Source organism: Caloenas nicobarica, chromosome 8 (genome assembly GCF_036013445.1).
Source record: "Caloenas nicobarica isolate bCalNic1 chromosome 8, bCalNic1.hap1, whole genome shotgun sequence".
NCBI classification, from domain to species: Eukaryota; Metazoa; Chordata; class Aves; order Columbiformes; family Columbidae; genus Caloenas; species Caloenas nicobarica.
The window spans coordinates 22,537,256-22,824,440 of record NC_088252.1 but is presented as its reverse complement, the minus strand read 5'-3'; the positions used below and the strand labels follow the sequence as shown (position 1 = coordinate 22,824,440).

Here is a 287,185-nt window from a genome sequence, read left to right as displayed (position 1 = left end):
GTGTGACAGTACCTGCTGGAGTGTGCTGGGTATGCAAGGTCTGAAGTAACAAGCAAGTACCTGAGCTCATTTGTCTGCTGTGGCAAGTGATGGAGCTGAAGACAGCAGAGCCCAGACCCACCTGAACCACCAGGGCCTGCTGCTCTTGAAGATGACCAGAGTGACTGTTTCTTGGCTTGGGGTGTTGTTTTATTTTTTTGTTTGGGTGTTTGTGGTGTGGTTTTTTTGTTTGGTTGGTTTTTATCCCCACCTCTGCTTTAGTTGTTTTAGAGTTTTGGTCTGGGCTTGCCCAGAAGCTTGGCCACAGGTTTGGGTCCCTGATGCTCCACCATAGCTCGGTGAGCAAAGTTCAGCTGTTACCACACTGGGGTTGAGCATAGTTCAGCTCCTCATGCGCACCCCAGAGAAGGAGCTCACGATGGGGCAAAACGTGCTTCCTCACACAATTTCAGAGAGAGGAGTGGCTGCACCATGCGCAGGGTGCAGCCCACATGAGCAATGCATGGGAAAAACTGGCATATCTCAGGGCCTGGTGCTCTGTCCTCCCCAGCACCTGGTGCTGCAGAGCTGCACAGATACAGGCAGCAGCTGCCAGCCCCTGAGAGTGCCCAGCTCCATAATTAACCTGGTCCCCAGCCTACACTCATTGGGATATCACAGCCATCAGCAGCCCCAGCACCTGGCAGCAGCATCATGGTGACCCGCCTGGCCCTCCCTGCACTAAATCCTGCTATCGAGCTGATGATCTGCTGGTGATTTTGCTCCAGCTGAGTGCTGCAGACTTGCTATCGTGCATTCTGCTCTCCCTATAGGCAGAAAGCTTCTCTCCAAATTATCTGCCCTTGCTTGGTATATGCACAGCTTCTGGCCACTCTCCAGCTCATTGTCTGTTTTGGAAACCAAAAGATTCTGCCCTAGTACCTAATTTCAGGAATAAGGCTCTGGAGGCCAGTGAGGTGCCATGGACAGATGCGGGCAAGTGCATTTTTGTGGCGGTTGCAACACTGAGGCCGTTCCTCATTAAGACGGGGAGGTGATGCCCACACTGCCTTGCTGAGCATGGGCACGATAGTTAATGCTGAGCAGCTTTTCTCTAAAAGCTCCCTCCTGGCCCCATTGTGCACAGGGAAGGACATGGCACAGCAGTGGATAAGGGTCTTCAGAGCAGCTCCAGGGCACAGGCTACAAGCTGTGAAATGCAGATGTTTATTGCTTCACCAGTACAAGCACCGGTCATTAACTTTCTTTGCTATGCTGTCTTCTCTATTCCTCCTGTCACCCACTTACCTCCATTTTTTGCCACCTCTGTCTCTCCTTTGTGACCTTACGTGTGTTACAGGGGCTTTGTTCAAAGAGGCTGCTATACTTTAGGGCTGAGCTGAGAGCTCACCAGCTCATTTCATGCCAGACACTGAACAACTGTCAGTCTAGTCTGCTTGAGTGCAGCAGATGTGCAGAGAGAGACTTTAATAACTGGTTCTCTGGTCTAACTTTGGGGTTTGGGCATTCATGTATAGCTCCTACTGCACAATCAGTAGCATCTAATTTAAAAGAAAAAAAAAAAAGGCAAGAAATGAAACAGCTCTGTTGCTTCTCCTGATTCCTGGGAGGTGGTCCATGTTGAGCACCTGAGTTTGGAGGGGGAACCCTTCAAGGAAAAAGAGTCTGAGTCATTTCCTGTGCTGGCATGGAGTGAAAAGGGAAGTGAATGATGCTGAAAGTAGAAATCTGTGCCACCAGCCCTGAGCCCTGCAGTGCCACTTCCAGCAGGACAGCAGGAGGCTCATGAGAAGGCTTTCTGCAGGAGGCATGCAGAGACTTCTCTGTGCCCAGAAGAGAGGCATCCCTTTTCCAGAGTGATAACAAAGCTATTAGCTAAGCTGAAAGATCTCATTGATGTTATAAGAGCATCTTGGGGCTTGTTTAGAATCTTTTGGGATTTATCTTAGCTGTGATTGTGAGACTTCTTAATGATGTGTTTCTGCTTCACAGCTGCTAGTAACAGAGGAAAGCAAATATCCCTTTCATATTTGAATCCACAGACCAGGACTAAAGTTAAGGATGATATGAACAATGTGTTCTTGCATATCCCCTTCCTGTGGAGCCCTTTGATTTAATTTAGATTATTATTTATTTCAGGGTGACCTGTGCCCACCTTGCCAGGGAGGTCAATGGAAGTTTAACTGCCGACTTCATGAACAGGATTTCAACCCATGTCTGTGATTAGCGATGAAATGAAATCCACGGCTTGAAATCATTCAGCCAGCATATCCGACCAAACGCAAACATCCTCTGTGCTTGCAAATAAATGATTTGAGCCAGCTCGCTCGCTGCAGAGATTTGCAATACGTGTGATAGATTGATGAGCTGAGAACAAGCTGCCACCCTCCACCCCCATCATCGGTGACTTCCCAGCCTGGGGAAGGGGACGCTGAGGCCAGAGGTGAAGGATATACTTTCCAATAAGTGTTCAGTGGGAGGTGAGAAATATGAGCTCCCAGAGGAGGAGAAGAAAAAAAGGCAGGCACTGTGCTCTGTTAAGCAGGGTACAGTTTAGACAGAGCAGCTGCTTGGCAGGCTTCTGGCACGAGGGTCAGAGCAGCAACAACCCTGTGCTTGCAGCACCTGTTATTGAATGCTACCCGCAGGTACCAGGGCAGCACAGACCATGCTTTCTGGCTGATATGTTTTTTTTCCTAGTCACATGTGAAGGTAAGCGGCTTGAGAGATGAGAGAGCCGATCAAACAGCTGACGTGTCTGTCCTCCGTGAGATGCAGCAACACCAGCAACAACACAGAAGGGCTGGCATCCAAGTGACATTTTGGGGTTAAAGCTGAAAATAAAGTCTGACTGTGAGTTCCAGTGTCACCTTTCAGTGGTTTTTAATTGGGAAATTCATTTTACTTGCCCTTTCCTTTTTTTGCCCCCATAGCATTCCAGCTCCAGCACAGCAGAGGGTCCAGGCTCTCAGGATAACTTGCTTTCCCCGGTGCAGAGTAGCTGCACCAACAGCTGAATTGAGCTGTTGTGGCCAGGCTGGGAGAGTGGTGAGCCTGTGGTTCAGCTGGGAAACAGTTATGCATTAAACTGGGACCAGACAATCACTTGCACTTCTCTGCCCCCATCTTAGTGTTCATTAAGATCAAAGTGAATTTCTGGTTCCCAGATTAGCAAAGGAAAGTTTGAAAGGGTGAAGTATGTGTTGCCTGAAGGTGCAAAAAACAGAAAGCAAATGAAACGTTTAACTGATGATTTTGAGTACACGGTATTTGAGATTATTTGATTTATTTTTTTATCACTGGGGCAAACCATACTTCAAAAAGCCTTCGTGATGTAAGGATTTTTATCAATAATGACCTAATGCTGTAGATTTTACAACCAAAGAAGATGAGACACCTCAGGGCTGAGACCCTGCGTTGAGCTGGGCGCATAGTGGGTGAGAGATTTTTAATTTGTTGACATTCACATGTCATGTGCTTGAACACAAGAATGCTGTGTTGGGAACAGCTGAGAGGAGATGCTGCTACCAAATGCAGAGCCGGGGAGCCCGCTAGGCCTGCACCCCGACAACACTGCATTTCAGGCTGTCTTCTGGAACATCCTCTGTCAGCGTGTGCTGGAGATACACAACTGCAAATGGCAGGGGAATACACTGTGCTAATTCTACTGAAAGGCACGGGTCAGTATGTCCTGCCTGTAGACTCTGAGAAACATGGCATGAAGTTTTCCTTCTAAAGGCAGCACTAAAATTAAGCTGATTTCATACTTTAAATCAGCTTCTGGAGTACTCTAATTATGCATCTTCACTAGCACTACCTCTGAAACCCCAAACCCATAGAGTTTGAGCAATGAGTAGCTAGCACCTCTTAGGGCCTGCCAGATGTGTCCTTTTGCATCAGCCCTGGAGTGCTCCTCATGAGAAGTAGCTTCACCCTGGCTGCTGTCAGATATCTCCACATCCAGAGAGTGAGAAAGAGGCACCCAAGGGACAGAAGTGCATCCTATAGCAGGAGGTCTTATTAGACCCAAGGGACGTGGATATGCAGAACCATGTTTATTCCATTATATACAGAACCCTCTGCTTATTCCTTCAGCGGGAAGCAGTGTAGGACAGCATGGCTTTATTTCCCCAGTTCCAAATCACCTCCACTGCCTGGCTGGGAATTTTCTGGAAGGTGTTTGAAGCCTCTGTGCCAGTGACCGGCTGGACTCTGATGGCTGTGGGAACCAGGTGCTTCTCCTGCGCTCTCAGGTCTCAGACCAGTGTCTGGAAGCACATTCCCGCAACATGAACAGAGCCTCATTGCTGGAGTCCAGCTCTTGCATAGAGGCATGGAAGCAATGCTGGCTCTCCTAAAGCACTATCCTATCAGCTCCTTTGTAAGGAAATGCAGAAGAGATTTATTTTTAAGCCCAATCTAATTAAAAAAAAAAAGGACAAAAAGGATGTGGTTAAGGGCATGTTTTACTGTGCATTAATGAACTGTAAAGGATATAGAGTCTAAATTTTTCAGATGTTTTGAAAGCAGTCCTGTGAAAAGCAAAAGCACTTCACAGAAATCTCTTTGATTTCTAGGTTACTTCCTACGCGTTGGTGCTAAACCAGAGGTCGTGGAGCTGAGGATCTTTCTTCTCCCTCTTCCCCCATCCTACACTTCCTTCTAACCACTGACAGTGGGGAAAAATAGTCATATTTCAGCCAAGTACCTTTATGCTCATTTTGCACTGGAGGGTTTTTTTCCATTCCCCTGGGGTTGGGCAGGCCATGATTATCACTCTAATAGAGTTAATTAAGAGCCTCAAGGCCCTGATGTTTTGTTTTCTTTGGGACCAGACTGATTGCTTGGGCCTCTGAGCTACCTGCTCTGCCCCAACCCTTTCCTTAAAAAACCAGCCAGGTAAGATCCAACAAGCAGCTCTTCAGGAGCCATGTGCACCCTCTTGCCTCAGCGTGTGCTAGGGGAGCAGATGTAGATGTCTTCTCCACCACAGTGCATAGCCAAGCTCCATTGGCTGCAGTAACCTCTCTGGAAAGGGAAAATGTGTGCTGGTCTTTAACTGAGAATTGGACTATAGCTCAAAATAATAATAATAATAATAATAATAATAATAATAATAATAATAATAATAATAATAATAATACAACTAGGAAATTAATCAGTAAGGCACATCCCCAAAAAGTCCATCTCCAGGATGGGCTTGATGTTCAGGATGCTGGCAGAGCAGCAGCCCCCCAGGGAGCAGGTGAAGGCCATCAGGCTGGGGCTATAATCACTTATCATTAGCACCTGGGAGAGCCATCCCCCAAAGTGGGATTTCTCCCTTGCTACAGCCTCACTCAACAACATGAGAATCTCTGAGATCAGGTAAGGACTTTTCTTTTTAATAAATACAGGAGCATAGGGTCACTCCCACATGTGGAATAAAATAATAAAAGGCTTTTATGTGGGAATCTTGCTGTCCTCTGGAGAGTTATAAAGATCAAAGACTTAAAACAGTGGCTAATTGCAGGTGAGGTTACTACTGTGAAACAATTAGCCCATGTACATGCCTGTGAAAAGAGAAGGGTGCATTGCTAGCAAACTGAAGTGTCTGCTATAAAACTGCCCTCAACTTTAGGGAATGTTAACTGTTTCTTTGCTGAGTTATGATTTTTCTAAGTGACCAGTCTGAGTCCACAAAACCTAGTACTCCACTGGATCCTGTCCCCTTCCTAGGCTTGTAACTGGAATATAAGTCCAAAAAGCAAGCATGGGACTTTATTGATGGGGAGAAAATCCAGAGGACAAACTATCATGGCATTCTGGAGAGGAAAATACGTTCTTTAGTCTATAAGAACTGTTAATGTAGTAAAGAGGAAAAAGGATATTTGAAGAGTATTAACTGCAGAATCTTGAAGCCTTTGTCTCAAATCTTTACAGTGCCATTCAGTAACTTGAAGGACAAGAGTAAACTATCGCTATGATTTGAAACTGTCAAACCTACAAAACATTATGAGAACACAGAGTTTTCCATAAAGCTGAAGGCCCCCAAGGAGGTCTCTGAGCTAGGCTGTCAGCCCTAGTTTGCTTACTAGTGCTGCGGGAACTATGATCAGCTGTAGGAAAAAATGGCATTAAGTGTATCAGAGGGGTTTCAATGGGAGAGGCTTGAGCTGGTGATTGCACAACAAAGCGGCCTTGGGAACTCCTGCCTGAAAAACGTGACTCTGGAAAGGATGAGCAGAGCTGAAGAGGCACAGCCTTTGTATCCAGGGTACCCAGTGTTCAGGAGACAGGGTCCGGGGCTGGCTCTGTGGTGAGCTCTGTCTGGTCAGAGGAACAAACATGAGCAGTGAGGGGTAGAAACCAAGACCTGATGTTTTCACAAGGGTAATGGCTAGTATCCATGAACTCTCCAGACTGACAGACTATGAAAGGGCTACTGGCTTGCAGCTGAGCCTGGGGGGTGTATAGACTTGCAAGAGTGGCACTAGTCACACTATGTAGTCATTTGAGCTCCCTGTTCAGACACAGGAAGCAAACCCCTTCGTCCTTCTTCCTTTCTGGGCTTTTCCATTTCTGCTTCGCATCTTTATAATGTCTGAGGTAAGACACACCTGTCCTGTGAGCTTTGAGACATGGCTGTGGCTGCTACTTGACCCCTCTTTTCACGAAAGGTATCTACTCCCTGCACCAATGGCCTAATTGCATGTGTGCATGTTGACACAGGGTGGCAAGAAGAAAGTCTTTAGTTAAGCAATTAGTCACTGCCATTGCAGGCGCTGCCACAAGATAATTGAGTGCCATTAAGTAATGTTTGGTTCTGAAATGTAGCAATTACCTTGGTAATTGCAAGGATGTTCCTTGAATTCTAACCCATTTTTATTGACTTGTTGAGTGGTTCTGCTCTGCATCTAAGCTGCCGAAGTGCCTGGTGTGAGACAGTGAGGGAAGCAAGCAGGGAGGAGGAAGGAAGCATGTTCTTTTGGAGCGCCCACCAAAAGCCCAAATTTGGTGGTGTTTTCTGTGTCACAAGCACCTGCTACTGAGCTGGCTTCACCCTGCTCTTGCCAAGACTTCTCAGCCTGAGCAGGGCGATCTTCCCCTTCCTAAGGTCAAAGCAGAGCCGGAGTGGTGGAGTGCACTCTGCCTGAGCTAGCACTTGACCTTGCCAGGTCTCTGCCTCCTTTCAAATGTGCAAGTCATTCTTGCACAGCACCAAGCTGATTTCTGGGCTTGAAGGTTTGCAGCCCAATGCCTCTCCTCTGCCAGGAGCTTCAAGGGGATGGGATTGACCACTAGAGGGTAGCACAATTAAAAGCATAAGGAAGTCTCATTTCTTGAAGTCAGACTGGCTGTGCTGGGGGATGCACAGAAGGCAGGTCAGATCTCTGTGGACCCCATGGACACACAGTGCCTCCAGGCTGCCTGCTGCCCGATGGATGGGGCAGAGCAGGATCAGAAGCTCATGGCAAGGAGAGGACTTGCCATGGTGAAGCAGGAGCATGTGGCAGCAGCAGAGCAAGGTTCCCAGTGCTGCTCCTGCTCTTCCAGGCCACCATCCTCCCTCCTCCAAAGGAGCCTTTTGGCTTGGCTCTGCTGTTGGCTTAACGTAGTTTCTTGAGCTGTGGCTCTGGACCCAAGCTCAGAGCTGGGATACCACCAGTCCATATGGACAACACTAAGGTCTTTCTGCATTTTCCGAGTTAACACATCTATAAAAGACTTCTTTAGCTAAAAATACTAGAGTACACACTGCTCTTCTCTTGGCCTCTGCTGGCACATATAGAGTGTCATGCACACTAGCAGACAAGAATGTGACCTATTCTTAAAATCACACTATTGTATGAATGGAGAGAAATGAGTGCTGGGTCACACAAGAAGCAAGGTTTTAATTTTAAAACGTGCCTCTGGAGCCAAAGGTCAGAGTAGAGCCATCCTCCCTTGAAGAAAATCCCCACCACAACACTGTATTAACATGATACTTAAAAATGCAGCTGCGCTCTCGGGTTAAAGTCCTGGCTCTGCAGAGAGCACACTCCGGCAGGATCAGTTTCAAGGATGGAGAAATGTGGTGTCTGACGCATATAAGAATGTCTGCCTCCTGATCCACTGTGCAGTAATGCATCAAGCATGTCTTGAAATGTGGGCTCTGCCAGTTGCCAACACGCACCAGGGACAGGGGGTTAGTTATGCTGTTAATGTAGTTAATTGGGGATACGGAGAAGCTTGTGAAGGAGAAGGTAAATGCTTTTCTTATAGTCGTGTGGCTCATTAGAGTAATTGCATAGCACTGGCAGGGTGAAAGAGCTTTTTCTTTTCAAAGGTATTTGTAGCATGCTAAGAAGCCTCATTGCTTCATGGGAGTCATGATGATGTTTCCTCACCATGTTTTGGGGAGCATCGGGACACGAGCAGGTGCTGTGCAGTAGCCAGTGCAGTGTTATGACACTGTTGTGAAAGAATCCGAGTGACTCAAGGTAGAAATTTCTCATTGCGTAGAAAAGGACCAACTTGAAACTGATCCTCACTAGTTGCAGGGCATCACCACTGTGGCAGCAAGACACAACAGCACAGAGCACTTGTTTAACCATGAATATGCCTTCGTAACTCATGAGACAAACTGTTGCCTTTGTGCTGCGTCTGCCCATTTTAAACCAAAAAGTCTGTTTACCAGATCGCAACCCATCAGGTTAACGCATCTTCAGAGGTTGTTGCTGGTCAGCTGACATCGAGGACAGCTTAATCTTATTTTCCTAGATTACCCTAATTGTGAGGTGACTCCCTGCACACTAGTTGGACTCCAGGAATCCTTGCAATTTTTCAACTCTTGGATGGGTTTATACCATTCGCCCCTTTAGATACACCATGTCCCAGGAGCAGCGGGGGAAGCCATGTACATTTCCCACCTGGTTGCTTTCACAAGCTGCCAGGTGATCTGAGGCTCTTGAGCTTGTGCTTTGGAGTGGAGTACGTGTGTGCCTGTGCGGGGTTATAGTCATGTCTGCAGTGAGGCTCATTGCTTTCTGGAAGAAAGGTGTCCTTCCTAGAAACATGGGCAAGGAGGCAATGGTCCTCAAAGGTACAAACTCCTCGGGAAGTGAGAAGCACGTTTGTCTTGTGCCTTCCATGGTAGCTTCCAGGTCCCCTTTACCTCCTGCTGCATTGCTCTGGGCTGGTGCTAAGTGAGCAGGACTGCCCAGGGGTTGCAAGCAAAGACCAGGAGGCTCTGGAGTGACTTGCTGAAAGAAATGACCGTTCACCAGCTGGTAGCGTGGGTGTGAACTGCTCCCCTGGGGCATCTGAAACATGAGCAAGTACAGTAGTATGTTGGGTTGTGCGTGGTGGCCTTTTCTTCGTTGCCTTAGGGAACAAACAAGACTCTCATTATCTGTCCGGTGGCCTGGTCTGGGCTCTGTATTCAGGGTGGCACACCACTTCCCTGGCCTGACCCTGACCCTGGAGCACAGCGGGAGGAAGATGACTGGGAGGGAGAGAGCATGGCGGCTATTTTTGCTCCCATATCACTATCTAGTTAGACTCCAAGATGCTGTCCTTCACCGCTGTCTGCTGCCTCGCTTGCTCTGTGGCTCTCAAGTGTTTACCATTGACAGGCTGCGAGCAGATGGACTGGCAAGAAGAGATAAATTTGACCCAAGAAGATGTCATTTGAGGAACAGCTGAGGCTAGTGTTTCAGCAGATGTCCCAGCTTTAACCCATTAGCAACTTCAAGGAACTCAGTATTGTCAATGCCTTAAACACTCCGTTACCACATAGTCAGGGCACAAAGGCTATTGTTAATATTTGCCCAATAAGCAGATATTCCAGGGTTTTCCGAGGGTCTTGCCATGAGCTGAAGCCAAATAAGGCAGTGGGTAGTGATATATATGTAGGTTTCCTCTGCAAGGTTGGCTCAAACAACTGGAGTTAGTAAAAATGTTAAACATTTAGTGCTAAATGAATCTGCTGGTACATGAACCAGCAGATACTGTCTTATGACAATACTGACAAATGCTCTCAAAGGCATCCGTGTGATTGGGATAGCTGGTTCTCCCCTTAGTGACTCTGGCTGTATTGAGTGTCGCAAGAGTCATCGCTGCTTCTGCTGCCAAATTAAATGGATATGCATGTATTTGGTGGCCATGTACCTCAGGCCGTGACAATGTGGGCTGCTCATCATCAGACTCTTCCTAGAAAATACTGCAGAGCAGTGAATGTGCCCAGATGTGTGGGTGGATATGCGTGCAGTCACTGAGAACGTTTATGCACAGAGCACTTTCCAGCATCCTAGACTGAGTACAAACATAGCACCAGAGCAGCGATGGCTCTGTATCCGCACTGAGTCTTTCCATAACTGCCTGTGTGGTCCTCCAGGAAGGGTTGTCATCTGGTGTTTAAATAGGTTTAACAAACCACATTCAAACTGGTAAAATGAAGTTGTGGCTGTAAGGTCATCGCTTAGTGTAGGGATGTGGGATTTATGGGTGTCTGAGCCAGTGAGACAAGCTAGCTATGGCCTCATCATGGGAGCATTTCCCACCATAGTAGTATCTCCCACCTTCTACTGATGGCTTTATGCTGCTGCATGTTGGAGGCAAATTTACCACTGTTTGTTTTTTTGCTGTTGCAGCTCCTGCCCTGGGGCAGTGTCAGAGCTGGGGGGTACACAGGCAGATATCTATGTGTTATTTGCCCTCCCACCCCTTCTTGCTGTCAGTGTTGTGAAGAGCCGAGCATCTTGGATTGTTTCCTATGTGAAGTCTGAAAAAGAGCAAGTTTGCAGTGTCTCATGGTGAACCCCAACTTGTCACCTTTAGCTCTGAAGAATCCACCCAATTACATGCTCCCAACTGTTGTAGCCAGAAAGACCAGGGGAAACTGAGCACCTTCCCACTAGGTGACGTTTGTTAATGGATGTTTTTTTACCTCAGGCAAATTTGAGTCTAATCAAATTGCCTTCTTTAAATTAATTGCCTTATTCAAGTCTTGATCTGGGAGGTGGAGGAACAACTCCTTTCCCTTTATCTGGGAGAGCATGAGAGTGTTTGGCACAGTATGAGCTGTTTCAAAGGCAGCACTTCTCTTGCTGGGTACCTACTGAGTGATTTTGGAGAAGTCACAGGTTCGAGTTTGCCTCTGTCTTCCCTAAAACTCTAGGATGAAGCATCCCTCTTGGCAGTGATCTGCACAGCTTTCTACCAAATTTTGTAAGATATTTAGGGCTAGATTTTCAGCCAGTATAAACCAATGTCCCCAGATCCCCATAAATCTGTTGTCTTTTCCCACTGAGGGGCTGCTATATATTTCTTGATTGATTCCTGTTTGGTTAGGAGGATGTTAACACTGAAGTCAAGGGCCAAATTGTACCAGCAAAGCCTTTTCCCATGCAGCCACTTTATTCTGTGCTGGTCCCTGGATTTTCAGGGAAACCGCTCTTGCACTTGATTATAAAGCTGAGACCTCTCTGCTGCAAGGACTGCACCACAGACATTTTTTTCCAGGAGCAGGGCTCCGAGTGCTTGACTGTGAATGCCAACGTTTACAGAAGACGCCCAGCTGCTTTCGGATGTGTGTGCTGTTTACGTGCAGACTCCAGCTGGTTCCTACAGTGGGATTTAGCCAGGCAGTCTGTCGGGGCAAAGCTTCCCTCTGCTATAGAGATGAGGCAGCCTCTGTGTTGCTGGCAGGGACAAGCTGGCTGGTTTTATTACCCTGAGACTTGCCTTCTGGACAAGAAAAGCCACAAAAGCTGTCCCAGAAAGGAGAAGGAGTTAGTGGTGTTGATCTACATGAAAGATGCTGGCACTCTCAGTGCTGGGGTATTCAGTGTCTCTGCCCTCCTTGAAGTGGCACCTCTGATGGGACTGAGGAGGGCAAGTAAACACTGAAGTACAGAAGGCAAGAAATCCCTCTTTCTGCCCTAGTAATTATTATCTGGGCCACAAAATGGCCTCTTTTCCTGTGAGATCACCTCTCCCAGTCCCTTTGTGTGGCAGGATGGGAAGATACAATAATGCGAATTGACTTTATTGAAAATCGTGCTCGGCCGGGCAAAACCAGAAGCTGTTCTATGCACTGGGCTGGGGAATCCAGCACCACTGTGGGCTGACCTTCCCAGGCTGTCCAAATGTGAGTAGGTGTTTTAAATATCAACATTTTAATGGCATTTATATGACTGCTTTTTTCAAGAAGGATTTTTGTATTCCTTCTGCTCCTCTCCCTCCTCCCCAGGGTGCTGGGAAGTTCATCCCAGAAAAAAAGCAAGAATGGAGAATGTGTGTCTCTTGGGGGGTTTTTGATAACTGATAAGACTTGTGGAAAGTCCCATTGGTGAGCATTTTCCTTCATTACTCAACAAGACTTGGCGCTAATATTTCTCAGGAACTTGCTGCTCTCTGTGTCTCTTTTCATGCAGTTTGATTGTTACGACACGTACAGTAGCTGAAATTTAAAATCCATTGAACGGAAGCCAACATCATCTCAGTGACCACTGACTGGGAATTCTGTGATTTTTGAGATACCTGATGTAAATGGTTCACCCCTGCCTTTCCAGAGAAGCTGAGCATTCATGAGTGCTCTGAAATGGAGCATGTCGTTCTCCTAGGCTAGCAGTTTTAATAAGATGGGTGGAACAGCTCCGCTCTGCAGTCCCATTTATTCTACTGCCTAGTAATCATTAATGGGAATTTTCTTTGCAGAGAAAGCGAATATTTTGTCAGAATAAATACTGCTGGGTCTTATCAACTTCTTTCTAACTAGTTTCAAATGTCAATGTTTTCTGATTAGAAAAAGAAGAACATATTGAAAATACTACATTTAGCAAAACTACCCTTGACTAGTGGAATTTTGGGAGCTTGCTGACATCTTTGCATGACATTTCTGATCTGACATGCAAATGTTTTCATTTAAAATGTGGTATGAGAAAATATGAGTTTGTTTTGTTGGGGATTTTTTCTTATTTGTTTTGGGTGGGGTTTTTTAATCAAGTACAAAGCAAGAAAACAAGATGCCTTCCTTCATTGTATTGGACAAATGTGTTACCCTTTCAGTATTTTTAATGCGAAGCAGTAGAGCAATGTTTTCTTCTTGTTGGGTAGTAGAAGTGAGAAGTCACTGATGCTGCAATTAATGCCAGACCCTGCAAGGGCAGAACAATATTAAGCACCTTGTGGCTGGTGATGTCATCTATGTTGTGCTATGGGCAAAGTACCTCACCTGCCCTTCAGCCCATGTTCTCCTTCAATTTGTGTTGCATGGATGGAAACCCACATGTGGGCTGTGGCTTCAGGCAACCTTCTGGGAGCAGTGCGAGAGAAATCAGTGCTCCGCGCTGTCCTGCAGTGCCAGTGGCACAGACGTGTTTTGTCTCACCTAGCTCGCTGCTGTACCTCCTCCCTCCTTGCAGCAACCCCAGCTGATGAGAGAACCATTCTTAGAAAGGTTCTCAAGTCCCAGAGCTGACGGGATTGGTGGTGCTCCGAGTCCAAGCTGTCCCCGAGCTGTGCGGACGTTTGCTTGTCATCTGCAGGTGGCTGCGCAGACCCTCACCTCTCTGGGGAGCACAGGGCGCTTGTCCTGGCCTCGAGGGCAGCCCGTGCGGAGCGGCAGGTGATTTCCAGAGCAGCCCTGATGGGAGATGCAGCCCAGGGAGTTGCTGGGTTCACCTCTGGGACGGCTCTCGGGGGTTCACTGCGGGCCAGGCGGGAGGAAGTCACCGCTGCTGCCTGGCTTAGATCTTCCAAAACTGCTGAAGGCAGAAAGGTGAACAAGCGGCAGACAGCAAAGGAAAGATTAATTGGCTGGCTGCCTGAAGGGCTGGTTGGGGTTGTATTTCTTGTTCTTACCCTTGCAAATTTCTACAGGACTGTAAATCTTGAGCTGCTTCCCAAATGGGGAGACTTCAGGTGTGTTTTTCTAAATAAGCAAACCTGAGCATACTTAAGTTCTTTGACTCAACACCCAGGAATTCCCATTGGCTTTATTGCACACTGACAAGCACACTGGGGAAAGCAGGACAGATCAATGCCTGTGTTTGAAGCGGGTCATAAATCACTCGTGACACCAGGCAGCAGATTGACTGACTAGCCTTGTTCCTGCTCCCCTCCCAGCACGCCAGCGCTGACCCTGGCTTGCCACCGAGATGTCGGGGAGGGCTGGCTGTGATTAATGCTGCAAATGAAACCCTGGCCCGGTCGGCAGCAAGCCAGCTTGAGCCGAAGGTCTCCGGAGTGAAAGGTCAGAGAACAGCAGCACAAGTCAAGCGAGGAGTAAATGTAAATCAGTTAAATCCTCCCCAGCTCCCAGCACTGTTGCCCCATGCTACATCCACTCTTTTCTCGGTGCCCCTGTGAAATTCCTAGTTCATGCGAAGGTCCATCCCTGCCTCAAATCTGTTGTGTGAGCATTTAATATCATGGGTTGAGCAACAATGACGTTAAAGGTGCAAAATGGACAGGAGGGTTTCTGATGCCAGACGTGAGAATTTGACCTCTGACGCGTTTTGACTTTTCAGAAGGAGCCGAGATGGGCAGATGGTTTTGAATTTAATTTTTTTTTTTGCTGGAAATTGTAGCCTTGGGGTGATAGAAAATCAGACGTAGCCCTGGTCTAGACAGAGAGGGGTGTGAGAACCTCTACAGTGCCAAGCGCTCCTCTCCCTGGCCCCCGTGCGCCAGGGCTGGCGTGGGAAGGGAGGGACAATAAGGAAAAACTGCTGGAAAAATTGCACCATTGTTGTCTGAAGCTTTCAGACTGCTCTTTTGTTTTTACTGATAGGTTGAGATCAAAAATTAGGGAAATTGTAATTAAAAAAAATGAAAGCAATAGAAAGCACAGCCACTCATCCAGTTTGGTTGAAACCCTTCTTTTTTTGGTGAGCAGAGAGAGTGAGAAACATCTAGATTTTCCATCTAAATTGAAAAATAAGCTCTCCTCCAATTCCAACAGCAGCTTGTCACCTTGATTTGGAGCCACCTCGCTTTGGAGCCACCTCTCTGGAGGAAACAGTTAAGCAAATAAAGCAACCCATCCCTGCACACACAGAGTGCTGGTAGATAAGAACCGAGATGCCAGGGCTGCAGGTCTGTCCGCAGGCAAGATCTTAATTAAAACTTATCTGTATTATATCAAATAGTTTTTCTGAAATTTTGCAGAGTTGTTTTCATGTTTTATTCTAAAAAGAAACCAAGGGAATATTTTGCAGGATCTTGACATTCATACTTTTTTCATCTAAATGGTATTTTTTCCTTCTAAAAAGGTCTAAGCCCTATACTGATGCAGTGTTTAGTAAAAAAGAAATCTTGGTAATATTGACAGATTTTTTTTTTTAAGTCAATAAGACAGGAAGCAGGAAAGCAGGAAATGCCATTAATGATAGCATCTTCAAGGTTTCCTCTTGAAAAGCAGATCTCTAATGGACACCCAAGGGCCCCGCCCTGTCTATGCAAATAACCTCAAAATTCAGCAAAATGCAGTAGAAATAAGACAACATCAGGATAAGGCCCTTCCACCTTCACAGGCAGTGCAATTGTGCAGTGTTAACACATGCCAGAGGACTTCTGCTGAATGGAAGAGAAGGATTTTGATGTTTGTAGGCACTTTGGTTCCTGTGCTCTGGGATGGGCAGGCCTGGCCAAGTTGCTTTCTTTTGTGGGTTTTTTTGGGGGTAGGGCAAAGCGAATCATTCAGAAGTGGAAACTCTTAGTGAGAAGATAGCTTTGCCTTTGCTGCCATCGCACTCCTCTTAAGCACAGCTCAGTTATACTTTGCAGGGTTTCCCTTTCATCTGAAACCTTCCAATTTCAGGCAGGTTAACTTGCCAAGCTGCACCTTCCCTTTCATAAATATTGCAGTAGCTACAGGCTATGGAGAGTTAGCCAAGCAAGTTCTCTTCATCTATCATGATCTCACCCCTCCCTTAACCCCCTCCTCTCCACCCTCTCATTAAATAAGAACAAAAGCTAAACCGTAACACTCTCACATGCCACATTAATATATGGTATAATTTTCTAGTTCTACCCAGTTCTGGTATGGCAACTGTGTGGTTGTGTAGAAGATGGGGCATCCCTCGTGTTGGGAACACTTGCAATCTCCTGCCCAAATTTGCTCTAAGCTGGAACATCCCAGGCTGCCCAAATGCTGCTGAAATAACAATGAGGTATCAGGCACTTTTCATGGCCCTGGGTGGCGGAGATTGAAGGACCCATCCCTGCTCCCTGATACCTAAGCAACGTCTTCCCAAACTCCTGTTTCCCTGACCTTCAGCCCATTGAGGGTGGGCAGAGCTGCTGTCTCTGATGTTTTCCAGGTCAGGCCTTTGGGGAACTAGCACATGCCTTGCTGCAGATGTTTCCTCCTCTTGGGGCTGGCTGTGCTGCGAGCCGTCCTCTGCGTGAGCGGGGCTCTGGGGAGCTCTGCAGCTGGTGTCCCTGCTGGGAGGGCTGCTCTGCCTCCCACCTGGAGTTCTGCAAACAGAAATGACTTGAAATACAGGTTCCCCAGTGCTCAGCTAAGTGGAGAATGCTTTTCTTTCACTGTGGCCTTCTGGCACTGCTAACACACGGGAGAACGGGGTTGGTGTGCATCCTCACTGCAATTCTATTTGAGGTTCTAGTCCACATGCAGACGTGTGCTTGTATGTGAGTGCATAAAGACACACTGTAAATCAGTACTCTTTCACCATGCTTCAAGGATACAATTGCTTCTGGTTAAAGAAGCTGAAGCCAAAGATAAATAACTAATATATTAGCTCATGGAGCCTTTCCTTTTCTGTAACATCTTGAACAGAGGATACACCAGATGCTGAATTATGCATAGTCCTATTAGTGGCTGCATTACGGCACTGCCCAGAACCCAGGATGGTCTGACCATGCTCACTGCTGTGTATAGTGAAGTTTACACACGTATGCAAGCCTCAGAACATAAGATGATGAAATGGGTGAAGGAGGAGAGCAGCATGTGTAAAATGCTATGAAAATCTTCTTCCTCTCAGAAATTTCAGGTACATAAGGAAGCTAATAACAAGGAAACAAATTCTCCTGTTTCAGATTTTCAGGGAAAATCACTAAACCCAAACAGTTTTGTTTGGTTTGGTTTTTTCTTGGAAAGCACAAACAATTATGAACAAAACAAAAAGCTGCCATAAAATCTTGAAATTTCACCAGAAATTGGCTCAGATCTTGCAGCTTATGAGAAACACATGCCATGGGGGACAGAGGTGATTGTGTGACAGCTTTGTCGTGAATGTGGTCCAAAAAACATACTTCTCTTTTATGTTTTCTTAGAAACTTTCTGAGCAGGTTACGTAGAGGCTGGTTTTGCATGCCTAATATGCTTTGCCTTTAGTACCACTCTCTGTTGTTCTGAGAGCAGAGATGCACGGCTCTGCCTTTTTTCCAGCCCCTAATTCCCTTTCATGCCAAGTAGCGTTCATTTTGGTTCAGAGTTGGATCTCTCGTCAAGGGGCTCTGCTGGACCCTTTGTTGCTGCTGAGAGCAGTTTACCCTCCTTCCCTATTTCTAAAATGCCTCCCCTCACATGCCCACACTTACATCTGTCAAGGACACCAACAGGTGACATCTTCCTCCTCCCCATCGCGACAAGGCTAGAAAAGGCTGTGGCAAGTGAAGCACTTACAAATAAGGCCAGATTTGGTGACCAAGGCCCATGATGCATTTTTTTATTTATACCCATGCACGCACACTTGTGTGTATGTTACAATGACTTCAGGGGACTGGAGGGGACTTTCCGCAAGGATTAACTGAGTGTGCCTTCAACAAGGTAATATAGAGAACTTGCATCTGCTCCTGTGTGCTTAATTAGGGCTTTTCGTCATATAGGAACTGTTTTTTAAAAGAGCTTAGTGTGGTTAGCAAACGATAGGTGGTATATTTGGAGTGGAACCTGCAGTGCTAATTTGGTGAATCTCTCACTGGAAAACTAAGCAGGTTTGTAATGGTTCTTTATGTAAAATCACTGCTGTATTCTGTTAATGATATTGCAGTACTATAGGGCTGATATCTGCTAGTTGTCATATGTATGTGAGCAATGAGTCCTTGCTCCAAAGAGTGCACAGATCCAGATGTTGAATGCAACCTGATGGAGGGCGGAGAGGATCCAGAGACTGAAAAATATGCAGAATTCGTGCCAAGTAGACTTCTCTCTCTGAAGTCCAAAGTAACAAGCATTACGGTTGAACTGGGTCCTGAGAATACATTAGGAGGGAAGACTGTGGGCTTTCCTTTTGCACTATCTTTCCCTCTGCAAACACCCAATTCGCCAGGTGGAGCTGTGCAAGAAGGTAACCAAGCAGTGGGCACAGATAGTGCTGCTGGTGCTGGTGGTAAAGGACCCAATGGTCTCTCTCTCAAATACTGAGAAGAGCTATATGCTATCTTTTTAACATCCATGGTGGTCTTTTCCTATATCTAAACTTCGGTACAGCATCTTCTGAAAAAGCATTTCCAGCCCATAGTGACTTCAAAGTGTCCAGACTCTGCTCAGTACCTGCATTATCTCTAAGCTACAGAGAACTGCGGGCATCACTTATTGATGGTAAAGGCCACTTCTCTTCTGAAGCAGAGACATACATTTGAAGGCTCAGGGCTCAGGGAAGCTTTATGCAGCATGAGAATACTGCCACTGACATAATGGGGCCAAACTTCACTTTGATCCTATATGCAGTTCTTTGAGTCTGAGCCATATGTCATGAAAAAAGCCGGTTTCCAAACCAGAGGTTCGGTGCTGACCTATCCCTGAAACTGTCACAGATGTGGGGTAGAAAGCTTGCTGGATAATAATTTTGAGTGCAAGAAGAGGAGCCGGTTGTGTTGGTGCTCTAAATTGAGTTTAAAATGCTGTGAGAGCAGACTTTCTGAAAAAAAAAACTCACTTAACTAGTTTTCTGGAGGTTATGCTGCAGTGCTAAAGAAGAGCAGGGCTGGTTTGGGTAGGAATCAAGAGAATTAGAGAGAGCGAATTCAGACTTTTTCACGTCACATTTTCATGTGCTGCAAGGAGCTGGGGGAAGGGAGCAATAGACATTGCTTTTATTCCATCCCAATCCACTCACTTATCCTTGACCTCGTCTCTTTTGAGAGGTTGCCAGCTGTAAGGGCAGGAACCTCCTAGCAGAAGTGGGATTCCTGATGTGAGTTTTCTGCCCCGTTCTGAGCATCAGTGCAGCGGTTGCTCTTCATAAAGTACTTGCCATGGTGCCTGCTAGACTAGCCACACTGCAATCATGGGGAGCATGAACCTCATCCTCTCCTTCACCTGCCCTCACCACAGCTCCTTTCATGAGTTATGTGCAAACTGCCTTCACAGGCACGAGTACAGGCAGCCAATGAAAAATAATTTAATATGGTTACTTTACACCTCCTGACCCCAGCATGTTTCTGCTCATCCCGGGAGCCAGCTGGTATTGGTAAATTATGACCTGAACTAACCACATTCAGTTTAGTGTCTGTAGAAGAACTTGGGGCTCTTCAACACTCATACTTGCAAGAAACACCTGCATAGTTTTGTGTGGCCAGGAAAGGTGAAAGGAGAGAGCCTTATCCTGCCCTTAAACCCAACATGCCAGGGAGAACAGGAATGATTTGACAGAGCGGCTGCTGACTGCACCGACTCTGCAACATGCAGCGGCTGCTTGCTTTCCTTCCCCCTCTTTCCTTGGCTGACGTTAAGGCCGTAGGACAGACAGGTAACATTTTCAAAGGCGTGTGGTCCCAGTGGGGACATAAGGGGTTTTGGGTTTTTTTAGCCAAAAGACAGTCTTTATGGAGCAGTACAGAGTCTTAGGTAGGCTGAACCAGCTGGAGAAAATGCGGAACCGTGCATCTCTGCTTTCAGAGCAATGGCGAGTGCTACTAAAGGCAAAGCATATTAGGCATGCAAAACCAGCCTCTACGTAACCTGTTTAGTCTAGGGCTGACCCAGGCTTGCTAAAAAGTTTCTAAGAAAACATAAAAGAGAAGATGCACTGTTGGGCTCAGGTTCCATAGTCTGGCCAGGCCACTGCCAGCTGGTTATTTCATGAGCACTGAGATCTCTGTGCTGCATTTTATTAAGTGGCATCAAAGCTCTTTGCTTCTCAGTGGGAGGTCAATGGAAACTTGGCTCCCAAGGCCCAGTTCACTCCTGGCTTTCCTGTCCAGCCCCACCCTCATCTCCAAAGCTTGGGATGGCTAAGAGTGGTAGTTCCTGATGCTTGGGAACTTAATTGAACTCCTACTGACTGAGTAGTGATGGGCGAACTCAAAAAGGCCAGGCTAGATATCTTGCATCAAGGAAGTATCCAGTGTTTGCAAAATTAGCCTGCTTGGCAGTTTGGTATTTTGATGGTACTATGAACAGAATTAAATTGGAAGGGTCTCCTTGCTGAGTTTTGTTTTCTTCTTCTGGTATCCCCTGCACGTGAGCAGAGGTAGAAATTAAATCGAGCTGTGTGCTTTACCAGGGTCGATTCAACGTTGGTAGGGCTGAGTCACATGCCTGTTCTGACTGACGCCATCACACCCGTGAGACACACAACATGTTATTGCTCAGTGGCTTAGCAACATGCACTGTGGCCTGTCTTCTGTGAGCTTCTCACCTTTGCCTTCCCTTTCAGGGCCAGTATTTAGCAAACGGAATTTACAGTGCCATGGTTACAAGCAAGCAGTGCTTGGAACCTTTGAGCAATTTACCAGTGTCCTGGGTGATTTCAGCAGCTTATAATATTGTAGCGCCTCTTGCAAATTTACCATTTCACAGAATTGTAGCTGCTGGAGGGGAATTGAATTTTGGGGGAGATCTCAAGATTGTGTCATTTGGTCTCTCACCGCAATGACAGCTGAGGCTTTTGCATGCTGAAACCCAAGAGAGACTCAGGGAACTTGTGTGTAAGCTTTCCATACCATCTGCCAGCCCTGACCAGTGGACTATAACGTCCAGCATTTAGACACTTATATGGAAGTGAAGCAGTTCCAAGAGGAGAACTCCGGAAGGAGCCCACAGAGCTGCTAAGAAATGTCTATACTGGCTAAGGATTTGTGTAGTCCAAATTCTATCTCTGGCTCTACCCATTTATGGCTTGGAATAAGCCTGAAAACAGGACAAGTAGTGGTGCTTGCCCAAGGTGCTTTCCCAGACCATCCCAGTACTTTCTTGATACTTAATAGCTGCAAATTCCATTAATATGCGTGGTCACCTCTTTCACTCATGTAAGCTTTTAGTGACCTGACTGGTCTGTCCTTGAGATGACCCCAGCCCTGGTTTTCCAGCTTTACACACGAAGACAGTACCATTGCGCAGCAGGAGCTTGTTTGCTTTTTTCTTAATCTTCTCCCTCCTTTAGTTATCAGAAATTCAGCTCTGGATATCAGAAACTTGCCCAACCCAAGGAAAGTTTCATAAAAGTTAGATTATAATTGTGTGTTACATTTGGTGAAGAATGCTGATATTCTGAAAACCAGAAAATCTTATGGAAAAATCCCACTCTGTTCTGACCCCAGCAAGGTGCTCTAGTGCCTTGCCAAGTTTCTGATTTCTTTTCCAAAGCAGAATCACAGAATGTTAGGGATTGGAAGAGACCTCAAAAGATCATCTAGTCCAATCCCCTCGCTGGAGCAGGAACACCCAGATGAGGTTACACAGGAAGGTGTCCAGGCAGGTTTTGAATGTCTCCAGAGAAGGAGACTCCACAACCCCCTGGGCAGCCTGTTCCAGTGTTCTGTCGCCCTCACTGAGAAGAAGATTCTTCTCAAATTTAAGTGGAACCTCCTGTGTTCGGGTTTGCACCCATTATCCCTTGTCTTACCATTGGTTGTCACCGAGAAGAGCCTGGCTCCATCCTCCTGACACACGCTTTACATATTTATAAACATTGATGAGGTCACCCCTCAGTCTCCTCTCCTCCAAGCTAAAGAGACCCAGCTCCCTCAGCCTTTCCTCGTAAGGGAGATGCTCCACTCCCTTCAGCATCTTCGTTGCCCTGCGCTGGACTCTCTCCAGCAGTTCCCTGTCCTTCTTGAACTGAGGGGCCCAGAACTGGACACAATATCCCAGATGAGGTCTCACCAGGGCAGAGTAGAGGGGCAGGAGAACCTCTCTCGACCTACTAACCACCCCTCTTCTAATACACCCCAGGTCCCATTGGCCTTCTTGGCCACAAGGGCACAGTGCTGGCTCATGGTCATCCTGCTGTCCACCAGGACCCCCAGGTCCCTTTCCCCTACACTGCTCTCTAATAGGTCATTCCCCAACTTATACTGGAACCTGGGGTTGTTCCTACCCAGATGCAAGACTCTACACTTGCCCTTGTTATATTTCATTAAATTTTTCCCCACCCAACTCTCCAGCCTGTCCAGATCTCGCTGGGTGGCAGCACAGCCCTCTGGCGTGTCAGCCACTCCTCCCAGCTTGGTGTCATCAGCAAACTTGCTGATAGTGTGCTCCATTCCCTCATCCAAGTCATTGATGAATATATTGAATAATACTGGTCCCAGAACTGACCCTTGAGGCACTCCACTAGATACAGGCCTCCAACTAGACTCTGCCCAGAAGTCAGAAATGGTTGAACAGACCAGTGCTATGTGTCCATCACTACTTAAAGCATGAAAACGAGGAACCCAGTGCTTTTATATGAATGAAATGGGGTAAATTCAGGTCAGCTTGAAGGGTTTACATATGTGCTTGTGTGACAAAGGTGGCCCTCATATATGATGTGGGATTGCAAAGCACATCAAAATGGGCTTTCTGCATAAATAAGTGTCTGGTGAACTCTAAACCTGCCCAGGCTGGCTGTGAGCCTCACCCTGACACCTTTGGGTGTAAGGGACAGATAGGTGCCATTTTCTGCACTGACCTTACCTATACATCAGCAGTGTCAGGACTGGACCCAAGTTTTGAGGGCAGATTGGGAGCGTTGGAGTCCTATGGGAACTGGCCAGCTCTTTGCACAGGTCAGGAACTCTGTAGGGTGAAAGAATTTTCTCCTCTTGGACATGCCAGCTCCTATGTTCTCAGGCCCTGCCACTCAGGCTCAGAGGCTCTTTTGTATCTACTTGACATGGTAAGTGTCCTAAATCAGTCACCCTGAGGAGCACAGAGGGCAACTGCTGCATCTTGCAGGCATCGGTGCTGGATAAGCTCTTTGCAGATGAGGGGCCGTGGCAATACAGGACCATGGCAGCCTGTGCAGAGAACGTGGTGAAAGCAAATCAAATGGGCTACCCGAGTCCCTTTCCCTGTACACTCAGGGGTCCGGCAGCAGCTTGCCTTGGCTGGTGGATGGCAGCGTTGCCCAGACACCTCCACGTACCCTCTTCTCTTTCCCTCTCATCTTTCACACTGTGCTGTCATTCCCTCTGCTCCCTGGATGATCATTTGCAGAGGCAGCTTTGGCAAAAAAGCTAATGAAGGCACTTACAGTCCCTCGGGGTGTTAACAGGCTTTCTGCCCATTCAAGGCCTGCCACCCTCACAATTCTTTCTTGTTTGTGGGATTGTTTGTTTGGGTTTTTTTTTACAAGCCTAGTAAAAGGTTTAGGAAACTGATCAGCAGGGAAGTGCACCGATGCACTTGGCACAGAGGCAAGCCTGGCATCCTTGTCTCCTGCTGCTTAGCTCTTCCAGCTGCCTCTCCGTGGCAATGTGTTTTCCTGCCGGTGGGCAGTAGGATTAAAAAGTTCTCCCTGCGTGAGAATTTGCAGCTCGTCGTTCTCTGTGCATCTATGAAGATGCAAGGAGGGCTCATCTGCTAGGCTTCCAGGTTGCTGGGTCAAAAGTACTGTGGTTTGTAATGCTGGGAGCCTTCACCATGGCAGAGAGCCAGCCCTGATGTCCCTAATGCCACTACCCTTGCTCTGCAGATTTAGATGTGTTTATATAGAGTCCATGGATCTCCCTTCCTCTCACGTAGCAGCCAGTTTTTCTGGAAGGCAACCTGCTGCTATGGCTGACAAATGGAAATGTGTCCACACACTCACACAGGAGACACTATGTACTTTAACTCCTGGCTGCTTGTGCTTTTGACCAAGTGATAACTTCCATTTGTATCTCCTTCGACACATATCAGAGGAGGAGTTTTCCATGACCTTTCTTGTGTTTCTGTAAATGTTTTTTTGGTTGTTTTTTTGCGGAGTTTTTTGGTGTTTGTTTGTTTGTTTGTTTGTTTTTCCAAAGAATATATTTTTCTTTATTTTGGACAAGAAGAAGGTTATTTTTTTTCTAAGGTGATGGTGAATTATTTTCAAACTGAGGCACAAATTAAGCTAATAACTGCTTGGCAGGCAATTTTTAAGAAATTCGCAGCTAGTCTCCGTCACAGGAAAGGAGTAACATCTGTCTCTCAGGAGTTCACGAAGTATATGACAAGAAGGGAAAAAAAAAAGTATAATCTTCTACAGTGCCACAGTCAGACAGAGAACAGGCATTGCTGGAAATCAGAGCAGCAGTTGCCTAAAGCACAGATTTCAAAGCTACTGCTACCGACCTGCTCTTCTGAAGGGGAAACTGAGGAAGTCTCTCACACGTGCATGTGCTCTTTTTTAATCTGATAGAGAGGAAAAAAGAGGGGAAGGAGGAGATCCTTCTCCCCGCTTACACATTTTGCTTTAAAAGCATTGAACCTGGCATGAAGACTTCAAATTCTTCGTGTAGAGGTCTTTGCTCTCTGCGTCTTCTACACACTGGCTGCTTGCAGCCATCTATTGCTTCTCTCATTACTTAGTTGAGTTCATAAGCAGTTACTCTTTTCCCTCTACTTATTTACTGCCTAGTGTCGTCCAGGTTTTGATAACTTTAAGCTAATCACTTAAATCTGGCTCCCAAGTTTGCATTGTGTATGTGTTTTTTGATTTGGCCCTTTCTGAAATGGGAGTGAGCTGTGGTCTTTGGATGGAGGTCCAAAACTTCCATGACGCTCACAGCTGTCTGAGTGTAGTTGGGAGGAATCCTCCATGTCTTGCTTAGACTATTTAAAGTGTGTTTGCCCTGCAGGTAGTCCCCCATGGCAGTCAGTATGCTCAGGACCTGCTGCAGGCAGTGTACATGGTTCTCACCCAGCAGACCATGGCCATTTCCATCCCAACAGCCTTCAGAACGGTGAGTAAAAGGGGACCCTGGAATAGAAAAGTGACTCATACAAAACATCTCCTTTTGTCTCTGAAACCCAGTGCAGCCAACACTTCTCACCTCAACAGACAAAATTTATCACGAAATTTTTTCCTTAGGTATGAATTCATGTTGTGCAAACAGACAGTTTTAGAAATTTGTTTGCATGAAATTATTCACCCTGAGTTTGTTGGCCATGCACCCACCCTGCTGGTTATTCAGCCACTCTTCACCACAACGACTCTTCTGACTACACACTAGTCATCAGGTGCTGCGAGGAGTGTCTCATCGGTCACCTGCCTGAAGACCACAACAGCTTCTGCTCCTCAGCTAGCTGAAACCCACAACATTTTCATGATGCCCACGCAAACGCTTTCATGGTGAATGTGCCTCACTGAAGAGTGTTTGTGACTTTCCTTGTCTTTCTTCAAGGACCGTCCCAAATGAAAAGAAACACCCCCCCCCCTTTTTTTTTTTTTTTGTTAAGGAAAAATATTCTCCATTGTACATGAAGTGAATGCACTTGAAGCAAAATTGTTCTGTGAAATTTAGTATTTATTCAAGACCACAGATGAAGGTATTTAAGCATCTAAGGCTTCATAGGAGCACCTAGAGGCACCAGCCTTCAGACGTTCTTGTTCTGCAGTACCAGGGGTTTGCCAGTCAGACCCTCAGGAGAGGTGAGGTGGAGTTTGGAAGACAACCCAATTCTGAAATACTGTTTAGTCTGTGTTGTTCTCTGTAGCTAGAGTATTTTACAAACAAAAAGCTAAGAGTTTTTGAGTTTAATGCCTCTGGGGAACTGCAGCTCGATCTTCTCTCCTGTTTCATGCATCCTGTTTTCTGTGTAGTCTTGCTTATGCTTTGCAGAATTGCATTTCTTTGGTCAAAATCACAGAGGGTCAGCTCAGCTGAGACTGACAACAACCCATAAGCCTGGCTTCCACTGCTGAGCTTCAGCCATTAGGCACTCAACCCTGTGATTGAGTTTCAGAGAGCCAGAGGTGCCTAACTTAAAAAAGATTTTCAATATTCAACAGTTGTCAGGCGATCTATAGCTGATTACTTTTAGGATTTGTTGGACCTTTCCTCCCCCAAGGTGTACAAGTGATCTTTGCTCTTTTCAAGTTTCATTTTTCCCATAACAGTGACTCCTATTTTTTTTGCCCAAATTCATCCTGTTTTACAAACCACACCATTTTACAGAATTTTCATCCAGTAGATTGATTTCTTGCTTACTATGTCAAATGCAGTTCCCCAGGAAAGCAAGAAATAACTTTCAGCCACTTCATATCTTTACCTAATACAAATAGGAAGAAGAGAAAAGAAGGAAAAGAGGAACGTAAGAATAAGCTATGCTACCTCCAGTTTGGAAAGTTACTTGCAAACCACACTATACATACGGCTTGTGCCTCACGGTGAATTGATCACCAGGTGGTATATCTTGTAAAGCTTACCTGGTCCAGTGAAATGCAGCTGCTAGAACCTTTCATGTTCATGCTCTTGACAAAGGGACTCAGCTCAAGCAAAGCATGTGGCCATGAAAGCAGTTTTATTGACTTCAATTGGCTGGCTTGTATGTCAGCCAGTGGGTGCTTATGTGCTCTGTGAGGTCAAGCCTGCCTTTCTTTGTGCCAGGAAGCACCGTTCTCATTACAGCATCTCAACAATACCCATTGCTGTATGATAACAGTGCACACACGGATACCTACTTTGCAGCAAATTACATTTAACGTGTGAAGAAAGAGAGCCAAGCTTCATTTGCTGTAGGCAAAGACCAGGACATAATCACTCATGCCATGTCAGATGATGTGCAACAGCTCATTAGGCAATAGCAACTTCATCACACACCAGAGCCTCGCATCCCGGCCAGTGTGGGAGGAGTATGGGAAGGAGATCATCTAATTTCCTGGCATCCTTGTGTGGCTGTGTCACCACAGTAGCTGAAAATCTGTCTTGAATGTATTTTTTCTCAAAACTTTTCACTTTAGCACAAAACCAATGTAGGTGCCCCTGGTTTGAAAAGAAGCCTGTCTCAAAGTAGGGAGCTGAGCACAGGTCTACCAGAGTGACAATAAATGTTCTCCAAACACCAGGACCCTTGTCCAGAAAGCCAAGTGCTGTTGTACTGCCCTTGACGGCATCAGCCTGCACTTTGGTTTTAACTCAGCATCCTCGCGAGCCGAGACAGAGCTCCACCTGTGCTCTTGAGTGCCCTTTGTGCTGGGATCACAGCGTGGGATATTTTTGTAAATTATCTAATGGCTAAACTGAAAAGATAGTCTTTCTAGGGTTACCACTGAAGGCAGGACGTGACTCCAGAGCACAGTATCCAAGCATCTTTGCTTACTATGGGAGGGTGATTGGCTGCAGTGTTTTCCCTCTGCACCCAATGAGAAGGGCTGCAGGGCTTGAGTTAACAGTATCTCGGTGATATGAGCCTCCATAGGGTTTATGTCATACCTATATTTCAGAAGTTACAGAATGTGAAAGATATTATTACCTAAGAAGCATGTTGCAGAGCCAGCTCCTCTGGCCTAACGACACCTTCTTTTTAAAGGTTTCTGTGTAATGCAAATTTAAAATGAGGATTATGGAGTGGTTCTTTATTAGAAGTTAAATGAATTCCCCTTACCCCATTCATGGAGAACAGGAGGGTTGTGCAGCAGTAAATTCACCTCAGGAGTCCAATGTACAAAGCTGACATCTGGTTTGGGAGAGCACAATGTTAGTGAGAACTGGTCTTGTGTTAACAATCGTACTCATGATCTCCTTTCTGTAAATGAAGTGAAATAGAAATTATTCCAGGACATGAACATTGTCATGCGGATCCTATTGATGCACCTGTTAGCTAAACACCATGTTCAGATATAGTAGTGCTGGAAATCAGATTTTGTGAGTTTTTTCAGTGATTGAGAAGCCAGGGAAAATGTTTGTTCCAGATTTTTAATGAAAAATTGTAGATTCTTTGGTCTGTGATACTCAGTTCTACTGAATTTGTTTGTTTATTTTTAATTCTGTAAAATTAATAGGCTTGGAGTAGTTATAAATAAGGAGTTTAAAGTTGGGGGTATGGCTAAAAGAACATTTCTTCTAACAATCTTCTTCTCACTTTAGTTTATACTGTAGAGTTTGAACTTTTGTATTCTTTCAAGCAATCTCTTGATGGTTAACCAAAACATTTTAATCAGAAGCAAAGTGTTTCTTTCCATATTCGCTATTCAATGAAAGCAATGTGCTTCTGTCTGCACCCCGGCACAGCAGAAATCTCTTAGACTATCCAAATTCCTGGCAGCTGGAAAGCAGTGGTTTTAGCAGTTCTGGGCCTTGTGCTGAGCGAGGGCTGCTGCCCTCTCCTGGAAGGAATGCCAGATCAGGTCATACCTGAGAGCATCAGTTCTTGAATCTGGAACCAAGCACTCGACCATGGCCGAAGCATTTAGGACTAAGGCACGTTGCATGACAGATCGGTCCCACAGTGGCTGTACAAACAGTAAAACGCAACCAAATATGGGGCTGTGCACCAAAAACTAAGAAAAGGAAATTCTATGGCCAGCTCTAAAGGCACAGCAAGGCTATTCCTACTTTTTCTATTACTAATTTGCCCAAGTGGCTGTATCTTCTATTTTGGGGAGTGTAGAAATCTGGAGGTGTATCTCATCTCCCAAGTGCAATGCCAAGAAATTGTTGCAGAATGATTCAGAAAGCCTTTTATTGCCTGGGCATGGGCTAGTCCTCATTGTTCCCCCGGCCCTAGGAAGCCAGCAGAATGACTCACAAGATCACCTCTTCATAAAAAATGGGCTGCTGAAAAGGATGACCCCCCAAAAAAGTAAAGCAGAGAATGAAATGAGGGCAAAGTTCTCAGTCATGGTTCTGAATTCGCAGAAATTTTCACCTTGTAAAGGAAGCAAGGCAAACAAGCTGAAAGGCCTGTAGATGTGTGTGAACACTTGCCCCTAAAGCACCAAATAATTGTTTCCTTTTAAAGGTAGGATACCGGGGAGATCAGGTCATAAACTAAAAGTCAAAGTTGGGATGTTATGAAGGGCTGATCTGAATTTTATCTGGGAAACTGTTCTGCTTTTTGAGAGAGAGAAGCATACAATAATGCCTGTCCTTTTTATAGGGATAGGGATGTCCTCCTGCAGCAGATATAAAGCCTCTCTAGATGCTTTAGGTGCCTTTTCTGGTTTTGGAAAAGGAAAGGTGCTAAAACATTTTTCAAAGGACAGAATATGGGGCAATATTTGACTTAGTTCATTTCCAATCCTAATGTTCCTGGCAGGTCTTTCCTTTGTGACATTTTTTCTAGCTCGTTGCTTTTCCCTATGCCATCTGTAAAATTGATTGGACTATAATCCCACAAGTGTCTTTCTGTGCCTGATAGCAATTCTACTTCTCCCTCCTCCCAAGAGTCATCAGGCCCAAGAGAATGGCAGGAAGAATAACATGAACTGGAAGGGTCACCAGCTGTGACCTAAGGATTGTGAAGTTTTGTAGGTTTTGAGGAACAAAACAGTAGAAGCCGAAAGTGTGTTTTTTGCTTTCTCTCTCCCAACTGCATTTACTTGCTCATTAAATTCCGGAGCATGTAGCTACACCCATAGAAAATTACTGCATTTCGTAACCTTTAATTGATTTGCGTATTTATGGGGAAACTGGTATTTCGGGACTATCCAACTGTGCCATCGCTATCACCTTTTCATGGATCTCTGTCTGTTTGGCTGCTGCATAGAAGCCCTGATATGTGTCTGCCTAGCACAGACCTGGCAGCTCCATAGGCTGAATTCTTCACTGCAGATTACTAATACTGAAATTGGGAGAGCTCTTATTTGTAGATAGGACAGATATTCGTTGCAGCATGCTCTGCTCTGTTTGTTTGGCTGGGTGTTGGTATTCCAGCAAAGATTTTGAAACACATTAGTGTGCTGCATGCTGCTAATTTTGTTCCCTTTCTACACCATTAGGAAAGGTGGCATGGGCAGGTACAGTTATTGGCATGGGTGTAAATGCTCCCTGCATCACCTCTCTCGGTCTCCTGGGATTTTCAGCCATTGTAAATTCATGGATAAAGTAGATGTCTGTGTGAGCTTGGAGGGGAGTGAGGATCCTCCCAACTTCTCATCTGTCTCAAGGGCACTATTGCTGAAAATCCAGTTCAGTGTCCCCAGCCTTTGCTTTGCTTGTCACAGCAGTGAGAAGGCAGTGCAGGGCAAGAAAATGCTGCTTCTCTCGCTCTGTTGACCGCAGTTTTAACTTTTGGTTCTAACTTCGGAGGCTGGAAAGCCTTGCAGATAATACATTGGCCCTAAAGACCTATCACTCGGTGTGGTTTTTTTATAGCTAATGCCCCTGGTTGGTTACACTGCTAATGCTGCTGGTGTGAAAGGTGTTGCTTCAGGCTTGGATGTTACAGGAGTCTTGCCCTGAATAGATAATGATAGAGCTGCCCAAAATAGCTCAGGACAAACACCATCCAACCTACAGCACATGTATAAGTCAGAACTGAGGGTCAGCTCCAGCCCTGGCCAAGGGATTTGCAGCCACTCAAAGGTGGTGGTGGGCACTTGACCCAGTAAAGTCGTCTTCAACATGCCTGGTGGCCCCAGACACAGTATAGTCACAGCGTCCTCAGCTCTGTCTCCAGAAGGTATTTGGAAGATATGGCCAGTGTGGAGACTTGCTATTGGGATGTATAGATCTTCTTGGTGAAGCTGCAGCCAGCATGGGGCAGGCACAGGATGTGCTGGATGATAACAGTGTAAAGGTGGCAGGCAAGGCCATGGCTTCTGCTGTCAGCTTCGGGAACTGATGTCCAGCCATGTTGCAGCATTGGCAGGACAACCACAGCCGGCAGGAAGCTCACCAGGGACCTGAGGCTGCGTGACACAGCGGTGGGGAGAACCAGCTGCAGCCCAGAGGCACCCGAGGTCACCCTGCGGCAGCTGAGATTTACTGAGGCTTTGAAACTCGGCTGGTTCGCAGCAAGCTAAGGGCACTGCATGACCGAAATGTGACCTTCCCTTCTTCTTAACCCAAGAGTGGAATATTTATTAAATTTTCTATGTCTGTTGGGAAACACCACTCCTAAGGAGCTACAGCTGATGCAACGATGCTTTGTGGAAGGCCACTGTGCAAAGAACATTCATCTGTAAAACTCCCTGCCCGTGCAGTGGAACCCTGCAGAACTGTTAGCCCAAGGTTGCTTTGTAGCCGCAAACTGGAGCTATCAGATGGGGATGTGCTCACAAAGGTAAGCTCAACAAGTCAGATCAGAGAGGAGCAAGAGTCTGTGTTTTCTTGAAAGCATTTCCAACACTTCAGTCTTCGTATTTTTTTGTTCTTTTTTTCCTTCTCCCTTGTTCCTCTCATCACTGCATCCATCTTCTCTTCCATTTCTCAGTATCTGTCTCTCTTTCCCCGCTTGTTGAATGCAGAGCCATGAACATTTGTCCAAGCATCTCTGCAAGCCCTAGTCTGAAATTAGGCACATTGTATAAGAGCCACGTTTCACTCTATCCAAACTATTTTCCTCAGAGGGTCTGCGCTGAATGAGGCCAGAGGAGCTGGATCCTTCTATGTTTCACCTGGCCCAATGTCTGGATATTATTGCTACACGAGAGGCCATCACACACCCTTTCCCCCAAGAAAAATAACCTTAGGCCAAGCCACCAGCTCCATGTTATCATCTGCTAATTGCAGGACATCCTGGGGAAGATGGTGGCATTTGCATGTTTGATTCCAATGCTGCAAGATTGGGTTCTCTCTTCTAAAGGCTTCAAGAGAGTGTAGGTGTTTGCTTTAGGCTACGATGACATGAGAAATACCTTAGCGAGGCGAGGCGTGGGTGTATTGGGGCGTGACTCAGAGGAAGTCAATGTACAGGGATTTGTTTTGTGTGCAAGAGATCTATTCACTTTAGTTACCAGCATGGGTGTAATTAACTTTTCTTTTTACATTTTATTATTTTGATTATTAATCATGGCTTAAGAATGGCTGAGCCAATGAAGATTTCATAGGTAATTTCAAAAAGTCCAAGATTTATAATACCAAGGGTTGGCTTGAGGGAGCCAGGGAATTCGCTGACAGTTCACTAGATTCTGATGAGGGACCAGTACAAATCAAAGAAGCGGGTAGCCTGGGGCAGGATATCTTGCTTTAGAAAGAGAACAGTGAAGCTCATACTTAAAATTGGGCTTGGAGAAGTCTTGCCAAGACAGCTTAGGAGGAGATCAGTATGGACACAACAATATGCGAAGAAAACGAAATTGCTGTGTTTAACTAGCTCAGATATTCTTGGCTTTGGAGCTGAACCTCTTTTTCTCTTATTTGTTTTAATTGACAATAGATGGGATTAGCTACAGTTCTTACACATACTAAGGATCACTGAGGTTATTGTAGTTTGCGGTGCCTTTAGCCTTGACTTAAGACTTCTGGAGTCCAGCTTTCTACAGCAGACAAGGCTGCACAGGTCAAAAGCTTTTCACAGATTGGGGCCCTATTCTGATTAGGCCCTGTCCAAATAGGCCCTATTGCGAGTAATTCCGCTGTGTTGTGTATAAAATAAATCTGATTTGAATGCATGAGGACTGCGGGGCCCTGCTGCAGGAATGGTCTTCTTGTCACCACCCTGCTGCATCCTGCAGTGAGTTTGCTGCCGTAATAGACCTATTTATGTCAAAACAACTCAGCGAGCAGGTTGCAATTCCTATATAAGTTAACTTGAGAGAAAAAAAATGTCAAAGCAAATGACAATTCCTTTTCCGAGAAGAAGAGGGTGGATTGAAGTGAGAGGCACATGACTCATATTGCCTGTATTTGACTTCTGCCCCGATTTGAGACAAAAATCAATATGTTAGGAGGTGAGTCAAGGGAAGTAGCTGGGGCATCTCGTGCTAATCAAAACCAGAAAAGTACGAACACAAAGTCTGCAAGACTGTGATGTGCTAATAGTCAGGTTCAAAGTATCTGTTAATACAGGCCATTGACTGGATTCCTCCATTCTCATCCCAGACTGCCTTGTCGCTATTTTAATGAGAAGTACCTTTAACGAAAGGTGTCCACTTTCTCAGTAAATAGTCAACTCCAGGCCTCAGTATGCAGTCAACATATTGAGGTGGCTAAAAGAGCAGAACTGGAGAGGAAAGAACATTTCTGTTTGTTGGGAAACTCTAAGATGTGTTTGCATTTTTCCTAAGAGGGAGAAATACTGTCAAGATATTCAGCAAATAACGAGGTTGGTTTTTTCTGTCACCACAGTACATTGACCTCGTAATATTGAGTACAACTTCAGTAATATATTTGATTTAAATGAAACATTTTTCTGTATCCTCAGGTATTAAGTATTCTGAAGCAGTTCTCAAAAGTTGGTTTAAAATGAAAATTTTTTGTTTGCTTAGAAATTTCAGTTCGTATTACATTTTAGCCAATACAGGCAAGAGAAGGAGAAAGAGAGAGGGGAACCAAGTGGTTTTGTCATGGTAGAGCATAAAACGGGAATCTGTGAACTGGAGGTATGAACCAGTAAATAAGTGCAGGCTAGAAAATTGCTATTTCGGCATGTTACTCCTGTCCAGAAACAAAATGACTGGATTTGCACACCGGTTCCTGGAAACACGGCCAGGTCATCTCCAGACTCAAGCTGGTTCCTGTGCCATCAGCACCAAAATACCTGTGCTACCCTCATCAATCCTGGCAGTCCAAGGCTGCCATGTGCAGAGCCTGCTTGGGCATCTCTGCACCTGTTGCACTGACACATCTCTGTATCTACTGCGTTTTGGGGGGATGACAGCTTCATAGCAGCCTGAATAGTTTTAGGTCTCCTCCTAGAGAATCGATTAATCTTCTTTCCTTTTCCATTTCCAATGTTTTCTCAAATGAGGTGCCAGCATTTTCCTTTTTGTTGCTGAAAGAGTGTGTGTCACTGCTGGTGTTGGATGTGTTCCTGCTGAGATGAGGAAGAAATGGCAAAACTCTCTTATCAAGGATGGACAGAAAAGGGAAAAAGACAGAAAGAGGCCAGTGGTGGTGAGTGGCAGGCACAGTGAAGACCAGAAAAACTTCCAGGCTCTTTCTTGCAGTTCATCAAATCCCTGGTTGACTTTTCCACAACTCATTCCTTATACCTTATAAATAATACTTAAGTCAACACAGACAATTGTGGCTACTGGTAAAAACCACAGAGAGCAGCTAAACACAATGGAAATGACTTATTCCACCATTTGTTTTTACTTTGGAAGAAGCAAAAAACTTTTGAAAATAAGTGAGTCATTTTTTTTTTCATCCATCTTGGCTTTTGTCTGCTCAACAATATGTCCTTTTTGTGTGTAGTTGTGGTCTTAATCTTTTTTTTTCTTTTTTATTCTGCTTTTCTGGTTTAGGATTGTCTCCTAGTGACAACTACTAGCACCACAGGGCTAGAACCTGGTAAAAGACAAAGCAAAACCGCCATGCCTTTGGGGTAATGACTCTGCTACCTTGCCAAGAAACATGTTTGGCAGGTTTATAAGTCAAGGTGGAGTTGAAGTTCTCTGAGCCCTTCTGCCCTCCTTGAAAGATGTCAGGTGGGAACCTCAGCAAAGCTAATATCTTGAGTAGCATCTCCAGGGTTGGGCAAACTGGTTCAGGTAGAAGAAATTGCAGCTCAGACTGAACCTTTGCCCATTTCCTGATGGGCTGAGCCTAAATTTTGTCTTCTTCCACCTCATAAACCTAAACCTGGAACATGCCTGTCCTCAGAGCTGAACCTTCATAGATGTTGTGAAAAGTATGGCTGATATCTTAAAATCTTTCTCCTGCATGTCTGCACCTCTGCCCTCTCTTGAGGTTATTTATTTGAACATCAGCCAGTATTTACTCCAAGTGCGCTAATCCCAGACTGGTGTGGGCTTCAGGCTTCCATTAGAGATTTACTCCTCACAGGACCACAAACCAATATGTCACTTTGGCTTTGCCAAGAGTGTGCTGGAAAGTAGGGGCTGTGTGAATGCATGTGGTTAGCCTAAGCAGCCACTTGTCATTGTTGGCGAGTCTGTGTGGTTTTTATGAGGAAAGGGACTGAATAGTCTTCCTCTGAGTTGACTCAGAAAAAATAGAACAAGGGGCTGAGTGTAGAGATGGACGGGTTTCTTTTTGCCCTGAAGGCAATCTTGGCAATTGTACCTCTGTAAAAAATAGGTCTTTGCACAACAGAAGAGTTCTACTATTTTCAGTTGTATTAGCCATAACTCGTTGATGAAAGGGTTACCAGCTGCTCTAGGAGGAAGAAATATTAGCCTGATTTTGTAAAAGGACATTTGGCCTTCTAGGGAAAGACCTTCTGAGAAGTACTTCCACTGGAATAACTTGTTAAAGCATCAGTCTCTCCCAGGCCACGTGGCATGGGGAGCAGATGATGGTCCAGCTATATTTAAAGCTGAGCAGATGGGCCCAGCTGTGCTCAAGGAAAGGACCCTTTTGGGAGGTAGTTGAAGGAGGACCTATGGGATATATGTGGAAGGAATTCCTATGGGCGACAGATCAATAGGAAAAGGCATAGAAGAGAAAAGATACTTCAGGTGGGGTAATTTGAAGCGTTTGCTGGCTCAACATCTGCTGTTTGTTTCCCTTGGGTGAAAATGGTGAGTGATGAAGAGGAGGGATATGTACTATATTCCTGAAATCTGGGGTGGGCTCTAGACTGAGAATATCTATGTCCATTTTGTCAGTAAACCACAATGTGCAAGACAACATCAAGAAAGGGATTTTGGTTCAAAGTGGCTTGAAATCCAGACTGTTTTAGTTCTGTTGGGTTATCTGGCAACTGCTATTGACTCTAAACTCCTGCTGCCTCTGCCAAAAGGGACAGAGGCACCACTTTCTAGTTGCTCAAGCCCATAACATCAACAGCTTTTCTGAACAGAAAAGTCCTTGAGATGGGAAAATAATGCTCTGGCTTTAAACTCAGCTCAGAAGAGGCTTCCAGGGCTCACCATGTAGCTGCTGCCCTGTTGCAAACCTTCATAAAGCAGAGAGCCTTCTGTTTATACTTTTCTGCTTGCAATTGGCAGGGGTTGGCAGGTTATCTGAATACTCTATCTCTGTCTGTATTTGCCTACTTCTAGATCTGTTGACAGTATAAGAATGTCAATATTTTTTTCCTTGTAAGGCGATATAAGCAACTGCCTAACTGTTGACTCAACTGAGGATTACTTACTTCAATAGCTAGTTAACAAATCAGCCTACACTCCAGGTAGAAGTGCAGTGCAGTGCCTGCTGCTTCTGAAAGGGTCCTGGGAAGCTCACAGTGATCAGCTGCTTGGAGCCCAGGGCTATGCCAGCATGGAGGGCAATGATGCTCCAGGCTGGGCTGGAGTGGGGGGACACTCCATGGCATGCACTATTTCAGGATGTGACTCCTTCAGTTCTTTGGATGGTGGCTTCCTGAAATGTACTTTGCTTTTCAATTGTGGCAGGTGACTGCTGGGTTTCCTTTCCTCCTCTTAGCATGACTTTGTGAAGCTTATCCAGCTAACTTGGGTCACTTTACACAGAGAGAATGGTAGGGCAGGCTGTAGTGAAGGTGTGTGCAGGGGCTTGCCAGTCCAAATCCCACCTGAGTCATAACTGGGGTGTTTTTTTCCATGTGGCAGCTGTGGAGTGCATTTAAGAAAGAGATTGGTTCCGTCTTGTGCTGAGCTATGCCTTGCTCCAAACATGCAGGGATTGCCACTGAATAATGTGCACAGTATATGCAAGACCAGTACCTACTTAGTAGTGCTCCTACTTTAATTTTTATTTTTAATCATCTTTGAGATACTAGGAAATGGCTCAGTAGAAATCTATCTGCTCCATTTCCCTTTGCCTTAAAATGCTCTTGAGATGGTCACGAGAATGTAATGCAGGCTGTCATGTTTATCTGACCCTGCTCTGCTTTCTATTTGTTCTGCAACTATCTTGTGAAACACTGTGTAAGCTTTTAGGCATTATTTCATGATTTTTTTTTTTCGTTCCAGCTCTGCTCATCCCTTTCTTTTGCACATATGTGTTTACAGTTCATTTTTTCTAATGGAAATAATGTCCCACAAACGTCTGGGGTTGATGGAAAGGAAGGAGCTGCATGTGTGCTATTTTCATTGCATTAGAAATGAGTCTGGATCAAGTTCTGCCGGAGTGAAATTACTTGTATTTCCATGTAACAATAGCCTAGAAAAGACTTTTTGTCTTTTTTACACTTCTACCATGTGCATGGATAAAATGACCTCAGAATCCAGACGTTGTGGTGTGGGGGAGATGTCCATCTTAATAGTTTGTGCACAGGCTCATGTTTTTCTGTTGTTATTCAGCCTGACATATAGTGTCACCAGTTTAATAAATGTTTTTGTCAGCTTCTGTGGAAAATACCCCGAACTTAACAAACCTATTCCTAACCTCTGTCAATACCAAGGGGCATCCATTGTGCCTACAAAACTCCTGTTTCAGCATCCAATTACTCATCTGAATGCACAGTGCTAGGTGAAAAGCAGCTGGCAGTACTGCAGGACCCAAGCCATGGTTTAGTTACCTATACCCCTGCACTATCAAAAACTCTAGATGCCTTGTCACTTCACAGCATCTTTTACATATAAAAGGACTTATCCTCTAGATGGACAAGATGAAAAGAGGGAGAAAGGAAATCTTGTTCTTGTTTTTCTTGTGGGGAAACTGTTGTGCAAAGAGTTTCAGCAATGCATCTGAAGTTGTGTAGGGAGTCCGTAGCCAGCTCTGAACTGCAGCACAGGAGGTGTGAGGACAACCTCCCCTCTTCCTTCTCCGGGGCTGAGGACAGCCATGGTGTAGATGTGACAGGGAGAGCTGTGCACCAACACTGTGGTCAGTCCTTGAAGGATGATGCTTCTCAGTGTCCTCTAGGTCTGTCCAGAGGTGAGAACCAGCATCTCTTGCTGACTCACCCAAGGGCTATTTTGAGCACTGAAGACCTTGGTAGTTTGAACTCATAATTTCTCTCTCAGTGATTAAAAAGTTCCTCTCTAGGCTGGCTGGGGAGAGTTGTGCTCTCTACCTTCTTGATAAGAGTAAGAGTCTCCTTGCTTATCTCACTTGAAATAATCTATTTCACATTCATCATCTGAATTCAATTAAAAATAACCTGCAGCTGTAATTGTTAAGGACCCTTTTTAACTCAGCTCCCTTCATCCCAGAGCGTGTGGGATTTCCCCCTGCAGTTTCAAGAGCAGGTGGTCAGTGGGAAATTCCTACAAGCTCCTCCGTGTAGGGTTGCTCTTGGGGGCTAGTCACAGCATATCAGATGTGACTTTGCCTTCATCTCTACAAGACAGAAGGTGAATTACTTTCCACCCCCCTTTCTATCCATACCTGATACAAACTACGTGAAAAGGGGGGCTGTGGGATGCAGATGTGTTCCTGAGTTCTTGCAGAGCGTGTCTACGCTGTTTGTAACAGTCAGACAGAGCATCATTTAAGGATTGTCTGCAAATAAGTTTATGCAGCATCCAGTACAGGGACAAGATACACCACAGAACCATTTTGGTTCATTTTGAACATATGGATTACAAGTTGCCTGAAACACTTGTCTGACTAGCCTGGTTTATGTCATAAAACAATTAGAAGTGAATGGGTTTGGAGAGTGTTTAAGCATTCATTTGTCATCATTCTCTTATTGTTAATGGGAAGCTTCCTGTTAAGAACTGGGTGAGGCACCAACTTGCAGAAATGTTCACAAGTAGCATGAGAGATTCTTCCTTTTGTTTCTACTGTGTGGGAACTCTGAAGACTCTGCAGCTCAAACTGAACTTCTGTAAAATCCACACCTCAATCATGGAGACATAATGTACCATAGGAGAGAAGAGGACCCTAATTTAGCTTGAGTTGTCTTAGATTTTTCTATCCTCTGTCTCTGTTTTCAGGTACTCTGGCAAAATTTCCTATGCATTTTTTTTCTTTTCGATTAGACTGAATATTTGTGGAAAACTTAAGCCTCAGTGGTTTAACCCTCCTCTCTGACTAATAGCAGAGAAAAATGTTAAAACTTGTTACTCTTCCTTTTTACGCAGCTTGGCATGTGAGCAGCAATAGTTTACCCAGAGAAAATTTGGCAAAGAAACTATCTTGATTTTGTACAAAGTCTTTGAGTGTTGTGGTGAAAATGGCTTTTGATTAGACAAAGTCAAAAGCCCTTGAAATCTTCATATGTACAATGTAAGAAGTGAAATCCTTCTCTTGCAACTTGTCATCACTGCATAAATGTGAGTTCTGGGTACCTGTTTCACTGGCTTTGAAAAGACTTTGTATGCAGGAGCTGCTCTTAGAGAAAAGGCTTCTGCTGTGTGCTGGTTCACTTGGCAACATGGCCTTTCTCTGACTCATGAGCCAAGACAAAAGTCCACTGTGCATCTCCCACCTCACTCAAATAGAAGCCTTCATTGTGCAGCAATCTTCCCGCACATCACTCCGAATTTGGGATCTGCTCGCTGAACACATTTTCATTTTTGCAGCTTGAGAAACTGTTTCTACTTCAGCAGGGGAATTCATTCTCCTCCTTCCCCTGCCTCTGTATCCCTTAATGTAACACTAAGAAATGATACTAACTTAAAAAGATACTTGGCATCAAAATAACACACCCATACTGTAGCTCATCCAAATTTACATCTCCAAAGCAACTAATCCTACAACCCACTGATTACTTTTTTCAGTGATGGAGTGGGGGGCCCTGGGGTACATCTTTGTGGCCATTTGCTGGAGCACAGTACAATGTTCAGCTCCTCTTCCTTCCCTGCTGGGAGAGATCATGAAATTTTTCAATTTTAACAACAGGCAAGTGGGTTCTGTGATGGGCAGACAGTGAAGTCAGATTTCCTAGGGCTCTACCTGGTGGTTAATGCAGGAGTTTTTGTTTTGTTTTGTTTTCAGGACTTCCTTTCCCCTACTGCATTATACTGAGGCTGCAATGCAATAATAAGCATTAGAAATCCACAGATACCCTCATGGAGGAATGAATTCTATGCTGTCTAATGAAAGAGTCTCCAATTGGTACTTCTCCTACATGTCTTAGTTTTACAAATGTTCTCATTAAGATTCTCATAAGTTTGGTAAAAGCAAGGCCACTTCTTGTAGCCCTCCCTTCAAAGAGCACAGGGCACTTGTGTTTTCTATCTACCTGGCTACTGAGAGGCCTAAAATGTGTAGGAATTGAGTATTTTTATGAGCATCTGTCAGCAGTGGTGGAAAATGGCCAGTTCCAAAAGCGAAGAGAGTATGGTTGTTGTAGAGGGAGACGATGAAAAGCACACCATCAAAATATTAAAAGCTTTCTTGCAAAGACAACACCTTCTGGCAGGGGGATTGGACTAGATGATCTTTCGGTCCCTTCCAATCCCTAACATTCTGTGATTCTGTGATTCTGTGATTCTTCTGCTGAAATCTTTGTAAGGAGAGATGGGACCACAACATTCAGGCATGGTTACAGTGAACCTGACCCTGCCAAAAAGACATCTTAACAGCTCTCTGGAGATTTCTGTACATGTGCTGTATGGATGCAGGTGGGAACATGTACTTCTGTTTGCTTGTGCCTGAGAAAATGGCTCAGTTCTTGGAGGTCTGTCTGTCTCTAGCAGCTTACATTTCCTGTCCTGTTCCACATGTTCTTGCATTTCTAACTAGTCCCATCACACATATATGTTGTACAGAATGGTTTCCATTCACTGATTCCCAGAAGGTCTTATCAAGTGAGAAGAGCCACATCACCTGGATGTAGTTGGCATACAGACCTTAGCTGAGCCAAGGAGTCACTCCCTACTACAGCTATTCTTTGTAATTTTCCATCTCCATGTTATACCTCTTAAGAGAGGTGGGTACATCTCCTAGTACTGTTTGAATCCCAAGCTACAAGGCTTTACAGAGCCATCCAAAGCAGTCCAGTAATGTCCCTTTACTCTGTGCTGATCACATGGCAATTTCAAATGACTCGAGCATTTCACATTTTTGTGTAATCTCCTTAATGTGGGGGCACTTTGGGAGCTCTCAGATTGCAGGGAGTTCAGGGTAATTTTAACTTGTTGGAACATTACAAGTTTCCACAGATTTGAGCGTGGGGTTTCAAGCTGCAGTACTTGCCTGGGAAATGAATGGTGGGGGAGGCAGCAGGTCATTTGCCTTTCTTCTAGAGCAGGCATTTACTGAATTAACTAGGACATTGGCTGGCACCTAATAGGCGCCCTGGAGAAATAAAGGTGCAAGTGTGCCAGGGAGATGGGCATGTGCTTTTTTGCAAAGGTGACATTTCAAATTGGACTTAATAGTGATACTGTCTGTGAAAGCTGATGTGGTTATTTGCTGGACAGTTTGAATTCATTTTACAAGCTTACTATTCAATCATGTTTTATTGGTAGCACGTTGACACACTGGTTATTATGCAAACTTTCTGAAATATATGTCTGTGGTTTGACACTGCTGATCTATAAACAGTTATAACCACCCTGCCACTATATCTTTTCCTTCTCTTGGGATTTGTAAAAAGTTGCAGGAGAAAAAGCTATTTTGGTGTGGCGGTTCCCCACCCTGACTTTCTTGCGCCTTGTCTTTCCCAGCGGTTTTTTTGGGGGAAGAGTTTGGGTCCCTGGTATTGCAGTCAAACTCCAAAAGGATCAATGGATGAGCAAAGATATAAAGCAGTTCCCATAAAAGAAACAGCTAAGCAGGTGAGGACTCCAGCCTCAAAAAAGTGAGGGAGAGGGGGAAGTATGTTTGGAGTCAACTAACTAGTGAGTGTCATGGAGAAGGTTATCTGGAGTCTTTATTCTTGCTTACTCTCAGGAGCTGGAATATAAAACTAGACTGCTGGCTGCCAAGTGCAGAGCAACCCAAAGGAGACAGTGTCTGAAACCTGCAGATGTGCACATTCTCTTTCTCTTATCTGAGTTGCTCTTCTTGCCTCGCTTAGCAATTACACCATGTAACTCATTGCCAGAGGAAGCTGTGGGTACAAAAAGCTTTTTCCAGTTTAAAATTGGATAACTATTGAAAGATAAGTGACTGGGCTACTAAGTGCAACGTAAGCGGCTCTGGCTTGTGGTCTTCCAAAGATGGAAAACATTGAAGTGTGGTGAAGTGCTGCAGCCAGGGACCTGGTGAGCCTGGTGTGCTGTAACCCGCTCCCTTAAGCCAAGGGTGTGCTTGGTCCCTTCGGCTTCTGTTCAGGGTCAGGTGGAAGAACAGAAGAAGTAGGTGAATTTACCTGTTTCAGCTGCAAGATAATGAGACTTGCAAGGCACCAGCTCAGCAGGAATGATATTGCTCTGATTGAGATCCCACCATTCTTGAGCAGTCATGTAGAAGGGAACCCATGTTGAAGGGTTGAGACCCTGCAGAGCACCATAAGTGATGACAGGCTGATGTAATAAACTTCTTCCCCTCTCTTTTTTTTTTTTTTTAAGGGAGCTGAATCTGACTGGGCAATACCTCCACATTCTTCACCCTCTAGCCAAAGCCCAGAGAGCGTGGGTCTTTTTCTTGCCCTTAGGAAGCCTTAAAGAGGACAGATGCCTGAGCCAGGTTGAGTTTACTCTGGCAGTCAGAGAACGGGAATTTTCAGGGGTATGTGGAACACCTGGGGCTGAGCACGGCAGTGACAAAAAGCAGATCACACTGAATTACAACGCTGAATGCATGTAGTCTTGCTGCAGAGAAGTTAGTTATCCCTGAGGCATTAGTTCTTGCGACAGAAGACCTGAAGCCCAGGAGGTTCCCTGCATGCCAGCTGCTCCCAGGGCCTGTGGGCATCCTGGTCGTGCTCCATGCTGGGTGGCAGGGCCAAGGCTGCAGGACGCTGCCAGCATCCCTGCCGCTGCTGATGCCCGGGAGAGATGCAGGGAAAAGGAGCTAGTTACCTTCAATGGCTAGAGTGCAGCTGATTGTCAAAGGCAGTCTAATGTAATTAGAGCTGAACTGGATCATTATTTAATGAGAACTGAGACTAATTATTTTTTGGAATCACAGTATGAAAGACGCTTTATTCCTTTTGAATAGGTAATTGAGAGGTACGCAGACACCCTATGCTCTGCTACATTTGCAAAGGATTTGTTCTGTTTCTTATCGCCATCTTATTCGTATAAACACTTTGCAATGATGAATTAATTGTTTTGTTGCTAACGATGCTGGGTATAATTATCTTGCTTTAGGCAGACTTTGTCCAGGTACCAGAGTTTTGTCTATTAGAGGTCACTGACCAGACCAGAATCATCCTGCGATGTGGTCACGGGTACAAAACAGACAATGGGCTGCCCAGAGATGGTGAATTGTCTTTGAACTGCTCTGAGCTAAAGCCACTTCTGCTCAGGAACAGAGCGGCTGAGTGGGAGCTGCCACAGAGTGGCAGGTGACAGCATTTCACAGTACCAGCTCCAGTTGCTTCTCCGGTGTAGGCAAGTTAGATTTCATGTTGCTTATCCTCACCTTGTTCTGCCACAGCAGTGCAGTGCCACCGCAATGTTTAGCTGCCTGTCTCTGGCAAAAGGAGATTTTTGTCTGTTCTTTTGTTGCTTGTGTGTGTGGTACCCTGTGTGTGCTGCTCTGCTGGACCAGAACAGCTTGACTGTTTTGTTCCTCACTCCCATAAAAGCCTCAGGGGCTCCAATGTTTGCAAACACAAGTCAGCATCTCATTATTTGAAGTGACATTCATTTACAAACCATGGATTAATATTTTGAGTTGCGATGTTTTTGAATTAGTTTTGTGTGACTTTTTCCTCATTGGCACCAGCAATTAACCCACAATGTTCAATATCTAGCAGGTCATTTCCATTAGAAAGTGAACTTGGTGTTTGAGCCCAGCATTTCTTAGGATATTCTTGATGAATCCTTTTCCTTGGTGAAGTTCAATACAGAGAGCTTCATGGCTCCTGGCATCTGAGTTAGCACAAAACTGAGAAAACTTTCTCTGTGATTTTTTTTTTTTTTTCCGCCTCCCCAGGACTTTCCTTGTTTTGCATATTTTGTGGGTTCTTTCTGCTCCCTCAACTGCACACTTAGGTACATTGTGTATACCTGTGGGTGTGTATGTATGAGTTTGTAAGGAAAACATGTGACATTTACAAAGTTTTTCATCCATGTGCATGTGCTTTCTGTGGTGCAGCCTATTGCAAAAGCTCATTCTTTGAAGATCGTGGGTCAATACAAAAGGATGGTTGTATGATCAGTTTAAGTCGTTGATATAGCACATGTACTAAAACTTCCAACGCGACAGCACTTGCCCTACCTCAGCTTGGCCCACTAATCCAAAAGAATTAGAATTGAAGCTGCTTCTGTGTCCCAACCTTGTTGGAACGAAAATAAATAATTTATAGATACAGAATATATAGAATAGATAGAAGCTAGGGCAATGATAATGTGTCCCTGTCATGGTACTTCACTACCACACCTGTAGGTTGACCTTTTTTTTTTTTTTTTCCTTCACATCCATGTCTTTGGAAGTCCATTCTCTCATTTTAATGTCTTCCTAGGGTGACAGAAAAAAACTCTTTCAGAAGGCTGTTTCAGAATGATGCATGTTTCAGATCTGTTGCACAAAGAATGCATTGCTGATCCATTTCTGCCAGCCCCAGTTTCTACACCTACATATTCAGCTTTAGAGGTGCTGAAACATACAGTCTGAACTCTGAAACTGTAGCCTGTGCTCTCTGATGGGGTCTGTCTGTGCTGGATGCAATCTCTGCTATGATCATGCTTTTTTATCTTTCATTGCTTCGGGGCTGCTTTCCTATACCCTGACAGAGTCATTAATTTTTTCCAACTCTTACACATCTTTTTTTACACTTTTGAGATGGTCCAAACCCCTTTGATTTTCTTCAGAAACTCCCAGCGAGAGATATTCTGGTGTTCTTACCTCTAGGGCTCTCTCTAACCACAGGCAGTTACCTATGTTAGCTGGCTGCCAAAATTTCAAGGCAGCCCTGGCAAGATTTTTTCTCTATTTCATCATGACTGGAGCCCTGGAAAGCCGTGCTGGTGGCTGCACCAGTTGTGTGCCTGCTGGGGGAAACCTTGGCCCATAAGGCTCTTGCTGGGCAGGGGATGTTTTCAGAAAGGGGCTGTTGTTCCCTTTGATCCTTTCTGTGTGGCAACAGAAGCAGCAGCCGCAGGGCTCTTTGCCCTTTCTCCTACCCTTCCCAGCTCCCTGTCCCAGCTTTGCCTCTTCACCTGCTCGCGCTCCTGCACCACTGGGAATTCTTGAGCTGCCTCAGGCGTGGAAAGGTGCAACGTGCTCACCTTGATGTGGCAGTGCGGGGAAGGCAAGGTGAGGGTGCTGAGGGCTGGAGCAAGAGAGCCTGAGAGCAGGTGCACCATGGTTAGGGCAGATGACTCCATCCAGTTACTCATCTCAGAGCAGGTCTCCACTTATTCCTCCCTCTCTTTTTCTGGAAAGTTACTGTAACTTGCATATTTGTGATGCTTTCTGCCCTTGCAGGCAGGATGACTTGTTTACTAACTACCCAGTCACATGCAAATCACTTGCTTTAGGTCAGCTGCATCATCTAAGGACAAGCCAAATCTGCTGAATTCCTTCCCCAGCCTGCTTTGCACAGTTCTTAGAGACTGTGAAACGCAAGAGGTTGTCCTACAATTTATGGATGGTCTGACCTGAAATGATGCTGGATGTGTCATGAGGCATGATGCACACCCTGACCACAGCATCTTGCAGGATTAGACTTTGGTGGATGGAGAGGATGGCAATGCAGTGTTTGCAGACAGATGTGTCCCCCTGTCCAGTCTGGACAAAAGCCAGCACTAGCCTGCGCTGTGCGGCTGTGGCTGTGTTGGTGCTGGGCACATTGGTCTGGGCTTTCAGCCAGGCTCACATAACTGCACGGCTTCTGGTCCTGAGCTGGATCTTTTCTGGTTAGGGCAGAGCTCGCAATGTGTCTGCTCAGAAGAGCAGGGCAGAGCAACTCGACATACTTATCCCACAGACAGGCCAAATGTGTCCAAAGAAACCAGTAATCGATCCCATCCAGATTCCTCACCGTTAATCTTCATCTAGCATCACACATTTTGAGGTCAACAGCATTTAGATCAGCCAAAATCAATAAAATTCTACATCGTTAGCGCATCCTCGGTGCTGTGCAGCTGTCCTTGCTCTGCAAGAAGCATAACTTAATCTCCCAGCGCGACGTGTTGAATTTATTGCTTGGCGACATTCGGTGAATATAGAGTGGTGGGTGGGGAAAATCCTGGCTTTTGGTTCAGAATTTGTGCTACATCTGAGTAAATCCACACATCTGATGCGCTGACTCAAAGCAAAGGGCTCCCATTTGGACTGCAGTCTTTCTCTGTGCTGCTTTCCTGCTTTTTCTGTGCTTACAGTATTGATCTGGCTGGTTCTGGGTGGATAGAGAAACTGGCTGAGTGGCAAAAAGGGAGATCGGAAACAGAAATCATGTTGAATAAAACTGATCACTGATGGGAAGAAAAGTAAGCAGGTTTTTATCCTTTTATGTAAGGAGGTGGGGAATCATTCAAATGAAGAGATTGTTTCCCTTTTAACTTAACTGTTGAAAAGTGCCACATTGAATTATTCAATCTCTTTAAGCAGATCCCCTAATCTAGCTTCCTTGCAGGCGATTGCTGACAGCATCTGTGTCAGCCTCTTAGCACAGGGTGAGTTGCTCAGAACGCTGACTCCTGTGCTGAGAGGGATTTCTGAATACCTGTTCCGCAGGCTGCTTGCTTGCTGAGTAGTCCCCAGGGTATGAAAAGTGGGAAAGTACCAAAAGGGGAAAGATAGAGTTGTAGCCTGATAATTAAACTGAAAAGACTATCCCAGTGGCAAAAACTTTAGGTTAGAGAGAGTTCAGTTGTGACTTGAATAAGGACAGAGTTTCAGCCCAGATCTGGATCCCATGTGTCCTGCTAATAATGCTTTTGCACCATTTTAACCTCTCCTTAATATTTAGGTTTTGAACTTCAGGCTGCACTCTTATCCATGGGCTGCCCCTGTGGGAGTTTGGTCTGGTCACTTCTCAGATGGTTACTGAGTGCTACATCAAAGTCTAAACTGGTGGAAAGGGAAGCCACCAGTTTCCAGGACCTTTGCAGAGATAAGTAACACTGTGGCTTGCCTGAGGGCAAAAGAAACTTGACCTATGGCTCTGGAAAGCTTCACAAGGTCTTTGAAAAACGCTAGACTTTCGTCTGCTTCTTCCTTGAGCAGCTGATATTATTCTGATATTGCTTTTCTTACGGGTTAAAGTTGAACTAGAATGCCAGAGCAGGTCTTTCTGGCTTTAGCTCTTTGACTAACTTCAAGGAAATAATGGAGAGTCGCTTCTTCCATGCATGGTGTATCCTGCAGAGTTATTCTCAGTGTGTGTGTTGTCACCTTGTGTGATATGTAATCACCCAGAGGCTAGGACATGCAAGCACATGGTTATAAGTACCCACAGAAACACTGTAATCCCTTGCCCTGATGCCAGAGATAAATGCTTTGACTCTGGACTCTATTATATTCTCAGAACCAAACCACTCAGCAAACCTGCCTCGTGATTCCACTCAACGCTGTCATAATGATTTTTAGAAGTAAACCACAAGAAACGTGGTGGTTTTGGGTCCTTGTCAAAGCACAGCAGAAGAGCATTGGTTGACTACTTTTTTTAATTCACTTTAAAATTACATTCAGAGTGAAAGTCTGGGCATATACCTAAATGGACTGAAATGTAAAGAGGGTCTTACATAAGGCTGTGGTGAGAAACCACTGGATTTCATCTGAAAACTTACTGTGGATGCAGGAGGTGAGATACTTCAAAATATAGCTGTGTGAAATCCCACCATGAAAACTGCCTGTGCTTCTGGGTTGCTCTACCTATTCTTAGCTTTCTCTTTTGTCTACAAAGCCCTATTTTTCCCGGTACATTACCAAATATAGGCATTCAAACTTCAGCTCTGTGAATTCAAAATTTTCTTCTGTCCACTTTGTTCATGCTTTCCCCAGATAAACACAAACAAAAAGTAGCTCATGGCATGTATCTGAGAAGGAGGTACCTTCCTCTCCACAGGTGGGCACAAACACAGTTGCAGACAGCTGCTGTGAAACAAAATATTTTTGTGATGAATAACAGCTCTAGAGCTCACTGGGCATCTGACTATTTATTGTCGGTCAAGGGATTGCCCAGGTCAGCGGTCGTGTGCGTCATTACAAAACACTGGGCAGTCGCCCAGGTGGTTTGTGTAGGCACAAGCACACCCTATAGCTGCAAGTGGGCTGGAAGCTGTGGACTGGGCAGTGCTGGGGACAGGGGAGGGAGGAGGTGGGGGCACAGTCAGGCAGCTGCGTCTAATGACAGTGGGCAGAGCTGATGGGAAGGTCACTGAGGGGCTCCAGTCTGCAGCAGGTTTCTCTTCTTGGGCTGCCGACCAGCTGATGGGTGAGGGCAGCCAGGCCTGGCTCTGCAGAGAGCTGCTAACAGTGCTCAGGCTAAGCAAGCTGTGCCGCGTGACACCTCTGGCTGGTTAGGGTGCCCTCACACCTTCATCCAACCCTTTTCTCTCACTGGCCATCATGCTGAGATGATTATTGCTGCAGCAGGGATGAAGGGGACAGGATGAGGGCTTTGTCTTCAGCTGCTGTTCACCATGTGATGTCTAAAGACAGTCCCACCCCTCTTGGTGTTGATGAAACACTGGTCCATGAAGTGATACAGCTGAAGTACTCGCAGGGACTCATCCAAGTACAATGTGTACGGCATGATAACAACCACAGTAAGAGAAGCCAGGTGGACAGCTAAGGGTGGAAGCACATTTATCCTTCACAGAAAAAAAGCCCAGAATTTATCTGCCAGAGTCCTTTCCAAAAGCTGTAACTGCTGATCTGAATTGTTCATCCCTCTCTCAAGCTCTTATGCCACCAGCAACATATGGGTTAGAGAGGCCACCAGCAGGTTGCACTAGTTTAGTCCTCTGCCCTGGGAGAGGGTAGTTTGTGGTCCTTCCAAGAGGTGTGAAAGCTGATGTACCAAAGGCTTCCTGGGACTAATAACAACAGCAGGCTTCGTGTGCAGTGTTCTTTCCTCTACTCCAGCACTTTAAATACGAGTGCAAAGGGTCCTGATGAAGCCAACCTTGCAGACCATAGGCTGAGCTCTCTTAGATCGCTTTAACAGTAGGAATTGTGAAATATTTGTTGCATCTATAATTAGGGAGTAGAACAGATGGCTAGAGCTTAGTTATAATTAAAGTCTAGTGTACAGTAAAATAACCCAATGCAGCTAGTGATTCAGCAGCAACCAAAGAATTTTAATTCTTTCTTTGCTGGGCGTAAGCTTCAATTGCAGGAATTGGGTCTTCAGGGAAATTATGTTGCATCACTTATTACATAGGGACATGGCTCTATATTAAAGAATTGTGTGGAAATTTTTGATTGCTATGTATTAAGTTATATTGTGTGGTCTCACCTTAGTAGCTTGAAATCGTATGTGAAAAAGGCATGTGAATTGTTTTAACAGCATGGAATCTGCATGTTGCGAGCTGTTTTAGAAGAGACTTTCTTAAAATCTGTCTGCCTAGTAATTGATTGCTAATGCTTTAGGATAAATTATTTGGAAAGAGGCATTAATTAGGTGCTCTTAGAGAGGAAAACTTTTTATTTATAAGGCTATTATACATGATGTTGTCAGTAATAATCATTTAATGCATATTTAACACCACTTTCAAGTGTAGATTGTTAGAGACCTCACAATATTAGAACTGGAAGCAAGTGAATAATCTTCTCTTTTCTTGGGAGACAAGGCTAGGAGCTAGCATCAGGGAAAGAAATGTGAAGAGTAGTATAACTTCGAGCTTTGCAGACTGTGGAAATGTGGGGGTTTTATGTTTTGGTTGTGTGGGGTTGCTTTGTTCGTTTGTGTTGGGCTGTTGTGTGTGCGGCTTTTTTTAACTTATTTATTTAGGGCAGAGGGATGGCTGTAATACAGCCTGCTGAGGGTATGAGAGGCCAGCTCTGCCATAAGAAGTACAAGCACAGTTTTGGATCATTCCTTGAGACTGACAAGACGCAAGAGAGAATGCTTTTATGAGCAAACTGTATTAGTGTTCCCTTCCCCATCTTCTCAGATGACTTACTGAAAATATTTACCTGTATCTACTTGGGATATTGGGACATTCTTCAGTAGGTTAGTGATGCACTAGTCAGATCTACAGCTGCCTAAGAGATTTTGGAGGTGTCCCCTCCTTCCCTCTGAGCAGGCTGGAAGGAGCTGAGGTTTTTCTCAAAGCCGAGGTCAGCCTTGGGTGGCCCCTGCTTTTCCAGGACCTGTCCCAGGAGGACTTGCGTACCACTTCTTACATAGTGAGCGTGAAGGGAACAGTTACCTGATGTTTATTGTGGATTATAGGCAGGCACATAACAGCTCAGTGGGTAATGTGTGACAGCATCCCATGCATTTTGGTTGTCCCTCTGGTGCTGTTTTCAGCTGGGTGCAGGAGTTGTGTTTGTGGTAGATGGGCTCCACAGGACTTGCAAAAGCTGCTGCTTTTAGCAGAGTTAATGCAGACTGTGGATGCTGCCTGGGAACCCTTGAGCAGGAAACAGGCGGTGTTAAGGTTTTCTGAACTGATGCTGTTTGAGCAACTTGTACCGTGTTTTGGAGCCCTACCCTTAAGAAGTGTGACTTAAACAAGACAAAAAAAAAAAAAAAAAAGACAGGAATGCTTCCCAGCTCTGCATTTGTCTCAAATGTGGGCCTAGGGGCTGAAATATCCTTCTTCTCCAAGGCTAATGCACCCCTGCAAGACAAGGTGACCTCTGCTTTCACACCCACAGAGACCATGGTCTCTAAGTGAATCTGGAACAACCCCTGGAAAAGGGTATGGAAAGTCAGGGGGTGCAGAGATGTCGTGAAGGGCAGGATTTGGCTGTCTCAGCCTTTTGCTAGGTGGTTAAAGGATGAGGAATGGAGGGACCCAGTTCAGTGTCACCAAAAGTAACGCTTGCAGGACTTTTCAGCAAAGCCAATAGGCAGAGCAGGGATGGGGGTGGGAAACACTGCACTCTTATCCCTTATCCCAGATTGAGTATTTCTGACCTGTGGCCCCATGAGACAACAGCAGCAGCACTCAGCAGGGAGACTTTGCGAATAAGTGTCCGTTGAGCACCTCGAAGCAGGTCCCAGGCGTGCTGGAGGTTTGGATGGCTGCCCGCGGTGGCAGGGCTCACCAGATGGCACTGTTACGTGCAATCACAATAACTCGCTTTCCTGCAAGGCAGATGTGTGCTGCCTCGAAACATATCACTGAGGCTTTTAAGAAGTTGATTCTTGGAAATCAACTGTTGGTTGTCAATCTGCCCCCCTGTGTGCTGCACCTTATACCAGCTTCGCCGCTTGGGGGAGGTTTGATCCCCCAAAAGGAGGGGGTGGGTTTCTAAAAATGTGGGCTCACCTGAGCGTTAGGTACCTCTTGTCTAGCTGGTACTACCCAGATGGTGTGTCACTTCTGGCAGGTCCCACTTCCCAGCGAACAGCAATGCTGGCTTCTTTTGTCCTGTGGCGACAAGGAAATTACCCTGGTTTGAAAAGCCGAAGGTTAAGAGCTTGGGACAGAGTGTTAATCTTTTGTCTGCTTCAAGAGTGAAATGTTTAATGTGCTTCGGCTGAGTCACAGAAGAAATTGTTTTACTTTGGAAAAAGTGAGGTGTGAAGTTTTGATCATATCGCATATGAGGTTTTGGTTTGGTTTTTTTTTGGTTGGCTTTTTTTTTTTTCAAGGATGCATATATGGGCTATTAACATCAAAGTGCAAGGATGGGAGTAATGGAGGAGACTCTTCTTAAGTCATTATCTCCTCTATAAAGATGTTAAACACTGGCTCTTCAGCTTTCTTGAACTTTGCTCTGAAAGAGGGGGAAAAAGGTCTTATTAACTTTTACATGTTACTTAAGTAGTACCAAACCCTTACTTTATGCCCACGTACTTTACCGCCACTGATTAAGTAGATTTTGCGCTCCATCCTGAGGAGGATGGATTGACTAGCAGAGGTAGTCCTTACTGTTTTTCAAGCTGTAGGCCAGTAAAAAGACCCCTGTGCCCCTAAAAGCAAATGTTCTTGGGCTGCATCTCCAGCACAGTCAGGAGTGCAATTATTACCTGTGTGAACACACCCATGTTAATGGTAATGTGGAGGAACTGGGTACTGCTGGCTGGGGAGGTGTGGAAGTGCAGGCTTCGGCAGAGGATGTGCAGGTTTGCAGCCAGGGCTTCCATAGCTAGTGATTAATGCTTTAGGGATTTTTGGTTTAATTGCTAGTGGTTCTTGAACTGGCTTTAATCCCATTAGTTCAGATATGCCTGCAGGAGCTGTGCTTGCACCTTGAATTGCAAGACAGACATAGCCTTAATGCTGGGAACTAGAGCCCTGCCAGCCAAGCAGTGAATTTTTGTTGTATCCTGTCTGGAAATGAGAAATTCTTTTGAGACAGATGCTTCTGCACGGAGGATTTATTTTCTGAAGCTGCCGAAAGGAGAGAGGTTTCTGCTTGTGCAGATCGTGCAGGAGGTAGAAAACAGCAGAGAATGACGGCAGCAACAAGATGTTGCTACGGTTCAGCGCAGCTCTGACTCACAAGAAGTTAGAGGGAGTGAAAGACGAGTGATGCAGCAATTTTGAGTCTGCTGCATTTCTGTGTCCTCCATTGATGCTGACAATAAACGCTATCCTTGCTAGTGACTTTTTGAGTGAATCTCTCCACGCAGACAACTTGCTGAAAGCTTTCACCTTGCTTCACGTAGAGCAAACCTTTTATTTGCTACTTGCCTGGTGCTGCTGGCTTTCACCAGCGCTTCAGAATTCGATATCCTTGATGCCCATGCACCAAGCTCTGCAGCTTTGGATGTGAAAGCCTGGGAGATGGGAGCAGAGCGTGAGAAAATTCTGGGATGGGTCTGAGGTGAGAAGATGAGTTGTGAGCCTGTGGTAGAAAACTGAAGGGAAACTACAGGGAGCTCCTGGTCTTGCTGTCCTCTGCCACCCACGCACTGCACAGCAGAGCCAGAGCAGCCCTCCACCCATAGGGATGTGGTCACTGGGATTTCTGCCCCCAACCTGGGCTTGACCCCACAGGGTGCTGTGATGCTGTGTGTATTTGGGGCACAGTTCTCGCCAGAATGTCAGAAATGTCGTGTGGCAGCTGTATGGGGAGGCCAAGCCTTCCACCTACACAGCTCCTGGCACCCCTTTGATATGCAATCCAGACCCCATGGCGGGGTGTTGCCACCTGTCCTGGGGTGTCCAGCCCAGCTTTAGCCCAGGCTGTGGCCCCGCTGTGTCTTGGGAACGGCCAGAGATGGTGGCACAGCTGCACTGACGTCAGGGAGGGAAATTCCCTCTGCTCGGCAGGTCTGTCGCTGCCTCCCCACTTTGAGCAGCAGGAGTTTCCCGTGGGAGTTGCATGTTGTCCTGCAGCTCTTGAGGAAAGGGCAGTCTCTCTTGGGACCAGACCACTGCTGGGGAGCTGACTGCAGGAGGGAACCTCCTTTTGGCTTTGTTTTCTGGTTTATCACAACAGCCACTGCTCCTTGTGCCTTTTCTCATATGTGCATGGATACCATATGGCTTTGGGTTTTTCTTTTCTGTTGCATGCCAGGGAGATGGAGCAAAATTCCAGTTTGGGGTGTTGGTGTCCTGGTGTTGGACTGAAACCTGATTCCTTCTGCTACCTCTTTATGGTGAGAAGAGCCCTGGTATTTAGTAAGAGCTAAGAGAACCCCTCCAGTGTTGATATCTGCTCTTCACTGGTGGCATTACCCTTATAGTTAGTTTTATTTGGCTCCTTCTCAACTGGTGAGAAAATTGAGACTGTGGCTTCCAAAACGCATGTTCAACTTCAAGCCTGTTTTCATACCATCTCCTTTTGGCTAGTTGAAAATAAGGGGTAAACCTTCCCACTGCCTCTACTTCTGGAAAGAAAAAAATGCAATGTGGCCCTCGGTGGTGGGAATGTCTCCAGAAGATGGGACATCCATAGCTGTACTGAGGTTTTACCATCAAACTGTGATGTAGGAAACCACATCCATGAGAATCTTGGTGGGGGATCAGTGAGATGTACAGACTGGTGCATTAGAAGTGAAGTCAGGCTCTTCCCAAGGAAAGATACAGACCTGGCATTTGTGGGAGGCCCAGAGCACCGGCCCAGTTAGTCTGCCGAAATGGGAGCTCTGGGTTTGCCTCTAGCACCAGTCTCTGCCCTGGGAGACAGGAAAACACGGAGTGAGTGAACAAGGGAAGCCACTAACTACCATGGGAGCTGGAAGTCTCCGTAAACGTGTGGGACAACTGGAGAGGAGTAAAAAGTGCTTTGCTGGAAGCTGTGGGGTTAGAGAAGAAAGAGAAGCAATTGGAAGTTCCTGTTGTAGCTGTTGTGGGTCACTTGGAGGTATTAATAGCTTCGGGATTACTCAAGCAGAGGACTAGAGCATGTCCCGACAGACAAAGACTACAAAGTAGGTGATGGTGAGCGGGGAGAACGTGGAAGACTTCAGCTTTTCCACTGTGTGCTAGTCGGTCTTGTAGTCCCTGTCATCTGAGTCCCTGCTTGAGCATTTGTCCCGAGGATCTTGTCTTAGAAATGGTTTGTGCCTCATTAAACCATTTGCTACGCCCTGCAAAGGAACACACCAAACTATACTGTCCTTTACTGTGAACGGATGATGCTCTCACGCTACGGATGTGACAGAAGAGACACCAAAAGCAACCCGGCAGCTCTGAAGGTGGTTCACACTGCCCTGCTCAGCTATGACAGTGCCATCTACTTCTTTATCTTCTAGCTGTACATAACAGCTGATGGCCAATATGAAGACAGCGCGGAGTTCTGGGTGCACTCGGTATCACGCGCAGACAGTAGCTTGAAGCTGGTGTGTATTTTAAAGTCCGCAGTTGTTAGCACTGATATGTTCAGATTTAGCAGGAGGAGGAAGATCTGGGGAGCGGTATATTAAGACACTTCTGTCAGCTTCTTTTTGGATGTGCCTAAGGTTGTGCAGGACTGCTTGCTCACTGAGTTGTCACCAGTTCTGGGCCCAGACTTGGCCATCAGTGACCAAGCATGCCCTGGACCACAGGTGTTGCAGCTGCATCTTGCACAGTCCTGTCCTGGAGCTGCTGCCTAGTGAGCCCTTCATGTCCCCACCAGCAGCTCTGGGCTCCCCATGCAGGGCAGTGCCAGCTCGGAGGGTTTAGGGGCTGGATACACTTTTTTTACTGGTTTATATTTGCACTAGGGACAAAAGGTGCTGGGGGAATGGGGAGGATTGCATGCAGAATTGTAGTATTTTCATTTATTAATTTATTTTTTAAGTTTGCTGTTCTCCCCTGTCCTGCATCTCTCAGTAAGGAGGCGGGGGAAAGGCTTGTATAAGCCAAAACCCAGAAACGGGAAGTTCTGGAGCAGTGGGACCAGAGATCTCTGTTGGCTGGAAGTAAAACATGAATTGTTATGAAAGCTTTTCCCACCATCATGGCATTCGGGTAGATCCTCCAAAGCCTGTGAAGGTAACACTCCTGTTGCCACCTTCCCTTCACTGGAGTTACTGAAAAGTTGTCTCTCCTCTGCTTGCTTCTCTTCACAAATCTCCTAAAACCTTCATATCTTTGAGACCTTTAAACACCTGTAATGTTTAGTTTAAATTGGAAAATGTGCTCAAAAGGGACACTGACATGTATTCCTGTTCCCTCGGATAGCCAAGCTAAAGACATTTTATTGCTTGGGGGGGGGAATTATTTCCCTTTCTTAAACTTTTTCTAACAAAAAAAAAATCCCCAAATATCCCACAGACTTCTTGCTCTTAAAAGAAATTCATTTTAACTTTAAAAAAAAAAAAAAACAAAAAAACCAAAACGACCACAACCACTCCCCTGGAAACCCCAAGCTGCGGATGAAACGTTTCATCCCCTGGTGTGAAGGGTGGGGCTGATTCCAGGCAAATCCTGTTGCAAAGATGGCTCAGAGCAAATCTAGCATCTCCCTTTCCCTGTCCTCCTTAGCTCCGAGCTGTCCAGAGGTTCCTCAGACCCGTCGAAGAGGACTGGAGCTGCAGAGATGTCAGGAAACTGTTGTGTCTGTTTCAGGACTGGGACTAGCACACAGGCATCCTGGCACCGAGTTTGGGTGGCGCGACCATTATAAATCCCCAGCAGTCTCCTCCCGAGGATATAAATGTTTGCCTCTGCTAAAACGTAATCTCGTGGTCGTTTCAATGACAGCTTAAATGGAAGCCATCGAAAGGGTGCACCGAGGGGTAACAGGAGAGTAGTGCACAGCTGTTTCTCTGGCTGTTTTTCTCTCCCAGACGTGAATGCAGCAGCGGCGAGTGATGCCCTGCATTCTTGCCCACCTACACACATGCTTCCTCCGCATATCCCCGTGCCGCCTGCTCACCGCAAGCACTAGAGGCTCGGCTGTAAATCCGCTCGCCAGACGGATCCCTGACACCCCGGCTTCCGCCCCGCTGCTGCAGGACACGTGCCTGCTGCTGCTAGAGCAGCATCACCCTCGCTGCCAGCAAGGAAACCTCCTAGGAAGGGTAGTGAACACTGAGAATGTCACAACACCCTGTTTCCTCTTGAATTGTCTGCCTTTGAGGTCTGCTGCTGCAAGACGCTCCCCCTTCCCTGCACTCCCAGGCTGCAGTGATTAATTTACTAGTCCTCATGTACCCACTCGGACCCTCTCTGAAATTTTCAGCTCTTCAGTGCTTTGAGCCCCATCTCCCAGTAGATTTTCTTTTAATGCAAATGAGGTTGGCCAAATACCACTGAGCCTTGAGAGCCTCCCAGCTATGCATGGGGTACTGGCAATACACACACGCACACACCCTGCGGCTTGTGTTTCCACTGCGGACTGCGCTATGCAAAGGAGCGCCTTGCAGCTGAGAGGAGCTTGATGCAGTCTAACTGCAATGGTTGATATCTTTCTCTAAATTAATGGTGAATCAACCCACAGCTAAATGCTGGCTGTGGGTAGGGGAGAGGAAGGAAGCTGGGGCCAGGGGAGGGAAACCAGGAGACTTGCTGGCTTTTGCAGGTGGTTTTTGTGCACTGTCAGCAGTGGGTTTCCATGTCTCCATTTTCTAGACGGGTAAAGCAAAAGATAGACTATCTGGGCTACTTCAGAACATGTCCAGATCTCTGTGAGAGATTGAAAATGTCCAGCTCTCTGGGAAAAGCAGTCAGGTGATGCGTGCACTGTCAAAACAAGCCAAACCGTGAGCCATTTGCATTTGTCCAGCCCCAGGAATGAAGGCTGGTAAGGATCTTGGGCAGTTGGTGGCCCGTTGTGAAGTTTCTATGGAAATGTCTTTGCTAGACACCATTCCTCCCATCAGTGCCTTGTGAGAAGACAGCCTTGCTCCAGCCAACTACTTCTCATTACAATTATGTGGTGCTTCTTTTTAAAATTAATTATGTTTTTTTCAGGAGAAGTTATTCTTTTGGTGTGAATTCTGAGCTGGAGACTAAGTGCCTCTTCTTAACTGCGGTGCTGCTAGACGTGTTTGGCACTAAAAGCAGGAATCACAGGCTCAGTAGTTTGAGCTCTAGCAGACTTGTGCTTAATGTGTCTGAGGTACCAAGGGGTGCTTTCCTGTGCAGAGTTATAAGGTAGTGTAAAACCAGGGGTCAGATTCATCCTTGGAGGCAGAGGCAGCCCAGCAGCATCAGTTCCAGAAGCTGCCTTCTTTTGTACTTCACAAAGCACTTGGGATGTGTGATCTGGGCACACAGCATTATATGTGTATGTGCCAGGTGAGGAGACTGGCCAAAACCGGGAGAGCAGGTCTAAGTCTCAAGGTGGGAATTGTTCAGCTTTCTGCTCCAGTGTGTTGGCTCTGGCACCCAGGTCATTCTGGGAAACACTCTTCTCCAGCTCCTATGGAGAAGTAGATGGAGCAGGATTTCACGAGAACAGCTTTTTCCACATGGCATTTCTTTTGCCTGAGGTTTATTCCATTTAGGCTGAAAGCTATAAGGAAAGACAAACTCTTCCAGGCTGTTGGTAAGGCACATAATGCATGGCCACTCTTTCATGAAGCCGGGTCTGCAGAGGTAACAGATAGTCCCACTATAGGCATGGTAGAAGATATCCAACAAGCTTCAGGTCTGTCTCTGGGAGCAAACATGAGGTCTCAGCGACGTACCCGCAGTCCAGCCCGGTGTCTGCATGCACCTCCCCAGCCAGGCTGGTTATCCATACACCCATGGGTGCAGATTGAAACCGAGACCTGGACCAAGGGAACATGAACCCAAACTCTTGCTCAAATGGTTTGTGCAGGGAGAGGACTTGCCCACTGTGTCTTGGATCAAGGATGCATGTTCAAAGCCTAGACCAGAGCCAGCCTAGCGGCGCGGACCACAAGTCTGTGCTGGCCCCTGGCCCTCCTTGCCCATTCCCTGGAGGTGTTTGCTGCCTCTGGAGAGGCGGTTGCACAAGGGTAAGCACAGCCCTGTCCTCAGCAGCAGAAGGGGATGCAGCCGCTCTGCAGCCATGCTCCCTGGGCTGCCTTGTATGTACACAAGTCCTGGTGTGATTCCCTCTCTCTCCTCCCCAGCAGAGCCGGATTTGGGTATTTCCACACTTCTTCCCCAGTCAGAGAGTCTATGAATTTTTGATGTTTACTCCAGGTCTCAGCTTAAAAGAAGAAAGGTGTTTTGTATTGCTGCTCTTCCACAGGCCGAGCAGAGGAAGCAGTGTCCAGCAGCAGGGGAGCCCTCAACTTCAGTTAATAAACACATCCTTCATTTCCAGCCTCTCTTCCTTGACAAATGCCACTTATCGTAACAAAAGCTGCTTGGACTTGGCCAGGGATCAACCCTGCGAGCTTACAGGATTCACAATTCACAGATGTTAGGAACTGTCAGAGTGAGTGTGGGTGGAGAATGTCAAGTCTGAAATAGCTCCCCTGCCACCCTGGCACAGGCAGCAAAGAAAATGTTTCCAGATGACATTCTTCGAACCAAAATTTCCTACAAGGAAAATGCAGAGGCGGGGGGAAAGTAAGAGGCAATTGCTGCTGTCTCGGAGGGCTCCTGACTTTTGCCTGGGAGGTTGGTGTTTGTGCTGACATCAGCACAAGAGACACACCGTAGGTGAGCTATAGGGCAGCCCCTTCTCATCTCTCCATACACACAAACATATATGTCTGTTTGAAGACGCAATCCCGCTGGTACATAGATACGTGGACGCTATTTTTTTCCTGCTGGAATCCATTTTAATTTAGCTCCTGATTCATATTTCACTCATTCTCCAAAACCACAAAACCAGGATAGGTTTACAGCCTGTACTATTTGGATGAGCCATGGAGGGGGGGAAAACAGGGCGACAAACAGGTTGCTTTCCTGAATGATTTTTCTCTGTGAGTCAAAAAAAAAGAGGGGGGGGAAGCAGTGGAATTAAATTAAAGCCTTTCTTCCAGGTTTTTATTTCACTTCAGGAAAACCAAATCTGCTTTTCATCTTCAGGAGTTTGTTTTGATGGACTTCACTCTTGTTTCTTTAGTCTTTAGTGGCCTAAAAAAAAAAAAATTCTCTTCTCTTACTTTTTTCTCCTATAGATATTTGAAAATATTGTTGTTTTTCATGTAGAAAATGTATATATTATTTACAGAACACAAAACCAACGGAAGATTTCTATATCATCTCAATTATTTTTGAAGAAAAGGTCAAAAGATATAGAGGGAAACTAACAATTATATCTGATAGTTTTCTTGGGGGCAGGAGAGCAGGAAGGGGAGGCAGAGGAGCGAAAGTTCAGAGTTAATTTTAATTGAGGAATTTCCCCATATTTTGTCATTCAGCTTTTGAAACTGTGACCACAACAGATTGTTTGAACTGTGGTGTGAGAGAGACTGAAAATTTCCCTGGGCAACTTTACACAGGTACTAGCCACAGAGTTGACAAGCAAAGCTCTTAAAGTATGATGAAATTCAGCACGGGCACTGCACCCAGCAGAGGAAACTCCGGCCATCTGGAGATTAGGACGATCTGTGGCCACAGCAGTTTGCAAAATCGCAAGAGCTGCCAAAATTAAACTGTGAAGTCAGGCAGGAAGACAACCAATGACCAGCGAGATCAGAAGTTCAGAGATGCCCCAGATGAGCTTCCAACAACAAGTGTGGCCGGCGTACACGAAAGTTTATTAAGGATGTTGAGAGGAGGGGAAAATATCTGTGCAGAAGATGCCCAGCTGGTGAGGAGGGACTGGTGGTGATGCTCAGGTCACTTGATGAATCCCATTGGCCAAGTCCCTGGGAGATCCCACCCATTCGCAAGTGTAAAATAAATCTCTAAAGTTGTACCTCATGTACCACTTGACCTTATAGCTTTTAGCCTGCTGGCTTTATATCTATTTATTTATTTTATTTCCGTTTGTACCCAAAGAGGGGCTCGAAGGAAATGAATTTTGAACCGGCACCTTTCACCACCTTGCAGTACTACCCTGATCCCTGCATCCAGCGGTGAGTCTCTGAGCGTGACGTAACTCTCTCCTATCACAGGTTTGATCTGAGTGTCTTGTGTAATTGTTAACTTTTCTGCTATCGTCCGGCGGCAGCTGGGCTGCACGCGGAAAAAATGCGCCGCTCTCTTCATGCTCAGTGGAGCTTATTATTATTTTTGGCTTTCTAACAGGTTACTAGTTAATTATAGGCATCCGTTTCAGATATCTCCCTTTTCCTCTTTGGCATTAGAGAAAAAAAAAAATATGATAAATAACATGAAATCTGATAGTATCTTTTCCCTGTGTTTTGGAGCAGAAGGTTACTCTGTGCTTTGAGTAGTGCAGGAATTGCTTTAGCTTTCTATAGTGTGTTTATTTGTTCCTTTAAATGAAAATGCTCCTGGAAAGAACGAGCTTAACTACTAAGCTCTGAGATTTTGGAATTTAAAGCATAAATAAATCATGTAAAAGATTCAAAGAAGAAAAAGATTGCCTTCTAAGAGACAACCTTTTCCAAGAATATTCTTTCATTCTGTTTAACAGCCAACATCAGAGCCTGACAACCACTCTTATTTTAGCTTTGTTGTTACACTGAGTTTTATAACTTTCCAACAGATAAAAGAGCATGTCCGCACGAGGTATCACAGTATCACATTGTCAGTTTGTTTGTTTCTCCCAATAGAAGATACTATATTTAAGCATATAAATGACATGTAGACGGTATTTTTCCAGTCGTAAAGTTTGGAGAGGTGAAATCCTCTGAGCGCACTTGTCAAGCTGCTTTAAGGCTAGCTGCTGGCTGTGCTTTGGAGAAGCCCTGGCTGGCATCTCATGAAAGAACTCGATTCCCAGAAGGGTTAACTGTTAACCCTGCATCCGCGGCAGGGTGCTGGGGAAGGCTGCTTGTCTTGCATACATAGCTCTCTGTTCAAGAAAGGGCTTGGCCACCATCACCAAGCCCACGACATTACAGGCAGCTTCGCAATCTCTTTTTTTTCTCCCTCCCCCCCCCTCCCCCCAACTATTATGACATGTCGCAATGTTTGTGGGGTGCTTTTCTCTCCTTAATCTGCTGGGTGCTCGGTGCCACCGCTGTGTGACAGTCCTGGGGAGGAGTGTGGAGACCTGGCAGCAAGGAGGGGCTGCGTTTGGGGCCAGCAGAGGGGAAGGAGAGGAGGGGAGCTGGGAAATAGTGCACGGTCCTTGGCCGCACTGCTGTGGCAGAGGAATGTGGAACGAAGCCCGGGGTATTGGTTTCCCCAGTGAGACCTTCCACAACACGAGCCCCAGGGCTGGCTGGGCACATGCAGCCACGCTCTGATCTCCTGCAAACCTACCCAGCACCGCTGACCCCGACGGAGATGTGCGTGTGTCCGGGAGAAGAGCAATACAAGACCAGTGCCCACTCGGGAAGGTAGATTCGGGCTGGCAGCAGTGGGGTCTTTAGCAAACAAGGACATTTCAGTGGCTGGAAGGCACAGCCAGGCAAATTCCCAAATAGAAAATTTAAAAAAAAAAAAAAAGTTTTGAAACCCTAAAGACGCACTGGGAAGCGTACCTGAGCTCTGCAACAGCTTCCCAGCCCCTGTGAACACCTGCCAGTCACATCCCATCCTACCATCCTATGTCAAAGAACAGGTTCATAAAATTGGTGCTGTGTCTCAGGAAGAAAAAACAAAACAACAACAAGAAGAACAGAGGTAGCAGGAACTGAAGAGGAAAATGTTCCCTTGGCTGTATTCTGTAGATCTTTTTAAATAGGCCTTTTTCACATTCAAATCTGCATCGTCCATCAAGTCAGACCTTTCACTGGAAGTGCTGCTCCTCTCCACATGCCTTAGCAGCGTGATGACTTTTTAAGTGACCATCGTGGTGTGGGAAGCCTCAGGACAGCTCGAGACAGACAAAGTTTGTGACACTCCTCAGTCATAAAACCTGGTCAAGATGTACCTTAGAGTAATAACACATCTTGACTGTTGCGCATGTCTGTTTACACGAGCTGAGAGTGGCATTTGCCCATTATTAGTGGCTGTGTGCTGCCACAGGTCAAAATCACCTGAAAGCTGGTCCCAGTGATACTTTTCTCAATCTGAAGACATATATAGTTTTCAACTTTAAGATCTGTTGGTTGGATATTCATTATGTGCTGGGTGATATTCATCTGACTGATTTAACAAAATTGAATAGTTTCATAATTGCATTTATTTTACACAGTTTGAAACACTTTTGCTTTGATGTGGTCAAAGTGCTTTATTTAGCTAATACCGACGTGCTTATTTGCAACTTTAAAATTACATCTAGTAATAATCTAAGCAGCAAACCGATCATGTTGAGCTGAAGCATGCTGGCAAAAGAACAACAGCGAGAATTGTTTGAAACCCTGTTAAAATGGGTGTGGGGAGTCACACAGATTTCCCTGTGGGTCTGTGTGGAGGGCGAAGCAGTTATAAATCCCAGTTAGCTCTAAGATTTGTGGCTTCCATTTACCTTCTGCCGTTGCTTCATCTGTTAATCTCTCTTCTTTGGGGGTGTCCAGCAGGCAGACAGCGTGGGAGCCAGCTAAAACATCTCTGTCAAGAGGTGAACACACATCACACTTAGGAGCATTAGCTAATGTGCCACCGTAATACTTGTATACTTACTGCCTGTCACTCCACAGCAGTCAAACTACGTGCTGCTGCTATGGTATATCTAAACAACACAGTAATTCATTGCTACAAATGAGAAGAAATAGCCGAGTGCCCAGACTCCCAGTGCTGCGTGCTGCTGTTCAGGTCACTCCAGCCTCTGTCTCAACAGCCCAGCTCTCTCGTTTAGGCTATTCATCTCTTCGTAAATATGGGCATTAAAACAAAAGCACTCCCTGCATCACACAAAAGTACAGACAACTCTGCTGGGACACAGGACAGCAGCATCCTCCTCCACAAGCCCCACTTGTTGCTGTAAGGCTAAAATTCAGTAATAGTGGAGTTGAACAAAAACCTCAATGTTTTTCTACTTCTGCTTCCCTTATAAAGGGATTTGCATGAAATGCATGAAATGCTTGAAAACAGAAAAGCAAGCTCAGTGCTCTGGCTGAGCACTGGTGCTGCTGTAAGGATGGAAGCATTGTGTTGAAGCACCAAGTTGTTGACCTCTATGAATTACTTGTTTGGATGCTACCGTGGGAGATCACCCTGTGCTGCAGAAACCCCAGGTTAGCTCTGAGTCATAAAATCAGCTAACTATCTGCAACGGATGGGATTTCCACCTTCCAAGAAGTGCCCACCTAGCAGCAGTTGAAAGCTGCTAATGTAAGATGAAGAAGGCACTGCAATTATGATCAAAGTCCAGCTGTTGAGAGCTATGTAATTAGTCTCCCTCTCCAAAGCCACTTCTTTTTCAGCTAATGCCTGGTTGGGGGAGTGATGTTTACAGATAAGTTACTTGTGTTTTTGGAAATAATGGTCATTAGGCTGTGTTTTACCCAGGAGCTCTCTTCTTTTGGGGCTGTTGGGAATGCACCTGCTGGTGCACTGAACTGTGGTCCTTGCCTGCTGTGCTCACCCCTCACCCTGCACCCAGGCTAATTGGTGGCCTCAGGATTTCACATCACTAATGTGTTGAAGGTGTTCGCTGTGGCTTACTCCTCCCTTTTGAATGAAAGGCTTCTCACACAAGCTGTTCTTTCCTCTTTCATTTCTGGCTTTGTATTCTCAATATGATATGGCCCAGCCTGCCAAATCTCACTAATAACAGAGTCTCAAGGAACAAACCTGAAATCCTCTGGTCTCTGCAGCATCTGTGCTGGAAACCTTTTTTCACAGACATGGTACTTGGGTTTGGGGGGGGGGGAGTTGCCAAAAAGAAAAATTAAGGGAAAAAAAAAAAAAGGGTATGTAGAAAAAAAATACATTTTTAGAGGAGGATGAGGGAAGCTCTGTCAGAAATCAGGGCACTGAAGGGAGGGGAGGGCATGGGCCATGGCAGCATCATCTGTTGGGTGCTGTATCTGGAGGGATTTTGGTGAGCAGGGTCTAGTTCCAGCCAGTTGGAATTCGTGGGCTCAAAGGGATCTTGCATCGGTATCAAACAGGGCTGGTGAATGGACTGCAATTACGAGGAGTCTCACTGACGTTGATGCTTGCAATGCAGCACAGAGGTGAAAAACTTACTGTACCCAGTGCTCGTTGTTACTAATAGGCAGTAATGAAACAGCAGGTTTCCTCCCTTTGGGGTTGAAAGAGGGCACATTGAGGCAAAACATGCTGGCCACCCCTCCTGCTCACAGGCAGCAGTGTCCTGTGCCCCTTTGTGGTCGTGAGTCAGTGCTGGCATAAGCAGCTCTCCTGTCACTTGAGTATTAGCTGGGTGACGTTGTGACAGAGCTCTGCTTAACCTGTACTAGGGTAATGTCTTGCAGGAGTGTTTCATCCCACATGCAGGTTCTGCAGAATCCTTGCCTTTGGGCAACTGTATGGTTTTTTTTTTTTTTTACTCTTTCCTCGTACTGTGCTTTGCTAAAGAATAACTGAACTGCTATGACAGGGTGGACAGATCTCATCTGGCTTCACCTTTGAGGTGAGAGCCCAAGCTTGCTGTGCTGGCAGAAAGACCTGAGGCCAAGAAAGGAAAGCCACATGACTTGGTATAGATCTATTTGCAGAAACAGCCAGTGATACAGCAGGTACTTTCCAAAGACTCAGAGAGGGGCCAGAAACTGTTCTGAGCAGCTCGTGGTGTGCTCAGAGCAGCCAGTGGCTTCTGAAGGAGCAGAATTCACTCCATGCAGGAAAGAAAAGCAGAGGGGAGCCAGGGAGGTGCTTTTTTTTTTTTCTAAAGGGGCCTTAGTGAGCTCTCGTGTGAGGTGGTGGCCACCTTCATGGCTGTGCTGTCACCCGTGGTAGAAATCCCACAGGAGAGGGTCCCCAGCTGGAGCCAGATGTGCAAGGGGACAGTGTGCAGGGTGGCCTGATGGGCAGGAGGACTTTGCAGAGCAGCTCTGCTGCCAGCACGGGACCTCTTGGCTCCCCCCAGCACCTCGCTAAGGACGCGTACTGCTCCTGGTGAGGATGGAAGGGTATTTACGTCGTCTTTGTGGTCTGTTCTTCGGTTGCTCTCCTGTTCTCACACTGCAGTCTCATCAGAAGATGGGATTAGAAGATAGGAACTTCGCAAAACACGGCTCAAGAGCAGCATGTTAAACCGTTTTCAGTTGCTACCTTGCTGATAGAGCCCCTGCAGAATCTGCTCTTCCCCACTGCCCTCCTCCACTTTGTCGCCACTGGACCTCTTTGCTCTATGTCAGAGAGATGTCATCGTGCCAAGGATGTCTCAACCCTTTCACCGTCATTGCCAAAGACAGAACTTCGCTCTTTTCCTCTTCAAAATGGTATAAGCCCCTCAAGAGCATTACAAGAAAATATTTGTCTGCTTGGAGGTCCTTTTAGTGCTGCTTAAAGGATTAAAGTCTGTTTTTTTTCTCAGATCTCAAAAGACTGTAAGGCGAATATATGAAGTCTTTCATGTGGTCCTTTTTACTACGAGGAGAGAATACCTAATTAATAGGATCTTGCTCAACTTCCAAAAATACTGAAGAAATTAAAGAAGCAAGTTCTCAATTGCTCATCTGTTCAGAGATGTTTAGGGTGTTCATGGTACATGTTATAAGTTATAACCCCCTGCTGATTTGTTTAGTACCTTCTCCTGCAAGCTAACTTGCAATGGCTCCTCTCAACAAACACAAGATTTCTGGCTTGAAACAGAGCAGAAGGGCTCAGCTTTGATTTTTGGGGAAAAAATAAAACTATCTGACAAGTGGCCAAAAGGGTATTGAACGCTTATAAAAAAAAAATGTCCGTATGTGTCACAACGCATGGAGGAGGAAGGAGGATCGTGAATGAAGAATAAATCAAGGAAACTTGGCCTTTAGTTTGGCACGTGGCTCTAAGCTAGTTTTGCACTTATGTGAAAACCTTCATGGGAACATGGGCATTGTGGTGAGAGCCAGGGGTTACCCTGCCATTCAAATTTTGCCTTCTGCTTAGTTTAAAATTTTGTAGTCTATGATCAAAACTGAAATAATCAGAAGGAAAATGTTTCACTATAACAGATATCCGAAGTCTGTTTGGCTAGGTCTTCTGACAATATATAGATAATATTCTTCCATCTGCTTAGGTGGCTTCGTGAAAACACCTATATATCTGTTCCTAGGGCTTATTTGGGCAGTTTTGGTGCCTGTTTGTAATCACTTATTACTGTGTAGCAGACCATCTCCCCACAGGATTTTGCTGCTGTCATCTCCAATCAGGTGTTTGAATGCCACAGGTGGCCTGATGTGACAAGTACTGATGCACGTAAGCAAGGGGAATTTGGTTAGTGCATGGAGCTATAAAGAGAACAGCCACGTCCAAGGGTGAGAAGGGGGAAAACCTGCAGTAAGTGATCAGGGCTTCAGTAGGCTCTTTGCAACATAAAAATAATTCTGCTTATAAAACCTTGCCCTAGGAGGCTCAATGCCTGTCTGGTTTATTAACGTGGGCATGCACCTAAGTCAATGTGTGCTGAAAAAATGCATGGAAAGAAGCTTGCAGTGTGTCGGTGAGCTGGATGCTGCAAGCAGCAGCTGCCCAGCTGTGCATTGCCGGCAGCGTCTGCCTCTAAACTCAGAAGTAAGACCCAGACCTGGTGGGGCAAAGCGGTGGGATTGCTGTGCTTGCTGTCAATGGGGTCTCTGAGGGGGCTGTGACAGCTGTGAAATTGTAGTTCAGCTGGCTCTAAGTTGTCAAATATAGGATAAAAAAATCGTAATGTTAAACAACGAAAATCCTTTGCGCTGTCTTCCAAGTTTTTTGTTCATATTTGCGAACTTTCCTCTTAAAATATACAGGTTAGAAACGTCGTTCCTGTTTTTGATGGAATGGGACACTCTTTATTCACGGCGCTCCAGAAGTTACTGCTTTAAGATAATCACAAGCAAAAATCATAAATCACATTAAGCGTGGCAATGTATTGATAAAATTATAGGGAGCCAACCCTGTAATTTCTTAGCACCAGGCATAGCTGCAAAAGCAAAGATTCTGTGAGCACTAAGGGTAGCATTCCCTTACACACCAGCAGTGTTTCTGATAAACAGTTCATTTGTTCTGTCTTCCAGGACTATAATGTGCTCTTAATTCTTTGTCCTTCATCTGCCCTGTCTTGCAGCTCTTTTGTGACACAGAGAAAGGTTTTGGCAAGTGCTCTTATTTTTGAGGGAAGGTTTCTCTCTGTCTTCGGGCTTAGCAGTAGCTGTCCTGCCACGAAGTTGCTATTTGCTGAAAAATGCAGCCGGCATGGTATTTTGCAGAAGACTTCATTTTCCTGTAGAAGTATTACTGGTGGGACAAAACATCAGAAGCACACCATCCAAAACATCAGATTTAGCAGGCTGGATGTGCGGGTAACAACTGGGAGCTTTAACCAAATTCATATTACAGGAATCTGCATCTAACATCTGTTTCACTAGTGTTTCTGTTTTGCATTTTAATTATTTACTGAAATACAGGATGTTGCTGTTTAGAGTTTCCTGCTTCTGAAGAGTTCTGGGGAGTTTCTGTATTATTGTGATGATTTATTTTATATTCTTGTAAAATTCAGCCTTCTCCAGAGAGTTTGAGGGAGGGACTTTTAAAGTCCCCCGAGCAGTTCATAGACAAAAGACTTTGTGCAACTAAAGCCTGAAGCTGCTTTTGTAAGAATAGGTGCCTTAAGGAGCCAAGAGTCTTACCTGGCTCAACCCAGAATGTCACCAGTCTTTTGCAGCAGACAGTCTGAGACCATCCTCTCATTTAAAAAAAAAAAAAAAAAAATCATGTATTTCATGTTCTCTGTGGGGAATGCTTGTCCCGTATGAACTGGGACTGCGACAACGCTGCGCCTGCTGCTCAGTGTGCGGGGGTGCCTGGTGCTTTCCTGAGGGTTGTAGCTGCAGAACAGCAAGCACTTGGGCAAACAAACCCCAGGAGCTATTGGGGTGACCCTGGCAGAGAGAGGATCTGATTCCTTCACATGTCGAAAAGGTTCAAATCTCAGCAAGCTTAAAAGAAGCTTCATTCTTGGCAGAGTGTGTTCATGTCCTGGGGACCATGTGCCCTTAATGCTGCTGGTAGTGATACGGCACAAGCAGGGAAGAGGCTGCTGGCAGGAAACCGGTGCCAGGTTTTAAAGCTCGGAGCATATGGCAGGGCTGCAACCCCAGCATGAACAATCGGGGCTGCAAGCACAGCCAGAAAAGCCCATGCTGTATTCACCTCTGCCGTGCCATGGAGTCTGGGTATTCCCATTGGTTTGGTCCAGAAAAACCTCACGCAGTTCAGTGGATGCAGCTGTAGCAAAGGTGGGAGGGACCTGAATCTTGCATCTCTCATTTTGTTTGTCTCTGGAAGCTTTTGGATGGCATCAGTGCTCAGGAAAGATTTGGAGGCGATTAAAACTTCCTTACCAGGGAGAAAAGATGCAGAAGCCCCTTACTGTCTCTCCTGCAGTTTGGAAACAGCCCAGGAATATTGTTTGGTGCAGGATTGTGAGGACAGGTGTTCAGTTTAGCCCGTTGCCAAGACCAGGCTTGAGAGCACAGCCCCCTGAGCACCTTGGTCCTGACCCACAACTCTACACCCAGCATCTTCATCCCACAGACACGGAAGACAGTCAGACAGCTGGAGATATGAGCTGGACTCACCCAGTTTTCTGAAGTCCATGGTCACATGCTGCAAAAGTCTCTTCTTTTTCCACCAAGCCATGCAGCAGCAGGCTGAATGAGACACACACACCTCGTGGTCAGGAGCAGCTGCACGGTGCACCAAGTGTTCACAGCTTCTGTGGGAGCTGCCTTGGAAGGACTCCATGTAAATGCACCATATCTAATACAATCACTCCATCAGTTCCCATACACTATGCTTCTATGTGCTTATCTTCCACTAAATAGAGAATACCGTGCTTGAAATAACCTATTGTCTGCTCACCTGGGTGCTATCTGTATACCATGGTCTGGAGCATGTAAATCAGCAGTATGGGAGTTCTTCGGATGATGCTTCATCCCTGCACTCCCTGGGAGAAGCACTGAGCCTGATTTCATCTCTGCAGGCATGAGCAGTGCATCCGAGATGTTGTTGGGTTCTGACTGTGTCTTTTAAAATAGGTACTAACTAATGTGTGTGGGGTTTTGTTTGTGGGGTTTTGTCTGTTTGTTTTTCTTCCCTAGTTTAACCCTGTTACTCTTTGGGAGAAATACTGCTCTGGCTTTGCTCCCTAGATTTTAACAGTTGTTCTTTGCCCCACATAATTTCATTTTTATTACATTAACAAGCAAACTAGTCAGGAACTCAAAGAGATCTCTCCCTGGCAGCTACCCAGCACAGTGCCTGTCTCTGGTTTGAGGGACTGGCCGTGCTCATGGTGAACCCTTCATCTGGGGGTTACTCTTGGGTTTGCTTGGCAATGTGATGCCTCCAGCTGGCAGTTGCTCTGATGGTCTGCAGACCTTGGGAAGAGATGAGCTCAGAACATTTGGTGGTAGACTGAACTGCAGGAAGCTCAGCCTAGACCATACCTAACTTGTCCACACTACATTATGTCTGAAAAATGTGCTCATATGTAGATAAGGGATAACACACAAACCAGACCTTGAACCTGGGCCAAACCAGTGGTGTGGTTGTAACTGAGGTCTTTCCTTGTTGTGTACCCTGGCTTCAAGTGGAACTTTTCTGTTAGTGCCTTGGGGGTTTTTTTTGTTGTTTCCCTCCCCGCCGCCTTTCCCCCTAGCTCTGGCCCCTTTCAGAGCCTTATAGTATCTAATGAAAGCCAGTTCCTAACACCCCCACCGCCTTTCTGAAGCTCTGATGCGCTTGGATGAATTATTTTACAATCTGTAATAATAAAGTGATTTCTCATTCTCTGTTGTGGTCTCTGTATTGGTGTGATGGAGGTAAACTAGTGAAACTTGAGAGATGCTACTTATGCTCAACACTGCAAAATTTCAGCAGACGATAGTTAAAAGAAGGAAAACCCAGGCCTCCTCATCTCCTGTGGGAAATACTGAAAGCAAGCTCCTTGTAAAAAAATGAAGCAATGAACTGCTGTAGATATTGTTACTGGGTAAATGCTGTGCTCACAGGAAAAATACTGTTGAGCAAAGCTCAAAAGAGGGAATTTGATTCAGCAACATCAGGAAGGTCAGATATCTGGCCATCGCCTCTTCACAGCTTTTCAATTTTCCTTATTACGTACCTAAAATCACTACAGAAAATTGATGATGAAAGCCTGTAATAGCTGCATTTTGTCATGACTGTCATCTCTTGAAAATTACCTTGAGTGCTTTTATTTCTAGGGTTGTTGCTTTCTTTTAATATTCAATGATGCTGTAGGAAAGGAGGCAGTTAGCTAGTTTAGGCTGCTTTGGGCGTTTTACACCTGCCTTTTTCCCCCTCTAGAAAAGATGAGGGGTCTCCCCATGCTGTGCAGAAGAATGCAACAGCAGAGATCTCCAGGTCTTCTTCTCTTGTAGCTTGTGAACATGCCTCCAGGCACCTGCTGCAAACCATTATTGATGGTGGATGAGTGGGTCATGGGGTGATTTGGGGTTAGGCAATCCCCCCTGGAGGCACAAAAGATGATCCCGTTGTCTTTAATTGTACCTGCAGGTGGGCAGCAGAGGTTGACATGTGGCAGCGGGGCTGGAGGTGGCACCGACCCAGCAGAGCTCTCAGCTGAGGTCTGTGCTGTCCTCTCCTGTACTTGGGGAGGAGACATCGCTCCCTTTGTCCTGCTGAAAAACTGTCAGGGCTGGCTAGCTGACTGTGAAGAGTCTTGAGTTGCAGCGAACTTTGAAAGGTAGACCCAAGTGCATGTTCAGCTGGGTATCTAAAACTGAGCAAATCATGTCTATTGTTTAGAACAAAGGGATTTTTTAAAAATTGAATTGAAAATGATTTGTAGTGTCTGAACACTTTGCCTGTAACATTTAACTTACAATACTTATTTTTGGACTTGGCTTAAAAATACCTCAGAATTTTGAGGGCTGGACCTGGTTTTTCCCGCTTGTGTTGCTTTTGAGAAGGTTTTTCTCACTTACGGCAGTAAAAGCTCTCGCCTCTGCCCAGCGGCTTGGACTCCTCCCTCTCCAGATGGGCACTGCTGTTAACCAGCGCTGCAAATAGGTTTGGGGAAGGGATTGACTGGAAAAGTGAGTTACAAAATAATACATTTGCAACTGCTTTTGGATTGGTTTTGGGTTTAATGGTTTTCAAAAATGAATGGAGATTCAAATTTTCTTTAATTATTTAAATTTGGAAAGTCTCGGGACCATATTTCCCTGGAGGTGTAATGATGGTAAATAGGTCTCTGTGTGCTTTGCAGATTTGGTGGCACTGCTTTTCTAGAGGAATGGGAGGGCAAAGATGGGCAAGCCGACCAGGGGTTGAGCTGGGTGTCCTGAGCCCCAGCCTCGTGCTCTAACTCTGGACTTACCGACATGGGTCGCTCAGGCTCCTGGATGGTTTTCTGGAGGTTCCAAGGGCTCTGTACCCCAGACTAGAAAACACCGATTGCAGTGGACAGATGGAGGAATTGCTGTGGTGGTGCTTTCACCTTGACCAGAGCTTCATTTCTCTTGGCCCCTGCTGAGAAAGGGAGCGGGTGTCAGGGCTGAGCAGAAGGGGAGGGGATGTCCACGGCTGGGTGAGGAGGTAGTTTCCAAGGATGTGTGAGAAGGGGAGGGTGGAGAAGGGGTTGTCCAAGGTTGAGTGGGACATAAGAGAGAGGTCTGGGAAAGTTCACAAGATGCTGAAGGAATCCTTGGAGGAAAAAAAAAATAGCGTTGGCTCTGCTCCAATAATTAGGGGACAGTTCCTCTAGTGCTGGTGGAGTGATCAGCTGCCTGAAGCCCTGACGACAAAGAAATGCCTCTATTAGGTAGAAGTGGTCCCTGAAGTCAGCCTGACAGAGATGACATGTACGTAGCAGACATGATGATAGGTAGGAGATGCGGTGGGTTCCTGTTGCTGAGAGTGTTCTGAACCCCTTCTGCTTCCAGAAGCCATTCCCAGTGGTCGCCGGGGAGCAGGCCATGCAGTGCCCAGTCTGGGAACCCATCAGCACAGTTGCACTAGGAATCAGAGGGAGCCCTTTTCTCCCAAAGGAGCTCTGCTGCCAGCACTGGAGCAGGGCGCTGGCGTGGTGATACAACGTGCTTTGAGGGGCTGCCGCAAAGCTGCAAGTGTTGCGTCCACTGCGGGCATAGTTTTACTCAGGATGACTCTAACTGAAAGAAGATGATGAATGGAAAAAAATCCCCTTTGTGTTTTTCAGCACAGTGAACTAGGAGGATCATTCTGTGCAGCCAGTTTCACTTTCTTTGATGTAGGTCAGTCTTGCTCACGCACTGAGGGCTCAAGTAAAGAGCAACCAGAAAGCTGAACGATCCCTTCATACACCTTTCCATTCTGCTCACACACACTTCCAAAAGAGAAATTGAAATCATAGAGATTGGGATGCGCTGTTACAGTAGACTCTAGCAGAACACAGTTTTTAGAAGTCATGCAATTAGCATTCCTCTGAGACAGAATTGGTTTAATTCCTCTAAATATCATATATCTCAAAGTTGAAACAGGGCATGCACAATGCAAAGTGTGCCTAGAGAACACGAAGAGGCTGATATTCCTCCCTAGGCTGTCCTCAATGGGTGCTGTAGGACGCTGGCTATGCCACAGAGCCCTTCACCACTGTCACTCCAGGTTCTCTCTTGTGTTCCCGATATCTCCTTGGTTGGTGGTTACCTCTGAGATGAGGGTTCACCCTTCGGGCAGTTGTCTTCTTTTGTTTTCTAATGCACGTCTCTGTGTCACTGGACCGCTTTTCTCTCAGCTGCCTTTTCCCATAACCTATAGTGCTGCCCACATGTTTTTCAGTGAGATTGCATATCAGATCTGGAAAACGTCTGAAAAATGCAAGATCTGGGAAAAAAAGAATGGACATTGGAACAATGGGTGGAAGTTATATTCTGTGTCAAAAAATCCTGGGTGTTAGAGTTTGTTATTCCTTACATTTGCCCTTCCAAACCCATTCATCTATCACGCTTCTCCCAGCGATATTTTTTATAGGACTAACAGTTGGGAGCAATGTTATATGGGAGGAAAATCTGAAGAATTTAAAGAAGTTGCTGTAAGTCTAAATTTTAAAAATCAAAGTCTAAAAACTGGGATGGAAATCTAAAGGAGAATGAATACTTGTGAGTGCAGTTCAGCAGGACCTGCCTCTGCTGGGATGGGGGGTCAGTCTCTCTCGGGCTATCGTGAGACAAGACCTTGGAATCACAGAATCACAGAATCACAGAATCACAGAATGTTAGGAATTGGAAGGGACCTCGAAAGATCATCTAGTCCAATCCCCCTGCCAGAGCAGGAACACCTAGGTGAGGTTACACAGGAAGGCGTCCAGGCGGGTTTTGAATGTCTCCAGAGAAGGAGAATCCACAACCTCCCTGGGCAGCCTGTTCCAGTGTTCCGTCACCCTCACTGAGAAGAAGTTTCTTCTCAAATTTAAGTGGAACCTCTTGTGTTCCAGCTTGAACCCATTACCCCTTGTCTTACTGTTGGTTGTCACCGAGAAGAGCCTGGCTCCATCCTCGTGACACCCACTCTTTATATATTTATAAACATTGATGAGGTCACCCCTCAATCTCCTCTTCTCCAAGCTAAAGAGCCCCAGCTCCCTCAGCCTTTCCTCATAAGGGAGATGCTCCACTCCCTTAATCATCTTTGTGGCCCTGCGCTGGACTCTCTCCAGCAGTTCCCTGTCCTTCTGGAACTGAGGGGCCCAGAACTGGACACAATATTCCAGATGAGGTCTCACCAGGGCAGAGTAGAGGGGAAGCAGAACCTCTCTCGACCTACTAACCACCCCCCTTCTAATATACCCCAGGATGCCATCAGTCTTCTTGGCCACAAGGGCACAGTGCTGGCTCATGGTCATCCTGCTGTCCCCAGGACCCCCAGGTCCCTTTCCCCTACACTGCTCTCTAATAGGTCATTCCCCAACCTGTACTGGAACCTGGGGTTGTTCCTGCCCAGATGCAAGACTCTACATTTTCCCTTGTTATATTTCATTAAATTTTTCCCCGCCCAACTCTCCAGCCTGTCCAGATCTCGCTGGATGGCAGCACAGCCTTCTGGCGTGTCAGCCGCTCCTCCCAGCTTGGTGTCATCAGCAAACTTGCTGATAGTGCGCTCCATTCCCTCATCCAAGTCATTGATGAATATATTGAACAGTATTGGTCCCAGAACTGACCCTTGAGGCACTCCACTAGATACAGGCCTCCAACCAGACTCTGCCCCATTGATCACAACTCTCTGGTTTCTCTCCTTCAGCCAGTTTGCAGTCCACCTCACTACCCGATCATCCAGTCCACACTTCCTCAGTTTTGCCGTGAGGATGCTGTGGGAGACGGTGTCAAATGCTTTGCTGAAGTCAAGGTAGACCACATCCACTGCTCTGCCATCGTCAATCCACCTTGTTACGTCTTCATAAAAGGCTATGAGGTTGGAATATGGCATGAGGCAGAGAAAGAAACGGGAAAATGCACCATACAGCACAGTTCATGCTGGGAAGGGGTGGCTGCTTATTGGCGAAGTAAACAGAGAAAGAGGCATAGCTAGACGTGAAATACAGATCCCCAAAATTCAAAAGCAATCTCATCTCTGAGGGAGTGAGAGCCTGCTCGTCTACCCACGAGCTTTCATTTTGTCTCCCCTGTTCACGGCAATGAATCTGTTTGTTACCAGTGGTCTCTAACGGGTGCTCCCAGAGTGTGTTTTGCTGGCCAAGGGTGGCTGATGTGGCCGTGGGGGACAAGTGTGCTCCAGGTTTTGGGGAATTCCAGATGACACTGCCTGACAGGGGCATGCTTGTCCCGTGCTGCCAGACCCCGCTTCCTTCTCCTCTTGAGCAGCTGTGAACTTCATTAGGTAGCAGTGTCTACAAATCACTGACTGCAGTGTTAAAATGCAGAGCTGGGGGAATTCCAGCAGGAGGAGAGCTGCCAAGTTCCTCACGTTTTAAGGGTGCGGTCTGAAAAGAAGCCCCCTCCCCACTCAAACTAAAAATACAACTAACACCGAGATTCAGGCAATTAAGTGTAATGCCCGTGAACTTTAAATAGTTTGTTAACCGTTGCTCTTGGTGCATTTTAAGGTGTAACTGGAGAAGGCAGGGACCAGCACGTGGATCGGAATTGCTGGAGCTGCCAACTTCACTCTTCTGTGACTTACTTCTTTATCCAGGCCACACTCTGAGCCAATTTAGAGCTAATATATTAATCTATGTATGAATTAAGGGTTGTTAAGCGGTTAATTGCTTTAAGCATTCAGGATGAAAGATTAGTTTTTAACCTGGGCATCTGGGTTTGAATTCTACTTCCACCCTGAACTCTGAGTGTGGCTTAAAGCAGGACGCAGCATTTCTGCAGCCTTGATTTTCATTCCCCAACATCAGCACTTTAGTGACAATAAATGAAGTTTAAAGGCTTTTTGCTCTGCAAAGTGTAGTGCATACTGTACCTGAAGAAATTGAGGCCTTTTTGAATTTCTCTATCCAGACACCCCAAATTACTAGCTCCTTATTGAGAAGCATCAGACTGGGACTCGAGTGACCAAGTTTGTATTTCTGGCTGCACAACTGGCTCGCCAAGTCATGATGAGTAATACTATGACCTCCTGGTGCCTTAGTTTTCCCACAGGTAAAATGGGAGTAATTATACTGTCTTCCTTTGTAGAGCACTTTGAGAGCTATGAATAAAATGAGCCATTAGATATCATTATTTAGACATCATTAATTATTCTTTGGGTTCATTTGTATAATGTGCAAATGCTTTCTTTATAAGAGTAAGATGTTCTTCTCTTTGAATCAAGGTTTCCTAAGTACTCTGCTAGCAGGTCCTTTAGAGGAATATATCTTGTGAAAAAAACCAGAAAAATCTGTAGCTTACAAAGAAGAACTTCTATGTCCCTACCTGCTTGTCCACTGACCGAGAACTACAGATCCAGTGATAGAAAATTGTACGCCATTGATAAGACATTTGGTGAGGTGAAGAGAAGCGGAAAGCAACATCCTGTAACTTTGGCAACAAGCAGAAATAAAGCTCTAAATCATTTGGCTCATCCCTACTGTGAAATATTTCTTCTTACAAAATTTTACAAGTCTGGCATATGTCAACCACACTGATCGCTTCTGAGAGTTTGTACACTGTTCAGGAGAAACACAAACCACGCAGAGCTCCAGCTTTCAAGGGAAACTAAGGAGAATTGGAGGTGCTTGAATCTCTTGAAACCAAATCACTGAGATACCTTATTCATTTCTGGTTTCCCCATAAACTCTACTGTTAACCTGGGTGCAGTTCAGAGTGTTAAAGCTCCAAGCCTATTTTGAATGGAAAACAAAACAAAACAAAACCAAACCAAAGAAAACCGTGCTACCTCTTGATTGTGACAGTCTGTCTTATTTTTGGAAGGAGGTTGCCAGGCTCATGTATGCACCACAGCACTGCCTGAGCTGCACCCTGCACCAGACCTGACCCTGTATCAGTGAAATCAGGTGGCATCTGCCTTTAAGGTTAAAGCTATAGAAGAGGAGGGGCTGTGCATGCTCTCTATCAAACCCAGGTCTTGCTTTCCTCAGGAGTTCCTGTTTTCTCCCCAGCAGTAAGTCAGACTTGGTGTTTTGGGTTTGGCCCTTTCTAAGAAAGAATATTTGCAGTGAAAAGTGGCTTTCTGGGTGAGAAGTGTTGTTGTGTTATAATAGTTGAGTTTAATAGTTCTCTGTCATTGTTTGCTGGTGTGGAAAGCGTGTTTTTTTTTGTTTTGTTGCTTTTCTTTAATATCTTTGATGTGAAGGTAGGAAGGGGGAAAATGTGGTCAAGAGTGGAAAGCATGTGCTTAGAGGGAGGTAGTAGGAGCAGAACTGTCTTGTTTTCTCTCTGGTTTGCCACCAGTTTATGTCATGCCAGGCCAAGGATTCACGGCTTTGTTTCCAACTACGCTGGGACCCTCGGCTCCAGGGAAAGGCAATAGCGGTGCAGATGGTCTAAAGGTTGTGAAAGGCAAATGCTGTGCCTGCCAGGGTTTGTTTGTTGATTTTTGGTGGAGTGTGATTTGGGTGTTTTGTTTAATATTCCCAGCCTTCTGGGAGACTCTGAAATTGAGTGCTGTGTGGGCACAGCTACAGGGGCATGTTGCTCTCGCTACCATATTTTGCAGAGATCTGGCTCATCAACATGATGGCAAACTGAATCACCTGGGATGCAGTCTCGGTGTGGGGGGCTGTAACACCCAGGGCCTCCTGAAATAATCAGGAGACAGCAGAACAATCAGGATGCAGGAGGCTCCAGCCCACAGAGCGAATCTGGAAAATGCTTTCACCTGGAGTCTGGGCTGCTCTTGCTTTAGCAAAATAAATAGGATGGAGCTGAGCTAGACTTTAGGGGGAGTGAATTGTTGGTTGAAATCTGTGCTGGGATTCAGTGGGGCAGGAGCAGTGTCTTAGCACTGTGCCAGGAAACCCTGTGCTCTTGGTGAGGTGCTGCTTCTCAGAGAAGATTTAACTTGTTATTTCTGCTAAATAATAATTCTGTTAATTAATTAATTAATAATCCTGGTAGTTTTTAAAGAAGGGAGCTTGTGTGTGCAAAGTCCTGTCCAGCTTGCAGTTTTATGGGGGCTGCAAATCCCTCTGTAGTTCCAACCTGGTGCAATTAGTGTCCTCTGATGTTTATGGCAAGCTGCCTGCCAACTATTTCAGCAGCTAATGCAGGGAATTAAGCATATAGCTTGTAGACTTAAGGCAGAGGGCAAGCTAGACGATAATTGCTGCCATGTTTTGTCCTGTCATAGTCCGTGGTTTGGTGTAACAGGCTGTGTTCAGTAGTGTCACCTTCTATAACGCACTTCGGGATTAGTGGTTGCGGGTAAAAGGGATGGTTTTTAAATATCTGTTCATGAAAAAGCAGCTGGTAGGAGCAATTTGAACAATGCAAACTACTGCTGTCTTGTGATCAACTTTAGGCACTTGGGGATTATTTTCCTGAAGTTAGAACGTTTGCTGATACGGGAAAAGACAACTAACTAGAGTAATGAAATTCATGCATAGGTCTTGGTTAGGATTTAGCTGTTATTTTCTTGTGGAAGAGCAAATTTGGGTACTTAGGTATGTTGATTAGCAGACAGAGAGGCTGTTCCTCTGTGTTGAAGGCTGTTTGTTAAGGAAAATGGCACTAAGTTTACATTTTATTAAAATCACAGGGAAGAAGACGGTTTAGCTTGCATATAGCTTTGTGCTGAACTGAATTTGGTTTTCTTGCAGCTTGACAGCTCTTTCCCACCTGAGAGCAGGGTGTATCAAGCTTGGTGAAAAGCAATGCTCACTGCCTCTGTAATGCTGTAGCCTTCTCACAGGTGCCTTGTCGAGGCTGGTCACCTAATCCTTCAGCCTCCTTTGGAAATAGAGCTGCACAGATAGTAAAGGTGTTGCAGAGTGTGGAAGGACTTTCTCAAATTTTGTGTCTGTGAAAGCATAAACCAGGGAACTTCTTTTACTTGGCTTAGGGAAACATGCCTTTTTAGCCATCATGTAAAATCTGATAATGCTTTTCTTAGAAATACTAAGCCAGTAGCTTAGTTAAGTACAGGGGTAAAGATGACACAGCTGGAAAATGCCTCTCTCTGGAGAAATTTGGAGTTGTGTGTTTAGTACAGGGTTGCAGGGGTTGTGTGTTAAGTTGTGTGACTCTTTCCAGCAGCTCTGCTAGCTTCACATGTGTGGAACAACAAACCTGGTTTTATCAGACGGTGCAGCTAATATCCATCTTCTTCTCCTGCGCTGCAGGCTCTGGGTGCTGTGAAGAGTGTTTGGTTGGATTAGGTTTACGAGAAGCAACTTCTGCTTTGCTGCTGAATGGGACCACAAGGGCTGAACTGATTGCTTTGCCTTCTTGTGACCCGGGACTTTGTGCAGCTGTGAACCACAGCTGGGACATGTCATGGCATGCAGGAACCTCATTGCACTGAGACTTCTTGAAGGAAAGAAGGCCTCTGAGGAAATGTCTAGTTTTGGTGAAGTTAGTTCCTGTGTACCTAGTAATGAGGTGGTGTGGATGATTGTCACTACCTTTGGACTTAATTTGTTAAAAGTGGTGTTTTTTAAGTCAAGGGCAGTTGTGACAACCAGCAGATAACTGTTACAAGCGAACGCTTCAGTGGTTTGGGAGAACCCATTCTGAGGTTTCTCTACCTGTTCCTGGGAGGTCAGAGCTGGGTGCAGGGTATCAAGAAGTACTTGGGGTCTGTGGATTTAGTGGCAGAGTGGGCTGGGGGGCGTGCATGCCCCATTGCTCCCCTCCAAAACTCACAGGAGCATTGGTTCCCATCTTACATAGCAGGCTTTAGGCCAGATCTGTTGTTCTGGGTTTCAATACAGCACTCTTGAAAGTGTCTTACCAGACTGAAAGCTTGAAAGGAGTAATTTCTGATACTTTGTGGGATAACTGCTGTTCTCTGAGGATTTGACAGCGTTTATTCACATGTAGTGTGGGTATGTGAGACAGAGCTATTAGCTATGACACTTCTGAATTTTATTTTTGTCTCTGGCTATTCATGAACTTTTAAAGGATGTTGGGGTTTTATTTGTTAATCACGAAAAGAGCGAGCAACTGAAGTGATACTTTCACCTATTTTGAGGCATGCTCTGCTATTGCTCTGGGGTCCAAAACTGCTTTGATTTCTGTTAGCTTAGGAAAACTGCTCTTTTTTTTTTTTAAAGACCATGCAGTTCTGTGGGCAGCAGAGGTGAGGAAAACCCTGCTTTTTGTAGACCAGAGTCATCCTCAAAACATAAGAGGCCACACAAATCCAGTAAAGAGAGCTAGATCCCTCTCTGGCAGCATCCAGGAAAAAATTTTTCAGGAAAAAATATTTCAGGAAAAAGTAGAGGAAAAGAACAACTGTAGTGTGATCCTTCCTCTGAAACACTCTTACTTAATTTTGGCAGCTTAATAAATTAGGGTCTCCCATGCAATTTGTTTAGACCATTGTGTTAAATGACACCAAAATGTGCCAAACTAAATGTTAGTCCAGTTCTTTTTGGAATCCATTTATAGCCTTGGCTCCTTCCACAGCCATTCTCCTGGCAGGGAGACCATTCACTTGCATTGTGCTGAAATAGCCCTTTAATATGAAAATTTTGCAGGGTGCCCCCATCCTTGTAGCAGGAAAGGCAGTCACCTGCCTTGTACTTTAATTAAGTTTTTGTCAACTGCAAAGATACTCAAAAAATTCCTCCCGCTCCCCCTTACATCCCTGCAGCCATTGAGTATTTTGACACGGGTATAAAAGTTGCTGTGTTTGAATTTAGAAATTGGCCAGTGGGATGAGAATGTGCAGCTGTGGAAGGCGCGAGTGCTCTGGCTTCGTCACTGCTCCTCTTGGGCCCACCTATTTCTGTGAGGCGTGTGGGAGCTTAAGGGGATAAAAATGGCCAAGGTAATTAGCAGGTCTGGCGGAAATCAGCCAGTTGGGCTCAGAAATTATTGGAGGTGAGAAGGCAGTAGACAAGCAGATATAATCTGATGTGATGGAACTTACGTCCATAGAAAATAAAGCAAAAAAACCAGTGTTTTTTTAAAAAAAATATTATTATTCAATTTTTTAAAAATAATACTTATTTTAGTCCAAGACTTCAGCTGCAGTGGCTGGGTATAGAAGTCACCTAAATCATCCAAGGGCATGCAATCTAGAGAGGCAACCTGTCAGGGAGAGTGGAGTCACACACTGCTTAGGTGCTCCACCTGCTGCAAAGATTACCTGATTTATGTGGAAAGTTGATTATTTGGGGATAAAATGGAAAGTAGTTGTGTTGTTTGTTTGTTTGTTTCCTCTGGGATTATTATGATGCAGCATCCCAGCAGACTCTGAGGGGTATTTAACTTATTGGGAAGGGTGGCCAAATTCTCTCCCATCTAAATACAGCATCTGCAGCAGTGCGGAATGTGTGTTGTACAGCTGTGAATGTTCCAGGCATTCAGCGTGTCTCCTTTTTCACACAATAGCTTCTATTTATGGGTTTTCATCAAGTTGGGCTCATGCATTCAACATATCTTTGTGTGTGTTTTCTTTTTTTCCTTTTTTCTTTTTTTCTTTTTTTTTCTTTTTTTTTTTTTTTTTTTTTTTGCTTTTGTTTTTTAAGGTTTGTAGAAACTCCGAGCCACTTCTCCTGGAAGGAGAGTTACTACCGATCAGCAATGTCCCAGAACTCACAGCCCAGGGAATTCCTCAGTCCAGAGGTGCTCCAGCATATCTGGGACTTTTTGGAACAGTAAGTGGAACCTGCGGAAGAATGTGGTTTGGGACAGGACGCCTCTGAGGCTGTTCAGGGGACAGATGTTGGGGTTTTTGGAGTCTTCTCTACCTGTTGATTAGAAGATGTGGGTATGAGTCTGTGATGATTGACAGGTCTTGAGCTCTCAAGACGTTCTTCATCCAGGCTATAGTAAACAGGAGCAGAGATCACCAGTGACACTGAGTCTCTTCAAGAGCTTGGTTGCTGAACTGACTGCTGTCTAGCACATGGTCACTTAAGGTGGGTGGTTGGCATTTTCCCCTAAGAAAATGGGATCATTATTCTGTGTCCAGGCAGCATGTTTTCCTCCTTTGCTGATGCCAGGGAGGGAGAGGAGGTGGAGATGGTGCAGAGTTCACTCTGGCAGGCCTGTTGAAGGAAACAGAACTGATTCTGTTGCTGTGACTGATGCTGACACAGTTTCTGCTATAAATCCTCCATGAATTCTGTCTTCATGATTTAACTCCTGTGCTCGTGCCTCTTTTTTAGCAAGTGAAATGTCCCTCCAGGCCCTTTTCTGTTCAGGTGCTGCTGTTAGCATAGTGGGTGATGAGGTTCAATAGTAATTAATTACTCTGTCCTGAGACTCGTTCCTGGTCATGCCTGAGTTCTGGATGGCACCCTAGCACATGGGGAGCGGAGGAAAACAGAATTTGGCCAATTTTAACTGCATTACTCTGTTCTTTTCAGGCCAATATGCTCGGTTCAGCCTATCGATTTGAACTTCATCGATGGCCCATCTGAAAATGGCCCTACAAACAAAATAGAAATTAGCATGGACTGCGTCCGGGTGCAGGACACGGAGCTGAATGACCCAATGTGGGTGAGTAGTGAGAAGAGATTCCTTAACCTTAGGGGACTGATGAGATTTGGCAGGAGCTATTCATGCTGCGTTGTGCTGGGGCCATCTTCCCTGTCTTGGTGGAGGAGCTGTGGCCACCGCCTCTGACCATGGAAGTTCCTTCTCACTTTGTCTCTTGTGTCCCACTTGCAGAAGATGGTTGGGATGGTTGGGAGCCTGGCTCTGCCAAGTGCCTCTGGAGCTTCAGGATGTTCTTCACTGGTTTTTCTTTTCTTGAAGGTCAGGTATGAATGAAAACTTGGTTTCAGACCATGATTTTTCTTTATTTTTTTTTCCTTCTGTCTTTAGGTAGACAAAGCCAGGTACTGTTTTTAACAAGTCTCGGTCATGGGTGTCTCACCAGTATGGCTTGAGACTGGAATGCAGATGAGGCACTGGTGGTTGCTGGTTCATTGCCTTTGGCACAAACTGACCGTCTTTCTCTTAGCAATAGCTCTGGTGAAGAAGCCAGGTGCTATTCTTATAGGCTGGAGCAGGAGGTATTTCAGGAGCCTGAGCTGTTCATGTCCTGTTTCTGTTCCTCCAGGATTTTGTATACTTTGGGGTAAAAATCACGTGTGGTTTGAAATTGGTGTGGGTATCTGTAAATTTTCTCGTTCCTCTGTGTTTGCATCCTGAGAAACCGTGGCAGTTAATTCCCTGGCTAGTCAACCATCATTTTTAATGCGCTCAAAGAAGGCGTGTTGGCGATCTGCATCCTGTCAGTGTTTTAACGTGAAGGATCTCATCTGCAAGGAAAGAGCTCCCCGGTCATGCTGATTGCAATCCCTAGTGCCGAAAGGTTTAACCTGTTGCTGCCTCTCCGGTCTGCCTGCTGGGGAGACTGTGGTGTTCTCTGCATTCCTTGCAAGATTGCAAAGGCTAAAAAGGACACTTTGAGGTTGGGTATGTGCTTGGCTAATGTGGCGAAGCTACTCCAAGTGCACAAGGAGAGGCGACTGATGTCAAGTCTGCTTATCTTTTGATTCTGCATTCAGGTTGGGTGTAGGGGGGTGGCGTGCAAGCCTTCAGTGTCTGAAAGGCCACTTCTCAGCTTTTTCCAGCTCTGTAGCACAGCTCCAGTAAAATGGTGTTTCTTCAACAGCTAGTCCAAAAGAGTCTCCACATCTAGAGTGGCTCCTACTTTTCAAAATAGCTGGTAATGTTCTCTTTGAACTAATTAGGTCCTCTTAAAAATACAATCCCCAACAGTTTAAAGGTCAGCAGCAGAAACCCTGCTCCTTCCATGGCCAAACCAGGACTCGCTGCACCAAGTGCTCCCCAAAGTCTCCCCATCTCCAGTTCCCCTGAGCTGTCTGCAGAGCACTGTTGGAGCTGACAGGCTCACTTGAGACCCTTGTTCAGAGTCCCTCTCTCCCGGCTGTGGTACAGTGAAACATCAGTGGAAAATCCATTCCCCTTGTCCTCTCTGAGCACTGCTGAAGGGAGCACTGTGGCTAGGAGAGGAAGACAGGCAGGTTTTGCTGTGCAGTTACCTCTTGCTTATGATGAGTTTGATCCCAGTCTTGCAGGAGGCATTTCCGAAGAGGCTGAGCTGCATGGTTGCTTCTTTAAGATGTGTTTTTCACAGATATGAGAAGCCAAAGGGGGAGGGGGGAAATTCCATCCCATCCTCACCCTTACTGTAAGGCAGCAGCATGGAGTACGTTAATGCATGTACATTAATAAATGTTCCAGTTTGTCTTCACTGGAAGACAGCACCTTCGTTCAGTTGAGTGCTGCACAAAAGCCTTTACAAAGCAAAATATGCATTGCAAACCTGTGCAAACAGCCCGTATTTTAAAAGGAGGAAAGCTCCTTTTACTCCCCTTACCACCACCACCACCTCCCTATAAATTTGCAAACATCCCTGACAGGTGACAACTCCCCCTTGCAGAGAAGTCTGTGTTTGCTTTGCTGTTTCTGGGGCTCACAGCGGCTGCAGCTTGTGTTGGCAGAGAATGTGTAGCCTGGGGCAAGGTGTTTGCTGTTTGTTGGCTTTAATCTGAAATACCTTACAACCCTCTTCCCCTCCAGCTTCTCTTTTCCTTTGGATAGCTTCGGGGCAAGAGCTCCCCTTGCACCTGTCTCTCCTGTAACCTCAGCCATGTCACTTCTAGACACGCGGTACCACACGCGGCTGATTGCAGCGCGGAGTTGAAGAGGGCAGATCAACACAAAGGAATGCAGCAGAAACAGAGGGGCCCTGGGAGATGAACAGTGAGATCAAGGCAGAGTGCTTTTTATTGTTAGATTTGTCTTAGGAAAAGAGTAAGGCCAGCTTTTCTCCATAATGTACCACTGTGTGAGACTTAAATAAGCGCAAAGCAATTCAGACTGGCTTATTTAAAGCAATTGTTCTCATGTGGACTTTAAGGCAATTCTAACCAGCCTTAAAATAAGCTCTTCACCTTCTTGCAACTTATAACTGAAAAGCAAAACTTTCAGCCTTAAAAGATGCCCATCCTTGATTCCAAGAGTTGTGTTGTTGAGAGCTGTGTTTTGTTTTTGTTTTGTTTTTTTTAATTTAAATTTTAGGAGTGCAGTTGCTTGTTAACAACAGAACTGGCAGTGGGGAAGGAGCTGCATTTTTCACAGCACTGCCTGAAAAAATAGTCCCACTGGTGGGCTGGAAAATAAGCATGAGTCCTGTTGTGCTGAACACCCATTAGTTGTGTTCATTGCCTTGAAAAGGCAACTGTCTGAGAAGGGAGCTGCAGGAGAATGTTGGGTGACAAAGAAATGCATCTCATCTGAGCTACAGCTCTGTCTCTTGCTGAGCCAAGACTTTGAAGTTCTCACGCTCTTGTCTGGAAGGAAGAAATGTTCTTCCTTTGTCCCATGTAAGAAAGGGGTAAGAGAAACTGGTGATCAGCACTACCTTGGGATGAAAAGAGCCGGAGGGGACAGGAAGGGGGTTTGTGGGTCTGGTGTGACATTAGACAGTCAGCAGCATTGACCGTGTGCCTCATGACTGGCTCTTTCACAATGTCCTGGGTGGCCTGTCCATGAGGCTGCTGGCTGTGCCCCTTCCACTCCCACAGCGTTAACCACAGCCAGGCTGGGAAATCCCAGCAGAGATCTGCCTTTTTGCACGGCCAGAGCGAGGGGCTGGTGGTCTCTGTGGGTGCAGAGAATGTTTAGTCTCTGCCATGGCCCTGGTGTGGGAAGGAGCAGCAGATGGCCGGGAAGGTAAGCTGAATGTCTCTCCTTGTGGGCCACCTGCCACTTGTCAGGCTTCACCAACGGTGGTCCTCAGCCTCCTCCCTGACTGAGGATGCAGCCAGCAATCATGGGGTCTTTGGGGTGGTGGCCACCTCCATGCATTCAAGAGGAATGCTGGTGTCAGAGGCTGCGTCCTGTGGTGCTAGAAACGAGGTGATGTTATACGAATTTTTTTTTTTTTTTTTTTTTCTCCTGGCTGGTTAAATGCCCTGGAGCTACAGGGAGGAGGGGTCTGGGGACCTCTCTCTAGGAACAAGCGTGTGGCTGGGCAACAACCCCTGCATTGCCCTGGAGCCCTCACGGTGTGCTGTCAGCCGGCCATACCAGGTGCAAAATCGCTTTGCTTCACCATCCCTCAGAAGTCCTTTAAACTGCTCACCGATGCTAAGAGACACTAGTCTGCACTCAGACAGAGCTGCTTTGGGATAAGGACTACAGCAGGGCAGCATCCTGATAAAAGTGTTATTCGAGGGCCTTGCAGAGTCTGGAGATCTCCTGCCACCACCCCAGCAGCGTGTCCAGGGCTCCGGGGATTTTGCAGGCAGGAGCAGGAGTGCTGTCCCGAGTGATGGAGCAGCTCATCCCCCTCCCCCTGTACATACCTTCCTTTCATGCCCCTGAGCGAGCTGTCTTCCTGCAGCCCCTTGCCTAACCAGTTCAGTGGAATGCCTTTCCCCAGATAGTCGCTGTGGTCAGAGTTTTCTTAACTTGGATCCATCCCTCTCCACAAAAGGGAGAGAGAATTCCTTGCCTTTTTTTTTTTTTTTTTTTAAATTTATTTGTAATTCCTCATCTTCTGCAAATCATCATGGGGATTTGCTGTATGTGGCTTTGTTGGGCAATGCCGAGCTCCCTGTGGGGTGAGTTTCTGCCCTGGGGATGGTGGTGCTGGTGCTTCAGACAGGGCTGTGTCCTTCTGGGTTTGGGTCCTCGGCTTCACGGGCTGTGGGTGTCCCAAGCCTAGTGGCTACAGAAATTTTGGAGTAGTTACATGTTTCATAGTTTTAAAAGTGATGGCTTCAGCTATGTAACTTTGCTGTTCTCCTTTATACACAGAGGAGGAGGGAAAAACTAGGCTGTAGGAGAGACTGGATGCAGCCCATGTAGGACGTGGAGGTGTCGAAGCTCTCAGCCTCAGACCTCATGTCAATGACACATCTTGGCATTGGTATTTGATGCTTTCTAATAGGAACAAGAAACCTTTCTGGGGTTTAACCCACTGTAGGCTCATGGAGGAGCCACTTCAGCTGCTTTGTGCAGGGTATCTGCCCATTCCACAGCCCAGTGAGATGCAGAGGAGTGGGACTGAGGCCCCTGCAGAGCTGCCCTGGTTCAAAGTGGCCGGGGTAGCTGGTAGATCTCTTCTGTGTGCTCTCAGCCTTAGCACTATGTAAACCAGTTCAGTAGTTTGTATTTGGTGGCCATGAACTGAATTCTTGGGTCCCTGGGAGCCCATCACCTGTGCAAGCTGGGGACTGTGGTCAGGATAAAAAGAGCAAGAATATGATGGACAGACATAACAAAACCCAACCCACTGTCCAGAAGGATGTCTGTTGCATCCTATCCAATACTTTAATATTAAAGCACAGGCTCTGATCTCTAACTTCTAATTGCTTGCTTAGAAGTGTTTTGCTGGGTCAGGAGAAGAGAACTCTACTTGCTGCAAGGTAATGGCTGAGGATGCAGATGAAAGCTGGTTAAGGGGTGGTAGGACTGCAGGACAGGGAGAACATCCCTGTGTACCGACAGCAGGGCAGGGAGCTGGCATGGCACGCACGACGTGGCTGAGCGGTGCAGGGAGAGCTCTCAGTGCAGGGGCTGACTAATGCGTGGTGTGTTCTTCCCAGGGCTCTGGCAGGTGCCACAGCCCTGCATATTTTGTTGGGAAATGGTTTTGCACCTGGAGGATAAAGCTGATTTGATAAGTAGATGCTGCGAAGTGTGTCGTGTGGCTGGCTGTTTCCATGCCAAGTATTCCCAGATTGACCATAGAAAGGAAGGAAGGACTTTGTACAGCACAGGGATGTGATCAAAGCTTTTATTACTGTCTGGTTTGTGCTTGAGAGAGTTCGAAGCTTGCCAAGTTTCTCTTCTTTGCGGGTATTTGTTCGTTCTGTAGCTGTGCAAAGAAAGTTGAGATTATGCAAAGGCATTTCCATAATGAGCAAATGCATTATTCTGTTGGAAGTTTCCCTCCAGCACCTCTCATGTTTGCAGCTGAACTCATAAGCTCGGCTAATTTAGGCTTGGCTTTGTATTCCTGCTGACTGTTTAATCTTCTGCAGTTCAAGTCACTCCAAATGATCTAATCATCACATTTAGGGCTGCGGGTCCAAATCCAGAAATGGTCAATTCTTCCAGATAAAGGCTGCACATAAAGAGAGCACTTGTACACTCTGGCCAAAGCCTGAAGAATTCTCTCATTTTGTGTGTAGTAGGGATCTGAAGACATATTTATGTTTCTTTAAAATAATTTTTCATTAGCTCCCTTTCCTGTGCTGTTTTGCCCTGGTTCTGGCTGCAGACCAGGGCTGGCTGCATTTCTTTTTGTAGGAATGCAGCCAGTTGATGAGTGTCGTTACACCAAGTGTTTTCTTTTTAATGCTACTTCCCTGAATTCTCAATGGTATTGAAGAAAACCAACCTGCCTGCTGCACTATAGCTCATTTTGGAAGCATGTTTAAAATTCCTTTACATATTTCTGCCCTTTTAGTATCTTACTTTACATTCATCTTGGGAAGGAATAAACTAATTTTAAGCTGAAAAGCACAAACTTACTGGAGAAGAGCCCTGTGTGATGGGATGTCTTGCATTTCTTCTGGCCTTGCTCTTCTGGAGGGCTGGCTTTAAATCCCAGGCTCATATTGCTATGAGCACTTGAGGTAGAAGAGTGTTGCAATTGCAACTCCTGTCATCTGCCTACATGCAAATACCTCTAAACAAAAGAAGCAGTCGCTTCAGAAAACATCTTTCCTGAGCAGCGAGGCCTGCCTCCAGAGGTTTCCATGGTGCTACATGTGCTCCTTGCATAAGTATGGAGCAATAATGCATTAGCGCTTATTTTACATCTTTAAAAGATCTGCACAATTAAAAGGGATCTTGATCTTGGAGCAACAGACTCTAGGCATTTTTGCCTCTGGAGCAAGTTTAAGGTTTGTGCTGTCTTGCTGGGTACTTCACTGTATGTTTCTATCTAGTTGATAGGATCCTTTTTTTTCCTTAAACTATAAACATATTTAGCATATCATTTGTTGGGAAAACTTTGATTGGGTTAGAGCCCTTAAGTGGTAAACCCCTTGGCAGCTGGCATTTCAGCAAGCCACAAAGCACAGTTTGGATACCAACAGAAGTGGAGTGGCCATCCCCAAAGTTCACATTCCCCTGGACTTTTTTGGTTTTTATCCAAATTGGCAGCAGGAGAAAAATGAGGCCCTTCTCATGTTAGCTGGGAGAAGGGTTATGGATCAAGCTGTCCATTTCCAGCTGAATGAAAACCTTGCTGAGCTTTGTGGTACCTCTCACTTTGTGGAGTGAGATGGATGGAGGATGGAGAGCACATCACAGCCCTGTTGCAAGCTGCAGTGCTGACCCTGCCTGGGAGGGGTGACCAGACTCACAGGACGGTCCTTTCAGGTTAAAAGAAACCTTGGGATGCTCCCAGTGCTGCGCTCTGCTCCCCTTCCTTGTCCAGCGCTGTGCCGCAGCAAGCTGTGGGGTGTAGCTTTTGTTTTTAATTGGGATTCTTGCTTTGAAGAAAGCCTTATGCATCTAAAGTCTTGCTATATATGTTGCTTTGTGGTTCTGCAGATTCTGCCCCCAGTCCTGTTAGTGACTTTTTTTTTTGCCTCCTCCCCCCCCCAATATTTCATAAGGAACTTTTGGACTAGGTAATGTTTTCATCTGAATGTCTCTACCATCTGCTTTCCACCTCACTGTTGCTGATTTGATAGCATTGAAATTAATGAGGGAGTGAATTGTCAGGCAGTCACAAAAAATTAAATCAATCTCTGAGGCACAGATTAAGGAGTGGTTTGTGGCATGGGTTAGTTCGCTCACTGCTGAATGAACTCTTTGCTAACCAGCATGTGAATTTGCAGAGATTAATGAAAGATCAAAGGAGTTTTCAGTAATGTAACTCACTGTAAAAGTGTGTTTAAGCCAGCTGGAGATTAAAAATCCACAAGGAAAAAGTACCCTGAAGCACTCTTCTTTCTCTCTGAGGATATAGATGGGTATGGTGGGCCTCATGGTAATGTCAAAATTGGATTAAAATTAGACAAGTCAGAAACTAAAGTGATCGGTCTTCTGGGGAAGGTCTCTGGCCAAATAACTGAACCCAATGGCTCTTGCCATACCAATGGTGGACATCTCATGTGAGAGCAGGCAGATGGCACCTGGACAAAGACTAGCACTGAGAAATTAAATGTTTCTGCATAGTATGTGAGGAACAAAGAGGCTCCCCATCTTCCTCCAGTGTATGTCGTGGCCCAGCACACCAGGACAATATAGGATAATGGTGATGCGCTCACATGAGAAGCGTGAACAGCCATTGGTTGCACGGTCAGGGTTTAACCAGAGGTTTGGAAGGCTGTTCTCAAATTATTGCAAACTGATAACTTTTTAAATATTGGATTATTGTACAAGGGCTTGGGTGGGAGGGAACTGGCAGTTTAGCAGAGGCTGGCTGGAAAGAGCTGCGGTGATTGTGCATTTATGAACAGTTGTGTGTTTTCTGAGAGCAATCTGTAGTTTATACAAGATAAGGGAAGAACAACACTTTTCCCTCAACTGCTTGTGCAAGAACAAACCTGGTCTGTCAACAGTTGCTCCTATCTCGTAATTAAAAACAAAGGCTCTCTAATCTCTTGCTGTCTCCTGTTTTTCCCTCTCCCTGGCCAGAGCCCTCTGTCTCATGCTGGGGTGCAGGTTTGTGCCATCCCCTGTCCCACCTGTAGCTGGAGGGATGGGGCTGTTTGTGCTACTCAGGAGCAATTCTCATGATTTTTTTGGTGTGATTTTTCTCTTAATTTTGCAAAATATCTTACAAATGTGTTGGAAGAAGGTCAAGCATGCAGTGTTGACCATCCAAAGCTGCTCATCGGGTAAAAATGCAGTTTGAATGTTGAGGTTTGTTACTCCAACAAGAGAGCTGTTAATGGCTGAGGCTTGAACGTCCAAAGTCTCCTGGTCATGTCTCTGTGCATGAGTATCTGCTGACCTGTGGTTTTGCACTCATCAGTACAAAAAAGTGTCTGCTGGACAGTGGTTTGGAGGCTTTTCAGCTGCCTTGAAAAGACCTCTGTGTCCAAATGGTCATTTCTTTTTATCTCTAAGCATTTTTAATGGGAGCAACTGTTCTTTCAAGAGAGTCACTAGGGTACAGAAAAAGTGGAAAAATAAGATATAAGGAGCAGCAGGAATAAACAGACAACACTTTTTGATAAATTGTCAGTATGCTCAGTGCCCACGTTGGTGGGAATGACCTCCCTTGATGGGGCTGGAGGGGTTTTGGTTGTGCAGATGGTGGGGAAGGTCTGTGGGGAAGGGGACCTTGCATCATCTTGGCTGGAGAGCTGAATCTCTCCAGAGGAGTGTCTTGCTCTCTAATTAAATGGAGCTCGGCAGCCGGAGGGCAGAGTCCCCGGGGGGTTCTTGCGCCCTTCCTAAACCAATATTGCACAGCAGTTGTGAAGGGAACTGGTTTTGTTTCACAACTGCTTTCCACCTTCCCTCTCTCTGCTCCCCCCACATAGTGTTATCTCTTGACATGATGCCATTAACTTGCTAATTAGCCCTAGGGGTGTTCTGGAGGAGATAACGAGGCTATAGGAGCTCAAATAAGCAGCGTACGCAGATGTTTACTCAGGGTCGGAGGGCAAGGCTGTTGTGACGGGCGATGCCTTGGGGAGGACATGCTCCTTGGGGAAGGAGAAGCTGACCCGTAACTGGGCTCTCCTGCTGCCCTTGGCGAGTCCATCCCTTTATCCTGCAATTTTAAAATGGGGGAAAAAAATGCAATTTGAAGTCCTTGGAAGAAGAGATTGATCCTCAGTACTAAAGATCTGCAACCAGGGCATGTTTCTGGCTTGAAGGTTCATACACCTGAGTGCTTTCCAAAGGAAGTTCTGGGCATCAGACCTCTCCCTGGGTCAGTGTTGGGGAAGGCAAGAGGGCATGGAATTTTTGCTCACGCGTGCAGCAGAGCGGCTAACCCTGCGAGAGCCGGCGGTGCTTGTCCCTCTCCTGAGTACAGAAGAGCCGTACATCCCATGCCATGCTCGGAGCATCCTGCCCGGGATGCGCACAAGGCTGTATTTAGTCAGCAAGCAGGCAGATGCTGCCTTTCAGCAGCATCTCTCTTATTTTATTTGTTTTGTCTTGCCACAGATAACTTTTTTTTAAAGGGAAACTCCCTGTTTCAGTATGTGCTGGGTTCTTTTTCCCCTCTTCCTTGTGGTTTTAACAGCAAATACCAGCTCTGCATGAGTTTTTGAGAAGGGAGGGTGACTTCTACGTTTTTCGTGTATTTTCCTTTAGCTCTTAAACCTGACTGTCTGCTATTGCAGTTGATCAGGTCTGTCCCTGAAAAGTCTTCACTGGAAAGACTCCCAAAGCCAATTGGCAGAGGCTTGTTTTTCAGCAGTTATTCAGATGTAACAAACTAAAAACATACATGTATATACCTCTATATATTCCCCACCCCCCGCTTCTGTTATCTCAGTCGTAATTTGTAAGCATTTCTGAGCTGAGGGAATGTCACGGTCTGTGGTGATGCGGGGTTGATTTAGATGCTGTTTTTATAAGAGTGGATTTTTTTTCTTTTTTTTTTTTTCTTTGATCTGCAGGAAATTTTGCATGAACCACCTAACGTGCAGGCAGGTGAGCGTATACACACACACTCCCCCGCTACAAGAAATTACATAAACTCCAATTACCACTATAGCCGTGGCAGTGAGATTTTCAGTTGTTGTGATTTAGCACACTTACCTTGCATCCAGCAAGGGTTATTGAGAACTTGTGAATGATGCTGGTGAGAGAGGCTGGAATGAATTGTATAACAACATGGGGAAAGTGTATTCAAACGAAGAACCTGAACCAGCAGTTTGACTTGGCTGATGCCTCATTTTGGAAACTTAGGGGTCTTGTTTGCGTATTATTATTTTTTTTTTTTTCAACGTACAAGCAGGAGCCACAAAGCGTTGCCAGAAGGTCTCTAGAATATCTGAGTCAGACATGGGACAGTTGCAGCTGAAACTTTCAAATCTAGCTAGCAATCACTATTTTTAGTTTCCTACAGTATTGGAGGTAAATTGCTTTAAAGAGATTTCCTTTCCTGAGGCTGAGCTGCTTTTCTTAAGTTTCATTCAGCTGAGCATCCGAAGTGTGAAGTGCCAGGCTTTGCGCAGCTCCTGATGCTTTGGGTTTATTCCTTTATTTTCTAGTTTCTTCTTTTCCTGTTCAGGGTGGGGACGAGCTTGCTGGGCTAGAAGACTAAAGTTAAACTTTGTTCATCTGGCCTCGATATGGAGTAATTCTTTTTAACATGTGAAAGGAAGGCCTTTGCCTGAATCTGTTTGCTTTTTCTGACTTGGCTAATTGGTATAATAATGTGTAGTCTATCTGCAAGGTTTGTCTTGCTATGACTTTTGACCATCACAGTTGCAACAGGACTGATGCTGGTGTTGCTCTTGGAGACCTGTCCAGAAGGCTCAGAAGAATGATAACTATCACTGTCCCATTGCTGAGAAGTGAGTGTGTAGTTTGTGGAGGTGGGGGACGTCCCTTTGGTTTTGTGACTCAGCCATTTAAGCATACGCTATTTCAGGGAGTCAGGTTTCCTGCTGAGAGCCTCTAAAAGATGCTGCCTTGCTGCTATTAGATTGTTGGAGATCCATCTATGTGAATTTTTACATGTTCAACAGGAGATGAATGAGGCTCCAGGAGCTTTTCTTTCTCATGGTGAGGTAGAAGGGTGAGTGAACAAGCCCTTACTCTTTCCTTGCACCATCAGTGCCTGTATAAATACACAAGGCACGTCACCAGCCTGTGGGACAGAGGGAAGCATCTCATGAAGGGGGTGCATTTAGGTCTGAAGCCAGTGGAACAAAGTTCAGAGCCCTGGGATAATGAGAGGGGCACACTTGTGCCTGGGCTGCAGAGGTGTTGGTGGGTGCAGTGCCTTGTACGTGCTCTGTTACCTCCTGCCACCCCTGTCACGGTGGTGGTGGCTGCCTTTGTGTCACCTGTAGATGATTGATTTGCAAAAAGCCACTTCTGCAGCATCCACTTCAAGGTGACCGCGCAGGCTAATTCCTCTGAAACACTGAGCCAGGTTGGGGCTGTGTGTACAGAGGGCAGGGATTTGTGCTGACATGTCAATTTATTCATGCTATATACACTTCTCCTCATGTTTGACATGCAGATCTCTGGATAAACTTCCACGAATCTCTGTGTAGTGCATCTGGGTGTTGCTTCACCCGCAACCACCTCCAGCCATCTGTGGGACAGAAGATAGCAGATACCCAACACAACAGTGCTGCATTAATGACTTGCAAAAGAAGGATCTTCTGAGTTTCATAGCACAGCTAGTAAAGAGGTTTTTGCAATTGCTTGCTGAGTTTGAGAATCTATATATGTACCTTCTCCTCCTCTTTTCTTCTTCTCCATAGATTTTGAACTCATGGGCCGATATCAAAAACCTGACAGTATTCAGGGTTCAAAATGGTTCTCTGAGCACAGCATAACTTTTCCTCCCTATTAGAGAACAGAAAATCCACAAGTGATGTCCAACTCTGTGCAGGCTTTGCAGTGGTGCTGCAAAGTGACCTGTTTGGTTAGCAGTGCTGTGGCTGCTCCCTGCAAACCTTGCCTGTATCTCAGTTAGTGCTTGTGTGGCTTTTTGGCTTGTACCCATCTCGGGTGAGATCAGGTAAGTGCACCAGGTGTAGCCGCTGGTGTTAAGTGGTGCCAGGAAAGATGGAAATGAAGAGAAGGTGCTGCAGGAATGGTCTGAGCCGTTCCTGTGATGTAGGAAATGTGCTGTGTGCTCAGCAGGCTCTTGCTGGTAGTTCAGGAGTGCTGGAGGTGCATGTGGCCTCAACCTGAGCCGGGATGTTGCTGGTGGTGGTAAGCAGGGCTCTGCCTTAGCTGGGGAGGGCTCTGTGCTCCTCCCTGCAGCCCATTTTTTGGAAACACCTCCTTGCATTGTGCTCGGCGAGAAAGAATCAGGAAGGTGCACTGGAAATGCTTGCAACCTTTTGCTCTTGTGCCCAACAGTCCTCCATGTAGCTGTGCTCATGGAGTTACAGCTAAATTAGATTCCTACCTTGCTTCTCATGGCCAGGAGCTGTCGCAGGGTAGGGAGGACACCACAATCCTCTTTCTGCTCTGTTTGGTCTGGTGTTGGCTTTTGGCTGCAGATGGCTTTGTCCCATTTCATTAGTGGCAGTTTTGTGAATATGCTGCTGGTCTCCAGTCTGGATCCAGGGTGGTGCGAGCACACAAAAGTTCTTTGATTCTCAGATTGGCAGGAAGTCATTGGTGGCTCCTTCTGCTGCCATGTGCTGGGCACGGCAGGCCAGAGAGCCGTTAGCACCCTGGGCAGCACAGCCTCCTTGCTTTCATCTCCCTGTGAACCCGGGGTCCCCTCCCTGTGTTCCCAGAGAAACTGGGGTTAAACAATACCCAAAGGCGATGGAGACGGCATGGCGCAGCAGCACCAGCTCTGGGGCAGACGCTCGGCTGCAGGGAGATGCTGGTGCCCCGGGTGGGTTTGAGCCCTGCAGGGGGGACCGCTCTGTCCCTCGCGAAGCGCCCGGGGGTCGGTCGCTCGCCCCCGCGGCGGGAGGTCCCGGTGTTCGCGGCGAGCGCTGGCAGCCCGTGCGGGCACTCGGCAATTAAGCCCCGGTCTGCTGCACCGCAGCTCCTCAAATAAAAGTCTGGAGCGTTGTCATTAGGCGAAGAGGGCAGGCGGCCGCGCTCTGATCTGGATGTTTGGTTTCCTCTCTTCCCCCTTCCACCCCTTTAAAAAGGTGTTCGGTTTCCCCTTACTCGACGGCGCTTGCCCCGCTGTTCGGGAGCAGGCGAAACGAGCCGCCTTTTGTTCTCGCCGTGTCCCCCGCTCGCCCGGCAGGACCGCGGCGGCCGCTTCCCGCCGGGCCCGGCCCAGGGCTCCGGGACAGCCCGGTGCGGGGTCAGCGCGGGAGAGACCGGCGTGATTTTGCTCGTTCGCAGTGAAATCGCAGCGGGGCCGCCCTGACCTGCCTGTCTGCTCGCTCTGTTCTCCCTCAGACCGAGTCTCGGCTAAGTGCTTTTCCTTCCTGTCTTTTTAAAATCTTTAGTTTGCTGCGGGCACGGTGTCCAGGTGGTTTTTACTGAGCAGTACCCAACAACTTCTTCCATATATTAATTCAAAATCATGAGTCTCTTTGTTGCCTTTTAATATTTTTTTTAACATTTCCTGTTTTAATCGAGATTATTTTAGGGTTTATTACTGTGATGTGAGTCAGAAGCAGTTGCAAAGGAGAGAAAATACATAAGCACTGGAGTGATGTCCTGCAAGCACAAAAGACCCGTTGGCTATGAGGAAGGGTGAGAGCACACAGATGACAGAGCATGTAGCTGGATTACGTTGCGTGAAACAGTGATTGCTTCTCATAAAGCTCCTTGCGTGTGCATGTGTGTGGTATTTTATTTTATTTTGTTTGGGTTTTTTTGGCCCAAAACCCGCATGCTGCAGCAGCCAAAGGCTCAGCTGTTGTTGCTGCACTGCTGTTCTTCAGTGTCTCATCTCAGTCTCTTCCTGAACGTTTTGGGCTTTGGTAGCAGCAAAGCCTGTGTCTGAAGAAAATCCTGGAGACTTCTCAGAAAATAAATAAATAGAAGTTTCTTGAAATGGCTTCTTTAGAGGAACTCCATAGCTGTATTTTGAGTTACCAAACTTGTAGAAAAGTGACAGGGGAAAGTTATAGTTTGCTTTATTTTCTCAGTCTTCTGTTTTGTGTTTTTTTTTTCTCTTTTTCTTTTCTCTGTTTTCCCCTCTTCCCTTCCCTTTGCTCTTTAGAGATTGGTGATAAGGAATTCTAACTACTTAATGAGCTGGGAGAGGCCTCTCTCCATTGGAGTGGAGGACTCCAGGTGGCACTTTGACAGATTGGACAGGTAAGGCAGGAGAGCCCCACCTCCTCCTCCTTGCCTATAGTTAGGTATATAAGGGAAACTTCAATTATGCAGAGAGGCACACTCCGAGTCCTGTTATCTTCCAAGTAGCATCACATATTTTTAGGGTCTTCTAGGGGGTGGGAGGTGTTTGTCAAAATCCTGGAGCCAGAAGAAAGAACAGCAGCATTGATCAATTTGACTGCTAACATGTTGTACCTGGAAAACAATGCCCAGTCCCAGTATAGTGAGGTAAGGATTCTAGGTTTGAGCTATCATATCTTTAATATATTTTTATTCTTAGCGAATGCATGCAAATTTTTATTTTTTTCACCCTGTAGTCCTGAAGTTAGGTGTGGAATACACATTTGGTTTTTGAAACTTTTGCACTTTACAATGGGAAGCAGTTTGCTGGGCTACGTACTGGGATGAGAGTGAACTTTGAATCTTTAGATTTGGGACAGCGAATTTGTTTTGGATCAGCCCAGCAGAGTTTTCTTCCATTGGAGAAGGAAAGCAGTCGCTTACTGTGGATGATGAATACAGATTGCATTTCTAAAGCAGTCTGAACAGTATCTCTGCTGACTGCTTTATAACTCATTTACTAGTCTTTTATTGCCAGAATTGCTGCTCATTGTTAAAAGTGGATGGTATCTAGGAAATAACTGAAAATGTATTATAAACCCCTTCTTAGGATACCTTTTTGAGTAAAATAATATGCAAACAAAGGTTCTCTGCTGCAAATGTTGCATTAGCGTCCACACCAGTAACTCTTTTACTCAGTGCTGTTAATACCTTGCTTCGCGACTTGCAGCAGCGAGATATTTTTACACAGGGTGTTTGTCTAAACATATGAGAATGAATGCACGTACAGTGTCTGCCTTTTGCTTTCTACAGCCCTTTGCACTGCATGGGCATGAGTGGAACACAAACTTCAGATGCGGCTTTGATTACTTTTTATTTTTGCGTTTTTAATTGAAATGCGTTTAACCAACTGGGTCGATGCTTTGTAAGGTGGAAGTGGAGAGAATTGCTACGCGCTCTGCAAATCTTTGAGGAAGTTACCTGGGGTTGACGGAGATCTAACGACAATATTGGTTTACATTCCAGCGGAGACAGCAGCTGTGTTGACACTCATCAGAATGGCAACGCAGCAAAAGCTCCTCTGTGTGTGTGTGTATTCCTGGTGAAATCGCTTGGGGTGGAGGGCACGGGGTGCGAGACCTAAAGCAGACAGAAGCTCCGCCACTTGGAAAAGAAAACAAAATAGGAGTTGCAAGGCCAAGAGCGTGGCTGGGAGATGCGATAGCTGGCAAGGAAAAGCCTGTTAAAAGTACACCTTGGGTTTGCGCGCCTGGGATAGCGGGTTTGCGACTCGGGGAGAGCGAGGGGTAAACTGAAACCTGTGTGCTTTCCCTGTCCCCCCCTTCTGCAGGGATCACAAACACCCAGCCTGTGCTCCGTTCCTACCTGCTGCTGCCGCGCATAAGACTCGAATTGGTGACTCTTTTTTTCCCCCCAGGTTAATTATAAACTCTTAAATGTGGAGAGAGCGCTTCTTGGAGTGTTTGCTTGGTGTTATTTGTCTGCTGCTATCTGATCAACTTTCGCTGAATAGCAGTGGTGGGGCTGCGAGTCCCTATGGTTGACTTGCTGGGCTCATCTGTCAGAAGCGATGCGCTCAGGAGCGTTCTCGCTCCGCTCAAATGCCGCTCATCGCTGTTGCTGTCAAGGGAGGGTTTTTTAAAACACTTTAGATCTGACTTTTTTTTTTTTTTCCTCCCCCCGCCCCCATCCCACTCCCCTTTCCCCTTCTTGGGTTTGAACATGGGGCACTGACTTTGTTCAGTCAGTGAAGCGTTATATGCCCAAATAGCCTTGACTTGGCTTTATTTTGGAGAAAGAGCAGACTTTCTAATGACTTGCTTCAAGAGATGGAGATGTTAATGCTCAATTTAAATATATTGGTGATGATGAACCTCACCCATCGTAATCCTGAAAACAAGATGTGGGCTTTAGCATGCTTTCCTTAAAAAAAAAAAAAAAAAAAAAAAAATATTAAAAGCTCTCATTGTGGAAACAGAAGTAGCCGTTTGTAGCAACTGGTGCTTGCTGGATTTTAGATAGTAGAGCTGTTGCTGGATTGGGCAGAAAATGACCATACCAAGTCATGAAATATTTGATATAGACTATAGTTTGGGTTTAAAAACAGACAAAAGGAAGTAAACTTCCCCCCCCACATTGAAGCAAAAATTTAAAATGGAGAATGGAGAGTCCCCTCCCACCCAAAGCCCATTTCTGGGGTGCTTTGCCCAGCTACCCCAGGATGTTTGCTGCCTGCTGGTGGGCACTGAGCTCTGCCCTCTGTGCCCACCAGATGTGCAGCACATTCCACCCCGCAGCCGGGGAACTGACCCTTGTGCGAGCCCCAGCCTGGGCTGCGTGGGCAGGGCAAGGAGCTGGTACCGTCGCCCATGGCACCCGTGCCTGCGAGCGTGGCACCGAGTGCTGCCATGAGATAAGGTGTTCCTCCCAAATGTGTAAAACTTTGTTGAGAGAAATAGGGAGAAGGGTGTTGGAGAAGTGAATCACAGCCCTGAAAGGCCAGAGGCGGAACCTGGCCCAACCACTTTTCCAGCTTAATCTATGCCAGCATTTGATCTGGGTTGACTATAAGGCAAATTAAGCTTTTTGTTGGCAGAGCACTGGACTTGATGACCCAGGAGATCCTTTCCAGAGCATTCCTGTGTGTTTATGAGTAGGAGATATGAAAAGGAGAGAGATGTTGGGGCGGTTATGATGGGGTGATGAGGTGCAGATGAACAGGAACCCTTTGGATCTCAGATGGTTCTCCTACCTTGTCTCCACACTTGGTGGTTTTAGGTGCTGTGCAGAAATGTTTGCGGGGGAGCATGCACAGAACTGGGTGTGAAGAGGGTATCTGCAAGTTTGTCCAGTCTTGTCTAAGTTTCCTGGATGCTGGGAGGCAAGGATGGGAGCAACAGAGATTCCCTTTGGGGACTCTGGATTCTTCTCCAGTTTGGCTGAGATGATGATGCAGAGTTTGGAGTATTTGCTAAAATGAAATTAAAGTGTTGCCAAGAGAATAAACACATCTTGTTCAAACACTGATAAGAAATATGAGCCATGACTTTTGATTATATCCTTCAGCCTTCCCAAAGATCTTCCTGCTCTTTCTGGGAGAAAGTCAAATTAAAGAATCTCTTTCCATTAAGATTTTTATCATAGTTTTGGGAGGGGAATGGAGGAAGCTACTTTTATACTAAAACATCTTGTGCTCTGCTTTATGGCTTTTTGGCAGCATTCCTTCATACTGGAAATTAAAAAAAACAAAAAACCAAAAAAAACAACAACAAAAAAGCTGTGGCTTGATTTCTGCAAGTCTCTTTGATTGAGGGTTAGGATAGAGGGTGCATTTTTAGCTTTGTTTTTATTTCCCCTCCCCTGTGCTTTTAAAATAATAACTCGGATGCGTATGTCTGAGCTGTAGTGCCCTGGATGCGAGTCGTTCCTTTTTGCAGGAGCAGCCATGTGGGCATTTGGAGTGGTCTAGAAGGATGTTCTGAGGGAGCGTGGCCTCCTCAGTGAGATGCAAAAATGTTCCTCTATGTGAGGCATTAGGTTTAAGGAATCTGTAAATTGAGATGTAGCTCATTTTTTGAGCATCAGCTTCATTGCTACGTAGGAAAAGTGTGACTGTGGTTTATTGTCCTTGCTGTCAGCCTGGATTTGGCTGTGAACGACTGAAGTGGACAAAGCCATGGCCCCTCCGGTGCTACATTCCTTGACTGGTTTTGAGACATGCCAGTGGTCACCCTGACTGCATTCGGCAAAGGCTTTCCCCCTCCTTCTGCCTGTTCTCTGTGGTTTTTGAGCAGACTTAGGGTGAAGAAAGTGGTCTCCGAGGGACGCTGCCTGGTCGCTGCCCAGGAGAACAGCCCACCTGCTCCCTTCCTCCAGTCTGGAGGTACTAGGGAGAAAAGCTCATCTGTGCAGTACCCTCTGCACCCCACGTTTTGTCATAACCAGAGGTGAAAGCACTCGTATAAATGCTATATGAAGCCAACTGAGTTTCTTAAGGCAGGTTTTGGCTAAACCTGACCCTCTCTCCTGGTCCTTCCTCCTCCTATTTGTGAAGATATCTCAGGGTGCTGCTGGCTCCAAGCAGGCAGACAACTCCTGCTCTCTGGGAGAAAACCAGTGCCGTGCCTTTCAGTGGCCTCTCTTTGTTGGAATGATATCAACACCTCATGTTTGGGCACAGCCTCTCATTAGGAAGAAGAAATAGGAAGATGCATTGGGGGGTTATGTTCCTTGACAGTGCCCAGCTGTCCAGCTATACTTTTGTATATACTTTTGTATACTTTGGAATACTTTTGTATTCCAGCTATACGCATCCATCTTTTGTTTTTGCTGTAATTGCACTTAAGGGACTAAAATCTTTGTCATTTGACATCATCTGTGCCAGCTTGTGAGGCGTGTGTCTTATCCTTGTGCTGCAAATGTCTTCTGCAAGGATGTAGGGGCCCTTTTTCTCTGAGAGGTTTTAAAACTGCAGTCCAATTGCAAAGGTTTAACCTGAGATAGAAAAGCTGAAAGATAGATATGCCTGTACCTTTTGTTTGGAGAAATCCAGTGGATTCTGCTGCCCCATTTGGGTCTGCCATTGAAGAGACCAAAGGAGTCTAGAGAGATGGGCAGTGGGAAGCTGAGACCTGCGTCTTGCTGTGTGCTGCCATCTCTCTCTCAGCTGAAACAAGAGGACCACTCTGTGGAGAAACAAAGAGAAGGGCAAGAGTTGAGTATGTTTCCAACAAGGGTCCAACCACTTATTGGAGCAGGTTTGTCATGCTATAGATGATAATCTGTTGTTTTATAATAGGGGACTGAAAAATCTTGGTGATACCCGTCTTGATAGTAGAGGTAACGTGACTCACATTGAGCAGTGGATTGGGGATGTTACCTGGAGAAATCCTCTCCTTGCTTTAGATGGAGGGACTGGACCTCAGCAGTCCAAATCTGTGCATGTAGCCCAGAAATAACTGATTGTAACCTGCATGTGGGTGGAAAGAATGAATGTGACCTTTAATAGACAAAAGCGAAACCTCACGATGTTCTGTCTGTCTGCACAGCTTTAACTTCTCAGTGTGCAGCGTGTGATTACTTCTGCAGAAATCAGGATAGTTTGGCTGCGTGTAAAGTGTCATTACTGCTCAGTAACACACGTTTTGTGGTTTGCACAGTGTAACACAATTACACTAGACATCAGATTGGAAATTGCATCTCCATTTTAAAATGTTCCGCGCTTCAAAATGAGGGTTCATAAGCAGTATGAAATTAGGGACAGTGGATCGTCTCAGTTGCTTCAAATTGTTAGCTTGCTTCATTTGGCAAGAAACTAATACTAGAAATTTTATAGAATGAAAAAGTTTTCACTATAAGAGATGGAAAAGAGTTGCCGTTGCAGCACAGTGAGGATATTTTACATCTTGAGCTGGTGGTTGTAACTGATCCTTTTTTATTTGCTGTAAATTTGCCTCAGTTGAGACAGGATGAAATTATCCATATACTTTCTGTTCAAGATTGTTCTTTGGGGAATAAAAGAACTGCTGTTTTGATGGGTTATTTTTACCAGTATGATGGTTTGAATCTTCCACAGTGTCACCAACACCTGAATTCTCTGATTTCTTCCAACATAAGCTCAGTCATGTTATTGCCTAGCTCCCTCAGGAGCTGTTTTTCTTTCTTTTCACTTTGTATTTTTGAATAATGAAGTAACGGTTTTGAGTCAAGTGAAATTGCTTTTCTTTTCTCCCTGCCCCTGCATATAGAGAGGCCAACAGAAGGAAGCTTCGTCTACCTTGCATGTGTCTCAACCTATCTGGTAGCGACCTTTTGGGTCGTGTCTGCCAAGCTATGCCTAGCAGAAGGGTTTATTTTCAGTTGCGGCTCTGTTTTCTGTGAGACAAAAGCTTCACTAGCTCCACGAGGAAGACATGACGTCTGCAGCAGGAAAGCTGTGGATGTGGGATGTGAAAGGGTATAAACCATGTGCTTTGTGCTTTCTTTACTCTGGAAGACGTTGGCTATAACTAGTGAAGAAACTACTTATTTCATTATTGTGAAGGGCTGAATAAAAGCAGGTGTTGCCTGGCTCAAAGGAAATTTTAAATTCTATTTATAAAATGTTCCCACTAGAAAAAATAAATCTGGAAACGCTTCAGAAAGGAGCTCTTGCGCTGACGGATTTGTGCTAGGCATTGTTAAGCCCTGTTATTTTTCTGGCACTGCCTCCAACGCCTTTTGAGAATGTGCAGAGTAGGCAATAAAATGAATGTAACTCTTTTAAAGCAAGATTGCATAAATCATCAGAAAGGAGAGGAGCTTCTCATATACCAACAGCAACACTACACTCCATCCTCTCCAGCAGAGAAGTGAGCTCAAGCTTTTTGTGCCCCTTGGCCTGGATTAGTGTCAAGTCACTTTTGGTATGAAGTGGAATTAAGAGGAAGATAATTTCTCTCCAAGGGTCTTGACGTTCAACTTCTTTTTTTCACTTGCACATGTTTTTCTAGATTCTCTGCTGTCTTGGTGCCATGATTGCCTTGCAATCCCTTGACAATTAATGAGGGCCGTGATCCGTCGAGTGATACGTGAGCTCAGCCATGGTTAGGCATGTGGCTAGGTCTCTCCAAGTGAATAAACTTGCTGTTCTTCAAAACCTTCCTGTTTTGTTTTGGTTTCTTCAGTTATAGTATTAAATGTGTTCTGATAAATCTTCCAGTCTTTAGTCTCCCAAATGGAGCTTCCCATCAGAGCTTTGCTGTGCTGAAAAAAGATGCTGTAACTGCTGGAGGGATTGGAGACCTGCTTTCCAGTTGGGGCAAACCACGGGATAAAGCCTTAGTAGAGCAGCCCGGGACAGACGGAGTTTGCAGGTTGTGATTTGGCCATGAGAAGAAAGTGCAGTGAAATGTAGGGGTGAACCTATTTCTTATAAACAGACGAAGTGCTGGGGAGAGTCTCAACTCTCTTCTAAAGAAGAGCCTGTGAGAGGCTTTCCAGGTTTGACTTAGCTGCTTGTAATTACCTTGTGCAAGGAGCAAACAGAGCAGGATGTGATTTAAGACAATTAGAATTTTATTTCTGTAAGGCTTCTGATATCAGGACAAAATCAGTAAGAAATGACTGTTTAGGGAGTCTCAAATAAGACACATGAAAGCTTTAGTTCCTTGGCATTGGCAAAGTGAACTTGAATTCTCTCTGGGAACTTGAATATAAACTGGATTGAAATTACTGATCATTGTTGTAAGCTCCATACACAAGCAAGCAACAAAAACACACAATATGTGTTGTGTGGGTTTTTTGTGTTGTTTTTTTTTTTTAAATTCATGTTAGGTTCGAGTAATTTTGGAGTTGATCCAAGAACACTTCATGGTATCTTGTATTTTTGCAAATGCCCTGCCACTGCTGTTTCATCTGGAGTCTTAGCGGTACAACCAAAGGAGCAGTGTTTGAAGCAGGATGTGTGTGTTAGTATCTAGAATAGATGGCTCGAGGTGCGGTGTGTTCCTGGCCTTGTGCTCAGTTTTCTGCTCTGTTTGGAAGCGGACCCAAGTGGCAAGGCTGAGCATGCTTGAAAATTAACGCACAGGTTGGAGCCCAGCAGCCTCTTGGGATTGATTCCAGAGTTTGGATCCGGATTAAACTTCCCCCCAAGGACTTTAGGAAGTGGTATACAAGGGGACCTGGTGAAATTTGAGATGAATCCAACTTCCTCAAGATGGCAAGAAGATGAATGTTTTTACCAAGGGCAAAAGAGTGGGAGGAAACGCCCAGTTTGGGGAGGGAAGGGGAAATATTTTATGGTGGGGTAGTGTCTGGGAATGAAAGGGATGGATTGTGTCTCAGCAGATATGAATCTTTTAGTTTTAATCCACATCTAGGAAGTAAATACAAAGAATATTGCCGACTTCTGGGAACAGGGAGGAGGTGCAGCGCCGTGATTTTTCAACTGCGCTGCTGGGGCAGAAATCCCTGCACTGCGGAGCTGCCGTCCAGCTGCGTCAGGGATCTGGTGCACGGGGCTGGTGCGATGCTTTGGGAGCGGAGGCGAACAGAACAATAGGAATAGGTGGATGCGCTTTCCCAGCCTGTAGCTTTACAAGGCTTAGGCATGCTGCCAACAGAAGTGTCAAGTCAGCAAGTGGATCTCTCTGGTGTCTGGGAGATGACTTAAAGTATTTAATAATTTTGGGGTTTTTTTAGGTAATGTGATGTCTTCATCGCAAAACATTTGGAGGGGAGGGTCGTGTGATTACTCAACAAAAAGAACAAAATTCTGGCTGGCTGCTCTGTAAACTTTGGATTCTGCAGATTTAAGTTGTGTCCGAGATCCTCAACAGCCTCAGCAAGCCTTTACTGTGATTTCTCACTGCTGCAGTGTTACTCTGCGTTTTACCTGTAGCATAAGAATTGACTCCCTCAGGAGCGCTGGTGGTGACTGATGAGAACAAATAGATGAGCTAATTTCCCTCCACCCTCTTTCAGCAGCAGATAAGTATGCAACAAGTTCTTATAAAGGAAACTAGAACATACACTGGCTAGGTGTGATCTAATATTTTTCGAACAGGAAACTATGACTTGAATATGAAGGTGGGAAAGCTGTTGAGACGAGCCTGTATCAGTCCGCTGCGCTGTGTGTCTGAAAGAAACCGTTAATGTTCAAGTTGGAGGGGTAGGAAGTTTAGTGTGGTATTGGATGGAAATAGGTATGTCGTTACTCAAAAAATGTGGAAGAACTCCTGTGTTTGGCTATCAAAATCACATGCAGTAACTGTGAGGGCGAATGAAATTCCTTGCAGTAAGCTTAGCTAACCTGGTTATTGCAAGAAGCAACCACTAAAATTATGGAAGGTCTGTTTGAACAGAAAATATTCCTGTCTTTCTGTTGTGTGAGCAGCTGCATTTTGAGCAATAAATCTATCAACTTCTCTGTTTGGGTAGTGAAAGGTCTGTCCAGCCGAGTACCTCAAATGTAGATCTCTGAAGCTGAGCCTTGTCTAAGTGACCATGGCACCGTGTGTCTTGGTGTTTGCTGAGGTCAGCAGTATTGGACAGGGAGGGAAGTACTGAGAAGCGGGTTTTGTTGTGGTCTTAGACATTAAAGGGCCCATACTAGGGAGCCCTGTGGAAATCCTATGTGTGTGGAATATGTGATAATCTGATTTAAATGGTTGGGGAAAACATTCTTGATGGTTGTAGGGCTGATGGAGTGTCACTGTGGAAGAGGCATTGCTTTTGCATTCACATGGTGTCCCTATACACACACAAACCCTCTCACCCCTCTCTCAAAGACCATCTTTTGGGTCTGGTGTATGCACAGCCTGACGTCTTTGAACAACACCATATAACCCCCTTGTTTTTGTCTCAGGGGTAGGTTACAGCAGTGATATGCAGCTGTTTCAAATGCGTACCACAGGAGGAGGGTGGTTAGGATGGTCTCCTGGCTTCATGTGTGCTGCTGTACCGAACCCCAATAGATGCTTGGGTGCAGGCAATACCAGCTTGGTGCAGGTCAGGAACTGCTTTAATATACAAAATGAAGTGTTGGAAGGCAAAGCCCTGCCTCCTTTTGTTCTCTTCAGTTAGTACATAGTCAGAATTTGGCAGCCAGTCCTCTTGACTCCCCAGTCTTGAAAGCTTCTCAGTCTGCTGTTTGGTGTCTCAGGATTTTGAGAACTTCATCCGGGAGTTTTCTCACCTGATTTGGGCAGATGAAGTGGCCCCATACAGTAGAAAATCCAGTAGATCTTTCTTTTCTTACCTTTAATTTATAGGGACTCTCGTGCTGGAGTGTAACCCTTTTCCTTTGCTTGCTGTAACTTGTTTTAATTTGCCCTTTGCCCTCCTGTAACTCTTCTTATGAATTCTTATATTCCGTAGTTGCACCACGCTTCAAAGAGTGGGTGTGGGGAGTTTGTGTGTGGCTTCTTTTTTTTTCTTTTTTTCTTTTTTTCTTTTTTTTTTTTTTTTGGTGTGTGTTTAACTGCTGGACTTATTTAACTTGCAGATGATCTGAATTCCTTGTTCTGATTAAAATGCTACCAAACTGGAGTATTTTACTTTGATGTCTGAAAGCCAGCATATTCTGATTTTATTGAGCATAATGATGAATTTGGAAGCTAACTTCAACTCCTGGTACTATTCTGACCCTGATTATTTGTTGTCCTTGTGCCCTATGGCCATACTTTGGTGGTTACAGTGTCTGCAGCCTTTCACTGTGGATGACACACAGATATCTTGTCCTGCCCAATGCTGCTCTCTCAACACAATAAAATGCTGCATGTCTGAAATGACTGATAACCATCGATGGTTACTGTCCAGTAAAGAGTTCAAGAAACAAGGCAGCTTTAATCCCCGCTTCTCCTCCCCACTTCGCCCATTGTATTTTGTTTCCTCTTATATTTCCAGATTTTATGGGGTTTTTTTAATCCAACTTTTCAACATTTCGCTACAAACTCAGCACATAGGATTTCTGGATACCTTGCCGAGCTGTGATCCTATGGTTCTTAGCTGCTGAAAACAGGCAAAAATGCCTTGCTGAAATCTCTCCATCGTCTTCTGTTTTTTGTGATGTAGGTCTTTGTCTTCAGTTGTGTTTACATCTCCTGGGAGCAAGAGGGGGTGCCTTTTCAAATCGTCTGTACTTTATGGCTCTTCAGATCTTTGTCGACTTTGTGTTGTCCAGCTGGTAACAGGAGAACATAGTAAACTCCTGGCCTCTGTTTTAGTTTTAGGAAGCTGCGTGTTTGGGTTATTAACCAATTTGCTTTAAGATCATGGAGTTCTCATGTCTCATGATTTCTTGCATCTCATAGAGACCATATTGTATGATTTTTTTTTTTTTTCTCCTTTTTTTGTTTATATGTTTTTCAATTACGTGTCAAATAAATTGCTGCGCACAAGCTGAAAGTAAAGAAATTACTATCTGTCTGTAGGGGGGTGTATTTTGGACATTTTCCTGTTTTAAACTGTCTGAATTTTCAAAATAACTAAGCATAGCCTAGATATTCTAATGAAAGCCTGCATAAAATGGTCTGACATTCAGAAATGAAGTTGGTTTCAATGCATGGAAAACTTTTTTCAAGAGCTCAATCCAGATTTCTTTGTTTAAGCCTAAAATACAGCTTTAGGGAAGTCAGTGATATTATTTTTATATGCATTGGAAAATACTTAGAAATATGTGCAAATGTAGGATGTCCAGACTTAATATTTGAGTGAAGTGGGATACACTGTCATTCTCATAATCGTGGAATTAGACAAGCTCTTTTATGTGAACCTGTGGCAGGTGGTAGGAGCCAGGAATTACAGGCATTCCTGCTTTGGGCTGTGCTTGTTTTAAAAGGCACCCTGCTTCTGGCTGAAAAATACTTCTTGCTGAGTTAAATGAATTAACCAAGGGGCAAAACTTAACGTTTAGCTAAAAAGGAAAACAATTACAGCTGGGGGGAACAAGACAAGCCAGAAGCTTACAACCTTTAAGAGTGGACAGAAACTTGCCTTCATGGAGGTTTTTTTTGTTAATTGTCTTACTCTGCAAGCCTACAAATACCTATGTATGTGGAGTTTTACTTGAATAAGAAGTTCTACTGAGTTCAACAGAACCATGTCTCGGTGGAAACACGTGGGCTGCAGCCTCACTGGGTACGGCTCTTAAAATTGTGCTGCCTGTGTAAACCTAAAGGGTGTAGATGTGGCATGACGCGCAGGCTGGAATAGCTAATCCTAGTGAAAATCACCCAGACTTTCCTTCTTCTCCCCAGTATACAAACCATAGTGTTTTTCAAGTGCAATGGTGCGTGTTACAAATTACTGATGTGCATTGATTTCTCCTGTTTAGCACGTGTAGTGTGGTGTCTACAAGGCTGGACGCTGTCAAAGGGCTGATTGGAGACTGCTGGAAAGGAAGGGATGCTGTGTTTAGTAGGCAGAGCAGGCAACTTATTAAGCTTGTGTATCTGAACTATAAACACAGTGACGTGATTTCAGTTGGCCACTTAACAATTGGTGGGGTTTTTTGCAGGGGGGAGAGAGGGGAGTCATTGTTTTGTTTCTCTCTCTCTTTTCTTCTTCTCTTTTTTTTTTTTTTTTTTTTTTTTTTTTTTTCCCCTCTCCCTAGCTAGGTGAAATGAAGGACTCTGTTTTCTTTAGGTTGTGCTTTATGTGTTTAGGTGGTGTTGGAAGCTGTCCAGGCAACCTGCTGGGGTTATCTTACTATTTAACATGAAATACTTGTGCAGGACAACTGTGGAGAAAGAGAGTTTATATATATATATATATATATATATATATATATATATAAAAAATATGTATATTACACGCACACATACTCTGTTCAGTGGAGTGGGTTTTTTTGTTTGTTGCTTGTTCGTTTGTTTGGGGGTTTTTGTGTGTGTGTTTTGTTGTAGTTGTTTTTGTTGGTTTTGTTTGTTTGGGGTTTTTTTGGTTTTGTTTTCAGGAGGCTTGCCCCCTTTGTAAGAATAATATTTTTTTCTTTATTATTCCCGAATTTAGTTTATTAAAAGTACCATGGTCATGCTTATCGCATAGCCCTGTAGATCTCAATAGATCCCCTTCTAAATAATGCAGGAGGCAGTATGCAGAAATGCTTGTGCTCCCTGCTGATAGGTGGGATTCAGCTGAAGAGACATTAAACGTCTGGTTATGCTGCACCAAGTCTGATAGCCAGGGCAGGCGTTACTGACTGCAGGGCCTCTTCTACTCCAGTGCACTCCATCATGCTGGGAACCTGTAATGCTGCTGGGATGTGAAATAATCTCCTATTTGCCTGGGAAAAGCAATGACCCAACAGTAAGATTACTCAAATCAAATTGATTTGTTATAGTGCTAGAAGTCATGACACATGGTAATTAGAGCTTAGGAGCTATAGTGCTTAGGAACCTGTCTTGGTAATTGTTGATAGAGTTGGTTCAACCAAAGCCCCTTGCTCTTCCCAGTGAGTATATGGTGCACCTTATCATTTTATCTGTGGGCTTCTGAGTATTTAGCTGAACAGTAGCTCTGGGGAAAAACCTCTTCAAAATAGACCTACAGGATTTGTTTCAATTTTAGAAATGGAGCTGGGGGGAATGCAGGGGCTGTGAGACCGGGCAGTGGCTCTCCATGGGGATCTGGGCCTGATCTGGTGTTTAAATGACTGTACACATCCATCCCTCCTAGCTTGAATGGGACCAAAATAATGTCCAAACTGAGCTGGATTCTCCTGAAAGAAGCACAGTCCAGATGTTCGTGAGCTGGGTGGAAACTGTGACGCATAAAGACGTTTTTCAATCTCTCTTTTTCTGATGAGAAAAGAGGCTAGAGATGCAAACCAAATCACACCTTTCATTGCGATGAGCAAGTTAGATATCTTTTTCGGCTTCAGCCCTGATTTTAGCTGAGGGGCATGGGTGGAGGCCTTTGTTTCTTGGCACTTCTTTGCAATGGCACAAGCAGTGCGCCTACATTGGGTATTGTATCAGCCGCCTTCTGAGCAACTGGCAAAGCTGCGTAGTCTTGCAGTCAGCAATATCTTGGTTAATAAGTATGATAGAAGCACTTCTGTTGAGCTTAAATGCTTTATTTTCACCTACTAAAATCCTGTGCTAGGAAGGTCTGAACAACTAGGTTGATTTAAATCTTCCTTGATACGTTTGAGGTGTCTGTCTTCTGATTTGGATAGGCATCGAGTAATCTGGAAAACATTTATCCTGCTGCTCTTGAGAGCTGTTTTCCAACAGGAATCTGAATCTTTACCTGGTCCATCACTGAATTGTCTCTGTAAGCTGCTTCCCACTAGTCCTGCAACTACTGCACCAGTCATAGTACAGTTAAGCACAGAACTAGCAAAGTGCCTTGCAAAATCTTGTTGCTGATAACAAGTTTAATCATCTCATATCTTTGGAGAATAAGCACCAGTGGTGGTATTTTGCCTTTTGAGTAACTGGACAATGCTCTTGAGCTGCATAGATCCAGCAGTGAAAAGCAGAATTTTGTCAGTATGCGTGCACAACACAGATGCATGTTCTTTTGGAGATACGGAGAAGGGTTTTGAGGAGGTGAAGGCTTCTAGGTGTTCTGTACCTGAAGATGGTAACTTTTCCTTTATTTCCTCAAGTGGAGAAGCTCTCAAAACTTTCTCTGGAAGGTTGATAACTCAGTAGTTAATAGGTGGAGCTGTGTAATTTAGGGGATTTTTGGCGTGGAAGTCCCCTTGAGAACTTTTCTTCATTTGTGTTACTTCCCTTGTGCCTTCATACTGGGGATCTCTTTGCAGATCTGTCTCATAACCTTATCAATTAACACGGTGGGCTGTGGCTGAAAAACTGGGGGTGGGTTCTTGCTGCAGGGCAGGGTAAGAAGGGCCCCAGACTGGGGGGGTTGGGGAATTGTCCCCTGTGCATCAGCTCTGCCATGTGCGGTGGAGCATTTGCATTGCCCTCTTGTGGCAACTGCGCTGGAGCTGCTGGGTCGGGGGGTTCCTGCCTTGCATTGTGCATGGCATTCCTGAGGAAGATCTGTCCTCCCGACAGCAGAACCGTGGTTGAACAATTCTGCAGTTTTCAGTCTGTTTTTTAATTCAGTAGCTTCTCTGGTGAAACCATGACTCTCCTAATTGAGAAGTGTGAGTTACCATGAAAGCTTGAAAGCAAAGCTGAGAGTCTGTAGGAAGTGAAAGCGATAGTTCAAGATACATTATTGAAACGATGTTCCGAAATACGTAGTCTAAGATCTAATTGTAGCACTCTAATTATTTGCAATTGAATTCCTGTGAAGGTTTTTGTAATGCCTCGGTGATATTAGTAGTTTCAGGAACCTGATGGAGGGAACAAAATAGAGAACAAAGGTACTGAAAAACTGACAATCTGTTCTTCCAGCTTTGCATGCATTTCTCTTCTTTACACAAAATAGCATCCTCCTTTTGCCAGGAATAGGTGGTGGGTCTAGATCCTGCAGTTGTTTAAAACAGTCGTGCAGCAAAACATGAGCATGTGCTAAGTCTGGGCTACCAACCTGGCAAGATTTAATTTCTGCATTAAAGCCTCTTGTTTTCTTTCTGCTAATGGTGAAGAGAAGCTGTGTGCACGCACACACACGCCCTGCAGACCCCTCCTGGATGGCGATGTCCTGCAGACCTGCCCGCGGCCCCTTGCTCTCTTTGTTCTCTCCATCCCAGCGTGGCTGGGGCAAAAGGGTTTTATTGTGGCAGCGGTGGGTGAATTCCTGCGTGCGCCTTCCCCGGCCTGCTGCCCCTCTAATTGTTGTGTTGTCAGAAGGCGTGTGCCTCCGAAAGCCTTATCTGATTCCTCCAAAAGTCTTGCAAGCAATTCAGATGTTGACCCCTTGAGCACAAACAACTCTCCCAGCCGCCTGCCTTGGGGCATAGCTGCGAGACGGGTTTAGTGCTCGTGTGTGTGTGCAAACCTGGCGGCTTTGTCACCGCTGGCTTTGTCACCGGGGATGGAGCACCTGCCTGGCCAGGGGAGCAAGGGGCCAGGGAAGGTGAAAGGCTGGTGGGACTTGGAGGGGGTGAAGGAGAGTCCAACAGCTGCTTGTGTCAGCACGGGGATAAGTGCAAGGAGATTAATAGTTATTTAAAGAGCAAATGGGGACATGGCATTTGGCTGTGGCATGCGAGTGTATAAATGCAGTGGAATGGCTGCTCTGCTGGTAACATTTAGACAGATGGTCCCTGGACTGAAAGGAATGAAAAGGATCTTTGATTCTCTTAAGGATATCTTAAATTTTAATGAGGCATTTATATATACATATATATATTATTTTTTATTGACTTCCAGGCAGCACCTTCAACTTTTCCAGACAGTGCTGTCTTGTTAACGCTGACTGCCCATTTGGTCATCTTTCTCCGTCATCTTAAGCAGCCTGGGATTAGAAGGAATAGTTTTTAAGTGAAAGCTGAAACACTATTGTTTTGCTGTCTGTGTGTCTGAGCTGGTTTAGGAGACTGTTTTTGTTACAGCTGTCTTTTCATCATTCTGCTGGTTGGGGAGTGTGTCTGATGCTAATCTACGTGAGAAATGAAACAACTGAGTGATACTTCTACATTTTTGAGAAGTCTTTGGGTCTTATTAGGTTATTCTGGGGCAAGAGGGCAGGGAGGTTTGGTTTTTGATTAAATGTAAAAGTATTGAGCAGGAAAAAGCCTGTTCCTGGTGCAGTACACTAGCATTCTGGCTTCTTCTGTACAGAATTGGCCTCAAGGGAAAACATGTACCAAAAGTCCGTTAAATAGGTCTTGGTTGGCTAAATACCCGCAGGAGATGAGACATAACTGTCATCAGCATTGCCAAAGCTGCAATCTCCTTTTGGAGAAGAACAACCAGTCTGGATTGTTTCCTTCTGTGTCAACTATTTAGCAGGTCATCTATTTAGCAGGCTTTGAGTCTAATCGCAGATACTTGCTTGCCCATCTAACAGTAGTGCTGGGCACCTATATTGTCCTCGCTGTTCTAGATGGGGAAACTGAGGCAGGGAGGGCAAATGACTAACCTGAGGCAATACAGAGAGTCACTGGTTCACCCATGATTAGGACTCAATATGTAATTGCTTTTATTGCTCTCCTGCCTGAAGGCCTTAGACAAAATGAAGGCCCATTAAGCAGAGTGTTTTTTACATACTGAGGAGCAATCCTTGCCCTGCAGACCTTGCTGCCTGAAGTAGGCTGAGGGTGGAGGCGGCGGCGAGGTGACTTGCCCAAGGACACAGCGCGTCGGTGGCAGAGCAAGGGAGGGAACCAGCTCTCCCTTCTTGCTTCAGGCCATCCCAGCTCCCAAAGCAAAGTCCTCTGTACCATTCCTCACCGGACCCTCTCCTTCCTACCAGGGCTGATATGAGCAAGCTGAGCCATCTCTGGAAGGTCTGGTGTGCCTCGCTGAAGACTCAACAGCACCAGGCTCACCTTGGGCTCTTAACTAAAACCCTATAAAATATTAGCCTCTTCTAGTGAAACACAGACAGAAACCTAAGGAAGAGCTCTGTTTGGCTTAAACTCCTCTACCTCCTCCCTTTCTGGAAGGACAGCTTAGAGCATAAAGTGGGTGTAGGGAGGGCACTTCATCTGTGCAAAGGGACCAGCCTGTTTTCCTCCACGGCTGAAATGATTGGAGAAATGGGGCGTTAAACCACTTGTCCAAGGTCCCTGGGGAGCTCGACAGATAGCTTGTGCCATTCCCTTTCAGGTCCTTGGAGGAGTGATGATGTGCTGCTCTAAGCTTCAGTAGGGCTGGTAGGATTCCAGTATTGGGAAAGCTTTTTGTTATGGTTCTTGCGGTTGGTGCTGTGACTCAGGGAACCGTTGCTGCTTGGCTGATAATGCTGAGTTGTCTCTGTAAAGCAGCAACTGTTGGAAAGATGAGGGAAGTCGAGGGCAGACTGACTCAAACACTGAGAGATATGTGAGCTTGATGGCTCTGGGTGGGATTGAAGCTGTAGGATGTGAAGGGCTGTGAAGTGCTTGGATCCCTGAACAAGGGGAAGAGCCTGAGTCCTTTCTGCCGTGTCAGCAGCTGACAGCAGGACCAGGTGTGTTTATCGCTGTATGCTCCTGGGTGGCTCCAGAGCTGTTGGGGATGGATACCACGAATGTTTTGGATGCTCCTCACCCTCATCTGGACACAAACAGTGCTCTTTGGACACATACAAGGATGAGAGTACATGTACCTGTCTGAACCCCATGTACCACTCACCTGTTGCCCTGTGGCCAACACTGAGTCCTTCAGAAGAATAGAAGAACAGGGTAATTGTGTAACTCTCCCCAGAGTTCTCTCCCAGCTTCCTACTGTTTGTGGCTCAGAATTTTAAAATCAGATACGCTGCCTTGACAGCTTTTTCTCCAGCAGAACTTGTCTGATGCTTTTTTGAACATATGTAGACTCTTAATATCCACAGCATTGTGTGACAAAAAATTCATGTTTATTTGTAGGCTTTGTGTAGAAATACCTTACGTGGGTGCATTTAAACTAAAATCCTGCTCAAGATGTTTTCTTGGCCCCCAACTCTTCTATTAAGACAGCATGAATAATTCATTTCCTATTTGCCTTTTTCCATATCATTTAGGAATTTATCCACTTCTGTCATACTGTGTTCCACCTCTCCACTTTGTCTTTTTTTCGGGCTGAAAAGTTGTTATATACTGCTGCATTACAGGAAAGCATTGAAAGGGATTGCTCATTCTTGTCAGCTTTCTCTGAACTTTGCTCCCCTCTCATCTCTTTGAGGTGGGAGACCGGGGCTGCACATAGAATTTAGGCTATTATGCATGTGATTTTCCTGCAAACCTCTCCCTAATCTAACCTTTGCCTTTCTGTACTCCGTTCTCTAGCCTTCATTTTGATGTCTTCAGTTGTTTCGTATGTTGTAGCCTGGAGGCTACTTTTGGGGCACAACCACATCTGCTCATTTAAGTGCTGCACACTGTGCAACTGCTGCTTGTTAAGTATGTGGGGAAGCTTTCCATGCTGCTCGAAGAGACCTTTAATTTCTTTCTGGTACTGTCTATGACTGGTCACTGGGAATTGAGTAAATGATGCAACCTGGTTAAGTGCTATGAACCTTTTCTCTAGTGAGTCACACTTCAGTGAAGTTACTACCTGAGTTACAGGTTCTAAATGTCACCATGTATAGCAGGATCTGATCTGCAAGAAGAGGAGTAGTCTTTGGATATAGCACAAGACAGTCAGAGACCGTGTAGCCTTGTACATGCTAGAGCCAGTTGCGCTGTAAGAAACCTGGTGATTTTTATCAGGTTATAGCAGTCCTTCCATAAAGGTCTTGGTCTGGGTGTTGCTAGACATGGGGAGCCTGTCTCCTCACGGTGGCCTGGTACCCTGCACATCACCTCTTTGTTATGTGCAAACTCTTTTCCCAGCTTGGTTGTTGATCTACTGTGTGGCTACAAGAAGCTTGACTTCTTTCTCTTTCAGTCACCAAAGTAAAATGGGGTATATACTTTGCAAATCTCCCTCCTCTTGGTGTGACACATGTGCGGTGGTGCTGATATCATGCTGTGCATCCTCCACCGTGGAGACCATGCCTTGGCTAGCCAGCCTCTACTAAGGTTGCATCTGTAACGCTTCTGTATGTCTCCTTGCTTCTAGCCGCAGTACACGAACCTGGGGCTCTTGAACAGCATGGACCAGCAGATCCAGAATGGTTCTTCCTCCACCAGCCCCTACAACACGGAGCATGCGCAGAACAGCGTCACAGCCCCCTCGCCTTACGCGCAGCCCAGCTCGACTTTTGATGCCCTCTCGCCCTCCCCAGCCATCCCTTCCAACACAGACTACCCAGGACCTCACAGCTTTGATGTATCATTTCAACAGTCCAGCACAGCAAAGTCAGCAACGTGGACGGTAAGGACGCAGCATCGCTTTGCTCCTTCTCTGGCTTCGGTCCCGATGCCAGTAGTGACACTACTCATATGATACATATCCAGGTTTGTGCAACAACAGAGTGACCCATGTCCTCCTTAGTGCATGACATGTCACACAGAAGGGAGAGATTTATCTTGGCTGCTCTGGGAGGGTGTGGTGGGACTTTGACCCTCAATAATATCACTAAATCCCAGGTGAATGAAACGCCTTGCCAAAAAACAGTCGCTTAAAGACTACGCGTGATGAAACAGTCGTTGTCCATTTGGATCTAGCAGCTGTGCTGGAGTAAAACATGGGGTGGACATAAGCATGGCTTCAGCGCTTCCCTTGCCCTTCTTCAGCATTTGTGGGTTTGTGTGAGGTTTGGCATGCCGGGCTGTGCTGGTGGGATGGAGATGGTGCTCCTTGCTCCCACCCACGGAGTGCGGGACGTTCTCTTTTTGTGTCCTTCCCCTCTTGCAGCTGCTGTGGGAACCCCAGTGTCAGCAGCTCGGGTCAGCCCTGCAGTATTCGGGTTACTTGTGCGTGTGTATATGTATGTTTTTTGGGTTTTGTTTTTGGTTTTTTTCCCTTCATGCTTTGTTCTTGCTGTCAAAATAGTACTTTTCTTATATATATATATATAGATAGATAAAAATATTAAAAAATAAGTATAATATAAAAAATATAAAAATATATATAAAATATACATATATATAAAATAAAAATTTAAAAAAAATATATAAAAAATGTACGGAGCTTGAAACCTGAAGCCCAGCTCCTGATTTTTGGTGGAGGTGGCTTGTGTGTTTAAGCTCTAGAAACCTTGTAGCCCAGGACACAGCACTGCTGGAGCTGTATGTCCTGTTGTAGTTTAGGACTCTAGAGTAGAGATGTTTGCAGTGGAGAATATTGCTGTCTTAGATGTTCAATATTTGCCTTCCTCTCCTTCAGGCCCTTGGAGTAGGTGCAGTGAATAATCCCCTACCTCATGCTACCTGATTAAAGCAGGGACTCACTTTTTTAACTTCTTTTTTTAAGGAAAGAAAAAACCCCATAAATTCTATCAAAAGCTAAGAGCATAGAAGTAGCGTAGGTTGTTTTGTTTGTTTGTCGTGTGTGTTTGTTTGTTTTTTAATCTGAGGAACTACTTGAATCTCAGATTTAAATACAATCTAGCAGGAATTGCACATAACAAACAAAACTCCCAGCCACTACTGCCAGTAAAGCAGCGGAGCCTGTGTGCTCCACTCTGGAAAAACATGCAAGATAACAATAAATCACTGTAAGTTTGCATCCTTTGTATTTAAAAGCCTTTTCCAGTAAAACTCATCTAAAACTGGTAACAATAACTTTGTTCAGGAAATTGTGTTTCGTGGGGTTAAAATGTGATATGTCTGCTCGAGAACAAATTTTCCGTTTGTTTATGCACAAAAGGGTGAAGGATTTTTAAGTGATGTTGAAATTGCACCTTTTCCTTATCTGCATTGGGAGTGATGCCCTGCTGTAGTTCATGCTTGTTTTCATGTCCAAGTTTCTTCACTCGCACTACACACAGGATTTCTTTTCACTTCCCTTTAAATAAAGAAATTGTTGATCAGTTCTGCTTTCCATTTCTCAGAGCAAGAAAATACTGCCCTTGGAGTTTTGCAGACTGCTCTGGAGAAGGTCCTTTGAAGGGTATATGAAAAGACGTTCTCTTTTGATACATGTGGTACAAAGAATTATCTAATGCAGCTGCAGGGAACCAGGGTGTTTGATGCTGTCCTTTCAACATGAAAAGCCGTCTTTTGAAATGAGGTTCGAACGTGTGTTGTAGGCTGTTCCAGCAGAGCTGAAGACAAGCGAGCTACTCGCAAGCTTAAAGTCAAGCAAGCACTTGAGATGTTTCACTGCAGTGATAGTGGCTTTCTGGGGTAGAAGGGGAGGCTGAGTCTTAATGTATACCTGGGTAGTAGTAGAAGATTGGATTACATGCTGGCTTTAAAAAAAATAAATAAAATTGCTCCTTGGTGAGTACAGTCACCAAACATATGCAGCCTGGGGCCATGCACATTTAGCTTCCCCTCCTTTTCTTTTGCCCTGATGTGGACCACACTACCAACAGATGAACATATATTCCCTGTTGCAGTCTGTCTAGAGATAAGTCCATGTATTTTTCTAAAGGAATGGGGTCCCAAACAGCTCTCTGCTCAGGGAGGAGCAAGCACAGTCCAGGTGCTCCTGTGCTGAGCCAAGTGACCTAGATCTAGGAGATCTGGCAATGTGCTGTATGTTGGCAGTGAATGATGACAGTCTCGTGGTGGTGGCTGGGGACCTTCAATCAATATGCCTTTCACAGTCGAGCATCTTTCCATCTTCGGAGCTCTGCCCTTCTGCTAATTAATCCACCAACTCATTTCACATGGACTCCTGAGTGGTTGGCAATATGCGTTCGACGGCTTTATCAGTGGGGTGGGTGGGGAAGGACGTGAAGGCTCTCTTTCCCACTGCTGTCCTGAGAGATGTGGAAACCTGCGTGAAATGTTGATGAAAGGAGGCGTGATTGCCCCATCTTCTCAGCAAGAGCAAGTTCTTGGAGTTGCTCATTCCCCCCATGTGACTTCATATGCTTTGATTAATGCCTGTCGTCTTTTTTTTTTCTTTTTTTTAATGATGGATTAGGAACTTACCCAACTGGAAGAGTTTCTTCCACTGCAGTGACCTATTAAAAGTTAAATTACTTGATGGCTCCACCCTTACTAAGAGCCCAAAACTTGAAAGCCTTGTTTCTTAGTTCTTTTTTTTCCTCCTTCTTGCCGTTCCCCAGGGCAACAATATTAAGTAAGGAAATCCATGGTATTGCAGTTTCCCCATTTTGGGAGAGGATGAGCCAGGCTGACCCTCCTTGTCCTGCTGGGAAGGCTTGGTGGTGACTGGCAGGGGATCTACTGTCCTGGCTGACGGTGCGATTCACCAGAGCTCCTCTGAGCTCCTGGGCTGAGTCATGTCAGATTAGGTCATGGGAGTGAAGGTTGTGGGCTTGGTTAGAGGACTGGGTTATTTCTCTAAAAAGCAAGAGCTGCTTTCACGGGAGGATTAGAGACCTGTGAAGATGCTTCAGATTTTTTTGGCCACTTTGTGCATTTAGCTCCCAAGTGCATGTTTTGGAGGCAATAATCTGGAAGCACATGTAGATCCCATGGTTTCTTCTTTTGGAGGTGGGAGAAAGGAAAGAGGGTACTCGCTGGGTACTTAAATGTTATGTCTCTGAAAACAGCCCTCAAATCATATCTTTTTCTGAAAACTTTTTTTTTTCTTCCTTCCAAGTTCTGCATACTATGTGGAGCAGGTTTATTGTCCTAGGATACTGGGCACCCTTTGCCAAACCAGCAGTATTTGTACAGAATAGACTGGGAAGGAGATGAGTACAACATCAGGATTGCTTCTCTGCTTAGGTTGGTGATGGGCTCCTAATTAAAGGTGAAAAGAAAAAAAGAAAAAAAAACTCACCCAAAATTGCAGAGATAAACATTAGCTGCTGCTAGGTGAGAGGGTGATTTCATATGTATGAGCAGTTCACTTTGAAAATATTACAAATTTTCTCTCTGAAGTCTTTCATGCCCTTAAGTAGGAATTCCAGTAAAACATGCTGTCTAATCAGGTTAGCTCTTCATTTGTATGCAATTTTGAACTAATTAATGATGACAAATTGAGATTGGATTGCAGAGGACTTTATAAGCATCCTTGATTATTTCTTTTAATTAATAACCTGAGAACACAAGTAAGAATACAAGCAGGTTAACCAGTCTTTTCAGAAGGAAAATCTTTAACAATTTACACTCTACTGAAGTGTTTAAAAACAAAAGCCTTAATAGTCTGAATTGAACAAAGTTTCTCACATGCATACTCATGATACAATAAAAACTTCTTGAAAACCATGCTCCGAAGGAACGAGGAGTTAACGTTTTGTGATGCTGAGATAGAGAGTAGGTCGTTGAGGCTGAGTGAGGAGCCCTATGAATTGGGTGAATAAGAACGTATCCAGAACCGTGTGTCATTTATTGTGGGATATTTCCTTTGTGAGAATTCCCATGCCTTGCCATATCTCCTCCTGCTTTTGCAGCAGAAGAAAACAAGGCATTTCAAAAGCCTGCCACCTCAGATTTTTTTTTTTTTTCTTTGTGGAAGTAAGTTGTGTGCCGATCTTCCCCACCCACTCTGAGTGCAAATAAATAAACAAACAACTGGCACTCAGTTTTCCCCCTAAAAAAAGATTTGGCAATCACCTGTCACTAGCAGAACCTGTTACATGGGGAAAAACATGATTGCAGAAGGAAAGTAAAAACTAAAATTGTATGTCAAGGTAAGGAAAAGTTAACGTTACTGCCAAACGCAAGCTATCAAAAAATGAATCGGATCCACCCATTTGCATAATCAAGATACTACCTTATAAGTCATGAGACTCTTTTTAAAAGACAAACAGGTTCTTCTTACTCTCCCCCAGGTTTTTGAGCCTTTAGGGTGCATCTACTAAATCTTTTAAAGCTTTCCTTGGTAGTCGTGAGGGTTAAGGAAAAATAAGGCAGAAATAGCTTTAAGTTTTTAAATGAAAACTGAAATTTATTTGCAAATTTTTGATTCTGCTGAAGAAAGACACCCAGCCCTGCAAGACTTGCATAATTCAGGTATTGGCAATACCTGAGTTCAGCAGCTTATTCTCATGCCCTGCAGTACATTGGAGCTGAGCTGGGTTGGTCCTTGCAGGGCTTTGTTGTGAAACACTGAGCTCTGCAAAGCTGCAATTCATGTTCCAATTGGGCTTACTGGTTCTCTTGTTCTCAGTAAACTCAGCTGTACCTACAGCTGTAAGAAAATGCTCAGATTTTGGACTATTTGCTAGTAAAGCTGTGCAACATGCATGAAAGCAAGTAAATGGGTTGTGCTGGCCAGGGTTAGTGGATTTGGAAAAGATGCATTGCAAGGAATGCACTTAAATCAGTCCACACGAGCAATAACAGGTTTCCATGGCTAGGCGTACAGATTCCTTGGCTGGGCTATCTCAGTCTCTTTATTTCAGATTGATTCATTCCATTTTCATTTGAAATATATTCTGTGTCCTGAACCACCTGGTAAAATTGAGACAGTTTTTCCCAGTCTCTATAAAATAAATTAGAGGACCGTGCACAAGCACAGTGAAGCAGTGAGAGGGCAATTAGATGTGCACATCGCCTTGACTCAACAGTCCTTAATTATGTGTTCAGTGCTCTCTTAAATAATCTTCAAATAGCGCATTGTTTCCTTAACACTGGTAATGTCCAGTTATGTCCCAGCTGCTGATTACCTCTCTGCATCACACATGAGAACTTTTTTTTTTTTAAAAGGCTGGCGACTCTCCCGATGAACATACATATGGGGCTGTGCGAAGTGTTTATTTGAAATCTTTGCTTGGTTACTACTTGGTGGTGTGTTGGTCAGCGCATTTTGAGCTTTCTCATTTTTCCTTTTGATATTATTTTTAAAGCTGCTAAGAAGAAGGAGTGTGGAAGTGGTCTTGCAACAGGATTTGGAATTTCCCTGTCATTGGAGGCTCCTTGTCAGCAATGATGTAGGCTTTATCTGTTTGCACAGGGCAGCTGAGAAGGGTTCTTGTAAAAGAGAGCAGCATTTGTGCAGAGGGTCTGGAGACCTTACCAAACACTGAAATCAGTCACCTCCTGCCCACTCTGCTAATCCTTTCACGTCTCTCAATGTAAGCTTTCTCTTCAGCCCAGCGAAGTTAATTTTGCTGGTGATAACCCCTCTTGTTACAGCAGGAGTGAGGAAGGGAAATGACGCCTGTAATCGATCCGGAAGGAGCAGGCAGCAGAGGGATGGGGTTGCAGCCTTCGGATGCTCACACTGCGAGAGCTGATGCAACGATTCCGAGCCAAGGGATGGGCTCCCGGCGGCTCTCGGCAAAACAGGAGCGCTCCCATATTTGGGCATTTGTCTCGGGTGTGAAGTGCTTGAGATTTGGCTTCCTCAAGCTCTCCGCTGTTTCCCGCGCACACGGGCTCTTGGCACAGGGCAGACAGAGCGGGCGTCGATTGCCACCAGCATTCTCATGCACGTAGAGGTGGTGATGGCGCTTTCCTGCGTGAAGAGCTTGTGAAGTGTGGTTTCCTCTGTGTGACACTACAGGGCCTTAACACTCTGCTGTTGAGGCATATGTAACTTGTCATAGGTCATCTGCCTGGAAAGAGAGGAGCCGGGCTTGTTGTGTTTGAAGGAGGGGCCTTTCTCATGGCAGGGAGGTGTTTTCAAGCTAGCAAAGCCGGGAAGAACCAGTTCACCTGTGAGAACCAGCCAGGAGAGACCTGCTGGCTTCTGTTTGGGTTTTTATGGTTGAGTAGAAGGAGATCTGAGTGCATGAGGTTCCCATTAGAATATAATTGTGTTTTTTGCCCCTAATCTCTTTGTCATGTATATTTTGTTTTTATTAGCAGTTATCGTCTTCTGTTACTCCTTACAAGCAGCTCTACAGATCTGTGTAATAGTTTCCAGGAATTTCTCGTGATGCGAGCTGTCTTAGCTTTTCCTTTTTGTATCCTTTACTGTTTTCTAAAGCCTATCAAGGCAATATAGCCTCTTCATATGAACAGCTGTCACTGTAGTGAGGAGTTTTGCTATATGTTCTCTATCAGACCAGCGCCCTCCGTGATGATAGAGCTGGGAACAGAAAATCTGGGTCCCCTGCCTTCCAGCTCTCTGTGCTCTGCTCTCTAAACAGCACAGTTATTGTTGGGCACCAGCACACCCAACCTGCTGGGAGAAAGGAGGCTTCAGGTGTTGTGAATGTCCTTCTCTTTCAGCTGGGCGATTTAGCTGCTTGGTTGCTAGATTTGTGGATGATTCTCTCCCAGTGTAACAGGAGACCAGTTAGAGGTTGCTACAGGTCTCCCAGGATCTGCAAGTAAAAAACACTGAGACATTAGAGTCAGAAATAAAGAGGATGGAGAAAGTGGTCGTGGGGAGGCGTTGTGTCCTCCACAGGGGCAGAAGATCCTTCTGCTGTTTTGTACAAAGCAACATCGTTGTATTGGCATCATTCTTTATTTCCTTCTTTTTTTCCTTCAGAAAATTTGTTTTAAGGTTGTAATTATTTTTTAAAGAAAAATTCAGAGGGAGAGAATTAAGTGCAAGAAACTTTTTTGGTTTTGGCTATGTGGAGAGGAAAAAGTGTTAATTAAATATAATTTTCATCAATGCAACTTGCACAAAAAAGCCCCACCCACTTTCATGAGAAAGGCAAAAAGAGAATCATAATCCTGGATTAGGTATCTTTCACTACACATATATAAAAACAACCCCGTGTGAAAAGGGGGAAAAAATATATGTATACACGCACACACCAAACATACCAATGTGCCTCCAGCAGTATTACCAAAGGAATTAACTTTACAAGAAACAGCCACAGCCTGGAAAGAAGCCATTTTTCAAATAAAAGCTGAATGAGACTTGTGGTTTCTGAGAACTATGAGAAGGAAGGGTTAAAAAAACATTTACAGATAAGAATAGCTGATGTTGGGAGATGAGTGAACATCTTGAAGTAGGGGAGAGTCACTATTTAAATCAGCTTTTCTTTTTTTTTTTTTCCTCTTAGTTAAAAATTGGCTTCTACTGAGAACAACATGTAGGATTAATGTAGTACTTTAAATCTTCAAAGTGTTACACAAACATTACTTCCCTAATCAGCAAACACCTTTGCTCAGTAGGCAAATCAAGAGCATAATCGTCATTTTAGAGAAGGGAAACCAAGGCGCCAGAAGTGCCAAAACTTTCAAACTGATAGTATTTTGGAGTGGGGTGTTTTTTGCCTTTTTTAGAATGTGCTTTTTTGTGTGTGTGGTAGTGTTCAGCATGGGGACTGCCTTTAGGCTGGCTTGTAGAAGCTGCTGAGCTCTCTTGGACTTCGCAAGTGCAAAGCTTGCAAAGCAGCCCGGCAGAGTTCAAACGAAGCATCAGCAGAGTCGCCTCCTCACCTCCCCAGAGGTCACGGCCAGCTGGGAGGCAGCCCACCCCAGGGCAAGGAGGCTTTCCTAAAACGCTACCTGTTTCCCCATACCATCGAGCTGTATAACTTAAACCGTGTCAACTGAGCACTGTTAGAAGGTATTTAAATCCCACAAAAAAAAAAAAAAACTTTGTGCAAAAAAAAAAAATCGGTTTGACTGTTTAGTAAGTTACTTTTGGGTAAGAGTTTTCAGGCAGGCTGATGCACGAGGTGTATTGCTCACCTTGCAGACAAAGACTGTCCTTAGAGAAGGTGATTCCTTTCCTTAGGTCAGCTGAAATATCACAGTTGTTGTAGGTATTATTTCCCTGCCAAATTGATACAGAACAAGCAGCAGTTTGGCAGTGTGCTGAAGCAAGGGTAATTTTGTGTGTGTTGCGCTGGTGGTGCTGTGTACAGTGAGGGCTCAGCTCCAGTGCTTGGCAAACGATACGCTATGAAGAAATGTCCTACTTTGTTTAAAAAAATAAGTGTCCTGGGTAGGGATGGCTTCTGTATAGAAAGAGCATGAACTTTATTATGCAATGGAAATATTTTCTTGAGGTTTTGCTGTGTGCAGGTGTGTCAGATTTCTTATTGTAAACACAATAGGATAGCTACCCATATAAAAGCTTATATCCTCTTGCAAATAGATCTGAGTATTTATACAAACTTTATTGTTTCCAGTTGTTAAAGATAACCCTTAAAAACTGGAGCAAAACATGGTGGAGCCACAGGAGGAAAATGCTACTTCTGCCTCTTTTTTTGGATGTGTTCTATGCGAGTGGGTCTTTTTAAGGAGAGCAAAAAATTACTTCTCTGATTAAATTGAGTGTTTTATGATCTGCTGATACATGTTAGCTGCTGAAGTTCACCTAAATTCAGCTTTACAGAAACCTGCAAAATGTGCTACCGGACAGCAGCGCTCAAAGGCTGACCTGTCTTTCCTGAGCAAACGAAGCGGGACTCGGCTCTAAGTGTTCTGGCGTTGTTGTTAGCTGTGATGGTCATGCTGCCTTACAGAGCATCCCTGCAGGGCTGCCACACGGGGCTCTTTGCCCTGGGGGTGCACCACGCTTTCCTCCTGGGGAGAAGATCCGTGATGCCCCGAGATGCTCTTGCTGGAAGCAGCGTGGACCAGCAGTGGGTTTGGCCCTGGGCCCAGCTGCGGAGCTGCTCCTGCCCTGTGATTTAGATGTAGTCTGGGTAACATTGTGCAAGTCATTCCCTTTGTTTCTATTGCCCCTCTTCCCCCCTTTTCATACTCCCACCCGCAGATATGGGGCTGTGTCACCGTGATCCCGTGTTGTAAAGCATTTAGACCCTTGATGTGAAATGCCCGGGGGTGACTGTGGGGGACTGCTCCTTGCTGTGCATCCCGTATCACTAACCTTAGCTTTCAGGCCTCTTCTTTTGACTTATTTACGTGACTTCAAAGTGTCGTTACAAACTAACTTTTGAAGGCACCAAAACGTATCTCCAGGCTAAAGCTTGAAGCTGCTTGAGTGCCACTTGGGTTATTGCTTCCCCTGCTTCAGATCTTGAGCTTTACAGGTGTCAAGTCCACCAGGTGTAAAAATTATTGACGCAGAGGCTGTTTGAGGGCAGTGGCATGAAGGAAAGCCTCTTCCTGGTATGTAGCCCGAGCACGATGCTGTACCAGCACTTCGATGGTAGCTGCGGTGCTGAGCCTCAGCAAACTCACCCTGCCGCTTGTCGGGGCTTATTAGCTCAACCGTGTGGGCTGTGGCTGGGAGCTGACTTCTTCCTGACCTTGCAAGGGGAGCAGAGTGAGCCCAAGCTTGCTACCAAACCTGCACCCAGAGCTCCTTGGAACCCCCTTAAAATGAGGGGCTGGAAGAGATTCCCATGGGGAAGGGGTGGGAGCTGTGCCCCTGGGCTTGGTGCCCAGCCTGGAGGGTGTTCACAGGGCAGTCAGCACACTCGCTCTGTTTGCATTTAAGCGTCAGCATTGCCATGGGTGGGAGAGAAGAAGTCTTCCTGTGAGATGTTTGTTGGGTGGCTGAGCACTGAATGACACCTCTTCATTAATCAGTGAGGTGGTGGCTGGTTTTGTGGTGAGTTCCTTGTCTCCCATCTCTTTTGCTGCAAACTGCTCACATTACTTGTACTTAGCCTTTTTTTTTTTTTTTTTTTGAACCATCCTTGGTGTGTTCTTGTGGGCATATGAGCAAAGGGAACTCCAACAAAAAACAGTCTGTGCATTTTGAGATATCCTACTAAAATCTTTTACAGTACTGGAAGCCATAAAGGAAGTGGGGAGGCCTAGGAAAAGCTTCAGAAAAGTCATCATTAGTTCCATAAGGTTTGACAAATTATGTGGACCGATCGCTTTGCGATGCAGTTTCTCTAAGGAATTAATAAACTGGACCTTTATTTGGCATCCCTTTTGCGTGTGGACTCCTCTGAGTAATTTTTGCTTTCTGCAGCCCTCTCGAAAGGGCTGCAGAAGTTGCAGTCTGTCTTTCTGGGTTTGCAGACTGATCTGTGCAAGGTACGAATGGGGAGAACTGGGTTGCTCTGGTGCTGCTGACATTCCGAGGGAGGTCCCTGGCTGATAGGAAGAGCAGCTCCGCAGGCGAGCTGGGTTCCAGGTTGAGTTTGCAGGGACACATGCTGGAAAAAAGCCTTTTCTGTGCTGCACGTCTGATGTTGCGAGTGCAAAACTGCTCTGAATCTGTTACCGCCCTGCCTATTGCAATCAGTTTAATGGGGCTATTTTGTTTCAATATACTGATGTTCATGTTGTGCAATTTATTTCAGGGAAGTTTTCTAAACAGAACTCTTGGGTTCTTTCTCTTAAGTGGGGAATCTTGGTCGCATTTTAAGGGTCAATAAAGCACGTGGCTGAGATTGACTCTGTTGGTTAGTGACTGGGAATGACTAACTCATGACCACTTCCCTCCTTGCCACACAGGTCAGGTCTGAGCTGTTGCCAACCTCCCCTATGCCTCTGGAAGTCAAAGTCCTGGATTGCACCTTACCTTAGGCTGCCCTGGATCATGCTGCATCTGCAGTGTGACCCCAGCGTAACCTGCTTGCTGGGGAAATCAGCATTTCTCTGTTCCCGGGAGTAGCCCGGAGAGCTGTGCGGGACGGTCAGGTATTCCTGGGGGCTCTCCGGCACCGTGCTGCCTTCACCCTGCCTGGCACAGCTCAGCAAGGGTGTAACAGTTCACTCAGCTTTTTTTTTTTTTTTTTTTTTTAAATTTATTGTTATTATTTTTTTCTTTTTCCACTGGCCATACCAATCTGATTACACCTTCAAGGGATCATCTGCCCCTAAAGCTTAATTAAGGAGCCTATTGTCTGACTTGTCACTGACTCACCTGCCACTGTATGAGCTCATGTCTGACTTGTCCTAGGAAGATAGTGAAATATGTCAGGCTTCTCTGAAATATAGCAGGTTTTTGGTTTATTGCACCCCTGACATTGCTGTTGGCTGCTGCAGAGGTGAACAGAAAGATGACTGCCCCAAACTGGTTACATTTATCTAAACTTAGTCGCTTGCTTCTTTGTGCCTTGAAAAACCAGATGGGGTTTTGCTTGCACAGCTGTAGGTATGTTAGAGTTAATAAAAAAAAATAAAAATTAAATAACCTTTGAGTTTTGGCTTCAGGCAAAGTAGGTGAAATGATGTGTTTTGGAGATGAATGCTCTTGCAGGAGGCAAGATGTAGCTTGCAGGAGAACATCTGCAACCAATCCATTCTGTATGAGATGGGGCCAAGACTTGTTTGTATCTCAGTACCTGTTCAAACATGTTGTAGCACAGCAAAAAGAGGTTTTGAATGCATTGAGAAAGGGTGGGTAAGAAGGGAAAGAGACATCAAGCTGAATGTTTGCTGAATAGCTTTGATTTCTTCATTAAACTTTTAAGCACTTTAATAATTTGATTAGCTGCTTTCAGAGAACTGTAGAATCCTTTTTTTTTTCCCCCCCTTTATTAAAAGAAAAGAGAAAAACCCTACTCATCTTGGTGCTGCAAAATGAGCTTGCTCTCTGGCCTGGAGCGAATCTGGTAACCATTCACTACCTTTGTGTACCCACCCTGAGGACTGTTGGTGGAAGGATGTTCTGTAATGCATTGATCAAAGAGTGTGCAAAGATTTAGTTACCAGGCTGACTGCCTGGACACCAGAGTGCAGCTTCCCAGTCAAATGCTCCTTGCCAACTGCTCCCATCCTCTTTGTTCTGCAAGAACTGAATGTGGAATGAATATCCAGCAACTGCCGTTTGCAGAGCTCATTTGCCTGCCTTTTAATTGTGCACTTGAAATGCCTCTTTCTCAAAGCCTGTGGCAGTGTAGAACAGTTATATGACTCAGGAGCAGCTGAAGTGGTGAGGCTGGTAATAGAGGTTCTCATATTGAGGTTCTCATACCATCATACTGATGGTTCTCATCGCCACACTGAGCTCTGTGGTTTTTGGGTGGGTTTTTCTGTGTTTTTTTTTTTTAAGCCGACCCCCAAGATGCACGTGCAGCTGTATTTCTGGTTTGCACACATAACTAATGTGAATTCTGAATGTGCAGACTGTGTGACTGGGATCTGTTGTCAGTGGAGTGCAGCAGCTATTGCTCAGATCACTTTCCTTGTCTTATGGGCAAGATTCCTTGCTGGGGAACTGGAGGGAACTCATTTGGGCTGAATAGGATGGAGAATGTGAACACAGTGCCTCTAAAGTCCTACCAGAGGGAAGGGGCATGCATTCAAAATGCTCTGTTCTATGTGGATGGTTGGTTGGTTGTGTTTTGGTTTGGTTTTTTTTCCTCCTCCTTGTCTCACACAAAATCCTGCTGTGACTTTGCTAAAAGTGCTTGCTTAAGCAAGGCAGCCCTGGTCATGTGCTGATGTTCTTCAAGGCCCAAACACACAAGTGAATTAAGGAACTGCAAGATGCAGAAATGCCTCTCCTCTGCCTTTCATGTAGACAGGGCTCTTCCACTGTGCTTTTACTCACCAGGTTACTCTTATCCCTGTGCCTGCGTGCATTTTTCAAGTCCAAGTGACTCTTCGTGCTGTTGTTCAACTGTGTTCTCTGGCCAGCTTCCAGGAGGGCCTCCTACGGCTTGTCCATGCTTAGCAGGTGGACACCTATGCTAGAGATAACCTTAGGCTCCATGCCACACTGCATGGACTTGCCAGGCTGTGCCTAGAAAGAGAACTGCCGTGCCTATGCAGTGCTGCAGCAACGGGTCGGGTTCATTAGCTCTGGCACGTTGCAGCTTGGGAGTGACAGTCTGGGTGCTGTGCAGAGATGGCTTGGCCGTGTCTGAACTCCTTTCTCCTGCATGTCACGCGCTGGGTTAGCATGTGGCAAGCCAGCAGTCCCTGCAGCTGCGCTGTGGGCCTGCCTTTAGCAGACCTTGAGCAAGAGCACTGCTTGCTTTTGCCTTGTCCTGCAAAGGAGCATCCTGATCTAGAGCGCCAGTCGAGGCTGTGTTCAGGTGCAGATTGTACCTCACTCCCCATGCTTAGGGCTTTAGGTGGCCCTCGTGTCCTTCCTGCATGAAAAGCCCAACGTGTAACTCAGGTTTCCTGTATGGGTCTCTGTCCTGATGTGCCGGTGACTCATGCAATCTTCCTTTCCTGCCTTCAGAGCTGTGTTGCCATGACGGACTTGAGCAGCAGCAGAGCTCATCTGTGGAGAAATCTCCTGGAGAAAGTTTTCAAAATGGTTGGCTATCCAGGGTTTTCTCTGCTTGCTTCGGAGCTCCCATCCCAAAATCACCAAGGAAGGTGGCCAAATCTACATGGTGGGAATGACACTCTCTTGCTCAGGCAGTGGCTTAACTTTCAAATTTTTATCCTCCTGTACAAACACCACCTTGTCACCAGATTCCTCTGGGCACCCCTGTACCACACATTGAAACCTCTGTTTGCTATTCTCTGAATTTCATGATTGAAATTATGCCTCCCAGCCCACTACTAGAATGTGAAAATGGTACCTCTTGCTTTTGCAAGGACGTTTCAAGGAGCTCGCTCTTTGGAGAGGCAGCACATGGAGAAGGATACATCAGCCCGTGTGGGAATGGGGCGGGGGGGCTGGGTTTTTTGTCTGGTTTTTTTGTCTGTTTTTTTTGTTGTTGTTGTGTTTTGTGTTGGTTTTTTTTTCCCTTGGCTACATGAGCAGCTAAAACCTGTAACCTACAGGAATTAGAAGCTCCATGCAGAAAATTAGCTTAGGTTGGTGGAAGAGTTGAGATCGCATTTTTCTTGGCTAATTAAAGGATTAAAGGTGCAGAGATTTAGAGTGAACTGTCAGTGTGCTACAGAAGAGAGCCTTTGATGGTTGAATCAGACTTGAGATTAAACAAATTGCATTTAAATAAGAAATATGTGGCAACAGTTACAGCCTAGCTGGGCCTCTATCTTTTGCTGTTCTCCAGGGTCAGGTAGCTGGTGTGCTGTGACTAGGGCTTCTCTTCCCTCATCAGCTTGCTTCTTCCCAAATGTCTCCCTCTGGATTGTTTCTATATGTTACCTCCACGCTTTGTAAAACTGGGCTTATTTCTTTTCACCCAGTGCTTTGTGCAGTGGAGCCTCGTATGCTACTTTACATGATGATGATTCCGTGGCCCATCGTAGCAGTAGTATGGTTGCATCCTTGTGGTGTGTTTTGTCATATCTCTGATCCTATTTAGGGTTTTTGCATCCTGGTGCTTTGCTGTCTGCAACTAGAGAGCTAAACACTTGTTTGCCTGTGGAGTCTTCTCTGTTGTTCAGCTGTGAAGCTGGTAGATGGAAAGTTTTCTGCTAGTTTAATGGTGTCTTCCTCTACCTAGTGGTGGCTGATAAAATTCTGGAGAGGTAGTTAGCTTCTGCAGGTCCAAAGTCCTTGCTTGCTTTGGTGCCAGCTGATTGTCTTCAATAGGCTATACTTGCAAATGGCTTGCCCGTGTCGGTCCCAACCTTCTTCCCACCTTCTCACTTGGATAGCATTAAAATCAGAGTTGCTAAGGGCCTATTTCTAAGCCTTACCCGTGGTAGCTCTTGCAGTGGTGCGGGGTCGTGAGATTTATGGTAGCTATCTCTGGACAGAGCTTGTGTTCTGCAAGGGCAGGAATTCAGTTGCACAGCATCATGCAGGGCAACAGCACGTTCTGTCCATGGAGGCTTTGCACCCTTCTCTGATGCATCATGTATGAGCTGTAAGGAAAATGGGAGTGCCGGCCAGTGTGAGCCAATAACTTCTTCTGATGTTGCAACTCTGTCTTGTTTTGCTCCATTTTACTTATTTTTAGTGAGGAAGGGGCTTGCCTTTAGTTACCCTCAACCCATATAATATTGTGAAGAGTTTTTGTTTGCTTTTCTTGTTGGGAAGATGGAGGAAATAGCAAAATTGAAGCTGATGAAAAAATCTGCTGGGATTCCATAATCACTCAAAAACATGGCATTACTTACTAATTGGGTGTGGTTAGTTGGGAAATCTGACTTTAAAATTATGTTTCCCAGGGAACTATTCCTGTTCTCATCGTTATCCAGTAACAAAGACTGTTTTTTTTATTTGGGAAAGCAGTCTTGCTTTGAATGGGATATTTCTTCTCACAAAGCATCCATGGCTTGGGGTCTTCAGAACTTACAGTTTACAAATGTAGCAGCACAGAGGTAGCGAGGTCTGTAGGGGCAAAGAGCTGTTTGGTGTTTTTCTTGGAAAACCATCTTCAGATTGGTCATGGGGATTTGCATCTGAATCCACATTCACTCCTGTTATGTTTCCACTTAGGTCATGTAGACGACATGATTATCTTTAAGTTACAAAGTGAAGTCAATTGCTAGGTATTGAGAGACTTGCTGTAATCTGTTTCAAATAATTTATAGATCTGTAACTATGTCATGAAGAGTTTGGGCCATTATTCCTGATGAGTTTACCTAACGGGCTTGTAGATTTGCTTGCTTTATGCATTTGTGCATTCTTGCTGAAATTATAAAGCCACCTAAGAATTGGCTAAAACAGGCATGGACTATGCTGTGTTCAAGCCTTCCATTTCTCATGTGACATGTTACTGCGTATCTTCCATTGGCTTGCATGTCAACTGGGATCTCGTTTTCCATTCTTCTCTTGGGGTGGTGGAGATGCAAAACTGAAGATTTTTAGTTCTGTAAGAGGGATCGGAAGGACTGCTGCTAACACTTCCCAGACTCATTGCAAACCTTCTTCCCTTTCTAAATGTTGCTCTGCAGAATGTTTGTCTTCCCTTAGCTGCCGCAGTTGCACAGCTTCAGGGCTGCTGGTGAGCGTGAGAAAAACAGGAGGCATATCCCAAGCCTGGGATAATCTTGTTGCTCCTCCTAGCAGAGAAGATGCCACAGCATTGACCTCACTAGCTGCCTGGGGGTGCAGTACTGTGCTCTGGAGCTGGGGATGTCTTGATGTCCCAGTGGCTGCTATGTTCCTCAACATGGTTCTTCACAAACTGTTTCCCACAGCGTGTAGGAAAAATCAAAGTCCCAGTTCAGTAAAGCACTTGAGTGAATGCATAACTGCTAGCACGTGAATATTCTTTGTGAATCTTTTGGGTTTTGTTGGAGTCAGCAAGGCTGCTCCCATCCTTAAAGGTAGGCATCTGCTTAAACACCTTGCTGAATCATGTCTTGACTTTGAAAGTAGGCTCAGGAGAAACCACATCAGTTGACTCAAGGACTGTGCTTAGCTAGGTCATTGAGGATGGAAGGAGAGGGCTGGAAGAGGAGGATCTGGGTAAAATACAGATCCCAGAACCTTGCAAATGCTGGTAATAGCTAGTGACTGGGTTTTTGTCTGACTTCCCTGCCATTCATCCGAAAGCTTAATTGTACAAATAAAATGTTTAAAGGTTTTACTTAGTCACCATTCATCATAAGTGTGCTGAAGCTGCTGTCATGCTTTATTGATCTAGCTTAGATCTGCATTATTGCATTTTTATGTTCTTGGTAAAACCATGACTTGCTCAGTTAGGCGTGATTTTCCACACCGCCCCCCCCCACACACACACCCCAATCCTTATGTTTTCTCTGTGACTCAGAACTACAGTATGGCCTCATTGGGTTGGCAAACCCAGAAAACAGAAGGACATTTGTAGAAATGGTTTGGTTCAGTTTGGATTCCCTGTCTTGTAGGAGGAGGAGAGGACCCTTGTCAGATGGTCTTCTTATGCAAGAAGAACATTTGTCCCTGCTCAGTGTCTACATATTAGTTTGTTGCCTTGCTCACCATCCTGGCCAAAAAAGTTTTGCTGGCTTTTCGCTTTAATTATCAATGAAATGCTCTGCAAGCAGGAGAACAATATTTGCATAGATGTAATTCTGGAAATTGAGTGTAATGTGATCAGGAAATGGGACAGGCCCTGGCTGTTATCATGGAAGAGACTTGCTGGTACCTGCACTCTGTTTCAAATGTAATAAGATCTGACTCAGGAAAGTTTCCTGGACGTTAATAGAGAAAACTCAGCGCCCTTTTGGCAAGGCACTCACACTAATCTTTCTGCATGGGAACAAAAGAGATTTCTTCCAAATTTGTAAATCTGTTCTGAAAGGGTTGCCCACAGTACGCTCAAGATTTAGAGGGAAATGGTCTCCTTTGGAGCAGAAAGGCAGGGGCGTGTGTGTGTATGTGTGTGTTCAGGACTTTCTTTTTCTGAGATAGAAGCCAAGGAACAAGGTGCTTGTGTGCGCTGCCAGTGAAATCTCAGCGGGAAGACATGATGCTACTTGCAAGGTATGCACAAGACAAGACCAGAGGCGCCGCGGTGCTTGATTACTGTCAAGGGCTCAGTTGGAACTTGCCTTTGCTCTTTGGCCTGCAGCATTTATGTAGAAATTGGGGACGCTGCTGCTTGCTTCCAAAGCTTTGCCTTGATGGGTCCTGCCCACATCTTAGGTGGGGAGGAAGGGGAGGGGGCTCAGAGCCTATGAAGTAAACAGGAAAATTACTCACCTTAATGATGCATTTCACTGGCACTGCTGTGTTGAGAGCCTGTCAGATTTAATACTTTCTGTCTTTCCTCCCATAGGTATGATTAATACTTTGTTGTAATAGAAGGATGAAGTGGAAGGGTACCTGTACTTTCCCTCAGGTGGTATAAACGGGCGGGGAAGGAAGGCGAGTAGGAGAGAAAGGGGATTGCCTTTTTCCATCAGAGCCATTCAGTCCTTGTTGAAAATGTCCATACAGAAGAGAACTCATTGACTGACTTGGCTGGTGGCCCCTTATTCTATCAGAGCCTTCAAGTTCACAGCTGAGACCCTTGGCCCCCCATTTAGCTGTTGTTCCTACTCTGCGGGATGCAGTGGCTGGTTCCCCACTCAAGGGACAGCCAGGGAGCAGTCCTGCACTTGGTGACAGCACAACATTGAAGTAGGCATGTCTAGCCAAGAAAATACCCACACAGTCATCAGCCTGCTCAAACTACATTGTAGAGGCGGAGTGTCTTGCTCTCTGCTCAAGGAAGACCTAATGTGTTTCGGCTGTGGATTTTAGTATGGCCAACAAACCCCATGTTTCACAGGGGGTAGTCTCAGATGTTTTCACGTTTTCTGGGCTGGGCTGTGGTGTCTCATAGCTCTCACACTGGCTCTGTCTGACCTGTGTCTTTGGATGGAAACTTTGGATGATGAAAAGAGCTAGAGGGAGCTACTGTGGGAGAACCCTGAGCTGTCACATAGCACAAATTCAGGATCTGAAGGTGTGTGTTGCACTGAGGAGACAGGAGTGCTCAGCCAGACCTACCAGCTTTCACTCTGGGTGAATGTTGCTGAAAACTGGGCCCTTTGAAATAAATCTGATATCCCTTGCTTGCACTGAACCACACTGTCTGGAGACGTCCTGCAGTTTGTGCCGGTAATGTGTTCACCTGCAGAAGGGTTGTTGCTAGACCATCTGGAATGGGCAGGGAAGCTGATTCTCCACATAGGTTATGGGTGAATGAAAGAGGGATCTCTTATGGTCACTTGCACAAGGCTTAATAAGTCACAGAAGTCCAACTATGTCTTCAGTAACACTTTAGGAAGGCAAGAAAGAATACAAATCATCTGTATGTGAACTCCTTCAGGGGTTATGTGTCCTTTAAGTAGAGTCCATTGAATCTAAATCAAGAATGAGTGAACAGGAGAGAAAATGTGTCTAGGCAAAGGGTTTAAGTATGATAGGTCAGAAGACATTAAACCTGGTTTTAGCTTTGAATTGCTTGAATCTTCTCTCCTGTGCCCACATATCAGGATGCGAGTGTGCAGAGGCAACCAGTTGCATCTCCTCTGAGCCTGTCACTGACCCACCTAGGAAGATGGACCCATAACAGACCTTTGCCCTTGCAATATGCTGACCCTGTGGCACTTGTAAGTAGGTCAGCCCTTAGGCATGAGCCAGAATTTGGGTGGAAATCTGTCACCATCTAGCATAGTGTCCTGCTTTCCGGGGTGTTGAATGGCTGGTGCAGCCTGTGGCAGAGTGCCTGATACCTCTGGGTCTGACTCTACCCCTAAATTGCAGGCTTGGAATGTTGCTGATTGAAAAGACTACGTTGCCAGAACAACTTCATTGTGTTTTGGTTTGGTTTATTTTTTTTTTTAACGTGTTCTCATGTCCAGCTTGGCTTACCTCTGCTGTAACAGATACTGTACTAACAACTCATTTGGTTTCCTCTGAGATATTAATGAAATCCCCTTATTTGCAGATGAAGGAACCTAAAAGAGTTTTGGAGTTAGATATTACATCTGACATTTCCTTGTACCCTGCTTCTTCCCCTTGATCTTCAGCTGGTGTGGAACTATCTGAACCTGTGATTGTTGAGGACCCAAAGCATACGTTTACTTTCTAGAGGGCTGCAAGGCTTAATCTGGTTGTCTAGGACTCTTACAGCTGACTCATGTTGATGAAACCAGGCTGGATTTTGTGGAAGCAGGCTTATTTTAGAGGGGTTTAGGACATTTGCTTTGCCATTTTCTTATTTTAATTGAGCATGGACAAAAACAATCAGTAAGGACAACATCTATGTGCTGTTGTGGTTCTTCCCTCTGGTACGGTACATTGTCTTTCAGCAGGGGACAAAAATGACTGGGAGATGCACTAAAAGTTGGTGTCTGATTACTCCAGACAATGTTTCCTCTGACTGGTTAGAGTTCTTGCAGTTTGGCTGGTAGGATGGAGCATGCTGGAACACGCAAACTTGAAACAAGTGAGATCTGGGAGGCTAATAGGAAGCAAAAAGCAGCCTTCCTTTTTGGCTGAACCTGAGACAGATGATTGCAAGAAGGTTTAATCCCCCACGCCAAGCTAGGAGAAGGTTTGAAATGGCTAACCTAGGCTTTACTTGAAGCAGTCTGTGAGCAGAACAGGTTCTGGTGCTCAGTACCCAAGGCTGATGTTGTGCACGTGAGTCAGCAGCAGTATGTGGTGGGGTGGGTTTGCTGTGGGGAGCCTGGATGTGTTCTTTCCAGTTCATTTCTGGAGTCTTTTATAAGAAAAGTCTTGTTTCCTTTCAAATATGAATTGAATCAGACCTTTCTGAAGTCTAGGTTAGGTTCCACAAATGTCCCTATGCAGAGGCATACAGGCTTAAGCAGGTGGCAGTTAACAGTGCTGCCAAAAGTTACACATATGCAGAAGGGTATTTTTTGCTAAATCAAGTCTTAGAGGTTTTTACCTGCCTCTTTGGTGAATATGTTCTGGTGTAATGAGTAGAACTGGGATTATTGCTGGTTACATCACTGTCAGAGTCTCTAGCTACTGTGACACTTGGTGTCATACTAATCAACTTACCATTTCATGTAAACAAACACACGTGGTCGTATATGTACTCGCTTGCATTACCTGCAGGCAGGTGTCTGTGTTTTGTATAGATGCAAATACTTGTACCTTCGGTGTAGCACTTTGTTTGCAGTGGGTTCCCCTCCTGCTAGGAGGATGTGAAACAGCTGAGTGTGTTCGAGGACAGTGGAGCTCTGAAATGGAATGGAGTAGTCCGTGGAGCTGCTTGTGCATTCACTGTAACGATTCAGATTCTTGCTGTCGAGTTTTGACTTGCTAATTAGTGTTCAGTAATTGAAACTGGCGTTTTTCAATTCCAATTTTAACTAACATTTTAGTCTAATTTTGTTTACTTCTCACTATTCTGCCAAAATGTTAATGCTTCATAGCCTTTAGGTGAGTTTGGGTAGGTAGTATGAGAGTGGGCTTCCCACAGTGAATGTTTCTTAGTGTTGTATCTTCTTTGCTAGTCAAACAGGTTGGTTTTGTTGTATATTTGTAATACAGAAGACGCTGGGAGACCTAGATATCAACTTGAGAGTCCGTGAGTTGAACAGGATAAAAAAAGAGCCTGTGTCCAATCCTACCCTGCCCTGCCTAAAAAAACCCCTAAGAAACAAAACAAACAACAACAACAAAAACTTTTTAAAAAAAAAAAACAAAACCAAAAAACCCAAACAAAACCAACAAAAAAATGTTATTGACATAGTGCAGCATGAGCCTCCATGAATGGAAGGCTTTATCTGCAAAATCACCCTAAAGAAAAGTCCTTTGAGAAAGGAGATGCCACCAAGATAGTGTTTTACTGATGGCCTGTTAATGCCTGTGTTAATGTCAGTTAATCAGCAGAGCCTATGAAAATAACATCACAGGGATGTGCGGAGTCACAAGCTGGTGGGGCACTGATCCTATGGGAATCAGCACAGGGTTTGGAGCCTGGCACACTTGCAAATCTCGTGTGCTTTGGCCTGTTACATTGCATCAGAGGGAACCATGCTATGGTCAGGACAATTCTTGGGTGTTTTGTTTATGTGTGTAAACTTGTGTTTACAAGAAAGGTATCTGAGAGTGTACCTCAGATTTTGGGTAATGACATAAAATATATGCTCCCTGTGGAAGCTACTTCATTCAGTGAAAATTCCCATGTTATATTGTAACGTGGGATTGCACCATCAGTGGGCATTTGCTGTGACCCACAGGGGAAGATGATGTTCAGCACTGGCTCAGCTTTGGCTTTCAGCTCATTCACCCTTGTTTCTTACCTTATCCATACTAGCAAAATGTTCTGTGTGAAGCAGCCTATCAAAAATGCAAATTACTAGACATTGTTAGCATCTGAAATTTATTTGGGTACTGCTGAAGTTTCAGTTTAGAAACTGTTAGAGAAGCTGGATATGAAACACAAGCAGAGTGTGAGCTGAGTATGCAAGGTAAGGTCATTTGACTGCAGGAATCTTATGGTTTTGGTTTTTAAAGAAATTAATTTCTAAAATATTTCTTAAATAAAATAGACCAACAAAGGAAAATAGCTTAACTAACAAAATTGGATAGTAAAACCTTCCTTTACAAGCCATCACTTTGTATCAAAAAACATGTAAATAATTCCTAGCTTGCCTCTGAAGTTTTCCATCAGAGGTGTGTTTTTTCTCTTCAACCAGGGATAGTTTTCAGTTTATTCTTTTTTCTTGTTCATTTTAAAAAGTGTTTTCAGGACAAACCTCAAGACTTTCATTTGTTGATGAAATAAGTCTGTAGATATGAAACTGAAATGTAAAAGCCCTCAAATGTAAAGTTTTCAATTTTACAGCTATCTCACGGTGCAAAAGTTGTATGGGAAAATATCAGTGTTACTTCTGTTATCATTGTGGCTTTGCTGGCAACGTTAGGTAGGAGTATTCATAAAGCAGATAAGTAGCTTTGAATTAGAATCTCTGGGGAGCCTCATACGAGATGCTGAAATATTGTCACATGAATGAATGAGCTCATTTTCCTAAAGATGGGAGAATCTAGCGGATGATCCGAATTCAGTATTTTGGGGAATTTCAGGGGGTCTCCTACAGCATCACCACTTGTGTGCGTCCCTGTGCACACTCTTCTCAGGCTGCTTTAGCACCGTTCTCTGAGACGGGGTGTGTGGGGTATTTGCGGGGTGGCAGCGAGGGAACTGGATGGGAGTGCTGTGCAGCGGAAATCGTGGGGGTTTGTACGGGGAGGGGGGAACACGGGGCTGCCTCTCTCCACGAAGGTAGGTAGGTGGTTGTGCAGGCAGCTCTGCGCTGCCAGAGGGGAAAAAAAGAATCCTTTTCTCTGCCTTTGCATCAGGCGATAGCACAAGGCAGGAGCTGCGGCAGCTCAGACGAGGACGAGCGCCCCTTTTCAGCGGCTTGCTGGGCAGCACGGCTTCCCCCCAAATCCCCGCCCGTGGGCTGAGCCCCGCGGTTACCCACAGCCGGTGGGGAGAGGGCGAGCGACCCCCCCCGAGGGGCTGCAGGCAAGGATGGGATTCGGCACACCGGGCACCGGCCCGCTGAATCCTTGTCCGCAGGCTACGTTTCTCCGTTCTCCTCCCTGCCGCCCCTCCCCTTCCCCGTTTACCTAAGCAGGTCAACACACATAATATATATATAATTATTATTATTATTATTTTTCACTAAGGTATCCAAGGTGCAGCACCAGCTGCCGTCGGCGTCCGGCCCGGCGGTGGGAGCGGCGCCCGCCCCGGAGCCGCACCGACACGTTCCTTCACGCTTCTCCTGTTTCTCTTGCGGTTTTCACGGCGCTGGCGCTGCCTGTCCCCACGCAGCTCGTGGGTCGCGTCCCCCCTCCGCCGTCCCCTCCGTGCTGCCGGCCGGGGGGACGCGGGGCCCACCTGCCTGATGTCAACATCTCGGAGGGTGAGGCCGGGGAGGAATGTGCCGCTCCCAGCTCGGGCGCAGGTAATTAATCCCTGCGACTGACAGGTGGCAACAGGCGGCCTTTGGCTGCGGCTCTTGGGGAAAAGCGCTCGGAGGAAGGATTTTAATAGCTCATCAGCACCGTTCGTGCGCGCCCGGCCAGGCGCGGGGTGCGCGGCGGCAGGGACGGGGAGGGGGCGGAGGAGCTCAAGGGGAAAACGAAATTTAAGTCGCCGCAAAGGCAGGCGCCCTTGAGTGGATCGCTGCCCATCCCCAAGGGAGAAAAAGAGGGTGACGCGTTTTTTCCTTTGCCCCGGGGAAAAGTTTAGTAAATGTCTGCAAAGCGCTTGTGGAGCTGCATCAGCATCTCCTGCCGCTGGCATCCTCCCCAGCTGTCACATGGTGGTTTCCCCCTCAGGCAGGGGGTGCTCACAGGCCCATCTCACTGGTGTGGTGGGCTGTGAGTCTGGGGGTTGTCATCACCTGTGGTGAATCTGGAGGCACGTGAAGGCTGATCACCTCTGGACCTCTCTGTTGTCCCCGTGGTTTGACCGTTGGCTATGTCTGCTAGCAGCAAGCTGTCTGCTTTTCTCTGGAGCCTGATGAGACAGAGAACTTCAGCCTGGAGCTGCAACACGTCATCTAGTGAGTGCTGGGGTAAAGGTTATGCTGAGCTTATGGTTAAATCTGGCAGGAGATGTCCACATCCGCAGCACTACTGGGAAGGCTCCTCTTGGGCTTCCCTGCTGAACATGCTCTGGATGCAAGTCAGGTCCTAAGATCTGCACACACGTGTATCTGGTCCCAGACATGCTCACAACAATTTTTGGCAAATGAAAAGTTCAATCATTGTTCATCAAAGCAAAAACATTTAAGGTGCACGAGTAAATCTCAATTTTTATTCTTAGTGGGTAACTTCCCTTCTTCCTACTGCCTTTTTTCTTTTAAGAGAATAAACCTTATACAAGTGATTCGCTATTTCTTTGCGACTTCTCATGCTCATCTGTGAAGACTTTGCAAGTAAATGTTGCTTTCCAACTCTTCTAGCACGTTCTTTTTTCCCGTTCTTGGAGTTAGTTTCATAGGGGAAAAAGCACGGCTGACCGATGGCTTTGAAAATGTCAAGTAAAACGAATATAGTGTTCAACTGAGTTGAACTAAAACGTGACTTCTTGAAAGAACTATGCAAAAGATTTGAAAGACCTGTTGATCTGAGCACAAGGGGCTCAGGGAGCTGTCAAGCCATAAGACAACCTCTGGGATCACCTTCAAGTTGACATCCATCAGCATTCACAGAGCTGGCTGAATCCTGCTCCTTTTAAAGACTTAGGGGCTGTAATCCCTCAGCTAGATCAGATGGTAAAACAGATATTAAAGGCAGATTTTCAAAGTAGTGCTGGGGGAATTTCATTGCATTGGTTTTGCAGGGGAACCGAATGCTCAGTGAAAAGCCATTGCAGCTTGTATTGTATAATACCAAGCACTTACTTCCAGAATACTTATGTCATTTCTAGCATAAATTCTCCATTTGGGAGGTGAAAAGTGTTTTGTTTTCTCCTTTAAACGCTTTGTTGACACATCTTCCGGAGAAGGGGCTTGCTGAGAAATCAGACAGGTGTTGCCTGGTGGTGGCTGGCGTGTGTCTATTGTGATACTGAATTACCAGCCAGGGTGCCAAGAGTGGGTAATACAGTATGTCTGCACAGGCAGGTGTGGAGGGCAGGGCTGCAGGCGCTGGAATGTTTTCTTCTTTCCTTTTAAAACATATTATTAAGCAAAAAGCTAGATTCACTGTTGTTCTTAGCAATCTCTTGAAGTCTGCTTATTTGGGCATGACATGCAGCACTCAAACCCCAAAGAATAGTCTGAGCCAAAGCTCTTTCTTCTCCCTCTCGAGTGGATAACACGCCGCCAGGCTCTGCTCTTTTGTTTTAAATAACTTTTTGGTCCGTACATCTGGTAGAAGTGGCGTTTGCACTCCTTAGGCTGTTGGCACAACTCTTTTCCTGCTGCTAGGTAATGACTACTGTCATCTTATTAAAGGACAGGTTTGTTGATTGGGTCAGGCTCATTTTCCCATTTTTGCTCCTAACTAATTTTCCTACAATAGCAAGTAACAAAAGTGCATTGATTAATGATCATGCTCTAGATTTCTGGGAATTGCTGGTCTCGTGATTTTTACCCCTTATACAGTGAGGTTTTGTGAGTTCCTGTAGCAACATGGTGGGCAGGGGGACTGTCACTTCTTGCAAGGTGGGGTGGTTTGGGGACCAAGGGGGAGAGGCACCTGTGCTAAGAGGGGCAACCCTTGCTTACACGGACAGCTCCTGCCTCAGGGCTTTTTTTTCTGGTACTTATTTGCTTTGAAATCTATATACAATATCCTGTTTTGCTCCACGGACATAACGATTATCACCAATTCTGTATGAAGCCACCATGACCTAGTTGTTCACATCTATTTATGCCAATAGATGACTGGGTGTCAGGTTACCCATGGTTGCAGCAAAGTTGGCAGAGTGGGAAATTCAAGCCCCTTACTGTCTGACAGCAGGTACCCCGTGGACAGATTTACACCGGTGTTAAATGACCGGCCACTCAACGATTACATGCTCGCTGGCGGCTGTGCCTGGGGTAGATGTGAAACCGTGGCTCTGTGCCACGGCCCTGAGCCCTGTGTAGTGCCCATGAGGCTTGACCTCCTCTTGCAATCGGGTGACAAAAGGGCAGCGCAGCCCTCCTGCTGTCGTCTGTCTCCGTGCTGGGCCATGCCCTGACCATGTCCTGAAGCAGGGGTGGGCTCCTGGTCACCCTCCTTCTCTGACATGCCAAGCTCAAGGTGTTGGTCAGAGCCTGGTGCTCTTGCGTCTGCCCTGTGTGGTGGGGATGTATATATATATATATATATATATATATATATATATATATCTCTATATATATATTTCTTTGAACAGGCTTGTTCAACGTAACCCATTAGCCTTTGGCTGTTTGTCTTCTGTGAATTTAAGCTGCAGGTCTGACACTTTCCTTGTTGGTTGTAGCCAAAGGGGTCTGAGAGTTGGGGTGCTGAAGGATGGATGAGGAGCAGATCACTTCCTTTGCTGGCAGAGGGGCCATGCTGTTTGACCTGGAGCCTCAGTATGCATCCTAATGTCGGGCACCTCTCCTGTCTTTCTGGAAGCAGTGATTTTTATTTTTTTTCTCCTCCTTGTAACCCCAGCTTTCTGTCTTCTTAAGATATTATACATAAAATTACAGTCAACACAAGTACTGCTGATCCATAACCGAGGGCTGTGTAACTCCTTCCAGTTGTTCAGTTCTCCAAATGCCTGCAGATGGTGGACACATTGACTCATGGTGTGTGCTTTGCCCTCCCTGTGCCATCACACTTCCATATTTATGCTTTTTTTTCAGTCCATCACCTTTAGATGCCCAATTTCTTTACACTTCAATGATGTTAAGGTATCCAAGTGATTAGTTGGCTTTTTGAAATTTTTGAGGCTTTGTGTCCTTGAAACCTCCACAATGCTATTAGCAAACTGATGTGTTGAGGGAAACAATACTTTCTAAATTTTCTTCCTCTTTCAAACACAAGTGATTCTTTTCCTACCTCTTGAGATGAATAGACAACATAGTGAGCTCACTCTTACCTTCAGTAAGAAATTGCGTTTTAATTAAAAAACAATAAGGAATTTCAGGTTTAAAAGATGTACAATATAAATCACCATCTAGATCTGTTTCGCAACTTTTTTTTTTGTAATTGTTTGGCATGTTCCCCATTTCCGCGGGCTGGGTAAATCCTTTGTGTGTTTAATCTCTAGCCTGCAGGCACATAAAATACATTGCACAATTTGGCCTTTGCATCTTAAAGATTTTTTTTTTTCCCTTAGTTTAAATACCTCTAGCATCTTCTCTGCTGTATGGCAGGGTGGCATTGAGTGAGGAGGGAAGGGACCGGCTTGGCTTATTTTTAATCCCCCTCTCCTACCTAGTGTCTCTCTCCCAGCTTTGGTTTTTCCTGTGTTAGCAAGGTGTACACTTTGAAATGCAAATAATCCCTGGATATCGCTAGCTAATCCTTCTGTTGCTGCGTCGCCCGACGCCCACCCATGCATGCACCAGCTCTTCCCATCCTGGCAGGGTGGATGGCCAAGTTGTGCTCTCGACCTGTATGAGCCTGTCAGTGCTCTGTTTGAACAGATGGGACCATGGCTATATCAGCCATGGCTGCTACAGTCATTTTTTTGAGGGAAAAAAACACCTTGGGGCTTTCGCTTTTCTTTCTCTGCAAGAACCAAAGAGATGGAAGAGCGGAAATGCCAGCAATTCCTGTGGGTTACGTGGTTAGAGTTACTGGGAGAGCTCTGTGCTCATGAATATCTGAGCACCAGGAGAAAACGGAATGCCTCTGGAGTGGGGTGCTGATGAAAACTGCCATAATTTGCGACAAGCTCGTACAGCAGAGCAGACTGGATTGTCTCCTTGATGGGGCACATCCAGAAAAATGGATTCAGGTTAGACTATACCGAACCATATGAGAGTTTCCTTGTGGTCGTTCCTGCTAAGCATCTGCCCTCATTTCAGTGCTGTTTTTTGAACAGAAATCAATGACTTCAGCCCATGGCTTAATGTTTTGCTGAGTAAAGGTTTCCAGATGTGAACACACTCCAGGAAAATGCTGCACCACTGTTACTGTTTTAGTAGGGAACATCTTAAAAGAGGGAGTCTAATACATTCCAAATTAGCACAGAGAGTAGAAGCATCTTGTTCTGCTCCAGGTGTTCATTGCGTACCCCAGGACTGTCACAACCTCCCTTTTGGAGCCAGCTCCTGGATTATGCTCTAGGTCCCACCCTCGACCTGGTCTTTGGGCTGTTCAACTCTTCTGAGCTTTGACATTTATTTGTTGTTGTTGTTGTTGTTGTTGTTGTTGTTATTATTATTATTATTATATTTTCCCCTTCATGGACACAATGCTTTCAGTTTAGAAGTGAGGAGGTTGCTATATAGATGATAGGAGAGGTGTGAGATGCTTTTAAAAGATGACTGAAATGTCAGATTTGGCACAACTCTCAAATTACTCAGGGTCTTGCTTTCAAGTACTGTTCAATTTCAAGGTTCATGTTTTCATTCCCCCCGCTCTGCAAAAGTAGGAGGGTTTATTACAAAACAGGATGAAACACTTTACGCATGTGGTTTCCAATGCTTCCAGGATTACAGGGTGTTGTGAAAAGAATAGTGGCCGTTTTGTTAGGTGGGTAATGTAGGTCCCTTGGAAGAGGGGGTGTGTGCCCAAGAGAAATAAAGGCTGTATTTGTCCATGTAAAAGCAGTAGTCTTTATTGGAAGATTTTTGCCTTTGGGAAAGCTAAGATGTAGATTTATACTCTGCTATTCTAAAACAGGTAAAGGTCTGGGGGTTTTTGCAGCTTGTCTGGAGGTGTGGCTATTGTGTGAACAAATGCAATGCACATGCAATAGGTGGTGCATTCAGCTATGTGTGCAAACCCATCTCCATCCTCCTGGCACACCTCCACCTCTCACTGAACATCCTGACTCTCTCTTGCTCTTTTCCCCCAATCCAGTACTCCACCGAATTGAAAAAGTTGTACTGCCAGATCGCCAAGACATGTCCCATCCAGATCAAAGTGATGACCCCGCCACCTCAGGGAGCCGTCATCAGGGCTATGCCAGTCTACAAGAAAGCTGAACACGTCACCGAAGTGGTCAAACGCTGCCCAAACCACGAGCTGAGCCGCGAGTTCAACGAGGGTAAGGAGGGCAGTGTTTTGCTGGCAGCCTCTCTTCAAAGCTGCGTGACTGATGAGCAGCGGGTGTGGGGATTTGGCAGCAGCTTCACAGCAAACCCGCTGGAAGCAGACACCCCTGCAACATCTTTCGCAGCTTTTTATTTCCCGTGCTTAGCAGGAAGCTTCATACTATACTTTAGCTGTCCCTGTGCAAACACGTCCTTGGGAAGAAAGTACTGAAATAAACTTCCACGCCTGCCCGGGTTGGATGGATGTCTGTGCCCATGGCAGGCAGTGCCCTCCTGGCAGCCTCTCTCTGCTCTGCTTTTGCTCCTGCAATGAGAAGCAGCTGTTCTTGTGCTCAGGAATGAGCTTCCATGTCTCTGGGACAGGGATCTAGTAACAGGATGCAATATCATCTCCAGTCCTTAATCCACGCCTCAAAGACGGAGGGGCTGTTTATCTCTAACAGGATAACACTAAGTGCCAGCATCAACTGTAGGCAAACTTTCTGCACATTTAACGCTATCAGTTTAGTATTCATGTTTTAATCTTTTACTTGCTTCTCCTCATGTTAGTGAAGTAGCAGCTGTTTAAAAAATGTCCTGGGGTTTTCTGCAAACTCATGGGTTGGGCTCTGTTTTGCCATGGCTGCTTAAGTTCACATAAGTTCACATATGCATCTGTTGTATTCTACGTGCATTATTTATCTCCTACTGTAAAAAAACATGGTTGGTGTCAGTTAGCAGGATGTCTTAGGAGCCTGGATCCCTTTGCTGGTTACAATGCAGCCAGCTAGACAAGTCCAAAGATAAGCAAGGACTTGGGAGTGTAAAATCAGAGTGGAGTGAGACAGTCCTTTGAAATAGTTTTTCATATTAGAAAGTGCTTTTCTGATAGAACTGCATTTTTTGAGGGTTGATACCTTGTTCCGTGATAGAGTTTTAAGAAAGAAAAACTAGAACTACATATGCTTATTCTGAAAAAACTGTCTATCTAGAAACATGCTCTTATTTCAAGTAAGAAATGAACAGTTCAAATACAAACCAAATTACTTGGATGAACCCATAACAGGCTTTTTCTCCTCAGAATTTAGTTGTACATTGTAGAAACACTGAAGAGAATTTGCAGGAAGGAAACTATTTTTTTTAATTGTTGGAGAGGGGCCTAGAAACAAAGATGATTGTGTTCCTTTCTGCTGCTCCTGCAAGCAAGCGTGATTTTTCAAGTTGACCACTAATTAAATGTGTATTTCTCCTGCTCCTTGAATCTTTTTTGGCTGCTTAGGATCAAGACCGATGGGAGAGAACACAAGAGGGCTAGCAGTTGATGGGGAAAAGAGTAGGGACCAAGACCTGAAGGGATTTGCTTTGTGTACACATCAAGGGGAGGAAAAGAAAGGCTTTCAGCTGGTGTGAAAACCCACGTGGAGTTATCTGCTTGAAGACATCTGCTCACAGCTGCCTCTGAGCTGCCATTCAGTTGACATTTGAGCTTAAGCAGTCCAGGATCTTGGGAAGCCCATGTTCAGGTGTCCAGCTTGAGAAAGCCTGCATTGCATTTGATGTCTGGCAGTGGGGACCTTGGAAGGGATGCTGGGAGGCACGTATGTGCTCTGGTAGACGTCTGGGGCCAGATGCAGGGGTTTCCCTTGGTGGAAGATCTCACTGCCCTGCGCCTCAGCTTGCTTCATCAGACGGTGTCTCATTTTTTGCCCGCTCACTCTTGCAGGGCAAATAGCACCTCCCAGCCACCTGATCAGGGTAGAAGGGAACAGCCATGCCCAGTATGTCGAAGACCCCATCACCGGGAGGCAGAGTGTGCTGGTCCCCTATGAGCCGCCTCAGGTACGTTGTGAGCTCAGGACGACGGCAACACAGCACACAAAGGGATGTCGTGGGAGTTGCAACCCTAGTCGAAGGAGTTGGGATCTTGTGCTTTCCTCATCCTCATCACAATGAATTCCTTCTTCCTCTTTGTCAGAAATGAGCTTTTAAACACCCTCTTTATGCCTTGGGGGCAGTTCTTAATTTCTTTTAAGGAAGCCTTGTGGTGGGGCCTATTTCATGGTAATATGATTGTGGGACTTCAAGAGGAGAGCCTGGAAAAAGCAGAGCTTTCCATCCATCACCTCATCCGCTCATCCCCTTTGTCTCATCCAGGTTGGTACTGAGTTCACGACAGTCTTGTACAACTTCATGTGTAACAGTAGCTGCGTGGGAGGGATGAACCGTCGCCCAATCCTCATCATTGTGACACTGGAAACTAGAGAGTAAGTGGTTCATCCTGAGTGTCGCCCTTTGCTTGAGAGGTGGCCTTCTGGCTGCTATTCTGCTCAGGGCAGCATTCCATGCCCTTAGGATTCCCTATGTGAGGGGCCATAGGATATTTTTCAAACCTTTGCAGGTGGGAGTTGCCCAAAACCCAGGACATTCTGATTGAGAAATGGGAGGTTTGGGTCTGTCTGTGCCTAGTCTGGCAGGAAGCTGAAGGACACTGGCCCACATCTGAGCTGCCAGCTGACTTTTCCTCTCACCTCTCTTCCCAGTGGGCAAGTCTTGGGCCGCCGATGTTTCGAAGCCCGCATTTGTGCTTGCCCAGGCAGAGATCGCAAAGCAGACGAGGACAGCATCCGTAAGCAGCAAGTCTCCGACAGCACAAAGAATGGTGATGGTACGAAGCGCCGTAAGTAGCTGGCAGAGCTGGGCAGATTGCAAATCGTGCTGTCACTGGGTGCAGGCGTCACCCCAGCACTTGTGCTGTGGGGATGGAGTGGTGCTGTGCATGGGCTTTGAGGCAGGAGGGCATTAGATGTCTGTTATGCCAGGGTCAATCAACCTGAAAAATGAGCTGGTGTTCACAAAACATCCTTTAATAAATTGGGTTTGTGTGTTCCCTTGCACTGCTGCCTGTGTGAGGTTAGCCCTGCCAGCAGTGGCTGGAGGGGATGTTTATTTGCCACCCTCAAGGCAAAAGGCTGGGACTCTGTAACCACTTTTTGTACCTTTACTGCTTGTTTGGGACTGTGCTGTCATTCTCTGCTTCTTCTGGCCAGTGTCTCATGATGTGGCGTGTGTCTCCAGCCACAGAGATCTAGATTAAGACTGCACACAAACCCTGCTGTGCATCAGAGCTGCTTGGGCCTCTCTCTGTGCTCTAAAGAGTGCAGTGCGCTCAGCAGACATGCAAGATGTGGAAACTCAGCTTTGCTTTCCCACATATGCTCAGTGATGGCACTGCACTGAACAGCACGGCAGCAGGTTTTAACAGGAGGCAGATTGGAGGAGGGCTTATTTTTTTCAGTGAATTCTGTGTGTTTTGCCTTCATGGGTCACTGATCCACCAACAGTTCATGAGCACTGCAATACCAAAGCTCACAGTCGTTCCTCGAAAGAGCCAGTGCTTGTTCTAGGTACAGCTTGCTGGGGGTTTTGCCATATATGCAGCACTCCTTGGCTGTTTCCCCAAGCGATATGGCCACCCAACATCTGCAAAGTCGTGTCTGCCTTATGGAGCCAGGAGCTGCACTGCAGATCTGAGCTGGCCATGCACTTCATGTCTTGTCTATTCTGTATCTCCCTTTTAAAATTTTCTTTCTTGTTCCTTTTTTTTTTTTTAATTGTTTCTTTAAATGGGATACTTTTTTGGGGTTTCTCTTCCAGCTTTTCGACAAGGAACTCATGGGATACAGATGACATCTATCAAAAAAAGACGTTCCCCAGATGATGAGCTCTTATACTTGCCAGTGAGTTCTCTCTATCTTTGCCATTAGTATCTTCCTCAGTGACTTGAGGCAAGTCAACTGCTCACCTAGACCTCAGAGAGAACTGAGGATGGGGATGGGATGCGGAGTATTTTTTTTCAGTCCACAGAGCTACATATTTTAAACAGATATTACAAACAAACAAACAAAAATCCCATTAGCCGCTGACTGGGAGTGGCTTGTGCAAAGCAAATGAGAATATCCCAAGTGATTTTTCTGTCCTGGGGGAAACATTGTCTTGCAGACCAAACTGGGTTTCCTTCTCTGCCATTTCTGGGTCTGTGGTGCTTGAGCTTTCTCTGGAGGTAACAGGTGTTGTCTGTTGACAAAGGTGGATGTTTCTGTGGCTTTTATATGTATTACCACCCTTGTGGACTAATAGGAGTGCAATACACTGTGTTAAGGTAGGATCAGAAAGGGCAAGAAGTATCTGTAATTGGCCATTTAGCTGCCTCCCCACAAGCCACATTTAGTTGGATAAATCACAAACCATGGTGTTCTTAAAGGAGAAGGGAGAACCAAACCCAACACTCAAATTCAAGTACTCTTTTTTTCCTCAAGGCATGTAATATTCACCACCAGATCTGTTTATATCTGAGGCAGGTAAAGGCATTTTCTGCCTAACAGACTCGATCGGAATATTGCTTTTTGTGGGCAGAGATTTACATTGAACAAGATGACAACTCCAAGATGTTCGTTAGCCTGCAGTATCAGATTATTGCTCTTCAACATTATCTGCTGTACCTGTAGCACAAGGCTTATTTGTTTCATTGTGTATGCATGGAGTATAAACAGAGTATTTGCATCCTGCTCTGGTTGTTTACATGACTTTATCTAAAACTTGCTAAGGTTGCTGACACTATAGATGCAGTCCTTTAAGGCTTTTCTTTTTTCCTCTTTTATTTTTCTCACGATCCAGGTGAGGGGACGGGAGACATATGAAATGCTGCTAAAGATCAAAGAGTCCCTGGAACTAATGCAGTACCTTCCCCAGCACACAATCGAGACCTACCGGCAGCAGCAGCAGCAGCAGCACCAGCACTTGCTCCAGAAGCAGTGAGTACGGGTGTGCTCGCAGTGACCTGTGCAGTGAGGGCGGTGGGGAAGAGGGAGAGGAGAGAGACACAGAAGGCTCTGCAAAGTTGTTTGTAGGGATGTGGTGCTCAACTGAGGGCCAAGCACTTGCAGAGTACTGTGTTGGTTGGAAAAATCGTTTCCAACAGAAAAGCTTCTTGTTAACTTTCTGGTCAGAGCTGGTAGAAGTCAATGGCAGGAGTTTGGCCAAAGCCAAGTTTCTGTACAGAACTTGAGCGAGTCTGTTTGAGATGCAGATTTCATGGCAGGAAGCAGCGCTCCTTCCCCAAGTGCAAGTCCTGACTGTTCGTAAGAGCCCTTTGTAGTCTCTCATCCCATACAATTCACCTTTTGGCCTCAGAAGGTCAAGGAGGACAGGCTCAGAGCCTCATTTCTGACTTCCAGTAGAGCCCAAGGCACAGCCAGGCAGTGCGGTTGAACAGCCTGCAGACAGAAACCCACTGCGTGTGTGTACCCGAGCTGGGGAGCACAGGGTGGGTGTGCTTTTCTCTCATCTGCTCTGTGGGAATGGCAGTGAAGGTGGAGCCACCTACATGCTTTCTCCAGGCTGTCCATCTTGTCAAGAGCATGCAAAGCTGAGACTGTGAGTACCAGCTCAGCTGAGTGCTTGGACCCCACTGCTGAGCATCTCTGATACTGTTGGAGGGCTGGTGTCTCAGCTGGATGTAAATACTTCAGGTTCCTCAGCTATAAAAAGGGAAGCTGGAAGTCAGGACCAAGGATGAAACATGAAGGAATTGCTTTGTGACCAGGGGTGCTTCAAAGAAAGACTCTACACATGCACTTTTAAAGCATTTTTTTAAAACTGTAATTTGTTGCCGATAAGTGTCTCCACATTGCACATGAAAGTTTCCATCCAGGCAGACACAGTCCCTACCTGAACTTGGCTGGCAGGGCTGCAGCAGGGTCACTTCGGGTGGCGTAAGTGGCAGGAGGATGGAGAGAAGAAGGGCCAAATAAGTGTCTGGTTTCCATTTTCCCCCTCTGTTCCCAAAGCTTTGCAGTTACAGGGACTGGGTCAGAGGATGACTTCCCAGACAGACCGTAAGCGGTGTCATTCACAGGCATTGCTTCACCTGCTCTATTGGGTGACACAAAATAGTCACCCGGGCTGTAGGTAGCTGCCAGCGGTAGTGCTCAGGATCTCACGCGTTCCTGCGGGTAAGCTCACGCGTCAAGAGGCTGCGGGTATAACTCATTCCTCTGCAGAGGTTAGCACGGGGCCAAGGCACCACATAAGTCCCACTTGAGCCTGTAAGGATTTGTTTTGGTGCCTTGGCCTTGTCTCAGGACTGCTGCAATACCATGGCTTTCTGCCAGATCTCCGCATGTGTTCACATTTCAACCTGTGTGTTTTTCAGTGTCAGCTGGAGTCTTGTGGAGGTGTGAAAAAAAAAAAAAAAAAAAAAAAAAACACACAAAAAAAAGAACAAAAAAAAAGCCTTGTGCCAAAATGGCTCGAGCATCCAGGGGCTCTGGACTCTCTTTTGAGAAACTTAACATTCTCATTATTATTGTTATTTATTTCTATCAGTCATCTACACTGTTTGTGTATACTATACCTCGTATTTACTAGCTGCTAGGTATTGTGGCCTTTGTGCACTCAGCTGCATGTCTTCAAAGCTCCGCTTGAACTACAGCCATTTCAGATGAGAAATGGTTTTGTAAGCAGAAATGGATGGCAGGAGATGACAGCTTTCACTTGGTGCTGACAGTTGCTTTGCCATAATTACTGTTTTCAGTCTTCCTATATCAATAGAATGGGTTCTGGGCAACTGAGGTTGGTATTTGTGTTACTTTTAAGACCAACACGTATGAGTCCAGCCATTTAATTTAATGAAATGGCATGTCTCCTGGCACTTGTCCAGTTATATACTGAATTTTCTCAGCTGCTGAGTGTGCTCAGATACTGGGGAGAAAGATTAAGAGCTTTTAAGGCTGCCAGGAGTGGGGAGAAAAAATAACTTTCAGTGTTTGTCCAGAGCTGCTGCAGTTGTCTCTGCCAACAGCCTGCCATCAAGCAGGGTCCTCTGTGCTGAAATGCATGTCCAAGCAATGGCTCCTTAGGTGCAGCTGAGTTCTGGTTTGTTTTGGTTTTTTTTTTCTTGATGATTTCTGAAGGTATGTGTCCAGGGCAAAGGGGCATTTAGGCTGAAAAGACTCATACTTGCAACTGTACCCCCAAAAAAGAATGGTAAAGGAGCTTCAGGTGTTGACGCGAGAACAGAGAGAGAAGACGCTTTGTAGGAACTGGTTTGGGTAACAGCGACCTTGCATGTGAGCAGGTTGCTGGGAGATGTCCTGCCACTGCTTCCTTGTCAGGCTGGCCAAACTCAGCAGCATGGTGACCCCTTTGTGAGTCTGTTCTGGCTTTATGAGAAAATGCCTTTCACTATATAAGTAGGGATATAGTTTCAAAACTCGGTCTCAGTTTGTTTTCATTTGAAGCATATGTTAAAAATGAGAGCTAGGAAAGTGTATATGCAGTAACCAAGTTCAAATGTGGTGGAAGCCATAGGTCCTAGCAGGGCTCTGTGGGGCTGTGATGTTTGCGAGTTGCTTTTGGTTCTTTATTCTCAAAATGGAGCTGCATCCACATATGCTCCACAGTCAAGCCTTGATGGAGGAATTACTTGATTTTTCAGTTGATTTTTCTGAGCCATGGTTGACAAAGAAAAGCTATCTAGATGTGTGGGAAGAAGTTTCCCTTTCATTCCTATGACGTGGAAAGCTTCATCTTTTTTGACAAGTAGGAAAAGCAAGGATGGCATTATCATGGTGAATGTTAGTTTTAAAAATATAAATCTGTCATTTTGGAAAACTGTATAGTTGCTCCAGTGCATACATAGACCAGCATTGCATTTGGCAGGTGAGCAGATGCAATTGTCTTACTGTTCTGGAATAAAAAAAAAAGATAAATCTGGTGATAATGGAAAGCTTTGTGTCCCACAAGATGACCAAAATACTATAATGCTTCACATTGTGCCAGATTCACAATCTTTCTCTGTCTCATCTCCTCTCTCTGTTTGCTCCTTTGTGCATGGTTTTCTCTTATTTACTGTTACGCCAAATACCTTCATGATCATAGGTGGGAAGTTGTTTTTTTGCTGAAGTTTCTATTCTTCCTTTTCCACTGCCACATCCCAGGGCCCATGTTTAAAACAGCAGCACACGCATTTATTTAGAAGACCCCTTTTCATGGTCTGCCACCATTTGTTTAAAACATGGATTTGCTGGAAGATCCCTTCTGCCAGAGATATCAGTAGTGGCTGGGGAGGGAAGGTTTACCATTGATACTCCCAAGGAGTGTCTGCACAGTCTTTAAGGGTTTCACTGGAAAACACTTTTTCGCATTCAGCAAAATTTCCTGTGGTGGGTTCCAACCTGCTGCACACTGTTTTCAGAACAGTCTTTATTTCAGTTTTCCATAGCATTGAATCATAGAATATCTCAAGTTGAAAGGGACCCCTAAGGATCATGAAGTCCAACTCCCGTGATTGAAGGGTTTTCACAGAGTCTTCCAATGGCTACCAAGAAGAGGACTCTTATATCCAGGTGGATCTTATGAAAGAAACGTTTGCTGCAATAAATCAGCAGGACTGCAGCTACCAGCCTACTGGCTGCCTTTCAATCTAGTGAACAGCACAGTTCATTATCCAAATGAGAAGGAATTAACCTCGCAAGTGAGGTATGACAGAGCTGAGCTATCCAGTGCCTGGAGTGCTCCAGCTGAGATGGGAGCTACAAGGATCCCCGCGCTTGTTGTCACAGGGAGGAGGCTGGCAGGGAAGGTGTTCTTCGTACCTCCACCTGGTTATTGTCATTTTCTGTGTAGAAGCTAGTAGTGGATTTTTGCATGATTTGCTTTGGTTTTGTAGTGCTGCGCTTGCATGTGTGGCAAACTCCAGGCACTCAGATAGTGTCCTCGCTAGAGAATTGCCAAGATGAAAGTCAGCAAGAAAAAATGTGAGATTAGGTATATGAAGATGTGCTGCATTTGCTTTGCTGGCTCTGAGTACCTTCTGCATCAGCTGGCAGCCCCAGGGACCCCTCAGCTTTAGTGCAGAGGGTCCCCCTGGCTTTGAAAAGGGGAGGAGTTGAGATATAATCACTACAGCCCTTTCACAGTAGGTACCATCCTCTCTCCCTAGCACCAGCTTCTGGTTTTTAAGTAATTGAACTTTGAAGTGGGCTCAGTGGAAACTGCCTCCCTCCTTTTCCCCTTTGGCTGAGTGATTTTTTTCCTCTTGTATTTGTCACTGGAAACAGTATTGGGGCACTATTTGTACCCATGAGACCAGGACACAGAAATCAGACTTCCCTATCAAGTAGTGCTTTTCTCTTCCTTGCCAAGCACTTGCTTGTACCTGGGGCCTTCCAGCTTTCTAAATCTCTGTGTCACATACCCTCACTGTAGGTGCTGAGACATCTGCTCTTCCCCTCCTTCACAGCCCGTACTGTGATCATGAAGGTAGAAGGTGACTGTTTCTCTCTTGGTGGCTGGTGAAGGGTCCTGTACATTCATCTTTTTCTCTGGTTCCTTCTCTACAGTCTCCTTTCGGCCTGCTTCAGGAGCGAACTCACGGACTCAAGGAGAGACCCTCCCAAACAGACCGATGCCATCCTAAAACATTCCAGCCCCCCAAACCCATCAATATATCCATAAACCGAGCTGGTGGGGTCACTTTGCCCAGCTGGCAGGACTAGGAACAGTGGGGCAAATACACAGCCTGATAGCAACAGAGTGGATAGTGAGAGTAATCTCCTGAAGGGACTCAAACTTTGCAGAAACAAGAGGAACTTCTACAGACCTCTTAGCTGTAGTCCATAGCATCGGGAGGTCAGGAACCACAATGTTGTCTGTCTTGGTGTAACTTTTTCTTCCTGTTTTTGTAACCTGTTGAGACTCTTTCCTGTTACTTCTGTATTTGTGAAACTCTGTGGGGTTTCTCTGAGCAGGTCTCAATTTTAAAATGCCTCTTGTCTTGTTTAAATTAAAAATGTGTTCATGGGCTGGGGGGGGATAGAAAGAGGGTTGGGTGTGTTTAAACAGTCTGTGATAGTCAATTTGACCTGTTTTAATGCTGGTCATGCAGTAATAGCACAAGTAGCTGAAGTATTTGTACTGCTGGACAGAGGGAGGTAATAATTGTATGAATTGGCACTGGTAAGAAATCGTGGGGTTTTTTCTTGTAGAAATGTCCACTAATCTGGCATAATGAGTTGTTTCCCCTTGTTTCTAATCACAAAGGGTCTGGTCTAAAAATACATAAAAATCGTAGGGAAGACTGGGTGACTTTGACTTTGTACCAGCACTGTCGGCCTTAATCCAGTTTTGCTGTATTTAGAAAAGTTCCCCCCAACTCTGTGGGATTGATCCAAGTGATGGGCTGAGCTGCACAAAGTGAATGCGAGGTTGGAGTCTTTTTGCGTAATGACACTGGCGTGTGCCCAGTGTCCCTGCCCCTTTGCAGCTGAGGATGTAAAGGGTAGAGAGTGTTCAAAACTGCTCACCTGTGTGAAGGGGTTGGAGCTTGTCCCTTGGCTTGCAGATGTTCAGCAGTTATTAAATGTTGCTTTAGGGTATTCATCAACCCTGCTATGTTTTACACCATCACTACAAACCTCACAGTTTCAAAGGCAAGTGGTGCCAGCATATGTTGCAATTGACTCAGCCAAGTGGCCTCAGGCCATGCCCACCTTGTCCATTAATTCTGCAACCAGTGGCCTTTGCTTTTGCTTATTGCATCTGTAAAATATGTCCTGGCTTAGCAGCTCTTGTGCGGGAGACCATTTCTCAGCAAGGACTTGTGAATCCTCACGCTGCTTGTATCAAACTCTACCTCTGAAAGCTGTTTGTATGGGACTTGACAAGGTGGATTTGAATCATTCAGAAACATTATCTCAAAGTGTTAAGCCCAGACCAGCACAAAGGAGGAACAATCAACAGGCAAGTCACACACCATGGAATTAACCTGGTATTGCAGATCTTGTGGCACTAGATGCGATGAGGGAGGAGCCTGTTTGAGGATGGATGTGACAGTTGCTGTGGCTGTCCCAACGAGAGGTGCTCGAACATCCTTACATGAAGAACAGCCCCTAATTCTGGTAGAGAAGTGTCCTTCAACCCACACTCTCAGGCAGTGGCATCTCTGCCGAGGAACCCTCCCATGTGAAGAAGTTACTGAAGGTACACCAGGAATGGTGCTCCCTGTGGCTGGTGTCTGCCCAGATCAGCAGTGGTTGGGGAGCAGAGCTCAGGTACGAACACCAGGTTTAGCGGCCCCTGGGAAATGAAGCCTGGGGCTGGATCAATGCTGTTGGGAACCTCTGTGCCTGCAGCACAGTCCATGCTGGATTTAGTTGGGGTGGGTGCATACCCAGCTGTGACACGCTTGTGGTTAGGCACAGCCTGAAGAGAAGGTGCCTCCCAAATGCAGAGTGGGCCTCCTGGCCACCCACCAAGGAAAAAAGCCTGATGCAGTGGGAGAAGACTTATCTCTGAACGTCACGTCATCCACTTCCAGGCAGCAGAGCTGTGGTCTGAGCAGGTGACGACTCGTACTAACATCTCCTTTGAGAGCCATATCCCATCTCTGGATACCTCCTTTGTTGTCTTAGCAAGACTTGCTCCACCATAGGAGTGTGGGTGAGGGCTGATGGGGAAGAGTCCCCAAAATTGTGATTAAATATCAATCATAACTAACTAAACACAAGCAGTGACTATTTCATACAGTTGCAGTTCTGCCGTTGTTCCTTGTGTAAGGCTAGCCAAGTGAAGTGCCTTTTTATTTTGCCTGGAAACTCGAGGAAGTACTTCAAGATCACAAAGCAGATAACTTTTGCTCTGTGCTATTTAATTTGGGAGAAGAAAGGCAATACTATTCCTTTGCCTGAGAGAGGTAGGAATCTGAACTGTAAATGCAGCCTAGACACAGGATTATGCTTGGCACTGTCAGTCCTTCCAATGAAGGTTTATTTCTAGATATTGGTCATGTCTGCTTGTGGATGGCAATACAGAAATATTGCGGCAGGGACATGCTAATCTGTATCTAGAGTGCTGCTTCACGGCCTATCCAACAGCAAATTTGAGGAGGCAGCCCACCAGAAGATACAAGGCATCCACAGCCCACATGAGCAGATTCCAGCTCATGCTCCAGTTGATCATCTGGTCTGACCTCTAGGAAATCTCTTGTGCCATGTTGGGCAATACAGCACCTGGGACTTTCACCAAACAGGAATGTAAATTATTTGGAACCTACTTTCCCCTGGAAAGGCTTTCTAATTTGTCCTCCTTACCTATAAGAAGATGATGATTATGAAACTGGTCTTAATGATGACTTGATTTGCTCTCTAGTTACAAGGTGTCTGTCTTACAAGGTGCTTTTTTTGTTGTTGTTTTTAATCAAATAACCTGGAGCTAGAAGCAAATGGAGTTGCTTTGTAGTCTGTCCTCTAAAGATAAAAGAAGAAAGCTTTTTCCCAGCTGTTTTTTGTTTGCTGCTTTGACATCTCCAAGACTTTGGAAAAGTAAGTCTTTTCCTTTCAAGGAATAACCAAGTGGACTAATTGGGCCTTGTCAGTCAGGTCATATCAGTCTATGTCAACTAGTTGATTTACTATAGCTGCATTCTCTGGAAAGCAGATTGCATCCACTGCCTGCCTTGGGAAATTCCCATACCTGAAATCTAAGGGTAGTCATTATCACCACCCTTGTCGCTGTGCTGTAGTTGCTGTCTGCCTAGTGATCATCAGGGGTCCTTCTTTCCATGCTCCCAGTTAGTTACCAAGCCTACAAACCACTTGTGTGGCTGAAAAGGTGCACTGTTGCTTTAGAATAGCAGCTGTTGGAGATGCGGACAGCAAGGGTGTCTCTCTGCTTTTTAGTGTCTTGCTTCTTGTGCCTTCAAAGTGGATGAGTGCAACTGAGCATCATCCGTGTCACTTGTGTGCCATTACTAGACTACAGCAGTGACATCCCAGTGTTGTGCAGCCCAGTGGGCAACCTTGCTTGAAAAAGCGTTGCCAATGGGCATGATGACCATGTGTGAACTTGGGATGTAATCCTTGCTGCACTTGCTTCGGCTACTGCAAGGAAAGGCAGGCACAGAACCAAGCAGCTGTGATTCCACTCGGGTCTCTCTGCGTTGTGACTAGCTCGAGGTCTTCAGGGATAGCAAACTATCGGCACGGGGCACAGGTGAAATCTTAAACTCTCCGAGCCTGAGCTGCCTTCTTCTTGCACTTAATGATTTTTTTGATATCATTTGCATTAAGGGTGCTTACATGACAGTGTGATCATTCAATGTGAATGAGGACTTGAGGACTGGCCTACTGAACCAGGTAATTGGTCTATCCAAGCAGTTTCCTACCTCTGGTGACAGGCTGATATCCAGTGAGCTGGGAAAGCACATAATTATACAAGGTAACCTGTGAACTGAACTGTGCTTCATATGTGGGAGAAGGAAGTTCCTTCCTGACCTCTTGAGATGATCAGTATATGCCTTGAAGCATAAGAGGCGATTGCCCCCATATGAGCTTGCAGAACTATAAATGTCATTGGCTAAATAATTACATAGCCTCTTGAAGAGAGAGAAATCAGTTGCAGAATGTGACTCGGTGCCTTTCATATCAGACTGTTCCAAGAAGTATAATAGACTCTTAATTGAAGTCCTTATACCTTGATATTAAAATGCATTTCATTGGCATTGATATCAAAGAAATGTTAATGCTCCTACTTCTAATCTTTCTTGAGACATAGTAAGTATAATTTTAATGAAAATCACTGTGCATGACATTCTTATAATGCCTGTTTAAAAAAAAATTGAGAAAAAAGCAATATATTTAAAATGAATACTCAAACACCATATAGCCTGTGTGTTTAATGCCAAAACCATTTTCTTGTGTTTCTGAGGCTGTTGCTATATTGATGTGTGACATTAATTTTCAATAAAATTTTGCATCTTGGTTGATCTTGGGACTTTTCTTTGGCTAGACGGCTTTCTCTAGACCTTGTACATGTCTGCTCATGTGATGGAAGAGTTCAGTTGAAATGAGTATGGGTACGAAGAAAAAATGCTTTTGTTTCCTTTTTTTATTCACTTGAGCTTGATTGTCTTAATCTTGATTCTTATGAGTATGAATGAGATAAGAATGGAGTCCTTAAGCTATATGTTACAATATGCATTTGTTTTGTATAGTGCAGGGTGCCTTGGGTTGGCTTGTGCTTGCTTGCTTCTCTTTTTTCTTTATCCCGAAAGTATTTTGTAGACTCCTAACTAGCTTCGCTGAGGTCACTGTTGATGGTGGAGAGGGCAACAGGTAAAAAAAAAAAAAAAAATAAAAAAAAAATAAAAAGGGTTCTAGTCGTGAGCCCTCTGAATAAAATCTGTCCTGAGCTTAGACAATGCATCTAAATCTTTTTTGGGAAGTCTTTGTTGGTTTAATTTGGAATTTCATTGTGTACGTGGTGACCTCCTCAGTTGCATATCATGCGGATTTTGCCCTAAGAGACTAGCCAGGTGTGTATTAATTTTGGCTGAAGCTCAGCTACGATAGGTGCCTGAACCCATAAAGCAGAAATATTCATTTTGGTCCCAAACCCAGAAACCTCTTAGGTTAAAGGTGGTGTCAACCTGACTTGAATTTCATGGCTGGCCTCAACTTTTATAATTGGTGAATTGAAACCTCAGATGTGAATCATTCCCTTAACCTTGAAAAGTTGGATCTGAACTTCATGGCTCGGTTTCACTTCCCCTTGGGAGTTGCTGCCATCGTTAATATTAATTTGTGAAGCTTCTTGTGCTTTCCACTTCCTTGAGTCTATGAAGTTTGCTGGATCTTGTCCTGCATCTTCACTGCCAAAGGACAGTTCACACCCTTCTGTACCTCCTGTAATTGTGTAATTAGGTAACATTTCTTCGGGGCCTTAGATACTCTAGCCTGTTAGCATAGATGTTTTCTCCACCCAACACTGTAAGTCTTAAAAGTGCAGGAAGCTGGAGACAATGTAATTGCATGAAACTTGACCTCGATTGCTGAAGGTTTTAATAAATTATCTAGGAATAAGCCTTTTCTTTCCTTTACACTTTGCTTATTTGAAGTAATAATTATTCTCTTTGCATAGAAGGAAAACCAGTTCCCAGGAATTGGTGTAACCAGTTATACCCAGACGAACAAGTTTCCCAATGGGAAATGAGATGGGAATGTGCCTTTGCATGTTCACCGTGGGGTCACCGTGATGTGGCCGAATGAGTGCTGGGCTCTGCGGCGAGCCGGGTGACCTCTGGTCTGTGGGGTGAGCATGGCTTGGGAGGGTATATCATGTTTGGGAAGTGTGCCTGCTTCCCCAGAACCTTTGCCCGGTCTTGCACGTGCCCTTGGTGTCAGAGAAAGAAAAACCCGTTCTCTTGTGGCACGGCAATGCTCTGCCAATTGCGCTGTTGGGCCCGCTTTAATGATCATTTTCTGCATATCTCAAATAAGACCCCACTCCAGATGGGATGCCGCAGCCGTAACCTGATCAGTGAACTGGGCTGTCGTTCAGAAGCTGTCTGTTCTTTGCGCTCCGGATTGCTTACGAGGTGGGATTGCAGCTGGGACCCTCAGGGCTGGGGACAGGGAGCTCGCCAGAAAGCTTCTCTGGCCCAGTTCATGGAAATGTTGGATGGAGTTTGGGGCTGTCTGGACTTGAGGAAAGCTAGAGCTGTTGTCAAGTGGTAATAATAATCTGATACTCTTTGCAAGCAGCCTGCGGGGTTTGGATACCAAGTTCTCCTGAACACAAGCAGAAGCCTATGCGTTGGCATCCCAGGCAGCTCTGACCATCTCAGTAGTGGTCCTTAAGGTGTATGGAGTCTGTCTTGAGCAAAGAGCCCCTGGCTGTTATAGACACACCTAATAACAACCCGATTATGTGAATAACTAGGAGATTTGGAGAAACCAAGGTAATAAGTGTGATCCAGTCTGAAAACTGTTTCTGCAGTCAGGTTTTAGGGGTAGTTAGGATGATTCGAGGTAGCTTCCTTAGCTCTTGTTCTTACAAAAAAGCCTCTGACCACAAGGAGAGTTTAACTTAAAAATACTATTTTTGAGTTTTGGCAGCTGTTTGCTGGCTTTCGCGTATGTGCTCTTCAGCTTAAAAACATATGTAGAAACTTTTCCTTAAATAAAAAATTTGAACTGAAAGTGAAGCTCACATTTGGTATTTCAACATGTGTTTCTTAAAGGCCCAGAATATCTGGGAAACCTCTTATTTCCTGTTGACTCTCTCCCTCCAGTGATCTTTATCTGCGATGCTCCCATGATGTCAGTGATTTCACTAGCAGTAGCTCACCATTGCCACAAACAAGAAACATAGATCCTTGGATGCCCCCTCTTAACAATCAACCACTGTGATTCCTATCCTAACATCTCCTTGGTTTGCAGGACCTCCATGCAGTCACAGTCATCCTATGGCTCCAACTCTCCACCGCTCAGCAAAATGAACAGCATGAACAAGCTGCCCTCGGTCAGCCAGCTAATTAACCCCCAGCAGCGCAATGCCCTGACCCCAACCACCATCCCTGACGGCATGGGAACCAACAGTAAGAAACCCTCACTCCTCCTTCTCCTGCTCTGTGCGTGCACCCCGCTAATCTAGGGAAGGAGACTTGGCATCTCCAAGCAGCTAGTGTTAGTCTGGGGATCCCAGAGTCGTTTGTGGTAGCAGGGCTGGGAACCTGCACAGCCAAATATTGCTTGGTGCTGTGCGACAGGGCGAGTCACCTGCTTTCTCTAAGCTTCAGCATCCTTCTCTGAGCCTCACAGGGGTGCACAGAGCTACTTCTCGCTTCAGATCTGGCTGGCTGCACTGTCTTCCAAGACTTGTTGTTTCTTCCTTTCCCAGCAGAGGAGATGCAAACATTGGCAAACTTTTTTCCCCTAGGTTCAATTAAGACACTTCTCAGTTCCAAAGGAAATATCTGCTTTTCGCAGCTCTGTAACCTGCTTCCTCCTGGCTGCTTAAGAGTGCCCAACAGACCTGTAAATCCAGGATGACAGACATGATTCTGGGGGCTGAGTTTTGTTGTGTTATATACTTTTTTTTTTTTTTTTTCTAAATTTCAGAAGCGCTGGGCTCTTGCCCACACCTGTTGCCGATCCCCTTTGGGTGCTCTTGGTGTCTCTGAAAACAAAGCTGTTTGGCTTCTGTATTGGGTTACTCCGCTGGCTCTGTCCCACTCCTCTCCTGCAGCAGAGAAAGCCGAGATGCCTGCGGCTTCCTTAGGTTTCTACCAAGCCTGTTTGTAAGGGAAAGTGACGCGGTGGCGGCGACGCTGCTGACAGTTGCTCTGGTGAGGGAAGAGCACCTGAAGGACTGTCTGTCATCTGGTCCTTGTGTGGTCATTGCGGCCCTGCCTGAAGTTCCCCGTCAGCTTGCTCTGTGTGGGGATTTGCAGGGGATTTAAGGCTGCTTTGGCTGTGGGTGCTGCCCCTCAGTGCCACGCTGGGGGTGAAGTGGTGGTCCGGGGACACCTGGGTAACAATGTGCTCCTCCTTCTTCTCTCCTCCAGTTCCCATGATGGGCACCCATATGGCCATGACCGGCGACATGAATGGCCTCAGCCCCACGCAGGCGCTGCCTCCTCCCCTCTCCATGCCTTCAACGTCCCACTGCACCCCCCCTCCTCCGTACCCCACAGACTGCAGCATCGTCAGGTGAGCGGGAGCAGGCTGCCTGGCACACGTTTCCCACCCGCAGGGAGCAGAGACCTTATATCGGGAGCCTTGAAGGGTCCTGCCGGGTCCCTTGCCCCGTTCTCCTGGAGCACTGGATCCCAGTGAGTCTTGGCACCCTTTGGGCACCAAGCCTCAAACCCCCACCTCTGAGCAGCTGAGAGAAACAGGGACATTAGGACTGCAAGAAAGCCGAGGGACACAGCATCTGTTGGACTGGTGGAACTGAGGGCACCAGGCAGACTTGCAAACTATTTTTTTTTTTTCCCCCCCCACTTTGGCCACTCAACAAGCCATGGCTGGGGTCAGAAGCCCCTCCGCCCTTCCATGAGGTCACACAGCTTGAAAGATGCTGCCCATGAGGAGGAATCCTTTACACTTAGGGAGGAATGTGCTGATTTTAAATACTTTGTAAGCGTGAACCCCAGACCCAGCGCCTTGCTGAAGCCCTCTATCCGTGCAGGCTGCCATGGGGTCAGCCACCTTCTGGGTGCAGTGACCTGGCGGGACGGTCCACGGGAGCCTTCCTGCCCCAAGATCCAGGCGGTGGAGCACTGGCTGTTGACCAAGGCAAGGTGCTGCCATAAGGGTTGTCTGCTAGGCGCTGAGCTGAAGGGCTCCCTGATTTGTTTGATGTGGCAGCAACGTGGCTTGCTGGCCTGGAATGTCTTGGAGAAGGTCAAGTCAAGGGTGAAAAAGCTTTGTCTCCTGTTGCTGCAGGTTGCCTGAGTGTTTGGTTTTTCTGTGGTTTGGGCTGTTGCAGCCAGGGTGATCCTTTTTTCTCTCTCCTTCCTTCCTTCCTCCTCTGCAGCTTTTTAGCGAGGTTGGGCTGCTCATCCTGTGTGGATTATTTCACGACCCAGGGGCTGACCACCATCTATCAGATTGAGCATTACTCCATGGATGTAAGTAACTCCTCACTGTTTCCTTCATTTGCACTCTTGGCCCTGCTTTAGAAATGGGTCAGAAATCCAGACTCAGTAGATTTTTATTTTTATATGATTAGTTTCATTTAAGGCTGTTGTACATGGGGAAGACTTACTGTGAGATGAAGAGAGGCTGGACTCAGGGCCAGAGTTGTAACGGCTTTGCCTGGCACAGAGGAAAAGTGTCTCCCCTCCCCACCACTCTGTTTTAGCCCCCGAAATGGCCCCAGCCCACATGCCTGTTAATTCTGCAAGGCTTGGTTTCAGTTTACACAGCTCTGAAACACCTCACTTGCCTGCAGACAAGTAGGCTGTCCAGAAATGGTCTGCATTTTTTCCCCTCCCTGCTTCTGTTTTCTGGCCTTACCTTAACGATCTTCCCTTGCCACTGGCATCTCAGCCCTGTTGTGGTTTTGTTTTTCTTTTTTTTGTTCCTCTTGCATGGCTTTTGCTGCAGGGTTGCTGCTTCCTCTCCTGTGCCATTGCTCTCTTCAGAGCTGGCTGTCCCATATTTTTTCGCCCCGAGACTTTGCAAGGCTGTGGTGTTTCTGCTTCCCAGCATGGGCTGCCTTCCTGCTGCTGCTTCTGGAATTAGAAAAGCTGACCCAAATTAACCAAAGCTGGTTGCTATTTTTTTCGGAAGCCGATATCACATTTCCCAGAGTTTAGGTAATGCTACCCTCAGGTACTGCACCAGAGATGGTGGGGCCTCAGAGTCCAAGTTTTCTAAGGTTATATGTCTGTTCTCAAATTTTTATTATGTTCAAGTAATTAAGGCAGTTCCTGTAGAGTCAGACTCTACACTGGAGCTCAGGCTTGAATTCTAAAATCCATGTTTATTTCAAAGCCTGCAAAAGGAAGTTTTCGAAGCCGTTGAATTTCTGCAGCCCAGCATCCCCGACCATAGACAACCAGCAGCTCTCCCTCAGGTTGTCTTGGAGGCCTTGCGGTCCAGTTAAACATCTAGCTTTAGGTCACCATATCTTATGCATGAATGTGTGTTTTGTGTCACTTCAAAACAGACCTTGTGTCATTAGTCCTTGCTGCCTCATGGCTACATGTGCTTGTTTAGCAGTGAACCACCACCTTCAGGATTAGTGATTTGTCTTCTACAGTGCATCCTGGCCACCTGGATTTTAGCAGTTTTGTTGGTTAATAGTCATTTGCAGGGTGGCCCAGAGGCTGCTTCTACTCCTGGAGCCCGGCTTGCTCAGGGATCTCCCTGTTAAGCCCTCTACCTTGCCTTGCAGGATCTGGTGAGCCTCAAGATCCCGGAGCAGTTCCGCCATGCCATCTGGAAGGGCATCCTGGACCACCGGCAGCTCCATGACTTCTCCTCCCCTCCCCACCTCCTGCGCACCCCCAGCGGCGCCTCCACCGTCAGCGTGGGCTCCAGCGAGACCCGGGGGGAGCGGGTCATCGACGCGGTCCGCTTCACGCTCCGGCAGACCATTTCATTCCCGCCCCGCGACGAGTGGAACGACTTCAACTTCGACATGGATGCCCGGCGCAACAAACAGCAACGCATCAAGGAGGAAGGGGAGTGAGACACGCGGAGCGCCCCTCCACCCCGCCTCGGCCACAAACTGCTCAGCCCTTCATTTGTCTTCCTTTCCATTTGGTACCGCACCCCTGGACGAAGGGTGGGAGGGAGCCTTCTTGCTCACTCATGCTAGTTATGCTCTTGATGCTGTCTAGGTCATGTTCCTGGGCTGCGACCTCCACCCCGGCTCTCACGAGGGGAAGAGCTGAGCGAAGGGGGAAGGCGGGTGGTATTTCCTTGAAAGCCATTGACCATCTCAAGAAGGCGTCATTCTTGTCTCATGTTTTCCTTTGGGGAGAGGGCTTCTTTTCTTGACTTTTGAATCCTCGTACACCTCGTGGGTGTCCTGACCTGCAAACTTGTCTCATTCAGTGATCCCACTTTTCAAAGCGGGAAAGTTAAAATGAATTTTTTAAAGCCGAAACAAACAAACAAACAAAAAAGCCAACAACCCTAAAACTAAATGCAAAAAGCCTAAAGCCACCACACCCTGAACTGGCAGTTCATCCGAAAAATAAATGGGAATTGGTCTGCTGAACGTTGCACTTAAACAGTCTCTTCCCACGGAGCTAAGCGCTCTGTTCATGTGTAATATTCTCAGTGGAGACAGCACATGCACTTTGCTGGGCAGGCCAGTGCTTACGGCCACCACTTTGTCCTTTTCCCTTGCCTTCTTTTGGAAAAAAAAAAATAAAACCACACCTGCTGTCTCTTTTCTTTTTGAATTTACATTCATGTGTATGTCCTGGTTTGCTTGTTTCAGGATATAAACACAAATATAGCTGTCAGTCACTCTTTACTTCTGTCTCCCATCCAACCTTTAGCCGTTGTACTACTACTGACATTTAAGCGAGCGAATTAGGCTTTGCCACATATGCAGCCTGGTTAGTTTAGCATAAGGATTTGCCTGCCTAGCCTCTAGTTGAACACAGGACCAGCTGAGAGCTGCACACTGATTTGTAGGGCTTACCCAGGTAATCTTTTATTTAGACTCTGCTAGATGGGTTTTCTGCCAAGTAGAACCATCTTTAGATATATCTGTAATAGGCTGGAGCCTGTCATGGTTTGTTGCCGGTGACTATAGACTAAGAGATGAGCAACTAGAAGTGGAGAGTAAAGAAAGAAAGAAATTTCCAACTGCCTTTGAACAAGGACCAGTTCCTGGTAATATGAGTGTTGCTACTGCAAGAAGTCATGTTTACACGAGAAATCGATTTTTCTCCTTTTTTTTTTTTTTTCTTTATTGGTCCTACAGCAGCTGTGTTCTGAGGCATTTCCTCTGACTGCCAGTGATCCTGTGGACCAGTAACCTAACAAAGTGTGTGTTTTCACATTTATGTTGGCCAAGGTAGTGAGACTCTTAACATACGTAAAACAAATGTAAACTGAGGAGCTCGGCTCAGCACAGCTGCTCTCAAGCTGGCTTGCTGTTTTTAACAGCCTGATTTCTTTTGGTTGGGGAAAGATGAAAAAAGCAGCTTGAATGACTTGTCATCCTACCTTGCTACAACCAAATAATCTCGTTTCAGTGCAGTGGCTGTTTTCTGGTCCCTGCTGTGTGCCAGATATTTCATTGAAGTCAAGTATTGTTAGCATCCTCCTCCGTCTGTTGTGCCAGGTCTATGTTGCATTCAAATACTGCCTTTTGGTGACTATGCAAGCCTATTTTGGATAGCTCTAAATGGTAAGGCAAGATGGTTACCCTGTAAACTGTGTATATAAATACTTTTTTTGTATGTGTAATTTTTGTTTCCTACAGCATAACATGCCGATTTTTATTTCTTCTGGGGCTACCGGGTCTGACAGAACCACAATAAAATGTTGTTTGTTTTTCTGTTTTTGTTTTTTTTAATTATTATTTTTTATGCAGAATGCTTACAGTATACATTGTAACAAATGACTCATCGCTGGACAAATATATTTGTATTTTTCATACTGAGATTCCTGTGTTACTTTGCAGTTGAGAGGGGAGGGAGCAGGTACTGAAAGCCTGTTTTATAATTTTATTTTGTAACACTTCAAAGAGCAGTGTCCTAGATTTCAAAGTATTTAACATGCTCAGTGTGGAAAACTTACTATGTCTTTTTCTTTTCTTATATGCGACGAAAGAAACGAGTCATCCTGCTCTTGTCTCTATGCAAGAATTAATTCAGCGGGGCAGTGTTAGTGCGGGGAAAGTGATAGTGCGGGTACTTTGCAAATTCCTGGAGGTGAATTAGGTTGTGCCCTTCTCACCTCCAAGGTTTTGCGTCTCCATTGTGTAATCCTTCTGAGCTGCTTCAGTATTGTACAAATATTGATGTAAAAATACTGTCATTTTAGGGACTAGGAAGCTTCTGACTAAAAAGGGTAATGCTGTGTCCAGAGTCTGGGTGCAAGAACTTCAGTATCTGCTTTTCAACATACTCATAGTGATGCAGCAGAAAAGCTCCATTCTTAATTAATAAAATATATGCTGTGAAAACCTTCTTTCCACTGTATACCACTACGGAGCCCACCTCTGTATAACTGGAATCTTCAAGTGAGTTTGAACTGCTGTAGCTTTTACCCTCCCCTGTAGAGCTGTGATTTGTTCGTTTGTTTGTTTTGTTTTGATACGTCAAGGCATATGGGTTAATTGATCTGAGAATCTGCCAATGCTTGTAGCAATGAGTGTTGCCTGCACCAAGACCAGTGTGTGTTTTGGAACACCTTGTTGTTGAAGTGGATGAAAATAAAAGCCAAACTGAAAATGACACAGAATTCACGAAGAGTTTCTTTTCTTGCTTGTGTACCTTCTTGGAAATGAGCAGGAGTCTCTTTGCTGCTGTTTCCTCCTCTGTAGCAGCTGGGGCTTAGCATCACCTTTGCCCATGTGTGCAGTTTTCTCATCCCCACACCATCCATGTCACAAGGGTATATTATAAGGTGCCAACACACATCCACCTCCCTTCTTCCCCATCTATATCCATCTCCCTTCTTCCCCATCTACATCCATCTCCCTTCTTTCTGGCAGATTGAATGGGTCAGCTGCTGTAAAGCCTCTTTCTGAACTGTGAAGTCTTCTGGGCTTTGCATTGTTTGCGTGGCTCTTTTTTTTTTTTTTTTTTGCCCTTTCATCACGTTTCTTTATTCTGTTTCTGAGCCAGGCACTGGGAAGTGGTAATTCTTCTTCCAAGGATTTGAAAGAACAGCAGGTCAGAGCCAGTGGGGTGGCTGTTACAAAAGTGATGGAGTGGCTTCCATCAGCCGTAACCTTCAGTCTGTCCATGGATCACCACGTTAACAGCCCAGCTCCATCAGTGGTTTTTGTATGGGGCCCATGTCTCTCCCTCTCGTACAGTTTTCCAGGGTTATGGTTGGGGAGGGGGCTCAGGAATGGACGAGAGTCTGGAAAATAACAAAGATCTTAAAAGAGGAAAAGGCTTCCCTTGGGACTTAGTTTTACATTTACTATTAGGGTTGGAAATGGCTGCCTGGTTTCTTTGGTTCTGGTCACTGTTTCTTTTCCTTTTTGCTGAAGGATTGGAGAAGCAGCTTTCTCTGGGTATCAACACCTAGAGGCATCAGTTCCCGTGGTTCCACTTTGACAGCGAGGGATTGCTTGAATGCGATGTTAAAAAGTGTGTTGTTCTCAAAGAGGGAAGTGCTACTATAACGACTGCAAGAACTCACAGTTTCAGCTGATGGACCCTTTCCTTGCATGTAGATGAGCAAATTGGATCAGGTAAAAAAGAATTTCAGTTTCAATTAACCAGGTAGGCTTGATACATGTTTGCTGATGGTTGCAATTGCTCTCTGCTGTGGTCCCCTGCTGAATTAGGAACTTTTGCATTGCTTACGTTACACCGAGGGTTTCAGTGCTGAGGAATCCCAGCACCCTTGCCCTCCACCCATACCCACTGGAATTTTGTCTTTGGATATTAGGATGCTTCATATACAGGCATGAAGTTTTCAGGGCAAGGATCCATCATAAGCTTCCAACTATGTTTTGCAAGCCTGGGTGGACCTCTGAAAACATGCATGCCTTTCTACGCTGGTTTCTAAGTGTGCTGAAGCTAGCAGTCCCCTGGAATGAAACTTATCCGGACACAGCAAAACTTGGCAAACGTCCGAGTGGAGCCTATGAAGAGTGTCTTGCTCATCACGTTCTTCCTGTCCTGTGTGGCTTAGCAGAAACCCCTGCCTTCCTGATGGCAAAGCAGTCGTCTGCACTGCGGTGGGAGGACTGCAGGACCTGGCCTCCCTGTCTGCCTCTTTGCACGTTGTTTCTCAGTGGGAAAACCATGTGAGCAGCCAAGCCCTAGCACCAAGCAGGAGGGTGGGCTCTTTGGTCTTTTGATTTGCTTATGTTTAAAATGTGTAGTTTATATCAACTCTTGTGTGAAGTTTAGTGAGGAGCTATGCCGGGCCAGTGCTTCAGCCCTGCAAAGCTCCTCTGAACGGTCTGCTCTCCCATCTTGCTTCCCGTAGATTAAGGAGCCAAAATTTTACTCAGAGGTATATGGCAGTAGACGTTCACTACAGCTTTGCTCTCCTCATCTGGGTCCCATGGACTGGTCCCTTTTCCTTATACAGCCATCCACTCCCAGCTATATACCACCCCTTCAGCACAAGGCTTTAACATCAGTGCTGTGGAACTAGGTGGTTTTGGTTTTGTGTGTGTATTTCTATCAGTAGGTGCCTTTCATTCGGTAGAAAAGTTGGAGCCCCTCTGCAGCCCTTTCCATCTGCCTGTGGATGTTGCAGGAATGTCCATCGCAGCCATGCCCTGCTGCTGGGTGAGTGTGGCTGTGTGCTTCCCTGGCTCAAACCGGTCAAAGTCCTATTTTTGGGCTGAAGGGAGGGATCAGTTAGTTCTGTTAAAATGCTTTGGCTTCCTTGTAAACACTCCTACAGTGTCACATGTTTTGTTTTTAGGAAACGACAGCTCTGCCTTCCTGAAGCAAGTCAGATACCTGGGACCACTGGTGAGCAAAGGAAAGGCTATATGAGAGTCGTAGATGCACCACACCTTGCTCTGCTCCCACACCAACATTAGGCACAGGCTTGTGGGCAACTGGATTAAAACTTGGATAACTTCAAGATTGTCGGGTGAGGGTCTCCATGCACTGTTCCTCTGATTTTTGTCACTGCTGTTGCAGTGCACTGTCCTTCGCATGCAGTGATAATGTGAGCACAGCAGCCAGTAGCTTTTTTGACTGTGCCACTTCCCTAGGATGATGAGGATATGTGCTCCAACAGGACGTGGGTGCCCTTTGTCATGCTCAGCAATTATTCACAGGCAGCTGGGCTGATATCAACCATTACAGCATGCAAGGGAGATGCTTACACTGTCTCTCCCAACTGCCTGGGGTAGGAGATTAGGCTCCCTGCATCATCAGTGGCAAGAAAGTCCCTGGGGAGCTATTCAGAGCATATTAGCTTCCCACTCTGAATCATGCCCTGGAAGATGTGGTCTCATTATTGCTTTCATCGAGGCCAAGGGAAGTTTATTAATATTAAGCAGGACAGCTCTGACCGTGCAATCAGTTTTGCAGAGCTCCTATGGCTCGTGGCTGCACTGCGAGGGACACACTCCTGACACAGCCATGTGCAATCCAGCAGCAAGCATCTGGCTGCAGGGCTTTGCGTGCGGCAAAGAAACTGGTGGAGGGTCTGAAGAGAAAAGGGGGAAAACAGAAACAAAATAAATCGACAGACCTGGGGAAGAGATGGTGCTTTTCCTCTTAACTGCCAACATTCTCAAAATGAGTGTTCAGCAGAAGATTTAAAAAAAAAAAAAAAAAGGCAACAGGAGATCTGGCTGCACTGAAGCCAAGACGCTTCAGACTACATTATTTCCCACCCGCGTTGGTTCCTCTGTCAAGGGGATTTGTAATGCTGTGTTCATAAAAAAGAAATACGTGTGAAAACAAGGAGGGCAGCGGTGATGCGGTGATGCTCCACCGAGCCGGGCGGAGCGGCCGCGCTGCCCGGGGAGCCGCTGCCCTCTAGCGGGACCCGCTGGGGCCGTTCGGGCATCGGGGGCCGCTCTGCCACCGGCAGCATGGAACGGGAGCAGGGACTTGCTGCAGCCCCGGGGGCTGGGGCGGATGAAGGCTTACGGGGTCAGCCCTTCTCCTGCCGCCGTTATGGTTCTCTGCTCCCCACCACAGGTGGGTGCAACCCGAATTACTGAGCCTGTGTGTACCCCTCGTCCCCCCGCCCCCCAATGGCTCCTGCGCTCAGAGCATGGGCAAGAGTTTTGTAAAACTGCCTTTTTCAACACCTTTTGCCTCGCATCCCATATGTAAGAGCTGCAGTATCAACTCGTTTGTTTATTTTTGCATGGGTGGAATAAGCAAGTGACCTACTGTTTTTTCAGAGCAACTTTTACTGTAGCTGCCTCTTGGGAAAGCTGCTGCTCTCCTGCCCTTTGCTGTGCACCCAGGGAATCCCCAGTGTTGTCCCCATGGCAACCAACACCAGCACAGATGAGAAATTAAGAAGATGAAGACCAAAAATCACCACCTGCTAAACAAGGAGAGGCAACTGCTCTCACCCCAGGTAGCACTTACATGCAAAAAGCCTGAAGCTGTGCCTTCGGCTGGTGAACCTCTGTCCAGGGATGTCTCCAGAGCCAGAGCTGACCCACTCCAGGAGGCTGGTTGGAGGCACGTTGGCAGTAAGCAACCTGCATGGTTACCCCATGCTGCAACCCCCTGCAGCCACGGCCAGCGTGCAGCAGCACCCTGGGCTCCCAGCACCATGCACACCCTGCCTGGGGCCACGAGAGGTGCTCCACCTTTCCTACACACACACACACACACACAGAGAACTTTGCCTGCAAAAGCCCTCCCTGCCAAAGCGATACACATCTCTTCTTCCAGCTGAGAAAATACCACCAGGTATTTTGCAGGGAGCACATGCTGCAGCCAGGAACTCCCACAGCAGCACCTGGCTGGAGCACCGGCAGCCGGCTCTGGGCTCCCACGCCGCCACAGCAGCCAGCTCAGCCAGTCTGGGTGGGGAGCCCGGCACCCGGCCAGGGCCAAGACGCCCGCGGCACCCAGCACCCCACTTGCACCTGCGTGGCTCCACAGGGTGCTGCGCACAGCGGGGGGATCTGGCTTGGTTTGCTGCTGCATGTTGTCAAAACTCGCCCTGCTCATTTGGCCCACAAGCAGTTCTGCCTCAGGGGAGGCCAAACGTGAGAGCAGCCCCCAGCACTGGGCAGGCACCCGCCATGGTTCGGGGATGTGCCATGGAGATAGGTTGCAGCTCCCAAGGAGAAGCTGGAGAGGACGACACCCACCTTGGCTGGCAGGTGGGGTGGATGCCTTGCTGGCAGCCACGGGCAGTGCCTGTGCTGGATCTGGGCACCAGGACCATGCTCTGCCCATGCAGGCTCTCTGCTTGGCAGCGAGGTGCCCCCATTGCTTGCCCCTACCCTGGCCTCCAGGTCCCAGCTCAGCTTTCTCAGCTGAGGTGGCCTGCAGGGAGACCTGGGGGAAGAGTGCCCAAACCACTCATTTGCACACAAAGGTGTGAGCTGGATGCCTAGCTCTCAGGTGTGGACAAGTGTTTGTCAGGTGTTTCTTTTCAGTCTGAGCATTTCCAAGCACTCTCCTTGGCCATCTCCAGTCTTTACCTGCACTTTTCTTCCCACCATCAGCAGCTGCAACATGAAGCTGGGCAGGAGCAGGTCTGAAAGGGAAAATGCTGGTCCCTTCCAAAAAAATTTTTCAGCTGTCCGGGGGCAGTGAACTCTGGCAAGGTGTTTTGCAGTTTTCTAGGAGAGCCTCTTGTCTCCTTCAGTTTTTCCTGAGCTTCTCAGACTGTGGCCTTGGGAATACACAGCTTCTTTCTATTTTCTTCTTGAGGTTGTTTTTCTTCATTGGCTGGTTTGGTGTGTTTTGTTTGGTTTGGTTTTTTTAGTTTTGTTTTGCTTTCTCAAATCCCTCTGTGAGCCTCTGATTAATTCAGCCTATGATTCCTTGGAAATCACCTCTAGAGACAATGCTGAAGATTTCTACGCATGTGATCTATCTTCTTTTTGGCTGTGTAGCCCTCCTGCTGAAATTGGGTAAGAAATGTTACAACAGATCCTAGTACTTTGTAGCAGGGATGTTAGGAAACAAAATATTGCACAATGCTGCGTGAAAAACTCTTTGATTAATTGAAGGTGTAGGTGGCTACGCAGTTGCATCAAATTATCCATGCGCCACGGTGAAATGCGAGATAAATGCATCGATTTCTTATTCCAAGGACATGGTCAAACAGCCAGTGCTGAACCTGGGAAGAGCTGCCAACCTGAATGTGAACACAGGTATTTTAATGGAAGTGTTTTTTATAGAAACAAGAGCTGGTGGGTCACCTCCAGCACAAGGTGCCTAGAAAGTGCTACAATACCCATGTACCTGAAGCCTAGCCCCAGTCCAGCACCCTTTCCTCAGGGCAGTATTTGGCCCTCTGAAGGCTGTTGCAGAGCTCCTGCCTGCTGAGCAAATACCCAGCCCTGAGCACAGGTGTGCGTGAGCTGGTCCCTTCCCTTCTGGCATTTAGGCTCTGGCCTGAGCCCCAACCCCACAACATCCTTTGAAAGCCCTGAGCAGGGTTTCTGTCTTCTAGAGGAGCAGCCTGTGGTGGTGCCTGCCTCTGAGAGTGATAGCTGGAGGACTCAGACTTCACTCTTTGCTCTCCTTGTCGAAGTTTTCTTCTAGCTTTAAGTGCTGTGGGTAGCAAGACAGTTATTTCTATTATAGTTTATATTCTAGCCTTTATTTCTGCTTAATTAATGACTTGAACAGAAGGAAGGAGTGTTTAGGAGCTATCAGCAGGCAGGAAGGTTAAAGGCTCATGGTAAAGACACATGCAACAAAACCACACATAAATTTAATTTGCACAACTCTAACAGGAGTGACTCAGCTTGCCCCAAAGAAGGGATGGCTGAACGTGTTCCACCTGGCCCTGAACCTTATCATTTCACCCAAGGGTAAAATATTAGCAAGGAACCATTAAGGCAAGTACATTATTGCCAGGCCATGGGCCGCAGCTGTCTCAGATTATTTCAGCCTTGCCTTGCAGGTGAGGAAATTGGACATGACTGAGAGCCCTGCCAGGGATGCCAGCAGCCACTGAAGATGGGCAGGTCAGGAGGTGAAGGCAAAGGCACTCTGTGTCCCACACAGGCTGTGACCAGCTGTTGTCTGGAGAGATCTGAGGGGCAGAGAGAGCAGGCTGAAATTTGATTTTTTTTTTTTTCTGTTCTTTTTATAGGAGTGTCCCCATAGTCTGGAAGCAGCATAGCATTACTGTAGCATTTCATGGGAGATGAAGCCCAGCCAGAGAGTCTGGCTGGGAAGACGTGAAGCACAAACAGCAGCACTTGACTCTTTTTCACATCATCAAGAGGAACAGAGCAGGGCCTTCCATCTCTCCATTTGATGTGAAGTGATGCTGGGCCCAAGGAGCATGCTGGTTAACCCTTGCATGCCTGGTTAACCCAGGGCATCTGGAACGCTGCTGAAAATGCTCTCATCTGGTTGAGACAGCCAAATCAATGACAGCCAGCCCAGTAAGGCTACAGAAAAGGGTCCCCAAGACAGGCATCTATACTAATACAGGCAAATTTCCTAAGCTTGATTTTCTTCCCATTCATGCTGCTTTAGCTGGTCGTGAGCATCCCCATTGCAAGTGAGAGAAGAGCAATGCTGACCAGGGTGGCCGGCATGACAGGGAGCGAGAAGGACTGGGTGATGCATGTATCCCTGTTTATACCAAGTGTGTCTGCAAGGCAGAGCTGCCTTTAGACTACCATGGCCCAGCAGCATGGTGAATAATGACTTGCAGAGCTGCTGAGGAAGGGGAAATCAAAGACTCCTGTTGAGTTTTCCTGAAAACTAGGAGTTATTTAGGAGAAATCAGCAGCAGCTGTGTTTGCCCTTGGGAAGACTGGAAGTGCTGGCAGCGAGACGCAGTTTACACTTTGAAGGCAGCAGGGGAGAGCCCAAGACAGTGCAGTGATGTGCAGGAGTGATGTGCAGGACTTGTGCCTCCCACGTGTGCAGAGCTCCGTGGTGTTCACAGCTTGGGCAAAGAAGCGCTGAGGGATGGCAGCTCTTCTGCAGAGCCTGGAGTGTGAGCTACCCATCAGGATCTTCTGACCTGGAAATTTTCTTTTGCTTCTAGGCTCATCACGAGAAGAGGTGTTTGTTATCTTTTGTCTGGTGGCGCCAGCGGTTGAGCAAGAGGAGCAGGAGGCCGGCTGCTGGCATCTATATTCGTGCCATCCAGAGCTCCCACCTATTCCTGCTGGATGGAGGACTCGCAGTCTTGGTAATGTTCCTGGCATGGCATACCTCACCTTTTGTTTCAGTGTAATTAGTCTGAAAAGGGAGAAAGGATGTAACATCTTCCACCTCAAGGGGAACCGCTAAAGATTCGTTACACTCCCAGAGCAAATGTAATTTGTAGATTTGGCCTGATTCCCCCCAAGCAGCGATGCCAACAGCTTCAGCCAGCACAATTGGTCCCAGCGGCTCTCGGAGTGGGCAGGTGTGCCAGCAGCTCTCGGCCACGCAGCCCCCGCGGTCAGGCTGCCTACAGGACACTGACGGGGTGTGGGCCGTGGCTGCCGGATCAGTGCTGCAGCTCCTGGTGTAGATGTTCGAGCAAACAGGGAGCAATGTGCATGGTGCCGGCTGAGCAGGGCAGGCTGTGTGCTCATCAGCCAGGCTTCCTCACTCCCTGCAGCAACTGCGTTTGGTGGGAGTACATTTACTTTCCACCCAGCCTCTCAGGTGGCTCCAGAGGAGTGGGCAAGCCCAAGCTGCCAGGAATGTTTGGTGGCAGCACCGTGGGCTTGTAGCTGGCAGTTTGCTGGGTGCAGGAGAGCACGGCATATTGATGTCCCATGGCTGAGCTTTTGGAACATGCATGTGAACATCATTGTCTTCATAACCATGAGTGAGATGGGGAAAAAAAAAACCCTGGGCTTGTTTTGCTTGTAAAGGTTCTATGAGGGCCAGGTGAGTCACCTAGGGAAGCACAGGGCACAACCAGGCGTGGGAGAAAGTCCCTGTGTCCTTTGTCCTGTCCCCCAGAGTCACTCTCAGGGCCATATTTCCATGTGGGGATGGTTATTCTGAAAGTATTTGCTCAGAGCACCCCAGAGTGTCAACTGCACATGGCTCAGGGCTTTCCCTGGGGACCTTCGGTGACAAACCCCTTCCCTGCAGCTGTAGGAAATGGGGCCAAGCTACGAGGCCAAGATTTTCAGTGCTCACCCCATGGTTGGTGAGGAGCTCATAGCCTGCCCCATCCTCTCCCGGTGCCACAGGCTGTCCCTGTTAAAGGCTTCATTTTTCCTTTGACCTGTTGGTCAGAGCAAGGAAGGATGGCTTTGCACTACAGCTGTTTCCAGTGTGCTCAACAGGAGGAGGACATTTAAAAAACAGTGTGTGAGGTGGCTGAGGGCTTTCCACACCCAGGCAGTGAGCCCGTCCCCCTGCACCCAGCTCCTCTGCTCGGAGGAGCCGGGCTGTGGCCCCGCCGCTGTAGGCAGGTAACTGTCACAGAGAAGATAGACGTGAAACTACTCAGCTCCTTCTGCCTCACCCAGGGCCAGAAGGGTTTTCTGAGAACAAAAATAAAGGGGAAAATTCAGTCTCCACCCATCCAAGCAATTTGGCCGGCAAATCAAATAAAACAATCTCAAACCTGGCACCACCGGGGCGGTGAATGCCAGCTCCCAGACTCTCACATGAGGTTCTGAAACGAAAGGAGATGAACAAACAATCCCCAGGTGCCTGGGGGCAGCAAACTGGTTTTAAGATGCTGGTGGGTTGGTGTTTTTTATTGGTTTTGTTTTGGTTTGGTTTTTTTCCCGTGTGGTGATAGGACCAGCCCCCTGCAATCCTCCTGGGTCTGGGCAGCCACCCCCCCTCCATGGCTCTTGGCCACCCTGGGCCATGGGCACACGGTGATGGGGCTCCGTAAGAAGGGCTTCATGCAGAAACGCATGTCACCACAGATGGTTTTCATGGGCATTCCGGTGCGGGGCGATGCGGCCAACGACTAACAATACAGTGAAGGGGATATTAGGCTCGGGTATCACCTCAGGTGTGCCCAGCCGCCGCAGAGAGCCCTGCAGGGATGAACCTGGTGCCAAGGTGCCCCACAGCAGCTGGAGTCCCTGTCCTCAATGGGCACACTGGGCCTGTGCATGTCCAGTTACTGCGATTAATACGAGGGTTTAAAAATGCAGAGCATCTGTTCCAGTAGTTTTCTAGCCAAAACTCTCCTGCTAGAGGTGGCTCAAGGTTTGCCCTGAACAGGCTTATCACAGGTGAGACAAAGATCCTTGAAAAATTTACCAGGAGGGCCCCATTCTCCTTTTTATGATGGGGAGTGGGGGACATAGGAGAGTTTCTTCTCCAGCCTTGCTATGGTCTACTTAAAGTAGTGTGCGCAGCTGGGAGGTGCTTTACGGGGTACTCACATCTTTTTCCAAGTTCTGCTTCATTGCAGTCAAACCAACCAGGTTCATTTCTTGCACTGGAGCTGCCCAAAGCACATTGGTGGCAAGCAGTGGACCCAGGTCGCACCAACAAAGCAGAGACCAGCCTTTAGCCCAGCACTTTCAGCCAGCATTGGGTCTGCAAGGAGGGGATGATGATGCTGGGCTGTCCTGAGAGATCAGCTGGGCCAGTCCAATACAACCTGCTTCCTCCAAACTTGGGAGCAAAGCCACCCTAAGCACATTGCAAAAAAAAGCCATATGTGGTAAAAGGGGTGTTTTTTCCGGTGTTTTTCCCCATGTGCCCAAGCCATTTGGCTTGCATTTGAGGTAGTGCGGGAGCTGCTTATCGGCTCAGCCCATCGTAGCAGCAGACTGATGGTGCCGCTACCATCTCTGCTGTTAATCTCATTACAAATAAAGGAGGGGTAGAAGCTAAACTGAGCTCATACTCATTCCCCCTGCCCTGCCCTGCTCAGCCTCAGGAAATACCTTCTGGAACTGCCATTCTCATCATCCAAACCACCCCTGGAAACGATCATTAGCTGATTTGCTCCTTTGCCAAGCGTGTCCACTCGCCAGCCTGGCTCCGTTTGCCCACGGGGCCGTGGCGCTGCCCGCTCCTGCCGCGGCATGCGCTGCGGCTGCCTGCACCCGTGCTCCCCTGCCGCAGCCTCGCACGCAGCCCCCCAGCCAGACCGAGGCCAAACCCTGCTGCCCTGGGGCTCACCGGGGCTCTACCTTGCCCCAGAAACAAGGTGAGGGTGGCCAGGCAGCTCCCCGAGGTGCCGGTTTTGCTTTCTCAAGTTCCTGTAGCGTGCTGGACTTCTTTTTGGCAGGGTTGGATGGCGGTCGGGAAATTGGGACATGTCGACATTTGTGATTTTTTTCTCTTTTTTTTTTTTAATAATAAAGTTTTGCTAAATGAGAAGGAAACAAACTGAGTGCCAGCTTTCACCATGTGTTTAAAACAAGATAAAAGTAATACTGGCTGGGCGCGGCTGTGACATCCACTAGACCTGTGGAGACAGAAGTTTGCTGGTGCGGTGTGTGATCTGGGGACAGACAAGTGACCCACACATGCCACGCCATGCCCTGGGAGGGTATGGGGGGGCCCTGCTGTTCTCAGTGACATCTATTGCACCTCTCCATGTGGGTCCCCCAGGCCCAAAGTGAAGGCAGGGCTGTGCCTGGGGTGAACAACGGTGCAGGATCTGGCCTCGTGCAGGGCAGCACTCTGTTGGTTTTGGAGTGTCATTGGCACCAAGGCACCTTTTATGCTGGGTTTGGGTGTCTGCTGTGGAAATGGGGTGGTGGGAGCACATGCGCACATATATATGTGTCCATCCACACCTGGGGAAGAGCACAATGTCATGGGATGTGGTGAAGGTCATACTGCGATGTACAGACAAGCAGCAACATTTCTCTCAGGAAAAGGTGGCTCTTCTGGTGCGTGTGGGCGCAGGAGCAGTTGGGGAAACAAAAGACATGCATGTTTCTTTCCTTTTTTAATGTAGTTCTTCCCCAAAGCAGGACTAGCCCATTTTTAGCTCACTGCCAGCTGTTTTGTTCTTTTTTCCCCCTAGGCTGGGCAAGGGTGTAGACAGGAGGAAACAACCTTTTTTTTTTTTTTTAATGACAGTTTTTCATGGGAAGATGTTTGGCTGCCTGTGAATGCTCAGGTTAGCTCTGCCCAGATTTAACCAGGAGGGATGAGCAATGCTCAGTGCAAAATCCATCTCCTTCTGCTCAAGTTGCTGCAGCTCACAGGCAGACGGCAGCTGTAATGCAAAGGTGACAAAACAGTCCAGACTCTGCTCTAATAAATAAGGGACATACAGAAGGTCCAGATGCACCAGATTTTATTAGCTTATCATGCCCCAGCTTGGAATCCATGGGTATTAGTTATCAGCCAGTGGAGCTGCTGCAGACGGACTTGTCCATGTGGCTCTAGACCTCCACAGCAATATTGGTGAGGTTCAGTTGCTTAAAACTAACGCCTCAAAAACTCTTACAGGCTAATGGCTATGGGCATGCTCAGCATTTATCAGACTCTGTGACAACTGCACATAAAGACCTTTAGGTATTTCAGCCTTGACTGTGGATTCAGGAATTTGTAAATATCCACAAGTGTTATCAAGTTGGTGCAAAAGGAGTTATGGTTTTTGCTTTGTTTAAATTTGGCATTTGATATTGGAATATATTCTTAGATAATATGGTTGTATAATAATTCTTAAATAATGTGGTTATGTTATACACTATCTGAATGTACTTTTGTCTTTTTTTTTTTGCTAACGACTTATTACTTGCTGTTTATTTTATATTTATTTTACACTATGGAAATGATATTAGACAAAAAGCAAATTCAAGCACTTTTCTTATTTGAGTTCAAAATGCATCGTAAAGCAGCAGAGACAACTCGCAACATCAAAAATGCATTTGGCCCAGGAACTGCTCACGAACATGCAGTGCAGTGGTGGTTCAAAAAGTTTCTCAAAGGAGACGAGAGCCTGGAAGATGAAGAGCATAGCAGCTGGCAATCAGAAGGTGACAACGACCAACTGAGAGCAATCATCGAAGCTCATTCTCTTGCAACTACACGAGTTGTTGCCAAAGAAGTCAACATCGACCATTCCACAGTCATTTGGCATTAGAAGAAAATTGGAAAGGTGAAAAAGCTCGATAAGTGGGTGCCTCATGAGCTGATTGAAAAAAAAAAAATTTAAAAAAAAAAAAGTGTCATTCTCTCTTCTTCTATGCAACAACAATGAACCATTTCTCGATTGGATTGTGACACGTGACGAAAAGTTGATTTTTATATGACAACCGGTGATGACCGGCTCAGTAGTTGGACCAAGAAGAACCTCCAAAGCACTTCTGAAAGCCAAATTTGCAAACTTGTGCCAAAAAAAAAAAAAGTCACCTCACTTTGGTGGTCTGCTGCCAGTCTGATCGACAAAACCATTCCATCTGAGAAGGATGCTTAGCAAACGGATGAGATGCAACGAAAACTGCAACGCCTGCAACCAGCATCAGTCAACAGAAAGGGCCCAATTCTTCTCCATGACAACGCCCGCCCGCACGTTGAAGAACCAACTACAGGAATAAACAAACTTATTTCTTCTTGGCAAAAATGTGTTGACTGTAATGGTTCATATTTTGATGAATAAAGATGTGTTTGGGCCTAGTTATAATGATTTAAAATTCACAGCCAAAAACTGCAATTACTTTTGCACAACCTAAATTATCAGGTGAGCTTTTGGCTGGAGGGAAACTTTCATCAACCATGTGCATTAAAGCATTTACAGCTCAAAGTGGCTCCGTCTCAGGCTTTCTTCTGGCCCTGTTGGTGGTTCTTTACTTATAAGTTGTTTTCCATGCTCCTGCCCTCTGCATGAAGTGTTGGGTGCCTTTCTGGGCTACCGTGACCTCTGCTAGCCATTGCTAGCATCTTGATACCCTTGCTGTTGTCTGCTCTGCTGCCGCATCCCTGATTATGAAGTGCGATGATTCATCTTCTCCTTAACGGAGGCACCCATTTCAGCTGTACTTTTTCCTGAAACATTACTAACTCTGTGTTGCTGAAGGTGTGCCTGTGGCACACACCGTGTTCCTCCAGCCCCCCCTGCCACAAACCTGAGCAACAGCCTTGTGCAAGGGGCAAACCAAACTTGGCTCAGACCCATTTGAATGTCAAAATAAAAACAAAGCTTCTTGCTAGTGAAGATCCCCTGGCATTGAGTAACACACACAGGACTTCACTTTTAGAGCAAGGGCCGCACCCAAGCAGGCACACACACACACAGAGCTACTTAAGTTGTTGTTTTAAATACTTAAATTCTATTACGTTTCCTTTATGAGTTCTTTTTTTTTTTTTTCTCATTGTCATAAATCAACCCTGCTGATCCCACCCTGCATATATTATTAGTATTAGGAGCAGCACAGCAGAGTTAACAAGGAACTAAGACATGGTTCAAGCATTTCCATATCCAAACTGCTCCCATTGCTGGTGATAGAACACGTATTAAAAAATGGCTAGCCTGTAAGTAGTTTGTGGCTCCCTTCGGTGGTCAAGCCTTGACTAGGGGAGCTCAGAGTTGGCATGGGAGCTGTAAGGCTTACTATGAAACACATCAGCTTTATTCTCAGTGGTGTGACTTCGGGCACTGCTGCCTTGTGGAACTGTTTTGCGTAGGGGTTTTGGGAAGCAGCTATTACCAGACTGACAGAGCGAGACAGGAATAACCAATGCGAGCCAATATATTAATATTAGGTTGGTGCAAAAGTAATTGCAATTTTGGACTGTGAATTTTAAATCATTATAACTAGGCTCAAACACATCTGTATTCATCAAAATAGGAACCACTGCAATCAATACAGTTTTGCCGAAAGGAAATGTGTTTATTCCTGTAGCATAAAAATCGACACTTTGGGATTTGACAAACTCTTGGAAAGCATTTTCTGCATCCTGCTGGTTGTGGAAGCATTTTCCCTGCAAGAAGTTGTAGAGATGCTTGAAGAAGTGCTAGTTGGTTGGAGAGAGGTCAGGTGAATATGGCAGATGAGGCAAAACTTCATAGCCCAATTTGTTCAATTTTTGAAGCGTTGGTTCTCCAACATGCTGTCTGTCATTGTTGTGGAAAAAAACGGGGCCCTTTCTGTTGATCAATGCTGGCTGCAGGCATTGTGGTTTTTGGTGCATCTCATCAATTTGCTGAGCAGCCTTCTCAGATGGAATGGTTTCGTCGGGATTCAGAATGCTGTAGCGCATCAGACTGGCAGCAGCCCATCAAACAGTGACCATGACCTCTTTTGGTGCACGTTTGGCTTTGGAGGTTTTTCTTGGTCCAACCACTGAGCTGGTTATCACTGGTTGTCATATAAAAATCAACTTTTTGTCACATGTTACAATCTGATAAAGAAATGATTCATTGTTGTTGCATAGAAAAAGAGAAGACAACACTTCAAAATGATGGGTTTTTTGATTTTCAATCAGCTCATGAGGCACCCACTTATCGAGCTTTTTCACCTTTCCAATTTTCTTCTAATGCCAAATGACTGTGGAATGGTCGATGTTGACTTCTTTGGCAACAACTCGTGTAGCTGTAAGAGGATGAGCTTCGATGATTGCTCTCAGTTGGTCGTTGTCACCTTCCGATTGCCAGCTGCTATGCTCTTCATCTTCCAGGCTCTCGTCTCCCTTGAGAAACTTTTTGAACCACCACTGCACTGCACGTTCATGAGCAGTTCCTGGGCCAAATGCATTTTTGATGTTGCGAGTTGTCTCTGCTGCTTTACGATGCATTTTGAACTCAAATAAGAAAAGTGCTTGAATTTGCTTTTTGTCTAATATCATTTCCATAGTGTAAAATAAACAGCAAATAATGTCATGAGCAAAAAACCATAAATTGAGAAAAGTGCATTAAAATATTACCTAACCATATTAATTTAAGAATGTATTCCAAAATCAAATGCCAAATTTAAACAAAGCAAAAGCCGCAATTCCTTTTGCACCAACCTAATAGCAGGAAGCAAAAATGTTAGTGCATCAGGTTGTTCCTGGGTGTATTTGACCAAGGAGGAGTGTATATATTTGGTATTGTTGTTAGCTTTCTTTTTCCAGGGATGCCGGTGCCCTGCAGGCACTCTGGATGTGACCTTGACAGCTCTGGCTGATGCCAGCCCACTACATCAAATCCAGGAGTTAAAATTCATTTCTCAGAGGCCAAGCCACCTTGATGCCAAACCATCCCACTCGGATACCAAAGAGACCCAAAACCTTTCATTGTTTTTTCATGCACATCCCAAAGAGGTCTGTAACTTGCTCCTTCGAGGCTGCAGCATGCCAAAAAATTTGGCAACCGCCTCTGCTGTTGCAGCAGAAATACAAATCCTCTTCTGAACTAGATTTGCCTGAGCAGAGAGCTGGAAAAATAAACAAACAGGAAAAGTGCCTTTGACTCTCTGCATTCCTGTTTCTTGGCTTCAGCCTGGCATGGACCACAGGCAGGTCCTGGTGGCAGAGCAGTGTGGTGAGCAGCTTGGCCCGAGTACCCCAGAGTCTTTCTCCTTCTTGGGGACTTGGGGTTCTTGTTTGCAACTGAGTTCTGAAATGTTACATCTGTCTGAGGCTGCTCCACTACTCCCCAGCAAAGCTGTTGTTTCACCAGGAGCCACTTTGCTCCCCAGCCTCCTGCACACCCCAGCAGCACACAGGGGCTGCAACACACCCCTCCTGCTCTCCAAATCGCTGAACTGTGCCAATGGTGCATAAGTTATTAGGCCGCTGAACGTCGTGCAAAGGAGATGGACAGGCAGGCAAATGCACATACACGATTTTGCTTAATTCTGTCCACATCGGTGTCTCTGATGCTCCACCAGTACAGGGGTGTGTGCATGTGCTCTAGGGCCTGGGGAAGGAAATGCCAAAGGGAGAGGTACCATCATGAGACAAACTGTATATCCCCCAGTCTTCCCTTCTAATATTTGGCTAAAGAAAGACAAAGATAGGCCCAGATGTTGTGTTTAGTTTATTTCCTCTGGATTTAGACACAGCTCTGGCTAACCACCACAGCAGCAAAGAAATCACGACCTGCGATGCTCCCCCCGCCGCCTCCCCACAGCAGGACCAGCTCCGCAGGATGTGCTCGGGCAGACGCGGCTGTCAGCGGGATGGCAGCACGAACACATGCTGAAGGTCCAGCATGTAGGAGTCAAGCCTCGGATGTAATAGAGTGATGCAGACAGAGGACAACACCTGCATTTCAGCTGTCCAGCTGCCCTCCCCTTCTTCCTTCCAGCTTTTCCTCTGGCTGTTTTTAAAAAAGGGGGATTAAACATTTACAGGAGAGGCATTTAAGCAGGGAGGGGTCTCTGAAGGCAGAGACCTGTGGGCAGTTCTATGAGGAGCCAACACAATTAATCATTTCAACAGTCTAGTGGGAAGGCAGATAATGTCAAAGAAACAAGCCACACTGGTGGCTCAGAAACTCAGGCCTTTCTCCCTTGCATTGGAGGAGATTAAGCAAATGATCCTTCTATCATTTTCTAGGCAATAATGATACCCTCTTCACAGTCTGGGCATTTGTTTTCCCATATGCACTGAGTTTCCCCTCTATCTTGCCCAGGACCAGCTTTTGAGGATGTCTCTACAGAAGGACCATCCTTGTCCATGGCCATTGCAGCCAATGACTGGATGGGAAGAGGGTGCTGCTGGGCCTGGAAGGTTTGGATAGGCACAAGCTACATGATCTGAGAAAAGACAATTCCCTATTGCAGATTTTAAGATCTGGAAATGTCACATCTGGCAGAGGGGAGCAGAAAAGGACTGAGACAGTGCCAATGCAGCAGGGAGCTGAGCAAAGCTGCTCAGGGATGCAAACTCCAGCCAAGATCCCTACAGTATTTTCTGGAGAGACAGCAGCCTTGCAGTAAATTCAACAGTAAAGATTGCTGCAACCTGCCCATTAGGAACTGCTTTCTAGCAGGCAGCTTCTGGGTCAAAATAAAAGCTGTCCTTATGTCTGACACACAGGCAATTCTGTGACTTCAGTGCTCATTCTGACTGAGGTAGGGGCTGCTCTGGTCCCATGCACAGGAGTTAATTTAAGGGTGGGAGAGGGATCATTTACTCAGCAGTAGTTACTGGTGTAGTAAATCTCTTGTGATAAGCAACATATGCTTTCACTTCAACACCCTCAGACTGGGTCGGAAATACTCTGAACAAATAGATGCTGCCGCACCACGAACATCTGCTGCTTCTGCACTGTCAGGATGGGAGGACGCAGCCAGGACATCCAGAGTGCAAAGCCACACAGTGGCCATCCAACAACATGGCACCGTAACATCCTGGAGCCTTTCAGCTGCTTTCCAACATGAACCTGGAAACTATGACCTTTAACTTTGGGTTTTATCAGCAACAGCACTGGACTGGAAGCTCAAAGGCTGCAATATGAAGCAGTTTCTTTCATGCATCCCAGGCCATTAGCAAGAGAAGGGACGGGACATGAGCGACAGACCCTATTTCACCAGAGTCAGCTGCAAATTCAATCCCTTCATGCCTGTGCACAGCTCACACTCCTGCCAAGCAGGTGATTTCTGGAAGTTCTGCCCAAATGCCAGTTCTGCATGGCTACAGAGAGATATGCATTTTGCTGGGACCTGGGTTTTGCTTTGCTTGTTTCCCTAAAAAGTGTATTAAAAATGATGAAGGGCTCTGAGATGGAAAGGACAGCTATAACTGACTTACGTTCCAGTTTCCCCCATGGCAGCACTGCCCAAGTCTTCAGCCATCACTTAGCAGGGGCAGGAAGATTGGTCCATTAGCACACCTGAGACACTTCTCCAGCAGAAGCTAAAGAGAAGCAGCTGTTTCTGGTTGAGGAAGGGAAAAAAAAAAAAAAAAAGAAAAAGAAGTCCTCCAAGGGGGTAAAGTGGTCCTGAATAAGTCCTGAGACGTGCTAGGGAAGGACAGGGAATCCCAGAGGCAGAGTCAGACCCAGCATGAGATGCTGGCACAGGGATGAGGGGTCTCAGCAAGAGCTGTGCTAAACACAGACGAGGCACTCCTGAAACTCCACAATCATATTAACTTGTTAATTTATACAGCAGCTCTGTACAAAAATAGAAAGGTTCTAATAAGATTAACAATATTAAATAAATATTTAATAGAAAAAGTCTTTGGCCTAGTTCATAGCTCATCCTTGGGGTTGATGTTCATTTCACTGGGTCCTAGATGCTCCTGGTCCAACATCGCGATCACTTCATCTGCCTGGATTCGCTCCTGCAAGAGAGGATGGGAAGAAACCATAATAGCAGAAGCTCAGCACCTGCTCTCAGCTTATTCAGTACAGCTCAGCTCACAGCCAGCAGTTCACCCAAGGACCAGCAGTGTAGTTGAGAAGATGAGGGACTGCCTGGGATTTGCTGGGCAAAATTAATCAAATCTCTGTGCACCTCAATACCTAATTCCCTCCTCCCTCCAGGGGCTGCAATAGTTGGGACAGAGCTGAAGTATTGCTGGTCCCTTTTCACACATTACTAGCAGCCACTGCCACAGCATCCCCTGCTCCCCGTCCTCTCTGCTTGACGTGGATTTCCAGCTCCCTGGGCATGGCTGATCTCCTTCTACACATGCATCATGCATGGAGGAATTTCTGCTAGCACCAATAAGCAGAGAGACAGTAAAGTGCATGTCTGAAAATAAATTTATCCCCAAATCTCACAGCCCACCTGCTTCACAAGGCAAAGGCACAAGGGGTTTGCTCTCTCCCTGCATCTAGTTTTGCTTCATGTTTTATTCTTACAGATCAGAATTGCTATCAAAGGGAGCAGTACAGCAGGCTTTTAAAACAGAATGTGGGGGTTGCCTTTTGAAAGGCACCACAGCCCAGTTCTATCAAGGCATCTGGGTGCCCAGACCCGTGGACTTCAAGGCTGCCAAACTGCTTTAGAGGTGTTCTGGTGAGCCAGGTCTGCTTTGCTTCTTGTGTTAACACTGTGCTTTTCTAGTTGTTTTTGAACTGAGGTTACATAGGTGCTTTATCACTATTAGCATTAAACTTGTCTGTCTTTCATTAGGAGTAAGCAGTCTGACTGCTCTTTTTATTTTTTTTTCTCCTGATCCCAAAGGCTCCATGCAGTATGAGTGTGTACTTCTGTAGTGCTCTGAACACAGTGCCTGAACTTTGTGTAGCTCAGCTGAGGAAGCAAGACAGGCTTTGGCACTTGGGATCTTCGAGCAAGGGTCACCTCTTGCCTTAAAAACTTGCTTGCAGGAAAGATGTCTAAGACTGTTTCAGTCTTCTTGTCTGCCCTGAGTCATTGTGGGTTGGACTAGATCATCTCCAGAGGTCCCTTGCAGTCCTAACCATTCTGTGATTCTGTGACCTGGCAGCAGCCACACATCACTGGCAGCTGAGCTGCAGATGGCTGGAGAGGACTTTCCCATTCATCAGGTTATTGCCACTAGGTGTCAGAAATGGCCAGCCCAGCCCTGCACAGAGCTCTCCCACACCCCCCTCAGCACCCCAGCCCAGCCTCATGGGCGCCCAGGAACATGGCCAGCAGGGTAAACCGCTCAGTCCCAGGGCCACCAATTCATGTCCCCAGGGTGCAGCAGATGGGAATGCTGCTGTGGTGGGGAGGGAGTGATGAAAACAGAGTCGCTGGGCCTGGAGGCTAAATATGGTCCAGGTTCCTCCGGGATGCTGGGTACCCCCTGCTCCCCTCACGTTGTGATGGAGGGACTCACCAGCTCTCTATAAAGTGGGTCCAAGGTGAACCAGAGAGCCACAGCGCACCGCTGGCCTTTGGTAACCGCCTTCACCCCGTGGGGGTTCTCACCACCCGATGAGAAGCTGATCATTCGTCCGCACTTGGGCTTGATGGAGGCCTGTGGGAAAACAGGAGACACCAGGGTGGCGAGGAGCAGCATGGCTGCATGCACTGGCCAGGCACTGGCCATGGCAGGCCATTGCTCAAGGCCTGGGATCTTACTGTGCATCTCTCTGCTTTGCTCCAGGAGTCAGTGAGCTGCTCCAGAGACCATGCAGAGCTCGGCATGGCTGTAAAAACGTGTGGGGTAAAAAGGGAGTTGTGAGGCTTGGTCCTGCTGTGCAGCCATTGTGCAGAAAGGAGATGGTGACGTGGAGTCCTTGCAAAACCTGCAGGTGACCACCTCCAGCACAACAAGACCACAGCATAACTCCAGGGAGGTTTGAGCTAACCCTGGCATGGTCTATTAAACACCTCTTTCTTCTCTCTGATGAGTCCACAATGGATATTCTGCAGGACCTTGGGGGCAGAAAACCAAATCAATCCTCTGGCACTGGTAGATGCAATCTACCCTCCAGCATCTACTGGACTTCAGAGCCCCAGCATGGTGCCCAGATGCTCTGTCCAGCCATGGAGGGGGTGACCAGCTTCACAAACAGCCCCAAGCAGAGGTAGGAGCTTATGTCTGAGCCACTGATGTCCACCACCATGACCTGCTCCGGGCCAGACACTGCATATGTACAGAGGCATCACTTCATGTTTGGCCACGAGATGGGGTGGGAGCTCAGCAGTCCTGCTGGCAGGGACGACTTTCAGTCGCCCCTTTGATCTGCAGGTTTCCCACTCGTCGCAGCCTCTGGGCAGAGCACGAAAGGTCTGTGCATCTCTGCCAGCAGGATTTTGTAAGGACTCTTTGCAAGACAGGAGCCACAGGCTGCCTGGGGAAGGCCAAAGTCCCAGCACAGGCTGCTGAGGAACAGTGTGTGGTTCACAGCACTGACTTACCGTCACAGTTTTGGCATCCATCTCGGTGAAAATGAACTCGCCTCCTTCGAAATCTGCGTTCATGTACAGGAGGGCACTGGGGGAGGAAGCGCGAGAGCCCTGTGAGGGGAGCAGCAGGGAGGGCTTGGGGCTGATCCCCACCTCCAGGTCAGATCCTGCATCACTCCACTGAGACATTGCGGGGGGGTGGTGCTGCTGGGGAGGGGACATCCTGCTGTGGGGCCAGTCAGGGACATCCAAAGTGCCCTCATTTTGGAGCCACAGCTGAGAACCAGCAGATCTCTCCCTGGCTAGGTAAGTCTCCAAATGTCCCCTGGATGCCACCAGCTCCCGCCCTACTGTTATGCACTAAAAACACATGACAGAGACACAGCCCTGTGGGCCACAGCTGGTATCTCCCAACCCTAAAATATCACAGAGCCATTACGCTTAAAGTCTGGCTTGAACCTTATTTGCAATGCTTGCTGCCACCAGAAACTACCTGCTGGATCTCGCTTCTGCCACAGCTGGGATTTACCAGCTTTAGGGCTTACAGCCTGTGGAGCAGGATGCCCTGCCTTGGGGAGAGTCCCCAGCAGCAACCCCCCCTTCCTCCCTACCTGTAATCCCGAAAGGTGTAGGCAGGAGGCTCCTTCCAGCACTCATTGGCCTCAGGGTCCAAGAGGCAGTTGTCAGCGTGGATGGGGTGGCTCAGGTCATTCCTCCTCTCCTGCTGGCCTAGGCAGGACCACGTGGAGGAAGGGAGAAGGAGAAGGAGTGGATGAGATGGAAATGCCATGCTCTGTTGGGTCTGTCACAGGGGTGCCTGCCCCGACCCCACTCTGGGTGGTGTTCACAGGTGAGAGGAGGAAAGGCAAGGCTGAGGAGAAAAGGCAACATCTGAGGACTCAGATCTGCACAGCTCTGCTTGTTCCTTACAGCAGGGAAGTGAGATGGAGAGCTGGGGAGGGCTGGAAAGGAGAAGGGACAGTGAGAGGAGGCAAGAGAAGAGAGACGAGAAAAGAGGAAGAGTTGGAGACATGAAAAACAAGAAACACCCCAGAAATCAGCTTCTTCGGGACAGCAATGGCCACCCTTTGCTGCTGTGGGGACAATGGCTTTGCCCAGCCCTCAGCCATCAGTTTAAGCATCAGGCAAAACAGAGCTACTCTGAGGTTTAGGTCCCCCACTCACAAACCCCCCAACGGGAGGTTGAACCCCCTCCATCCTCCCAGCCCTGCCCCACCACCAGCCCCCCGAGCCCTCACCGGACAGGGCGGTGCGGCACACCAGGTGGGTATAGGAGAAGTAGAGCGTGGAGTTCAGCATGAAGTAGGACTCGACGATCCTGCGAGCCTTCTCGCTGATGTCGTAGAAGAGCCGGGCACTCTTCAGCGGGACGCGGCCCTCGTAGCCGTACTGGGCAAGGAGAAGGGGCGAGTGAGCGTCAGTGCCATGTGCCGTCTGGGAGAGAGGGCATGGGAGAGGAGGAGGAAGGAAGGAGATGTACCTTGAGGGCTTTGAGGACAGTGGCACCTTCAAATCTCTCATTTGGGGTGTGGGGGGAGGTTTTGCCCCTGTAACCATCTCCAGCCAACATGATCCCCTGAAAGACACAAACATGAGTGAGCGGTGAACTGGTTCCCCAGGCGAGGGGGAGCTGAAACGGAGGCACTCCTGACCCTCTTCCCCAGATGTCCCAGGGCTGCATTCACCAGAACAGGCAAGCTGGGTGGGAAGGCGCTGCAGCTCTCCATGAGCACAATCCACTCTGAGATACTGGAAAACAGCTGCCCACATCCTGACTGAAGACGTTCAAGCACCCTCAGTCCCTCCCCAGGCTCAGTTGCTGATGGATGAGAATGCTCCACCAGACTTGAGGATGAGCATCCTTTGGGGTTGTGTATAACACAGGGCAAAGAGCTATTTCTGCGCAGGCTCTGTCTTTCAGCATGTTTCTAAAAATGGCCCAACATGGAGCAGCAGCTCCTGCACTGCAGTTATGGGTGTGTTCTGGGGATAAGCATCTGACTGCTGTCCACAGACATCCTGGCATCCGTTACAGCTCTCAAAGAGTGAGATGTGAGCGTAGAGCCTCTCCAGGGGCTGACCGCATATTCAGCTCTCACGAGCCGAATGCTGGGGAGGGCACCAGATACTCAGCCCAGGTGGCAGCCATGTCCTCCCCAGGGGCACTGCTTACTCACACTGGCCACCCTGTGAAGCTCTCGGCACTGCTCCTCTGAGATGACGTTATCCAGTAGCACTCGCTGGGTGCCATTCAGCTGCTGCGAGTTGTAGACAAACTTCACGTCGCTGTAGAGAAGAGGACCCCCTGATGGAGAGACACAAAAAGACCCTGCTGAACATGCCCTGGCCTCATTGACATCTTGTACTTTGTCTGCGGGCAAGCTGAAGTCACCCAGGTGACTGTCAGGGAAAGAGCTTCACAGCAGAGAGCAGAGTTTGGCCTCAAATCAGCAACAAATGAAACAGAAACATAGGAAACACCCAGAGATTAAATCAATTTGCTGAAAGAGCATCAACATTTTTCACCTTTTCATTAGCTGCCTTGCAAATACAGGGACCACATACTGAAAATACCAAAACCGGCGGGACACAATGAGAGACACAGACACCAGCTTTTTTGTCTTTTACCTATGTAGAAAACTTGACATGATGCTGATCTTGCAGCAAGCATCACTTGTGCTCCACCAAGAAGGGAGCTGGGAGTGGAAGAGCCGGAGGACCCTGCCCAGCTCCACATCTCAGGGCTCTATACTGAGCAGCTCAGCAGTTGGAAAAAGCAAGTCCAAGAGCAGAGTAGTGCTGGTGGGATCCACAGACCCAGAAATGCTGTGGCAGCATTGAAGTCTTTTCAGTCCCTTAAATAAACCTTCCACCCCCTCAGATAGGACTGGCCCCCATTGCTCAGCAATCAGCCTTTGCAGTCTGCAGTCTCTAGCAATTGGAAAAAAGCTTCTGATTTTGTTGAAACCTCTTCATCAGACTTACCCTCCTTTAACTCTCGATCTGGTTTTGGCACGGGTTTCTTTGCAAGAGACAGCCGGGGCCCATCCTCTGGTTCACTGCTAATACTTGATGGGACACTGAGGAGCAAGAGAGAGAAGGAACATCGTGACTTTGGACACAGCTCTCCAGTTCTCAGAATTGCACTGTTTTGCGCCCTTCAGAAACCAGTATCTGAAAAAAAAAGGGCAAACTGGTACTTTGTAGAAAAGTCACAACTATACAAGTAGAAGCCCTCACCCTGTCCTTTGGCAAATCATATTTTTCTGGTAATGGAACCAGGAGTTTCCACCAGCAGAGCACAGACACCAACAAATCTGAACATCACCCCTTGCCTCATCAACCAAGTTCCCTCTAGATCACCGCTGGTTTTGAGGCACTCAGCTAAAATGAGGTGCTTGTGGGAATGTTTGTAATGATAAGGAGCAAAGGGCCCTAATACAGCCATGACAGTGTGCTGGGGTGGATGGGCAGCACCCCCCAAGTGGCAGGCTGGTACCCCATCATAGGCACAACACCTTCATTCCAGTGCAGGGACTGGTGAAGCTGTGGGCTCAGCTGGGGCAGGCGGTAGCTCACCTGTGCTCATCCTGGCGGGCGCCATACCTGTTCCAGTAATTCTGTGGGAGAAGAGAGACGTTGTGTTCCAAAAATTAATGTTCCAGCCAAAGCCAGGGAACTACCTGCTCTGTCTCGCACCCTGGGACAACAGCCAGCGTTGCTGGTATGGATCCACCCCACACAACTTTGGGCAACTGCCTGGGGTCGTCAAATTGAAAATGTAACCCCAACCCAACTGGCATCGTATGATGAGTACAGATGGAGCTCAGCTTGTCCAGCCTTCCCTGAGACACAGCCAGACACCACGGCAGGAGAGCTGCATCTGCTTGTCCTTCACCCCAGGAACATCTGCCTGCCTTGCTTTGCCATCACCGTTTTCCCATAGGGAACAAGCCAGGCCAAGACCCAGCTCCTGAGTCGTCTACACAGGACTTGCTTTATAGGCAAGGGGAGTCGGGAAGCTGGTCCTGTAGCTGTGAACTCCTAAATGTCCTTGCCACAGCAGACCCAGGCATTACCGGCTCTGTGTAGGTGTATCCAAGGCCGGCCGCAGCCACCTGCAAGAGGTGAGACTCCAGCTTATGGCGCCGCAGCAACATTTTTGCTTCCTGAAAAGAAGAGGAAAAGGGGAGTAGTTGCACGTGTAGCTTTCACAAGACACAAACAATGCACCTCTGCTTCAAGAGGTGTTTGCTCTTCATGCAACACTGCAGACTCCTCTGGGGAGAGGGATGCCTGGTTCATGCCGTAGAGCAATGCTGGACACAGGGTTGAGCCGCTCACTACATCACAGAAGGAGAGCGTTCAGCAACTCATTCGGGAAGCCTGAATCCCCAAAATACGTGTCCATAGCTGGCAGAGGGTGCTGAGCACTTTGGAAAGCCTCTAAATATCTGGGTAAGAGGCTGGCCAGGGAAGCCCCAGCTGCAGAACGGGAGGCAGGCTGAGGCCGGTGGAGCAGGGACCTGGGCTGTGCCATGGTTCGCCACCTGCAACGCAGAGCCCAGCAGTGGGCGGGCTGCAGCATCGCAGCCTGGAACACGCTCAGGGCGCTCGGATGGGGACCACAAAGCACAGCCACCTGAAATCATCCATCAGAAGGCTTTTTTTGAATGAAAAAAATCGTGAAGAAAACACTGGGTTTTCTCCTAGAAAATTACTCTGCAAAGCAAAAATCAATTTTTTTTCTTTTGCAGAAAACTTCAAAACACTAGAAACAATGAAATGTTTTTATTTTCCTAGATTCACTTTGTGAGAAGAAACTATAATTGCTCTTATTTTCTTGTTTATTGTTTCCCTTTTCTTTTTAGCATTTTAACAAATTCACACTGATTTTCTTGGAAATCAAGGAATTCCCAAGGGAACGGAAAATATAATTCCTGCCTACTCTCTGCTTACGGTGCAAGGGGAATGAGCCTCAGCAGGGCTGTGATGGGACAAGAGGAATTTCTCCTCTTCAGCATCGTGAGAATGGCAGCCCCAGGGCTGCAGATAAAGGCTGCCCGGACCAGACAGGAAGCCTGTCCTGCTGGATGACTGACCACACGCGGTTTGGTTGTTTGACCCCAGCCTAACTGTGATAGCAAAGCTACTCCCTGCAGAACAGGCTGAGCACTGAACTGCAAGCTCAGTGACTTGAGAGTAACACTGACATACCAGCCTCCCCCTGGGAAAATATTTCTTAGCCCTCTCTTAACGGAGGTTGCCCTCTGCTCAGTGCTGCATTGCATTCCTCCCCATGTCTCCTCTGGAGCATTGAACGAGAGGAGGGTTTATGTTGTTGAGACACTCAGTCATCAGCCTCCCTGCCCTTTCTTGGGCTTTTGCTAAGCTGAAGTCCCCATTTAAAAAAGATCCTTGAGCTTCTCCCTCAGACCAGTGATTCTGGATTTGCACCCAGACAATTAGCATTGCCAGCTAGTCCAGCACCTCCACATCTGTTTTCAAAGTGGTCCCACTGTGGGAAAGTTGCTTTTATTTCCAGCTGATGCTTTTCCTGGAATCATAGAATCATTTTCATTGGAAAAGAACTTTAAGATCATCAAGTCCAACTGCTAACCTTCCACTGCCAAGTCCACCTGTAGACCATGTCCCTGAGAACCTCATCTACAAGTCTTTTAAACATCTCCAGGGATGGTGACTCCACCACTTCCCTGGGCAGCCTGTCTCAATGCTTGACAACCCTTCCTGTGAAGAAGTTTTTCCTAATATCCAATCTGAACCTTTCCTGGCGCAACTTGAGGCCATTTGCTCTTGTCCTATCACTTGTTACCTGGGAAGAGAAACTGACACCCTCCTCGCCTCAACGTCCTTTCAGGTGGTTGTAGTTGTTAAAGCCTCCCACCAAAGACTCTCACCTTCCTGGGTTTGATGGTGTCTGGATCCATCATACCTTCCAAGAGGCCCTCATAATAACCAGCATTCTCTAAGACATCTTCATCGTCCGGGTGGAAGAGGAGGTAGGACTTGGCGCACTCCAGGGCTTTCACATAGTCACCAACTGGGAGGCAACACAACAGTTGTCAGGGGTGGCAGAGAGGGACACAGCCCCACCTGGCAGTGCCGGAGGCTCATGCAGAACATGGCGGGCAGAGCGAGGAGAGGCACAGCCTGAGCTCCTCATCAGCTGAAGGGTGAGCCCAGCACTTCACAAGGCTCTTCTGATGCAACTTTGTCTTAACCACTCCGTTTCACTTGCAGGGAAACTGTGGCACAGAGGGACAACTTCTCTGCGGCCATGCACAGGTCGGAGGGCATCCAAATTGGATCCAACTGTGTGGACAGCATAGGGATGCTGCCTGGCAGCAAACTGCCTCTCCCCTGTGCAGCGTCTCTCAGGGCTCTGCAGGGTTTTACCCACCACATGAAACCTCTAGTTGGGCAGGGGAATAAGAAAGCCTGTACACCACGCACAAAACATTGCTGACTCCTCCAGCTTTCTTCCCGTTGCATTGATGAATAAAGAAGCTTTGAGTTGGAGTAGCAATTTTGACTCTCCCACGTTCTGCCCTTTTCAGAAAGAGCTCTTAGCACAAGCCTGAGATAGCAAAATTCTGCCTAGATTTTATGTAACAGAACATAACAAAATGCCATATAGGACCACACAATTGAAAATATTCTATAGCATTGCCAACTCCTGATACTTTGCAACGTTGCCAACCCCTGAAACTTTACTGTGAATCTTAAAATATTTGGTAATTATAAAAAATTGGCATCTTGGGATAAGCTTGGGCTAACTTGTGTGTCCGTTATATATTAACTTAGAAAATGTATCAGTTGGTTTCAGAAAATGCGAAACATATATATCCCCAGAACTTTAATATCAAAAGGCAAATGAAAGTGCCATAAAAATAAGCATGATTTCTTTAAAGAATAATAATGTTTAAGCTAAAGGTTGGGCTTTTAAAACCTGACTGATGTTTTTAGACACTTTTACAAAAATACTTAATTGCATTTCAGTCAACCTGAAAGGAAAAGGACTTTTGAAGAGACAATTTCCAATGTCCTTTTCTTCCTGACTATTTCAGACCATGTCACTGGATCACAGTAGCACAGACATGGGGAAATATCCTGATTTCCACATGAAGTAATTCAAACTTGTACAAAATGTAACAAAACCCAGCAAGCACTATGAGGAACACAGACAGCCCTTACCTCTGTAATAGGCAAACTGCAAGTAGTCGTAATGGAGGGGAAGGAAATTTTCGATTGGTGAGATACGGCCTGACCGTGTGGCGAGTTCTCGGACACAGTCATGTTTGCAAGCCAGGACTTGCATGTAGTGATCTGCCAAGAAAAGAAAGAGAAAACGGTCTGAACTGAGAAAGACGGTGACGGTGCTGAGACGAGGACAGACAGAGGCTAGATCTCCCCAACTGAAGGACACACAACTCACACAGTTGTAGTCCAGCAGGCTACTGTGCACCCAGAGAAAAAGCTCATGATCCTTCTCAAAGCAAATAGAGTTGCAGTCACGTTTTTGCCTCTCTTGAGAAATGCCTTTCTCCTTCTGTCAAACTGCAGGGGGAGCTTGAGCATCTTTTTGTGTGTGTCGGGAGCTGCTGCTTCTGCCCAGGAAAACCAGATGGGTGCGGGGACATGCAGGTGGCAGGTGGCTCTTCGACCCCAAGAGCCGAACCAAAGGGGAGGACACCCACAAAGCAAGTGGAGACGTGAAGACAGAATGGCCACACGTGCTGCCACATCAAATTCACCTCCACGCTGCCTTCCTTCAGCTCATCTTCAATCCCCTCCTTTTCTGCAGCAAGAAAGCTCCCGAGGGCACAGGGAGGTGTAGGCAAGAGGGGCTGGTGCAGATTCCAAGCACAGCTGAGCAAGGTGCCTGCGCGGTGTGACCGAAAGGTCTAAGGTCCAAATATCAGCTGCAAAATCCCCATGTTTGCTGCTTCTCAAAGATGAGGTCTCCCAGGGAAACGCAAGCACGTGGTAAACATCTGCCATCAGCAAGGTTTCTTAATTGGTGGGAGTCCACAATATAGGCGTTGTATCAGCTGTACAATTTTGAAGCCAACAGTGACATCTGATTCCAGTTTGGAGCCTTTGCTGCAATGTACTTTCAAATCTACTTACTTGCTCTGTCTCCGTACACCATTAAAAACTTCAAGAAACAAACACAGGCTTGGAAAAAAACCCATATGCTCAGCTACCAAAGCATTTCTCAGAGCTGCCAAAAAAACAGCCTGAGGAATTTTTGATGAAATCAAGTGGAAACTCAAAACATTTGCTCTGGGCAGGTAGTCTGAGTAGTTATCTGATTTACTGTACACATCCAGGGTATTACATTAAGGAAAGAAAGAAGGAAAGGGACATAAATAACTTTGTTGTAATTTAAACATACTTAAGCATCCTAGATCTGGATTAATTCATCACTGAGAAGTACTGCTTTTTCTTGGTATTGTCAGGGTGCCCTGAAAACAGGCGATATAAACTGGAATCAATCCACTGAAATGCATCTGTCCCTAGAGTGGAGAGGTGAGAGCATTTCAACCCCACACAGCAGCACAGCAATCCACTCTGAGACTGAAAAAAGAAATTAGTTTCAAGGAAGCAAACTCTCTTTTCTTAGTGTATTAGTGTTTCCACTCCCTGCTGAAACATCTGAGGCTGAGCGTCTTTGGTCTGGGGATAATGACTGGATTAAGCTGTCCCATAATGTTCCCTCCGTTCCCTATAGGAAAGCAGTTGCACTATGCAGCTTATTTGCCTCCGTGTGCCCTCACCTCCCTGTTTTTTTGGCTGCCTGAACAACCCTGGCTTTTGGAGTTGTTATTCGCAGGCACACCACTTGCAGAGACCGTTTGGCTTGTTCTCCCTCCCAGGTGACGTGCTGGGTGACCACCACACCATGACCATGTCTGTGTTCCTCATGGTCTAGCATAGAAACACCTTCTCTGCTCACTGGGGCTGCACTTGACTTGCACAGCACAAAAATAATTTAACGAAGGCCAAAACCTGTTCCATGAGCAGCAGCTTTCAGTAAAAAGGAAGGTTGGTTTCCTTTGCCACTGAAGGTTGCTCTCTTGGAGGGCTTGATATGGCCATTGGTGCCCTGTTCACGGCTTTAAAAGCAGGCATGAGCAGCTGACAGCTATACTGGTACCAAGTCAGCCCTTACAACATTTCTCTCTTTTTTTTTGCATGGGTAAATAAAGCCAACAAAGGCAGCTTCCCATCCAGTATGTTGGTGGTTTCTCAGCTCGGTCACTTTAATTAGATTTCCTGTCTTGACAGAAACAGAATTACGCAAAACCAAAAAACAATCTGCATCTGAACGAAGTATTTTCCACACAACAAGCAAAACTCCAGAGCTTGATGCAACTCCAAGATCATGAGCAGATAAATAAGATTTCTGTCACCAAACAAACCTTAATTTATTGCTCTTCTTTCCCTAACGACTAATTAAATGTAATCTCATTTCTACTGAGAATGAACCATTTTAATCCTCTCTAGCTCAGAGCCACACATGCAAATGTGAAGATTACTTAGCAATGTTCAGTTATCTCCAGAGATTTCAATGAAGATCATAATTAGGTGGGCCTCCACTAATGACAAATCCATCCCTTTGGACAGGGAGGAAATCTACGTTCTGAGCCTTTTTGGCAACTTTCCTGACTATTTGGAGCATGGCCAAGAGGACTCAGCTGCTCTCTTCATATGCACTGAAAAAAAAGAGAAAATATAAACAGGGGCCAGCAATGTCTATATTCCAGTGAGGTACCTGAGACAGCGTACAGGGGGAAACCAAGGCAGTTTATGTTAAAGCACGTATACTTCCAGCTCTTACAGAAATCTGAAAATGCTCCACACATCTGGAAATGCAATTCTTCCAGACCAGCTTCCATTCAGGACTAAAATAAGAGGTTCTAGTCCCCTGTCCTCTGCATTAACATCTTCTGGCCTTACAAGTGCCTCCTGCAGTGTTACTCACCAGGACCAGTGATAGAAGGGAAGACGCTTCACCAATTCCAGCCAAAGGCCCAAACTCAATAACTAAAAACATTGCAGGGCCAAGGGTGAGAGCCCTAAAGACACAAAAAAATCTCACCTGCAATAGCTTCGTAGAGACCAGCCTTATATTCCAGGTACTCATGCTCCTCAAATTTCTGCGGTCCCTCACACATGATCTGGCAATCTGCATCCTCAGAGTAGTACCCTTTCAACGCACGCTCCAGTAAGTCAATGGCCAGCTCGTACTCCTCCTTGTCGTAGTGCCTTACCCCAGCACTGTAGTCCTCCTGCAAAGTAGAGAGGCAGAAGACTGTGAGCAGTCTATGCTGCTTGGACCACAGCATCCTGCCCTTGCCAACTGCAGGTGATTTTCAATAAAAGGTACAAGCAGGCAGGGGCAGAACAACCTCCCCTGGTACCTACCAGATGTAAGTGGTTGTACTAAACCACATTCAATCCATCAATGGACTTTTGGACTGGTGGAACCTCGTAAACCTGCCTAAATGCCCTTCTGAAGTCCTCCATATTTAGGGCATGCTCAGTGCCACTGTTGGATTATGCATTATGTGAAAAACCACTCCTTTTCCCTGTTTTAGCCCTCCTGTCCACCAATGCTGAATGCCAAGGGCAAAGACTGCACTTGACGCAGGCAAATCTGTCTTAGAACCTCTGCTAATTACACCAAATTGCCACTTCTCCTTCCTTGTGTCTTGTGAAATCAGAAAGTTGGGGGTGGCCCTGGCATTTGTGTTGGCCTTTCACTTTGGGAAGGTGGGAAAAGCTGTCACTCTTCTGCCTGCCACCCTGCACCCTCACCAGCAGTCACTCATGTGCATGTATCCTGCCCAGGTGGGACAACCCAGCTCAAAAGAAACACACAGAAGCCAAGATCTGTCTGTCAGTGTCCATGGAGGCATCCATCAAAGCTGCCTGCTGGTGTGTGTTCACAGCCACAGGTGACCCCAGAGTTCCCTAAAGAGAGGGACCAGGTTGAAGATGTAGCCATCAAATAAAGATCAGAGGGTGCCTTCAAAAAGCAGGAGCTGGCTTGACTTAAAGAAGAGTACTGAAGAGTTTTGCTATATTGTAATATGGACCTTGGCAAGAATCTCCCCATTCATAGATGATGCTCTCTTGGCCTCCTAAATCTCTTTTCTCCACACTGCCTGACATTTAACCTGGGTACTTCTTTAGCTCAGACTCACCATGTGCTGCCTGGCCTCCTGGTCAACCAAGCTGACCTTCCCTGCCGTGGTTTTGTAGTTCTCAATGTCCTGCTGTATCTCCATGTGCTCAGGGTTTGCCATGAAGAAGGTGTGAGCTGCATTTGCTGCCTCCTCCAGCTTGTTCATCTGTAACAAGATAAGAAAGACCACAAGCTGGTGATGTAGGACAGTGAATACAGCATTTTATGCAGTACACTCTGACACTTGTACCCCTGACACCCTTTTGACATCACTGGACTGGGCAATGATGGGATAACCAAGGAAAACCTGAATGGAGAGGCTAAAGAAAACAGCTAAAGTGAGATTAAAGCCCAGTACAAGGGAAATCAGAAGATCTGGAGTTCCTGAGAGCCAGACAGGTCACTTATCTGTCTGCAACGTGGTCTATTGGCGACAGGGTCCAGCTTGTTTTCCAGCTGCACATCCTCCGAACTCAGCCACTCCAACCCCCTGCACAGTGCCACACAAAGAGATGCTCTCATGAGATATGAGACGGAGAGAGGAGAGGAAAGCAGGTGCTAGGACTGCTCTCTCTACAAGCCTTGGAGGCTGAGCTACAACCAGGCTAAGGGCCTCTGCTTGTAAATGGGGACTTGGGACCATTTATTAAGGTCAGCTGTGTATAGCTGCAAAAGGCCAGACTCTGCTGATAGTAGCAGCGATATGAAGAGTTTCATCAAGTCGCTTCAGATTTAGAGATTCAGAACTGAGACTGGACAGTAGTTTCACCCTGGAGAAAGCCTCGTAAACAAACAAATTCTAGTGCTAAACACACCTACAGCAGCTGGGAGGAGGACAGATGTTCAGATGAAACATCTGCATGACCTAGCAGGAGAGAGGCTACTTCCATGGCTAATGCACTTGCTCCTGAAAGAAAGCAAATGCCACTGAGTACCAGCAAGGTGCAGAGCCCTGGGATATGTCTGCAGTCTGAGCAGGCTCACCCAAGCCTGCTATCCAGGACCAAGCTAATGCCAGCCCTGGCAAGGCTATGTCCAAATTTCTTCTTGACAGCAAAACCCATATCAAACCCCGTGCCACTGCTGCTAGGATCTTCCTGAGGCACCAGAGCCAGTGAGCTCAGGCACATCCACGCTATGCTGCCGTCACAGTGTGGCAGCTCACCTGCAGAAACCTGCAGACGTACCCACCAGAAAACCCAATCGGCAAAAAGATGAGAACTGAAAAAGAGAGCTGCAGAAAAGCATGTGCTTCACACCCTCTTATCCTATGCCTGGAGAAGGGCAAAGAGGCTGTGTGAGCTATAGTGAAGCCACGGCTGCCCTCAAGATCCTGCTCCTCCCCAGGAGACAATGGTGGCTTCCTTGGGGCTGCTTAGCTCTGGATGAATACTTGTATGCACTTAATGAGCATCGACTACACCTTGCCTTTCAGCCAAGCCACAAGGAAGACTCAAGGATGTTTTCAGTGAGCCCTCGTGAGCTGCCTAGTACCCTGCATTTCTTAGGGAGTTAAAGAAATCATACGCTCATCATCAGCGAGGCATATAATTATTAGTTTCATCTCTGACATACGATTATCTTCAGAGATGTGGCTGAACTGAAAATACCTTGTCAGCAGGTTGCTTGTTACCTTGGCAAATGTGTTTTTAACCATCTTTAAAATTAACACGCGCATCCAATAGCACATGAACTCCTGCTGAATCTAGTAGGATTGATATCTGGATGAAATCATGGGAGCTTCTCCTTGAGGGATGCTCCTGAGTATGTACATTCTATGGCATTTTTGCATGTGCTGCTTGTGAAAGCTTTGTGGGGAAATACTAAGGGAAAAAAAGACAAAGGATTTGTGCAGGTCACTCGGTTGCACCAACAGCATGGCATAAAGTCTTTTTTTATGCCAAACGCTGCTCTGAGCAGGAACAGCTGTAGCAGGGCAAGAGCAACAGCTTCAATTCAGCTGGACAAGGACAGTCCTCCTGGAAACACCGAGCCCACACCAAATCACTTAACAAATCTGTTCCTATTTTGGAAGTGGAGCTGTCTGACAGCATTAATAAAATAGTTGTTTAACGGGCAGAATGATGCCTCCTTTCCTACTGCACATAAAGCTTGGCAAGATTCAGGCAAATACAGAGTAAGGACACGTATTATTTTTGCAAGGTAACCTTCCCCAATGGTGAAGAGGGAGTGTGATTTAGCTGTGAAGGAAGCAGCCAGTGCCCTTTGAATCTCCATGCTCAAACACCATTTCCAAGCAGCAAATGCTGTAACAGGTTTCCTTTGGCTTTTCCTCAAAACAAGGTGGAATTAGAAAGTGCAGCAAGCTGCTGAAAACAACTTTGGCATTAAAAAACCAGGATAGATAGATAGATAGATAGATAGATAGATAGACAGATAGATAGACAGACAGACAGATAGACTAGACAGATAGATAGACGATGGTGATTGGGAGCCCAGTTTTAAAGTGAGGGATGCAGGATGATGCAGAGCACACCGAGATACCCGCTGAACCTTCCAGCACACAGTGAATCCCCCAGAGAAGCACCCGGTGCTTTCATCTGTGCTCCGGGGCTGTTTAGATAAGTAGGAGTGCAAACACAGTCTGCAGAGCAAACAAAGGGGCTACCCTGAGTCAAACTGGTGGCAACTGGAGACATCACGGCTGTTGGAAATCACTGGCTGAGCTTGTCAGGGATGCCTGAGTGATTCTGAGAGGAAGACACTGAATAGGAGTAGACACCCAAATCTACCAGGGGATTTGTGAAATTGGCACTTTTACATCTGACCAGCCATCCCAGACATGTTCCCACGTTGCTTGCTGGAGCACGGAGATGTTTTGAAAGCAGGTGCCTGGATACATGAAGACCTTTTGGAGGAAAAGCCCAGCCATCGCTGCCAGCCAGAGCGACACCAGGCGAGCGCTCTCCTAAACCCTGTCTGGTGCTCCAGCACAGCCAAAATTGCTTGTGTAGCTCCTAGAAAAGCCCGGGCAGAGCTGGCCGAAGAAGCACGCGTGAATACCTCCAAAAGGAAGATGAAAGCTCTGGTCAGATGGCATCTCAGACCACTCCCCAGATCTGCCCTTTGAATACCAAAGCACCGCTGTGCTGCAGTGCCCACAGAAACGCAAAAAATTTGCCTTGTGTAAACTTCAGAAGTTTTTCAGGATTAGCTCTGTGCTGACAATGTAGGACGGGAAGCCAGCTTTTACTGGAAAAATGATGTCTATTCCAGTCTTTCACTTTGAGTTTTCCTAAGGACACCACTTTACAAAATAATCCCTTGGCTTCCCAGCAGGTGAGCAAAATGACTGCAAGAAATTTTTATCCAGGACAGCACCAAAAAAGCCCCGAACCCCTTCAGTGTAGAAATCTTTTTCTTTTTATTTTTTTTTTTAAAAGAGACATTCCTATTCAGAAACATACATCCCATCCTGAAAAAGCTTGTCTCAACATAATCCCATCCCGGAAAAGCTCATCACAGCTGGGCAGCACCTGATACAGGATAAAGGACCAACTAGAGCATCTCATTATGGGAATTTTCAGGTCATGCTGTGTGTAAGTGGGACTGCTGCTGCAGCTGGTAATTAGAGAGGTGGAGATGGGGCAAGAGGTTTGTTGGAGACACATTAGCTGCTGACCTGATCCAGAGGGCTGCCATTAAGCCACTATTTGAGCTGCTCAGGAGAATCACGTTCTTTGATACCACAGACTTATATTCACAGGCAGCATCCTGCCTGTGCAAACTTAAAAGGGACCAAATGTGTCTCAGCCAGGGAACGCGTCCTTTGAGATGTGTTGCAATAGTCTGTTGTTGGACGTTCTCTTCAGAAAGCTGTCAAAAATTGTCACAGATCCTAGGATGGGTTTAGTTCTTCCTGGATAAAATCCAGCCCTGTAAGATAGGAAGAGTCTGATTTCTAGACACAACAGAAAATCCCTTTTCCACCCTTGAAAAAAGGCTCATACTGTGTCTAGTCCTACTGGCTCTTTGCAGCAGAGGTGACCTTTGGATTTTGCTAAGTAGACTCAAAGTAGAACATTTCAACTCAACACTTTTCAATTTATCATGTCCCATATTTGCCTTAGAAACATTCAAGTAACACAAAGAAGCCAACAGCTGCTAAGTTTTGGGGAGTTTTTAAGTGGATGTGTGTATATAAAAGCAAATTCCTAACTGGTAAGACATGTTCAGAGACTAGCACTGACATTAGTTATGAAACACTCTGGGGAAACCTTTGCCAAAACACTCTGAATTCACAAGGAGCAGGACATTTTGGTGTTTAAAGGTCTGGGCTGGGACTCAGGACACCTGGACTCAGTTCCTGGCCCTGTCTCAATCTCGCTGTGCAGTCATTGGAAAAAAAGTTTTGTTTTCTTTGTGCCTGATTTTCCATTGTTTTAAATGAATAACAATAAAAATAATAGTGTTTCTCCCACAGGGTAATAACTTTGTTTATTTAGATGGCAAGCAGTTCAGGGACCATAAGCATATGCAAGCATGAAACACAAGGAGATTTTGATCTTTGTGCAACCATCACTGAATGAAAATCAGCAAAGAAAAAATGACAACTGTAAAAGCACAACCTTAGTATATGCTCTAAGGTCTGCTTGTTCATCCCACTGGAATGAGATCACTGGACTATCACTGCAGCTTTGCACCAAACCCCATGTATTTAGGCCAGAGAGGACACACAAAATCAGAACATGAGCACTGAAAGAGCCCTGGGAACACCCTGTACATTTTGATCTTACCATGCCGACAGCTAGAGCCAAGAAGGGGAAAACACAACATTCAAGTGCTTCTTGGGTTTTGATGCTGAAAAATATTTTTTTCCTCATTCTAGTGTTAGGAGTGTTTCATTTTACAGAAAATCAGGAATATTATTTTAAGTGGCAAAATCCCAGATTAAAGAATTTCTGCAAATTGCAAATGCTCGGTTTCATTCCCATCTGGGACTGTGCTGGCCTGGACTTCAATGGGACTGCCACTTCCAGTCTGCAGTAGTGGCTTGAATTGGGAAGGCAGTTTTAATCAGAGCATTAGACAGGACCAAACATGGGCTGGAGAAAGACCTTGAGTGAACATCTTGAGCATCACTATACAATCGATGCCAATTCTCATTGATAACATTTGAGAAAATCCTTTATGGAGCTTTCGTGGGCTGCATGATGAAACGTAATACAATGTTTACAGTCTCTTAATAGTTCATCATCATTCTTGTACCTGTAAAATCACGTATCAGCCAGAAAACTCCATGTTGAGCAATCTAATTTGTACCTGTAAGGCCACTGTCACCAACTTGCCATGGTGAGGAAACAAGCTGTCACACTGGAATATGTCTAACTTGCTGTTTGATTTTATCATCACTTTGGCTGCTGTGTCTCTCAAAACAGGATTCACCTCATCGCTAATGCCCACCCAAAAACAGCTCATACTGGCTCAGCCCCACATGCAGGCACATGCTCTGAATTCACATTTGCCCTTGCTATTTGGAGATGAATGAATTCTGACCAAAGCTTCTCTTGTGCCAAGATGCTCAGCGAGCTTGCACAAACCCCTGGCCCCTTCCCTAGGGGATACACCACACAGCAGGACCGTGGTTTTAGCTACAATGACCCTACACTTGCAGTCCTTCAAGTTTGCTCCCTGGTGCTTGGCAGTGGGGATAATAAAGTGGAACAGGCATTGTGCCAGGTCTGGGAGAGGAACATTGCACAGATTTACAGTCTGTTCTTGCAGCCGGAGGCATGGTGCACCGTACCAGTGCCACTTTGCTTATGTTAACACTGACATAGTGCTGTTTATGGGGGGGAAGCAGCAGTGGCCAGAAGATCTACAGATGCCCAGGTGCTCCCAGCTGACCCCGCAGTTTTCATGGCGTGGCAAAAACAAGGATAAAAGAGGTGCAAAAGCCAGAGGATTTTAGAGAGAGTATAGCCAAAGCAATATCTATTCTGACTGCTGGAGATGTGGGGTCACAGGACATGATATAATCAAGGCCTCAGACTATTACTGACAATGAGTTGCCATTTCATTGAACATTTTATCAGGTATTGGCAACTGTCATGCATTCACACAACTGTTGTAATCCAGCCTGTTTCTATATTAAAGTATCTTCAGCATTTAAGACATAGTTTGAATTAAAACTTTTTGAGGAGGGGAAGAGAAGTAAGGCTTATACACTGGAAAATGTGTAAGATCCATCAAAATCACAGCATTTCTTGCTGTGCCAAGACGGGATCTACCTGCACATAACCTCCATTAATTGCTGAGTGCATGAGCCTGGCATGGAGCTTGTGAGAAAAAATTTCAGTCATTTGGCTGACCTAGAAAGCAAAGTCCCAAATCTTCAGACAGCTCTTGGTCTGCTGAACAGATATTGTTTTTTTAAACTTTTCCATAGCTCCAATGCTGCTGTGTTGTATCAAAGGCTTAGTGCACTGGGCTCTGCAGAGGAGGGAGGCTCTAGAGTCAGTAAGCACAGATAACAAGGGAAATAAAAGGTTCAGTGTCATGAAGGATTAACCTCGTTGTGTCTATGCAGAGCTTACTGCCTCGGTGAGTAGAGGCAAGTAGCAGTGAGATGGCTATAAATAGCATGTGACCTCGTCTCAACTATTTTATTATTGCAAATGGAGAAGGAAGAAATTCTCTAGAGAAGTTAATCAGGAAATTTTCCCTCTGCTGATGAGATTACGCATTCACAGAAAGATGCTTGAGCTGCCTGTAACCCACAACAGCATCCACTGACCCCTCGAAAACACTAAAATCAGAAAGCAAGGCAAGCATAGGGCAGAAGAGGGCCTTAGCCAAGCGTAGGGAATAGGCACCAAGAGACAGAGATGTGAAACAGCATTTGAGTTCATTAACACACCATCCCCTGCTCTCCAAAGAGTTTACCCGTTCCTTGTATTACAACTTAAGATAAATAGGATTGGTCCCTTCTACTTGCTACTAGTGTTATGGGGGGCTGTAGCGATGCCTTCCTGGAGGCTCCACATGTATCTTTTCAGAGGTCTTCTCCATTTTCAAAATGCAGAAAACCTCCAATGTGCTTTGGACAGCTTCCCTCAGATCACCCCAGCACACCTCACTGTGTGCTCCTGCTCACCAGTTGCTCTGGTAGACCCAAATCCAAAACAGAAGAAATTTGGAAAATTGGCACAGAGAAAAGTTCTCATGAGAAAGGAAACTTTGGAAGGATTTGGGGTTTTTTTGTTATTCCGACAAGCAATTTTTCAGTACGCAAACATACGCAGATTGGTAGGTACATGGTCAAAAGAGCTGACTAGACGTTGAATTAGTCTCCGGAAAGTGGCGGATACTTGGAAATTTAAAACTAAACAGAACAAACCACCTAAATATTCTTCATGGAACAAATTATTTCAATTAACCAAGAGAGAAATCAGATTTCCTAACGAATCTCTCACTTGGGCAATGCTGGCAGTATTTTACATAAGTGTACACATGCATATGCCAAGCAGACTGCACCCCTCATCTGAAAAGGTCATTTTGGTATTGAGAAAGAGAATTAAACTGAAACACTTTCTTTCCTCTGTGACACGATCCTCTTAAAGTGTTCCCAGGCACATAAGGATGAAGATTTTCACACGTTTCTGGCTGTGCATTATGTGCTTCAGTGCGCATGTGGTGTAGCAAATGCTGCACAAGGAGCAGAGGATTACTCAATAGCAAGTGACTTACAAAACCACTTCCCAGCAGGAAGGACTATTCCCACATAAATCTCAAACACATTGAGGCATCGTAGGATTCATCCGCGGAGGAAGCGGTGGGAACTGTGTTTGTGTTTACTGAACCTCCCATATGATTGTGAAAAATACTCTGAGCCAGATTTTGCCCTGTGTAAACACTCAGTTCTGTCTAACTTACTCTGATGACAGCTAAGTTGTGTGTGAAACATTTTCAACAAGGAAAAATTCCTAGAATATGCAGTGTGGGCTCTCCTGGCAAAATAGACAAACAAACAACTACACTACAACCAAAAAAACCAAAACCAACCAAACAAAAAAACCCCCACACCACCAAAAAATACCACTAGAACTGTCTTTTTAAAGCTTGGGCAAGAAACCCCTTGTAGACGGGATTCTTTCCTTTATGCCAGCACACGACAGCTGTGATCACAGACAGGAGCTGGCAGTACCTGGATTTCAGAACACTACTCTGTACAAAGAAAAAAGTGCCTTCTATCAGCAGAGAGCTGGCCAGTTGTCCCCCTCCCTCCAGCTGCAAACACAGAGCCACACTGCCAGTCCGTGATGCAAAACAACCTGCACCCTGGACCACGGGACGGCTCTGAACAGCACCTCCAAAAGCCATGTCTGTCTAGAAATGGGCTCATTCTCTATTTCTGAGGATGCTAGCATAATCTGAAGGCTAAAAGCTTCCCTTTTAATTTTCACTGGAAAAAGTGGGATGTATTCAGCCCTCAGGAATCTGTGCAGATGGTTACCCACGAGGCTCCTACACTCCAGAGTTTTCCTCCATCAGATAATTTGAGATGAGCCAGTGGCCCCTGGAGGAAAGTAGCATGGGAGAAGCCATACATTTACCTACTAATGGCAACAAGCAGTGCTAGATAATAAAAGGTGGGGGTATAAAGCCAGACAGAGTGGAGGTTTTCTCATGCATGTCTTTCCTCCTGCTGTTATAGCATCCTTGCGGCAGCCCCAGTCATTGCACACCTGGTAATGTATCAGCCAAAGATTAGTCCATGTGTTTTAAGCTAATGAAATTGAGCAGCTGGAAACAAGCAGTAACATGACTATCCCCTCCTCATGGACCACCAGCAGGAGTCCCATCGGCCACGGCCTCTTAGGCAAATAATGAGCTTTCATCTGATATATTGACAGAGAAGCAGGTGGTCCCCTGCAGAGAGTCTCAGAAATACCTGGTAGGAAAGAGGTGAATGTTGCCAACCCCACTGGCAAGGAGCGAGGAAGCCCTTTGCCTGTGAAGGGAGGAAAGTCAAGGCTGGAATGCTTCGATCTGATTAAGGCTAAAACTGTTCACCCGCTTTTAGGGGAAAAACAGAACAAAACAAACTTGGAAGGCTGTTGAAAGGACTGGGGGGTGCATCATGTAAGCATGAGTCACAGGCAGGCAGGACATTCCCTCTCTAGCAGCAGAGATGCCACGGGAACGTAACAATATTCTACATTTCCACAAAGTCTTCCAACCTCAGGAACCCAAAGGCATCCAATTTGGGCCAGAAACAAGGCAAACTCATCTGTGATGAAAGAACTGAAGTGATGAAGCAGACGCGGAATGGGGTATGCTTGGGAGAGGAACACTGAATGGTGCTTTTGCACAAGTATAATCCACAACATAGAATCATCGGTATGAATACAAACAACAGCATTTATTCTAAGGAGGATGAAGGCCAATGCACACTGCAATATGTCTCTATCAAAAGACTTCCCATCAGTAAAGTATTTCAGTAAAACAACAGCGACACACAACCTCCTCTCCCAATAAGGGGAGGAGAGTTACACTCTTGTGATTGAATTGATTAACAAATACTGCACAAGTGATGGTGAATAACATGGGGACTGTGCCTGATGCCATCCCTGTGCCTAAAGGAATAAGGCAAAGCAGCTTATTCCAGCAAACTTCTGGCCATCCGTACTTCTGCCTGGAAAGGATTGATAACATTTCTCCAACATGTGTGCAAGAACGCAGCAAAGCAAGTCGGAGACCGGACCCAAAATCAGAACTGTCACATATTCTCTGTTTCCCAGATTCTGCATTTTTCCTGCTTTTATGTATCTTCCCTCTCTGAGACCCATAAAGCAGCAGCTTTACAGTTCAGATGTGAATTTTCTACAGCATGCTGCCTCCCTGGGCATTGCAACTAGTTGAGCTGCACTGGTTGACACCATCAGGCACTGGTGCAGACTCCTAACCAAGCTGTCTCCACGTTGACATCTCTATAGAAGCAATTACCAAAACACTTAAGGAAAACACAACAGAAAAATCTGAAACAAACAGAAAAATTCTTACAGCAGAAACTTTCCTCTCTTTCCAGGGTTTAGCAATGGCTCAGCACCTTTAAAAAGAGTCAGACATGATGAGCTGCTGAATGCCCTTTGAGAGCCAAAGTTTCCTGTGTGAAAATGCATATGCTTGTCTGCTGTTACTCAACATCACCCAAACAGCTACGTGTGCCCCTAGAAAACGCCTTTCTGAGAGAACACATGGATTACTCATGAACATCCTGGAGCCAGAATGCCACACTGATCTGGTGATTAAACGATAAGCCCTTTTTTTGCAGCCAGTTTTGTCAAGTGGCTTATCTAAACCCTGTCCCAAGCCTGAAGCCTCTCCCTCCCTCTCCCCCTAGCAACAGAAAGGTCGTCTCCTACAGAAGGTACTGTGATTATGGCCAGTTTATTTTATTAACACCAGAAGGTTTGAAAAGCAGAGTGCATAGTCCTGAGGGTGACCTGCAAACAGGACAGTGCTATCTGAGAAAGAGGTTGTTATCTCCTCCTGCTCTGAGCCACTACGGGACAGCAAAGGGAGAAGCAAACAAACCTTAAATCTGAAGGAGAAAACAGAGTCATAGCACATCTATGCATCATTCTCTCACACAAAATCCTTGACAGGCTTCAATAAAATGGTTTTAGTTACCATGTTTTTTCCAGACACAATGTTTCTAGAATACCTTTTTCCAGGGCTTAAATCATAAACCAACGGATCATGACTCACAACTGCTGAATGGTTGGAGACCATCAGGATGGTGATGGACGTTAGGGCACTTAATTAAATAAACCATCAGATCACCATTCCAACACAACAAGCATTTTGCAAAAATTTAAGATCTACAAATCAGAGGTGGGCTCTGTTCACCACAAGGGGAACTGACTGATGCCAAGGGCAAGCAAGCTGAGCTCATGCCTTACGTGACTTTGGAGAAAATCGCCATCCTTGAAAAGAAACTTCTATGCTGATCTGATAGATTCACCGCTAGTGGGCAGGCATCAAGTCATTGCATTTACTTTCTGCAAGGAAGCAATGCTCGTAGAGAAAGAGAGGAAAGTGAAAAATACACCTGTATTTCCCCAATATAATCTCAGTTGATCTGGAAAGCAAAAGAAAAGTCTTGCAAGCACTACCTGTATGGGCTGCCAAGCTAGTTCAGGCCAAGGGTGCATGTATCCCAGGAACCTTACCCCAGCAGTGGCCAGGGGTGGACATTCATGGGCAGAGGGTAAGGATGTAGCAGGTACGCAGTGACCTTTCCACACAGGGTATCGCCAGCAAAAGCAACAGTTTACAGGCTTCCTGAATCAGGATTTGCCTCTGGACCACTGTGCTTAAAAGCCACTGATGGACCTATCCTCTGGGAAGCTATGTAATCCTTTCTGGAACACGTTTACACAAGCTGCAATAAATAAGGGATTTGGAAGACTTTAAGACTATTTTCAACAGCGTAGAAGTGTGGCTGAGAAAGACCTACCAACAGCTTTTGTTAGAGTTTTCAGAAGACACGGGAGCTGCTGCAAAATACACCTGCACACATGTCTACACTCCTGGAAGGCAAGAGCCATTGCAGCAGCACTGCAAACTTCCTCAGGTTCCTCCAACATTTGTCTCACTAAAACTCAAACCCATCTAACTAAAACAGGGATGGGTTTTCCCACAAAAAATCATCTTATGAAATGAAGGCAGATGAAACAGGGCAGGGGAGGGGCCTCGCAGCCTACCCTCTCATCCAGGACACTAAGAGCACATCAAGTCTCAAGGGTGCTCTCCTGGTGGGCAGAATGAGTATGTTGCCGTGAGATGGACTGTTCTGATTTCACAGCATAGTGACTACCAGACATGTTCTCAGCAAAATCTGACCCTGCAACTTCTGGAGGAGAGGTCCTCTTTCCTAAGAGCTTCTGACTGCTGCAGCTGAGGTTGACACATGGAACAAAAGCACGCTGAAGAACTTCATGCACTTCCATCTTCAGTTTGTCCAGTACTACTGAAGAAACATGTATTTCATTTGGTGAGGATGCAATTCTACCCTTACAAATGTGACCCTTGCCCTACTCCAGCTCACCAAGCTTTCATGAGCATTGTTACTATTTCGAGAGAGGAATTACTGGCTTTGAGATAAGAGTAACACCAGTCTCCAGAGTGTCACCTCCAACACTCAGCCCAGGGGCACGTTACGGGCAGCGTCTGCTGCTGCTCAGGCTCTTGGTGCAGCTCCAGCGTCTCCTCCAGAGTTACACCAGGGTGAATTTGGCTCGTGCTTCAGCAAGCAAGGCTGCATACCACTGGGACAATTGCCTCCATACATGACACACACATCACAAGTCTCAGCAGGATTTTCTGCTTCTGAAATGAAAACACTTTGCACACTTTCCTCAGCCATGGCTTGGTAATCATTACTAAACACTTATCAACTAGACGGCCTTCATTTCCTGAGAGCCTGGACCTAATTACACCAAGAAACACTCCACTTTTTCTTCAGACACTGGAAATGTTGGTTTCTGAGCCCTCCTCCTACAAAGTCAAACTTTGCTCTGATTAGTAGAGTGTAGGGGAGGGGAAAAAAATGCAGCCAAATCTCAAAAGGCAAACATTATTCACAGAGATGCCCTGGCTTCACTCTACATCGTTAATAATAACAATAAAATGTCACAGCTATTCCATATCCACTCCCTCCTTTATTAATCTTAGCAGAGCCCTGTGAGGCCCTGCAAAGAGGTATCATTTTCCCCAGCTTGCAGGTAAGGAGTCTGATGTCTCATGGCAAATCAGATCCAGATCCCACGGTCACCAGCTCCTAACGCCATTCCTCGAAGGAGTGAAAAAAGCCCCCTCGGCTCTGTTTCTTTATCAGGACATTCGATCCAGTGGGGGGATGAAGAAGCCTTTGCCACATGTGCTGCACACAGAGCAGCACTTTCTAATCCCTCCTTTGTGCCACAGGGCCAGCTGGGATGTTGCGTTACAATCGCTTGCTTGTTAACAGAGCTCAGAATATCACCATCAAATCAAACTGTTGGTTAATTAGTGTATAAAAGAACCCCTACAAATGCACAGTAATGGAGTGTTAATGTCCATAGCAGCAAGTCACAAGATCTGCTGCTGCAGCAGCATCGGGTTCACCCTGCCGGCTGCCCAGGAGCTGCCGCCCGTCCCGGCGGGCGGCCGAGCAGCAGCTGCAGGTGCCGCATCCAGTTGGAGCCACCTACAGCAAACCTGCTTGGGGAAAAAAGGTGAGGAAGACTTGCCTAAGGGGTTGTGCTTCCTCTGACCAAGGTTCCCAGGCAGTTTCACTAACCCTATTATCCTGGCTTGGGAAAGAGCCTGCAGAAAGGCAGAGCCGAGCTATGCGCCCTCCCAGTGCTGCAGTTTTCCCTTCGCAAGAGTTAGTGGAATGGCATGGGTGGGATGTGTCAGCTCCCAGTTTGGCCAGTGCACGTGTGGCCAAAGGGGTGACCCACGAGGAACAGGGCATGTGTCTCTCCTTGAGAGCAAATAAGAGATGTGCCCTCTGCAAAGAACGGATCAGCAGCACATCCCACATTTCTGACTCTGGGTTGCTTTCCTACAGGTATGTACCTTCACCTTTCTTCTTCCTTCCAGCCAAAAGATGGAAATAAGACACAAATCTATTACCTTGGGCAAGAGCAGTCCACAGACTGGACTCGTAATCCAGAAGGGAGGCCAGAGCATCAGATTCAGCACTTCCCATTGATTGCTCCAGCACTGGTGACCATGCACCAGACTGAAAGCAACAAACAGCCTGAATGAAACAGAGCTGAGGTTTTTTGTACCACCATCCTCCCTGGCCTCTCTCACGAACATGTTGCCAGTGGTGCAGTTTGTTTATAACCCACAGTACCTAATGCACATGGCTTGGAGATTGCCAGCCTGTGCCTGTATTTCTTTGGCATGTCTGCCCAGACCTTCCCTGCAGATCCAGCACACCAGGGAAGTGCTGCAAGCTTGGAGTGCTTTGGCAAAGCACCTCTTACCCTGACATGTATTAATTCCAGACTCTACAGCTCTGTCATGCTCACAGCAACTTCTGTGACCCTTCAGCAATGTGGGTCTTCCCATTTGATGCTGGCAGATGGCACTTTTGGGAGCACAGGGCTTTGCAGTGGGGGAAGAGCTCAGTCCTTGGGCAGGGACTGACACCCCATCCCACATGGGCTGCTGCTCAGGCACAGGGACATCTGCAACAGCTGCTTGTAGAACAGGTCTTCAGAGAAGAGACTTGTGTTCCCCGCTGGAACAAACACAGAGACAAAATGCACCGGTATCTACCTCTGAGCAGATAAACGGTCTGCACGGATTCCTGTACTGGGCACAGACATGGATAGAGCCAGGCTGGATGCCAGCCACAACCTCGACAAACTTAAACACATTCGATGTTCGGTTCCAACTTCTGACACCCTTGTGGCCCCACTTGCTGGAAACCCTGTAGAGAGACACTCCTGCACAACTTTCCTCATGTCGAGGGCTTAAAAGCATCCACAGTGGTGGACAGTCCTCACGGGTTTCCTATCGCAAGCACTGGCTCCTCCATTTCTCAGCTCTCACCAGCACCAGTAAACAACATCCTAAAGAATCCATGTGTCGCTTGTAGGCACAACGCAGATGTTTATTCCATTATTGCATTGCTGAGACGGGGAAAGCAGCTGCTTGGTGCGGCTCCAGAGAAGGATGGCAGCCCGCCGGAGAGGGAGCCCTGCCAGCAACTGCGGGATGAACAGCAGCCCAGAGCCTGCGGGGAGCCGGACAGGAATAACGCACAGCGGCGTTCACGGGCGGCGGTGCCTCTCGCAGGGATTCCCCCGAGCATAGGCTGGTGTTGCTGACAGCACCGACACGTTCTGCATCCCGACCACTGATGTCACCCTGGCATTACCCACAGTCTGGGGCAAAACTGTTTTCTAGTATGCAAAAAATGAGAAGCTGTCTGCCCTCGCTGAGGACATGGCTGATGAAGTCATGCTCCTGCCAGAAGCCAGTGTTTTCCGAGCACTTCCGAGGGGAGTCTGAGTTTCTGCTTTTAATTCCTGGCCCTGGTTCTGACTTACTGGGAGTTCTTCTACCAGTCACTAAGCATCTCCATGACTCAGTTTCCCTGCTAAGCAGGAGCATGAACCTTCTGGCCCTGGCTGCTGGAAGGCTGAATGACAGCATTTAAATACCTCGGATGATATTTCAGGGCTTAAGATATTGCAAGATTTTTCTGTTGATCTTAAAATTATGCACCAGTCTCTTGCAAGAGCTCACTCAATCCTTATAAGTGGCTCTTTGTCACTGTTCCCATCCACACCCTAGTTCCTCTTTGAAAGGCAAATACCATAAAAGGCTGTTTATAGAAATAAGAAGTCAAATAGGGTCAGGCTGACTAGGGCTTTGCTGCCCTGAGCTGCGGCCAGGGAGGGGTGGCTTCCCGCTCCCCCCGCCGTCCACAAGGAACAGCAGCCCGTCTGTCTGAGGAGCCTCTGACGTGGGTCTGTGTCTCCTGCCCCTTCGCAAAGAACCGTTTCATCTCCAGTGGAAACAGCCAAGACGGAAAAGGTGGATGATGCCAAGATTAAGTAAGAGAATTAGGAAAATAGCAAGCATCCCTAATCAATCACACTTGGACAGTGAGGGTTTTATGTGCACAAAGACTTCACTTAAATTCTTTTTTGCATTTATCCACAAGAAAGAAAAAAATCTGGTAGCTGAGGAAATTGCCAGATGTTGATTCACCCTTGCTTTCCGCAAATGTTTCCATTTTGTTGAAAAACCAATTTGCAAAACCAGGAACCCTCAAAATGTTTATTTATTTATTTATAAAAGAAAACCTGCAGGCAGCTCCAATGACAGCACATGATGTACATGAAGGCAGAGGTACTCTGCCGTCTAGCAGACTCCATGCCTCTAACTTTTCCCCGGCCTGAGGCTGGGTGCTCTGGGTGCTGGGTGCTCTGTTGCTGTCTGGTACCAAATCTGTTTTTTTGCTGGCATGGAGAATAGAATGCTTAAAGAAACAGAGAGGTCAATGCAGGGATTTTTAAAAGCAAATATGGCTAAGTATATTAATAAACCTTATGGGTAAGGATCCTAATCATCATCTGGTTCACAAAGGTCCATTAACTTGCTTAAAGTTGACGCAGGGCCACAACTGAGAGGGGCAGAGGTCAAAATAGGAGCCGCAGAAGGCAGCGAGGTAGTCAGGATGCAATGACATCTCATGGGACTCTCCCCAAACAGCTGACCAGAAACCAGCAGTCCTGAGAAATCCCATCACAACTAGTGACAAAGATTTGCATTTTGCATCTCAGTCCAAAGACAGCCTCTCTGGTATGGCAGCCTCCTAGAAACAGCTCAGGGGTTATTCCTGTATTAACTTTAAAAAGACATCACTTAGGAAATCATCTATAGCTTCATATCTCATCTCCCACAAGATCCAAGGCACACTTGTTCAGCTTGAGTAATCCACAAAACCCAGAGCCTAACCAGTAGGTATGGCTTCCCAAAAACCCTACGCCCGTGTTCTGGGTGCAGCAGGCGATGTGCATCACAGACCATGCAGCGAACGGGGGGTGTCCCAGGCCCCGCACACCATCATGCACCGCTCACAACATCTCAGAGCATCCCACGCTGCCAAGTGTGGGAGCTGCACCACTTTCCAACATTTCTGTTCTAGTCATAAATTTACAGGCAGCTATTGATGGATTAAATATAACATGGAAGACCAAGTCACAAGTCTATTGTCTCATTTACTCACTTAGCCTGCTGGCACATGCACCTAACCATAATATTGCATTTAATTTTGTTTTTGTTTTTAAAAAGAATAACTTTGGACTTACTTTCCACAAAGTCCTTCTGCTTGATTTAGTGCAAAACAGCTGTTCATTTCAAGAAGCTGTTGGAAAAACATTAATCTGTTTCCAGCTCAGACTACTGCTAAAAAAGCAGAGCATACTTCTAAAATTAAAAAAGAAAGAAAAAAAAAAAGCTTTAAAAAGTACAAACATTAAGAACTTCTGACAAATGTGTTTTGGTCATTGCTGAAGCTAATTCAAAACATAAATCACTGCAGGTGTAACTTCAATGGAAACACTCAGCTTTCCATCCAAAATATATCCGGGCCACAGAACAAAATCGACACGACCTAAATGGTGACTTGGTTGGCAAATGGAGGCACAGGCAAACCTCCATAGCTAGCACCAGTATTGCATTCAGCCCTCCAAGTTATTATTTACAGACGCTTTCTCTGATGACAGCATCCCTCCCCTCCTGTTCTTCAGGAGCACTTCCCCAGCACAGGGTGCTCCTGAGCCTCCCCCTGCATGGGGACGCGCAGCTCCCCAAGTTGAAGCTGCTCCGCAAGCCCATGAAACGGAGAACAGCTCTCTAAGTTGCATTGCAAAGCGCAGCAAAGCGTGGCGTGGCATGGCTCAGCCCACAGCCTGTTGGGGGGCGCTGGGCTGTACCCACAAGCCCTCAAGGTCTGGTAGAGCGCACTCAGCTCGCGCTGCCAGGCTGCGGCACAGGCGCGCGCAGCAGAAACATCCCAGGAATGATGCACATCTAAAAAAAAATGGTTTCCAGTGTCAGCAGCAGAAAGCTCTCTGACTGCCAGACCACAAACAAGCTGGAGACGTTTCCCTCCCTCATCCTACTTGACACGAGACCTGAGCCAAGCTCCTTCTTCAGCAGCTTTCCAAAGGGTTTAGCATGAGACCGTCCTTATGTCTGATTCCTGGTTGCACAGAGACCTGTCCTTGCACTGGCAAGGTGAAAAGGCTCTGATTTATGGGGCACTGGTGGCAGAAAAAGCACTGTCTTGTGATGGGTCAGGAGGGACAATGCTGACCTCCAATTTTCCAGCAACCCCAGGCTGGATTTTACACCAGAACAACAGCAGTAGCAGCAGCTTTCAAATCCTCTGGAAAAAACAGAGATGGTTTGAATGAAGCACCAGGAAGGGCCAGAGCCCCAGCTGACCTTCTCAGTTGTGCCTGTGCACCTTGGTTTGCCCAGGTGTGTGGGCAGGACGGGGTGGGCACCTCACTGCAGCTCCAGATTCAAACTCTGCTTCAGGCTCGGCTCAGGGCTGCCCACCATGCCTGGATGCCTCAAACCAGGGCTGCAAGGCAATTGCCACATCACGCTTGTGTGCTGTGTCACACACTTTTCTCCTGTGCCCAGCAGGTCAGCTGGCTCACAAGCACTTCAGGTCCCAGTCTGTGCAGGGAAAGAGGTCAGATTTACCTGCCTAATAGCTGCACAGATCAGTCCTCTTCACCAGCCCTCCCATGGAAAGGTTGTTACGTATGTCTCTGATGACAGTGGTCCTCTCTGCCAGCTGACCAGTGCAGCCCCAAGTACAAGAAGCTGGGTAACTCCTTCTCCCATGCCCAAGACAACCGAAGGCTTTTAAGAAAGCCTGAACCTGGAGAGCTCATGAATGAGTTTAAGGAAAGGCAACAGAGAAAAAGTCTAGAAGAGAAGGACAGCGAGGACAAGAGGGATACAATAAAGCTTAGCTTTTGGAAAGCAAATGAGCCCAAATCATGCAAGAAGGCTTTATGATCCCTCAAGCAGGAAATAAGTGATGACATGCTGTCATGTTGCTGTGTGAACAGCTGACACATCGCAGCGGGATAATTTCATGGACTCCCACATTATTTTAAAAGCTGTCTTCAAAATTGTAGGGCTATGGCAGAGGAGCCTCAAGCCTTTCAAAGCAATAGCTCTGCAGAAGATCCGCTGCTGTGGGAGACCTCAGTCCCTTAGGAACCAGCCTGTGCAGAGGAGCCGCAACGAGCCGTGCCACCCACAGAAGGCATCTGGGGCTCACCACAGACGGCTGCTGATACAAGACCAAAGCACCAGCCTCCCTTCCCTTTCCCCCTCCAAGAAAACAGTGCTCTGACCCAAAATGTGTTCAAAGGGTTCACTGTTGTCTGGCCAGCACACGTGATGCTTGAAGCTAGCCTGGAAGTCCTCAAGGTTGTGGACCATGTTCTGCATGTCTCAAGCAGGCTACAGCGCTTCTGAGAGTTTCCTTTGTCCTTAAGAGGGGCTTTTTGTTTGCATTTAACATTATGCACCAGAAACAAAACATTCCTCCCTCCTGCTGCTCTCCCTCTCTTTCTTATCAGAAGCAGCCGCTTGCATTTTCATCGACGCAATTGCCCGACTGTTTTTCTAAGAGTCTGCATATTGACTTCCTCTGGTTTTTTTCAGCAACGGGATGCAGGAGCCAAACCCTTGATGACTGGCCCAAAATATCCTGCCATTCTGGAAACCAGGAGGGATTTCTCCAGGAAACCTTGAATTTCATAGCGCTGCCAACTGGAACTGAGTTTCTGCTTCCAGCAGCGGATTCGGCACAAGGTACATACTCAGATATCAGCTGAAAGAACAAAACCCATGTTCCCTACAAGCCTCATGGAAAGGCTACCCCTATTCAGCACAAATTCTGCAAAACCCATTCATTCTCTAAGGAACAGCTTTGTTTACAACTTGTTTCACTTTCCAATGCATGTTAGAGATTTCCATGATGTAAGAGATATCTGCACAGATGCTTCTCCCACACGGTTTTGCTTTTCAGAGTCATCCTGCCTTTAGGAAAAGTTTGCTGGAATTACCAAGTAAGCACACAGAACCCTCTCCCTGAAAGCAGCACGTTAGGAAACAGCCTAGGCTCATATATCAGCATAGGTGTTTTTGCTCATTAACCTATTAATTTACTCTCACCAGCAAAGCCTCCTCCCAGCTCCAGGTTAATGCCCCCAAGCCCCGCATCAAGCAGGCACACAGGAGCATCACCAGCAGCTCTGCTCTGCACCAGCCGCAGCGCTGCCGGCCAAAGCAGGAGGCAGGATCTCGGGCCACGGCCGTGACTCACTGTCCCGACCTTGCCAAAGAAGTAGTTTTGGAGCGAGGAAGCGACAGGGAGGCTTAAATTTGAAAGCTGATGAAACAAAACGAAAGAAACACCAGTGAGGACAGCGTGCAGAGTAAGCTCAGCTCTGGTCTGGGAAGTGCCACGTCTCCTCACCTGCCATAGCTCCCAGCATAAACCCAGATGTTACAACTCCAGCATTCGCCAGTATAAATTCTAGTTTAACATGCAAAATAAACCACCACAATTAATTACACCTCTAAGCATCACAGCCAGAGTTTCCAGGGCAGAACCTTTCATAGTAATTCTCCCAGCCAGCTTTTAAGGTAAAAGACTGTCTTTGGGACTGCTGGGAAATGGAGACAAGTCTCTTGGGTTGAGTCTGTAAGCTGAAGAGAAAGCAGCCTTGGCCACGGGAACGGGCCTGGGCCAGCTTTGAGCTGATGGAGTAAGCAGATCCTTGCTTTTGGGATTCACAGCTGTTACAGGATACACATCCCAACCAAGGCGAACTTGACCTGCCTTCCTGTGCTCGTGTCCCTGAATCCAGGATGCTTCCTACAGGAAAATCCATTATATCCTGTCCCACACACACACACTTTGCCCAAACACCTTCTTTGCCAAGTTTCAACCCACGGCTGAGATGTGACAGCCAACTGAATAACCTGAGGAGGTGTCAGTTCAGAGCAAGGAGGATGACAAAGTCAGGCTCACTTTTTCCCACAGCCCTTCATGCTTGGTAAGTGGGACAAGCATCAGGAAAGGGAGGAGGATGCTGTGCTGCAGCCCTTGTGAAACCCCACTGCATGACCAGCCAGGCAGGCTGGATCAGCTCCCCGGCAGGCAGGGCAGATATTGTCAAGGAAATAAAAGGTCTGATTAGGCCTTTCTACCACTAATACTATCAAAATAGCATATTGTTTTCATTGGCAGTCAAGCAGAAAATGAAATGGTGCAAAAAGGAGAAGCCACAGGTGAAGTGGACTGGAATAATGTGGTGTCTGCAGGAACGACAGCCTTTAAGTGCCCTTAATACTCCAGCTTTTCTCTTGCACATCAGGAGGTCTGTGAGGTACAAACTATCAACTCCTACTCACCACCCCATGGGAATCCTCCCACGCTCCTGCCTTTGCATTGCTGTTAAATTGGCAAATATCTCCTCCAAGCTACAGCAGAGCCCCTGAGAAACACGAGCTGGATGGTCCTCTCGCCCACTCTTATGCGCTGGAGGAAGGACATCCTCACTTTCCACCTCCAAGAGCCATTAAAGTGCACTTTCTTCAGTGTAAAGGGGGGCAAAAATGCTTTTGGCTGGCCTTTAACCCCAATAATGAATCGTGGCTCAAGAATCTGACCGGTAGGCTCTCAGCTCTTAAATCAAAACCTGTAGAAGACATCTCCTTGCTGCTAAAGAGAGTGACAGCTTAGACTTTGCCAGACTTTGACGCCTTGTCTCTCCTGCACTGGGTCTGTCTCACCACACCTGCCAGTCCCACCATCCCCACAGCCCAGACACAGCCTGGGCTCTCTGGGGCAGGGAGGGTTTGGTAACATGCCTGTACATTGATTAACAAACTAAAGCACTGACCTTTAGTGACACTCTGCTGCTATGGCAGCAAAAATAAATAATGTCGGGATACCAAAGAATTAATTGAAGCAACTTATTGGAACTCTCTAGAGTGTTCCTAAATTAGCTTTTTTCTTTTTTTTTCCTGAAGATCCTGTGCAAACACCAAAACACAGGATGAGAGGGAAGCAGCATGCATAGCAGAGCACATACCTAGCTGGTACCCTGCAGTGGGGGACAAGGACACCATAAATCTGGATTATGTTCCCAGGCTGCAGCTTCCTAAAAGCTTTAGAGCTCTTATAATCTAAACACACAAGTGTGCTCATACACAGCAGCAGACATGTTGTGACAGCATGCAAACTGCGTAAAATGTTTGTACAGGCCTACATGCACTTATATATCATGCATAGTTCATAACAAGGGCAAAATGTATGCCTGCAGTCAAAACTAGGCAGAAAGGATGAATTTAGGGGTGGTGTGATACACCTCAGCTACAGAATTCAAAGAGCTGGATAGAGTCCAAAGGTATTTTTCCTTTTTCCTCTCTATGCTGAGTGTCTCCTCCTACATCAGCTTTACCCCCAGGAAAGGCTGAGTATAAATTGTCTGCTAATTCACAAGAATAACAGAACAAACTGGGCTGCAGCAGGGCTTAGCACACTCCTGAGCTCAGCTGCCCTTCAACCCAAAACTAGCACCAGTAGGGCTCAAAAAAGTGACTGGATACACCCAGGTTGTGAGGCACAAACTTCAGCCTGCGCAGAGCTCGGATTGAACCCAGTGACCACCACAGGGGCTGGGATGGTGGGAGAGGCTCAGTGAATGAGCAATGCAAATCTGCCAGCCTTTGCAGGAAGGTGGCTACAAAGGGTTAAAAATAGGGACACTGGTGGCTGTGGGTGAGCAGGATGATGGAGCTGGCAAAGCCGTGAGCCCTCTGATTCTCTGGGATGCTAAGACTGGATGGCTTTTGCTGCTTTCAGTAGTCTGTGCAGAGAACAGATGCCTTTTCCATGCACGACATAAATTATTTCATTGCTTTCAAGGAGGAGACACTTCCCTCCCACATGTCCATCTAGTTAATGTACATTTACAGCTCCTTAAGGGGAGGGAAAGACCAGGGACCCCCACCGCCCTTCAGCTGCTGGGTGCTGTGTGCCCCACGAGCGAGCAGCCCCTTTGCTGCTGGAGGGTGGCCCAGCAGAGCAGCGTCCTCTGGGAGGCGAAGGGCAGCAGTCAGGGCCAGGATTCAGGTCAAGCTGGCTGCTGGCAGCTCTTCTGCTGGCTGTGCCAGAGAGAAAAAAAAAAATAAAAATAAAACAAAATTTTAAAAAATAGGGGGCTGGGGAGTTAATGTCATTAAGTATCTGACAGCTGGAAAATGTGAGCAGCCATTGTTTGCAGCCCCCCTACAGCTCCACCCTCCAAACAAGTCTGCTGAAAGCAGCAGTAATAAAGTGTAAAAGCCAAGACTGGAAATATTGACTCCCCTTTCTGCCCTGCTGCCCCTTCCAAGGGAACAGAGCAGCTCTGAGCAAACCCTGCCCTGGCTCATGGGCCCGTGGCTTCCCCGCGCCCCCCGTCCCCTGCCCTCGTCCCCCCTTGCTGCTGTGAGGCAGCGGCTCCAGTATTTGTGCCAAGAAGCCTGGGGAGACTGTGGCAGGAGCTTTCTCATCTTTCACCCGCTCAGAGCAGCTGTGTTCCATCTCCACACACAGCACTGATGTTGCTGCTGTCACCGTCGGGGTGAGCAAACTGCTTTGAGAGCAGCTTCTGTCCCCGCTGAGATGCTGCAGGGAGGGAAGGAGCAAGCCAGCTACACCCCACATCACCACTAACCCAGAAACATCGCTCCTGCCCCTTCTCCCCGTTCCGCCGACAGCAGGTAAAGTTCAGCTTAGGCTGAACCCACTGGTAGGGTACAGAAAGTACCTTCATGTTTCAAAAGGTACCCCTAAAACTTCTGACAGCATATCCGCCTTCCAGGTTTCAAGCCAAAGAGCGGTGTGAGTGATGATGTGGTAGCCAGCCAGACCCCCACTCCTGCTTGGTCACAGAGGAGGAATTATTTTTGGCCATGGTAGATTTCCCTCTTTCCTGCAAATGTGCTAAGTACTGGGTTCTTGGAAAAGAACAGGGTGGGACTACGCCTCTCCGTTGTGCTCAGAGGCAGGTGCAGATCCATTCTTGTATGCACCAAGGAACACTACTCTCTACTAACCTCTAATTTGAAGGCTCAGATGTTGTTTAACTGGAATTGCAAAAAAATTGAGCGAGGAAATAATTGAGAAGAAACTTATTCTTCTGACTTGGTCTTTTTCACCTCGCGTCTCTGTGGCCTGGCAGTGTCCTTTAGGAGTTTGGTGACCATGTTTCACAAGCAATCCGTGTCCTGGACTGATAAAACACACATGCACTGAGGCATCTCATTAGCTTACTCACGTGGGTCAAATCCTGTGAAATACTGAATGACACCAATACCCCTTGACCATAAGAGCTCTTTGCTCAGCACCTCGTAAGATGATACAACTGCAACAGCACAGCACGCACACACACGTACATGCAATAGCAATAACTGAGATCCCAGAGACACTCATTTCCTCACTGCTTCCCCTGCTGAGACCCCCGCACTTCTGCAATAAACAGGAGGATTTTGATCAAGGCAATTCACACGGGTATGAGCCACATTTTTCCTGGTATCTTCTTCACTCACTAACTCTGAGAAGAGCATCAGAGCACCTCACAGCAGCTTGTTTCAATGCCTTTGTGCCCCCTTCCAGGCCAGCTGCCTTCCTCTACCTTGCCTTCATCCAACTGGGAAACACACATTTAATTACAGACATTTATGTTCAAACAGGCCTACTGAAATGTAAGTGGATTAAAAGCTGGTCTGGAAAAAAATTAAACCCTATTGCGGCGCAGTGCCGCCTGTGTACTTGGGCTGCGTTGTAATGCAGGCAACGGGAATTCTCCCTTGCAAAAGGCATTGGGAATTTAATGTTGCAGCACAGCCAGCCCTGCTACCTGTGATGCATTTAGCAGATGGCAGAGACCCACAGCCTCATCCATCTACCTTTGATCTTATGTTCCAGTCCTTCCTTCCAAGTCTAAACAGCCATTTAACCATCCGAGAGGCTCAGTACATTTCTGCAGACGGATCTAAACTGCCCTCTGAACTCACAGGGGGTAGTAGCTGCACATATTCATCTCCAGGCAGCGAAAGAGCACAGCCACTCATTCATACCCTCACTCACTTCACCATCATCCAAGACCCACATATGGATATTCTGCTTGAACACGGCCTTTCCATTGCAGCAGATGGTTAATGCTATAAACCAGCTGGCTGGGAGCTGGCTACGGAGTTTGAACATCAACACCTTCCTGTTTGCACTTCCCACCGGTGAGCGTAGCCAGCCCAGTGCTGCTCAGCCTCCAGCTTCCCAGGAGAGGAACGCTCCGCAGGCAGTGAAGAGACCAAGTCTATGCAAGCTTCTCCTACCTCTAGGCCTCAAATTCCTGTAGTTCAAGGCAGTAAAATGCTAAAAAAAAAAAAAAAATAAAAAAACCCCTAAGTAACTAGAACCAAAGAGTCAGAACGGTGAAGTACCAGGCTTGTCCACCCCATGGGTGCAGAGACATCTGACCATATGTAACACACGCTAACCACAGACCTGGAAGCACTGGGACTGCGCAGCCCAGACATCAGGACAATGCAGCTGGGTTAAAATAAGCACATTTCCAGGATGCTGTGCTGCAACAAGTGAAGTTTCTCAGCTGTGTCCAAGCCCACGCAGGTAACTGCATGGTGCCACGCTGCTCCACACTTACTTGCTGGCCCAGGTACTGGCTGCCACAGGACACTCACTTTCCACATGCTCAAAGCAACTAGGGGGGTAGCTTTGGACTTGTTAAGCCTGGACTTGTCAAGCCCAATACCTTCCCTTCCAATCTATACCGTATCAAGCTGCTGGCTCGTGGAGTTGGCTCTGCGTGGGGAAGAAAGGAAGGGACAGGAGAAAGAAAAAATTGTAACAGCTTTTGCAGCCCAGTGAAAAAGTTCAGCCGCATTTGGCAGACCGTTAAGACCTGCACAAACCACTTTGCTCCAGGCTTCCTCGGAGCTTTCCCCCTCCCATATTTCCTTGCCTCCTTTCCCTAGCACAGCCAGAATGCAGAGCTGGCACGCTCTTTCGTTTAAGCAACAGCAATTAGGCAACACGTTTTTAAGCTGTTCTCTCACAGCCGAGCTTGCCGTTCCTTGGAAAAAAGGCTGGCTTCAGTATTAAACCAGCAGCTGTGTTCAAAGTGCCAAATCACTGGGTCAGAAAGAGGGAGCTTGATATGTAAACAGCTTTGTCACTAATTACTCTGTGCCTTTGAGTGAATTGCCCTGGCTTCGCTCCATTGGAGCCTCGACTTCCTCAGGGGCAGGGTGAGCAGGCAGGGATGCTGGGAGAAGCAGGAGGTTGATGGTTAAATGAGAGCCTGGGAGATGCAATGAGAACAGCCTCACTGAATATTTAGTGTTGTACAAACCCAGCCACCAAAAGCCAGTTACATGGAGCAGTCCCTGTCAGTGTGGGGTTGGAGGATATACCCGTCTGTCTCATGGACGCTGGGTTGATGTTTATCACAGCAGTTTGCATAAGACAGAGGTTTCTTCACTGAATCCTTTGGGGCTGAACTCAGAGATTGCTGTCCCCTCCTCAGAAGCTCCTCAGGAGAGACCTACCATTGCCGCAAATTGCACCCCAGCTTTCCTCCTCACTCCAGCGGCAACCAGGGACTTTGTGTGACCCATGTGGTCCTGAAAACATGTTCCAAAATCGCTGAGAAAAACGCTGAGCGACTCTCCCACAGACAGTGCTCAGTGGCTGCAAAGTAAGCAATGCCTGGAGGATGGATCTGCGGCGCCAAGGCTCCGGCTGGGACGCACTGGGAGAAGCAGCCGCTTGCAACAGCTGCGCCGGCCCGAGTCCCAGGGAAGCACCACCACTCCATGCCCTTGACTTTCACTGGGATATAAGAGCAAGGACACCTAATCTATGTATTCAGGGAAGCCACAAGCAAAATTCCAAGAGATTTCCTGTTTAAAAAAAAAAAAAAAAAAATTGTAGTGGCTGTTCCTCTTCTTGCTTCAGTGAGGGCAAAGATTGCCAAGGACGCCCAGTAAATCTATCACACGCACATGCTCCTCTTCTCTTTCAGCTGAATATTTACAAATTTCCGAAGTGCTGAACCTCTTGAAGCCATTCAGCTTCTGCTTTCATCTGTAATATCTATAGTGTTTCTGAGATTTTCCTGTGGCTATCCTGAATTAATGAGGATCGGAAACCAGGCTTCATCCGTAACCCTAAAGGTCAATCACATCATTTTGCTTCAACATGCCAAACAGGCAAGAGAAAAACAAACATATGGAGTTTCCCAAAGGAAGATGAAGAGCCTTGTCCCAAAGGAAATCAAAAGCCCTAAACTAAGTACTACTTAAAATAGTTATTCCTATCTGTCTAGATAGTGGCAACACATGCAATGCCTGGATGCTAACATGACACCCCAAGCCATGGGGGCTTTCCCTGTATTTCCAAGAGGCGGTAAAACATTCCTTGCTATTTTGGAAGAATTCCACCATGAAAACTTTGCATTCAAAATTAAATGCAGTTTTGCACATCTGAAGGGAGTTTGGGAGCCCCGGGTGGCTTCTCCCCAGTGCAACTCACAACACCCATGTTACACTGAGAGCTCAGCTGCCAGGGCAGAAATCCCACTACGGGGAATGGAGAGGGCTTTACAGCCTGAAATTGCTACAAACACCAAACAGCAAGTTCCAGATTAAAAGTCTTTTCACTGGGTAGCCACTAATGTGAGCAACAGCATGCACTGCATGTCCTGTGCTCCACAGGTTGCCCCCTCTGCTACCTCTCCTTGGGTTTGGTTCCCAAGGAAGCAATGGGCACTGGAAGCATGGAGAACCTGCCTTAGCTCTGAGGTGACAGTGTGCAGCTATCCATGGATGGGTGGGACATGCCCCACCATGCCCAGTTCAAGGATCCAGTAGCAGGCAGGCAAAGCCAGAGCCACATCTCCAGGTATGAGACCTGCTAGTTCTGCCCTTGCCACTCATGCAGCCCAAGAGGCTGTCACACTCCAAGGGATATATCAAAAGATCAGTGAAGAAAAATATACAGTCACCAACAGTTCTACAGGAGCTACAGGGCTGGAGAACAACGCACATCAAAAAGAGTAACAGTGGTTGGAGAGGACTGCACACAGCTGGAAAGCTGAGTTTTCTTGCCTCTTGTCAAGGCAGAATAAAAATACAGCATCCCTTAGTAGCTTCCAAAAGAGTCTCTTTTTCTAATCATCCCCATTTCTACCTACATGTGACCAGTCGAGAAGTGGCTGTGTGTCACCACTGACAGCCCGTCACCATCACTCACTCCCATTCTCCAGACCCTGTGCAGAGACTCAGATCACAATCCCCACAAGCACTGCTCAAGCTCTCCGTGCAAGAGACAACATTATGCTCCAGGTGAAAGTGGACTATGGATTTAAACTACATGTTTGCAAGCGGTGTTTTCTCAGTGGTTGAAAATAATCAAATACAAGGAAGCATCATGAAAGCTTCTCCTGGGACCTCACTTTCTAACCAGTCTTCAACTCTCAAAGTAACATCCCTCATTTCTAATTCATATACTGCCTCATTGCCTTTAATAGCACTTTTCCCCAAATCTGCACTCTCTTTTCTGCTGAAAGCACTAATTTCCATTACCTCAAGAGGTATCAAATTCCAAACCTTTGCTGCAACTTCAGGTTTTCACACTCTAGTTACAGACACCTCATTAGCCACCCCACATATGGTCCAGGCTAAAGGTGTTTGTTTTGTGACACGCCAGAATCAGTCAACACGACTGTCTGATTACATACAGGCTCCAAAATGTCTCATGTATAAAAGAAAGAAGAAATTAAGCAGATGGCCTGTGGAGCACTGAGATTTGCGATTTTCTTCCTGGAAAACTTCTGGTAACCCCAGTTCCAAAAATAATACCAGGAATAGCCCTCCATGTGGGAAGGAAGCATTTTCTAAAAACCTTTGATCTCTGTGTTCCAGAGGAGGGAACCGACACATTAATTAGAACATATGACTGAATGGGGTTGCTATCTCACACCATAGGGCAAAATCAAAGCGGGTATTTAAATGTTGGTGACCAGCTCCTGATGGAAATTTACTACAGGGTTTCTTTTTCCCCAGGATCTTTTTTTCAATTAACAAAGCAGGAACATATCGGTTCAACTCTTCCATAATCCTCGCTATCATCTATCCCCAAATCACTGATCTTCTCGTACTAAAATTTCTAACAGTTCTCACCCAAAATTGTATGCAGGTTTGTATCTCCCCTTTTTTAATAGGTATTCTGAGACTTTCAAATAGAATTAATTTATCTATGCCTACAAGCCTCATTTTATAAGTGCGGCACTAAGACATCGGGCGGTGCAGGCATGTGCTTGGTGAGAACTTCAGTAGTTCACCTCTAAAGGGATAAATCCAGGTAGTCGACATTCCAGCTTGACCCTGGAGCGTCCCAAAACTCCACAGACTAAATGTTACACCCACAAGTGCCCTTCTCCCACCTAGGCTTCATTGCAATCCAAAATTTACAAGAAAAACATTTTCTAGACTGGACCTCCTGCATGCACCCACCTCTCCATGACTTGTCACCACTCTCAGAGGACATCTAATGGAGGACACCCATTCCTGCCCATCTCCTCCTTTACCTAAAGAGTGCGAAGGGCCCCTGTCAACTAATCCCTCTTCGTGAGGATGCTATCTCATCTTGGAAATAGTATCTTCAAGTTATAACTGGCCCCTTCTCCCCATACCCCAGCAGCAGCAGAGCCAAGTCCCCGGACACAGGAGCACGTTGCAGAGCTCACGTCTTCTTATGGAATCACCTCTGACTATAGAGGCCACAAGCTGACAGCACTTGTTTGGATTCCTTTCTTGGATCAAACCTTGCTTGAAACATTGGGTTTTCTCCACTTCTTCTCTTCCCTTCTGTAACATGAGGCAATACTTTTTCCCCTATAAAAATTGAAATTAGGAGCATACAACCTTAATTTCAAAGTATTTATAATTTTTGGCTGATGCAGTCTCAGCATCACACTGCCAAGCACTACTTGCTGCTTGGAAAGCTGACAAAATGTGCTCAGCCAAAAATAAATGAACTTTAACTCCACTATGGGAAAGGAGGGAAAAAGGGAAAGAGGGAAAGAGGGAAAGAGGGGAAAAAGGGAAAAAGGGGAAAAGGGGAAAAGGGAAAAAGGGAAAAAGGGAAAAAGGGAAAAAGGGAAAAAGGGAAAAAGGGAAAAAGGGAAAAAGGGAAAAAGGGAAAAAGGGAAAAAGGGAAAAAGGGAGATGACCCTGCTGTGGACTGACAGCACACTCACAGACTGGTCTGCTATAATGTTCCAGCAGTTTATGGTAAGTATGAAGCCAGGATGAGGGGAAGGCAAGTTATCTGTTCTCTTTGGAGTCAGTGATAACAGAGCAAGGGGGGAAAGGTGGAAAACACATCTCCAGTTTTCTGAAGAGGTCAAAGAGCTTCAGCCTGAAGGGGCACATATTCTGGGTGGCTCTATCCATAAACATGATGTAATAGACACACATGGGTTTAGCAGCTTAGTGATGCTTACATCCAAGAAGAGATTTAGGAGACCTGAAAGTCAGCTACCCAATTTGAATAGTTGGAATTTGGCATAGTAATCTGACCTATATTAAGTTTCCATTCACTTGAGTACTACTTGGAGGAGATTCTTAACCACTGTTCTTGTATCCTGTGCTTCCAGTTTGTAAAACACGTTAGTTTAAAAAGAATTTGAGTTACCTCAGAGGAGGAGAATGATGAGAGACTTCCTCTGTCTGGATCTGATAATTCATTACCCAGTGGAGGGGAATTTGCTTATAAGGGTGAAACAGGCAACTCAGTAAAACACTAACGAACTCACTATCTTTTTGCAAAGCATGTCCTCAGAGCCTCAGTGGGTGACAGAGAAGCACATCCGAGCGCTGTGCAGCCCTGTAAACCAAGTGATTGCTCTAGGAGGGATTCTGTCTGCACATCCCATTCTGGCCATTGCTTTCCAGAGCAATACCCTGCAGCTCTGCCCTGCTCCCTGGACTTCTCTTTATCGACCGAGCTGTATGTTCCAATTTGATTGACAGGTAGCATCTAGCATCTCCCATGTCTGCTGGCATGGCAGAGCGCACACGGCCATTGCACTGCACACCACTAAGCAAGGGCTCAGCACCATGAACTCTCTTGCCCTGGGAACTGGAGAACCCCACTGCAACACTGAACAACAGGAAATACTAAATCAGCATCTCCTCTTGAAAAATACCGCAAGAAACCACCCACGGGACTCTTCTACTCTTGCTCTTTTGGCCCTGAATACAACTTTGTCAGCAAATTAACCATCTCTAACAGGAAATGCTGCGTTTGTCCATCCTATCACCTCCGAAACATCTGTTCATGCCCTCAGCGTTCACAAGTAGGCGTCATCGCCCCCTGGTCTGTATCCGTGACAGGTCCCTGCGTAGGAAGAGCCTTTTCCACAGGCACTCTCCTCCTGCATAGTTTTAACCCAGCCTTGGACTTACAAACACAGACGATACACCTGCATGGCAAATAATCTGATTTCAGCAGATATGTAGAGTGTTAGAATAACTCGAAGAATGTGGGCTGCTCTTGTAAACAGCATATCTCACAATAGCATCAGTCTTAACAGTCCCACGGCAGGACATGAGCAGCAAGAAATGCAAAATCTACGCTTTGGGAAAAGTGAACACAAGCTCAACAGAGGGCAGCAGAGTGGCAGGGGCAGTGGGAAGAGAGAGAGAAAACAGCTTTAGAAGGTCTAACGCAGGAGGGAGAGCTGAAAGCAGGGTTTTTTTCAAAATAGAATTGAAAAAAACCGAGGGGGGAGATGAAAACAGCCTCCAAATGTATAAAAGGCTGATATAGAAAAAGGAAAGGTGATTAATACTTCTCTATATTTATTAGGGCATATCCACTGGCTTCATTTGTAGCATGCAAAAGTGTTTATCTAGGTATCATGAAAATAACACCAACTTCAACGACAGGCAATCTCGAGGTCCTTTGGGAAGCTGGGATTGTGCTCAGGAGGATTTTAAAACCACATAATCACAGCAGGTCATTGGACTAAGTAAGTTTTTAAAGTGCCTCCCAACCTCACATTTTCACAGATCTATGCCTTTCTGGAATTAATTTCAATTTCTAAAAGATCTTGAGTGCTTTTAGTTCAGCAATTTTCCCAGGACATACGATTTGCCCTCGTGCTTAATGAATCACTGTAATTGCTACCTGCCTTTAGTATTTGGAAACAGGCATCCTATTTGTGCTCTGAACTTGCCCAGTTCCAGCTCCCAGCAGACCCAGTTGCAGGACTGTCAGGTGGACCACAAAGCCTTCTGGTATTTTGATTTTCCTGCACTGCCCTGTGACCCCTTCACCTCATCAACCTCCCTATCCTGCAGCTTCACACAACTGTAGGGGCTATGACACATTCCTACCCCTACACAAATATGCATTCACATTATTAACATGTCACATAAATCTATATGTGAATCATCTGCATGAAAGGACAACTTAAATAGCATCACCTATGCGTGACACCACTCCCTTTTTTAATTGTTTTTTCAATACATTTTAGACTTCTGAAGGAGTTGATTGAGTCACCAATAAATATATAAATACATTACAATGAGGGGCAGCAAGAAGGAGGAGATGAGAATTTCAGACCAAAGGCAAAGTGATGGGTCTTCACACAGAGCGTCATTATACTTTGAAGGAACGATGGATGCAAAACCTTTATGAAAGCTCAAACGCAACCAGACAAATTCATAGAGGAAAAACCCAGTGGAGGCTCTCAGAGGCACAGACACCAACCTCAGGTCTAGGCTGCCCCACAGCCACCAGTTCTAAAGGCTGGCTGAGCATTTGAGGCGAGTGTCACAACATTTTCACTGTTCTTCTGTCCCTCTTGAATGCCCAGTGCTGGACATCCTTAGGGATCTTCATTCTAACTGGATACAGCTGCTCTTGTCTTAGTTGCCTAAAAACAAAAAACAAAAACAAACCTCCCCCTCCCACCACACCATTAATCATCTGTTTTCTAGTGCACAAAATGTTACTAAGAGTAACAACAGCAAAAACAAAAAGCCTGGGACAAATAGGCTTTCTCACTAGAAATCCAACTGTGGTTTCTGCACTGCATGTCAATAGTCTGTTACTGGAAGGAGCTTCAAAGAAGCAGAATTGCACGGAAGAGTTTATGACACATCTGGTATGGGGCTCAAGTTTATCTGGAAGGGATCTTAATTGAAACAGAAGATTCTTCATTAAGATAGGAATCCCTAACAACCTTCCCAGCACCCAAACAGGAAATTCCAGGTGGGGAACTGCTTCTCTTCCAACTCTGCATCCGCCTGAAACCAGAATTAAAAGGATCCTTGTGTTGGCCAGGCAGCGTGTCACCTCCGATTTCATGCTGCTCCTTGGCACCCTATTGAACTCAATGGTACGGACCAAGGAAAGAGGAAGATGAAAATGTTGCTTGACTGATATCACAGGTATCTTTGAAAACTCAGGAGCAGAAAAATCAATCTGTAGTGCAAGATCAGTGCGCCAGGCACAGGCACTCGTGCACCACTGCCTTCGTCAGCCTTCTCCTCAGCTGGTACCTCCATCTTCAGCCTAACTTACCGCTTTCCCCCAGAGCACCCGTAGAGCTTCTGATTGTTTCCTCATGCTGGGACATCTCAGCTGGAGCATCTATCGCATAAGAAGCATCAACAAGTCACTTGATGAAATTCAGATTAGCACTTCACACTTCTTAGGATAAAAATAACCAAAGGAAACTGGGATTCATCCCAAAACACACTAGACAATTCACATTAATCAGGGAATGATATACCTGTCTCATTTCCAATCCTTCACCTTCCTCTTCTTCAGCAAGATAAATAGCAATGAAAACAAACCAATACCCTCTACATTTTTCTTCTGCAAGGATGCAGTATCTATGAGACTAGTCTGCCTTGGCTGTGAGCTGGAAAATAAACCAGAGCTCTGCTGCTCTTTCTTAAGGGCCAAGATGAAGAGGCTGTATACAACCAAGAATGAAAAAGCCCATGACCCTCTGAATTTTCCAGGCTCTGTTCCAGGCTGGTTGCTTATAACTGGAGTTATGAAACAAGTGTAGCCACTCTCTTCCCAGAAACAATCTCTTTTGGACAACTGCCACAATATAGGGATCTTCTAGCATCTTCCCAATCTGCCTTTCTGAACCAGCATCACAGTAACTTCCCAGCCCAGCAAGGTTTCCCAGCTCCAGGTGCTGCATCAGCCGGCATCACAGCCCAAAACCTCACAGCCAAAGTGTCTCGACTCCCCGAGGCTGAAGCAAGAAGGCGATCAGATCTCCAGGAGGCCAATGCCAACGTTTGCCTCTGGAAATTCAGTGTGAAGTTCATGACAGCTGTCAGTACTTGGAGCTTCTGAAAACTTACTTACTTGCTCTCCTATGGGATGAGATGCCGAACTGCAGGCTTGTGGTTTCATAACGTTGTGACCAAATGGCTTTCAGTGAGAGTTTGGTCCATTCTGTGACTTTCCAGACAAAGCCACATTGGTACTTCTGCTGTGACCTATTCGTTGTTGCTTCTGTTGACAGAATTCCAGTACAGCAATCCCCATATCCCAGTGAGAGGCCAAGAGTTGGGAGCAGTTCCCAGATTCCTTACATCTCAGGGCTTCAGGTGGTGAGGTCCTGAAGCCATAGGATCAACCATGCTTCCTGCACGGAAAAGACATGAAAATCCGGGTCCTTCTTCTGCTCTTTCCCTGAAGGATGAATCCATTCCCTTAATTCTATTTTTAGCTGAAACCACAATGACCAACTGGGAGGTCTGCAAGGGTGGAAAAACCTGGGAAGTCCGAGATGCAACCTACATCATCTCTGGGCTGTATGTGCTTGACTCAGCAAGCTGTAAGGGGGTAATACCAGCATCTATGGTAACCAAGAGCCGCCTCCTTCTCCACTTGCAAAAATGTGCAGCTGTGGCATAGCCAGATTCTTAGCAAGCAGTGTATTCAGAGGTGAAAGGGAGGTGAAATAAAAATTCTTTCCTTATCTAGCAGATTACAGCAAAACTTTCTCAGTAGGGACTGTGAAATGTCAGCTATCTCGGGGAACCAGCTCTAGCACCACAGCTTTTATGGCAAAACAGTTTCATTGCCCTGTCTACTGTGTCTCACACTTGAGCCAGCCAGAAACAGACCCAGTGGCAATGCTGGCATCCACTGAAAGATGTGGCTAACCTCTGCCTTGGGAATATTAAGGAAAGACCAAGAGTTGTTTCCCCCTTACACCCCGTTGTGGATTTGGTTAGGTCTAACCAGAAGCGCAGGGTGGAAACAAGTGGCTGTGCTGACGAACCAGAGAGCATCTGGCACTGGAAGGAGACGCTGAAGAAATACAAAATGAATTTCAGGCAGCCGTGCACACCTGCTGCACCACAACGAGTTTAGATCAAACATTCCCAGCTTGCTAATGAAGAGATAACTCTTATCTGCCTGCCAACACACACAGTTCAGTCTGATCCCCACAGTGAGGTGAAGCTCCTTCCTTCTGCCATTATCTGCAATGAAAACATGTAGAGCAAAACCTCCCACATGCATGTGAGTTCGAACAGCTGTACCTACTTGACTGAAATCAATTTAAAAATGAAAAAGGAGGGATGGACTTCAAGTCATTGGAGACACTCTTGCTGTCCAGAGCAGGGCACAGAGCAGCCCTCCCAGCCCATTCATTTGCCATTGCTACCCTGCTGTCACACATTGCTTTTGGGGTTTTTTTGTTTGTTTGTTGATAATTCTAACAAGTAGTGGTGTGATCTGTGGCAAAGCACATGATCAAACTTCTAGCCTCTTCATATATTTCCATTTTATTGGGTTGGTGGGTGCCTGATGCCCGACAGATTCTGCCCACATTCACAAATGAAAAACAGGCAATTCTCATTCCTCCTTTCACCTTGCCAAAGTTGTACGCTCTGCACAACTTAGCTGCCACATCAATGCAATCACTGCAGGCTCTTTGAGATAAAAGTTCATCAACTCCACAAGGCTGTATGCCCATTACTGGCTCTGAGCATCCTGTCCACTAGCACGGAGCAGAACCACACACTGGCTCTGTGTGGATTATACAAAATAAAAATCATCACCTGGCGAGGGAAAAAAAAGAGCCATCACCACTGTGAAACGGGAAAGCTGTTAGGTAAGCTTTGTGTGTTTATTTGCTCAGCTAAAGTAAGCTTCTTGCCTTGGACCCCCTACAGCACAGACAGAAGTAACAGCTTTTCTTTCTCGGTACCAAGAAGTCTTCTCATCTTTTTTCATACTTCAAAAACTTCATATCGTATCCGAGCAAATAACATGAATCATTTCTGTCTGATTGCTACCTTGCTGCTTAAGCAACAAATAGTGTGACTAATGAACCTCAGGGGGAGAAAATAGAGGCTTTACTAAACATAAAGCACCAGCTAAGCGCTATGAACTTTTCTTAAATTCTCTATAAATGAAGAGCAGCTGCCTGGCACCAATTCCCCCAGCAGCAATAACTGCAGCATTCAGAGAAGCTCTGGATGCTTCTGAAAATAGGTATGATCTTGTGCCAAAGAAAATAATCCCTTAATTTTATAGGTGTCTGAATTAAACAAAAAATAAAGAAATAAAATGGGAGTATCTAGGGAGATACATATAAGGCATTGCCTGGTGTCCAAAAAGGTCTTTTCCTTTGCCTCTCTCCAGGCATCATTAAGTGGAACTTGACCACATTTAAATTGAGAATTCAGGAGGTTCAGTTTTAAAACCTTTTCACTTGATGATTGGTTTGCCATTGATTTTTGTTGTTTGTGGTCAGGGCAGTAAAAAAAAAAAAAAAAAAAAAAGGAAAAAAATCCTCAACAGTTCCATTTATTGACTTCAAGGGGAGATTTTTAGGCTCTCTACATAGCAGTGGCATATGCTGTCACCGTCTCCCAGTGTGAAACTACTTGGGATGAAAATCTGGGAAAAAAAACCATTTTTTGTCCCTAGGTAACTCTCCTGGTCTATGTTATCAGTAGCAGGAGGAATCAGGTTAGAAACAACCTTGATGGGATCAGTGGTGAACACGGGAAGGGGATACTCGTGCCAAGAAGGACATGTGCCATTCTGGGGAGGGCTGAAGTCTTTCTATTGGGAAACTTCCACCCAGGAGAAGAAATCATGGAGAAATCTTGTGACTGCCCGTGCCACGATGCCCTGCTAACCCAGTGGTGAATCACTGAAGCAACACATGAGCCTCTGGAACAACTTCCAGAGAGAAAGTGGGGAAGGCTCCCACCAGAGCATGACACAAAGCTCTGGAGTTATTTAAAGTATGGAAAACACCAGGGACAGCCCACGAAACAGCAGCTGTTTGGGACTGGTCTTTTATAAGCTGCTCTAAAGAAAGCACTGAATATCGTACTTGTGTTGAAAATTACACAGGTTTTCTTCCCTATTTAGTGCAGAGATGCCCAGACTTAGCCAGGGGACCAGACACATTCATACTCCAGCTTTAGCACGACTGCCACCCAGATCCATATGTGATCTTGGCCTTCTACCCTGTATTTAAACTACAATAAGCTGTTCTCTGCATTCAAGGAAAAAAGAAAAAAAATGAATCCAGACCTTTGTGGGGAAGGTTTCAGTGAAAAGCCTGGCTGCTTTTCTGTGGTTACTGAGGTAATGAAACTTCAACAGGGGCTTATACAATGTCAGAGTGGAAGAAATTCTAAGCATCTACTAGGCAGGTTTTAAGTTACTCAAAAGCCTTACTGATAGGATTTCAGAGCCAGCTACTCTATTCGGACACTAATGTGCAAGCGAACACGTCTTTCGAAACCACATGTGGCCAGACTATTCATACTCCCTGTCTTGTTCCCAGCCATTCATAAGTAGGAGTGTGAAGCAGCAGGGCAAATCAAATAAATGACTTCATTCCTCTGGGGATATGAGCAAATGAGAACAAAGAAGCAAACATTTACAAATTCAGGATGCCATAGTTTTGCCAAGTTTTCTTCCAGTGGGGAACTCCGAAGGATTCAAGGGATACAACTGCTATTTTCTTTCCTAAAGCTCTGCACCCATGAGTGCATATGTACAAGCAAGCTCTGAGACCTCCCAAATCTGCAAGACTCCCTGCACAGCTCTGCAGAAGACATCACAGAGCAGTTTAATATACTCACACTCATGTAATTGGATACAAAGATATATGTCTCTGATAAAGCAGAGTTTGGGGTACTGCATCACATACCAGGTAAATGTATCCCTTTTGCTAAAGCAAAGGTCAAAAGCTCCTGGAAATCCTCATTTTGTAGTAGAAAGAGTGTTTATGAACAGGCTAAAATGCTGCCAGTTGCTAATCTGGGAGCCATGAAAAGACCAATCAGGTCTGTTGCAAATATTCTTCTGTAACAACACATGTAGCTGTAGTTCAGATAAGAAATGTGTCTATGCTTGCTGCTGAAGATCAATGCCCTACAAAAGAAAGGCTATATTATAACAACAAAACGAAAAAAAAAAAGGAATACCTGACATGCACTACCTGAGAGCAGCCCTAGTTAAACCTCTCTTGCTACCTGGCCTAGAGGATGTGTCCTCCCAGGGAAGGACCAAATCCCCCATGTGACAGCACTGGCTTTGCCAGACACCTGGTACTCAGGCTTTATGGATGTGGAAGCAAAGCTACACAGCCTTCAAAACTGTGATGCAGACAAGACATTTGACAAGTTAAAAGACACAAATGACAGCCGTTTGCTTGTGCAGTGTTGAGACCCTGCAAGATATCACCACCAGCGCCTGCCTTCCCAGCTGCAGCGGAGCCTGCCTGGCCGCTGCAGTGTCAGCACAAACTCCTCCTCCAGTTTTCTGCACAAAGAAGTTCAAGTCCAGCCTTTTTGCAAGTTCCTCCTTCAAAACAAACCGAACCCATCGCTACTCATTCTCCTCAAAACTTCCTACAGGTGAGTGCCCCCCGACACGATGGCATCCCCATGACCTCCTCCTCCAGTTTGGCACAGGAGTCTGCCAAGCATATCTGTGCTGTGACTCAGTTTCCCCTCGTATTCCCCTGCAGTTTCTGTTCCCTGTGCCACTTTTCTCTTACATTTCTCTTTTGACACACTAATGGGGGGAAGACAAACTGAAACATGCTCCAGAGCTGAAATTACAGTTCACTCCATGGATTTGAAATTAAGCAGAAAATCGACTTTCCAAAAAATCCTCAGTGGATGCTGAAATAATTATTTTTCCAGCATTTTTTTTTAGGAGCAAAGCCGTATGAAAAACAGATAAAGTCTTGCTGCAAAGGGAGGGTCACTCTCAGCAACTCCCCTAAAGCAGCACAGCTGCAGACAGGATGAGCTGCCAGCCCTGCTCAGCCCCATGGCTGGCTGGGCCACAGCAGAGGAAGACGGGTCTGACTCTGCTTGCACGGGCTCCTGCTGATTGTAGGGGTTTTGCTGATGAGGTTCAGCAGGAAGAAATACAAAGGTGTGCAGAGCAGATTCCCAGGGGTACTTGTGGTATGATGATGGGATGGGTTATATGGTATGGTGTGGTGATGTGACAGTGGCAGGACTGAGTTCAGGACACTGAGGACCCTCACTTCACTTTTCATCCTCAGCCAGATGCATCCTGCTCTGTAAAATTTAAGATGCTGCCCCTGGACAAGGCAGCTGGCTTTCCAGATTCAGTCCAGGTCCTAACCAGAAGTAACTCAGGAACCACTCCAAAAAACCCACTCGGGTTGCATTACCTACAGTGATCCCATCAAGATTTAAAGGCCCAAACCAAGGAGAACCATTATTCTGCAGCCTGGTAATAATTTAGGGCTCCCATTCAACCGAGATGCTCAATTTCTCTCAGATGCCAGGATCAGCATCAGGTTTTGAGGGCCCTTTAAACAGCAGGAACTGAGGCAAAAACATCTGGAATAAAATGTACTGAAGTCCAGAAGTCAGTAAGATCTCTGCAAAGGTAGTAAGGAATACCTGACCACAAATGTGGACCCCTGTGCCGCAGACATTGCCTTGCTCCCTGCGAAAGAGCTTTAATGAAGGGTTATGTCTGAAGCTGACCTGTCCTGGACCTGCAGGGCTGTCGTGTGTCTCCTCTTTCACACATAGGGCAGTTGTGACTGTTCGTAGTGTTGTATGACCGGTTTCCACCGAGAGGACAGTTAGCTCATGCTCTGCTAATAAGCCAGGCAGCACTAGTGACTCTGAGCAAACTGCTTCCATAATTGGGCTTTTCTCTTGCAGTGCAGGACATCTTTAATTAATCTGCTACTGTTTATGCATGTTATTCCTGCTGGAACTTACTTGTAGTGCACAGACATCATGCAGCGCATCTGACACTCTCCAAACATATGATGTCAGTTATGTCTCATAATGCCGAGTGCCTGGTGTACAATTACTGCACATCAAAATCATTCCACAGATGGGCAAATTAGGGCATGGAGTGCTGGGTGCCATTCCACCCCTAAAGTGACAAAGTATGGGCTGGAATGGACCAAACCCAGCTATTTCTATCCTGCCTCACCAACCATTGCTGCTGGCCACAGCAGAACTTGTCTGGGTCACACACTCCCAAATAAAACACAGTTGGGACCATTGGGCAGTTGCAATGTATAAGCATGAGGTCTGCCAGATCACACTAGAGTGCTGTGCAGAACGAAAACCCAGAATGCTGGATTCAAAACACACGGTTCAAGCCACAATGCAGTTGTTATGCTCTTAGTAAATCATCAGTAAATCATCATCATGATAGCTACACCAGCGCACTGCTTCACTTGGCACAGTAATCCTGATCACTTCCCAAAGATGCTCTTTTCTAGGCTTGAGTGCATTCTTACCCCTTTAGAATAATGCCTTACTCATGGGACCAAATGTTCCTGGCTCTTACACCCAAGCAGCCCGTCCTGCCTCAGGTGTGCTGCACAGGTAGGTTTTGCTGTTCGTCCTGCCAGCTCCATACTTATCTGCACACCTGAGAAGAGCCTATGATGCACACCCAGAGCTTGCAAGAGCCTAACTGTCAATCCTACTTAGCAGGACTTTGCTATTCAGCACAGGCTGGCTGCAACACCAAAGCAACCCCAAAGGACCTGGAGCCCTTTCTGAGCAAGGCTCCACTGCCTGACTCTGCTGACAATTCCACCTGGGAGCTGAACTGTAACATGCACTGCATAAAATAACGGCAAAGGAACAGGAATGTAAGCAATAAGCTTGAAGTATGCAAACCTTCCCTATCTCATACTTCTCAAAAGCATCACGAAGGACAGTATGGTTTCTACACTGCGTTTTGCAAGATAATTAAGTGCACTGATTACTGGCAGGCCAGTGACAGCTTGAAGTGCTCTAACCTTTAAAGAAAAAGTCCAGGCAAATGATTATTCAGGTCTCTCTACCTGCTTTGATTTGATTCAAAAAACATTACAGGCTAAAAGTGGTTTATTTAGGAGTCTATAATCTAGCTAGATTTCAAAGCAAGGATCCAAAAATAGATTTGGAAAACAGAAGCATGCTGATTAAAATAACGGTGATTTGGAGTTAAAAACACCACTGCGGGAAGCCTTGTGCTACAGTGCAGAAGTCCTTTTCCAGAGACTGTTTTGTTGAACATCTAAAACCCAAACAGTAATCAGGCTGGAATGAGTCCTCCAAGAAGGGGAAATCTCTTTTGTTAATCTCAGACCTGAGCTTGGGAACATTCAATGAATCATAGAATAGTTCAACACCCAGAGCTTCAGCTGTCACACTGGAGAGTCCAGCTGCCAAAACTGAAACTCTCCTGCACATCCCAGGCAGCTGGGGAGCTACAAGCCTCATCCTCTACAAACCTCTGCCTTGCAGAGCTGCCCCTCCCAGGTACCCCCCCTCACACTGCAGCCTTCCCATCACCCAGGCTTGAACTACCCACTCAGGCACTGGGCAAAAACCAGATACTGACATTGCATATTGTGCCTTAGTTACAGCCAAGGCTACTGGAATGAGACCCTAGCTCAGCATTAAAGCACTAATATCTATAGGATCTGCCCCTTTATGCAGTGGTGAGTCAGGTCTAGGGATGCTCAGGTCACAGTGAGAAAGATTCAGCCAATTTAGGTGGCAGAGGGCAAACCCGAGCAGTAGGAAGGACGGCTGGGAAGTCGCAACACACAGAAGCAGCGGGAGAGTGTAAGGAACGTGCTGATGGGAGCCAGAGGTGTGACACCTTGACCTCCCCCATGCAGGAGAAAGTGCTTCGTGAAGCCTGAGCTGAGCCAGGCTTCAGCTGTAACCCAGCTGAAGGCTACAGGCCGGGTATGCACTTTACTCAGGGAAGGAGCTCTGCAGCAAACAGGGTTAGAATAACTGCCCAGTGGATGCACATGTGGCTAAAACAAGGCACTGTTGGTCTGCCACAGCAACCAGGTAGAGGGGACTGCAGGATGCATGGGCAGCTCAGACACAGGCAAATAAAAGAGGCAAAGCTGTGTGAGCACTGCTGGAACTGACTGCCTGATGTAAAGAGCAGTAGGAGCCTGAGGATGTCCTTTGCATCCTTACAACATGCAGAACATGCTCGCAGAGAGATACCAGAAGCGTGCAGCACAGCCTGGGCTGTACAGAAGGGACATGCAGCTGACAGCTGCTGAGTGGACAAGCTCTGCTTTCTAAAGTGGCACGCTGCTGTTTTATTTGCTATTTGCCTGCCTTATAAAAGGATCCAGTCTGAAATCAAGTTTTATTAGCAGTACCCTAGTGAGCCAAAGCAGCTGGCTGGAGGAACAGACAAACTCGAATGGGCAGTCACAGCCAGTGAGTCCACAAGTGACCCTGGGGCACCAGCTCTGGGATGCAGCAGAGCCACCAGCATCTGGACACCAGGATGCAACACTTATGTTAAAGGAAACAGTGTGAGACTGTCAACCAAGGGATGAGGGGTACTACCAGCTGCCAAAAGACATTAGTACTTAAAGCAAACTGAGCAGAAGTGAGCAAAAGCAAGAACAATTCAACTCTTGCCATACTGTCCACTGGAGAAGGCTGTGCTTGCTCTCAGGTGCCCTGGTTCACACCTACGCCAGTGATCCTGGCACTGGGGGCTGCATTTTGGCCCATTCATCCCCCAGCGAAGCCTGTGCAAGGGCTTAACCCCTCCTGCACCACACCGACCATCCTCACAGGTGCACAGAGCTGTGTGAGCAGGTCCCCTCTGCCTGCCCTGGGGTGGGAGTGCTGGAGAAGCCCCTGCGAGGCTGCAGACCAGCTTGCCAGCAACCCACAACAGGGATCTGCAGTCAGTGCAGCACCCCAAATTGCCTATGCACAGTGTGCTGACTGCACCACGTAACTCAGAGCACAAGATGCACCAGCATCACTTGCTCAGGCTGCACCAAGCCCTGCCCCAGCCTCCTGCTCTCACAAGGGATCAGAAGGACTCGGAAACACCACCAAGCAATAAAAGCCTTTCCCAAAAGCAATGTGAGTGCCGTCTAAACAAATGGCCTTCCCTTTCCCACTTTCAGAGATCAGTACATCTCACAACTCTTGTTTAAGAGCCTGCAAACACTTCCCCAGGATCACCACTGCCCACACGTGAGATAACTTTTGCCTGTTCTCAGCCCTTGCGATACAGAGACCGCAGTCCTGGCAGGTAGGATGCTTTGCAACACACCCAAAAGGGACATGGGTGAGGTGAACTCTCTGAAAATAACGTTTTTTAACTAATTCTAGCTTCCTTAAAATAGAATAAGGTTTAACAGAGACCTTAAAAAAAAATCCCTTGCCACCTACCTACACATCTCCAAGAGTCCTTTTTCCATTTTTATCCCTAGAAAGACTCTCAAGAACGAAATTAAATGTTTTGTGCAATTAAGCATCTCAGGAATACCAGTGCATTAAAATAAAAATCCACTTATTACACAGCTCTATAAGTAAGAAAAACAGGGATAACACACAACACATTTTCTTCCTCATCACTAAGGTATTTTGCTCAATCACAGATCCTTTGGATGAGGCTGGCAGCCCTGGACAGGGAAGCATTTTCCAGTAGCAGTGTACCACAAGTCAGTGCTCTTCCTTTCAGACTATTTCAATGATACTTTGCAGTTTCTCATCTGCTTCCAAAGAGACAGAGTAAATCAGGACACGGATGCCCCAGAATATATATAAGCCTTAGAACAGGCAGTACCTTGGCAAAAACCACTTTAAAAACAGAGTTTTCTAAGCAAGGGAACCAACAGACTCTGCTTCAGTCCCTGGGCAGCCACAGCAACACCTTCAGCAAATATTTTGAAGGATATTTTCCAAGCTCTTTGTACCACACCGATCTTTTCTGGGAAGGGACACGGTTGGCTCCATCTTCAAAAGAAGTTGCACCCACAGCCCTGGGCTATGAACTTCAGCACATCTTCCCATCACGCCCTCCGGAGACCAGCCCCGACCTCAAAGAGCTGTGGGTTTAGGCAGTGCCCACCCTACCTGCAATACTCTCTTGCAGGATTTGCCTACCCATTGTTTTTGCAGCAAAGCTGCAGGCAGGAGATCCTCTGGATTCAAGTGCTCCCGCCTCTAACCTTGACAGGACACAGCATGGTCTCAGGCTCCTCTTTCTGCAGGGACACAATGTGAGATCAAGCCCACCACTACAGCTGGTTTGGAAAATATGTGGTGGAAGCAGCACGTTGGTGTCTAACCATTTTTGCAATTTTTCTGATTTTTTTTTTTTGCTTTAAATTCCATTGTAAAAATCCCTGTGTGCTAGGAAGGAGAGGAGCATGTACAAAACCCAGGATGGCTTTGCACCAAAGAGGAGCAAAGGACCTGGCAAAGCGTCTCCACGCAAAGGAAGAAGTGATGCCGCTTGGCAAGGCGGCAAGCAAAGGTTTGGCTCTGCCAGGGCAGAAACCCATCAGCCTTGTGCAGGTCAGCAAGCAGTCACGTTAGCACCAATTGCCATTTATTGCAGCCACAGCTATTCCTGGTGGCCATCGTGTATCCTGCCCCACTTACACCAGCTCTGTGCTGCGGTGCCTGCACTCACAACACTACAAATAGCTTGGACACGCGTGTGCCAGAGAGCAGCTGTACACAGTGTGGTATCACCATGAAAAAACCCGGGGATGGGAGAGAAGCAGAGGCCCTTGCATTGCTCCCTGGAGCCAACAGCATCCCCAAAACATGCTTCTGATCTGCTACCAAATAGTAACGCCATACCCTAAGTATGCAATTTGCTATAGCGAAAACAAGGCTTTTTTAAAGACACAAACATGAGTTTGGCTTTGGACCTAAATCTTGGGTTTTAAGTACTGAATACCTCTCCCGTGGGAACCCGTGTAATTCAGCGTGTTCAGGGAAACCGTTCACTGCGCAAATCTGATGTTAGTGCCTTGGCATGAAATTCTTGGGACAGAGATACATTGTGGTGGTGTGGACAGTCCATTTCTGACAATGTCACTTCATGTCCTGCTCCTTCGGGTGTTCTCTGCCACTTCCCAAATGTTCCTCCCACCCTTAATAAAACCTTTAGTGCAAAGACAGAAATTTTTCCTGCCCATGGCTGCCCCTCATTTAAAACCTCAGAGCTGCCCTGCACCCCTGGTACTAATGTCATTCTCCCAAGCAAACTCTGTCTGACCTGGGAAGCAGCATCAGGGCAGGGAGTGGAAGGTGGTGGCAGCTGCCACCAGACACCTCTCAATGGCCAGCCCATCACCTCCATGCTGTGAGGGGACACATTCCTTGGTGCAACAGCATGGTCAGCATGCTGTCCTGCACCCTATCTGCTTCTCATCTCAATATGAGCATAGACTCGGCCTTTCATCCAATCCTGAAAGAACGTGTTTTTCTCCGCCTTTTTTTTTTTTTTTTAAGTGAACAAGAAACTACAAGCCAGTATTTGGCCTTCACAACTGATGGGCTGCAGCCAAACTCTGCCATATGTTCCAGCTAATACATGTGGGCTTTGCCTCCCCTCCAAGAAAGGAAAAAAAGGACATTTATGAGTGAGGATTCAGCAGAAGCATGTGGGAAGGAAGGGGTGGAGAGGGGATGCTATTTTTGTTGCTATAATTATTCGGTGGCCAAATCCCTGACCCTTGACGTCAGCTCTGGAGGGTCTGTTTAACTGACCAGTTGTCATGGAAAGGAGGAGGACTGGTTGGGAGGCACGGGCTGATGAGGAATAGCTCTTTGCTGCCTGAACCCACACACAGGCAGACCCCCTGCCTTCTTTAGTCATCACCAGCTCACAGCCAAGAAATAAAAATGTCAATACCTTATTGCCAATATATTGACTGGAAACAAAAGCATCCAGGGAACTGCACGCTCCCCTCTCTGCCATTGGTTACTATTAAAAAGCACAGACCAAATCCTGATCTCAGTTTCCCCAGTGCAAAGGCAGAGAAACTCCACAGCACTCAGCTGGGTCACTCCGGGTTCATATCGATATATCCAAACTCAACCCGGCTTTGGTCCAGGCTACACACATGGAAATATGCCATGTGCAGAATGCAGGAGTCCCTACTCCTTGGGAACAAACCCAATCACGATGACTAATTCATACCACCTCCAAAGGAAAAACTAAGCTAAATAACCCCCAAATCCCTTGCTCCAGATGTCAAGCACTGCCTTGAGCCCAGTGTCCTGCTAGCAAGGCTCCTGCAATCCTCAGGAGGTTGGCAGCAAATGGCTCAGTTACTGACACGATGATTTCTCATTACTGCCCACTCCATCCACGATGAAATCAGCAGTTGTACGAGGAAATGGGAATAATCCTTGTTGAAACCTCAGGCACAGCTAGTGAGTACTGGGCATAAGTTTGCTTTGCAGGGCTAAACTGCGTTGCTCATTCACATGCTGCAGTTCATTATCAGCTGCCATTAGTTATTCCTGAGGCCAAGGACAACAAAAGGACTTGGCACAAGCCAGAGCAGAGCTCACTTGGACGTATGGATGAGAATTAACAGGCAGCACAAAAAGCCATTTAATAAATTCCAGCACATTGACAGGGCAGTTCAGCAGCACGGCCCTGCCAAGGAGCAGCCAGCAGAGGAAGCCGTTGTGAGACAAATGATGAGCAAGATACAAAAAAACCCACAAGAAACTAAGGAAATAAAAGAACAGGGAAGAGGCAGGTTCCCAGGTTCCAGCACAGTAGCAGGAGTCTGTTTTCCAAAGCCAATGGGATGTCCTGGGCTATTGGCACCCAGTTTTTCCCCAAGTTGGGATGTTAACCCAGCTCGTGCATTGGGATGCCTTTAGATCAAGACTTCAAAAGATCCAGTGAAACTATGTGAGTCTCTATCACCCAAGCCACAGCACCACGGACTGCCAAGAAATAAGGAAGAATCCGAGCCTACATTTTTTTCTCCAAAAGACAGAAATTTTGCAGGTTGGGAACTGCCGCCAGTATATTTTGGAGCCTTGGCATGACTGCATAGCTATGAGGTGAGAAAGAAGAACTTGGCAAGACAAAAAAGTAGCCCTGGCCACCAAATGGCTGATTAATAGCTTGTATGAAATGAGCTTAGTGGGTTTAAGATCAATTTGTGCTAATTGGTGGTGTCCTGATTCACAGCGGTGCTGAGCAGAGCAGTGATAATTTACTGCCCGTTGAAATGATGTGGAAATCCACAAACGCCATATTTTTACTTTTGGATTTGCTCTATTTAAAAAGAAAAAAAACTGCAGAAAGTCACTACAACCATCTATTCTAACTTTTAGTGCAGCACAGCACTGAGTCAAGTCCAAAATGTCAAGATCTTCTCTTGTGAAGACAGGAAGGGAGCCCAGTATAATTCTTGGTACATTGGTTTCATCTGCTAGCTTACCTTCACTGCAAAAAAATGTGCATTTACTCATGTCAGTATTGAACCACTGGGTCACCACTTTCCCTCTCTGATAACAATTTCAACTCAAAATGAAACGTTTCAGAAACATTTAATTTGAAAAGATCGGGAAGAACAGGCACAGGGACAGCTGGGTCAGTGTCCTGGGTTTAGGGAAGGATATTTATTTCTGCTTTAAACCTGCAACACTGATCCAGCCATCAAGATCAAGAGCTTTCCATCCCATAAAATAAGTTTATTTTTGTCTACATAATTTTAACTTTCTGAGCACTAACATTTACCCTCTGGTGAGGACTAGGAATGCTCTCTCAGAAAATCTAAATAAAGAGACGTTCCAAGAGATTAGTTCTGGGATCTATTTATTTATCCAGTATTTGAGTAATATCTGTTCTCCAGATTAAAGATAAATAAAAGGTGCTAATAGTAATAATCCAAATAATAATGATTATCTGTCAGTTCTATTCTAGGTCTTTGTCTGGGATGTGTTATATAAATCCTACAACAAGACCAACTGACCAGACAGACCTCACAGGACAGGTGGTGGCTGTGGTGAGAAACAGCCTCAGTAGGCTGCTCCTGCAAAGACTTTTCAGCAGCAAGGTTTTGCACCTTATTCTGTGTCACTACCCATAAGATGCCATAAGTGAAATCACCACCTTTCCCCCGAAGGCTGTGGTTCGCTCCAGGACAGACACTGTTATCGGCTATAAGTCCATGCAGCATTGTGGCATGAAGGAAAACAAAACAAAACGTTCATGGAAAATATTGGCCCTTGTGTGAAACAAACCAAATTCCCAAAGCAACTACATTGGTGTGAATCCAGAGTTACTCTGCAATCCCTAGGTAGGTAATCCAGATGTCTGTCAAGGAGACAAAAGACTCTGGCCCAGTGCAATAGCACAGAGATGGGCAGCAGCGAATAGTTACTCAAGGTGGAAAGAATTTGGTGGAGATGTCTTAACCATTCCGAGGCTTGCTACAGTGCTCAGAGACAGACACCAAAGCATGGCTGGAGGGAAGGGTCACATAAGCACTGACAGAAGACAGAAAGATCAATCTGGAGAGGTTAGAAGCCTGTTTTTTACATGCACACATCTCCTCCCTTGGGTTTCAAAGGCAGAACTGGACCAGAGCAATAATCTGTACCACAAAGGTGTCTGAAGTTTGGGCTCCCACTCTGTTTACTTTTTTTCCTCCTCCAGTCTTTCATCAAGTCATTATTGCTTCTATATTGCATTTCAGAAACCTTGCTGGCATGGGTGAGCAGGAGAGCATAACGTGACCCAAGGACATGCTCCCAGCGGTGCCTCCAGCACTGTCCCATCAGCTGCAGCTCAAAGACACAGCAGAGAAGATAACTGTGCAAAATCAAAGTTCTCCCCAGACAAGAGCACCACAATGATTAAGTTGCTTGTATAAAGTTTGTGTGACCAGAAAAATATTTTTAAAAAGAAACAACTTTAAAGAATAAACAAACAGCCTCTCCGACAACATGAAAAACCTAAACATCGTTGATTTACACTTGCAACACACCAAATCCTGATGATAATGGAACTGAAGCACAACTCAGACATGGCAAGAGGGAACTCAGGACAAAGACAGAATAAGCAAGACCAAGTTGGAGTCGTCCACCTTTTTTCTACTTACAATCTCACATGACTAAAAGAGGAGCAATGTCCTATGCACTGGAGACTTGGTTTTTTTGTTGTTTTAAATGCAAGCACAGATCAAAAGGCTTTTCCTCGTCTAGATCCAAGGATGGTGGTTACAGACAACATACGTACAATTCTTGCTGTGCTTCATCAACATGCAACGGGGCACGCAGGCAAGCTGGAAGATGAGACCATTGCAGGTCAGTATTTACAAAATGGGAGCAAGTGCTCAGGAGCAGTACATCAATATACAGAGGAAAAGAAAACTGGCTGTAGCGATCACCCAGCAAACAGGCCAGGGGATGCTGTGGCTGGGAACAAGACGGGACAAGGGAAAGAGACGTTGACGGATGGGTTAGCAGAGTAGAGGAAAGGCAAGACCTGGTTTTGTAGTTGATACAGTGATCAACTTTTCCAGGTTGCTTGTTATTTTTGGACCAGACTGACTTGCAGAAGTCAGCACCAGGACTGGAAGAGATGCTCTGTCACAGTGTCCATGGCAGACCATCCACAGCAAGCTCCAACACAGCAACCAAGTCAGCAGCTTGCAGCCAGCAAATGCTCACACGGTGTACATTGTTTCCTCCCATTCCTCTCACTCTCAGAGCTAGAAAATCCCCAAAAAGAAGTGGTTAGAAACATCACAGCCTGCAGGCTAGGTTTTAACAGAAACAAGATGACTAAGGCAGCAAAGTGAGAAGGATGTGATGAATAAAATATTTAAGAGGGCAAAGAGATCCACACCCATAACCACCTGCCAGACCTGGAGGGTATTTCATTGACAAAGGCCAAGCAGCCAGCACACAGCAGAGAGCCATCAACATAAGGCAAATTGCCCTTCTGGCCATTGGACATGGCATCAGAAACCCAACGAAGGACCTTTTCTCTGTGGGCTGGAGAGCCCACCACATGCACTTCAAGAGTTAAATCCCACGTTCTCAGCACCTCCTCTGTTTCCACATCTTCTCAAAACCCATCCCACTCTAACTGCCTCAGCTAGCTCTACCCAGTACATTTCTAAATTACCTGAAAACATCAGTTATCCTAGGAAAAGGAGGAGTCTTCCTACTTACAATACATATTTGGAAGTTGCAAAGAAGACTTGCAAGCACGTTTGAACTTAGGCTGCTTAGTCAAAGCAATTTGTCTACAGTCTCTGTAGAGACTACAATAAAGCTCAGAGGCCTGATCCAGAACCCAAAGTCCATAGAAACCTTCAGCTGAATCCACAAGCTGTCTCAGGCTCCCTTCACATCATGCTAGAGTCACCAAAAACGCTCAGATCACATCTGTGAAACAGAACAGTGGTCTTCAGAAGACCACTGTTTTTATTTCAGAAAAGTACAGAAAAAAAAAATTAAATTAGGAAATAACTTACGGAACTGATAGGATGACGTGGATTTAGAGGTTGATGGGACATGTTCTTATAAAGTCATACTATGAGCATTCAACCTAATCACATCCTTACCTCCCTGCCCTTTTACAGCACTTGGTGCAGAAGCATCTCGAGCATCTGCTCAGAAGCAGGAGCAACACAGCCCAGGACAGCTGCTACTATGGTCCAGTAGGCAGTAAATTCCCAAACCTCCAATTCTGTCACCAGTTTTCCACCAATTCACTGCAGAGACTAATTCACATCACCACAACTGGGCCGGGCTCTGCTGGTGCTTGCTCTGAAGTGAGAACCGGAGGCAGCGGCAGACCCCAGCCTGCTCCGCTGCCCCCAAAGCAGCAGAGGCACACATGGTGCTTGCCAGCATTTGGCCTGTGCATCTGTCCAGCAGGACTAAAAGCCTTTGCTTTTCATACCCCACAGGAGTGTTGCAAGGATTAGCTCATGTTTATTCAGCACCATTTTTCAAAGCACTGCAGGAGAGCGAAACCCTTCGATTTTTTTTATCCGTTCCTTGCTTTGTCACTCCCTCCCGAAGGGATGTGTTTCTCCCCTCCTGAGAAACAAACAAGTGTGAGGTCAGCAACAGTGGGACATGGGAAGCACATTCCAGGCTGCTCCTCCTCTCTCAAACCACAAATGCCACCAACTCCTGTGTCTGTCCAGCCCGGACGGCATCCCCCGCACAAGTGCCCAGCATCCAGGCCCTCCCACGCAGCCCAGGATGGGGCTGGACAGGATACGCGGCAGGATGTTTAACCTCATCTCATTTCCTTTTTGGTTGCAAGGAGCAAAACGGGGGGTCAAACAGCCACCCCTGGAGCCGTACAGCCTGCCTACAGCAAAGCAGGGGGTCTCTGCACAAGCCCCGCTTTGCAGCTCCACTTCTCAGACAGAAAGCACAGCAGATGCTGCAGCCAAGGTGTCCCCAGAGGGTGCGTGTGCCGATGCATCCCAGCCCTCGGGGAACATGCCAAAGCCTTGGCACTCAGCCTTGGCACGGCGGGATGCTTCACATCCGAGCCTATGTAAGTGCTAGACACTAGACCTCGCGTTTTGTGCAAGTGCAGGCAAATCCCACGTGGGGCATTTTCTTCTGCGCACAAACTTGTTGAGCCAGATCAAAAGAGCAGTCCTGGGAACAGAGCCCTCACTCGGGCAGCAGCGAGGTGAGGATGCCAGACAAACCGCTACGAGATCCTCTGCAGGACAATGCTGATCACAGTGCTGCTTACAAAACCCAAGAGCATCAGAAAGGGTTAAAGAAAAAGGTATTAAAAACATAAACAGCTCTATTCAAAGAGTACCTTCCATAGGCTACAGTGCCCGAAACCCAGGCATCCATGCAGACAGCAAGAACATCTGCTACTCCATCAGAAAGCAGGAAAATCAAAGTGTTAGCATGAATATAAAATCTCCAGACATTGCAAAAGCAAATTAAGATGAGTCATACATAACAAAAAAGACTGTTTTCACCACATTGCTTTGATAAGTTAACAATGCATTTTTAAATTAGGAAAATAAAAACCTCAGACCCAGCAGAAGTGGAAATAGGAGAATATACCACGTTCTCAAAGCATCTGGATTTTTGTATATCGATTTTACTGAAATGGGAGACAAAAAACTCATTCCCTAATTCCGAGGAATGTTTTTCGATGGGCTTGTTGTGAGCAAACCTTTGAGACTCTGGGAAAAGCTTTGAATTCAGGAGAAGAAATCACTTATTTTTTTAGCATGACAAACTTAGTGTCACTTCCCATAGATGTTGACATTACATAGGGCATCTTTCAGGGTAAGTACCACATGAAAATTCTGCCAGCTTCACTGGAATCATGTATGAGCCAAATCATAGTCCCAGTTAACTCCCGGGATTTCTTTCAGGAACTCTATGCAGCACGTGGACAGTAGAGTTTAAGCCAATGCAGTTCTAGTCCCTGACTTGTTAAATGACATTAAAGCAATGACAGAAAGGGAACTACAGAAAAATCAACATAGCTACGTTTTTCCAAAAGGTTTTAAAATCCAGTAACTGATGATTTGTCTCCTTGTTCTGCAGCTGTATAGGCACTGCACCACAGGCAATGGTGCTGCCTAGGACAGATGTTTGCTTCTCCAACTAGAAAGGAATTTCAGCGGAATCACCCTTCCCATGCTCCACTGTGCAGGTCTGCACCTATTAAGTTGCCTATAGCAACTAAAAGGTTATGAAAGTGCTCAAATAAAGCAGAAATCCAGAGGGAAATTTTCCAGAAATGTTTTAAACATTCAGCTTGGCATGAAATAAAATTCCCACAGTTTCTGTCCTTACGAGTCATGAACAGTGACACTTACTACAAGTACCTGGCTTGACAGAGCACAAGTCTTGAAATAAAAGAAGAATACTCTCAAGTATCCTGGTGTGGGGCTCTTTTTTATTTTTTTCCCTCGTCTTCTTTTTGGCAAGGAAGTTCAAAGAATAACACCATTTTCCTCAGGGAAGGTAACAGTTACGAGGCAGAAGTTACTGGGATAAGAGGACAATACTCAAGATGCCAGTGGCTGGTAAATACTGGCTGTACAGAGCCATGCACGGTATTTCATAGGACAACATCAGATCCCATTAGCAGAGGTTTTATATGCCCCAGCTTCACGCACGCTCCAGGCTCCTGGAACAGAGCATCAGTTCAGCTTGCCTTAAAGGGAAACACCTCTGGCAGAGGGCATCAGGGTGTTACTGGGGGTGAAAGCATCTGGGAGTTTTTCTCTGCAAACTCTCCACTGAAGGCAGATCATTTTCAGAACTATACTATGTTACACCAAAAGGCAAACAAAAACATCCCTCCCTTAAACCAAAAACAGGAAAAACAGATAAGCCAAGGCTGGACAGAGTCCAAGCTGTCATCCAGGATGCTCCGTGTCGGGAACAGGCCATGACCACAGACTACCCATCAGTGAGAAGGGCGGGGGCACCATACCTGGGTTGTTTTGGGAGGATGGACGAGAGGATAACCTATACTGGGGGGTAGGAGGGATGGGGCGGGGGACAGCCCTGCGCGGGGGTGCGGTTGGTGCCTACCTGGATGTATGCGCGCTGCAGGTAGCTGTAGGGCACCCTGCGCTGGAAGTCGGCGCGCACCTCCTCGGCGGCGCGGTGGCGGGACGCGGCTCCCAGGCGCGGTTCCTCGCAGCTCCGCAGGCAGCCGGCGCGCCGCAGCACCGAGCCGAAGAAGGGCAGGTCGCCACCAGCGCCCGGTCCCGGCGCCTCCAACCGCACCTGCCCGCGGCAGCGCCGCCGGCACCGCAACCGCGCGTCCCGCAGCTCCCGCCGGCTGCGCAGCGCCCGCTCCAGGCACCGCGCCGCGCCCGCGAAGTCGCCGCTGTAGTACGCTTCCACGCCGCTGGCGTACAGCTCGTCGAAGGGCTCCAGCGGGCCGCCTTCCCCCGAGCACCCACCGCCCGCCCGACACGCCGCCGGCAGCAGCAGCGGCAGTAGCAGCAGAACTCCCCAGAGCCGGCTCCCGGATGCCATGCCCGCCGCACCGGCGGTCCGTGCGATGGAGTCCGGTGATCCGAGCAATGGGGAGTAAGGGTGCGGTGCAATGTGGGGGCCGTGCACCACGTAGCGGGGCTCGGTGCGATAGGGTCCGGAGGCGGGCTGCAACAGAGTCGGAGCGGCAGGCTCCGGGGGTGTGCCGCGGTGAGGTCCGGGAGTCCGTGCAATGAGAGCCGAGCCCTGTGCAATGGATCTCGGTGTAGTGGGATCCGGGGGGCCGTGCAGCGGATCTCGGTGCAGCGGGGGCCGTGCGAGGGGCTCCGCTGCGGCTCTGCCCTCGGCGGTGGCGGGGCCGCCGCTCCCCGCACGCCCGCTCCTGTGCCGCTCGCCCGCCCGCGCCGCCGGCACCTCTTAAAGGGCCCCGCGCCGCCGGCCCGCCCCGGCCCCCCCGCAGCGAGGTGGTTTGGGGGTGGGGAGAGCGCAAGCACCGGCCGGGCGCTGCTCGGAGCATCCCCGCTCCGCGGCTCGTCCCGTGGCTGCAGGGATTTTTGTAAATCACGTCGTGAAATTTAAATTGCCCCGCGGTAATGTAAACGGCAGCAGCAGCAGCCTTTCCTCCCTCTTTTCCCGTCCGTGCCCCACACCTCTTCCTGCTTCCCCACATCCCTGCGGCTGCCGGCCTTTGCAGGATGCTTTTTTTGCCCCTCTGCGAGGCTGTTGCTTGGAGTCGTTTTTCGCTGGGTTCTCCACCCCGAACCCCTCTTGCCCCAACAGCCTCCCCCCGCTGGGAATTCTGCAAATAAATTATCTGGGATGGGTGCAGTGAGTGGCTGGTGAAGGCTTTTCAGCTCCCAGCTGTGTGTTTGTCTCACTTCCTCCAAGGTTTCTCTCTCCCACTGCTGCAAAGCCCTGCCCTGCCAAAAATGTTGCTTTTTTTTTTCTTCATTAATTTCAAGGCATTCTTATGACAAGACGTTTGGCAATGCAGCCTAGTGACACACACACAAAATTTTAGCTGGCATCTTAAATTATCTCAGTGTTAAACACCTGTCAGCAAGAAGTTTTTCCTGCTAAAACAGTTAATGTGGCTGAAATCAGATGTTCCTGGATCCCATTAGATGCATTACTTAAGATGTTCTCAAGTACTCCAAAGTCTGAGCGTACAGCACTATGCTTAATAGGGTCTCTCACCAAGAACTGTGGCCTTAGTTATTTCAGACATTTCAGGAATATCTCTATAGCTGTTGGCTACCCTTTCATAGACAAAAATAGCTGAAAATGGGAGATGCTTGAAACCCATTTGGTCCAGGTTTTGTTACTCCATCAAGCCAGATGTTCCTCGTGGTCATGCTAGGCTTTCCCTTCTGCTGTTCTAGTGGCTTTGATCAAATTGTGCCTCATTTATGCTGCTGTGTCCAAGATCAGAAACAGAGCTTAACACCCTCTCTTTGGGCAAGTGATCAGATTATGGAATCTGGTTTACAACAGTTTCACATAAGGGAAGCTTTTTCCCCACCTGGCTAAGGATTTACTAGAGTTCTTGGTGAAGAGCTTTCCTATCTGGCAAAGATTTCATAACAATCTTCCTTGCTGCTTTCTTGCAAATTAGCACAATCTGCCCTGTCAGACCAGTGTGCTGGGAAGGGTACTCCCAATGGAGGAACCAAACATACCAAAGGGAGATCTCCAGTGGGAGAGGCATGTGCTATAACCACTTGCCCATGCGATACAAGTTCTCAGGTCCAGACAAAGCCTCTTGCAAGGGAAGGGTTATCAGCACTCCTGGGGAATGGAGGCAACGTTATGAGAGGGCTACTTCAACCTTCTCAAGGGGCACTTGAGGATTTGCTGTCTAGATATAAGACAGAGATGCCACTAGTGACTGCACCTGTTTGGAGTGGGAGCCAGTCCTGCTGCAAATCACTGTGATAAAGCACCCAGCTCCTTGGGTGCACTTGCTGAAGGAGGCACCTCAGATGATCTATTTGCAAAAGTACTGTATGTAATTCCATATTGTTTCCAAGTCGGCGACATCTCTGTGTGTGCGGTGATAACATTGAGGCCCTGTGGGGGAAGGAATGTAGAAAGTATATGAATAACTGGGAAGACAATGAAGTTAAACAATATGTTTGACTTCAGACAGCTGCATTTTCTGATCCAGAAATCTGATGGCACTTTCTTGTTCACAAAAATCGGTGCTTTCCCTCACCTTGATGCTTCAATGCTACCTAATTGTAGCAAAGAGCTCAAAAAGAGTTGCCACATACAAGGCACTCAATCCAGGGCGTCTCTGGGTGATTCTAGTGCAGTTGCTTGAGCAAACACTCCTCTTTCTATGCCCTGGTTCACTGCCGAAATGAAAAGGCAACCACCAGATGGCAAGAGGTTTGCTGGTCCTCTGACTGGGAGTCTTGCTCTTGCAGAAGATCTGAACCATAACAATTCAACGATGCAGATGCTACAGCCAACAGCATGGTAGGCAAGGTGGGCTTGCCTCATTAGAGTTGGAAAGGAGCTGGGTTATAAGCCTTTCGCATATAAAGGCAGGATTTGACCCAGCAAAGCAATTACTAGTTTAGGATGTTACAGCTCTGAATCAGGCCCCAAGATGCCCGAGATATCCCTCATGCCACTAATGAAAGGAATAATTCTAAAAATGTAACAACTCAGCCCGTGTTCAGATGTTGATCCTGGCCCCTGTGCAGTTGTTTGAAAGACCTTTTCCTATGTAAACAGATTCATCTGAAGCAGGGTTTTTTTGTTGTTGTTTTTTCTTGAGGAAAACTCTGATATGTGGGTCAAACCACTGATGATTTGGCAACAAGATAAGAGCAAATTTTAAAATGCCTTTCAAAATGACTTTTCAACATGCGCTTCACAAGACCACCTAAATTTCAAGCCTTCTCTGTTTCATTTGTAGGCTTGCCTTCGTATTTAATTCATGGACAAACTTTATAATTCCCAAATCAAACATAGGTGACCTCTTCAGCCTTGTACCTTAGTGAGAGGGAGACCTTTGAATCAGATGGAAAAGTACAACATACCCTCACTGAAAGGCCTTGCTTATGTAAAAAAAGCACAGGTTTGTTGAATATATCAAAAGAACAACTGAAGTACTTCATGTTTTAGATCCAAATCCAGACCTGAATTCTGTAGAATGCCTCCACCTACCCATCAGCTCTTTTATTCAAGGAGAGGTGGGAGTGATTACAAATATCAGTGAATGACAGGAGAAGAATACCAAATAAACAGATGTGCTGCAATAACTCTTAGTTGCATTTTAGGACTCTCCTAGGAAAAAATCTATCATCAGGGTCACATAAAACTAGTTTCTTCCTAAATCTTTTCACTTTTGCTTCCTTCTAGCAATATTTCTGCAGGCTCAGGACCTGGCACCAGCTGACTCTGTCACTTTCTCCCACACAGACATCTGACCTGTGGTCCAAAGCTGTATGTTCTTCTTCCATAACCTACAAGTGCAAGAACCTGGGATGTCCTCTGTTCTTGCAGGCCTCTATCCTGACATTTCTCCAGGCATGTCCATCTTGTATCTTGCTGATGACAGCCTCTTTTTTTTATTGTTTCCTCTTCACATCTGGAGAGACATTACTTCTGCAGATGGACTGCAAAATGATTTCCAGCAAAGCTTTCTTGCAATGTTGCTCTAAGTGCATCACCCTCTTGTGTATCCTTCCTCACACACACTGTCAAGGTCATCTCATATCCTCCTTTGCAGCATCCAGTAAAGTGGCCTTGGCCCAGGCAGAAGACACGTGCTTGTCCACATCTCTCTGCTACACTCCATTATTAATATCAGCCTCAGCAGCTCATTCTTTTCTTTGTCCTGGTCTGGCCTGTCTCTCTGTTTTGTTTCATGGGACTAACTGTATCTCTGCCTGATTTAGACAAGGTTTTGTGCTCTAGAATTTGCCATCGCTTCTCTTCTGCAGCACAAACCAAAACTAACTCTCAAAAGCCACGTCTGCAACGATCCCTTCATTGTGCTTCTCGAAGCTTTGAACACAAGCTTTAGTCTGCAGGCGCTTTGTGATACATAGGAACCCCCATGCTGAGCCTCTTATAAAAACTTTAATACAAGACCACAGACAAGTAGAATGCAAGGCTCACTGTTGGCGCTCAACAGAGAAATACAATCACGTAAATCACATAAGCAGAAGATTCTTGTGTCTTCCCATGTGTAGGCAACAGTATAACCTTATTAAATTTCAAGTGCCTGTACGCTTTGCTTACTTGGAAACTTAGACTGCACTTTATTGTCATTATAAATTAAAAACCAATGAAGTTCAATAACTACAAAATACACAACCACAGGCACACTGGTGTCTTGGAAGGGTTGGCCACATGCCTGTATCTTTGAGCTTGGGTCTAATATACCTCCATGGCCTATATTATTTAAGATGACAATTATTAATAACACTGAGGAATTATTATATTGTGCTCTACATAGCATTTTTCCTATACCAACAGCACAAAAAGTTTTATGTCTTTAGAGAGAGTTACTGTTACGAACAGGAAGGTACCTATAAATGTTATAAACTGAGAAAACTTAATCATAGCCTCATTTGACACAGTTATTTTCAATGCATAGTCCTGAGTTAATGAGACGTGTGAATGGTTTCATTGTCTAACAGTCTGAACTTCAGCTGTGAGCTGTGGCAGTTTCAGTTTGTGAACAGGGTCCAATTCATGACTCCTGTAATTGCACTAAAGTTGGTGACATCGCCAAAATGATGGGTCAAGTGTAGAGCGTGTGCACGCACAGCTGGAGTCTGGCTGTAGCTCTAGGAGGTCCCACACATGGTGAACAGATGGAGTGGGACAGTGGGAACAGATGAAGTGCCCTGTTTGAGTAAGGTTTGAAGGACATGAAGTTCATCCAGGAGGGGTAGAGCCACAGATGATGCTTCTCTCTGACATAACTACAGTACCCTGTGGTGGTGCGTGAAGAGAGAAGAAAGACGTATGGAGGAGACATGCCACATATAGCAAACCTCCTCTTCTGCCCAAAATGAGGTGTTTGGTGGAGCTAAGAGTGTGTGGATGGAGTGGCCCAGGCTCCCATTCAGCTGGTCTGTATGTTTGTGGACTCATCACCTCTCCAGGGAAGAGCTCCCCATGAAAACCGTGACCATAAAAACCTTTGGGGTAAACATCTGGTGGATTTGACCTCCAGGTTTCCTTGCACTGCCTGCAAAAAGGGCTGTTAGTGCTGGAAGTGTGAGTACTGCGCTGCTGTTGAGCAACATGAGAGAATCACAGTTTGTGACAGTGAGATGTGGCCACTGAAGTGGGACAATAGGGAAATATTCAAGGACCCCTCAAGAGCTGTCTGAAGCAGTTTGTATCTTTTAGTGGAAATATCAACTGAAACCCCTGTAAAATCGATATAACTACCCCCAAATCCAGTGTGGCCATATTTTCCACTGCATGACCTCATGCTTATTTTTCCTATGCATTAACTCATAATCTGGGCACCTCAATGCATTTATTATTTTAGTCATTCCCTTTATCAGTTCTGGTCTGGTCTCAAAACATCATTCAGCACTTAGAAAACATTTAAAAATACGATTATGTAAAAGCCACTGGGCTGCTTAGCCAGCTCAAGTAGATGCTGCATCCCACCCCGAAAAGTAACCTGCAAACAGCAAGGTTTTATCCACAGACCTTTCTCTCCACATTGCCCAGCAGTGAGAGACTGGTTCTCCAAAAGTAAGTATTTTCTCTCCTCACAGATCTCTCCATATGAGCCAGACCCCAACTTATTGTGGGAAAAAAGAATTGTCACAGGAGGAAACTCAGTGTCCTGCTTATCAAATCAGAGGAGGGAAGAGCTGCAGGGGAAGACCATGAAACATAGAAAGTCCGCTGAGGAAATTAAAAACAAATTGGGCAATGGTAGGACAGGTGCTGCAGGGAGGATCTCCCTGGAAGAGACAAGGCTGAGCCCCAGCGCTGATAATCAGAGCATCCCTCGGCAGGACCGAGGCACACAGCAGCGGCTCTCGCTGCAGGCAACACGGCAGGCGTGGGGGGGCTCTCGTGCTGCCAAGCCTTTCCCAATTTTAATTTTTATGATTCAGTGGGAAGGCAGGGGCTGAAAGACTCTAAAAGTCATTGAGCTGACTTCTCTCACAACTATCAGATTCCCTGTGGCTCCCCTTTCACCGTTCATCTTTCTTGTACATTAATGAATTTCTGACTAATCCGACCAAAAGGTATAAATTAAAATCCACAGCCTGATCATCTGCACACAAGGAAAACTGGAAGAAATGGTGTGCAGTTAAGCATAAGTTGGTGTAGCTGCTCCCTGATCTTGTCAAAGACCTGCCCTGGTAAAAAGTCAAAAATCTTCATGAGGGTGAAGTGATGTTGAGGCAGATCATAGCCACACTGTGCATGCAGAGAGAGAAGCCCAGAGGTGGTTAAAACTAAATTTACTCCAAAGTGTATTTCACAGAATCATTTTTATGGCAAGGTGCTAGGTTTATATGGCAGTAGTTTCCATCCTAGAGAATCCTAAAATGCTCTGCTAATGCTATACACATAAAATTCACTTCACTACAGCTGCTAGGCAGACAGGTTGCTGGCACAAAGCTTCCCACACAGATGTGGGAAGGGAATAACCAACCCAGGACACCTCAGCAAATCCTGTCTTAAGGGAAATTATCCCTGGGAAAGGAAGCAGAACTTAAAATTATTAACATTTTGTGTAATATGCAGACCTCTGGGGGTCCTGGTCTCTCCTCACAGATGTAGTTCTGGAGACAGAGGACTGAAGCCAACTTTGCAACCCTGGGGCAAATGAGAAGAAAACCCAAGATTTCAGAGTTGGGCTGTGAGTGTGCAACAGACCAAGCCTATATTCACCTGGGCGTGAGTCCGCATCACTGACTCTGCATTGCTTGGTACCAGCTCAGCAACAGCCAGCAGCGGGGGTACCTCTTGGCTCCCTGCTCATGAGAATCTTCCCAACACTTGATCAGCACCAATTGAGAAACTTGACCAAAGGGAATCAGGAGATTGAGGGTCTGTGGCCAGCTGAGGCGTGTAGGAGATTGCACCATCATTCCTCCTCTCATCCTCTCCTTTTACCTGTATCAATAACTGGGTAAAGCTGGATGCTGCACAGGTACCGTGCAGGGCCCTTCTTGCTGGAGGAAGGTCTGAGAGGGCTGGAAGTGGTGACTGGAGGAAGGACACTGGAATGGGTGGCTGAATAACAGCTATTTGCAGAGCTGCTGCAGGCCAGTGGAAAACATGTAGTTTGGGAACAATTCTGCCAATCCAAGCAATGACATGTTCCCTCATTCACTTTTCTCTTTCCTTCTCTTCCCCCATGGCCAATTTTTAGGCTTCGTTAAAACTGAAGTAAGCAAGCTGGATGAATTCCCCTGCAGCATCATATTTATTCTGGTTTCACAGCAGTATAAACTACAGAAAAGTTGGGTATTGAAACTGTGGGATATGGTGGAGCCATGGTGTAAAGACACAGAGTGACTCCAGTTTTGCTCAAGATCCAGACTGACAACTGTGAGATCAGAATCTGCCTTGAGGTCCTCTGTGCCACCCTCTCTGTCCCTTGTAAGGGATGCCAAGCACCAGGGACACCAGCTGCATGCCAGCCGGTGGTGGCACTGCAGAGGGTGACTATAACATCAACCAGGGAACATATGGCAAGAGCAGCAAATCCAGATGGTGATAATGAAGTGGAGAGGAGCAAATATCCTGTCTCATTAAAGTATTCCCTATAATTAGAGAAATTGCAAAATTGAAACACTGCTGAAGAATGGGAAGGGAAATTGCCTCTACATTCCCTGTGGCATAGTGCTCTGTGAAAGCTGATGTTGCTGTGATTAGTGGCTGTTTCTCCAAGGGGAGCAGAGGGCGGCTTCAGAGGGACCAGATTCCCAACACACAAGGTGCTGTGCACCCAGGCAGCCTGAAATTGCTCAGGACAGAAGAACCAGCTTTCCTCACTCTCCTCATTGAGACCTTGCGTGGGGACACATACCCTTTGCTAGGTCAGGCACCAAAGGCAAGTGCCCCAGCAGAGCGAGTGTCTCTGGCACAGCTTGTTCACTACAGCTTCAGCAGTTTCTCCAGGGCCTTTTTTGGCTGAGGATGGATTGGGTTGGAGGGGGAGCAGATCTCAGCCTAACTGTAATCACTAAAAATAGCCCCTAGTGTGCATATGCTCCCTCTCTCCTAGATTGCATTACCTTTGGGGCTTATTCAAAAAAAGATTTAGGAGGGTAGCCAAGAAGAGATGATCTATAAACACAGTAGCAAGAACTCCATTTTCCTTAATTTTCTAGTTTCTGTAATATAACTTCTAGTGAAAAATAAGTAAGCCACAAACAGTGCTGCTTTTGTGTCTGTTCCTTGCATCAAAGATCTCAGCTGTTAGAAATTAGAGCGTGGTTACTTCTTTGACCCCTGTAATTTCTAAGAGAACAGTGATTTGGTCTTACAAGCATCTCCCTGGCCAAGCCTTCAGGACTGGGAGTGAAATTTGCTCAGTATGCCAGGCCAAGAGTGCTTTTTGAAGTGTATGTCCAGAGAAGGAGAGTTAAAAGCTTCAAGTATCCTTTTGCTGCATTAATCCATCATACTCTGACAAGCGGGTGGCTTGAACGGCTGGATGCTTTATGGAAGGAGGGGGGAGGTTTCTCATGAGAAGTGGGATTTTAATTGCAAAAGAGATACATGAAAGTTTAAATCTTTGTGCCAGGGCATGTTTCTGTTTAAGAAGATTCTGACCATATTTGTCAGAAGATAAGATTGCTGTGGAGCCGGCTTTGCAACTGGCCTAACTGTATATTTATTTCTTTAAACAATCTCTGTTGTTACAAGTCAGGAGGGTCACCCTGAGCAGCAGCTGCTGAAGAGGCTGGTGGCGCCTCAAAGCAAAGGTCAGCAGAGCACTTCCAAGCAAGGTGTTGGGAATTTCCCAGGGATTAAAAGCTGGTTGGGTAGACATGCAGTCCTAAAAATCATCTCAGAAGGTCCTTGCCCACAGCTGGATTCTGATCTGGGGGTGCCTCATGCCAATAGGGCTAGTGCTGTTATGAATGACTACAAGCTTTCGAAACAATGCACGCTTCAAAATGCTGGGTTTGATGGTTTTGGAAAGGGGCTGCATGAACAGCCCTGGAAAGTGTGTTTCTCATAGTCAAGGGCACCATTGCTGTGATCTTCTGACATGCCTTTTGCCATCCGGTGCTTCAGGGCCTCAGTTCAGCTGGCATCTGGAAACGCAAAATTGAGTCTATACTCAGTGTTGCCCCAGCTGCACTACCTACAGCAACATGTATGGTACAAAGTGCTGCATATAGGCAAAATATAAAGCTTAGGCATCATTGTGGCATTTCCTACTGGAACAGCCAACGGAATCCCTTTTCTGCCAAGACTAAGCGGGATGTGAGCGCAAGAGGGAGTTTGTGTCCCATTTTGGGCTCAGACCTCTTCTTGCCACTCTAGTCAAGACAGAACTGGAAATCTCTATGGCACTTCCCAAAGGGGAAGGGCAAGTCATCCTTATGGCTAGGAGGTCCTTTGGATGGAGCTCCAGGCAGGCTTTTGAAGCTCAAGACTCAAATTGAAGCAAGACACATGACAGCACAGGGCTCTTATTTTGCTGCTAGCATCAGTCTCCATGGGACACAAATGCTCACTGTGACACGGGTAGACTCCGAAATCCTCCTTTGCCTCTATGGAAGAAGCAGGCAAGGCAACAAGAGGCCACTTTGAGGGCTCAGGGATGCTATCAATCCTTGGATACAGGTAGTAGAACAACAATTCAGAAAGCAGAAGGACAGCACAGCCTCCAAAACTTTCTGAACGCCAATGTAGAAAACCATCAAATGCCTGAGCCCTGCAGCAGAGTGGGTAAAGAAGCGAATCCTCACATCAGATAGAGTCCTTCAGCATTTCAAGCAATTGAATGTGGCTCTAAAAGTGACAGAGCCTAAAAAAGGGAAGAAATCAGTGCGATGGGGTATGTGATCAAACCTATGCCCTTTTGAAAGTCTTAATGAGTAGTTAGTCTGCTGTTTTGCAGACAGCAATGTACCTTGGAACAAATTATGCTGATATGTTACAGGATTTTCAAGCACATCTTGTGCAAATTTTCCAAACTTCTAGGAAAAGGAAACCGTATGGGGGATTTGGTACCTTGTTAATTTTATGGAGTGCATTGGGTAAGGGTGGATTTATTTTCTGAGCTAGACATCGTTTCAAACATTGCTTTGTGTTTGTTAGTTGGGGATGCAGGCTATCATTTTATTGCCTTGTGTAAATCGCTTGTGGTTTTACTGAAACAAAAACACTTGGCAAGGCTACAGTGACCCATTATCTTTCAATTGGGTAGGCAACAATTCCTTAAATAAACACGAAACCTTATTAAACTCTCAAATGCCTAGAAATCAAAACAACTTAACAACAGGGACAACCAATACCCCGCAGGTAACGAAGAAATGAATATGCTTTTTAACTATTGAACGCAATTAAATCTGGAAAGCCACCCTGAAAGCGAAAATAAAAGCAAGACTGATGTTAGTGTTGCCTGCTCCATGTTTTTCTCTCTGCTTCTGTCTCTGTCTATAAGCATGCTACAGTGCTGGTTATTAGCGTTGACCAAATCCCAAGGAGTTGCTGATACTTCCGCTTCCAGACAAGTTTTCAGCTATTAATGCAGTAGGGAGAGATGGCAGAGGCTGGCAGAGCTGCTTGTGTTTGCTCAGCCCTTAGAGAGGGATGCCTGCCAGTACTGAACTCTGCTCTGGGGCTGTTGCTGGTGCTTCTTCGTGCACACATGGGATGGAGACCAAGTCAACAGCCAACCCCCTCCTGCAGCATTTGGGCCTCGTGAAAGCTGACCTCATCTTAGACAAACCTCAGCACATTCATCACCAGGAATCTGTGAGTCATCCCTGGGAAACTTTTCTCCCCCTGCACTAACCATCTGAGCAGAGCAGCTCACGCTGCGTTGGCCAGAGTTTGGCTGCCAGGTAAAGCTTCAGGGGATTTTCTCTGACCTGCCATGAAAACAGGTCATGAATGCTGATCAGGATCCTGCATATCAGTGGCACACGGAGGGGCATTTCCCACAGCTTTTTCTTCAACCCTTCTGTCCCCAGAAAGCAGCACTCTGTCAGAAATGCAAGGGTCGGTCCCTAGGCCAGGTGAGATGTCTCATGGACAGCACAGCAACTAGAGACAGAGCCTAAGGAGAAAAAATGGCAAAATCCAGCTGCAACGACAGTGCTGAGGGTTGCTGTTGACATCAGGGTCAGTACCAGCTAGCAGCAAGCAAGAGCATCTTATCAGGCCTGTGGTCTTGGTGGGCCACTGTCAACTCCCCAGCTGCTTAAAAACTGCCACCACCTTTGGCTCATGTCCTCAGCACAGCACATCTCCAGCTGGAGGTTACGTGGGGGTGAAGAAGCCTGTTTTAAGTCTTGCTCCCCAGAAATGAGGAGTCAGTAAGGTCTACCAGGAGCTCAGTACCCCAGCTGAGGGGAGAAGCTGCACTGATTTTTCAAGCTCATCATGGTCATGTTGACAGGAACACTGAAGGTCTGTGACCCTCTTCCTCCCTCATAAATTGAAGCAGGTCTCTTCAGGGCATTAACCATGGCTTTGCAGAGGCCCTCTGCCCTAAAAGGGGAAGATGTAGATAGAGACTGAAGAAGGATCCATGTAAAAGCAAACTTCAGCTCAGGGAAAATCTGAGCATCAGATTGACAGGAAGAGATGAACAAGCAAGCAGAGAACCCGAGGCAAGATAACTCTGCCCGTGTTACAGTGGGGGAGATATCAAATCACACACCCCGTCTGCTGGTGCTGGATTTTCCCTAATTGATGCTGTGTCCATTACACACACTATGTGCTTCCACAAGGGGAAATGCTCTCTGCTAAAGGAGCCCAAGGGAGGTGTTTGGTTTTCCAGAGGCAGATTGAGCTAGCATGTTTACTTTAAGATAAACTCTTCGATATTTGAACCCATCCCCACGGGCATCTGCAGAGTGCCTGCTCAGTCAGATGTCTTCCCCAAATTTAGCATTTAGGAAAAAGGAGGCTAATTCCTGCTCTCAGATGGGAGGATGGTGTGGAAGGAGCTTGGGCAGCTGGAGGAAGTGTCAGTAAAGGTGTTAGGAATTCTCATAAATCATCTGTGAGCGTTTGGATGCTTCTTTTTATGCGTATGCCAACATGCTCACTTTTGGGGCCAAACATCACTGATTTTGTTGGAGCTTACCCAATGAGGCTTGGCCAGGAGAAAATGGGACCTTTTTTCTTTAACTGCGTGTCCACTTTTTCATCACAAAACATCACAGCAACTCATTCTTCCCTACACTGCACACCCAGCTTTGCATGCACACAAACACTTCTGTGTGAATAGAGTGAGCTCTGTGCTCAAGAAAGCATTACTTGAGGTTTGCATGTGTCCAGCCTAAAAAACTATGTCAAGTCTGAGTTCCTTCTTCCCTAAACACAGAGCAGGGCCAATGCAGAAGTGGGCAGAGTTAGTCCCAAATAGAAGGGAAATTGGCTACCAGTGCCAGGAATGCTTCATCTCTCTGCAGCAGTTTGGCCATGGAGATTGCTCCTGCATTTAGCACAACAAAACTAGAGATTGAGACATTTCAATGACATTCAGCAATCTGACACTGAGACAATAAATCTTTGCATTTGGGAATTAAGATGCTGCCTCTCCTCATGTCAAAGGGAAATGCCTGGGCAGACACCCATGAACACAGACCGCCTTCTTCTACACCCATGCCTCCAATCATCCTGTTTGTCTTATATACACCCTAGCTATTTTTTTTTCTCCTTTATCCAAACAGCTAGGAGAGAAAAGATCAAGATGTCCCTCCCCTAAACATATTTTGAGCCAGATTTTTATCATATATCCGTGCTACCTGTTTATTTCAAAGAGGTTTCTGCTGATTTCCAGCACAGTCTGTAAGGTCAGTGAAGCACGGAGCCAAGATTGGGTCACCAGGGTGGTGAGTTCTCCCTGAGGGCTGAGAGTTGGTAAGATGTAACCAGCACTGCCCAAGACCAAATGATCTCTCACAGTGACAGGTGCATGTAAGAAAATTCAGAAAGAAATCTCTAGCAACATGTAATATTTCAGTGACCATCAGGTTAACTAATCCTGCTACCACAGGACAAGAACCACGCAACTATGTTGGTTTACACCAGCTGTGGAGCTGGTCCAAGAATTAGATGTATAGGTTAATCGTATACCTCATCTAGAGAGCAAGAAGCAACATAACCTATTATATACACAGAAATGTTTAGAACGTGTATGTGTTATGGCAGCACTCAGGACATGTGCAAAGTGCTGTACAAATGCAAATAGAAAAAAAACCACCTAGTCCTCTCTCTCTCTCTGGATCTCACAACATAAAATGAGAAAGCAGCTAGACACAGACAAAATTAGACAAAAAAATAAATTTACGATGCCTAAAAAAAAAAAAAAAGCAAACCACCAACATTCATCTATTCATCTGATTTACTCACCACGTTGGTTTGCACCCATTTCCTTGTGTCTGCAGTCAGGCGTAGTTTCACAAGACGGCTGCAAGCTGGAGAGAGCAGGTATTTTGGTTGAGAGCATTGTTTAGGAGTTGGCCTCAGAGTATTATTTAAATGCACAGACTAGGAACACCGAAAGGTGGAGAGAAAAATCTTTCCGGGAATACTTTTAGGGTGAGACCTAACTTATTACTATACCCATCAGATGTCAGGTCTTATGCCATTTTCTGTAGGGTTTTACCACAAAAGGAAACAAAGACCTTCTAAAGTCTCTAAGGACAAATAAAGCTTCTGTGGTGGGGCTCACTAGATTAGTGGCTGCTATCTGAAGGCTGCTGTCTGTGCCACACCTGTTGTGATTAGGCAGTCTGGCATGAGCTGGGGAGAGGATGATTATGGTTATATAGAAAAGTCTGCTACATGCATCTGAGCTGTCAGACAGAAAGCACACACAGGGCTAGAACTCTGCACAAACCTCTTACCTCTCTAGAAACACATTCTCAGGACTCTGGTAATATTTGAGCAGGACTTTGAAGGCTGCAGGTGCTACATATGTGCTAAGTGCTGTTTCTAATTGAAAGCCAATAGGTGTGACATTGCCTGCATCTGTGCCAAAAAGCACAGGGGTTTGCATGACTTCCACACTAACCTATAAATCAGCACAGACTCTTTGGGAGCTTAATGTGAACTTATTCAAAAGTTGGCCTGCCTTTAGAGAAGGCAGGTGAAAGGTTTTCAATCCAGAATCAGGGGTTCATGAAGACAAACCAAGACAAACCATCCCCTTCCCATCACCTCTCCCAGTCCCAAGTTACAGAGAAGGTTCCCAGCATGGCATCTCAGGGTAGCAGGGAGAGAAATGAACCCCAGAGTGAGTTATAGATTAGCTGTTTTCTTCATGCATCTAGCATACTAGAAAGCTGAAGGGAAATCAAGGTTGAGCCTGGTCAGGTTTCTGAAAGAGGAATAGGACCTCAGAGATCCACAGGATTAATTCAAACCTGAGGGAGGCCAAAGAGCTGGGGGTACTGAAGGCAAACCACAAATAAATGGCTATATCATGTCATGCAAGGAAGTTCGCTGCTCCTAAACTCGCTAATCAAAACAAAGGATAAGTTTTCTCCATCCCACAGTAATCCAAAAGCCTGGAAGTCATTTATTCTGAAAATAAACTTAATGTTGTGCAAAGGTGGCTTCTTTGTAGAAGAGACCTGGTCAGGGCTCTTATGAGAAGAGGAGAAACACCTTCAGGTCTCATTCAGTGCAAACATTTAAAAATTGCTCTGGGGACACTACTTCAGTTTAAGCTTTTCTCTGTTTTATGCTGTCCCTAAATGCTGCTCTGTCATTAATTTCTTTATGCAAGAGGGAAATACTATTAGCTCTGTGTTAGCTGTATAAAGTTAATCTCTACAAAATTAAGATTACATGTAGCAATAAATTTTGGTGTGCCTTCTGAGTCATCAATATGCTGATTTTCCAGGGCATGGCATATTTAATATATCTATGACACAATTTCTATGATCATCAGCCACATCAGTCAGAAGCCACAAGCACCATCATCCTCAGCAAGTGCTACCAGAAAGTTTTCAGACACGTGTATCTCAGGCAATTTGGAGAAAGCAGCAAACCTCCCACTCAAGGTGGGCACCTCCTGCCAAACCTCCAGGCTTGGGCAGCACTTAGTTTTCCCAAAAAAACAGAGGCAAGAATGCTCAAAACTATGTATGTGTCCCAAATCTTAGCTACAAAGAATAGGACAGTTATAGCTGAAATGTTCCCAAAACACGGAAATGCCTGAGGTGGACAGACTACAAGGAAGACTTTAGCTCAGAGTGTTTGACAGCATTGCAGAGGAAGGTCCTCTGCTGGGAGGTGCAGTGCTTAAGTCCAGGTAGGCACCCAGCCCATCCTCTGTGCCTATGGTGCCTATAGGGGAAATGCTGCAGCGGTTGCGGGGACTGACCCTGCTGAGGGATGAGGTCCTGCGTCATGGCTCGGCTCTGGCAGCCCTCCCAAGCCAGATGTTCCCACATAGCTGCCCCTTGCTGAGAAAGAGCCTTGACAAATGTGGCTAACGCTCATTAAAAGCAGCATGAGTAGGAGGTGGCAGTGGAGGTCCTGTACAGCCTCTGTTTTCTCCTCCTCTGATGCTGAACAGAAGCCTGGATGGATTATTTTCAATATCAACAATAATTTATTGGCCTGGGAGGGACTCTGCAGCACAAAATTTTTTGTCACAGCATCTAGTTCCTGCTCCAGTGAATAAAGAAAGAGAAACTGCTGGAAAGAGGGAGCAAAAGTGCAGAGTAGCAGAGGCTGGTGTGTGGCATGCTGAGCTGAGGCCACTGCTCCTGGCAAGGGCTGTGCTAGGGTGGCCCAGTGCCCAGCTACTGTACTATCAGAGAGGCACAAAAGATTGTGCCGGACCAAGGCCTTGGCATGGATTTAGAAGAGCTGTAGGACTGGACATGCCACTTTCCCCCAAAGTGTAAAACAACAACTGGCTGTTTTTTCTCATTTGAAATAGCAAGTGTTTGAGTGCTGGGCAAGTTCCAGGTCGGATAGCATTATTATGCCTGGTTAAATGGTCACAGAGGTTTTTAATTAAACTCATAATTCTTTCTGATTGTCCGCTCCAGGCTTTTGTGCAACATCACCAGACAGTAATAGACAAGTATAAAATGGGACATAAAGAGCTCTGAGATCCCCGTGGCCATGCTGTAATTGTCATTGCTATGGTAGCTTTTACAGCCAGGTTAACTGTCACTAAATCACTTGCACAGCAGATGTTGGCTATTCTGACTGCAAGCAGGTGCATCTGCCAGGATGGTTTATCTTCTCCAATGAAATCTGAAGGATGATGGCTCCAGAGCAAGGGTAATAAGCTGTTAGGAGTCCTTCTTGGATTGTCCTTGCTCTGGCTTGCCTAGAAGTATAGAGAAAAGAGAGCAAAAATTAAACTGGGCGGTAGGTATATGTTTGGATCTTTGATCCATTGATGGCCCTTGAATCCAGAAAGACAAAGATTCAGCACAGTTTCCTGCACAGTGTACATCTTCGTTTACCCAGGGTCAATGTTGGGTTGGGTGGGCCCACCTCATGATCCGTTCAGTCACCAGCTTTACTGCTGGGACTGCCCTCAAGTAGGCAGGTTGGTTATTATTCCCTGGGCAAGAGGAGCTGCTATGTGACACAAGAATGAAGCCATCAGGTTTACTTGCAGAGAAAACACTTGACTCCTTCCTGACGGTCTTGCACAATGGTTCCCCTGGAGGTCCCTGAAGAAAAACATCTCAAGATACCATGAGCACAGAGGACTTGAGATAGCCCTTCTCCTTTCCCATCCTGGATGGATTACGGGTAATCTAACTAACGTTCAGGCATCATGAGGTTCACAGCACTACTTTCTAAAAGGAGCCTGTTTGATGCATGGTACATTTGGGGTTGTAGAAAAATTTATGAAGTGTGCTGTGCTGGACAGCTTTTTCCAGGAGGGCTTTGAGTCAATTTTCTTCCAAGAGTCTGCATTCAGTTATAGTTTGGAATATGTGATCTCATGGTGTTTGTATTTATACCTCTCGCATAACCATTTTTACAGCATCAGTATCTATAGGTTACTGTGAGGCACCACATGAAGTCATTGTAAGGTCACTCACAGGATACTGCCTCCTACGTGGAGCACATCAGTTTGGCTGCAGGATAGCTACAGCTGGAGTTACTTTCTGTAGTTATGAACTGAAGAAATACAAGCAAGGTACATTAAAGTGATGAAACAACACAATATAAAGGGAAAATATGCTCCAGGGAACACACCCCCCCTGGCAGTTATAAGGACTTGATAATGGAAAGAGGCTTTTCCATCACCTATTCCCACATTAGGAAAACGTGCAGTTCCCTGAGCAACAAGCTCAAAGGACTGGTTCTTTCATTGACTTCTTTATAGAGCCCCTGATGACTCATGAATGAACAAAATTTCCATACCAAGATATTTCTGTATCTAGTCCAAAATTCCTATGTTCTCCTGGGAATATCATTCCCATCACGCAGGTGACACCCTTGTTACCTATCCATGTAACAGGAGGCAGTGAACTGGCCTCACACCATGCAAGATGTTTGGCTCTTCTTGCCCCTTCTCAACCCATTCTCACAGGGGAAAAAGTAACCTTCTTGCTAGAGGAAAGGGACAGGATGGCAAAACAGACCAGAAGAAGAAGAGGTGCAGCAAAAGTTTGAATCTCAGCCTTTGACTCTGAAGTTGCAGCTTTTCCTGGGTAATTGAGGAGGAGAGACATTCTCTGTGAGTCAAACATGTGAGCTGGTGGCATGGAAACATGCATGATGTGGGAAAGAAGCACCTCATGGGTAGTGTGGAATGCCTGGAAATTTGCACCTTAAAGGTCCTCCTGAAATGAGCTCTGCTGCATGCACAGCTGTATGGATCCATGGAGTGAGACTTGGACTTTGTTGTGCCATAAGATTGGGATGAACACGGGCCTTTTGGGTAGTTTGTCTCATTTGGTGGATAAGCTCTTTGCTCAGGACAGAAATACCAACTTGTCTGACCCAGACTGCATGTTCCAGTAACAAATCCGGGGTTAAGAAACACCCTGACCTCCAAACTGGTCAGTGCTCTAAGGTGACTCACGGTGCTCTGAATGCCTGGAGCTTTAAAGAAAAAAATGTTCCCTTTTTCCTGTATTCAGGACTTGTTCGTTTTTTGTTGTTTGTTGGTTTTTCTTTTCTCTTTCCCTTCTCTTCTCTTCTCTTCTTCTTTTCTTTTCTCTTTATGAAAGACACCTAGATGATAACACAACCGTGTCCAGAGCTCACTGCTGCTGATTATTTTATCTGATGGACAACCTAAGTCTTCCTTTACTCATTAAGAGAGTCAAATTTATTCTGCCAAATAGTTCAGAGGCATTCCAGCACCCACTGGAAGTGGTGGTAGCTTTCCCACTGACTTCAATGGGCACAAGTATTCCCAAGACTGGAAACCCCAAATTACCTGCATCTGTCGGGCACATTTCTGAAACCTTCCAACTACTAACAAGACCATCGTGTTGCAAGAATAAGTAAAGCTATATGAAATGTGTGTGGGTGCTTGCCGAGGCTCCCATCCTGGGAGAATTTAAGGCTCTAAAACATAAGATCAAAAAACTCCAGCCATGGTAGGAAGTCCCTCCCTTTCCCTTCCCCTACATGGTTCCATCCATCACTGCCCTGTCCTGCCACGGTGGTAACACATCCAGGAGAAACGCTGGTGGTAACACATGCAGGAGAAATGCCACTGCCCCTCACAGCTCCTTGCCCTCTGGTATCTCACCCTGTTCCTCAGAAATGCTGCAGTTCCTTGGCACTGAATTCACTCCCTCTTGGAGGACTAAGATGACTCCTTGCTGCCTGGGAAGTGTCTCACTTTAACAGGGAAACGTAAAAAAAGAAAATTAATTTGGTGGAAGGATAAGGATTAAGTTTACACAATTCGCACGTAACAGAGATGCTGCATAAGGCAAACAAAACCCGAGGAAAAGAGGAGTGGTATCAGGGGTGAGGCAGAGAGGGGTTGAGCTGTCCTGTTTTGACATATAGCTGGCAGCCTCTCGAAGAGGCCAGTCAGCATTCTGGTGACAAAGCTTCCTGACTGTGCCGAGGAGGCAGAAAACACACTTTGAGAACAAAGTCACGCCTCTTATTGACAAGTATGGGCTCAAGGGGATTAGCAGGGTACAATGCCTCCTTCTGATTCACTCACTGGTCTTTCATTCCCTGCAAGGTGGGTAAGCAGCCGCCCCTGCACTCAAGGGGAGAAGGGGCAAGGGTAGGAAGGTCAGAACTGGCTGGCTCATACATGAATTCCTCCCTCCTTCCTCCGCACGTTCACTCAGCTGGAGGCTGTGTAACAAATGCCAGGGACCCGGCGGAACAAAGAGCAGCTGTAAGCAGCACACCGAGGATTGTTTGAGATGCGATGGACTTTGGGGACTCAGGGATTCTTGTGGCATGGCAGGATTTTGTGCTGAGAGCCTGCTAACCGAAGCAATAGCTTCTGCTCCCCTCACAATGATCTACCGTGGCTGCATCGGCGCTGTGAGAAAGAGGTGACAAGATCACACCACCATCTACCGGCCTCTCCGCAGCGCACAGCCGCTGCAGCCGCGCTCAGCCCTGCCAGCTGCCTCTGCCTAGGAACCCTCCTGGCCGCTCGGCCATGCCCAGAAAACCACCCTACCAACTGTGTGAGGCTGTCCCGGGGCTGGTAAGGAGCCCCACATCCCTGGGGTTTCTCAGAGACAGAGATCTTCTTTACTCTGCCAGCTTCCCCAGCTGTGCGCAACAGTTCTTTTCCCATTGCCTGGTACCTTACTAACCGTCCTCTTCTGGTTTTGAAAGAGGCAAGGCACACTCTGCTCCAGACCGAACTGCCTGGATTTGCCGTGTGCAAAAGTGTAAGTGGATTGGTGCTATTTATGTGCTTATTGCCAGCTTACTCAGTATAGAGAACTTGCAAACCTTCCAGGCCAACAGCAGCCCAGCTGTGCCAACAAAGGCACCAGGTTTGGTCCAGGAGCCTGAAACCCCATGCATGGGTCTCTCCATCAGACAAATGAGCTGATGAAAGAACCATGCTTGACTGTTAAAAAAAAAAAAAAAAAAAAAAAACACAAGATCACAGCAGTTTGTTTCACACAGAGTGGTCACATCAGCCCTGACAAGGTCATATACACAAAAGGTTGCAAAAACTCTTCTGGGAGTCTTAATGAGAGTAGTCTGCTTTAAGTTCTCAAATGAAGTGAACATTGTTTGCCTTAATGGAAGGCAGTAATATTAACATTGCATTTCAGACGTCTACAGCACTTTGCAGGGATTAACTAGTTAATCCCCACAAGAGCTCTAAGCAACTTTTGCTTAAGCATCATTATCCCCCATTTTATATGTCACAGGTGGTGGGATTTCTCCAAGCCTAAACTTCAGAGCCAGCCATTCACAGACTCTGGACTGGTGGTCAGTCTAACTGTCCCTGCTGCCCTCTTCTCCAGATAGATGGATGAGCAACGGCAGTGCATGTAGGCAGAAGAGACAGGGTGCAAAGTCCTTGTCCAGCTGGGAAGAGTGACCACGCTCAAGTTTTCTTAGGTTAATGGGAACAACACACATCCCATGAGCAGCTCAGCCTGAAAGCATTGCTTCAAACAGAACTGGAAGCCTGATGGACTGACCACCTCTGGCTCATTTTGTCAGCTTTGGTTTCATCTACTAAGAAAAATTGTTGAGTTAAAAGCCTCATAGGCCAGGGTTCCCATTTATCTTGTAATCTTGTACAACAACAGCAGCCACTGTGAAATCTTACTTGACAGTGAGTCAGCCCTGAGCTGAGGAGCCTCTTTCTTCCTGGGCAGTTTTTTTTTTTCCACAGTCTGCTCCAGTATCTCAATATTCTCACCTGTGGAGAGTTTGCCAAGCTCTGCCCACAGACATCTCAGAGCAGGTGCCTTTCACAAAGCACAGCAAACAGGACATGTATTGCATATGCAAGCCCTACAGTAGGTTTTATAGGGTTGCTGTTAATAAGCTTTTCATTGCTGTTATATAATAATACAAGACCAAAAGCCTCCTTCTCAGTCACCCTTCCTCCTGGGATATCAGTTGTAGTTGCAGATGAGCGTGCTTAAGGCCTTTCCAATCCTCATATCCTCTTTGTAGAGTGCTAATCCAAGCAGACACCACCTGGGTCAAGCAGCAACCCTATGGCTGTGATTTCAAAGACATTCAGAGCCACAATCACAACCATTGGAGCCACCAAAGGAGCAGTGACAGCTGCTCTGGTCTTTGGATGATGAGGCCTCTCCAGGGGAGAGACTGCCAGTGGACAGAAGGACCAGCCACAGCCCTGCATGGAGCTGGGAACAGGCTGCCACACTCCCCTGCCAGTCCTGAGGAGCACCGAGTGAAGAGGGATGCCAGGATGATGAAATGCTGTTATAGGTGGTGGCTTAACTGTTGCTGGACTTTGGACTGAGGCCAATATACCTTCCTGCCCCAGGGATGGTCACACATGGCAGGGGTTAACGTGGACAGATGGGGACAGGAGCTTCTGCACACTCCTCGAACCACCTTCTGAGGACTTGCTGTCCATGGCTTGGTGGTCCTGTTTCTCCAAAGAAACCCAGCAGCGAGCAGATCAACTGCTGGAGAGTTTAAAATACAGATGTCAGCAAATGGTTCACATCACACCTGAAGCCCATGTCTGGGAAGTGACTGGAGCTAAAGATGCAGCCACACACCCTTCCTCTCTTCATAGCTAGACGATGAAGTTCTCCTCAGTGTCCCAGTGAAATCCTGTCTTGAGGGAAGATCTGAAGGATAAGAAGGATCTTACAGAATAGTTCAAAGAGTTTGGAGGGTGAAGCGTGAGAACACGCTACGTGGTGGTGCAGACAGTGGGACAGACAGGAGCAGCAGCACCCCGCTGTCGCAACCAAAGGCAGGAACCCGACGGAAAGGCTCCGACAGCACCCGGGCTGTGCAAGCCCAGTGTGAGCGATGTAGCTGGGTTGGAAATCCAGGCTGAGCCCTGCGCAGGCACCTGCAGGTGGAGCTGCGAGAGCGGCTCTGGGCAGCGGCTGCCGGCAGCGCCCGCCCCGCCTGCAACGCACGGGCAGGGGGGGTGAAAAAGGGGGTGAGGCAGGGGTGGAGCAGAGCACACTGACCCCCACCTGACCACGGACTTTGGCACGGGGAGGTCGGGGCTCTCCAGGCTGGGAATCGGTCTCTGTGTTCAGAGGAACCCGATAACTTTTTGCAAGCGGCTTCCTAAGTGGGACAGGAGAGAAATCCCAGAGGTGGGGAGAAAAGGCTCTGCCAACGGCACAAGTACCCAAACCAGCAGCCACTGACCCCATTGTCATGGCGTTTGCTTAGACAAAAAAGGCCAAAATTCATGTTCTGTGCAGTTTAAGGCAGGAAGTGAAGCTACCAGCACATGGAGCTGTAGAGGTAGCTTTCACCTTGCCAGGCTTTTCAATTAGCATAAATACTCAATATTCACTGACCCAGAAAGAGTGACCTTGTTGCCAGGGTCTGGCTATGGGATATCCTGCTAGACTTGCTCAGATTTCTGTCTTTTCCTGTAAAAACTCCTTCCCAAACCATGGAGATTTTCCCAAGGCAAAAACCTAAATGCCGCTTCTTGCCATGAAACAGTCTACAAAGTTTTCCAGCTTTGTGAAAATTTGTTAGCCCGAGCCCTCCTCCTGCACAGCCTCCCCCTGAGCAGCAGCTGGGGCAACACCCCTACACTCCAGGGAAGATGCGGGGTTCTCCATGCATTCCCCCTTCCAGCCCCACATCCCTTCCCTGTGCCAGACCAGCGGCTCCAGGCACTTTGGGGTGCTCCAGCAGCCTCTGCCAAGTGCTTCCCTGGCACAGTGAAGTTCTCCAGCAGCTCAGCTGGCTGCACCCTCAGCTCTGCTTTGGAAGCGGGAGCGCTTGAAGCGGAAAGTCATCTCAGAACCATCCAGGAGCAGCAGGTTCCTGCATTCTTGGCAAAGGAGAGAGAGAGAGAGGAAAAAAAAAAAAAAAAGAAAAATAAAAAAGATCAGCAGCAAGTGAGCAGAGGTGATGATGGTGTGAACAGAGATGCAGGGATGTTCAGCTTTAACTCTGTGTGTGTGTCAGTCTGGGGAAGTTAACATCAGGGTGCTACAGTCCCTAAAGAGTGCCCTGCTGGCAAAACACACACTGCCTCTAAGCCAGTGCACCCAGAAAACAAGTTTATCCCTGTGCACCCCTCCCGGGCCAGGCATTGGCCTCATTTCACCAGAAAAGTGTCTTTTTATTGCTGTTGTTTAGTGTGAGAGCAGCCAGGAAGGGTGGGGGTGTACAAAGAGGTGGTCAGCTAGCGAGAAACAATTGCTCAGCAATACAGAACATACAGCCCAGCCTGTTACACTGCTGAGCTCCCTGCAGCCCCCCATGCCCATGTCCTCTTCAGCAGGATTCCACTCCCTGCAAGATGTGAGCCCCACCATGGCTTCATTTCTCAGGCTCAGCTGCTCTGAAACGACCCCACTCCCTGGGAGGGGGCTGCAGTATCCAACTATCCAGGAGGCCAAACAAGGAAAACCTTTCTTGACAAAGGAGAAAAAAAGACCTGGGAGGCCCCTTCAGCTCAGGTAACCCATCCGATGCCTATTGCAAACAGCTACAAATCGTCCCACTTCCCCGCCACAGTGTTCCTGGGTGCCCCTCCTCTCGCTGGAGCTGGCCCTGCAAAGCCTATCAGTGCTGGCTGGCATTGGAAGGTAAATACACAGCTGGCTGACTTATTTAGCAGAGGATTTTTCTGGCTGAGAACAGAGATGACTTTAACCAGTGCAGAGCTGGGCACAAGGTGGCTGTTGGGCTCTGCCAGGCTCCCTGCGGGACTGGTTTACCCAGACCCTGTTATTGGGCTTCATCACAGCTCAGTGTGGTCCCTGCCAGGAGCCCAGGGGGGTTGAACCTGGCACCCAGCACTCTCATCCCACTGCCATCAGCCTGGTCCCAGTCTCTGTGCATGCTGAGCTAGTGGTGAGCGGTGCATTTCCACCAGGCACAGAAGGATGAGGCTTCAGGGCTGGCTCCTCATGCCCCATGGATGGGCTACTTGTTCAGCAAGCCTTGAGAGAAAGGCTAACTTTATAGAGATTAGCTGAATCTCTGTAGCTGTCTTCAGAGCCTCTCCCACCTCTGTCCATTTGTGGCAGAAAGCTGGGAAATTATCAGCCACTTTTCTCTTTCTCCACTGGCTCTTTCCTCACCTCCATCCCAGCAAGACTGCTCCCAGTATGCCCATATTCTATTGTCACCTTCGCATCCTACACCTTCAGCAGCCTCTCCTCCCCAGCCAAGCCTCCAAGCACTCCCACCTCTCCAAATCCTCCCTTCAGTAAAGCCTCTCCTGCCTTCTCCCTTCCAAGATCATTCCCCTCTACCTCCTCTCCTCCCCACCCCAAACCCTTTCTTGTTGGCTTGGCTCTCTGTCAAGATAAGCCCATCAGGGAGGTAAGAGTATCCACTTCCCACAAAGGGGAAAGCCCTCTGGAAGGGCTGTTACCTTGGCTCCATGCCATGCAGTGTCACAGCTTTGGTTATCCCAGGGCAGGGGGGAGTCTATTAGCACCTCTGCTAGAGACCAGGTGGGTCTAAGAGCTCTTAGGTGCTCTACCCACAACTTGTCTCAGTTCACAAATCCTTACTACCCTGGAAACCTGGTGTTTTATATAAGTGATTGGTAATTGCCACCATGGGGCTAACCCATACTAATGGCCGTAGTCTCTTGGATCACACCTGGTGTAGATCTCAGCTCCTCCTCTGGCAGGTGGAGAAATGGAATGCCTGGCTGAGATTGTGTGGATACGGTTGACACACACTTGTCCCTGCTTCAAGGTGCCAAGGGATCACCATGTAGGAGGCAGGGTGATGGTTTGGAGGTGCTGCCCCATTCAGCACTCAGAGCACAAACTGCCAGCAGGGAGGCTGCAGTGTTCTGCCCTGGATTTGAGTTTCAGGGGACATCAGCAGAGGACACACATAACAACACAGGGTGCAGGTGACACACAGTGCAGGCAGGGGAGTGGCAGCAGGGTCTGGCAGGGCAGTTTCCAGGCAGAAGTGCTGTGACCCAGGCGGTGTCGAGCAGGTTGGGTGAATCATGTCTTCCTCTCAGTGTCTCCTCATCGATTATAAAAGGAGACGAGATGGCTGCTGCAGATACCAGGACCTATGCTGACAGCTGAGCCCCCTCTCTGGCTGCTCTGGGCTCCAAGATTTGCAGCCCTTGAGATAGAGATCCAACACCTCTAAGATTTATAAGGTTTATAAGAGATTTCTGACACCTTGGTAAAGCAGCATCACTACCTGCACAGTGTAGTTTGCAGTGCAAACAGTGCAGAGGGACCTCATACTCTGAAGCTTCTTCTCTGGGGAACCAGAACCTGCTAAAACTCACCAAACTTCCACCATCACCTTTTTTTTTTTTCAGCTCAGTCCATAAGGCTTGACTGCCCATGATGAGCTGCGTCCCACCCAACATTCTGAAATTCAACAGTATTATCCTTAGGAGTGTTAAACGCTAATACATAAGAAAGTCATGTGTAGTTAACCTAAATAATGAGCTGAGGGCTTCCAAGAGATACTTCCTCACCAGCCCAACCCAGCTACCCATGATGTGTGTGCCTCTGAGTGATCACACCAGGTAACATCAGGATATTTGCCATCATCTCCAAACCTTTCTACTGAACCATTTTTGGGGGCTGCAATGGTTCACTGTGATCCTGTGTTTTAAATGGATGAAAACTGTCTCGGCTTCTGTACAGGGCAATATTGCAGCTGGGGACATATCCATCACCTCTTTACACTTGTGCAGTGCCTGCATTTGAGCTGGAGCACCCCAGCACTCAGATAACACCCCCTCCCCACCCATCTAATTTTTTTCATGCTTCAAAAGCCATCAGTTTCCACTGACAGAATAGCCCCCTAAGTTTTAGACAAGACCTGTGTTAAGATTATTGTTTAGAGGGTGCCAGCTCACTCAGTTGCTCTCCACAGTTCAGTCAGGAATGCCCTTTTTTTTTTTTGTTTCAGGAATGTTGTAAGTAAATTCGCAGCTGAACAGTGGGAATGGAAACCCTCAGAGCTGAGGGCTGCCGACATTACAGGTACGATAATTCCAAACTGATCCTCCTTTGTGCTGATAACAGGGCTGCCTATTGTTTTCCTGAAGTCCACATGTCCGAAAACACTGCAGGCATAGATAATTGCAGTGAGCATGTGCTTTTGTATCTGTTTCTAAAACATGCCCGGGATTTAAGCTTTTTTAAAATCATGACCCTGATTCTGCTTTTTTCAAACTCAAAAGCAAAAATTCCCTTGGCTTGACATGAAGAAGGGTCTAGCTCTTAAATACAATTTATAAAGGGCCAAACATGCTCCTCTTTTTTTCTTTCTTGTGATGAAAGAACAAAACCCAAAAGCTTTCAGCATTTCCCCAGCTTTTGTTATTTTTTTTTCCCTTTGATATTATTTCCTTTTTTAGCTGTAGAAAGTCATATCTTATCTGAAGCAACTGGACACTTCAAAACTCTCCCACTTTTGCTATTTTACTCTGATGACGATGCTCATTTAGGTTAAGCTATGTCTTTGGCTATAGCCTAGGGTTTTCTTCTAGCTTTTGTTTGGGCACTTGGCTCACGATGGCCACCCTTCCGTCATTTCATGTTGTGGCACTGTGCAGTTGAGACTGCAAACTTTGTACAGCTAAATAAAGAAAATGAGTGAGGGATAGCTTAATGAGCAGGATGCTTCCATAGGCTATTTTCCGGTGAAAACTAAGGTACCTTTTAGCCTCTGCTATCTAACAGGGTAGCAGAGGTTTTGGGGCCGTTTGCTTGGGCTCTGAACTTTCATTTTACTTTTGTTGGATGTGAGCTGTTGCTCTGCAGTCCCTTCATCACTGATACATCAGCAGAGCACATGACACACAATAGAAAACAGGGGAAAAATCCTGAATAAATTGCTCTCCAGTTAAATGTTTTGGGGATAGAACACAAGAAAGGAAAAAAAAAAAAAAAAAACAACAAAAAACCACAAACAACAACAAAAAAGTGCTCTGTTTCCCTCTGTTCCTCTTCACCATCTCTTCTTACACCCGAAAAGATTTTGGCCTGGCCAAGGTATGACGTGCTCACAGTTACATCATCATGGAGCTGGCTCGGTTGGGGCAAATGTGAAGGTGTAAACATGTTGTTCTTCAGGGCCTAATTCCCCTTGGTGTAACACGGCTGCACCGCTGATGTTTGTGTCGTGGATCCTTCAGCTCCTGCTGTCCCAGCTTAGAGGGACTGTAATTACATCTCACCTTTCCGATCTTTACGGCTTGCCCGCCTTGAATTGCTTCCACAGACCTGCTCGACTTGTTTGGCTGCTTATTATTATTCAGCACAAGCCCCCACCCACTGCCCTTTCATGTACATTCATGTTTGTGTCTAAAAGCCACAAAGGGACATTTTTTGAGGGGGAAAGTGGTGAGCACTGGCTGCTGATGGGACCCCCAGCTCCCTGGACTGCTGGGGCCAGTCATGGGGCTGGGGTGAGTCGTGTGCTCAGTTCAGCACACAGAGCGCGGACAAACCAGCAGCTGGCTTGGTAAGAGTGAGTCATTCTATTTCAAAATATGGAAAATTTAATGAGACGCTTCCTGAAATTTGAGTTTTGCTCCCACAAAGCACGGGGGCAAATGCAAACCAGAATAAAGCAAGACGCTAAGGTGAGGGTGTAGACACCCGATGGGAGGCAGAGCCCAGTCCCTTCCTGCTCCCCCTCCTCGTAACTCAAAGGGGTATCACACAGACAGGTGCAGGCAGCACTGATGGAAACTATCTCTCCAGGTGAAACTTTGCTCTCTCCAATTCTGCCAGGATCTATCTAATGCGGAAACCTTGGCCTCACACCAGCCCTTTGAGCAACATGGCTCTGACACTAGCACTGAGAATGCCCTCGCTGAACACAGAGCTGCTTTTTGACTCTAGGCTTGATCCTACCTGTTGCAAAAGGACTTTCTATGTGTAGAGGAACATGTTAAGGGTTAAGAAGGATGCAGGAGATTTCAGACCGTTCCGATTCTTCATGAAGAAATGGCTGCACAGCTTCACGAGCAGCAATGAAATGGAGGAGGGCTCTTGCAGCAGGCATCTTGCTGCCTTAGACTTTGCTTTTGGTGTTGCCCTTTAGACAGTGACGGCGGCATAATGCAGCAGTTTAGCTTGTATTCAAATCCATAAATCCTAGAGTGACTCCTTCATCGAGTGTTTGATTAACCTGAGTCTGAAGTCACACCATAATTTAAGAGGTGCTCGTCAGTAAAGTCGGATGGGAGAGTTGGGCTGAGTCAGCCACTGAGACTGCTGATCGACTGGTCTCAGCTGGTGGGAATGGGCTGGGCTCTTAGGCCATGGTTCTTCACTGAAGGGTGTCCACATACCCAGCAGGATCCCAAATTTTCGCCAAGGTGCTCAACAGCTGAAGCCCTGCAAAAGAGCAGCTCAGGCTGGACCTCCTAAAGGAGAACTCAGGGGCATTTCCCCAGCCTCTGCCCCAGGTGTGCTCAAAGCCAAAAACAAGTGCAGCTTGAGCACAGTCACCCTGTGCAAGTGCTGGTGGTCGGGGTGTCCATGTGAGAGGTGGAATATTTATGTTCCTGATCTGGTCAGTTTGGAGGCTGTGAACGTCCTCCCAAGGGAGTGCCCTAACCTAGGGCCAGAGGCTGTCCTGGGTGGCTCCCTGTCCTCCACTCCAGTCAAGGTGTGTCTGGCTGTGAAAACACCTATCAGGAAGGATGGGACTCAGACGAGACTCCCGTGCTCCTGGTGAGTCACTCTCACTCCACGCATCTGAGTCACTCAACATTTGTACCCAAAGGCTCAGCTCCAGCAGGTGCGATCCCTCCATTCCTGCACCTGCATGGCGCTGCTGGGCCAACATTGTCACAGGAAAATGGCTCCGTGGCTTCTCCATGGGCGGCTGGGTACAGGCGTTCGAGGGGAGCGGGGATCATCGAGGTTTCGTCAGACTTCTAAGATGCTGGTGTAAGAACAAGCCTGAGCATGACCGAGCCAGGCAGTTGGGACAGCAAATTCCAGGGGAGGAGAAACTGCACCAGAACAAAGGAAGTTTGTCTGAGGACTGAAACACAAAGAAAAGTACTCGTTGTTGAAGCTCTAAAAGAGAGGCGAAACTGTTTCTAAAGTTAGGTGAAGCTCCCTGCCTCCCAGCCATCCCTCATTTGTCACCCAAATTACTTGAGTCCCGGGGCACCACCTGCCTTTATTAAACTGAGTTATTTGCATCCGAAAAGAGTCATTAAAAAAGAAGGTTCAGGCAATGCTACTGATCTTGTTCACCTTTAAGATTACGGTCCCATTTTGGATTTTATTTACACTCTTATTTATGCATTTGAGTTATTCCTGTCATGCCACGGGGTAACTGAGTTGATAATCATATTTATCGATGCAAATAATAATTTTTCCGAGCGGAGCCAGCACGGGGCTGTGGCAGAGGCAGATATGGGAAGCCTTCCTCCACCTGGACTCCACTGCCCATGCTGCCAGCTCAGCCTGGCACTGCGCTTAATGCCCTGCCTGCTCCCTGCTGAAACTGCCTCTAATCTCAATGGAGAAGGGGATAGTCTTTCTGGATGACTCACAGCACTGAACATCGTGTTGGGAAATGAGCAGTTTAGATCAGTAAATTAGCTTGCTTTCATTTTCGGGAGTGACTAGTCTGTTGGATGGGGATTAGGGAGGCAAAGGGTGGTTTGTTTATCCAAAAGGAGAAAGGGGTTAGTCAAAGTTTTGGTGGCTGATGAGAGCTGAGAGTCAGTAGCCAAAGACTGCCTCGGGACACTTCCAGATCTGAAAATCTGATGGCATTTTCAAATAGTAACAGCCAGGAGAGATTGGGATCATTTCTGGATTTGAACTGACATGAGCACCCAAATGAAGCAGAGGTTCACCATTAATTTTGTCAGAAGCTCATCAACCACATTTAAGACTTTTTAGCTCAGAACTCAAGAGCTTTCTATTCGATCAGCTGCAGCCATGAGCTTCTATCATCAGAAAACAAGCAAGACCCTTTCCTAATGAGGTCCAACATACCCCTTCCTGCACTAGTGTAAGGAAAGGCAAATGTGTTACATCTTTGGTCTGCTGCTTGCTTAATTCAATCTAGATAAAAGCTGGCTGTAGCTTGCTACTGTTTATTGAATGGTAGCTACAGACCAGATCTTTGCTAGTTTGAATACAGACCTCAACCAGATGAGAAAAGGGATATGATGACAAAGGTAGCTGTAATAGCAGGATAAAAGGAAAACCTCTTCCCTTCCTCTGTTGTTACAACAAACAAATGGACTTAGCCTTTTTTCTGGTGGAAATTCCATGTAAAAATAACAGAAATTTCCCCACAAACAGCAGCAGTCACGAGCTTTCATTACTCTTATGTTGCTACTAGAAACCTTTTTCAAGCAGGTGCTGGGATCTTCTCTAACATTCTGGTATTCGCCCTTGCAAAGTTAGTCCCCTGTGCGCATGTCACCTACGCATGCGCACATTCGCTCAAACGCACTTTTACTGCTGCAGGTCCCAGGACAGATACCCATTCTCCGCTCTACTGAGTAGTTAAACTTCACCCTGCTGGAAGGCTGCCTGGGTTGGGCTGCGCTGTGTCGCGCTGACACACATGCGCAGCGTTTCCGAAAGACAGAATTATCCTGAGAGCCTAACTTCACCAGTCAGCTTAAAATTTGACTGATCATCTATAACAGAATCTCGCTAACTGGTTTTCACGGATGAGTAAGAACAGATACTACTGCTTTTTTTAAATTGCTATCATCAAACTTAATTGGATGTTCAAGCTGAATGAGTGTAAGTATACAGAGGCGGGTGTGGGAATGTGTCCCAGATTGCACCCACCGCATTCTTTTGGTCTTCTCTGGAAGGAGATATCATCATTATAGTAACCACCCTTAGCCATCCCACAGGTTTTGGGCTGGATGGAGCCCAAAGCCTCCCTTCCCCACCTGCCCTGGTCAGCCAGTGATAACGTGTGGGAAGCGGACGCTGCCCCCATCCCGCTCCTCTGTCTGTGCACACAGCAGCCTCCACAGACTGAACTAAATCCACATGAGAAACATCCTCCAGGAAAAAAGAAATCTCTGACATGGAAGAGGTTGCACGGCCAAGGGGGCTCCAAGGAGCGCGGGAAGGACGGGAGGTGGTGCTGAGTTACTGGTGTTAGGGGCAGACCTGTGTGCCACACTTGGGAGGGACACCTGGTCCCACCCCAGACTGGGGTTATGGCACATCCATCATCAGCAAGTGCACTGGTGGTCTCCACAAATACATGCTGCCACCGGTCCTGAGAAGAAAAACACCATTACCGATGCTGGGTAGAAACAGCCTTTCGTAGGAAATCACCCGAATTGCTCTAAAGAGGAAAAGGCACAACTCTTGAAAGGGGCCTTTTCAGTCTTGATTAGTCACACCGTGAGTTGTTTTGCAGATAAATTCCAAGGGGAGAAGGAAGAGTGTGTGTTTAGCTTTTATTAGCATTTCTTCTTAACTACTTTCAGTTCTGCAAAAAAGTTAAAACAAATGTCCTGGAAGAATCTCTTGTGGTAAGCCATGGATGTTGTAATTACTACTTCTAGCTCCCATTTGTGCAGGAGATGTGAATCACGATCACCCCAAACAAGCCATTCTCTAAACCTCTTCATAGAAATACACTGCTTTTCTTGCACACCTCCCCTCCAGCAGGAAGGCAACAGAGCATGCCCTGCACTTCATGGGTGATATACAGCTGTTCTGTTAGAAACCCTTAACCGACCGAAACAGAGATGAGACTGTGGTCAGTCCTGGGACCCTTTGTGCTTTATTTGTCCTATCATTTCCATAGCATCTTTTCTTTAAAATCAGTAGGAGCAGCCAAATTGCATCCCAAAGGGAAGTCCAGGTGCTGCAATTCCCAGTACAGGCTCAGGGACACCACTCAATACCACCTGCTT

At 46.4% G+C, this 287,185-nt stretch overlaps 2 protein-coding genes across 7 annotated transcripts; one reads left to right on the top strand and one right to left on the bottom strand.

The window, feature by feature from the left end:
• Positions 1–60,500: 60,500 nt before the first annotated feature.
• On the top strand, positions 60,501–168,774 carry TP63 (tumor protein p63). Of its 6 annotated transcripts, none has more exons than XM_065639694.1 (14): positions 60,501–60,562; positions 81,787–81,915; positions 82,630–82,762; positions 116,362–116,616; positions 145,852–146,038; positions 147,748–147,863; positions 148,179–148,288; positions 148,565–148,701; positions 149,679–149,761; positions 150,699–150,835; positions 162,302–162,459; positions 163,429–163,573; positions 164,403–164,496; positions 165,768–168,774. In XM_065639694.1, the coding sequence occupies exons 1-14, from the start codon at positions 60,501–60,503 to the stop codon at positions 166,062–166,064; spliced, it is 2,043 nt and encodes a 680-aa protein (XP_065495766.1). In that variant the 3' UTR covers positions 166,065–168,774. The 6 variants fall into 6 exon arrangements, with proteins under 6 accessions (XP_065495766.1, XP_065495767.1, XP_065495770.1 ...); XM_065639695.1 differs by having other exon boundaries at positions 60,502–60,562; positions 148,565–148,689; XM_065639698.1 differs by lacking the exon at positions 164,403–164,496 and having other exon boundaries at positions 60,502–60,562; positions 165,768–165,855.
• A 16,310-nt stretch (positions 168,775–185,084) lies between these two features.
• On the bottom strand, positions 185,085–255,392 carry P3H2 (prolyl 3-hydroxylase 2). Its single transcript, XM_065639833.1, has 15 exons — positions 254,605–255,392; positions 201,065–201,211; positions 199,957–200,146; positions 197,046–197,177; positions 195,749–195,891; positions 193,910–193,999; positions 193,410–193,450; positions 192,816–192,910; positions 192,008–192,135; positions 191,311–191,406; positions 191,069–191,219; positions 190,421–190,538; positions 189,822–189,897; positions 188,794–188,934; positions 185,085–187,323 (listed from the first exon to the last, which is right to left on the bottom strand). The coding sequence occupies exons 1-15, from the start codon at positions 255,055–255,057 to the stop codon at positions 187,231–187,233; spliced, it is 2,094 nt and encodes a 697-aa protein (XP_065495905.1). The 5' UTR covers positions 255,058–255,392; the 3' UTR covers positions 185,085–187,230.
• Positions 255,393–287,185: the final 31,793 nt, after the last annotated feature.

Bases quoted from the DNA above. Each gene is read 5' to 3' on its own strand.
- TP63 (XM_065639694.1), top strand. From the start codon at position 60,501: ATGAATTTTGAACCGGCACCTTTCACCACCTTGCAGTACTACCCTGAT. The intron at 81,916-82,629 runs GTAAGTGGAACC...TGTTCTTTTCAG, and splicing joins ATCTGGGACTTTTTGGAACA to GCCAATATGCTCGGTTCAGC. The intron at 146,039-147,747 runs GTAAGGAGGGCA...TCACTCTTGCAG, and splicing joins GAGCCGCGAGTTCAACGAGG to GGCAAATAGCACCTCCCAGC.
- P3H2 (XM_065639833.1), bottom strand. From the start codon at position 255,057: ATGGCATCCGGGAGCCGGCTCTGGGGAGTTCTGCTGCTACTGCCGCTG. The intron at 192,136-192,815 runs GTAAGTCTGATG...TCTCTCCATCAG, and splicing joins AGATCGAGAGTTAAAGGAGG to GGGGTCCTCTTCTCTACAGC. The intron at 191,220-191,310 runs GTACATCTCCTT...CTCCTTGCCCAG, and splicing joins CTGTCCTCAAAGCCCTCAAG to TACGGCTACGAGGGCCGCGT.